Source organism: Pseudophryne corroboree, chromosome 1 (genome assembly GCF_028390025.1).
Source record: "Pseudophryne corroboree isolate aPseCor3 chromosome 1, aPseCor3.hap2, whole genome shotgun sequence".
Classification (NCBI taxonomy): Eukaryota; Metazoa; Chordata; class Amphibia; order Anura; family Myobatrachidae; genus Pseudophryne; species Pseudophryne corroboree.
The window spans coordinates 780,170,819-780,459,176 of record NC_086444.1 but is presented as its reverse complement, the minus strand read 5'-3'; the positions used below and the strand labels follow the sequence as shown (position 1 = coordinate 780,459,176).

General features: G+C 43.0%; 1 protein-coding gene across 1 annotated transcript; it reads left to right on the top strand.

Annotated features, from left to right (window-relative positions):
• Window positions 1–70,545: 70,545 nt before the first annotated feature.
• On the top strand, window positions 70,546–279,830 carry LOC134910183 (alcohol dehydrogenase 1-like). Its single transcript, XM_063917926.1, has 9 exons — window positions 70,546–70,610; window positions 129,294–129,395; window positions 146,669–146,810; window positions 149,052–149,139; window positions 151,219–151,438; window positions 156,485–156,745; window positions 249,288–249,423; window positions 258,368–258,506; window positions 278,529–279,830. The coding sequence occupies exons 1-9, from the start codon at window positions 70,593–70,595 to the stop codon at window positions 278,551–278,553; spliced, it is 1,131 nt and encodes a 376-aa protein (XP_063773996.1). The 5' UTR covers window positions 70,546–70,592; the 3' UTR covers window positions 278,554–279,830.
• Window positions 279,831–288,358: the final 8,528 nt, after the last annotated feature.

Genomic DNA, 288,358 nt, shown 5'->3' with positions numbered 1-288,358 from the left:
TTTCTGTCCACCCTTTGCTGATAGATTAAGTCTGCTATGACCCGTTAGGCTGCAAGTATGTGGCAAATCGGACGAGCTCCCAATTGTAAACGCTGATTTACATACAGGACTAAAAGCAACACTTTAAAAAGACATTTCATACACTTTAAATGAAGCCGCTGCGGCCGCTATACTTAATCCACAATCTACGTACTTATTACACCATTAGCGTACAGAGTCCCGTACCGTGTACGGACTTTGCGTATAAACGCCACGCTGGCTGTTCAAAGTACACTCAGTGCGTACACACCCAAAGATACACCGGGAACCCTTAACAGTTATGCATGCGATAGTAATACACTTAAAACCTTAGCAGGGAAAGAAAAACATGACACCAGATTTGTATTTAAAATGCCGGGTTCCGACACCACAACATATTATTACTGAAAGGGGGTTACAATAACAAAGCAATACAATACAACAGAATAATGGCTACAGTCAATGGTACATACTTTTGGTTTCGCCTGCGCTTCCCGGTCTGGTCCTCAGTCATCAAGGGTGATGACCTTCAGAGTCTGTGATAGTGACCTGGCATGCAGCTGGCTCTTTATACAGTAGATAAAAACATAATACAATAGACACTGTGTGCTCTTCTTCCATTGGTTCGGGGGTGGGACATATCCTGTGCACCGGGGATCATTGGTTAGCTCAAGAAGTGGGCGATGGCTAGGACTTGAGATGTGGTTTCTGTTGTTTGCATCTGAGTTCCCGCCCCCTGACCAGTAAAACCCATTACATTAATCATACATAAATCTGGTATTATTAATAACTTAATGTGGTAATATATAATAATATTCTTATACCCACCCGATTAATGTTTACGTGACTCTGAACAATATGATCCCACACATGATATGATCATCTATTTCCATCCTCAAGATGTACATATATCCACAAATATCCATATATCCATTTATATATATATATATATATATATATATATTCAGAAAGTGAAGAAAAGGGCGCCTACTAGTGTCTAATAAAAATATAGAGCTGGTGTGATTGAGAACAGGATACTACTTATCTGGCATAAACAGACTTTTGCTTCAGTCATAGGACCAGTATAGGTACATGAAAAAAGAAGAACAAAATAACATAGCGCGTACTGTTTTTACGCAATCACAATCTACAGATCAGATGAACCAATTGTGTGTTATAAAAAACTTTCTGGGTAACGGTAAATCCCAAAATTTAAAATCCACAGCCAGGGATTTTTTAAAAGTTTTTCACAATAATAAAACACATAAAACATAAAGGTAGAAGTGCAGAATACGCAATTTTCAATCTACAGATCAAATGAACCAATTATGTGTTATAAAAAACTTTCTGGGTAAAGGCAAATCCCAAAATTTAAAATCCACAGCCAGGGACTTTTTAAAAGTTTTTCACAATATTTAATAAAACACATAAAACATAAAAGGTAGAAGTAATGCGAGCGTACAAGACAAAAATGAATGACAAGCTTATCTGTCCATATTAGGAATGGGATACATCAGATTTTCCATAAACATCCAAGATAAATAGTAAAAATTCAAACGTACAAAAAATAAGTATTAAAACAGCTTATCTGCCCATAAGGGAAGTTCAGGTGCATCAGTCCCAACGCGTTTCATCCTTAATTAGACTTCATCATGGGGATATGGTCAGTGAGCAAAGATGCTCCATTTATACCTAAAGAGATAGTGAGAGCCCAGCACATGGCCAGGTAATTGATGACATCACTTCCTGTTAGGTGATGTCGATTTTTGCTGATGGGAGACATTCTAATTAAAATTTCAGGCGTGGTAGCTACATGTGGGATGTATAAGAGGCACAACCAAGTAATAAGGCAGGGAAAATAAAGTATAAAACGAAGCTTAAAAGCTTCGTATGGCGCTGTGCAGCGCGGTGGAACGCACGCTGGAACGCACAGCTAGTTCCTGGCATGGTCCGCAGCGCGTCACTTCCGGTCTTGCGGAAGGTACTTCCGCCGGCCGGTGGAACGCACTGTGGAACGCATCGTCATCTCCGTGACGATGCGCTCTGTGTAGCGGAGCTTGCCAGCAGTTATCAGCTGCTGCTCTTTCAGTGGATAATAAATAATGAAACAAGGGGGGCAGTGACAGAGGAATGAAGTGGGCAAACTACTTAATATATGAAAGCACATACATATATAGAGCATCTGGAGTAGAAATAAAAAGAAAAAGAAAAGTGAATGAACATAAAATATAAATATTAAAAGATTATATATATATATATATATATATATATATATATAAAAAAGATATATATATAAAAACATAGTGGTATAGTCCTTTCTCCATGTATAGAGGTATGTCCCATCTTTGTAGGTTTTCATCATAAAGTCCGTAGTGGTTCACACGTAGTGGTCGTGAAGTTAAAAAACGTCCAAAATGAAGCTGGACAGAGCTGGTTTTTCGCCAATAGGCTGGAACATTGAGATAAAAAATTTTTTTATTATATGATGACTAGGAGTGATTAGGAGTAAGTGTAATAAAACATGCAGAAATATAAGATGTGCAATTAAATTGCAGGTGAGTAAATTGACTCAAAGTCATAATAAAAGGAAGGTGCAATAATATAGTGCAATTGTGGACATAATAAAGAGAATTTTTTATATATTGCTATTTCGTGTTATAAAGTATAGGTGATGAGTCTCTTATAAAAAAGGGGCGATTTCAAATGCTTCGTTGAAGCCTAGAGGTGCCATAGTTTGCAGTTCAAAGATCCAGAACATCTCTCTTTTCGATAATTTGTTCAATATATCTCCCCCTCTTTCTCCTGATTTAATTTGCTCGATGGCTTTGAATGTCAGATCTTCGGGATTGGACTTGTGTTTTTCCTTGAAGTGTTTGGAAACAGCGTGATTCTCAACCTTATTTTTTATATTTCGGACATGTTCCTGTAGTCGAATTTTGAGTAGTCGTTTAGTTTTGCCCACATATTTTAGACCACATGTGCATTCTAAAAGATATATGACCATGGTTGAGTTACAGTTCATGAAGTCTTTGATTAAATATTCCTTCGAGTTGTTATGGTTGGAGAAGTGTCTTCTAACTGGATGTACAAACTTACACATGTTGCAATTTCCACATTTATAATTTCCTTTGCACTTAGGCATCCCGATTTTGTTTGTAGGCTCTTCTTTTTTCAAAAGACTTGGGGCTAGGATGTCTTTGAGACTTTTGGTCTTTCTAAAGACAATTTTTGGTCGTTCTGGAATGATATCTTTGAGGACGGGGTCAAGTAAAAGGAGGTTCCAGTGTTTATTAAACGACTTCTTGATGGACTGTTCCTGGCAGTTATACGTGGTGATGAAGGGGATGAATTTCTCATCTGATTTCTCTTTGATTGATACGGTCTTAGCATCACAAACTTTCTCAAGTGCCTTTTTAATGGTAGTCTCTGGATATTGTCTCTCTTTAAATCTTTCTGCATATAGTTCAAGTTGTTTGGCGCACTCATCTGGATTGCTGCAGTTACGTCTGATCCGATGAAATTGGGAGTACGGGATGTTGTTCTTCCAACCCTTTGCATGACAGCTTTTATAGTGTAGGTAACTATTAGTGTCCACTTTTTTATATAGTTGCAGGTATTGATTTTTTGATTGGTACTTGATAAAGTCAGGTCCAGAAAGTCGATTTTCTCTTTGTCCATATGATATGTGAATTTCAGGTTATAGTCGTTAGTAGATATTAGGTTAAAGAAAACCAGGAAGTCTTCCTCTTGACCTTCCCAGATTATGAGAATATCATCAATATAACGTTTGTATAGTATCAGCTGATCGATACATGGATTATTGGAATGAATATGGTCCTCCTCCCAGCTTCCCATGAGGAGGTTTGCGAAGCTGGGAGCAAAAATCGTCCCCATAGCTGTCCCACATGTCTGAAGAAAAAAGGTGTCCTGGAATTTAAAGTTACTGTGACGGAGAATGAACTTGATGAAATCACAAATGGCGTCTTTATGGGGTGTGGAGAGATCCAAATCCCTGTCTAGAAACCTCCGACATGCTTCAATCCCTTTTTCATGTACAATACAGGTGTAGAGGCTCTGGACATCTATGGTTATCCACATGTAAGAATTCTTCCACTGTACCATTGGTAATATGTCCAAAACGTTTTTCGTGTCTTTGAGATATGACGGAAGTTGCACCACGTATTTCTGAAGAAAGACATCTATGTACTCGGACATATGTGCTGTCAATGAGTCGATTCCAGCAATAATGGGCCTACCTGGTGGATTGACAAGTGTCTTGTGTATCTTTGGTAGGAAGTAGAAGATGGGTATGACCGGATTTGATGTCATCAGATACTGAAATTCTTCTTTTTCCAAAATTTGGTTATGAAGATACTGTACTAGTAAAACTCTCAATTCTTCAACGAATGTATTTGTAGGGTCGTTTGGAAGTTTTCTGTATGAGATATCGTCACTGAGAAGACGGGTGGCTTCTCAGTGACGATATCTCATACAGAAAACTTCCAAACGACCCTACAAATACATTCGTTGAAGAATTGAGAGTTTTACTAGTACAGTATCTTCATAACCAAATTTTGGAAAAAGAAGAATTTCAGTATCTGAAATCCGGTCATACCCATCTCATACCCATCTTCTACTTCCTTCCGTCATATCTCAAAGACACGAAAAACGTTTTGGACATATTACCAATGGTACAGTGGAAGAATTCTTACATGTGGATAACCATAGATGTCCAGAGCCTCTACACCTGTATTGTACATGAAAAAGGGATTGAAGCGTGTCGGAGGTTTCTAGACAGGGATTTGGATCTCTCCACACCCCATAAAGACGCCATTTGTGATTTCATCAAGTTCATTCTCCGTCACAATTACTTTAAATTCCAGGACACCTTTTTTCTTCAGACATGTGGGACAGCTATGGGGACGATTTTTGCGCCAAGCTTCGCAAACCTCCTCATGGGAAGCTGGGAGGAGGACCATATTCATTCCAATAATCCATGTATCGATCAGCTGATACTATACAAACGTTATATTGATGATATTCTCATAATCTGGGATGGTCAAGAGGAAGACTTCCTGGTTTTCTTTAACCTAATATCTACTAACTACTATAACCTGAAATTCACATATCATATGGACAAAGAGAAAATCGACTTTCTGGACCTGACTTTATCAAGTACCAATCAAAAAATCAATACCTGCAACTATATAAAAAAAGTGGACACTAATAGTTACCTACACTATAAAAGCTGTCATGCAAAGGGTTGGAAGAACAACATCCCGTACTCCCAATTTCATCGGATCAGACGTAACTGCAGCAATCCAGATGAGTGCGCCAAACAACTTGAACTATATGCAGGAAGATTTAAAGAGAGACAATATCCAGAGACTACCATTAAAAAGGCACTTGAGAAAGTTTGTGATGCTAAGACCGTATCAATCAAAGAGAAATCAGATGAGAAATTCATCCCCTTCATCACCACGTATAACTGCCAGGAACAGTCCATCAAAAAGTCGTTTAATAAACACTGGAACCTCCTTTTACTTGACCCCGTCCTCAAAGATATCATTCCAGAACGACCAAAAATTGTCTTTAGAAAGACCAAAAGTCTCAAAGACATCCTAGCCCCAAGTCTTTTGAAAAAAGAAGAGCCTACAAACAAAATCGGGATGCCTAAGTGCAAAGGAAATTATAAATGTGGAAATTGCAACATGTGTAAGTTTGTACATCCAGTTAGAAGACACTTCTCCAACCATAACAACTCGAAGGAATATTTAATCAAAGACTTCATGAACTGTAACTCAACCATGGTCATATATCTTTTAGAATGCACATGTGGTCTAAAATATGTGGGCAAAACTAAACGACTACTCAAAATTCGACTACAGGAACATGTCCGAAATATAAAAAATAAGGTTGAGAATCACGCTGTTTCCAAACACTTCAAGGAAAAACACAAGTCCAATCCCGAAGATCTGACATTCAAAGCCATCGAGCAAATTAAATCAGGAGAAAGAGGGGGAGATATATTGAACACATTATCGAAAAGAGAGATGTTCTGGATCTTTGAACTGCAAACTATGGCACCTCTAGGCTTCAACGAAGCATTTGAAATCGCCCCTTTTTTATAAGAGACTCATCACCTATACTTTATAACACGAAATAGCAATATATAAAAAATTATCTTTATTATGTCCACAATTGCACTATATTATTGCACCTTCCTTTTATTATGACTTTGAGTCAATTTACTCACCTGCAATTTAATTGCACATCTTATATTTCTGCATGTTTTATTACACTTACTCCTAATCACTCCTAGTCATCATATAATAAATTTTTTTTTTATCTCAATGTTCCAGCCTATTGGCGAAAAACCAGCTCTGTCCAGCTTCATTTTAGACGTTTTTTAACTTCACGACCACTACGTGTGAACCACTACGGACTTTATGATGAAAACCTACAAAGATGGGACATACCTCTATACATGGAGAAAGGACTATACCACTATGTTTTTATATATATATCTTTTTTATATATATATATATATATATATATATATAATCTTTTAATATTTATATTTTATGTTCATTCACTTTTCTTTTTATTTTTATTTCTACTCCAGATGCTCTATATATGTATGTGCTTTCATATATTAAGTAGTTTGCCCACTTCATTCCTCTGTCACTGCCCCCCTTGTTTCATTATTTATTATCCACTGAAAGAGCAGCAGCTGATAACTGCTGGCAAGCTCCGCTACACAGAGCGCATCGTCACGGAGATGACGATGCGTTCCACAGTGCGTTCCACCGGCCGGCGGAAGTACCTTCCGCAAGACCGGAAGTGACGCGCGGCGGACCACGCCAGGAACTAGCTGTGCGTTCCAGCGTGCGTTCCACCGCACTGCACAGCGCCATACGAAGCTTTTAAGCTTCGTTTTATACTTTATTTTCCCTGCCTTATTACTTGGTTGTGCCTCTTATACATCCCACATGTAGCTACCACGCCTGAAATTTTAATTAGAATGTCTCCCATCAGCAAAAATCGACATCACCTAACAGGAAGTGATGTCATCAATTACCTGGCCATGTGTTGGGCTCTCACTATCTCTTTAGGTATAAATGGAGCATCTTTGCTCACTGACCATATCCCCATGATGAAGTCTAATTAAGGATGAAACGCGTTGGGACTGATGCACCTGAACTTCCCTTATGGGCAGATAAGCTGTTTTAATACTTATTTTTTGTACGTTTGAATTTTTACTATTTATCTTGGATGTTTACGGAAAATCTGATGTATCCCATTCCTAATATGGACAGATAAGCTTGTCATTCATTTTTGTCTTGTACGCTCGCATTACTTCTACCTTTTATGTTTTATGTGTTTTATTAAATATTGTGAAAAACTTTTAAAAAGTCCCTGGCTGTGGATTTTAAATTTTGGGATTTGCCTTTACCCAGAAAGTTTTTTATAACACATAATTGGTTCATTTGATCTGTAGATTGAAAATTGCGTATTCTGCACTTCTACCTTTATGTTTTATGTGTTTTATTATTGTGAAAAACTTTAAAAAATCCCTGGCTGTGGATTTTAAATTTTGGGATTTACCGTTACCCAGAAAGTTTTTTATAACACACAATTGGTTCATCTGATCTGTAGATTGTGATTGCGTAAAAACAGCACGCGCTATGTTATTTTGTTCTTCTTTTTTCATGTACCTATACTGGTCCTATGACTGAAGCAAAAGTCTGTTTATTCCAGATAAGTAGTATCCTGTTCTCAATCACACCAGCTCTATATTTTTATTAGACACTAGTAGGCGCCCTTTTCTTCACTTTCTGAAAATCTTTTTTATGTGTTTTCCAAGCACATATTTATTGCTTAAGGTTGCAGCCACTCTCACTCTAGAGGAAGTGTCACGTATTGTATACACTTGATTTCATATTTATTATTGGTAGTGCACTGTGACTTCTGAGCGCCCCGTTTCTATTTTCGACTACATATATATATATATATATATATATACATATATATATGGTAGCATAGGGCCGGCACTCCTCGGTAAGATGATCTCTGCGCTGGTTCCTTCACATGTACAGCTGTACAATAATATAGAATCCAATGTGCGGCACTCAGCTATAAAGAAAGAACACTGGAAACCAGTAGCGTATAACAACGTTTCAGTGCCCGCAAGCACTATCGTCAGGTTTATAAAGCATAAACGAACAAGTTACATACCTTTTATACATAATCATCCGTGAACACTGCCACGCCGGGAGTCCCAACGGCCCCTCCTCCTTTCCGGCTGCGGCTGATGACATCATCAAAAAGTGATTCCCATCACCATAGAAACATATAAACAAGTGGCAGCAGTTCTAAAAGATGTAATAGCTGTAATAGTAAATACCACCGGTCATTTAACACCAATCGTTAGTTCTAATACTTTATTATTAAGAATAGTTTTACTTTCAAAAGCAACAATAGCTCAAGTATTCATTCAATCCACGTGGGGACAATACATCTAACCGATGTATCCAATGAACCTCCCTTTGAATTAGTAGCCGATTACGATCTCCATCTCTCGCAGGTCTTTTAACCCAGTCAATCATACGGTATCTGATGCTAGCCACGCTATGTTTGAATTCTGCAAAATGATGAGCAACTGGTTGCTCTGATTTTTTATCACTATTTAATGCGGCCCTGATCGCTGACCAATGCATCGCCATGCGGTCCTTAAATCTCTCCTGGGTCTTTCCTATATAGGAAAGACCGCATGGGCAGATTATTTGATAAATAACATAGCTGGAATTACATGTCAGATGATGACGGATTAGAATTTTTTTTCCGGTGTGGGGATGGTAGAAGGAATCCCCTGAAATGAAAAAGCTGCAGGTAGTACACCCACATCTAAAACACCCCAACCTTTCTTAGAGAGAAAGTGTGAGGGTCCAACATTTTCACAATTACTGATATCAGCACGTACTAGGAGGTTCCTAAGGTTCTGTCCACGTGTATAGCACGGCATAGAATTCACATTCTGAAATGGCAATTTGTGGTCTGATTTTATTACATGCCAATGTTTTTTAATTACTGTGCTTACTTCACTGGATTGTGTATTAAACTGAGTAATTATGGGCATGCGTTCATTCTGTGCTTTCAAATTAATTTTTTGTAGCAGTGTGTTGCGATTCATTTGCAACACTCGCTCCTTAGTATGAACAAGTAAGTTCATAGAATACCCTCTTACACACAATTTCTCAATTAACAAGTCAATCTGTTTAATAGCATTACCCCTATCAGAATGAATCCTCCAAATACGCAGCATTTGTGAATATGGAAGAGAATTTTTTAGTTTTGCCGGGTGACAGCTATTATATTGTAATAATGTATTCCTGTCTGTCCCCTTTACATGTACCGATGTTTCAAATTGATTACCAATCAATTTGATATCTACATCCAAATAATCTATGAACTCCTGGCTCATGCGAAAAGTAAATTTAATTGGACCTTCACCTGCATTATTAACTTCCATTAAATTGCAAAAGATGTGTTTTGATCCTGACCAAACAATAAATAAGTCGTCTATAAAACGAGTGTATAGGGCAATCTTTGACGACACATCCTCATCAGAAAAGAATAGTTGTTGTTCGACACTAAACATAAAGATGTTCGCGATTGCCGGGGCTACAGCAGAGCCCATAGAGCAGCCGCTCAATTGTATATAATATTTCTTGTCGAACAAAAATAGTTATTTTTGAGAGTGAACTTCAAAAGATTCAAACAGAAATCAACAAATGACAAATCATAAATCCCACTGTCAATTAAGTAACACTTTACAGCCTGTAAGCAGGTATTATGAGGTATAACCGTGTACAAGCTGACCACATCTGCACAGATCATCCAGGAACCCTCCGGACTCTCGTGTAGTGTGGCCAGCTTGTTCAGGAACATAGTTGTGTCCAAAAGAAAATTCTTGTGCTGTTGCACCAATGGCTGAAGAATTGAATCCAAATAGGTGGATACTGGCTGTGACAAGGATCGTCTTGCCGAGACAATAGGGCGTCCCGGTGGGGGGGTTATCCCCTTGTGTATCTTGGGGAGTGTGTATAGAAGTGGGGCTATAGGATGCTTCGGCATCAGTGCATCAGCCAATTTTTGCTCTATAATGCCATTTTGTACCGCTGTTGTCAAGATTACCCCCAATTCTTTTTGGAACATATCCACTGGATCCCCAGGTAGTTCTTTATAGGTCTCTCCATCATTTAGCTGATGTAAAATTTCCTTGCGGTAATCTTGAAGGTCCTGTAGGACGATCGCCCCGCCTTTGTCGGCCGGTCTTATAATTAAATTACAGTTCTTAGAGAGGGTTTGTATGGCTCTCCTTTCATCCGGAGTTAAATTGGGATGTACCTCTTTAGGCCGTACTGTAACACTTTGAACCTCTTTATCCACTAGACGCATGAATGTCTTGAGACTGGAATTGTTAGTATTTGGATCGAATGTCGACTTCGGGATGATCTTCCTTAGTTGTTCAGGGATAGGGTTTGCTGAAACAGCTGCCTCTGGCTTTGTAGATTTATTAAAAAACTCTTTAATTTTTAATTTTCTAAATAATTGATGTTTTTCTTGTTGCCACTTAAAGTCGTCGAAATAGGAAGTCGGATATAGGAAAGGCCCTTACTTAGTAGAGATCGTTCTGATTGAGACAAATCATAAGAAGATAAATTCAATATTATTTCTTCCTTGATACCGGCGGTTTCTTTGCTGGGTCTGATCCTTTTGTTTTGGCCCCCCCTCCTGGTTGTTTTCCGTTTTTTTGCAAAGATTTTTGCCCGGGTTTGCGCACCCGGAGGGGCTGATCCAGAAGTTGTCGGTTCTGAATCACTGTTGGTACTACTATTCTCCTGTGAGGAGAAACCCCCAGATCTCCCTGTTCTCTGAGGTCGACGGAAAAATGGACGTCTATTGGTATTACCCCTATCTCCTGATGTCCATTGATACACAGTATGTAATTCATAGTCCTGTTGATTATGTATAAAAGGTATGTAACTTGTTCATTTATGCTTTATAAACCTGACGATAGTGCTTGCGGGCACTGAAACGTTGTTATACGCTACTGGTTTCCAGTGTTCTTTCTTTATAGCTGAGTGCCGCACGTTGGATTCTATACATATATATATATATATATATATACATATACATACACACATACTCCTGCTATTACAATTTGTTAGGAATTATATATATATATATATATATATACACAAACACATACATCTCCAAGAGTTTAGACTATGAATGTTAGTCTCTCAGATTTCTAAATGTCTGGTTTGTATTTTTGTTAGCTATTGCTAATTGAGTTTCTATCAGCCTGGGTTTCTGGGTATTGTCTCTTTGTTTGTTTTGCCTTCAGGTGAGACAATGACAATCCAGTTCTTATTGCTTTAAATAGAAACTCGGCTACCCTAGTAAACAAAGGTGTTTGCCTTCTTCATAGAATTTCAAAGCTTATTGTAAATAAGGCCATTGTATTTTAGTCTCTGGGAGTTTTAATTTATGTGTGACCGATCTTCATGCTATTTAGAAAAGGAAGCAGACAGTGTGGGATTTATGCAATATATAGATTAGATTTATGATATGCCTTTGTGGCTTTTCCATGCGAGTACAAATTCCACTGTAATTACTCATACCACGGTCTAATGCGCAGGACCGCGGGAGCAACCATACGCAATTTGCGAATATATGCATGCACAGCCAAATACGTACGCACACGGAGGCCATCTATGTGGTGTTTGTACGTAATGTGTGTTGTCTAATATTTTCTGACTTCGACAAGGGCATATGTGTACCTGGCACTGTGGGGCATACATGTATCTGGCACTGTGGGGACATGTGTATCTGGCACTGGGGGCATATATGTATCTGGCACTGTGGGGACATATATGTATTTGGCACTGTGGGGGCATGTGTATCTGGCACTGTGGGGCATATATATGTATCTGGCACTGTATGGATGTGTATCTGGCAATGTGGGGCATACATGTATCTGGCACGGTGGGGATATGTGTATCTGGCACTGGGGGCATTTATGCATCTGGCACTGTGGGGGCAGATATGTATCTGGCACTGTAGGGATGTGTATATGGCACTGTGGGGCATATATGTATCTGGCACCGTGAGGCATATGTGTATCTGGCACTGGGGGCATATATTTTATCTGGCAAAGTGGGGCATATATGTATCTGGCACTGGGGGCATATTTGTATCTGACACTGTGGGGCATATATGTATCTGGCACTGGGGGCTTATGTGTATTTGGCACTGTGGGGCATATATGTATCTGACACTGTGGGGCATCTATGTATCTGGCACTGGGGGCATATATGTATCTGGCACTGTGGGGCATATATGTATTTGGCACTGTGGGCATATATGTATCTGACACTGTGGGGCATATATGTATCTGGCACTGGAGGCATATATGTAAGTATCTGGCACTGTGGGGACATACAGTATGTGTATCTGGCACTGTGGGTGCATATATGTATCTGACACTGTGGGGCATATATGTATCTGGCACTGGGGGCATATATGTATCTGACACTGTGGGGGCATGTGTATCTGGCACTGGGGGCATATATATATCTGGCACTGTGGAGGCACCATTTTTTGGTGTTTTTATATATATGTGGCTCTGTAGAGGGGCATTATATGTATGTGGCACTGTACAACATAACTAAAAACAGGGTTATGACACAAGGTCATACTCCTACAAACATCATACCAAAAGGTGTGCGCACAATAATGGGATGTGGCTTTGTGACAACTAGGCCATGCCCCCATTTTTGTGCATGCACCTTTGGTGTGTGCATGAATTTGGCTTACCCTTGACTACAGATCTTTTCTGGCTCTTTGCATCTGACTGGTTGGCCACCCCAGTCCTAGGGGATGGACAGAAAAAGACAGGAAGGAATAGTTGGAATGATAGAAATAAATTAATAGAATAGAAGACAGGAGGGGATGAATATTAGCTAAAAAGATCTAAGTGACAAAATTGGTGTATTAATCAGGCCCTGCCCATGTGAGTAAGTGGATGAAATAATAATTCCCAGTCTGTTGAGTGTTTACTACAATATGGCAGTTCTGTGGGGGGGAGGGGGGGGTTAAAAATTATCATGGCATAGAAGGGGCAGAGCAGCCTACTGTTATAATGGTATTTGGTTATGTTTTTGAAATATGCTGATGTATCTGGATACAACTATATAATAAGAAGGGGATAAAGATATACCCTGAAGGAGAGATATAGGATTAGAGAGAAGGGATAGGGAATAGTGGATAGGGAGAGACAAAGATGGAAGGAGGGAAAGAGGAGAGAGACATGCAGGGGGACTCGAAAGGTCAGGCTGTTCCTGCTGATCATAAGCCAAGCAGGGACTACAGGGTACATACAGACAAGGGACTGTTACATAGAGGCTGTCACACACATAGGGCTGGTTACAAGAGAAGGGGTTTTGTACAGGAGCTGGGACTGGCAAACACAGGGCTGGGTACAGGAGCAGGGGCTGAGTACAGCAGCAGGAGCTGGATACAGGAGCAGGTGCTACCATACACATAGGGCTAGGTGCAGAAGCAGGGGTTGGTACACACACAGGACTTGGAACAGCAGAAGGGGTTAAGTATAGTAGCAGGGGCTGGATATAAGAGTGGGGGCTGGCCTACATACAGGGTTGGGTACAGGAGCAGGGGCTGGCACCCACACATGGCTGGGTTCAGGGGCTAACACACACAGGGCTGGGTAGAAAAGCAGAGGTTGGCACACAAACAGAGCTGGGTGCAGGGGCTGACACACACACACACACACACACACACACACACACACACACACACATGGCTGGGTAGAAAAGCAGGTGCTGGCACACACACAGGGCTGGGTAGAAGAGCAGGGGCTGGCACACACACACACACACACACACACACACACACACACACACACAGGGCTGGGTAGAAGAGCAGAGGTTGACACACACACACACACACACAGAGCTGGGTAGAAAAGCAGGTGCTGGCGCGCACACACAGGGCTGGGTAGAAGAGCAGGGGCTGGCACACACACAGGGCTGGGTAGAAGAGCAGAGGCTGGCACACACACAGAGCTGGGTAGAAAAGCAGGTGCTGGCACACACAAGGCTGGGTAGAAGAGCAGAGGCTGGCACACACACAGGGCTGGGTAGAAGAGCAGAGGCTGGAACACACACAGCTGGGTAGTAGAGCAGAGGCTGGCACACACACAGCTGGGTAGAAAAGCTGGTGCTGGCACACACATAGGGCTGGGCAGGGCCAGCAACATAAATCTTGGGGCCCAATACAGTGATATCCCTGTGGCCCCCTCAGATTATAAATAGCTAGATATAGATATAAATAGACAGATACATTATTTTATAGTGCAGCAAATTCTGTTGCGCTTATACTGTAGATAGATAGATAGATAGATAGATACATTATTTTATAGTGAAGCAACTTCTGTTGCACACATATATATATATATATATATATATAAACAAAAAGAGATCTCTATGGAGCGCTCTTATTTAATGGATAATCCAATCTATTTTAGGATATGAACACAAGGTGACTTTAATGGTACCTTAATACACATACACCCAAATATTAAAAACACTTCTTTATTAAAATGTAAAATGACATATTTCTATATAAATTTCTGTAATCATTATGTTACAAGAAAACATACAATTACTGAAAAACTAATTGCTTGTACAGTTTTTGTTCATACAATAAAAATATAAAAAATATTTTTGTTTCACCCAACGGGTTTTGTCTTATGGCGACTTCTTCAGGGGTGTTCTTTTGGGTGTAAAAGAGGAGAAAACATATATATAATTTAATACACTATTTGTAAATATGGTATGTAATTCAAAGCAGTAAGAGATTATTGTCAATATTGTCAAATTGAAATAACTAATGCACTGTAAAAATTATATGGTCCAATACATAGTTCTATAGGCTTGAATAGATTATATTGCTATATTGCATATGACTTATTTTGTTGTGTCACAAAAGATATTATTATATCACAAATGACAACCTTAGCTCTTATTCAGATAATGGTTGTCTGTTGAAAGATTCCATGATTATATAATTGGTCAATGTACTCATAAGGTTATATTGAATACTTACTACTTTCTAGGAAAATAGTTATCTTGTAATAATGCCAGGTCTGTTTAAAATGATTTTTCTTCTTAAAAGGTAACTTAATATATAAAACCATATACAAGGCAAATTGTTTTCCCTAGGTAAATAGAAATAATTAATTTAATTTTTTTTTTTTTTTAACAATTATGATGTCATATCGTTAGCCATACAGTACTTACTAAGCAGCATATTTAAAGTAGTCTTAATTAATTTCCACAGCCTTATGACAATGTCAACTGGATTCCCTATTAATGAGCTTCCTAGAGGATACATTTTTTTTAAATAATTAATTATAAAGATACTTTTTCTTCAGAGAAATTGAGACTAAAGAATATTAAAATACTTACTAAAGGTGAAAAATTCGGATTAGATTTTAAAGTCAAAAAAACTTCAAGCTGATGTCAAAATATTTTAGTCTTTTCCTAATTGAAAAGACAAAACATTAGTATAATGTGGTATTTTAAAAGTCTACAAATTAGTTAGAAGGGGTTCGGCTTACCAGCAACAGTCCTACACCTCTGCATGCTATGGAATCCAAAAGTGGAGTAAATAATAACTGTCCTGGCTCTCTATTTATACCCCACAGTGAATTACCTCACTTCCTGTTTGGTCCTTAAAATAAATTGATTGATAGTCTTAATATATTACATTTCTTTATCTAAAATGCAGAGCATATTAATATCTACAATTAATCTTACTCTTGTAATGCATTGGTGTTTGTAGGGAGAATTTTAAAAACCCTTATTGGACTTAATAGTCTAATTTGCGTTCCAGGAGTGGAGATCCCGCTTCCTGTATGCGTCTCAAGCCTCTTTGTGATGCGTGCCACATCATCGCGCATGCCATCTCCTGCCTCCTCATGACGTGCGCAAAGTCATCGTGTACGCCATGGAACTGACTCCAAGTGCCACAGGAGTGGAGAAACCACTTCCTGGATGCGCTCTAAGCCTTGTTATACACTGCACAACAAAATCTTATGCATCACGTGACCACTACCTAAGTAAGGTCACGTGGAGATAATCCCGGTCCACGATTGGTCCAAGATTAGGGGACCATGGCAACGGCATAGTAACAACGGCATAGTGCCGCATCTATAATTAACATAGAAAAAACCCTCACCTTGTTTATTATTTAACAGTGTCCCCTTATATCACGTACATTAACAGATCCTTCTAACAGTTGTGAATTTCTAATTATTTCTAACAAATATTTAAATGCCAGCGTTAATTTATACTGCGGGCGCAAGGCGCATCTTATTACCATATACGATAAAAGTGCACTGAACATTGCAGCCCTATGTCCCTTAAGAGAAAGCAAGCAGTCGCACACATTGTATGCTTAGGTCCAACGCTCAGATATATATATATTTTTGATATTAAAAGGGTATTCATACAAAATAACATATATACAGTATATCATTCAGTTATAACACAGTATATATAAATATGGTTACCAAGTTACAGTTATAAAAGAAGCAGTTGCAGTTACATTAGAATCAGATACAGCCAACATACATACGCTTAGTTTCACTGGAATCAGGCAGCCAGTCATCAGGTAGGAGACTTCTGATTAGGGTGTGTGTGTGTGTGTGTGTGTGTGTGTGTGTGTGTGTGTGTGTGTGTGTGTGTGTGAGAGTGAATGAGAGTGAATGAGAATGTATGAGTGTGAATGAGAATGTGTATGTGAGAGTGTATATGTGTGTGAGAGTGAATGAGAATGTATCAGAGACCTGCCTGCTTTTGGGTCCCTATTTTAATACAGTAAAATAATAGGTGTGTGTGTGTGTGTGTTTGTTTGAGTGAATCAGTGTGTGTGTGTGTGTGTGTGTGTGTGTGTGTTTGTGTGTGTGTGTGAGAGAGTGAATGAGAATGTATGAGTGTGAATGAGAATGTGTGTGTGTGAGAGTGTATATGTGTGTGTGAGAGTGAATGAGAATGTATCAGAGACCTGCCTGCTTCTGGGTCCCTATTTTTATATAGTAAAATTATGGGTGTATACAACAGTGGGTTTCACCTTATTTCATTGGTCCAGATGCCAGACCTCTCAAGAACTCGACAGCTCATTGGTCAGTGTGAGGGCTTTTGTCCTATGTTGCAAACACATGTGTTTGCCACCAGGGTCATGCTGTGAGGCCAGTTTCAAGTCTTCAGGAAGTCCTTTGTATTCATACATTTGGTCATAACTAATCGTTGCAATGTGCTACAATCTACCCATAGCTGTCAAATTAATCCACACATTCTCCTGATCATTTTGACACTAAGCATGATATAATTAACTTGTTCCGTTCCAATAATACATATATATCTGATTTTATACTCTATAATATAAATACAATTTAATACAAAATGGTGCTTAACATGTCTTTGTCTATGTGTTGTATGATTATGTGTTGAACTTGCCTTTGTGGCTTGTCTGTGTGAATGCGTATGCTACTTTATATCCTGTGCACGCTGCATGTATGCGCACGAACAGAGACCTCTCTGTTTGGAGTTTGTATGTTGTGTGTTTACTTCGACAGTCCACCCTTTGACAGTACACAATTAGTCATAACTGTCACACTAAACATAATTAAAATATTTCAAACAATAACTGGTGACATAGTCATTTCGCAAATCAGACATTGACTATAGTTGGGGAAGACAGGGAAAAGGACGAGACATCCTCTATATGCACTCGGCAGTCACGGGACCACTGGTTGGATGTGGGACGACATTCAACCTATAGAGTATGCTGGGACAGTGCTATAGCCTGTGATGTCTGATCTGACCGATCGTTGCATACATATATGTACCTACGTCTTTGTACACTGATGTTCGGATTCGATAGAGGTTTTGCTGGGTAAAGGGAGAAAACACAAACAAGTCGTGAAAGAGACATAACATTTTCATGGTATATATTACTATCATTCCCTGAACATTGTTTCCATTTCTGGATTGTATGCTAGGTCTGTTTCATCATTGGACAAGGGTTATTATTTCAGGTAGTGTCCTTCCTAGATAACATAAACCTTCTGAGTTCAGGGAGAGCCACTCATAAACTTTTCTTCCACATATATTAATACGCTCTTAATCTGCTATGTGTGAATAAGCCATTGTCTGATTGTTCCTGATTACCTCCCAATTTCCTGGTTTCCTGAAATTGGTGAGATTTAAATATACCAGGGATTTATCTATGGTACTGGTGGATCTTAAGACTAGGGGGTCTAGTTACATTATATTCCTTGTCCACCGGTCCCCCTTCCTTCAGTGTCATTCAAGTACCTCAGCTAACTCTAAAAAATATGGCACTATTCCTGCATTATTTTGTCTTAGAGGTACCTGTGAGCACATCCAACATTCTGTTTGGTTTAAGACCTTACCCACTAATGAGTGGTAATCACTCAAGGGATGTATGTTAAATGCTGCCTTATTGCTAGACTGACATTTCTGGATGCACTCATCTTTAATTATAGGGTAACAATAACTACAAAATACAGTATTCCTCAGACAATAGCCTATCACGTTACCTCTGAACTCCGTAACTACTAGACCTTTGATTTTCTCTGGCTTTAAAAAAAGTGATAGGCTGATCCTGGGATCCTATAAAGACTTCACTCCTTTCTCCAGAACCAGTTCCAGTCCCACACTCGACTCCTCATGAAACCTCACAAAAATAGAATGTCCTGGAAAATAAACTGTTTATCAAAAGAAAAAGAAAGATAGAACAAAACAAATCTTGCTTATAGCAAATCCATTACAATGACTGGTCTTTTTGTAATCCTTTAGTATGCTCAGGTAGTGTTCAACAGTGCCGCCTCTCAGTCTTCACGGAACAGATTCTCGAGTGATATTTCTGCGATTTTACTCCCTTTACGAGTTCCTTCCGGACTAATGACTTTCCTGCAATGGGAATTGTGGACACAAGTCTCTCTCTCAGCTACTTTCACTGATATCGTGCTGTCAACAAAACTTGGTACGGTCCTTCCCACCTGTCTATTAGGCAACCTGAGCATAAGAATAAATCACACAGTCTCTTGGTTCACAATCAAGACAGTTAGTAGTTGGCATATCAGGAATCAACAGTTTCAAGTTCATTTGTTAAGTTCTCAAATGCTGGCTCATCTCGATAAGGTACTGTACCGTCACCTCATTGGTGTATTTCTGATCATGGTGCGGATCGATCATGACATGAGGTTGTCTTCCAAAAAAAACTAAAAAACAAAAATTTCAAAGAGGGTGATTCGTTAAGTGGGGATCTGGGAGTGGTTCCGATGCTACATAACACTAGTGGCAGTGTCTATGACCACAATAGTCCAGTTTCAGCTATCACTTTGCTCCTACTCCTACACACAAATTCCTGCACAATTTTCTTTGCGGTAAACACAGCAGTGTTTGTGGCGGCAGGAAATGCCTCTACCCAGTTTAAGAAAACATCAGTTCACACCAATACATATTTCAAATTCCTACAGGGTGTTAACTGTATGAAATTGATTTGTATTACCTGAAAAGGTCCGTCTGCAGGAGGAGTATGGGATGGCTCTGTTAGTGCTACCTTACCAAATGTTCTTCCTCATGCAAGTAAGACAGGTCATTGCTTTCCTGCTTGCCTGAGAAGAGAACCCTGGTGCACGCCAGTAAGCTTTTACCAATTTGCACATACCTTCCTTACCCTAGGTGAGTCAGACCATGTGCCACCTCTGCTAGGCCTGGGAGATACATCCTAAGGGCTTCTGGCTTACCTTGTCAATCTCTCCAGAGTCCTGAGGACTCCTGACCATACCCCTTTGCCTTCCAGACCTCTTTTTCCTGTAGGAAACACAAAATTGCATCTCAATTTAATTGTTGTGTGTTTACAATGTAGAGTACCATGATCATCATTTAAAAAAAAGAAATAACATCTCTAGAGTTAGTATATATATATTGGATGACGCATCTTCTGCCAACTCACATGCCCTGTCAGTGAGGTCAGCTCAGCGACCAGTGCTGCATGCGGTCTGCCCAAAGGCTTCAGCTTCTATAATACCTCGGTCATCTACAACAGCTTATCCTGTGACATGTTTGTCTGTGGTAACTACTGTCAGTCTAGGGGGAAAAAAATATCAGGTCTGCGTTCACTAATGGGCTGTTACTTATGTCTGGTCTTGTAGTAAAGGTCTGATTTAAATATTCCACACAATCATGCATATCAGTGTCCATACAAAATTTTCCTTCACCAGTATTTTCATCCTCCACCCTTTGTGCATTACAAGGCACGTGCAGTAATATACTGGTGTCATCCGTGACAGCTTCCTTTTGTAACTCTTGTTGATGAGATACCGGGTTTGGGCAGAACTTTGAAGGACTAATACAGCATGTGGTGTATGAACTGTCAAATCATGTACCAGTACTACATCCCAGGTATTTGACCCCTGTCCTACACAACTGCAGTTTATCCCTTGAGACCTTGTGTCCTGTCTGGAAGAGATGAAACATAAACTGTTTAGTATCTGCCAGGGATGACTCAAATGAATCAGCGCATAACAACAAGTCATCAACATATTGTATCAGCACCGATCCATTCTCAGGCTGAAAGGAGTGTAAACAGTCATGTAGTGCTTGGGAGAAAATACTCATGCTGTCAATGAAACCTTGGGAGAGTCGGGTCCATGTATTGGACCCCTTTTGTGAACGCAGAGATAAAGAGGACACTGTTAAGAAAACAGAATAGAGGTTGGTGACAGTAAAGTTTGTAGAGGTGGAGATAATTTTATTAAAATTACAGCTGGATTGGGCACTACAGGGAATCGATTAACTAGTTGGTCTACCCCCCTTAAATCGTGTGCTTGCTGCGTCACTACTAGGACTACCTCAGCCATCAATCCAGTGTCCCGTCCATCCTAAATTCATAGGGATCCCGGTATCTGTGATATAATTTCCTCTACCTGTGATGGACATGAATCTAGAACTGTGGAATACAACATTAGTCTTTGAGAAGTATCTAACATACCTTGTACTTCTTGAGCGGGAGTACAATATATGTATTTCACATTTCAATTTACACAACAAAATCTCTGTCGATTAAGTTAGTCAGGGGCCACTGCTGCTAGGAGAAAAGAAAAGGGTTTAGCATCATAGAGGCCCAATCATAACCTCTGCATGTTTCGTCAAAGGGTAATGTTGCACTTCTCTCTTTACTCCCATATGCTGAATTAGTATTTACCTGTGATCTTTCTTACTATATATGTACTTGAATGCCTCCATACTTACTAATTCCACTGATCTCAGCCACTTTCCCTGCAGGCTATGGCTCCTCTTTTACCGGTTGGATATTACTCCTCTGAGTGCATGAGAAATGGCTGAAACCAGAGCTGGGTCACTACCTCCTCCTAAATAAAACTTTTGACATTCATTAGTACATATTATAGGTTACATTCATATTTTTCGGTGTATGGCTATCTCTTTTTACTTATTCATTGTTGCTACGAGTTCAAACAGCTATTATGTTTTCGTTCTTGTCTTATATGACTTTGGTTAAACATACTACCTGCAAAACCTTAGGATCAAAACCACCAATCACTTGAAATTATATTTCATTCATTCATCGTCATTTTTACCCAATCATTACAAAAAGCCTCCGTTTAAGGACCATACTTTTTACACATAATATAACTAGTGGACCCTTTCGGCCCCTGAACTTCAGTCTGAACCCTAGCTGCCGAACGTTTCTCGCTTGTGCACTTGGCTCCCATCCTGGCCTTTTAACATGATCCCCAAATGGACAATACGAGAAAATGGTGAAAGTCCTCTTTCACCAACTCCTTCACAACCGAAACAACAAAAAACGAGAATAAGCGCTGGGAAACTGGATAGGAAATTTCTCACAATTTTAATAATGTGATACGAAAGAATTAAAGATAATAATTACTGTTGCAACAGATGATTAAAAAGAAATATGTAAATTAAAATTAGGGCATAGCATAGCACTGCAAAGATTTAAAAAGTCCCATATACTTGATAGTATGTATATAGTTAGCCGGTACTCAAATGAGACAGTTCATCCTAAAGGTTTTTTGCCACAGTCCAGGAACAATAATAGCGAATGGAAAAGTGAAAACTGCAGTTGGAATGACCTTACGTAGCTAGGTTCAAGACGCTGCTTGGTCCAATTTGTAGCTCGGGTCCAATGGTGCAGATGTCCAAATCGCTGATGAAATAGGTTCCTATATCCGACTTCTAGGCGTTAGTATTGGGATGAAGAATCAGAGTCCAGCTAATCCACCGACGCGTTTCGCTGTTTAGCACAGCTTTTTCAAGGTGATTGTAATGCAGTGACCGGTGCCCTTTATATAGCAGTGCTAATAGCCCATACAAAACAGGTGTGTCAGATTAAGAACGTTTAAATAATGTTAAAAATGAAATTCTATCCAGTTTCCATAAATAGTGACAGACACTAGGACTAAAATAACAATAATTCGTAAGGTTTTTATTAATATAAAACCTATTTTAAATGAATTCATTAATTGTGAAAAAAGGTTCCCGATCACATGATTGCGGAACCATTTCCTGTATCTGGAACGCAAACTTGTTCCAGTTTCCTGTGTGTGGAACGCAAAACCACACCCATTGGTTGGCGTCCCGACACGTGACCGGAATCAGGCCAAGCCTCCGGCAAGTACGGCGCCCTGTAACCAGGCGACGGACCGCACGAAGAGACCCGTTCCGGTCACGTGACCGGACACCCAGCGTCACGTGGTTGATCACACGAGGCCTCTACCATAGAGAACATCTTCAATATCACATGACCGTCTCGACCAATGATATTTTGGAGATTAGTATCACTGATGTCAATAAACAAATGGCTATTCTATCCCATGGAGAGGCTACACGATAATTAGAAAATAACATCGATATATATGTTCAATATACATGTACTAATATATAAAAATGTTTAGAATACATTAAATCCATATACAGTACATAAGTTAATGAATTGGTGCCATCTTGTGGTGAAATATTAGTATTGCACTCTTCCCATAATTTTTTATTAGCAGATTACAAAATGTCTTTGTCCAGGACTTGTATAGTTTTCTATATATATTATTATTTTTAATATTTTTAATATCCAAATTTTATATGTACTGTACTCTTTCACAGATATATATATACTTGTATTAAAAAGAAGCTTTTGTTAACAAGTAGGAAAAATAGTTAAATAAATAAATTGATGTCAATTCGTAAAAAATGGGTATTATTGCACTCAATCAATAATCCTCATCTATAATATATTAGAAGAACTCTTTTGTAAAGAACATAAAGATAATTATAGATATAAAAGGGCATGTCTTAATAAATATCTGTATCAATTGATACAAAGAGCATCAAGATAAATTTATATATTCTATGTAGAAATCAACCTGGGAATTAGGATATAATCAGAGGACAGCGTTTAACTCTAGAGCCTCATTTAGACCACTGGGAAAGAGAGTATTTAGCTGAAAGGTCCAAAAGATTTCCTGTCTACATAATCTGGTAAACCGATCACCTCCTCTTGTTGTTTTGGGGATATATTCTAATCCCGTAATTTTTAGAGAGGATGGATCTTTGTTATGTTTAAGGGCAAAATGTCTGGAGACACTATGTTTAGTGACCCCATTGATAATGTTCCTTCTGTGTTCCATAAATCTCGTTTTTAACTTTCTAGTCGTTCGGCCTACGTATTTTAAGTGACATTCACATTGTAAGAGATACACAACCCACATAGTGTTACAATTAATGAAACTTTTTATCAAAATATTCTTCCCTTCTATAGGTAGGGGGATAGTTGTAGTTTTATCACATGTATGGGTACATGTTGTGCATCTTGTGGCTCCACACTTATAGAAGCCTTTGGTTTTATTTTGTAGCCATATTGTACCCTTAGTTTTTGAATCTTCCCCAGATCTTAATTGGCTTGGTGCCAAAATGGTTTTTAAAGATTTATTTTTTCTAAAGACAAAATCCGGTTTCAATGGTAAAATGTCACACAGAACTGGATCACACCGCAACATATGAAAATTACGTTTAACTGCGGATCTAATCTCATTAGATCTGGAATTAAATTTAGAGATGAAGGCCCATTCCTTGTTCTCCCTTTCTGGTTTAGTGTCCTTCAAAACTAGTAGTGATTCTCTATCTAAATCCAATACCTCTCTCATGGCTCGCTCTAACAGATGTTGGGGATAATCTTTATGTTGAAAAGTCTTAATTAGGATTTCTGCTTGTTCGGTAAAGGACTTTATAGTAGAGCAATTTCTGCGAAGACGCAGCAATTGCCCTTTTGGTATATTATTCTTCCATGCCACATGATGTGCACTCCTGTAGTTCAAATAGGCGTTACTACCCACTTCCTTCACAAAGTTAGAGGTCTCAATCTGACCATTCACTATTTCAATGGTCAAATCCAGGAAGGTGATTTTGGAAGTGCTGACAGAAGAAGTAAAGACTAAATTATAAGTGTTAGTGTTGAGAAAATCAACAAAATTAGTGAATGAGGCAAAATCCCCGTCCCAAATAATAAATAAATCGTCTATGTACCGGCCATAGAGGACCAGGCCCGCGCCAGATCCCATCCCCCAGAGGAGCTCCTCCTCTAGTTCACCCACATACAGATAGGCGTAACTCGGCGCGAACCTGGTCCCCATGGCCGTGCCCATAATCTGACGATAAAAAGTGTTAGAAAAAAGAAAATAGTTGTGTGAAAGAATAAAGGAGATGGAATCTAACAGAAACTGCTTGTGTCTCTTGGTGAGGTCCCCATCGCGATCTAGAACTTTCTTGATGGCCTGGACACCAAGTTCAGAAGGAATATTGGTGTACAGGCCTACAACATCAAGTGTGGCCAAAAGGTATGACGGCTTCCAAGATATGTCTTGAATCTTTTGTAAAAAATGCATGGTGTCACGAACATGGGACCTCAACCTAGAGACATGAGGTTGCAGATATCTGTCAACATAAGCCGAAAGAAAAGAAGTAAGAGAATTAATACCCGAAATAATAGGACGTCCAGGGGGTGCTGTGAGGGACTTGTGAATTTTGGGTAAATAATAAAAAATAGGAATAGTAGGAAAAGATGGAAATAAGAATTTGAACTCTTCCTTGGATAGGACACCATCGTCTAATGCATCTGTAAGTAAATGATGTAATTCGCTTAAGTAGGAGGAAGTGGGGTCACCAGGTAAGACTTCGTAAAAATGATTATCAAGTAGTTGTCTATGGGCTTCATTTATATAATCGGTTTTGTTTAATATGACCAAGCCTCCGCCTTTGTCCGCTTCTTTAATTACTATTGAATTATCCTCTATCAGTTCTTTTAAGGCCTTCTTTTCCCATTTTGTTAGATTGTTTTTGGGCTTATTTTTTGTAAAGCAGATGGACCTGAAGTCTTCAAGGGTCGCTTTGTAGAAAGTTTCTACTTGGCTGCTCTTGAAGCTTATAGGGAAGAAATCTGATTTTACTTTACATGAACTTTTGTCAATATCAAATAATTTTTTTGGGGGAGACTCCTGACCGTTATCTTTTTCCAATTCCTCCAATATTTTGAGGACTGGATCATCTGTGGAATCTAACACTATATGTAGGGTGTCATTGTCCAAACAGCTGTCCTTCTTTTTTGCAAAAAAACGTTTTCTGCATAGGGTTCTAACAAAACGGTTAAGATCCACATATAGATCAAACAAATTCGGTTCTTCAGAGGGGGCAAATTTTAATCCTTTTGATAAAAGGGAAAGTTCCACCTCAGATAACTTTTTTGAGGATAAATTAAAAATACTTTTAACATTGTTGAACTTATTGATCTTATTTAATTTCTTAGATCTCTCCTTTTTACCTCCCCGTTTTCCTCTGTACTTGGATTTCTGTTTCTTTTTGGAGTGAATTCCTGATTTCTTTTGGGCCACGATCTCTCCCAAGTGGGGTGATGACGTCGGTCCAAAAAAGAAGAGGAAGATGCAACTGAAGGATTTTCATCTGTTTCTCTATATCCCCCAAAGTGATGTTCTTTTGGGCGTGCTCCCGTTGAGTTAAACCTTTTGCTTTGACCTGTATTATAGGGGCCCCCAGTTGATATATTAGAGGATGACTCAGTATCACCATTTCTAGAAGGCTTTTCCCGCCTCCAATTTGAATCCTTAGTGGACTTTTCATTGGTGTCCCTAGATGTCTTATATTTATTCTTAAAGGACCTGACACTACCATTTTTGTAATCATCTAGATCTCGTTTAAATTTAGAACATTTGGATTCTGTAATTGTCAGTTCAAATTTTAATACTTTTTCTGCTGTTATGCGATCTCTTTCTATATACTCATTTGTAGTTTTAGAAGTCTCTAATTTTTTCATTATTATATCTATTTCTGTAACCAATTGGTCCACTTTTTTATTTCTATATTTGATAACTAATTCCATGAGACTGAGTGAGCATTTATCTAAGATGCTCTCCCACTCATCCTGGAATTCTGGTATATCCTGAAAAATAGAGGGTTTGAACAGACGTAGTCCCCTAGGTATTATTTTTTTGTCCACATACTTCTGTAGATTTATGCTATCCAACCAATGTTTGGTCTCTTGTTTTATCAAATCTTCTAAAGTTAGAAAGTCAGATTTTAGTAAATCTTCATTCTTGGGGGTCTCTATACCTTTATTATAGTCCCATTTGGACATGTACAATTGTCTCCTATTGTGTCTGTCACTAAATGAAGAAAAGCAGCTCATGACAGCAGCCAACTAAAAACTATGTGTATATATGGAAAAATGGAATTATCAAGTAAATCCTTTGGCGCTCGTGGTGAGTTGCTTTTCTTGGAGCAGCTAATACAACGGGGTTAGTTAGACCCTATAACTAAAACAACAAAAAACGAGAATAAGCGCTGGGAAACTGGATAGGAAATTTCTCACAATTTTAATAATGTGATACGAAAGAATTAAAGATAATAATTACTGTTGCAACAGATGATTAAAAAGAAATATGTAAATTAAAATTAGGGCATAGCATAGCACTGCAAAGATTTAAAAAGTCCCATATACTTGATAGTATGTATATAGTTAGCCGGTACTCAAATGAGACAGTTCATCCTAAAGGTTTTTTGCCACAGTCCAGGAACAATAATAGCGAATGGAAAAGTGAAAACTGCAGTTGGAATGACCTTACGTAGCTAGGTTCAAGACGCTGCTTGGTCCAATTTGTAGCTCGGGTCCAATGGTGCAGATGTCCAAATCGCTGATGAAATAGGTTCCTATATCCGACTTCTAGGCGTTAGTATTGGGATGAAGAATCAGAGTCCAGCTAATCCACCGACGCGTTTCGCTGTTTAGCACAGCTTTTTCAAGGTGATTGTAATGCAGTGACCGGTGCCCTTTATATAGCAGTGCTAATAGCCCATACAAAACAGGTGTGTCAGATTAAGAACGTTTAAATAATGTTAAAAATGAAATTCTATCCAGTTTCCATAAATAGTGACAGACACTAGGACTAAAATAACAATAATTCGTAAGGTTTTTATTAATATAATATAAAACCTATTTTAAATGAATTCATTAATTGTGAAAAAAGGTTCCCGATCACATGATCGCGGAACCATTTCCTGTATCTGGAACGCAAACTTGTTCCAGTTTCCTGTGTGTGGAACGCAAAACCACACCCATTGGTTGGCGTCCCGACACGTGACCGGAATCAGGCCAAGCCTCCGGCAAGTACGGCGCCCTGTAACCAGGCGACGGACCGCACGAAGAGACCCGTTCCGGTCACGTGACCGGACACCCAGCGTCACGTGGTTGATCACACGAGGCCTCTACCATAGAGAACATCTTCAATATCACATGACCGTCTCGACCAATGATATTTTGGAGATTAGTATCACTGATGTCAATAAACAAATGGCTATTCTATCCCATGGAGAGGCTACACGATAATTAGAAAATAACATCGATATATATGTTCAATATACATGTACTAATATATAAAAATGTTTAGAATACATTAAATCCATATACAGTACATAAGTTAATGAATTGGTGCCATCTTGTGGTGAAATATTAGTATTGCACTCTTCCCATAATTTTTTATTAGCAGATTACAAAATGTCTTTGTCCAGGACTTGTATAGTTTTCTATATATCTTATTATTTTTAATATTTTTAATATCCAAATTTTATATGTACTGTACTCTTTCACAGATATATATATACTTGTATTAAAAAGAAGCTTTTGTTAACAAGTAGGAAAAATAGTTAAATAAATAAATTGATGTCAATTCGTAAAAAATGGGTATTATTGCACTCAATCAATAATCCTCATCTATAATATATTAGAAGAACTCTTTTGTAAAGAACATAAAGATAATTATAGATATAAAAGGGCATGTCTTAATAAATATCTGTATCAATTGATACAAAGAGCATCAAGATAAATTTATATATTCTATGTAGAAATCAACCTGGGAATTAGGATATAATCAGAGGACAGCGTTTAACTCTAGAGCCTCATTTAGACCACTGGGAAAGAGAGTATTTAGCTGAAAGGTCCAAAAGATTTCCTGTCTACATAATCTGGTAAACCGATCACCTCCTCTTGTTGTTTTGGGGATATATTCTAATCCCGTAATTTTTAGAGAGGATGGATCTTTGTTATGTTTAAGGGCAAAATGTCTGGAGACACTATGTTTAGTGACCCCATTGATAATGTTCCTTCTGTGTTCCATAAATCTCGTTTTTAACTTTCTAGTCGTTCGGCCTACGTATTTTAAGTGACATTCACATTGTAAGAGATACACAACCCACATAGTGTTACAATTAATGAAACTTTTTATCAAAATATTCTTCCCTTCTATAGGTAGGGGGATAGTTGTAGTTTTATCACATGTATGGGTACATGTTGTGCATCTTGTGGCTCCACACTTATAGAAGCCTTTGGTTTTATTTTGTAGCCATATTGTACCCTTAGTTTTTGAATCTTCCCCAGATCTTAATTGGCTTGGTGCCAAAATGGTTTTTAAAGATTTATTTTTTCTAAAGACAAAATCCGGTTTCAATGGTAAAATGTCACACAGAACTGGATCACACCGCAACATATGAAAATTACGTTTAACTGCGGATCTAATCTCATTAGATCTGGAATTAAATTTAGAGATGAAGGCCCATTCCTTGTTCTCCCTTTCTGGTTTAGTGTCCTTCAAAACTAGTAGTGATTCTCTATCTAAATCCAATACCTCTCTCATGGCTCGATCTAACAGATGTTGGGGATAATCTTTATGTTGAAAAGTCTTAATTAGGATTTCTGCTTGTTCGGTAAAGGACTTTATAGTAGAGCAATTTCTGCGAAGACGCAGCAATTGCCCTTTTGGTATATTATTCTTCCATGCCACATGATGTGCACTCCTGTAGTTCAAATAGGCGTTACTACCCACTTCCTTCACAAAGTTAGAGGTCTCAATCTGACCATTCACTATTTCAATGGTCAAATCCAGGAAGGTGATTTTGGAAGTGCTGACAGAAGAAGTAAAGACTAAATTATAAGTGTTAGTGTTGAGAAAATCAACAAAATTAGTGAATGAGGCAAAATCCCCGTCCCAAATAATAAATAAATCGTCTATGTACCGGCCATAGAGGACCAGGCCCGCGCCAGATCCCATCCCCCAGAGGAGCTCCTCCTCTAGTTCACCCACATACAGATTGGCGTAACTCGGCGCGAACCTGGTCCCCATGGCCGTGCCCATAATCTGACGATAAAAAGTGTTAGAAAAAAGAAAATAGTTGTGTGAAAGAATAAAGGAGATGGAATCTAACAGAAACTGCTTGTGTCTCTCGGTGAGGTCCCCATCGCGGTCTAGAACTTTCTTGATGGCCTGGACACCAAGTTCAGAAGGAATATTGGTGTACAGGCCTACAACATCAAGTGTGGCCAAAAGGTATGACGGCTTCCAAGATATGTCTTGAATCTTTTGTAAAAAATGCATGGTGTCACGAACATGGGACCTCAACCTAGAGACACGAGGTTGCAGATATCTGTCTGTAATTTTTACATCAACTTGGTGTCCAGGCCATCAAGAAAGTTCTAGATCGCGATGGGGACCTCACCGAGAGACACAAGCAGTTTCTGTTAGATTCCATCTCCTTTATTCTTTCACACAACTATTTTCTTTTTTCTAACACTTTTTATCGTCAGATTATGGGCACGGCCATGTATGTGGGTGAACTAGAGGAGGAGCTCCTTTGGGGAATGGGATCTGGCGTGGGCCTGGTCCTCTATGGCCGGTACATAGACGATTTATTTATTATTTGGGATGGGGATTTTGCCTCATTCACTAATTTTGTTGATTTTCTCAACACTAACACTTATAATTTAGTCTTTACTTCTTCTGTCAGCACTTCCAAAATCACCTTCCTGGATTTGACCATTGAAATAGTGAATGGTCAGATTGAGACCTCTAACTTTGTGAAGGAAGTGGGTAGTAACGCCTATTTGAACTACAGGAGTGCACATCATGTGGCATGGAAGAATAATATACCAAAAGGGCAATTGCTGCGTCTTCGCAGAAATTGCTCTACTATAAAGTCCTTTACCGAACAAGCAGAAATCCTAATTAAGACTTTTCAACATAAAGATTATCCCCAACATCTGTTAGATCGAGCCATGAGAGAGGTATTAGAATTAGATAGAGAATCACTACTAGTTTTGAAGGACACTAAACCAGAAAGGGAGAACAAGGAATGGGCCTTCATCTCTAAATTTAATTCCAGATCTAATGAGATTAGATCCGCAGTTAAACGTAATTTTCATATGTTGCGGTGTGATCCAGTTCTGTGTGACATTTTACCATTGAAACCGGATTTTGTCTTTAGAAAAAATAAATCTTTAAAAACCATTTTGGCACCAAGCCAATTAAGATCTGGGGAAGATTCAAAAACTAAGGGTACAATATGGCTACAAAATAAAACCAAAGGCTTCTATAAGTGTGGAGCCACAAGATGCACAACATGTACCCATACATGTGATAAAACTACAACTATCCCCCTACCTATAGAAGGGAAGAATATTTTGATAAAAAGTTTCATTAATTGTAACACTATGTGGGTTGTGTATCTCTTACAATGTGAATGTCACTTAAAATACGTAGGCCGAACGACTAGAAAGTTAAAAACGAGATTTATGGAACACAGAAGGAACATTATCAATGGGGTTACTAAACATAGTGTCTCCAGAGATTTTGCCCTTAAACATAACAAAGATCCATCCTCTCTAAAAATTACGGGATTAGAATATATCCCCAAAACAACAAGAGGAGGTGATCGGTTTACCAGATTATGTAGACAGGAAATCTTTTGGACCTTTCAGCTAAATACTCTCTTTCCCAGTGGTCTAAATGAGGCTCTAGAGTTAAACGCTGTCCTCTGATTATATCCTAATTCCCAGGTTGATTTCTACATAGAATATATAAATTTATCTTGATGCTCTTTGTATCAATTGATACAGATATTTATTAAGACATGCCCTTTTATATCTATAATTATCTTTATGTTCTTTACAAAAGAGTTCTTCTAATATATTATAGATGAGGATTATTGATTGAGTGCAATAATACCCATTTTTTACGAATTGACATCAATTTATTTATTTAACTATTTTTCCTACTTGTTAACAAAAGCTTCTTTTTAATACAAGTATATATATATCTGTGAAAGAGTACAGTACATATAAAATTTGGATATTAAAAATATTAAAAATAATAATATATATAGAAAACTATACAAGTCCTGGACAAAGACATTTTGTAATCTGCTAATAAAAAATTATGGGAAGAGTGCAATACTAATATTTCACCACAAGATGGCACCAATTCATTAACTTATGTACTGTATATGGATTTAATGTATTCTAAACATTTTTATATATTAGTACATGTATATTGAACATATATATCGATGTTATTTTCTAATTATCGTGTAGCCTCTCCATGGGATAGAATAGCCATTTGTTTATTGACATCAGTGATACTAATCTCCAAAATATCATTGGTCGAGACGGTCATGTGATATTGAAGATGTTCTCTATGGTAGAGGCCTCGTGTGATCAACCACGTGACGCTGGGTGTCCGGTCACGTGACCGGAACGGGTCTCTTCGTGCGGTCCGTCGCCTGGTTACAGGGCGCCGTACTTGCCGGAGGCTTGGCCTGATTCCGGTCACGTGTCGGGACGCGAACCAATGGGTGTGGTTTTGCGTTCCACACACAGGAAACTGGAACAAGTTTGCGTTCCAGATACAGGAAATGGTTCCGCGATCATGTGATCGGGAACCTTTTTTCACAATTAATGAATTCATTTAAAATAGGTTTTATATTATATTAATAAAAACCTTACGAATTATTGTTATTTTAGTCCTAGTGTCTGTCACTATTTATGGAAACTGGATAGAATTTCATTTTTAACATTATTTAAACGTTCTTAATCTGACACACCTGTTTTGTATGCACTGCTATATAAAGGGCACCAGTCACTGCATTACAATCACCTTGAAAAAGCTGTGCTAAACAGCGAAACGCGTCGGTGGATTAGCTGGACTCTGATTCTTCATCCCAATACTAACGCCTAGAAGTCGGATATAGGAACCTATTTCATCAGCGATTTGGACATCTGCACCATTGGACCCGAGCTACAAATTGGACCAAGCAGCGTCTTGAACCTAGCTACGTAAGGTCATTCCAACTGCAGTTTTCACTTTTCCATTCGCTATTATTGTTCCTGGACTGTGGCAAAAAACCTTTAGGATGAACTGTCTCATTTGAGTACCGGCTAACTATATACATACTATCAAGTATATGGGACTTTTTAAATCTTTGCAGTGCTATGCTATGCCCTAATTTTAATTTACATATTTCTTTTTAATCATCTGTTGCAACAGTAATTATTATCTTTAATTCTTTCGTATCACATTATTAAAATTGTGAGAAATTTCCTATCCAGTTTCCCAGCGCTTATTCTCGTTTTTTGTTGTTTTAGTTATAGGGTCTAACTAACCCCGTTGTATTAGCTGCTCCAAGAAAAGCAACTCACCACGAGCGCCAAAGGATTTACTTGATAATTCCATTTTTCCATATATCCTTCTCAACCGAGTATACAATGCCCCACCGACTGATGACACGCGTATATCAGAGAGAACCCTATCAGACCCCTCATGCACTGGGAGCACGAACTGTATTAATCGAGTAATACCACGCCTTTCCAGTGGAGGTTACAGGCCTGCTACTTTCAGGTTTTTATCCACTGGAATTCCGTGTGGGAAACGTCACCACACCATCCAATGAATGTCCACCATGAATCTTCCTGGGAGAACAGTGAAGTTCTAAATTCTTTACTCAGTCACCTCTGTGTATGCTAACACAGCACGTATGATGATGCTATTTGCGCAAAATGACGCAAAAACCGTATCACGTTGCGACGTGCATCACATGAGCAGAGGTGCGGTCAAATCACACGACTCACAAATACTTGTTATTTGTGTGCCTTACAATTATGAAGACAATTTTACTTTTTACAGTAGGCTATGTCTTCGTCACCTGGGGTGTTTTGGCTAACCCCACACCTGGCCTTAAACATGCGGTTGCGAGCTGCAAGGCCACTGTAGCTTCTCCTAGCTGTGTGTCTCGACCTACGAGTTCCCGAATTCCGGGGTTTAATCCACTCACACTTACTTTCAATCCACACAAATTCACAATATTTTCTTTACAGAAAAAAAGAATAATTTCTCAGTGATTGATAACATCCCCCCAGAGGTATTGCACTTCAATTCAATATGGCTATTGACTATAATTTAAATGCAATGATTCAGATTGGATAGCTATCTAGCAGAACCTACAATGATATAAATATCCATATATCCATATAATAATAGTAATATGACATATATATATATATATATATATTCTTATATATTCTTTCACTCTATGAAAACCCTCACACATCATATATTTTTATACACATACTGTATACTGAATGAATGTAGTTTCCACAGAGCCTAATTTGCATCTCAACAGATGTTCACATGCTTGCTGTACTCTGGTTCCAGAGTAGTTGAACAGGGTCATTAACATTTCAATTGCTTATCTTATAACAAGCAGACGGCTCATTTTACATACTCAGTAGTCCTCCAAGTCTAAAACAAATCATGGAAAAAAAACTCTATCATCTGTGTGTAATTTTTACATCAAGCTAAGTATTAATCTCACTACTACTCTCACTAGATCTAATTGAAACACTATTTATAATTGACTATGGCATGAGTTAGTTAAATTCATTGGTAGCTTTTAAATGGTGATGGATTTGTATATATACATTGTGACAAAGGCTACAGATTGTTTAACAATGGTCTTAAGGAACAGCTGAAAGTCAGCTGTTAGCCAGGTGGGCAGAGAGTGACCTTATGTTATGTGTTTTAAGACCAATGCAGATTTGTACCGTACAAACAACAGGTAATGGGGGTAATTTCAAGTTGATCGCAGCAGGAAATTTTTTAGCAGTCGGGCAAAACCATGTGCACTGCAGGGGGGGGGGGGGGGGGGGCAGATATAACATGTGCAGAGAGAGTTAGATTTGGGTGGGTTATTTTGTTTTTGTGCAGGGTAAATACTGGCTGCTTTATTTTTACACTGCAATTTAGATTGCAGATTGAACTCACCACACCCAAATCTATCTCTCTCTGCACATGTTATATCTGCCTCCCCTGCAATGCACATGGTTTTGCCCAACTGCTAAAAAATTTCCTGCTGCGATCAACTTGGAATTACCCCCAATATTTGCTATTCATTACTGTACCTTTTATCAGACCTAAAATGGCCGCTGCTCCTCCCCCTTCCAAGCCATGTGCTTGGACAACATGGTGTCCATGCCATGCGGCCAGAATATAAACACTAGCTCTATCACAAATAAATCACAAATTATACAAGCACCAGAAGTCGCCCTAATGGACAATTCCCACTGTATGGTAACAAAAATTTCCAAACGCTGCATTTTCAGCGTGAACATAGCTTTGCTACTTCAGGCCTATGTTAGCAGTATGCGAATAGGACGCAGCATGCTAACACAGCTATATCCGTCATGCACCAACTTTTAAACGCTCTTTAAATTTACTTAACAGATAAACAATCCAATCTGAATCAAACACAGTATGACTTATTTGAACCTTGTTAGCAACAATAAAAAGTACGCTGTAGCATTTCTAATATTGTGCGATTTTATCACACTTAAAGGCAACAAAGAAATCTATTGTCCCTTGATTCATATCAGCGCCTTACTGATAACGCAAAAAAATGGATGTGGTTCAGCAGCATCTAGATGCATCCATCCTTAGCTGGTAGACCACAGTGCATTCTGTACAGCGCATAATTAAGGGCGTGATATCGCGGACCCTGCGGACCGTGGTTACAGCCCCCAACTGTGAATTTCTAATCATTTCTAATTATTTCTAACAAACATTTAAATGCCAGCGTTAATATATACTGCGGACACAAGGCGCATCTAATTACCATATATGATAAAAGCGCCCTAAACATCGCAGCCCTATTTCCCTTAGGAGATAGCAATCAGTCACACACATTGTATGCTGAGGTCCAACGCTCAGAGATATATATATATTTGATATTAAAAGGGTACAAAATAACATGTACATTATATCATTCAGTCATAATATATATAAATATGGTTACAGAGTTACAGTTAAATATGGTTACAGAGTTACAGAGTATACAGCAGTTGCAGTTACATAAGAATCAGTTACAGCCAATATACATATGCTTAGTTTCACTGGAATCAGGCAGTCAGTCATCAGGTAGGAGACTTCTGATAAGGGTATGTGTGTGTGTGTGTGTGTGTGTGTGTGTGTGTGTGTGAGTGAATGAGAATGTATGAGCGTGAATGAGGATGTGTGTGTGTGAGAGTGTATATGTGTGTGTGAGAGTGAATAAGAATGTATCAGAGACCTGCCTGCTTTTGGGTCCCTATGTTTATACAGTAAAATAATGGGTGTATACAACAGTGGGTTTCATCTTCTTCCATTGGTCCTAAGGCCAGACCTCTCAAGAACTCGACAGCTCATAGGTCAGCGTGAGGTCTTTTGTCCTATGTTGCAAACACATATGTTTGCCCCTAGGGTCATGCTGTGAGGCCGGTATCAAGTCTTCAGGAAGTCCTTTGTATTTATACATTTGGTCATAACTAATCGTTGCAATGTGCTACAATCTACCCATAGCTGTCAAATTAATCCACACATTCTCCTGATCATTTTGACACTAAGCATGATATAATTAATTTGTTCTGTTCCAATAATACATATATATCTGATTTTATACTCTATTACATAAATACAATTTAATACAAAATGGTGCTTAACATGTCTTTGTCTATGTGTTGTATTATTATGTGTTGAACTTGCCTTTGTGGCTTGTCTGTGTGAATGCGTATGCTACCGTATATCCTGTGCATGCTGCGTGCATGCGCACAAAGACCTCTCTGTTTGGAGTTTGTATGTTGTGTGTATGTAATATTTTGACTTTGACACAGTAATACAATGTGTTTATCCTATTTAAAATATAGGACTATTTCTTTCACAATAGTGTTAACCCCTTAATTGGTGACACTATAAATCCTTTATATTTTTATTTTTTAATATCAGTGACAAATGGTGCATAACTAATTTTTACTTTTATAGGAAGTTCAATTAAATTGAATATATTATCATTACTTTGTTGTAATTAAGTTATCCTTTGTTCACGAACAACATGTAATATCTAATTTAAATTCTATACATACATTAATGATCATTAAATGTGTCATTCTTCGTTGCTCATAGCAACGTAACCCATAGTTCATCTTATAAATAACAAAGTTTAATTGTGCTTAACTACATTATATATACTTTTTAATAAGTGTTAAACCTAAAGTGATTTCTTCTATAATTAATTTATTACCATTATTAATAGCAATATACACTATGCTACCCCTTTTCTCTATAGACCTTCTTTTATTCAGACAAATTACCTATTAATCATAACAATTATCCCAAATTATTGTTCATGCTTTAATGACTTAACAAATAAAGGCAATTTTTAAACAAAACTAAATAATTACATAAATGAATCATATTCTTCTTAAATATAATCACTTTTATTTTTTATTTTTTTGTACGATAGGAATCTTTCAACTGACACACACCTTACATGTTAGACACAAATAATTAAATCCTAATGTCATGTTTTTATAACAAAAAAATCCACAAATTTTTAAAACATGACCATATGTATAATACGGCACCTATGGAAATAAACCCCCTTTATAGTATCACAAAAAGGAGACAATGTCAATGCCCTCATTGATCCCATACGGGGTCAGAGTGTTAAGAGGGAAAATCAAGTACGACTCTCTTTAAGAGAGTTGCAATTCACTATTCCCCCCCACTTTCGTTTTCCTTATATATATATATATATATATATATATAAGAAAGAGATACTGCGCAGTTGTTTTCTAAGCATAGGTCTCACAGTCATAAAGATGGGTTAGTAGTCCATTTTTCAAGTCCCAATAGATGTAAATTGCAGCCACCTCCTTGTAGAGCTTTACCACAGGCTCATGCATCATATGCAAAAGAAAGAAAGTGGATGGCGCAGGTGTGAGTAAAACATATGTACAATTTAACATAACAATAACAGCTCACATACATCTCAGTTTCTGGTCACTGGCTTGGTCTCCTCCGTTCAGCAGCTTCCGGATCGCATGCATCCACGGATACCGCGCCGCGTGTAACAGCCACCGCTATATCAAATTCCCCAGTGACAAGATGAACAGATAGATGTCACCGCATCCGCCGTCTATAAGCCACGTCCAACGCGTTTCGTCACCGACTTCATCAGGGGGTGTGGCCTCTCTACTAGCCAGCCTATCTTTATACTGCAGGTAATGACACCTCTGCTGTATGTTAATAGAAATGTCCTCAGTTTCTGCGTTATGAACTTCTTTTATACTCATTAAAACAGCAAACAGCTCACAAGCCTGCCGTGCACTAAGGGGTGTATCCTTGAGGCCCCTCTGATCCTTGGGGCCCTGTACAGGTGTCCCCTTTGACTCCCCCCCCCCTCGTCGCCGGCCCTGGGGCTGGGTAGAGCAGCGGGGGCTGGTACACACACAGAGTTGGGTAGAAGAGCAGGGGCTGACACACACAGGGGCTGACACACACATGGATTCTGGCACATGCACAGGGCTGGATAGAAGGGCAGGGGCTGACACACACATGGCTGGGTAGAAGAGCAGGTGCTGGCACACACACAGGGCTGGGTGCAGGGACTGACACACACAGACACACACACACACACACACACACACACACACAGGGCTGTGTAGAGGAGCAGGGGCTTGCACAAACAGCACTGGGTATAGGAGTGGGGGCTAGCACACACACAGGGATTGGTACAGAAGAGAGGGCTGGCATACACACACACACACACACACACGGCTGGGTACAGGAGTGGAGGCTGGCACACACACAGTTCATGTTTTCCAGGTCACCTAGCAGTTGAACAGATGTATTTATTACTCACTGACACATTTAAAAAGACCCACAGGTGGAGCTAATTATTTCACTTGCAGTCCTGTGAGGAGATGTGAAAAACATGAACTGTAGGGGGTACTTGAGGACCGAAGTTGAGAACCACTGCTACAGATCATCTATAATGTTCCGCAGAGTGGAATATATGGAGATTGCATTTGGAAACCCCCCTCTAGAAATACTGCGTTTGCCACTGGTGGTGGCTGAGGTCTGTTGTTGCATGGTCAAAAGATGGGGTGTAAGGGAGACTTTTCCTGCAAGGCTTTTTTAGTCAGGCCACGCCCATTTTAACGAGGTCTCGGCCCCTCACCAGGAGCACATGCACAAAATAGGGTTTTTTTATGTTGTGGGGACTGGGCATATTTTTGAATGTCTATTGGGGGACACTTTTTGTTAATGTTCGCACTGGGAGCCAAATTGTTTAGAAATAGCCCTGACAGTATGAAATAGACACAGTAGATAGATGGTGGTATGCACATACATGTTTGAAAGAAACATATAAAGTTGTTTGTACTTTGATTTATATTGTCATTGGGGTGTAAAACAAACACTGATAGCTTTATAAAAGTGCTGATAATACATAAATAAATAACAGTCAGTTTGCTAGTTACAAAAAAATAAATATTGCAGATCAAGGTAGAAGTAAGCGACTGTTATAAAATGCTGAGTATTGCATTGCAAAAGGACAGAATTTATGTGTGTGACCATTGCCCTGTTTTTCTGATTAGTGTGTTTTTATGCACAGGCATAACTATAAATTACGTCATACCTTGGCAAAAAATATTTGGATGGCCATGGAGAGCTATTCATTACTGTTCTAAGCTCCCTGAGCTCAGGCTGCAGAAAGATTGTGGTCCTGCACCCGCAGGTGGGCGAACCTGTTAGGATCACTCTTCACATTGGGGGTTATTCCGAGTTGATCGCTCGCTAGCTATTTTTTGCACAAAAACGTTTTGTACAGTTTCTTAGTAGCTCAAAACTTACTCAGCCGCTGCATTTTTCCAAACACTCCCAGAAAACGATCAGTTGCCACCCACAAACACCCTCTTCCTGTCAAACTCCTTGCAATCGGATGTGTGAATGGATTCTTTGTTAAATCCATTGTTCAGCAACGATCCGCTTTGTACCCGTATGACGCGCCTGTGCATTGCGTTGCATACGCATGCGCAGGAGTGACCCGATCACAGTGCAGCAAAAAATCCTACCGTGCGATCAGGTCGGAAGGACCCCCATTGTCCAGGATGGGAAAATGTAACTGCAGGGGATTGGCGCAAACAGGATGCATTTAATTTGGCAACTGTCAGGATTCCGGCGGTCAGGATGCTGACGCCGGAATCCTGGCAGCCGACAATGGCGCTTTATGGAATCCCGGCGCAGCAGGGCTATTCCCACTCGTGGGTGTACAAGACACCCATAGAGTGGGAATAGATCTTGTGGCGAGTTCAACGAGCCACTGAGCCCGCGATCATAGCGCTCGAGCCATTGTCAGCATTCTGGCAGCTTTCGGATATTGACAGCCAGCATCCCGTCCGCCGGTAAACCATATTGAATCCGCGCAAACAGAGGGTTTTGCACTGCTACCATCCGACAGTTGCTAGTGGGCATATCTGCACTGTCACATCAGATGCAACAATTTAATTATCATGCGACCAAGCCAGGCAAGTGGTTAATACAATAATTAGGAGTAGGGGCTGATATACTTTAGGGTGAGCTGCAAAATGGCTTTTTGAAGGTAAGACTCACAAACCCTTACAAATGAAACACACAGCTTTCCTTATGTATATAAAATGGATTTCCTCTAGTTTTAATTGCTAAAACCTCTCTCACAGAGCATGGAGAATCCACATCTAGTGTTTGCAAGAAAAATCCAAAATTGTAATTTAAAAAACACACTCATGAACACTTGCAAAAATATATTCCACTCACACGAATAGGGAACACAAATTAGTGTGAGCAGGGAGTTCCCAATAGATCTGGCAGCATTCGTCACTATAATTTGGCGGGTAATTCAGACTGGATCTCTGCAGTGGCAGCGATCGCAGTCTGAATTACTGTGTGGAGTGCGCACACGCAACAGCCACACTGCACGTGCGCACCCCGGGAGCCCAGTGAGGTGCTATTAGCATCTCACTGACTGTGATCACCTCTGCCTGATTGACAGGCAGAGGCGGTTGTAAGGCGGGAGGGGGCATGCCAATGTCATTAGAACAACATTGGCGGGCGTGATCCGGACAACAGAGGCCCAGGACGCGGCCAGTAGTGTTCCAGGTACAAAAGCATTGCCGCCATGCAATGCTTTTGTACATGTGTGGGGGGAAGGGGGTGCAGTGACTGACATGCCGGTTGGACTAGCCCATGCTGGGTGTCCCCCCGCATGTCAGAGTAACTGATCGTAGTGTAAAGTTCAAATTATTTCTCTAATAAATATTTAAAATGCCAGCGTTAATATATGCTGCAGACGCAAGGCGCATCTTATTACCATATACGATAAAAGGGCGCTGTACGTCACAAACACTATATCCCTTAAGAGAAAGCAAGCAGTCGCACACATTGTAGGCTGAGGTCCAATGCTCAGAGATGTATATATTTAATAGGGTATGCATACAAAATTACATATGTACAATATATCATTCAATTCTAACATATATATATATATATATATATAGTTACATAGTTACAATTACATAAGAAGCAGATAGTTACATAAGGATCCGTTACAGCCAATATACATACTCTTAGTTTCTCGGGTTCCAGGCAGCCAGTCCTCAGGTAGGAGACTTCTGATAATGGTGTGTGTGTGTGTGTGTGTGTGTGTGTGTGTGTGTGTGTGTGTGTGTGTGTGTGTGTGTGTAAGTGAGTGAATGTGTGTGTAAGTGAGTGAATGTGTGTGTGTGTGTGTGTGTGTGTGTGTGTGTGTGTGTGTGTGTGTGTATGTGTGTGTGAATGTATGAGAATGTATCAGAGAGACAGCTGCCTGGAATCTGAGTCCCTTTATACAGTAAAATAATGGGTGTATACAACAGTGGGTTTCATCTTCTTCCATTGGTCCAGGGGCCAGACCTCTCATTCATGATGTGTTATTGGTCAGTTCATATGCAAGCAATGTACAGTTTTGAAGATGCCATTATAGGGATTAGCCATGCTGTCTTTCAGGAAGTTCTTTTGTTCACTTTAGATTGTGGCTACATATTCATACATTTAATCATAACTAATCATTGCAATGTGCTACAATCTACCCATAGCTATCAAATTAACACACACATTCTCCTGATCATTTTGACACTAAGCATGATATGTTTAACTTATTCCGTTCCAATAATACATATATATCTGATATTAAACTCTATTATATAATTTAATACATAATGATGCTAAACATGTTTTGTCTATGTGTTGTATGAAATATGTGTTGAATATGTATTTGTGGCTTGTTTGTGTAAATGCGTATGCTACCATATATCGCTGTGCACGCTGCATGTATGTGTACGCACAGAGACCCATCTGTTTGGAGTTTGTATGTGGTGTGTATGTAATATTTTGGACTTTTACAGTCCACCCTTTGTCAGTAGACAATAACTGTCATAACTGACACACTAAACATAATTATAAAAATAATTCAAACACATAATCAGTGACCTAGACACACGTATGTATTCATTTAGCAAATTAGACATTGACTATATTTGGGGAAGACCGGGAGGAGGACGGGACATCCTCTATATGCACTCGGCAGTCACAGGACCACTGGTTGGGTGTGGGATGACATTATACCTATAGAGTATGCTGGGACAGTGCTATGGCCTATGATGTCTGATTTCAACGAACATTGCACACATACATGTACCTACGTCTTTGCACACTGATGTTCAGATTCGATAGAGGTTTTGCTGGGTAGAGGGAGAAAAAACAAACAAATTGTGAAAGAGACATAGAAAATTTTCATGGTATATATTCCTATCACTCCCAGAACATTTGTTTCCATTCCTGGATCATATGCTAGGTCTGTTTCATCATTGAAAAAGGGTTATTATTTCAGGTAGTGTCCTTCCTAGATAACGTAAACCTTCGGAGTTCAGGGAGATCCATTCGTAAACTTTCTTCCACATATATTAATGAGCTCTTTATCTGCTGTGTGTGAATAGCCATTGTCTGATTGTTCCTGATTACCTCCCATTTTCCTGATTTCCTGAAATTGGTGAGATTTAAACATACCAGGGATTTATCAATGGTACTGTTGGATCTTAAGACTAGGGGGTCTAGTTATATTATATTTCTTGTCCACCTGTCCCCCCCCCTTTCATGTCATTCAAGTACCTCAGCTTACTCTAAAGAATATGGCACTAATCCTGCATTATTTTGTCTTAGAGGTACCTTTGAGCACATCCAACATTCCATTTAATTTAAAACCTTACCCACTAGTGAGTAGTAATCACTCAAGGGATGTCTGTCAAATGCTGCCTTATTGCTAGACTGACATCTCTGGATGCACTCATCTTCAATTATAGGGTCACAATAACTAAAAAATACAGTATTCCTCAGACAATAGCCTATAATGTTACCTTCGTACTCCGTAACTACTAGACCTTTGATTTTCTCTGGCTTTAACAAAGTGATAGGCTGATCCTGGGATCCTATAAAGACTAGTGATGAGCGGGTTCGGTTCCTCCACCCATTTTACACGGGTCCGAGGCATACTCGGATTCTCCCGTATGGCTCGGTTAACCCGAGCGCGCCCGAACGTCATCATCCCGCTGTCGGATTATCGCGAGATTCGGATTCTAAATAAGCAGCCGCGCGTCGCCGCCATTTTCACTCATGCATTGGAAATGTTAGGGAGAGGACGTGGCTGGCGTCCTCTCCGTTTATTCATTGTTGAGTTAATGCAAATATTTGTGCTTGCTTATATCATTGTGGGGACTGGGGAGCAGCTTTATATTAATATAGGAGTAGTACAGTGCAGAGTTTTGCTGATCAGTGACCACCAGTTTTATCCGTTCTCTGCCTGAAAAAAACGCTCCTTATCTGTGCTCAGTGTGCTGCATATATCTGTGCTCACACTGCTTAATTGTGGGGACTGGGGAGCAGCTGTATTATATAGGAGGAGTACAGTGCAGAGTTTTGCTGACAGTGGCCACCAGTATACGTTGTCTGCCTGAAAAACACTCCATATCTGTGCTCAGTGTGCTGCATATATCTGTGCTCACACTGATTTATTGTGGGGACTGGGGACCACCAGTATAATATTATATAGGAGGAGTACAGTGCAGAGTTTTGCTGACCAGTGACCACCAGTATACGTTGTCTGCCTGAAAAACACTCCATATCTGTGCTGCATTGTGTAGTATATAGTAGTACAGTACATAGTTTTGCTGACCACCAGTATATAATATATAGGAGTACGGTACAGAAGGCCACTGCTGCACCTACCTCTGTGTCGTCAAGTATACTATCCATCCATACCTGTGGTGCATTTCAGTTTTGCACAGTTTGCTGACCACCAGTATATAATATATAGCATTACGGTACAGTAGGCCACTGCTCTACCTACCTCTGTGTCGTCAAGTATACTATCCATCCATACCTGTGGTGCATTTCAGTTTTGCACAGTTTGCTGACCACCAGTATATAATATATAGCATTACAGTACAGTAGGCCACTGCTGTACCTACCTCTGTGTCGTCAAGTATACTATCCATCTAGATTCTATACCTGTGGTGCATTTCAGTTGTGCAGTTTGCTGACACAGTGACCACCAGTATATATAGCAGTACGGTACGGAAGGCCACTGCTGTACCTACCTCTGTGTCGCCAAGTATACTATCCATCTACATTCTATACCTGTGGTGCATTTTAGTTTTGCAGTTTGCTGACAGTGACCACCAGTATATATAGCAGTACGGTATGGTAGGCCACTGCTCTACCTACCTCTGTGTTGTCAAGTATACTATCCATCTACATTCTATACCTGTGGTGCATTTCAGTTGTGCAGTTTGCTGACACAGTGACCACCAGTATATATAGCAGTACGGTACGGAAGGCCACTGCTGTACCTACCTCTGTGTCGTCAAGTATACTATCCATCTACATTCTATACCTGTGGTGCATTTTAGTTTTGCAGTTTGCCGACAGTGACCACCAGTATATATAGCAGTACGGTACGGAAGGCCACTGCTGTACCTACCTCTGTGTTGTCAAGTATACTATCCATCTACATTCTATACCTGTGGTGCATTTTAGTTTTGCAGTTTGCTGACAGTGACCACCAGTATATATAGCAGTACGGTACGGAAGGCCATTGCTGTACCTACCTCTGTGTCGTCAAGTATACTATCCATCTAGATTCTATACCTGTGGTGCATGTCAGTTGTGCAGTTTGCTGACACAGTGACCACCAGTATATATAGCAGTACGGTACGGAAGGCCACTGCTGTACCTACCTCTGTGTTGTCAAGTATACTATCCATCTACATTCTATACCTGTGGTGCATTTTAGTTTTGCAGTTTGCTTACAGTGACCTCCAGTATATATAGCAGTACGGTACGGAAGGCCACTGCTGTACCTACCTCTGTGTCGTCAAGTATACTATCCATCTAGATTCTATACCTGTGGTGCATTTCAGTTGTGCAGTTTGCTGACACAGTGACCACCAGTATATATAGCAGTACGGTACGGAAGACCATTGCTGTACCTACCTCTGTGTCGTCAAGTATACTATCCATCTAGATTCTATACCTGTGGTGCATTTCAGTTGTGCAGTTTGCTGACACATTGACCAACAGTATATATAGCAGTACGGAACGGAAGGCCACTGCTGTACCTACCTCTGTGTCGTCAAGTATACTATCCATCTACATTCTATACCTGTGGTGCATTTCAGTTGTGCAGTTTGCTGACACAGTGACCACCAGTATATATAGCAGTACGGTACGGAAGGCCACTGCTGTACCTACCTCTGTGTCGTCAAGTATACTATCCATCTACATTCTATACCTGTGGTGCAATTTAGTTTTGCAGTTTGCGGACAGTGACCACCAGTATATATAGCAGTATGGTACGGAAGGCCACTGCTGTACCTACCTCTGTGTCATCAAGTATACTATCCATCTACATTCTATACCTGTGGTCCATTTTAGTTTGCTGACAGTGACCACCAGTATATATAGCAGTACGGTACGGAAGGCCACTGCTGTACCTACCTCTGTGTCATCAAGTATACTATCCATCTACATTCTATACCTGTGGTGCATTTTAGTTTTGCAGTTTGCTGACACAGTGACCACCAGTATATATAGCAGTACGGTACGGAAGGCCACTGCTGTACCTACCTCTGTTTCATCAAGTATACTATCCATCTAGATTCTATACCTTTGGTGCATTTCAGTTGTGCAGTTTGCTGACACAGTGACCACCAGTATATATAGCAGTACGGTATGGAATGGAAGGCCACTGCTGTACCTACCTCTGTGTCGTCAAGTATACTATCCATCTACATTCTATACCTGTGGTGCATTTTAGTTTTGCAGTTTGCTGACAGTGACCACCAGTATATATAGCAGTACGGTACGGAAGGCCACTGCTGTACCTACCTCTGTGACGTCAAGTATACTATCCATCTAGATTCTATACCTGTGGTGCATTTCAGTTGTGCAGTTTGCTGAAACAGTGACCACCAGTATATATAGCAGTACGGTATGGAAGGCCACTGCTGTACCTACCTCTGTGTCGTCAAGTATACTATCCATCTACATTCTATACCTGTGGTGCATTTTAGTTTTGCAGTTTGCTGACAGTGACCACCAGTATATATAGCAGTACAGTACGGAAGGCCACTGCTGTACCTACCTCTGTGTCATCAAGTATACTATCCATCTAGATTCTATACCTGTGGTGTATTTCAGTTGTGCAGTTTGCTGACACAGTGACCACCAGTATATATAGCAGTACGGTACGGAAGGCCACTGCTGTACCTACCTCTGTGTCGTCAAGTATACTATCCATCTACATTCTATACCTGCGGTGCATTTCAGTTGTGCGCAGTATATATAGTAGTAGGCCATTGCTATTGATACTGGCATATAATTCCACACATTAAAAAATGGAGAACAAAAATGTGGAGGTTAAAATAGGGAGAGATCAAGATCCACTTACACCTCGTGCTGAAGCTGCTGCCACTAGTCATGGCCGAGATGATGAAATGCCATCAACGTCGTCTGCCAAGGCCGATGCCCAATGTCATAGTAGAGAGCATGTAAAATCCAAAAAACAAAAGTTCAGTAAAATGACCCAAAAATCTAAATTGAAAGCATCTGATGAGAAGCGTAAACTTGCCAATATGCCATTTACGACACGGAGTGGCAAGGAACGGCTAAGGCCCTGGCCTATGTTCATGGCTAGTGGTTCAGATTCACATGAGGATGGAAGCACTCATCCTCTCGCTAGAAAAATGAAAAGACTTAAGCTGGCAAAAGCACAGCAAAGAACTGTGCGTTCTTCGAAATCACAAATCCCCAAGGAGAGTCCAATTGTGTCGGTTGCGATGCCTGACCTTCCCAACACTGGACGGGAAGAGCTTGCGCCTTCCACCATTTGCACGCCCCCTGCAAGTGCTGGAAGGAGCACCCGCAGTCCAGTTCCTGATAGTCAAATTGAAGATGTCACTGTTGAAGTACACCAGGATGAGGATATGGGTGTTGCTGGCGCTGGGGAGGAAATTAACAAGGAGGATTCTGATGGTGAGGTGGTTAGTTTAAGTCAGGCACCCGGGGAGACACCTGTTGTCCGTGGGACGAATATGGCCATTGACATGCCTGGTCAAAATACAAAAAAAATCAGCTCTTCGGTGTGGAATTATTTCAACACAAATGCAGACAACAGGTGTCAAGCCGTGTGTTGCCTTTGTCAAGCTGTAATAAGTAGGGGTAAGGACGTTAACCACCTAGGAACATCCTCCCTTATACGTCACCTGGACCGCATTCATCAGAAGTTAGTGACAAGTTCAAAAACTTTGGGTGACAGCGGAAGGAGTCCACTGACAACTAAATCCCTTCCTCTTGTAACCAAGCTCCTGCAAACCACACCACCAACTCCCTCAGTGTCAATTTCCTCCTTACCCAGGAAAGCCAATAGTCCTGCAGGCCATGTCACTGTCAAGTCTGACGAGTCCTCTCCTGCCTGGGATTCCTCCGATGCATCCTTGAGTGTAACGCCTACTGCTGCTGGCGCTGCTGTTGTTGCTGCTGGGAGTCGATCGTCATCCCAGAGGGTAAGTCGGAAGACCACTTGTACTACTTCCAGTAAGCAATTGACTGTCCAACAGTCCTTTGCGAGGAAGATGAAATATCACAGCAGTCATCCTGCTGCAAAGCAGATAACTCAGGCCTTGGCAGCCTGGGCGGTGAGAAACGTGGTTCCGGTATCCACCGTTAATTCAGAGGCAACTAGAGACTTGATTGAGGTACTGTGTCCCCAGTACCAAATACCATCTAGGTTCCATTTCTCTAGGCAGGCGATACTGAAAATGTACACAGACCTCAGAAAAAGAGTCACCAGTGTCCTAAAAAATGCAGTTGTACCCAATGTCCACTTAACCATGGACATGTGGACAAGTGGAGCAGGGCAGACTCAGGACTATATGACTGTGACAGCCCACTGGGTAGATGTATTGCCTCCCGCAGCAAGAACAGCAGCGGCGGCACCAGTAGCAGCATCTCGCAAATGCCAACTCGTTCCTAGGCAGGCTGCGCTTTGTATCACCGCTTTCCAGAAGAGGCACACAGCTGACAACCTCTTACGGAAACTGAGGAAGATCATCGCAGAATGGCTTACCCCAATTGGACTCTCCTGGGGATTTGTGACATCGGACAACGCCAGCAATATTGTGCGTGCATTACATCTGGGCAAATTCCAGCACGTCCCATGTTTTGTACATACATTGAATTTGGTGGTGCAGAATTATTTAAAAAATGACAGGGGCGTGCAAGAGATGCTGTCGGCGGCCCGAAGTATTGCAGGCCACTTTCGGCATTCAGCCACCGCGTACAGAAGACTGGAGCACCACCAAACATTCCTGAACCTGCCCTGCCATCATCTGAAGCAAGAGGTGGTAACGAGGTGGAATTCAACCCTCTATATGCTTCAGAGGATGGAGGAGCAGCAAAAGGCCATTCAGGCCTATACATCTGCCCATGATATAGGAAAAGGAGGGGGAATGCACCTGACTCAAGCGGAGTGGAGAATGATTTCAACGTTGTGCAAGGTTCTGCAACCCTTTGAACTTGCCACACGTGAAGTCAGTTCAGACACTGCCAGCCTGAGTCAGGTCATTCCCCTCATCAGGCTTTTGCAGAAGAAGCTGGAGACATAGAAGGAGGAGCTAAAACAGAGCGATTCCGCTAGGAATGTGGGACTTGTGGATGGAGCCCTTAATTCGCTTAACCAGGATTCACGAGTGGTCAATCTGTTGAAATCAGAGCACTACATTTTGGCCACCGTGCTCGATCCTAGATTTAAAACCTACGTTGTATCTCTCTTTCCGGCAGACACAAGTCTGCAGAGGTTCAAAGACCTGCTGGTGAGAAAATTGTCAAGTCAAGCAGAACGTGACCCGTCAACATCTCCTCCTTCACATTCTCCCGCAACTGGGGGTGTGAGGAAAAGGCTAAGAATTCCGAGCCCACCCGCTGGCGGTGATGCAGGGCAGTCTGGAGCGAGTGCTGACATCTGGTCCGGACTGAAGGACCTGCCAACGATTACTGACATGTCGTCTACTGTCACTGCATATGATTCTCTCACCATTGAAAGAATGGTGGAGGATTATATGAGTGACCGCATCCAAGTAGGCACGTCAGACAGTCCGTACGTATACTGGCAGGAAAAAGAGTCAATTTGGAGGTTCTTGCACAAACTGGCTTTATTCTACCTAAGTTGCCCTCCCTCCAGTGTGTACTCCGAAAGAGTGTTTAGTGCAGCCGCTCACCTTGTCAGCAATCGGCGTACGAGGTTACTTCCAGAAAATGTGGAGAAGATGATGTTCATCAAAATGAATTATAATCAATTCCTCCGTGGAGACATTCACCAGCAGCAATTGCCTCCAGAAAGTACACAGGGACCTGAGATGGTGGATTCCAGTGGGGACGAATTAATAATCTGTGAGGAGGGGGATGTACACAGTGAAAGGGGTGAGGAATCGAAGCATGATGATGAGGTGGACATCTTGCCTCTGTAGAGCCAGTTTGTGCAAGGAGAGATTGATTGCTTCTTTTTTATGTGGGGGCCCAAACCAACCAGTCATTTCAGTCACAGTCGTGTGGCAGACCCTGTCGCTGAAATGATGGGTTCGTTAAAGTGTGCATGTCCTGTTTATACAACATAAGGGTGGGTGGGAGGGCCCAAGGACAATTCCATCTTGTACCTCTTTTTTCTTTCATTTTTCTTTGCATCACGTGCTGTTTGGGGACAATTTTTTTGAAAAGTGCCATCCTGCCTGACACTGCAGTGCCACTCCTAGATGGGCCAAGTGTTTGTGTCGGCCACTTGGGTTGCTTAGCTTAGTCACACAGCTACCTCATTGCGCCTCTTTTTTTCTTTGCATCATGTGCTGTTTGGGGAATATTTTTTTGAAGTGCCATCCTGCCTGACACTGCAGTGCCACTCCTAGATGGGCCAGGTGTTTGTGTCGGCCACTTGGGTCACTTAGCTTAGTCACACAGCTACCTCATTGCGCCTCTTTTTTTCTTTGCATCATGTGCTATTTGGGGACTATTTTTTTGAAGTGCCATCCTGCCTGACACTGCAGTGCCACTCTTAGATGGGCCAGGTGTTTGTGTCGGCCACTTGGGTCGCTTAGCTTAGTCACACAGCGACCTTGGTGCGCCTCTTTTTTTCTTTGCATCATGTGCTGTTTGGGGACTATTTTTTTTAAGTGCCATCCTGCCTGACACTGCAGTGCCACTCCTAGATGGACCAGGTGTTTGTGTCGGCCACTTGTGTCGCTTAGCTTAGCCATCCAGCGTCCTCGGTGCAAATTTTAGGACTAAAAATAATATTGTGAGGTGTGAGGTGTTCAGAATAGACTGGAAATGAGTGGAAATTATGGTTATTGAGGTTAATAATACTATGGGATCAAAATGACCCCCAAATTCTATGATTTAAGCTGTTTTTTAGGGTTTTTTGAAAAAAACACCCGAATCCGACAAAAAATTTTAGGTGAGGTTTTGCCAAAACGCGTCCGAATCCAAAACACGGCCGCGGAACCGAATCCAAAACCAAAACACAAAACCCGAAAAATGTCCGGTGCACATCACTAATAAAGACATCACTTCTTTCTCCAGAACCAGTTTCAGTCCCACACTCGACTCCTCATGAAAACCTCACAAAAATAGAATGTCCTGAAAAAAAATGTTTGTCAACGGGAAAAAAGAAAGACATAACAAAACAAATCTTGCTTATAGCAAATCCATTACTACGACTGGTCTTTCTGTAATCCTTTAGTATGCTCAGGTAGTGTTCCACAGTGCCGCCTCTCAGTCTTCATGGAACAGATTCTTGGGTGATATTTCTGCGATTTCACTCCCTTTACGAGTTCCTTTCCGGACTAACGACTTTCCTGCGATGGGAATTCATGGACCCAAGTCTCTCTCTCGGCTACTTTCACTGGAATCGTGCTGTCAACAAAACTTGGTATGGTCCTTCCCACCTGTCTATTAGGCAACCTGAGCGTAAGAACAATCACACAGTCTCTTGGTTCACAATCAAGACAGTTAGTAGTTGGCATATCAGGAATTAACAGTTTAAAGTTCTTTTGTTAAGTTCTCAAATGCTATCTCATCTCGATAAGGTACTGTACTGTCACCTCATTGGTGTATTTCAGATCATGGTGCAGATCAATCATGACATGCGGTTGTCTTCCAAAAAACAAAACAAAAAGCAAAACAAAAATTTCAAACAGGGTGATTCGTTAAGTGGGGATCTGGGAGTGGTTCTGTTGTTATATAACACTAGTGGCAGTGTCTATGACCACAATAGTCCAGTTTTAAGCTATCATTTTGCTCCTAATCCTAGGGATGCCATATCTACACACAAATTTCTGCACAATTTTCTTTGCGGTAAACACAGCAGTATTTGTGGCGGCAGGAAATGCCTCTACCCAGTTTGAGAAAACATCAGTGCACACCAATACATATTTCAAATTCCTACAGGGTGTTAACTGTATGAAGTCAATTTGTATTACCTGAAAAAGTCCATCTGTAGCAGGGATATGGGATGGCTCTGTTGGTGCTACCTTACCAATATTCTTCCTCATGCAAGTAAGACAGGTCATTGCTTTCCTGCTTGCCTGAGAAGAGAACTCTGGTGCACTCCAGTAAGCTCTTACCAATTTGCACATACCTTCCTTACCCTATGTGAGTCAGACCACGTGTCGCCTCAGCTAGGCTTGGGAGATATGTCCTGGGGGCCACTGGCTTACATTGTCCATCTCTCCAGAGTCCTGAGGACTCCTGACCATATCCCTTCACCTTCCAGACCGCCTTATCCTGTAGGGAACACAAATCTGCATCTCAATTTAATTGTTGTGTGTTTGCAAATGTAGAGTACCATGAGCATCACTAAAAAAAAAGGAAAAAAAATCTCTAGAGGGGAAAAAAATATCAGGTCTGCGTTCACCAACGGGCTGTCACTTGAAACCTTGGGAGAATCAGGTCCATTTATTGGTAGCCCCTTTGTGAACGCAGAGATGAAGAGGAAACTGTGAAGAAAAACAGAATTGAGGTTGGTGACAGTAAAGTTTGTAGAGGTGGAGAGGATTTTTTATTAAAATGACAACTGAATTGGGCACTATGGGGAATTGAAGCACAAAAAAAGGTTGTTGTGAATCCCTAGCAAGTGGCGCAAACAAGAGCAGCCCGTAGGCCGGTTCACCACACCTGAACCTCACCAAAAAGTTCAAATACCACAATTTTTGAATACAAATGTGTGGGACACCAGAATAACAGGTGCTTAAGAGATTTAAATATCGAAGTATACTTAGTGAAACGTCCCTAGAATGTGCGGGAAAGGTAGAGCTTCCAGTTATCGTGTCGACGGGCGTATTTCCCTTCTCTGAAGCGATTCTCTCTCCTCAACTCGATATTCACATGAAAGAGATTGTATATATATATGTGTAGTAATGTTTCAATAATGAATAAATCTCTTTAAATGTCAGAGATATATAACACAGGAAAGGCTATATTCATCCGTCGGTGAGGCGTACCCCAACTCACTTTCCAAACGAAAGAAGAAAGCCTATCAAGGTATCTTTATCTTGTCCACCTCGGTGTTTTGGAAATCACAAATATAAATAGTGAACCCCTTTTACCAAGGAAATGAGCGTACCTCACTCACACAAAAAGGGGGTGATTAACACACATAAAGGTATCTTTCATTCCTTGTGTATTAGATGTAAGGCGTACCCTACTCACAGAAATAAAGATTATATTCAAGCACATCTGGGTTTCTTTCGATGATCAAAATCAAAATCAAAAACAGAATATGGTTCACGATGTATCCACATGCAAAAAGTTTGTATTTTATTAAAAAGATGCCCCATACATAAGGGGTAAAAACAACAAACTACAATAAAATGGTGTGTACAGTCCAAAGGATATTATAGCAGCATGGACAATGTGTCCAAAAACATACCAGAAAAAAATAATTTTTAAGTCCAAGATTTGAATGAAAAATATAATATAAAACAATTCATACCTAAATGGTATAATAGAAGGTCCACACTCTCAGCTGGTCTTTTTAATAAAATACAAACTTTTTGCATGTGGATACATCGTGAACCATATTCTGTTTTTGATTTTGGGAACCATCCACACATGAGGGCAATTAGTGTTAAACACTAACACGTCTGATCATCGAAAGAAACACAGATGTGCTTGAATATAATCTTTATTTCCATGAGTAGGGTACGCCTTACATCTAATACACAAGGAATGAAAGATACCTTTATGTGTGTTAATCACCCCCTTTTTGTGTGAGTGAGGTACGCTCATTTCCTTGGTAAAAGGGGTTCACTATTTATATTTGTGATTTCCAAAACACCGAGGTGGACAAGATAAAGATACCTTGATAGGCTTTCTTCTTTCGTTTGGAAAGTGAGTTGGGGTACGCCTCACCGACGGATGAATATAGCCTTTCCTGTGTTATATATCTCTGACATTTAAAGAGATTTATTCATTATTGAAACATTATTACACATGTATATATATACCATCTCTTTCATGTGAATATCGAGTTGAGGAGAGAGAATCGCTTCAGAGAAGGGAAATACGCCCGTCGACACGATAACTGGAAGCTCTACCTTTCCAGCACATTCTAGGGACGTTTCACTAAGTATACTTCGATATTTAAATCTCTTAAGCGCCTGTTATTCTGGTGTCCCACACATTTGTATTCAAAAACTATGGGGAATTGATTGTTAAATACTTGGTCTACTCCCCTTAAATCTTGTGCTTGCTGTATCACTACTGGGACTACCTCAGCCATCAATCCAGTGTCCTGTCCATTCTAAGTTCATAAGGAACCCGGTATCTGTGAGATAATTTCCTCTACCTGTGATGGACATGAATCTAGAACAGTGGAATACAACATTAGTCTTTGAGGAGTATCAAACATACCTTGTACTTCCTGAGCGGGAGTACAATATATGTATTTCACATTTCAATTTACATAACACAATCTCTGTCAATTAAGTTAGTCAGGGGCCACTGCTGCTAGGAGAAAAAGAAAAAGGGTTTAGCATCATAGAGGCCCAATCGTAACTTCAGCAGGTTTTGTCAAAGGGTAAGGTTGCACTTCTCTCGTTCCTCCCATTTGCCAAATTAGTGTTTAAAAGTGATCTTGTCCTGACGGAGAATTTTCTAGTACTGCAAAAAAAATAAACAAGCTTCTAGGTCATGCAAAGTATTCATTCAATCCTTCTCATCCCATATTAAGGGTCTGTACATTGTCCTACAAACATTTCCAAGCTTATCTAGACAAGGGCATTCCTGGAAATGAATACTTCTTATGTGGCAATTAAAAAGAAATACCCTGGGGGTTACCCCATCTCTGTCCACTTCCTACTGGGAAATACTAATGTACGGTCAGGATAGTCTCCATTTATGACATTACTTTCTTGATTTTTATTTTATTTTTGGGTTTTACTATATATGTACTTGAATGGCTCCATACTTACCAGTTCCACTGGTCTCAGCCACTTCCCCTGCAGGCTACAGCTCCTCTTTTACCGGTTGGATACTCCTCTGAGTGCATGAGAAATGGCTGAAACCAGAGTCGGGTCACCTTCTCCTCCTAAATAAAACTTTGACATTCATTAGTACATATATGGGTTACATTCATAATATTCATATTTTTATTTTTAGTATTTTCTATAGTTCGTATACTGGCTGTAACTGCTTCCACATCTACATATGGCGGTGTACTTGCTTTCTCTTTTTTCTTATTTATTGTTGCTACGAGTTTAAACGGTTATTATGTTTTCGTTCTTGTCTTGCATGACTATGGTTAAACATACTACCTGCAATACCTTAGGATCAAAACCACCAATCACTGGAAATGACATTTCACCATTCATACGTACTCAATCATTACAAAAGCCTCCGTGTAAGGACTATACTTCCTACTCATAATATACTGATCGCACCCTCTTGGTCTCTGCTCCTCAGCCTGAACCCTAGCTCCTGAACGCCTCTCGCATGCCCATTTGGCTCCCATTGTGGGCTTTTTTTCAGAACACACCAAATGGCCAACACGAGACGACGGTGAAAAGTTCCTTACCGAGTGCTTTTCACCCGCTGCTGCCTCCGCTGGCCAGTACCACGGTCCACTCCAGTAGTGATCGCCCCGCATACCCAGACTAGGCCCCTACCAGACCTCTCAGCACTGGAAGTATTGAAGTATTAACAGCAATTAATCAATACCCCAGCTTTTTCAGTAAAGGTTACAGGCCTGCTACTTTTGGGTTTCTATCCACTGGAATTTTATTGGGTGAGAAACAACTTTTCGGTCACCCTTTCCAATGAATGTCCACCATGAAGATTTCCTGATAGAGAGTCAGCGAAAAATTCCTTTACTTTACACAAATCACGTCTGTGTATGCTAACACAGCACGTATGATGACGCAATTGCGTGGAATTATGCAAATGGTATCACGTTGTGCCACGTATCACGCACACAGACGTGCGGTCCAATCGCACAGCTTATAGATACTTTTTATCTATACGCCCTACGATCATGGGAGTCGAATTCACAAGCTGCGCTCTACAGTCGGAGCGTAACACCAACCCTTTGGTCAATAAATATCACGCTCCTCCGCACATTTTACCTTGAAAAAAAACCACACACACTACGTGCCTCAAATACCAATTAATACGTAAGGTCGCTAACCTTCACACCACCGAGCCTCTGCTAACTCAGTGCCTCACCGACGAGATCCCGCTTTGTCCTGGTTCAATCCACTCACACTTACTTTCAACACCCCCACACTTTTAGATTTTCTGTACAGAAAAAAAAAGAATAATTTTTCACCAGTGATTGATAACATCCCATTAGAGGTATTACACTTTAAACAAAGTATTATAGTAATGTGATTTAAAATAGGATAGTTACCTGTTAAAATGTGTTTTATACCACCGTAACAATTAATTTCTATTATGCGGCTAACTTCCGCTTACGTAACTATGCACTCACGTTTCCCGCCTGTGCATCCAGGTGTGTACACGTGCGTTGCTATATATGTGTCCACGTACTATTGTACTATGACACGTGTATACTCGCGTACGCAAATGTGTATCGCTGCGTACCTTTGCACGCAGCTTGCCACACTCTGTTACCCAACTCTAGTAATACAATAAAAACACTGTATTTGTATTGTAGCAGTTAGGTAAAAATGCTCCACGTTCCCTTTGAGCACCGGAAGTCCCCTGCCGGAAAGCTTCCACCACATGCTACCCAGTGGTGGGATTCAGCCGGTTCGCACCGGTTCTTCAGAACCGATACCTAATGTTAGGTATGGTTCTGAGAACCGTTTGCTAATGAGCGCCGCCAGCATAGGCGCCGATTCCGTTACCCCAGTAGAGCTTGCCGCCGCTGCCCTCGCAGCCCCCGCAGTAGATTGAGACGCGCTGGGGGCTGCAGAAGTGCTTCTGTACCATAGCAATGAAAAAAATAACAACCAAAAATGGCCGCCGGCAAGGAGGAGACAGACACTAGAGGTCACATTTGACCTCTAGCGCCTGTCTCCTCGGCGGCGGGCATTTTAACAGGGTGTTTTTTTACACTACTATGGTACAGAAGCGCTTCCACAGCCCCCAGCATGTCTCAATCTACTGCGGGGGCTAGCAGTAACCACTGATGCCCACACCCACCCTCCCTACTTTACTGATGCAGCGGCCAGGAGATACCTGGCAATACACAGGAAAGCCCTGGCAACGCACAGGAGACCCCCTAGCAACACGTATGAAACCCCTGGCAATGCACAGGAGACCCCCTAGCAACACGTATGAAACCCCTGGCAACGCACAGGAGACCCCCTAGCAACACTTATGAAACCCCTGGCAACACACAGGAGACCCCTAGCAACGTGCATGAAACCCCTGGCAATGCACAGGAGACCCCCTAGCAACACGTATGAAACACCTGGCAACGCACAGGAGACCCCCTAGCAACACGTATGAAACCCCTGGCAACGCACAGGAGACCCCTAGCAATGTAAGTGGCATTATTATGTGTGGGCATAAAATGGTGTCAGGGCCATAACTGTGTGTATCATAATATGTAATTGGCATTACAGTGTGTTGCATAACGCATAATGGGTGTTATTTGAGTATTAAATGCATGAATTATTAAACTACCTTTCGGTATACTTAAAATGGTCATTAGGACATAGAACCTGTTGTTAATTAATTTGAATCCCACCACTGGTGCTACCTAAACTTTTAGGCAGGAACGGAGCTTCACTTATGAAATGCAAATATTTTGCACATTTTTGTTAACGATAACACTTTAACAATCAATTTTAAAACACTTCAATATAATATGGCTATTGACTATAATTTAAATGCTATGATTCAGATTGGATAGCTATCTTGCAGAACATACACTGATATAAATATACTAATAATAATAATAATAATATAACATATATATATATATATACATACATACATACATACATACACACACACCATTCACTACACTTCTATGAAACCCCTCACACAGCATATATTTTTTTATACACACATACTGAATGAATGTAGTTTCTACAGAGCCTCTAATTTGCATCTCATATGTTCACATGCCTGTTGTTCCAGAGTGGTTGAACAGGTTCATTAACATTTCAATTTCCTATCCTGTAGCAAGCAGAGGGTTAACAAATCCTGGAAAAAAAACCTCTATCATCTGTGTGTAATTTTTACATCATAGTCATATAATTGACTATGGCATGGGCTAGTTAAATTCATTGGTAGCTTTTAAATGGTGATGAATTTGTACATATATATTGTTTATTTGTGACAAAGGCTACAGATTGTTTAACAAACTGAAAGTCAGCTGTTAGCTAGGTGGATAGAGAGTGACCTTACATACCTAAAATGACCACTGCTCCTCCCCCTTCCCAAGCCATGTGCATGGACAAAATGGTGATCACACCATGTGGCCAGAATACAAACACTAGCTCTTTTGTCACAAATAAATCCCAAGTTATACAAGCAACGGAAGTTTGTTACTTCAGGCTTGCGTTAGCAGTCTGCGAATGGGCCTCAGCATGCTAACACACCTATATCCATACTATGCACCAACTTTTTAATGCTCTTTAAATCTACTTAACAGATAAACAATACAATTTGAATCAAACACAATATGACTTATTGAACCTCATTTAGCAACAATAAAAATATGCTGTAGAATTTCTAATATTGTGCGTTTTTGTCACACTCACAGCAACAAAGAAATATATTGTCCCTTGATTCATATCAGCGCCTTACTGATAACACAAAAAACAGATGTGGTTCAGCAGCATCTAGATGCATCGATCCTTAGCTGGTAGACCACAGCAGCGTCTGTACTGCACATAATTAAGTATGTGATATCGCGGGCATAGCCCCAAACTGTAAAGTTCAAATTATTTCTCTAATAAATATTTAAAATGCCAGCGTTAATATATGCTGCAGACGCAAGGCGCATCTTATTACCATATATGATAAAAGTGCGCTGTACATCGCAAACACTACATCCCTTAAGAGAAAGCAAGCAATTGCACACATTGTAGGCTGAGGTCCAATGCTCAGAGATGTATATATTTGATATTAAAAGGGTATGCATGCAAAATTACATATGTTCAATATATCATTCAGTTATAACATATATATATATATATATATATATATAGTTACATAGTTACATAAGAAGCAGACAGTTACATAAGGATCTGTTACAGCCAATATACATACTCTTAGTTTCTCTGGTCCCAGGCAGCCAGTCCACAGGTAGGAGACTTCTGATAATGGTGTGTGTGTGTGTGTGTGTGTGTGTGTGTGTGTGTGTGTGTGTGTGTGTGTGTGTGTGCAAGTGAGAGTGTGTGTGTGTGTGTGTGTGTGTGTGTGTGTGTGTGTGTGTGTGTGAATGTATGATAATGTATCAGAGAGAGAGCTGCCTGGAATCTGAGTCCCTTTATACAGTGAAATAATGGGTGTATACAACAGTGGGTTTCATCTTCTTCCATTGGTCAAGGGGCCAGACCTCTCATTCATGATGCGTTATTGCTCAGTTCATATGCAAGCAATGTCCAGTTTTGAAGATGCTATTATAGGGATTAGCCATGCTGTCTTTCAGGAAGTTCTTTTGTTCACTTTAGAATGTGGCTTCATATTCATACATTTAATCATAGCTAATCGTTGCAATGTGCAGCAATCTACCCATAGCTATCAAATTAACACACACATTCTCCTGATCATTTTGACACTAAGCATGATATGTTTAACTTGTTCCGTTCCAATAATACATATATATCTGATGTTAAACTCTATTATATAATTCAATACATAATGATGCTAAACATGTTTTTGTCTATGTGTTATATGAAATATGTGTTAAATATATCTTTGTGGCTTGTCTGTGTAAATGCGTACTCTACCCTATATCGCTGTGCATGTTGCGTGTATGCGCACGCACAGAGACCCATCTGTTTGGAGTTTGTATGTGGTGTGTATGTAATATTTTTGACTTCAACAGTAGATGCGCCAAATTTAGCACATCTACGATCAACTCTGAATTACCCGCTAAGTGTTTGAACCATTCACTCACCATTTGCAAATGATTCATCTATTCCAGCTGACTTGTTGCAGCCCTACAGGGGTATCAACTGAGGGTATTTGAAATTCACATGTCATGGCCTTACCCCATTTATACCAGTGCCTGCATGGTTTTGATAAGGTCCAGAAGATACAGGTATTACAAAAGGGATGCAGTAAATTTACTGGCTGTCAGAATCCTGGCATTCAGGAGACCGACGCCAGAATCTTGACAGCTGATGAAATACTGACGCCTGGAATACCGACAAATGCTCGGTATTCCCACTCGGTTAGTGGTATCACTCCACCAACCAAGCTGGAATAGAATCTGTGTTGAGCAAAGCGTGTCACCTGGCCTGATGATTGGAGAGTGCAGCCAGCCCACAAGGGGACTCGCTGCCGGGATTCCAGCAGATGAGATGCTGCTGTTGGTATAGTGACAGCTGGCATCCCGTCTGCCGGGATATCTTATGTATTCCTTTCAAAAGAGGTGACTACTTGGTCTAAGGCAGTGGTTCCCAAACTTTCTTGAATTACGGCACCTTAGCGTATCATAATTTTTTCACGGCACCCCGAGGCCAAAAGTTTATTATTGAGATATTCCGCAAAAATTAATACATTCATTATGTTGTGCTTTCCTTGTCATCCTTATGTTCAGTTGTGTGGTGGTGGACAGCTTATGCTTCTGTTTGCCTACATATTTTATGATTGTTAGTCGCTAGCACTGGTTTTGCCTATCACACTGAAAATAAATAATTAGATCTGATCCTGGACCCAATCACATGGCATCCCTGCAAGTGAACTGCGTCCCCCTATGGTGCCCTGGCACTAAATTGGGAACCACTGGTCTTTGGGATAAATTACAGTTTTTACTTAGGTTGGGAAATGAATGAAAGTTGAAAGACAGAGTCTATCTTTAATGGAACAGATTCACACTAGACTAAAATAATTAGTGTTGGACCATAGGAACCAATACTGGGCTATGTTTTTTTAAATCATTTTTTAATGACCTTTTACAGTAGGTGACCTTAAATGTTGTCCTTATTTGATGTGAACACTAACTTTTGTAAATTTGTTAACACAGTGGATGATAACAACTTGTTACAGAAAGATTTAGAAAAACATCAAACTGGGAAGCGAAACTGATGATAAAATGTAACTAGTATTTATTTTACATCCTAGAGGATGCTGGGGTCCACATTAGTACCATGGGGTATAGACGGGTCCACTAGGAGCCACTGGCACATTAAGAGTTTAATAGTGTGGGCTGGCTCCTCCCTCATGATTGAGGCCATTAGGGATGTGTTACACATTATTGACGCACCACCTGAGCAGGTTGAGGAGGCTTACTTCACAGACAATAAGAAAGCCTTGCTAACTTTCCCTGCATCTAAAGAATTAAACACATTTTTTGAAAAGTCCTGGGAAACCCCAAAGAAAAAATTCCAGATCCGAAAAAGGGTTCTGGTTGCTTTTCCCTTCCCTGAGGAGGATAGGAAAAAATGGGAAAACCCACCTATAGTTGACGCATCTATTTCCAGACTATCTAAAAAGTTGGTTTTACCTGTCCCTGGATCTACCACGTTAAAAGAACCGGCTGATCGTAAGATTGACACTATGCTTAAATCCATTTACACTGCTTCAGGAGTGGCGTTAAGGCCCAATATTGCCTGTGCATGGATTTCTAAAGCCATAGTAAAGTGGTCAGGCACATTACTAGAGGACTTAGATACGATGGATAGAAGTGACATTGAACTGTTTTTACGTAACATACAGGATTCTACGGGTTTCATGGTGGAGTCCATGAAGGACCTGGGTACTCTGAATGAAAGGATATCTTCCATGTCTGTCTCAGCACTCAGGGGACTCTTCTTGGGAACTTGTCAAGATAACATGGTGTCTTTAACCTTAAATAATAAGAGACACATATATAGTGTAACACTGTAAAAACATGTGTCATACACATGTTTTTTACAGTGTTACACTATATATGTGTCTCTTATTATTTAAGGTTAAAGACACCATGTTATCTTGACAAGTTACCAAGAAACGCCAGTGTATTGGTGTGATAACTTTTTCTTGTTTGCTGTGTATCTTTAAGTGTTTGGTGACACTTTATACCACATCATCCAGGCTGCTCATTTAGCGCTTGAGTGTGTGATCAAGATTGTGGCTTTCTACACAGGGGACTCTGGCTACGCCAATGGTCAGCAGACGCAGAATCCAGGAGAAGTGTGGAGAACCTACCCTTTACAGTCCAGGCTCTTTTTGGGGAAGTGTTGGATGCGTGGATTTCCACGGCAACCGCGGGTAAGTCGACCTTTCTTCCCTCAGTTCCCTCAGCTGCTCCTTCTACAAAGAAAACATTTTCTTCTTCAACATTGCAGTCCTTTCGGACCGCAAAGACAAAACAGTCCAAGCCTCCCACTACCTTCTTTAGAGGTGGTCGGGCAAAATCTAAGAAGCCTGCACCTGCAGGTTCCCAGGACCAGAAGCCTGCTTCTGGATCCCCAAAATCCTCAGCATGATGGTAGACCACAAAGCATGGATAACGGGCTGGTGGGTGCGAGACTCAGACGTTTTAGCCACATCTGGGTGTTGTGCGGCCTGGATCCCTGGATACAGGATATTGTGTCCCAGGGGTACAGACTGGAGTTTCAAGAACTCCCGCCTCACCGATTCTTCAAAGCAGGCTTGCCGGCTTTACTGACAGAAAGGGCTATCCTACAGGAAGCCATCCAAAAATTGGAAAAGTCAGAGGTCATTGTTCCAGTTCCACCTCATATGCAACACATGGGTTACTATTAAAACCTTTTCGTGGTACCGAAACCGGATGGTTCGGTCAGACCGATTTTGAACTTGAAATCGTTTAATCCTTATCTGAGGGAGTTCAAATTCAAAATGAGAGCGATGATCTCAGGTCTGGAGGAGGGAGAGTTTCTGGTATCCCTAGATATCAAGGATGCATACCTCCACATTCCGATTTGGCCGCTGCATCAGGCTTATCTCAGATTTGCACTGTTAGACAGTCAGTATCAGTTCCAGGCACTGCCATTCGGTCTCTCCACAGCACCGAGGGTGTTCACCAAGGTGATGGCAGAGATGATGGTTCTCCTCTGCAGAAAGGAAGTGAACATAGGGGGTCATTCCGAGTTGTTCGCTCGGTAAAAATCTTCGCATCGCAGCGATTTTCCGCTTAATGCGCATGCGCAATGTCCGCACTGCGACTGCGCCAAGTAAATTTGCTATGCACTTAGGAATTTTACTCACGGCATTTTCATTGTTCTGGCGATCGTAATGTGATTGACAGGAAATGGGTGTTACTGGGCGGAAACAGGCCGTTTTATGGGCGTGTGGGAAAAAACGCTACCGTTTCCGGAAAAAACGCAGGAGTGGCTGGAGAATCGGGGGAGTGTCTGGGCGAACGCTGGGTGTGTTTGTGACGTCAAACCAGGAACGACAAGCAGTGAAATGATCGCAGATGCCGAGTAAGTCTGAAGCTACTCAGAAACTGCTACGAGGTGTGTATTCGCAATATTGCGAATACATCGTTCGCAATTTTAAGATGCTAAGATTCACTCCCAGTAGGCGGCGGCTTAGCATGAGCAAATCTGCTAAAATTCACTTGCGAGCGAACAACTCGGAATGACCCCCATAATTCCTTATCTGGACGATCTGCTGATAAAGGCATCGTCCAGGGAGAAGTTGTTGCAGTCCATTGCTCTCACGACTCAGGGAACATGGTTGGCTCCTGAACCTTCCAAAGTTACATTTGGAGCAGACAAAGAGATTGTCAGTCCCTCCATTGGTTACCGGTATTCTACCGTGTCAAATATAAAATACTTTTACTTACATACAAGGCTATTACCCAAACTGCACCATCATACATCTCCTCACTCATCTCAAAATATCTCCCTACCAGACCCCTCCGCTCTGCACAAGATCTGCGTCTCTCATCCAGATGTATTACCTGTTCCCACTCAAAATTACAGGACTTTACCCGGGCTTCACCCACTCTGTGGAATGCCCTCCCACGCACAATAAGACTCTCCACTAGTCTCCAAACCTTTAAACGTTCCCTGAAAACTCATCTCTTCAGACAAGCCTACCAAATTCCTGACCCACACACATAACCTTCAATGCTTCCCTATCCAGTTACATTCCCTCTGCACAGTCCCCATAACCTCACATTTTGTCTTCCAACATTGCTGGGTGATCATATCATACAACCCACTAAGAACCTAACAATCTGGGGAAACATTATGTAACAGGTAGCATCTATCCTTGTGTATCAATACCTATTTCCCTATAGATTGTAAGCTTGCAAGCAGGGCCTTCCTACCGCTATGTCTGTCTTTGCTCTGTTTTGTTCTATAACTGTTGTTCTAATTGTAAAGCGCAACGGAATATGCTGTGCTATATAAGAAACTGCTAATAAATAAATAAAATAGTCTTTCCTGGGGATGATTCTCAACATGGAAGTGCAAAGGGTGTTTCTACCAGCGGAGAAAAGCGTTGGTGATACAATCAATGGTCCGGGATGTCTTCAAGCCTACCCGGGTATCATTTCATCAGTGCTTTCGCCTTCTGGGGAAGATGGTTGCCTCCTTTACAAGGCTATACAGTATGGAAGATTTCATGCTCGGCCCTTCTAACTGGATCTCCTAGAAAAGTGGTCGGGATCTCACCTACACATACGTCGAAAGCAAGGACAGGTTAGGTTTAGGACGAGGAGAGGGGGGTTAGGTTTAGACACCAGGCTAGGCACCCCTGGGGAGGGTTAAGGTCAGGCTGTGGGGAGGGTAATTTAGGTTTAGACAGCAGGGACTAGGAGTTAGGATTAGGCGACTCTGTGGGGGGGGGGGGTTAGGATTAGGCACTGAGGGTAGAGGTTAGGGTTCATGTGGGCACAGTGGTATAAATTCAATCCAGATGCCCGGAGGCGAAATAGATGATGGTGTGCCCCCCTACCCCCCCATTCACACATCCACATATGCATAAAGCCCCACACACATTGCCACATATACACACACACAATCTCATGTACACAGACAGCCACATATGCACATATATAGACACATATACAGTGCACAGTCACATATACTCTGGCAGTCACATACAGTATACACAGTCACATATACACAGACGGCCAGATACAGTATACACAGTCACATATACACTGACAGCCAGATGGGATGCAGTCAATTTACCTACAATCAAAAACCCAACGGTCAAAATACCAACAACCATTGACCATTGATCAAAATACAGACAAGATCAAAATATCGACATTAAAAATGTTGACACAGTCAAAATACAGTTACAATGTCAACAGGTCAAAAAAACGACATGCATTTTTCATGATTTTTTCATTGAAACCGACTTGTTCATACTTTACCATCCCAGTAGACGTGGAGGGGGAATATAATAGTGTGCCCAAAGCATGGCCAGTGCAGCGAGCCAAGTGAGGGGATGCGGTACACTTATGCGGTGTCCATGTTGAGCTATGTCGACATACACACCAAATACAATTTTAAAAACTTGTGTCCACTTTTTGACCTGTCGACATTTTAAATTACGGTATTTTGACCATGTCGACATTTTAAATGTCGGTATTTTGACAATGTTGGTATTGTGACCTTGTCTGTATTTTGACCATCGGTCAATTGTCATCGTTATTTTGATTGTATGTAAATCATACTGATCCCAAAATACTGACACGGTCAAAATACTGACATTCATTATGCCAACATGTTCAAAATGCCGGAATAGTCAGAATACCGACATTTGAAATGCCGACAAGTCAAAATGCCGACATGCATTCTTAAGGAATTTTTGCCCCAAAACAGACTTTTTCATACTTTCATAACATCGCAGTGGACATGGAGGGGGAATATAATAGTGTGACAAGCGCAGCGAGGCATCGTGCCCGAAGCATGACAAACGCATGCTTGTGCCTATGTCGACAATGGAAAAGAAAACCAGAAAAACTTATTGCAGTATTTTGAAATGTCTGCATTTGAACATGTTGGCATAATGAATGTCGGTATTTGGACCGTGCCTGTATTTTGTATGCAGAAAGTTAGACCAGATGTGGTGCGCTTATCAGGTAACAATATACAATTGATACTTCCCTTATGTAGCCTCTGTCGTAGGTTCTAACAGGTACTTCGGATAAATGGAATCCACATGTGGGCGTAAAAGAGATAATTCCAAATATAGTGTAGTATGTTACAAATAAAACAATTTTTTATTCAGACAATAAAAATTTGTGAATGTAGCCAAATGAACAGGCAATTCAAAAATATATGGTAATAGATGGAGGTTTACCAGAGTTAAGGTAAAATCAAAGCCTTTAACAGTGCCTTTCTGATGTTAATAGCTGGTGTCAATATATAGAACAGACATCCTAGTGCGTAGAAGTAAATGTGGAGAATTACCAGATTTTCATGAGGTGTGTGCCTTTAAGATGTCAAGATAGGGAGATACCGGCTCCGGAACCCATCTCCAAAGTCCACACAACTCTGTCCGTCTGGTGAGTCTCCTTCCCACGGTTGTTATCCTGTCATATAGGTCCGACGCGTTTCGGGATCTCTCCCTTCCTCAAGGCTGCATGTCGGGATTATAACTGTCAGTATTGTGTCTGTCGGTAAATCATACTGAACCCGGCTGAGAGCATAGATGCATCTGCTCCACACTCTTTTTATAAATGAAAGTCTTTCTTAACAACAGCTGCATTGAACATTGCATGTCATTGTGGACATGGACTTGTACTGGATGTAGTGGTAAAACAGCACATTTTGGGGAAATCATTATGTTTTAGGTAAAATAGTTTTGAAGGTGGTTGAGCAGGCTGACTAAGCAGGTCCAACTGGGTTAAATGAGCATCATGTTGTTGGTCATTAATGCCAGTGGCAGCCATCAGCATGGGGATTCATGGGGTGCATGCATGTGCCACCATTTCGCTCTCAGTGTGAATGTCATAAACACTTTGTCAGGGTTGTTTAGTAAATGTAGATAATCATTTTATCCAATGCCAGCACAACTCTTCCAGTTAGGTAATTATAATCAGAAAGCAAAATATGTTCTGGTGTTTGGGGGTAGTGTGTGAACAATTGTCATATACACTATAATATGACGCTAATTGCATGCTTGTGGCTACTTAATAGTAGAGATGAGCGGGTTCAGAATACAAGCCAGGATGGTGATCAGTGACCATCCTGTGCCACCCCAGCCCCCCCCCCCCCACACACTGCGCAAGCCACCCATCGCCTGGTCAGGACAGACTGTCAGCGGCTCAGAGAGTGCTGAGGACTCAGAGTGTGCGTCAATGAGATGGTAAGTCTGTGTCTGAACCGCCCAGTGCCGCAGCCTGCTCCTGCAGGGGAAAGAGAGAGGGCCAGGCCCGCCAAGGGGAATAAAATAACATATGTAGTGAAGTTACAAAAAAAAAAAAAAGATTTGTGGGTGCACTCAGGAAAAATAAAATAAAAAAAGAAGGGTTACATAAATATATTAGCCATTGAGCCAAGCTCTCAGGAATTTCCTGAATGCACCTATAGATATTATTCTTTCATTTTTTTTTTAACTTACTGGATTTGGCCAGACCAGCCAAGGGTAATAACAGCCTCATACTGTGTGGCGTAACGTGAATTTGGCTCATACTATGTGGCGTAATGTAAATTTTGTCTCATACTGTGTGGCATAATGTGAATAAGGGGCACTGCTGTCAGTAGCTGGTGAGCATGGGGACGTGTGACAAATGCTGGTGTCCTGCAGAGGAGGGGGTAATTTAACTGAAGCTTCTAAAAATTAAAAGAGATGATGTTGCCCATAGACAGAATCTAAATGGTTGCTATGGGCAACATCACCTCTTTTCATTTTTAGAAGCTTTAGTTAATGTAACCCGGGGAGTCTTATGGCATAGAAAGAGGCAAATGTGGCTTTGATGGCACATGTGTAAATTTTAACCTTTATTTGTGTTATATAAAAACTAAAATGTTCAGCACCTAAAATCTCCTGTACTTTTTAAAATGGCCCGCTCAAAACCAGGGTGTAGGTGCTGAGGGGTGCAAGGGGTGAAGTGTGTGTGTGTGTGTGTGTGTGTGTGTGGGGGGGGGGGGGGGGGGGGGGAAAGCATATGCACATAGGCCCACCACTCTCTAGTTACGCCAGTGGATCAGGGATATGTTTTGGAAGTGTAAGCAGTGATAGGGTGCAGTGGCAGCTAGGACTCAGGGTTATGCCGTAGTGGACAGTCAGTACCGGCTAGTGGTCGCACCGTTATGTTTTATTTTATTTATCTGGGGTGTATTATATCTACTTTATTATTAGGAACTAGGAAGAAATTAGATTAAACCATGTAATTTTACTGAGAGAATGTCAAATAGTGCTAGACATGTCCCCGGGCGGTGATAGACACACCAAATGGTGGTGCTAGACACGCCCCTCCTAAAATTAGCTGCGCACACCTATGAGCATATCCAGTGCTTAAAGTGGTCCTAGAGAGGTGGTGGAACTCACCCCCCCCATCCCGGCACCCATGCAATAAAAGTATTGCATGCGCCGTAGGCGCGCACACCAAAAAGGGGGTGTGGGCTAAAAAAGAAAGGGGTGTGGCCACACAATAGTAATAATGTCCACAGTAGTAGTGCTCCTTATGCAATGTCCACTGTACTGGTAGTGCCCACAGTGGTAGTGCCCCTTTTATAGAGCCCATAGTAGTGGTACCCCTTATGCAATGCCCCCTGTAGTAGTGCCCCTTATGTTCCCAGGAGTGATGCCCCTTATGAAGTGTCCCCTTTACAATGCCCTCATTAGTAGAGCCCCCATTAGTAATGCCCTTAATGGTAATGCCCCTGTGTAGTATTGCCCCCAGTAGTAATGTCACCTGTAGTAATGCCCCCAGTCGTTTAGCCCATGTAGTTTATCCCCATGTAGTTTGCCCCAAGTAGTATTGCACCCAGTAGTAATGCCCCCAGTAGTAAGGCGCCTCTATAGTTATGCCCCCAGTAGCAATGCGCCCCTGTAGATTAGCCCCATGTAGTTTGCCCCTAGTAATGCCCCTGTATTTATGCCCCCAGGAGTAATGCGCCCCTGTAGTTATGCCCCCAGTAGTAATGCGCCCCTGTAGTTTAGCCCCATGTAGTTTGTCCCCTGTAGTTTGCACCAAGTAGTAATGCCCCCAGTAGTTTAGCCCCTGTTGTTATGCCCCCAGTAGTAATGCCCCTGTAGTTATACCCCCAGTAGCAATGCGCCTCCGTAGTTATGCCCCCAGTAGTAATGTGCCCCTGTAGTTATGCCCTCAGTAGTAATGCGCCAATGTAGGTTTGCCCCATGTGGTTTGCCCCCAAGTAGTAATGCCCCCAGTAGTAATGCCCCCAGTAGCTTGCCCCAAGTAGTAATGCCCCCAGTAGTTTAGCCCCTGTAGTTATGCCCCAGTAGTAATGCTCCCAGTAGAAATGCCCCTGTACTTATACCCCCAGTAGTAATGCGCCCCTGTAGTTATGCCCCCACTAGTAATGTGCCCCTGTAGTTATGCCCTCAGTAGTAATGCGCCCCTGTAGGTTTGCCCCATGTAGTTTGCCCCCAGTAGTTTGCCCCAAGTAGTAATGCCCCCAGTAGCTTGCCCCCTTGTAGTTAGCCCCCCTGTAGTTATGCCCCAGTAGTAGTCACACGTTTAAAAAAAACAGCTCCATACTTACCAATCCCCGCTCCCGCTGTGATCCTCCTGGCGTCCGCTTCACTCCACTCCCCAGCACTATGAGAGAGACGTCATGACGTCTCTCTCATGGCGCGCACTGAGTCGGGAGCCGGAAGCAGGAGCTCAGTACTGATCTCCTGCCGCTGACTGTGCAGGGAGAGCCAGGTGCCACTGATAACAAAATCTCAGCGGGCGCCCGACATCTCCCTGCGGCGCTGACACACATCGGGTTAAGTGAGCCTGAGGAGGCGTCTCCAAGTGGAACTGACGGAACGCAGTTCCGCCCCGTTCCGGCTCACTTTAACCCCTGAGCATTTCACAGTGCTGCCCTGTGATTACACCAGCAGAAGCTGGACTTATTATCACAGGCACACTGGTATTTTTTTTTTACATTTAAATAAAAAAAAAGTGAATTAAAGGGTTTGGAGCAGTTTTTCATGATAACTGCTCCTAAAGTCCTTTAAAACATTTGAGTGAAACTAATATAATATGAAAAGGGTGTGTAAAAATAATGTTAATAAATATTGCCTTTTGAGTGCTGCTGGAGAAAAGCACTATATGCTTTAAATAACATTCTTCTTCTTCATCTTCTTCTTCTTCTTCTTCTTCTTCTTCTTCTTCTAGGACTTGCACAAATCAGTCCAAGTACTGTATGTCAATCATTTACAGATGCTGGGAGTGGCCAAACTGTTTGATAAGATTTTTTAGTTGTATGTACAAATTGCAGCAATACTGCTGACTGACTGAATCGATATGGACACTACTGGAAAAGTAAGAAATGCATTGATTTCATTAAAAATTAATTGTGGACATTTAGAAGGTAGTATTAGTAAATAAAAAAAAAAATGTTTTCTAGAGAAGTGACTGTGAGGGAAACATCATCAGGATAAATGCTGATAGATCAGTGGGAATTAGAAGCTGATGGTGACTGTGTTCAGCGTAAACTTATATTTTGGAGGTGATTAAGCATACCTCCCAACTGTCCTGATTTTCGCGGGGGTCTCGTTTTTTTGGGACTGTCCTACCCGCGTGCCGCAGCGCTCTTTGCATTGTAACATGGTTTGTATTGGTGCATACACACTGGCCGATATATCGGACACTTTATGCTTAGCAAGCCTTTGTCATTATCTATATATATTATCTATATATTGCTGACAATTTTACAAAATGCTTTAGAATCATATGAATTTTTAGTTCCGATGGTTTCTGAGTAACAATAACATGATGAAGTTTTCCTTTGTGCACTAGTAATATAATGTATCCAAGATACAGTATGTTGTATATGTCAGTAAATGTTGTCCCATACAACATTTTTTTGTTGTTTATGTCAGTAAATGTTGTTGTATATGTCAGTAAATGTTGTCCCATACAGTATATTAATGGTCAGGCTGTGATAGTAGATCAGATTAAATATAAATATAAGATTAATTCATATAATAATGGCTATGTAGATCTTCTACATACTGTATACTACAAAGGGCATAATTAAAAAAGCATGGTTTGGCTAAGATATGAATCTGTACTTTGCATTACAGTATTTTAGCATTAGAATTAGAGATGAGCGGGTTTGGGTTTTACTCAGTTTTACTCCAGTTTTACTCCTGATTTCATCGGTTCTCAAAACGGCATCTTATTGGCTATCCAAAACACGAGACATCTGTGAGCCAATAAGATGCCGTATTGAGAACCGAGTAAATCTGAGTAAAACCGAACCCGCTCATCTCTAGTTTGAATAAAGATTTTATGCATAGAGTACCAGCTTCCTAACTGCCATGTTACAGTCTGTGTTTGATAAATTACAGCTAGGAGCTGATTGGTTGGTAATTTATACAGTATCTCTCCACATTAACACTCTCTTAGGCTCAGTACATCTCAACACAGTGTGTGCAAAGAGCTACTGTACTTGAACTATACAAAAAACTACTTCTTAATAACCCAAATACGAATTCTCACTCTCAGAAAACAATTTTAGGAATAAATATGGCACAAGCAAAAGGTCAACATAAGGTACAAAAACACAAAGTAAATAATACTAATTACATAAAATATTATGTGGGAAAAATAAATTACAAAAACATTAGACAAACTAAAGTATTGGTAACCCGGAACAAATCACAGCAATACAAAAATACACAGTATATAAGGGGTGTGGTTCATCAAATCGACAGTATCTAGGTCGACAATGTTTAGGTCGACCACTATAGGTCGACAGTCACTAGGTCGACAGGGATGGAAGGTCGACAGGGTTTTTAGGTCGACATGTGCTAGGCCGACAGGTCAAAAGGTCGACATGATTTTTTATTTTTTTTGGTGTTGTTTTCTTCGTAGAGTGACTGGGAACCCCAATTAGTCACCATGCTTCGGGCATGGTGCCTCGCTTCGCTCGGCACAGATTACCATTCAAATCGTAGTCCACGTGGATCGTCAAGTATGAAAAAGTTCAAAAAAAGAAAAAAAAATGTGAAAAACTCATGTCGACCTTTTGACCTGTCGACCTAGCACATGTCGACCTAGAAACCATGTCGACCTAGTGACTGTCGACCTATAGTGGTCGATCTAAACATTGTCGACCTAGACAGTGTCGATCTTCAGATCGGATCCCGTATATAAGGGCTAAAATTTGAGATGAACAAAATGTATAAACGTTTCACAAAAAAAGTCATCTTATTCCACATCAAAGTCCCATGTCCATATCGGAGCTGCTATCTAAAAGATAGCAGGCTGATATGTGCTGGCAATGTATGAAAGGTCAGCATCGCTCACCGTTCCGACATCTGCAGCTGTCGATTTCGACAGCTGCAGGTGGCGATACCCATTCACCACAGCAGAGACAGAGCTGTCCCTGGCTGTGGCAGGTGCAGGCTCCGGAGTGCGCAGGGGATCTCATGTGAGTAGCAAGATCCCGCACAGGCATACTAGAGCTTGCCAGGATAGGGAGACATAGCTCTTCAGAACTGAGCTCCCCCGCTTTGGCAGACACGATATTAGTACTGTACATCTTGTTGATGTCCCTTCCTGCTTTGCCTCGGTAATGAGGCAAAGCAGGAAGTGTTATAGCTTCACGATCAGTGCCACTATAATACATTTACCCCACAATTCCTTATGGTGGTCCCTGGTGAGTTCCTGAACTGCAGTATACTCTGGCTGTACCATCATACTGAGTAGTTTCGAACACACTCACTCAATAGGATCCATCATGTCACATCGGGCTTCTGACATGCACCTCTACAAAGTGATGTTTCCACCTTTACTCATCTGTGTCTAAAAAAAAGGAAATACATTTAAAAAAATCTAATAAAGTGATGGAAAAGGTTTTAGAGAGTACAATACCTTTCCATTACACTACAACCACTAGGCCAGAGGTTCTCAAACTGTTTTGCATCACGGCGCCCTAGAGTATCAGAATTTTTTTAATGGCACCCCTAGCCCAAAGGTTTCTTACTGAGAAATTTAGAATGAAATATTAAAATAAGTAAATTGTGTTTATACAGATGCTAGTCATGGCTCCGTCTGTGACTACGCGCCTATCGCCGAGAGCGTCCCCGGCCGCCTGAGCACACACGCCAGCGCCAGAGACGTGCCCCATTCACTTGAATGGAGAGAGTCTCCATCCGCGCGCCCGGACAGAGACGCTCTGAATGGGAGCATCTCTCTGTGCACTCCCGGCGTGACTAGGTGGAAGGATCGCCTAGTCATGCCGGGAGTGCTCGTTTGCGATGGAGCTGCCTCAGATGAGCGCGGCTCCATCTGTATGTCATATAGAGATGTACGGTGGATACTTTTCGGGTTTTGTGTTTTGGTTTTGGATCTGGATCTCCGATCATGTTTTGGATCTGGATTGGTTTTGCCAAAACCATCCTTTCAGGTTTTGGTTTTGTATCTGGATTTTTTTTTACATAAAACCAGCTAAAATCACAGAATTTGGGGGAATTTTTGATCCTACGGTATTATATAACCTCAATAACATTAATATCCACTCATTTGATTTCCAGTCTATTCTAAACACCTCACACCTCACAAATGTGTAAGCAGTTGGGCAATACCATGTGCACTGCAGGATGGGGGGGGGGCAGATATAACATGTGCAGAGAGAGTTAGATTTGGGTGGGGTGTGTTTAAACTGAAATCTAAATTGCAGTGTAAAAATAAAGCAGCCAGTATTTGTCCTGCACAGAAACAAAATAACCCACCCAGATCTAACTCTCTCTGCAAATGTTATATCTGCCCCACATGCAGTGCACATGTGGTTTTGCCCTACTGCTTATTTTGTGAAAATCTCATGGGTTTCTTTTTTTCCATTTTTTTTATTGCATTTTTATATACATATTTTGTGGAAGATGCCTTATTTTCATTTTTCACAGCTCCCAGTTACACACAAGTGAGCATACCTGTGTGTCTCAGTTACACGCATGTGAGCATACCTGTGTGTCTCAGTTACATGCATGTGAGCATACCTGTGTGTCTCAGTTACACGCATGTGAGCATACCTGTGTATATTATCTTTTTTATTCATATTTTATTTTTAAATAAAGCAGCCTCTTAGATGTTTTAGAAGCCCCTCCTGAGCTCCCACAGCAGCCCCCGGATGGGGCAAGTTGAGTTCTGGTGGGTTTGGTAAAGTACTAAGCAGGACTGTGCAGTGAATTTTTTGTTATTGAGCTCCTGCCCTAGTGGAGCTTACCACTCTACAGTCAAAAATAATTTCATACTATAAGTAGGACTGTGGGAGGAAGCAATGCTAATCTCTGTGCCCACAGCATGCCTCAGCTTGGCAAGCCAGGCATCATTCTGGCTGTAAGCCACCATGAGATTCCATACTTGGGGTAAATTTACTAAGGTGGGAGATTTTTAGAACTGGTGATGTTGCCCATGGCAACCAATCAGATTCTACTTACCATTTATCTAGCTGCTTCTAGCAGATAATAGATATAATCTGATTGGTTGCTATGGGCAACATCACCAGTTCTAAAAATCTCCCACCTTAGTAAATTTACCCCCTGGACCTTATTCAGTAACTGTTTGTGCCTCACAGGAGCTCATGGCCCATCTAGTGCTGCAGTACAATGAAAAGCTGATGCAATGCAAGATCACTGAAACTCTGTTCTTCTAACACCGCAAGGTCTTGCGATAACCTTACGCAGCCCGTAGGAAAAGAACCCTGTACAACAAATGCACATCTTGCAAATAAATTATTCCAAAATGTGAAACATAAATAATAAATCAAAATTAAGGTTAACTAATTGGAACCATTCATTTGAGTGAGTCCCTAACATGAAGACCCTCTCTCTAATGCTCTGGCAGAAAATCTCTCTTTTACCTCTCTGGCAGTTGCGCTGGATTATGATTTTGTCTCTTTTGAGTCTGACTGACTTTGGCCACAAATGTGGTCTTATTGGAAAACACTTTGTCAAAATTGCAATTTCCATTTATACCTTTGAGGCTATATGTTTTCACAAATCTGTTTGTGATGTTGAAGCTTGTTTCATATTCTGCTCTAGGCTTTAATTTAAACCTAGGATCAAATACAGCTGCACCCCTGGAATTATACGGCAGCACCCCTGGATTTATACAGCATAGGCAGCACCTCTGGAGAATTACACAGCACAGCAGAAAGGCAACAGCACCCCTGGACTTAAACGGCAGTGAGGCAGCACCCCTGGACTGACAGGGCAGAGAGAAAGCACCCCATATAGGGCAGCACCCCTGGAATGATGTGGCAAAGAAAGAGGTGCAAGATGAAATTATCCTTGGGCCCTCCCACCCTCCTTTATGTTGTATAAACAGGACATGCACACTTTAACAAACCAATCATTTCAGCGACAGGGTCTGCCACATGACTGTGACTGAAGTGATTGGTTTGTTTGTGCCCCCACCAAAAAGAAGCAATTAATCTCTCCTTGCACAAACTGGCTCTACAGAAGCAAAATGTTGCCCCCATCCTCAGATCCCCCCTCTTCAGTCTTTACATCCTCATCCTCACAGAGAAATAATATTCAAACAAACCACATCAGTTAGGTGTAACTGGACTGCTTACGCTATTACCCAAAGTTTCTGAACTTGACAATGACTTATGATGAATGCGCTGCAGGTGACATATAAGGGAGGATTTTCCTAGGTGGTTAACATCCTTACCCCTACTTATTACAGATTGACAAAGGCAACAGATGGCTTGACACCTGTTGTCCAGATTTGTGGAGAAATAATTCAACACAAAAGAGGTGTTTTTTTTTGGTATTTTGCCCAGGCATAACAATGGGCATTTTCATCCCATGGGCAACAAATGTCTCCACTGGTGCCTTATTCAAACAAACCACATCACCATCAGAATCCTCATTGTCAACTTCCTCCTCAGCGCCTGCAACACCAATATCCTCCTCATCCTGGTGTACTTCTACAGTGACATCCTCAATCTCAATATCAGCAACTGGATTAGCGGTGCTCCTCCCAGCACTTGTAGGGGGCATGCAAATGGTGGTAGGAGCCTCCACTTCCTGTACAGTGTTGTGAAGGTCAGACCTAGACATCGCAACCACGGACACACTTGGACTCTCCTTGGGAATTTGTGATATCTCTGAATGTACAGTGGTTTTTTCCTGTGCTTTATCAAGCTTTATTTTTTTTTATTTTTTGAGAGGGAGGGGGGATTCCATCTTGAGAAGCTGAACCACCAGTCATGAACATAGGCCAACGCCCTAGCCTTTCCTTGCCACTTCATGTCGTGAGTGGTATATTGTCAATTTTAAATTTCTTATCACATAATTTCTTTTTTTTGGGGGGGTTCTTAATTTTTGCTTCTTGGATTTTACATGCCCTCTATGACAATGGGCTTTGGCCTTAGCAGATGGTGTTGATGGAATTGCATAATCAATGTCATGACTGGTGGCAGCAGCAGCTTCAGCACTAGTACCAGGAACTGGAAGTGGTTCTTGATCTTTCACTTTTTTCCTCCAAATTTTTGTTCTCCATTTCATAGGACAGAACCCTTTTATTATCACAGCACACAGAGCAGTGCTTCTTTATATTCACTGCACAGCTGTATTTTTACAGCATACAGGACAGGGCCAGTGTACATTTATTTTAACAACAGTACCCCTGTATTTTTACAGCATACAAGACAGGGCCAGTGTACGTTTATTTTAACAACAGTACCCCTGTATTTTTACAGCATACAGGACAGGGCCAGTGTGCTTTTATTTTAACAACAGCACCACTGAATTTTTACAGCATACAAGACAGGTCCAGTGTACATTTATTTTCACTGCACCCCTGAATTTTTACAGCCTACAAGGTAGGGCCAGTGTACATTTATTTTCACTGCAACCCTGCATTTTTACAGCATACAAGGCAGGGCCAGTGTACGTTTATTTTCACTGCACCCCTGACATTTTTACAGCATACAAGACAGGGCCAGTATACATGTATTTTCACTACACCCCTGAATTTTTACAGCATACAAGACAGGGCCATTGTATATTTATCTCACTACACCCCTTAATTTTTACAGCATACAAGACAGGGCCAATGTACATTTATTTTCACTGCACCCCTGATATTTTACAGCATACAAGACAGGGCCAGTGTACATTTATTTTCACTGCACCCCTGATATTTTACAGCATATAAGACAGGGATAACACCCCTGTATTTTCACAGCATACAGGAGGACAGTGCCCCTGTACAGCACAGTGACAGCCAGTACAGCAACACCCATGTACAGCTGCAGCACCCCTAACCAGGGCCGAAACTAGGGGGGGCTAGGGGGGCAGGCGACCTGGGCGCCAGATTGGAGGGGGCGCCGAGACCCCCTAACACCCGCCGCGGCACTTACTTTTAAACCCCCTTCTCCCGAGTGCCCAGCTCGGGGGGCGGAGTTTCGCGGAATGACGCGATTGCGTCGTGACGTCACGGCGCAAACGCGTCATTCCACGAAACCCCGCCGGAGGAGGGAGAAGGGGGAGCCCGGAGCCGCGCAGACGAGGAGGGAGAGGCGGCTGAAGAGCGGCGAGAACCGCTTCAAATGTAAGTCAGCCCCTCTCCCTTCCTCTCTCTCTCTCTCCCTCCACCACCTGCCGCAATGTGTAAAATGGGGACCTGTGCCTGCCGCTATGTGTAAAATGGGGACCTGTGCCTGCCGCTATGTGTAAAATGGGGACCTGTGCCTGCCGCTATGTGTAAAATGGGGACACTTGCCAGCGTACTGTGTAAAATGGGGACCTGTGCCTGCCGCTATGTGTAAAATGGGGACACTTGCCAGCGTACTGTGTAAAATGGGGACCTGTGCCTGCCGCAATGTGTAAAATGGGGACACTTGCCAGCGTACTGTGTAAAATGGGGACCTGTGCCTGCCGCTATGTGTAAAATGGGGACACTTGCCAGCGTACTGTGTAAAATGGGGACCTGTGCCTGCCGCAATGTGTAAAATGGGGACACTTGCCAGCGTACTGTGTAAAATGGGGACCTGTGCCTGCCGCTATGTGTAAAATGGGGACACTTGCCAGCGTACTGTGTAAAATGGGGACCTGTGCCTGCCGCAATGTGTAAAATGGGGACCTGTGCCTGCCGCAATGTGTAAAATGGGGACACTTGCCAGCGTACTGTGTAAAATGGGGACCTGTGCCTGCCGCTATGTGTAAAATGGGGACACTTGCCAGCGTACTGTGTAAAATGGGGACCTGTGCCTGCCGCAATGTGTAAAATGGGGACACTTTTTCCTGCCGCAATGTGTAAAATGGGGACACTTTTTCCTGCCGCAATGTGTAAAATGGGGACACCTGTCTGCCGCAATGTGTAAAATGGGGAATGGGGACACTTGCCTGTCGTACTGTGTAAAATGGGGACACTTTTTCCTGGATATGAAATTTATGTTAGAAAAGGCAGTTTTTCAGGTAAAAAAGTTCTGAAAGAGATATATATATATATATAAATATAATATTTTTATTCATTTATTTTTAATTTTTTTTATTTTATTTTATTATTTTTATTTATTTATTGTAAAATATATTTATTTATTTTTGCGGGGGGGGGGGGGGGGGTGTCAAATGACTACCTTGCCCCGGGTGACAAAAATCCTAGTTTCGGCCCTGCCCTAACAACACATGATACATTAGTGACAGCCAGGTCAGCACCCCTAACATCATAGGGACACCACAGTGACAAGACAGCACCCCTAGAGAGCGAACACTGACCTCGCCCCAACGTCACCATCCACAGAGAGAGACAGAGGTCTGTCTCCCTCACTTTCCAAGTCCGGAGTGAAAATGGCGGTGACACACGGCTCTTTATATGGAATCCAAAACCCACGAGAACCCAACAGTAGGATGATGACGTTTTGTCTTGTTATGGGATCCGAGTCTGGAGGGAAGTCCCGACCCTGACTCAGATAAGGGCTCGGATCGTGAAGTTTGGGGGGGTTCGGTTCTCTGAGAACTGAACTAGCTCATCTCTAATGTCATCCTTAGGCACAGTTAAGTGTTGTGGGACAAGTTTCTTTTTTTATCCACATATTTTATGATTGGCAGTCACATGCACTAGTTTTGCCTATTATATTGACAATAAATAATTTTAATTGGTCCTGGACCACCAATCCAAGGCACCACTGCAAGTGTCCAGAAGGCACCCCAGGGTGCCACGGCACACAGTTTAAGAACCACTGCACTAGGGTCTAAAGGTTGCCATGCCATAGATCCCAATCTTGTTCATTATCTAGGCCCCTACAGGCTATGGAAGGAGCCCCAGATTATTACTAGCACTGGCTGAGCATTTGGAATAAGAGAACTTGTTGACAATTTTTTGTTTATTTGTTTATGAGCTTTGTTTCATGGAACAAACCTAATCACCACCAGTAAAGATCTGGTGTAAACAGTGCCATAACAGGACTGTATTGCATCCTGCACTGAACACCCCCCAGACCAATAGCACCATGAAGAAGGCAAGGGATTACTGGGGGCCAAAGATGGCAAAAAGGGGGCAGCACTGTCCTGAGGATGCTATGGAGACTGCAGAGTGTCTGCCTGGGGTGAATAAATAAGTTTCAGCCAGTGCTGTAGTAGAGATTCCGACTCTATAAAACCTCCACTTCATATTATACAACATTACAGTGCCCCCTGCTCATATTATGCCACACTATAGTGCCCCCAGTTCATATTGTGCCACATCACAATGTCTCCAGTTCATACTATGTAACATTATAATGCCTTCCAGTTTATTTTCTATCACATTACAATGAGTATGTCCAAGGGAGTAATTAGATAAAGTATATTGTAGACCCTGAAGCCCCTATGTGCTGTACCACCCAATGGTGAATAATATATATAACATATGTAAGGTGGTCCCCATAACAGCTGTACTCCCTGCACCTATGGTAGCTACGCCCTTTGCCACAAGAGTGCCCATACAGCACAAGAGCAGCTTTTGTAAGGGGGCTAAGTTAACTTTAATGATTAAGGACAGTTTAGCTTCTAGCAGCTGACAGTGATAAGATCATTACAATGACTTGTTTATATTTTATGACTGCTCCTTGAACTCTCTCCTCATTCCAGTTGTGTCATTATATCAGTAACCGCAGAAATGCCAGTGAATGGAGGCTTTATTAGTCAAGGTTTATAATGCTGCTGTCCTCCAAGAGACATAATCATGCACCCTGTCCACCAGCCCTTGCAGCTGTTAATCAGATGATCCGTGTGTGTGTGTGTGTGTGTGTGTGTGTGTGTGTGTGTGTGTGTCTTATCTTAGGACAGCTTTATTCATCGTTAACATTAGATATTACTCTTCCCATTATAAACATTACAACATAAAGCAACTGAGTTTATATTCTACTTAATGTTAAACATAGTTTATAAAATTATTGGTGGCAAGTAGAGTTGTTTGGAAATTGTTCCTACATACCATGGAGTTTAGATTGTTCAGGGCAATAAGGAGGGAGGTGCTGCCGGTGTAGTCACACAGGGCAGAGTGCCCTGGGGGGCATCACCATCACTGACCCTGTATCTGGCTAATAGGGTACCATCAGGCACCCTGCAGCCAGTTTCACTGTGTGTCCTTTGTACATTCTGGCCACGCACCCTGCAGGCTGTACATCCATTCTGAGCATCCTTAGGATACTTAGAGCAGTGCTATATGAACCGATGCTATATGAACCGCCCACCCTCCCCAACGGGTACAGCCTTATAACTGTAAGCATTCAGGGGGGTGGGTGGTGGCTGCACAGGATAGGCTGGCACCGAGTTATGGGGATGATTTTGTTCCCATCTAAAACATTAAAAGGTTTTTGACTACATTCATTGGCTACAGTTAAGTTAATTTATATTTACTTAACCATAATTAGATGATGATGATGACAATGTGGATGATGACTAGTATAACATTAACATAATTTTACACTTAATAGCCCTGTTCGCATACATTTTGTGGGTTAAGCAGCGTACACACCGGTGATATATCATCCGTTCTGTTGAACAGTTGATATATCGTGGGCCCGTTGGCCAGGGTGTACCAACAATATGTCTGTATACAGTGTTGTTCACAGACATATCACGTCAGCCCTGCAACACACACAATCGTGCATCGTTATGTGTGTACGGGCAGACAGCTGACTGCCCGTACACTTCCTGCAGCAGCCGGTGGTGATTGACGGCTCAACTGGGCGGGCGCATGTAAATATGCACAACATGCTGTCCTGGTATCCGGTTGATAGATAGACAGTGTTTAGTTAGACAGTCAATAGATAGACACCATATGTTAGACAGACATTAGGTCGACAGGGTCAAAAGGTCGACAGGGTCAAAAGGTCGACATGAAAAAGGTAGACAGTACAAAAGGTTGACAGGGTCAAGGGGTCAACAGGGTCAAAAGGTCGAAATGAAAATGGTCAACATAAAAAAGATAGACAAATGTTTTTGTTTTTTACATTTAAACATGTATTTGGACGTTTTCATACCTTCTCTATCCATGTTGGCATAGAGCTAGTTATAAACCTTGTGGCGAGCCCGAAGCGTGGTGAGCGAAGCGAGCCCCGCGAGGGTATGCCTTTTTACAACTGGGGGTCACAGATGACAAAACTATCCACACAAACCACAAAAATGCAAAAAACATGGGCCAGTATTTACTAAAAAATCGAGTTTGTCCGATTTGTGTTTTTTTTTCAAAGTCCCAATCCGGGAATTCACTAAGCACAAATCTCGGCAGTGTCTGGTCTATTCGTAATGGATTTAACGGCAAAGTTCTGAAATACGAATGAATAGACCATCGGTCAAACGCGGCTGTTATTTCATACAATACGGGTATTCACTATTCATTCGTATTTGGGTGTTAGTCTCTGAGTGCTCAAGTGCGGGTCTATTTTTTTGCGAATCGTACAAAAAAGCAGCAAAAAAATAGACCTGCTTTTTCCAATCGAGTTTGGATAACCATGCACGGATCAGTGAGATCTGTGCATGGTTATCTATGGGAAAGGGTGTGTTTAGTGTAAAAACAGAAAAATAAAATGCGTGGGGTCCCCCCTCCTAAGCATAACCAGCCTCGGGCTCTTTGAGCTGGTCCTGGTTGAAAAAATATGGGGAAAAAAATGACAGGGGTTCCACCATATTTCATCAACCAGCACCGGGCTCTGCGCCTGGTCCTGGTTCAAAAAATGCACCCGATACCATTTGAGTTCAAACACCCTTCAAAACGGCAAAAACACGAATCTTTGTAAATATACCCCATGGTGTCTACCTTTTTCATGTCGACCATTTTCATGTCGACCTTTTGACCCTCTCGACCTTTTGACCCTGTCGAACATACGGTGTCTATCTATTGACTGTCTAACTAGACACTATCTTTTATACCACACCCGCTGTCCTATCCGGCTATAGATATATCTGCAGATCCATTGATATATCTACCAGTGTGTACCCACATTAAATCAGCACAAAGCACAAAATATCTTAAGGTGCTAAAAAGGTCTATGTAGACATACGGGCTCAGTCACAGTTAGTGCAAGGGGGGTAATTCCAAGTTGATCGCAGCAGGAAATTTTTTAGCAGTTGGGCAAAACCATGGCCCTCATTCCGAGTTGTTTGCTCGCAAGCTGCTTTTAGCAGCATTGCACACGCTAAGCTGCCGCCTACTGGGAGTGAATCTTAGCTTAGCAAAATTGCGAACGAAAGATTCGCAATATTGCAAAAATATTTCTCTGTGTAGTTTCTGAGTAGCTCGAGACTTACTCTTCCAGTGCGATCAGTTCAGTGCTTGTCGTTCCTGGTTTGACGTCACAAACACACCCAGCGTTCGCCCAGACACTCCCCCATTTCTCCAGCCACTCCCGTGTTTTTCCCAGAAACGGTAGCGTTTTTTCACACACTCCCATAAAACGTCCAGTTTCCGCCCAGAAACACCCACTTCCTGTCAATCACACTACGATCACCAGAACGAAGAAAAAACCTCGTAATGCCGTGAGTAAAATACCTAACTTCTTAGCAAATTTACTTGGCGCAGTCACAGTGCGAACATTGCGCATGCGCAATTAGCGGAAAATCGCTGCGATGCGAAGAAAATTACCGAGCGAACAACTCGGAATGAGGGCCCATGTGCACTGCAGGGGAGGCAGATATAACATTTGCAGAGAGAGTTAGATTTGGGTGGGTTATTTTGTTTCTGTGCAGGGTAAATACTGGCTGCTTTATTTTTACACTGCAATTTAGATTGCAGATTGAACTCGCCACACACAAATCTATCTCTCTCTGAACATGTTATATCTGCCTCCCCTGCAGTGCACATGGTTTTGCCCAACTGCTAAAAAATTTCCTGCTGCGATCAACTTGGAATTACCCCCAATGCCAATTAATAGAGCACAAGCTGCATGAAATCGCTGTGTGGAAATGCATGTATCCATGCAGTTTGCAGATTACAACTTTTTGATGTTTCCAAAGGGATGAGAGAACTTCTGCAGTGTGGAAATAATGAGATGTGGGGACGTTTGAGTAAGCAAAAATTTCTTAAAGCTACAGTATGCCATGACACAGCAGTACAGCAGATCTTATTAATTTTAGTTACACAGTTTTGGAACATTGTCAGTTCATTACACAGACTAAAAGACAACATCAACTAATTGTTATTCATCCATTTCAAGTATTAATGGCCCTCATTCCGAGTTGTTCACTCGCTAGCTGCTTTTAGCAGCATTGCACACGCTAGGCCGCCGCCCTCTGGGAGTGTATCTTAGTTTAGCAGAATAGCGAACGAAAGATTAGCAGAACTGCTACTAAATAATTCCCTGCAGTTTCTGAGTAGCTCCAGACCTACTCCTAGACTGCGATCACCTCAGTCCGTTTAGTTCCTGGTTTGATGTCACAAACACACCCTGTGTTCGGCCAGCCACTCCCCCGTTTCTCCAGCCACTCCTGCGTTTTTACCTGGCACGCCTGCGTTTTTTAGCACACTCCCTGAAAACGGCCAGTTACCACCCAAAAACACCCACTTCCTGTCAATCACACTACGATCACTCGAGCGATGAAAAAACGTCGCTCGAGCTTGTGTAAATCTACAAAGTTTTGTGTGAAAGTACTTAGCGCATGTGCGCTGCGTACCATGCGCATGTGCATTTTTGCCGTTTTTTTTTCACTTGATCGCTGCACTGCGAAAATCGGCAGCGAGCGAACTACTCGGAATGACCACCAAAAGCTCATCTTCACTAATCAATGTAATATACAGTATTCAGACTTTATTATAGGGTCTAAATGAGTGATATCACCTTTGATCTCTTCAAAACAATAAGTTATAAAGCTAAGGGTATAGCTTTTTTATATTGAGATCTTGAAAATGAATGCAAAACCAAAGATCTCTGTCTTTTTTCTTAAAGAAAAACACAGTTCCTGCTGTAGATGAAGATTGTGGGATAGTGCAATGGCGTCACAAGGCGGGTTCGGGGGGTGCGGCCCTCATATGGGTGTGACACCTGGAATGGGTGACACCAAAATGTTGGCTCCTCTGCAGTGACAGGAGCAAGGTGCTGCAGTGTGAAAGTCTTCTACAGCACTCAGCTCCTGTCATAGAAAAGGAGCTGACAGCGCAGGAAGACTGTCTCCGGGTGCCGCCCAGTATAGCCCAGCATATGTGGAGATGGTGGGCACGCCCCCGGAGAGACAAGTTCTGGATCCCTGTGAGGCGACAACCCCCTCTATAAACAGACATGCCCCCTTTTCCCATGAGCACACTACGGCCACGCCCCCTTTTGCCGTGAGCATGCCACCGGTGAACCGGTAGATTAAGGGTGCACACTGGTTGTCACCACACCCAATGACGCCTCTGGAATAGTACCATCACCTGTGTCTCTGAAGCTTTAGGGTCTATTTACTAAGGTTTTGAGAGAGATACAGTTGAGAGAGGTAATCTAACAGCCAACCTCTCTCTCACCTTTATCTCAGTCTATGGCTTAGTAAATAGCTAGCTATAATAGCTGAACCAGGTAAACCCATCCCAGATGAGAAATGTTCATGGGAAGATCAATGGGACAGTCCCATACATGATGTGGTTATAGATTCCCAGAATGCTATACTTAAAGATATCCCAAAATCTGCAATACTGTGGTGGAGTTTAGGGAGCTGCCACAGTAATGGCCCTCAGTAAGCTTAGGGGAGTTATTACTTTGTCAATGCAGTGGACTTGAAGGTGGACAGGATGGTGCCATCTGGAATCCTCCTGTCAAAAATGGCAGTTAGGAAAATGGGAATCTACAAACGTCAAAACTGGCAGTGCCAACCTGGATAACAACACTGATGAAATTAAAGTCCCAGCAGCACAGAGCCTAGAGAAGCATGGAGAGAGATGGACCCAGAACAACAGCCAACAACAAAAAATAGTATAGTTAGAAACAGTTCCTACACTAACTTGACCTCTCCTGAGCCAGTTAGGACTTTGGGTAGTAACTGAAGTCCACAGTAGAGACACAGATTATTCTTAAACCTCCATTCTTGTTCCTACTGTGAGAGGAATTAACTCCTCAATTCCACAGGAACTTCAGATAATTATGGTGGAGACTGACGACAAGATGCTTGTCTAAAAGTGGGGTAGTGACTTCCTCCTTCCTAGTCCTAATACCCCTTTCACATGTACAATGCCGGATCCTACCCGGGAATTGGAAATGGGTACTTCCCGGGTGGGATCCGTCATTGGAGCCTCAGCGCTGGCTTCCCGACCCAGCAATATGCGGGGCCGGTTGCCATAGTGGCGGGGGGCGGGGCCGGCAGCAGGGGCGGCGCTGGGAGATGAGCTTATCTCCGCGCCGCCTCTCCCTATGTAGTAAACAGGTCCCGAGTCGCATCAACCCGCGAACCCGTTTACACTGCCACTCACCCGGTATTTAACCCGGGAATAACGCTTCTTATTACCCTGGTTGAATTACCGAGTCTAGTGACCCGGGAATTCTCCAAGGCCCCTCTTACATCGTACACTGACCCGTGTCGACCTGGCAATATGCCAGGTCAATGGCCCTCATTCCGAGTTGTTCGCTCGCTAGCTGCTTTTAGCAGCATTGCACACGCTAAGCCACCGCCCTCTGGGAGTGTATCTTAGCATAGCAGAATTGCGAACGAAAGATTAGCAGAATTGCGAATAGCAAATTCTTAGCAGTTTCTGAGTAGCTCCAGACTTACTCCTACATTGCGATCAGTTCAGTCATTTTCATTCCTGGTTTGACGTCACAAACACACCCAGCGTTCGGCCAGACACTACTCCGTTTCTCCAGCCACTCCCGCGTTTTTCCCTGAAACGCATGCGTTTTTCCGCACACTCCCAGAAAACAGTCAGTTTCCGCCCAGAAACACCCACTTCCTGTCAATCACTCACCGATCAGCAGAACGATGAAAAAGCTTTGTTATGCCGTGAGTAAAATACCTAACTTTTGTGTAAAATAACTAAGCGCATGCGCTCTGCGAACCTAGCGCATGCGCAGTAAGCGACTAATCGCAGTATAGCGAAAATCGGCAACGAGCGAACAACTCGTAATGACCCCCAATATCGGGTCATTTTAGTGATGTAACAGGGGTATAAGGTAGTTCTGGAAAGTAGATGTACAGTACACTTTATTACACAGGCAAATCAGGTTGTCTAATGTGAGAGATAATTTTTGGAACACTGAATAATTTTTTATCTCCTCTGAAAAACCCTGATAAAATAGTGTCTCCTTGTTTCTGTAACTATGTTGCAAAAAAAAGTTTCAGATGTATTTTCAGCTCCCCTCATAGCTGATCATCCACTAGTAACAGTGTTAAATCTTGTTTGTGTAATCCAATCTGTGGGGGTAATTCCAAATTGATCGCAGCAGGAAATTTTTTAGCAGTTGGGCGAAACCATGTGCACTGAAGAGGAGGCAGGTATAACATGTGCAGAAAGAGTTAGATTTGGGTGGGTTATTTTATTTCTGTGCAGGGTAAATACTGGCTGCTTTATTTTTACACTGCAAATTAGATTGCAGATTAAACACACCACACCCAAATCTAACTCTCTCTGCACATGTTATATCTGCCCCCCCTGCAGTGCACATGGTTTTGCCCAACTGCTAAAAAAATTCCTGCTGCGATCAACTTGGGATTACCCCCTCTGTGATGTGGGAATTTCTGAAAGTACACATCATTGGCACAGATTATTTTGTAGCTTGAAGATTGTGCAGCATTTGTCTGCAGTGATTTCTTATAATTAGTGAGTTAGGCATCTATTTACTAAGCCTTGGATGGAAATAAAGTGGATAGAGATAAAGAGGTCTATTTACTAGTGATGAGCGGGTTCGGATTTAACGCCAGAATTAACGCCAGTTCGGTTTTATCCGGATTTTTCTTATTGGCTATCCAAAACACATGACATCCGTGAGCCAATAAGGTGCCGTTTTGAGAACCGAGTAAATCCGAGTAAAACCGACGAACCCGCTCATCACTACTATTTACTAAGCCTTGGATGGAGATAAAGGGGGTCATTCCGAGTTGATCGTAGCTGTGCTAAATTTAGCACAGCTACGATCATTCACACTGACATGCGGGGGGACAGGGCTAGTCCGCCCCACATGTCAGTGCCGGCCCCCCCTGCAGAAGTGCAAAGGCATCACGCGCTTTGCACTTCAAGAGTAGCTCCCAACCAGCGTAGCCTTAGCGTGCTGGCAGGGAGCTACTCGTCGCTACCTGGCCCGCAGCGGCTGCGTGTGATGTCACGCAGCTGCCGCGGCCCGCCCTCCCAACAGTCCGGCCACGCCTGCATTGGTCGGACCGCGACCCCTAAATGGCGGCTTAACGCCACCATCTAGCCCCCTCCCGCCCAATGACCGCCTCTGCCTCAGAGGCAATCACTAGGTAACGATGGCTGGCATGTGCCGGCGCGCATGCGCAGTTTCCGACCCGATCGCTGCACTACGAGAAACTGCAGCGAGCGATCGGGTTGCTGGATAATGTGTATCTTGATAATTATTATTCTTATTACTGACTGTCCTAAGAAAGTGTGGTGATGTGTAACTAATTCAACAAACCAAAGCATCATCTGATTGTATTGCATTAAACTCGAATTAACAGAAAAAAATGCTTCCTTAAAAATGGAAGTGTTTATACAAACAGTAATATCAGGGTTCTAAATAAATAATTACTTATACAGCACAGATACTGGTTTCAGCATGATCCTCTACACTGCCTAGTAACCAGACAGCAGGAAAATCCAGATTCAAAGCATTCGCATGTATGGGTAATATGTGCTCATATATGGATGTGGCCATATACACCTATCCTCAAATTGTGTCAAGTAACGGCCCATCTAGACGGGAGAGATGTGTGCTGAGCCCACTCAGGTTCACTCAGCCCACATCTCTCCCGCCGCTCAGCACAGCGTGATCTGTGCTGAGCGATGCGGGGGAGGACGGGGACGGGGGGTGCTCATTTTACCCAGCGGGTGAAATGAGCGACATGCTAGGCCTATCTAGCACCGGCGATAGCGATGTGCGGGGCCGCGCATCGCTATAGCTGAGGGGGGTACGCACGAGTGATCTGTGCTTAAAATCTAAGCAATCTAGTTAGATTGCTCAGATTTTAAGCATGGATCTCTCCATGAGTACTCCCCTTTACTCTATTTAGTGCACCAGAAGCTCAAACCCAAAGTAAATACTGTAGTACACTATGGGGGAAATTCAATTAGACCCAATAATTTTCTGGGTATGAAAAAGGGTGGTAGTCTGTATTCAATTAGAGCCCCTTTCTCTCACCTGGTAAATTAACTGTTAACACGTGTAAACACAAGGGGGTAAATTTACTAAGGTGGGAGTTTTTTTTAGAACTAGTGATGTTGCCCATAGCAACCAATCAGATTCTACTTAATATTTATCAAGCTGCTTCTAGAAGATAATAGATAGAATCTAACCCACACACCTCGCACGGGACTGCGCTGCACAAGAGAAACCAGCGTGCAGCTGACAAGCTGCAGCGCCCTGCAACCTTGTCAGTGTGTAATATAGATTGGCTGCCGGGCGCTGTAGCTTCTTGTCTCTATGCAGTGGTCTCCCTGGCGCTGTTGCAGGATGGCGTAGCTGCTCCCCCGCTCCCCGCCATGCTGTTATCTTGCGGCGCCTGCATTTAGGAGCAACGAGGTGACTTCCCCCTTGCTATGTGATCCCAGCAAGAGTGGCGGCTCCCCCGACGGCAGGCAAGTCTCTCCCTCCCTTTCTCTTTCTCCCCCCCCCCCACTCTCTCTCTCCTTCTCTCCCTCTGCCTGTGTAAAAAAAAGGGGGGGGGGGGAAGGGGAGACTACCTGTCTAATGTGTACAAAAAAAGGGGGACTTCCTGTCTAATGTGGAAAAAAGGAGGACTGCCTGCTTAATATGTAAAAAGGGGGACTGCCTGTCTAATGTGTAAATATAAGGACTCTTCTTGTCTAATGTGTAAAAACGAGGACTCTTCCTGTCTAATGTGTAAAAACGGGGATTCTGCCTGTCTAATGTGTAAAAATGGGGATTCTACCTGTCTAATGTATAAAAATGGGGATTCTGCCTGTCTAATGTGTAAAAATGGGAATTCTGCCTGTCTAATGTGTAAAAATGGGAGACTGCCTATCTAATGTGTAAAAATGGGGGACTCTGCCTGTCTAATGTGGAAAAAAGGGGGACTGCCTGCCTAATATGTAAAAAGGGGGACTGCCTGTCTAATGTGTAAAAATGAGGACTCTTCCTGTCTAATGTGTAAAAATGGGGATACTGCCTGTCTAATGTGTAAAAATGGGGACTGCCTGTCTAATGTGTAAAAATGGGGGGACTCTGCCTGTCTAATGTGGAAAAAAGTGGGACTGCCTGCTTAAACCTCATATAGTCTGAGGATTGTCCGTAAACTTAAACCATAACATCTTAACACTTAACTACAATAAATAAAGACACAGAGACTTGAATTTGGCAGAAAATGTTAGCTATTTATTTAAATGAACCATTAACTGATGAATAATTAAACTAAAGTATGGTGGCCAGAAAGAACGGCAAAAACAACCCTATCCCATGAACAAAAAACCTATCTTTTAAAAAAACTGACGTAAACCTTCCAACAAACAATAGGTATCCGCTCAACCTCCATCTTGACTACCCACCCGTGAAGGTGATGAGGCTGCCCCCGTGAAGGTGGTCCAGCAGATGTAATACCAGTCTACTAAGGAGAGCGCACCTAAAAAACCAACCACCAAACGACCTCCAATCAACTCCTTTAATACAACCAAAGTTAACTTGCCGTTCTTTCCCGCCAACAGCGAAGTTCTGCCCAACAGCAACTACGCTCCGCCACCTAACCCAAAGAACCAACCACCGAAAACAGATCCTCAAGGAAAATACCTAGTACCTGCCTAGTCAAATGAACCCCATCCGGTCTAAACAAGTAGAAGAACCGAAACTTAATCCGCTGGTGCCACACCACAGCACCGCCAAGAGCCACCACAAACTTAGCAACTGTGGAATTGACCTCTCGCCGAGAGGCATCGATCGCCCTACAGTCCGCAACTCCATGCCAACACAACCGCGGCACTATACAGGACCAGACAAGTCGACAGCCCGGCCAAGCACTCGCAATCGCCTGTAAGTCATGAACAATGGCCAATCTAAGATTCACTGTCTTCCTCTTACCCAGGTTGTTGTCACCAACAATCTTGGCAGCCCAAAACGCTTAACCTGCTCCAAAAGGGTAATCTTCAGATCCTGCCACAACATCCCCCTAACTCCTATCTCACGTTATCCGACCCAACAAAGCCAGGAGCCCCCTCCAAAGCCACCAACTCGGCTGCCCAAAAAACATAGGAGTGACCAATCACCCAAACACTAAACTCATCCTCTTGCCAACCTATAAGGGAAAAAACAGACTAACAATCGTGAATATACAAAGGAAAGCAAAAAACCCGTGGACCAGAACAGGAACCAACTACAAGAACGAGGATCTGCCAAAAAGAAAAATTGAATAGAGGACTATGAATTTCCTCTCGGACAAGCTTCAGGCCAATCGAAGCAACAAAAAGAAACGGAAGGAAAACTTAAAATAAGAAAAAGGGGAATTGGGGGGGGGGGGTTGTTAGGGAGTGGAGGGGGGGAGGGAGGGGGGGTATGGGGTCACACAGAATAACTCGGCTGGAGGTGAAACGTAAAAACCTGCTGAGGAACTTGTAATTAGAAGTCAATTAGCCGAATTGAATGAATTAAGCCAAATCAGTTCGTCAGTTCAGGCAAAAAATCGCAAAGCACTCCATACCCCCACTGCCAGCAGTGGCGAGTAGCTAGCCATCCGAGTAGGGAGGACAGGGGAGACAAACAATACCAACGAACAAACTGAACCGAAACGTAGAAACAGTAAACGAACAAAATGTTAGTAGAACAAACAACTCGCTCAAGCAACAACGGGCCAAATGTAACGCTTATAAGCCACTGACTTCCAGCGGCCCAAAGACTTAATTTTGTCCACTGCGCGCCCTGTAGCTGCTGCGGAAGTGGCGGCCCCAATTCTAAATGAATGTGAACCAAAATCCTGAGGGGAGAGGCCCAAACTGGACAGGCAGCGCCGCATCATCCAAGTAAATTGGTATTTCGTCAATGGCAACCCATCATAGTGCAGAAGCCAAGACCCTTCTAATAAGGGCCTGACCTCCGCATACCGATTAGCCAATGCCACCGGACAACAAGCCCCATTACCTGAAGGTGCCAAAGTGATCCAATGACCTCTACCCATCTGATCAGTTTTGGAGCGGCACAGCCTGCACAGCACAGACCCCACACCCACGACAACATCCGCGCGCCGCATAATGGCATCTGACTTTTTAGAAGCCGCAACCAACTCAGAGACCCTAAACGCTCCATGGAAAGCCATGGAAAAAGCCAACTGAAATAAAAGCGTTTCAAAATGGGAGTCCGCCACCACCGCCACCGCCCCCATGAGGGAAGAAAGCAGGGACGCATCGATAGGACGCCGACTATCAGGAGGCACCGGCGCAGAGCGCGCCCAACCTTTAAGCGCCTTTGTCAGCAGGAAACTCTTCGTAAAATCCGGGACACCCTTCAACTTTGAATAAAAGGATATTCCAGCGAGGTATCGAGACACCACGGCTCTCGACCTACCCGTCATGAAGAGTTGCCAAATGAAGTCCAGAAACAATCCCTGACCCCTCTTACCTCTAGGCCCTTGGTCACGGGAAAAGTCTTCCCATTCCTTCCAAGCCTGACGGTATCCCGTGAGAGTGGATGAAGCCAAAGATAGCTCGGCTAGCCCTTCCAATCTGCCATGATGACCTGCCAAACATAAGAAGGGCAGGGCAAACCCGCTGAATCAGCCTCCGGGGTCAATAAACGGAACCTATCCCACTGCTCCCTGGACAATGCATCGGCGATCCCATTATCAACCCCGGGGACATGCTGAGCCCGAAACAGAATATTACATCGCATACAAGTCAGCACGAGTCGCGACAACACCCGGAGGACAGCGTGCACGACCCCTAAATTATCACAGCGAAAAAGAATACTGCGATCGCAAAGGCGCTCCCCCCAAACCTCCAAGGCCACTATGATGGGAAAGAGCTCCAGCAACAACAGGTCGCTGGTCAGCCCCTCCTTCGACCAAGACTCGGGCCACAAAGCCGCGCACCAAGCCCCGTCGAGACAAAAACCGAACCCTGACGAGCCCGCCGCATCCGTGAACAACTGCAGGTCGAAATTGTCAACGAGCGGGGCCATCCAGATCAGCACACCATTGAAGTCCGCCAGAAATGAAACCCATACAGCGAGGTCTCTCCTAATCTCAGCCGAGAAACGGACAAAATGGTGCGGCCTGGACACCCCAGCCGTGGACCGCTCCAACTTCCGACAAAAAACCCTGCCCATGAGAATCACCCGACAGGCAAAGTTCAACAGCCCGAGGAGGGATTGAGCCTCCCGCAACGTCACCTTACGCCACTCCAAGCACCGCGCTATGGACTCCTGAAGCCTCGCAACCTTGTCCCGAGGCAGCCGGCAAGCCCCTGCGACAGTATCAATCTCGATACCCAAAAAGGACAAACAGGAGAGAGGCCCCTCCGTTTTGTCCTCGGCTACAGGAACGCCAAAATGCCCCAACAAGGCACGCAGCGAAAACAATAGGAAACCACAGCGAGGAGAATGCGCGGGCCCCATACACAAAAAGTCGTCAAGGTAATGCGCGATACCGCTACCTCCGCAAGAAAACTCCACACACCAATGTAAAAAGGTGCTGAACTTTTCAAAAAAGGCACACGAAACGGAACACCCCATAGGCAGACACTTGTCTACAAAGTATTTCTCCCCGACGCGGAAACCCATGAATCGAAACGACTCCGGGTGCAAAGGGAGCAAGCGAAAGGCCGATTCAACATCAAGCTTAGCCATGAGGGCCCCAGGGCCGCAGCCCCGTACCATGCCCAGGGCATCCTCGAAAGACTGATAAACCACCGAACAACACTCCGGTGGAATTGCATCGTTAACCGAGAACCCCGATGGATAAGACAAATGCTGAATGAGCCGGAACTTACCCGGGGCCTTTTTGGGCACGACCCCCACCGGGGAAATAATGAAATCCTCGATAGGCGGCAGCGCAAAGGGGCCCACCATTCTCCCCAGGCGAACCTCCTGCTCAACCTTTTCCCGAAGCACGTTGGGGAAATCCCGAGTATACTGCAAGTTCATGGTGGCCCGAACTAAAACTTCCCCCTCCACCGGCAAACGAAAACCCGACGCAAAACCATCATGCAGAAATTTAGCGTCGTCTCTGTTTGGGTACCGCCCCAACCATTTGAGCATGGCCCCCAAACGAACCTAGGATGGCGCCCTAACTAGCGGCAACCCCCCCAGCTGGTTTTCCGGCCGCGCCCCCACCTGCCTTAGCTTCCGGCCGCCCCGCGCGAAAGCAATTGGAAGCCGGGTGTGATCCATTACATCGCAAGCAAAGGTGTCGAAAACGACACCGTTGACCGAGGGGGCACACGGAATTGTTGAACGCGAAGCACTTCCCCTTCGCCGGCACCTGCTGCGCAGAAGGGGCCACGCTCAAAGGGCGGCACGGCGCAGCCTCAAAGGCGCGCTGGGACTGATTCGCCACTGCGGTCTGAGCCACGGACCCCCCTTTCGCCACCATTTTCATGTGTCTTTATAATTTATAGTATGTGTTATATTATTTACTATATAATCATCAGCACTGTTTTTTTTTTAACATTTAAAGGGATAAGGTCACCGTTGTAAAATGTACAAGATTCACCAGAATGAAAATATTGCAAATATACCCATATATTAAATCAAATTGTTTGCTATATACAGGCGAGTAAATTTGCTACTGATGCTTTTTTCAGCTTTACCATCTTTGTTCTTTGGGGTTACCTAATGCCAACTTGCCAACATTGGTGATTTTGGCCCGGGGGTCTTGAGCCACTGGCCGCAACCCTAAACACAACACAACCACATCTGGGGACACCGGAGCGACTCTCAGCTGTGGAGGGCGCGGGGACCGCGCGTGCACGCGTCCTTGAGCCGCCGCAGCAGGAGAGGGATTCCCGCCAGCGGGTACCCCCGCTGGCTCCTCCCTCCGACCGCCCGATCTCGTCCTCCGCCGCCCAGCACCCCGTCTCTCACCAGCCGCCGCTGCGCCGGGAGAATCCTCCGGCGCCCGCGGCTCAGCCAGCGCGGGAGCGGACGCTCGCGTCGCCATGCGCGCCCGCGGAAGGGCACCAGCAGCGGCGCCAAGAAACTGAGCCCCGGCCATGAGCGCAGCGCTCAGGCCTGGGGCCCGAGACGGAGAGGGGGGAGCAGCAGCATAACGTGCAGGGGCACCAGCAGAGCGGCGGGGACGGGACATGGCAGCCAGCACGAAAAACCAGGAGGCAATGGGCAACAGAAAGGGGGACACAAGGTGGGCACAATATAAAATGCACCCAGGCCAGGCAAGTGAGTAAAAGCAATAACGTGCAAGCAGCACAAACACAGGAGAAAGGTGGGGGGGGGGTGAAGAGCACTCACCCCTACCGCAATTACAGCAGAAAAGGCTGACCCAGCCCCTTTACCAGGCTTAAAAATCCTTTCCACCTACCCCCAACGTTCACTCCTATTGGCTAACAATAAACTCCCATAATGCATTACCGTCCTGCCCCCCAGACTAGCTGAGGTTTAACCCACTCCTCTCCTATTCTGTCAATTCGTTCTCCTAATATGTAAAAAGGGGGACTGCTTGACTAATGTGTAAAAATGGGGACTCTTCCTGTCTAATGTGTAAAAATGCGGACTCTTCCTGTATAATGTGTAAAAACGGGGATTCTGCCTGTCTAATGTGTAAAAATGGGGATTCTGCCTGTCTAATGTGTAAAAATGGGGGACTCTGCCTGTCTAATGTTGAAAAAAGGGGGACTGCCTGCCTATTATGTAAAAAGGGGGACTGCCTGTCTAATGTGTAAAAATGAGGACTCTTCCTGTCTATTGTGTAAAAATGGGGATACTGCCTGTCTAATGTGTAAAATGGGGTACTGCCTGTCTAATGTGTAAAAATGGGGATTCTTCCTGTCTAATGTGTAAAAATGAGGACTCTTCCTGTCTAATGTGTAAAAATGGGGATACTGCCTATCTAATGTGTAAAAAGGGGGACTGCCTGTCTAATGTGTAAAAATGGGGGGGGGGGGCTCTGCCTGTCTAATGTGAAAAAAAGGGGGACTGCCTGCCTAATATGTAAAAAGGGGGACTGTCTGTCTAATGTGTAAAAATGACGACTCTTCCTGTCTAATGTGTGAAGACGAGGACTCTTCCTGTCTAATGTGTAAAAACGGGGATTCTGCCTGTCTAATGTGTAAAAAGGGGGACTGTCTGTCTAATGTGTAAAAGGAGGGACTCTTCCTGCCTACCATGTAAAAAGGGGGACTCTGCCTGCCTACAGCGCGCACTGGTACCATTTTGTAAAGGGGGGGCGCTGATGCTGTGTCTTGCACACAGCGCTAAAATGTGTAGTTACGGCACTGGTTAACACAGTGGCAGTCCCCGAAATAGGCTATTTATCAGGGATTTCTTTATGAGCCTGAGCCTGTGCTGCCTTGGAGGACTAACTGAATAGAATGTACTTGATAAATGTTAGCTGGCAGCTGATTGGTTGCTATGAGCACCTTCTCCACTTGTCCACTTCTCCATTCTTTAGAAGGTTTGATACATTTAGAGGTCCAGGGATTGTGACCAATAGCACGACCAAGGGGACGAGATGTTGGTTGTACAGTATATCATTCATGCAGTGTTCTATTAACAGAGGAGAAGGCCCATGTGGAACCTCCACTGTCCAGGCTTCCTCCTCTGTAGCTGGCACCTGGCAGTGCAATAGAGTCTGAGCACTAGAGGGCACAGACTCTGTTGTGCTTCTGCAGATCTCCAGGGAAATGGGTCACCATGCCATTTACCTGGAGATGTGTGGAGAGATGCTGCCATCGACAGTTGACTCCGGAGAGGTGAGTATTGAAAAAACGAGTGCAGGGTGTGGGCCCCCTTAGGCTCAGGGGCCTGTATGTACCACATACACTGCACCTATTATAGATACTTCACTGCATTCATGGGCACATTCAGCAGCAAGAGGTTGGCCACCAGGTCGTCCAGCTGGTCGTGTATCACAGCAGATGGGATGACCGTCAGGCAGGAGTTCATGGTAGTAGGTACACACTACCCGATGTGCACGTTATATTGGTCCAATCTACAGGATCGGACAACATATCTCCTAGAGTCATATTGATCATCCTTAAAATGTCACAATTTCTACACTCCCGATGGGATGTAGACATTGTGACATTTATCAAACTTGGGGGCAGATGTATTATCCTGAAGAAGGCATAAGGAAGTAATAAACCAGTGATATGTGTGAGGTGATAAAGGCACCAGCCAATCAGCTCCAATATGTAAATTATAAGAGGAAAAGGCGAAAAAGAAAAGGATCTGTTTCCGGTGCACACAAATGTAAAATATAACTTTTATTATAACCTTAAAATGTAGAAAAGAATATACTATTTCATCCAAGTCTTCTCAGATGAACTAATGCGAAATATTAAAAAACATGAATACAGTATTATGTGAATTGACAAGACTATGTGTGATAGATAGAAAGAAAGATAGAAAGAATAAATGTAAAAAACTTCCGGCTGAGCGTCTTTTTATGTGTCTATTACCAATCCAACCTGTCTCATATAGTTGATTTATAATATATTCTAACTCGACAGTACTATAATAATATCTTTAATATGATACAAATATTTGCTTCTGGGTTTACTCACAATATTTTCAAATGTAACTGAAATGTTACTCTTTTAGTTTTCCCAGACTAATGGATCAATGTGTTACAATGTTGTTCTATTCGCTCATCTAAGAGATTCTGGCTCTCTGCCCAGATTGTTAATATAATAGATACTCAAGAATAGCTAACAGTCTCCTTCAAGAGAGTTGCAGGGAAATGGTAATCCATACGATATATTCCCGTATTAATAGCAGTGCATTAATGTGAATATATCTGCTCAAATTTATCAGGGAATGAACGTGGAATTACTGATAAATACTCATATGTGTTGACAATTCAATAAGTTTTATCTCGATGTCCCCATGTGAGCATCTCTCACAAAGTGTCAGGTGTCCTCTTTGAATAATAGAAACCCCGAAACAAAACAGGAATAAATCACCCCACAATATAATGGGGGGCTCTCATACCAGGAAAATAGGAGTTTTTTTTTAAATGTTAGGAGCATCTAATCCTTGTCTGCTATGTTTATCTCTCACATATAGTGTCAGACGTATTAATACCTCCTAGCAGTCAGTGTGCTCTTTATTTACAAATAGGAGTTTTTCTAAGAGCTTTTGTCCTGTTAATGTTTCATCCGTCTTTCATATATAGTGCCAAGCAACAGATATATAACTAGCACATTTAGTGCACTGTAGAGGATTTTCAATACATAAATAATTTTACCTCTCACTCTTGGTGTCAGGTATATTATGTTTACATATGAATGTATATATCAATTAGTATCATATGATTTCTCTCTCTCTCTGCATTGGTTCATGAGTGTCGTATCTATAAGGAAGTATGTTCATACAGGAAGAGCAATATCCACACATATAGTACCCCTATAGAGAGGGGGAGCAGTATACACTTGTAATCCGTATCGGATAACTGTTTAATCTATATAAGTATATATAACTGTTCGTAAGAGTTGCTTGGGCAGAGAGAAACGTTCAGGAAGCACGTGTCATGTTAGTCCGTGACCGGCTGGGCGTCCTACATGTCTAACCAAATATTTAACTAATTTATATCTAAATTATGTCTGCCCATCTATGAAACTAAAAGCCGTGTATGGTGCGGCAAATGCGCTGGAAGCTCTAACGCCGTGCATTTCCATATAGTGTGCACAGAATTATCATTCATATCACTAAATTACTATGTATCAAACATGCTGATTTGAATGTATGGGAGAGATAGTGAGATATCTCTTTGACAAGTTGTCTGAACCCACATAACGTGTGCTGACACATCTGTATGAATGAGTGAGCTACGTATATATGATATGCATGTGTGATAAAATTATTTGGGAGCGTCTATTGGATACTAAGCCTTGGACAGTTACCCATATTCATTAGCATATGTGTATCACAGATACTGATTAAGGCTCACAGCACTAACATGACACGTGCTTCCTGAACGTTTCTCTCTGCCCAAGCAACTCATACAAACAGTTATATATACTTATATAGATTAAACAGTTATCCAATACGGATTACAAGTGTATACTGCTCCCCCTCTCTATAGGGGTACTATATGTGTGGATATTGCTGTGGGGTGATTTAATCCTGTTTTGTTTCGGGGTTTCTATTATTCAAAGAGGACACCTGACACTTTATGTGAGAGATGCTCACATGGGGACATTGAGATAAAACTTATTGAATGATCAACGCATTTGAGTATTTATCAGTAATTCCACATTCATTCCCTGATAAATTTGAGCAGATATATTCACATTAATGCACTGCTATTAATCCGGGAATATATCGTATGGATTACCATTTCCCTGCAACTCTCTTGAAGGAGACTGTAATACCCCTTTTCCACTAGCTTAAAAAACACGGGTAAATGCACGGGGGCGCGCATTTACCCGTGTTTTTTGCAAGTGGAAAAGGGTAAACCCGGATCAAGTGACCCGTGAATCCTACCCGGCTATTTACCTGGGTAGGACACGGGACTGATCCGGGTAGGGTTGTAGTGTAAACGGGAGCCGTGTCGATGCGACACGGCTCCCGTTTACACTGTATGGAAGGGCGGCGCTGGGAGATCATGTGATCTCCCTGCGCCACCCCTGCCGCGTCACTAGAAGCGTCACCAACCCGGCATATGCCGGGTTGTGACTGCTGATGGGAAAGGGGCCGAGCACGGGTCGCAGCAGGGGGCAGCTCCCGTGTCAGGCTCCCGGCTGCGACCCGTGCTCGTAAGTGGAAAAGGGGTATTAGCTATTCTTGAGTATCTATTATATTAACAATCTGGGCAGAGAGCCAGAATCTCTTAGATGAGCGAATAGAACAACATTGTAACACATTGATCCATTAGTCTGGGAAAACTAAAAGAGTAACATTTCAGTTACATTTGAAAATATTGTGAGTAAACCCAGAAGCAAATATTTGTATCATATTAAAGATATTATTATAGTACTGTTGAGTTAGAATATATTATAAATCAACTATATGAGACAGGTTGGATTGGTAATAGACACATAAAAAGACGCTCAGCCGGAAGTTTTTTACATTTATTCTTTCTATCTTTCTTTCTATCACACATAGTCTTGTCAATACACATAATACTGTATTCATGTTTTTTAATATTTCGCATTAGTTCATCTGAGAAGACTCGGATGAAATAGTATATTCTTTTCTACATTTTAAGGTTATAATAAAAGTTATTTTTTACATTTGTGTGCACCGGAAACAGATCCTTTTCTTTTTCTCCTTTTCCTCTTACAGTTATTGTATGATCTGTGGTAGCACCCCCTATCCATGTATTTGTATACTATATAAATTGACATTAGGGGTTCTTTCTGATAAACAATCAATACTTGCAACTAATAGTAGAATCTACTCAAATTTAGTCTCCTGTGCAACAATATCCCCTTTCCCTTCCCCTTTCAAATACAATATGTAAATTAACAGTTAGGATGTGATTGGCTGGTGCCTTTATCATCTTGCACATATCACTGGTTTATCACTTCCTTATGCCTTCTCCAGGTTAATACATCTGCCCCCAAGGTGCCTAATTCAGAGTTGATCGCAGCAGCAAATTTGTTAACAGTTGGGCAAAATCATGTGCAATGCAGGGGGTGGGGGGATGGGCAGATATAACATGTGCAGAGAGTTAGATTTGGGTGGGGTGTGTTAAAACTGAAATCTAAATTGCAGTGTAAAAATAAAGCAGCCAGTATTTACCCCGCACAGAAACAAAATAACCCACCCAAATCTAACTCTCTCTGCACATATTATATCTGCAACACCTGTAGTGCACATGGAGCCTAATTCAGAACTAGTCACACGCAGGCAGTTTTTTTGCACTCTTGCGACCAGGTAATCGCCACCAACAGGGGAGGGGGTAGTCAGGGCCAGTTCTAAGACTTGTGGCGCCCCGGGCAAAATATGGGGGCGTGGCTTCAATTGGGGACTTGGTCACGACGCTGAAAGAAAATAAATAAATAAATAAAAAGTATACTTACCATCCCCGTTCCTGATCCAGACCCCCTCCGCCGGCGGCGCCGCTCTTCTCCTCTCCCTTCTTCTCTTCGATCTATGGGAGAGACGTTATTATGTCTCTCCCATAGAACAGCATAGACACTAGAGGTCAAGTATGACCCCTAGTGTCTGTGCCACTATGCTGTGCGGTGTGCGATGACGTCATCGCGCATCGCACAGCAAAGGTCCTCTACACGAAGGGAAACTAGACCGTAGCGTCTAGTTTCCCTTCATGGAGAGGACCTTTGCTGTGCGGTGCGCGATGACGTCATCGCGCACCGCACAACTAAGGTCCTCTCCATGAAGGGAAACTAGACGCTACGCGTCTGGTTCCCTTCAAAGCGGGGGGGGGGGCACAGCAGGGCACTGCGGGGGGCACAGTGGCGGATCTTGCCCTGGTGCGGCGCCCTCCGGATGGCGAGGGCGCCCTCCGGAAGGCGGCGCCCCGGGCAAAAGTACCGCTTGCCCGTGGCAAGAACCGCCACTGGGGGTCGTCTCTGTGCAGGGGTGCGATTGGCTGTGCAGTGCGCTGCACAAACAAAAGTTTGTGTAGTTTCTGCACAGCAGAGGACTTACTCAGCCGCTGTGACGATCCGGGCCGGTGCTGACGTCGGGAATCCTCCTCCCGAATGGCTGGGCATGCTTACGTTTTTCCGGACACTGAAAATGGTGAGTTGCAGCCCACGAATGCCTTCTTCCTGTCAATCTTCTTGTGATCGCCGGTGCAATCGCTTTCTTCGTTAGTTCTGTCGCTGCCCGGCGATCCCTGTCGCCGGCGGCCGACATGCCTGAGCATTGCGGTTCATACGCATGCGCTGTTCAGACCTGACCGCACGGCTGCGAAAAAAGGCTGCATGCGATCGAGTCTGAATGACCCCTATGGTTTTGACCATTTGCTAATATATTTGCTGCTGTGATCAACTCTGAATTACCCCCTCTGAAAAAGCATTTCAAGAGTTTGATTGAGATTTTGTTTGCCATCCTGAGATTGCGAATAGCCCCCTAATCCCTTCACAAGCTTGTGCAGCAGAGTGTGATCTCTGCAGCTGGGCACCCCGGCAGTAAGGAGCTAGCAGTGGGGGAGTGAGCGTGGCCATTGCTGCAGTTTGATCTTTGTAGCCTGGCACCAGGCCCGGCGCTACCCGCTCAGCGAAGGGATGCAGTGCAGGGAGGCGCTGGGACGGAGAGGCGCTCCCCCTGCTCTGCATTCCTTCCCTGCTGCGCCGTCCTGTCCCCACTGCTGCTGCTGCTGCTGTGCCTGTCAGGCACTGGCAGCGGCGCTGGTAGCATTAAAATCCTCCTCCCTCCGCTCCCCTCCCCTCCCCTGTGTGACAGGACAGCGCTGTGTATGGGACAAAATGGGGCGGGGCTACACGGAATCGAAGGGGGCGGAGCTACACGGACCAGGCTGCTATAGTGTACAGACTCAGAGGGAGACTGGCTTAGGTAAGTGAAGGGTGAGAGGGAAGTGTGTGTGTATTGTGTCTGTGTGTGTGTGTGTGTGTGTGTGTGTGTGTGTGTGTGTGTGTGTGGTATGTCTGTGTGCGTTTATGTGTGCTTTAAGGACGCTACTACTACAGGGGGGGCATTACCGTGTAATGTCGCTACTAATGGGGGGGCCATTACGTGTAACAACGCTACGAATGGGGGGGCCATTACGTATAACAACGCTACTAATGGGGGGCCATTACGTGTAACGTCGCTACTAATGGGGGGGCCATTACGTGTAACAACGCTACTAATGGGGGGGCCATTACGTGTAACAACGCTACTAAGGGGGGGCCATTACGTGTAACAATGCTACTAATGGGGGAGCCATTACGGGTAACAACGCTACTAATGGGGGGGCCATTACGTGTAACAACGCTACTAATGGGGGGGCCATTACGTGTAACAACGCTACTAATGGGGGGCCATTACGTGTAACGTCGCTACAAATGGGGGGGCCATTACGTGTAACAACGCTACTAATGGGGGGCCATTACGTGTAACAACGCTACTAATTGGGGGGCCATTACGCGTAACGTCGCTACTAATGGGGGGGCCATTACGTGTAACAACGCTACCAATGGGGGGGGCATTACGTGTAACAACGCTAATAATGGGGGGCCATTACGTGTAACAATGCTACTAATGGGGGCCATTACGTGTAACAACGCTACTAATGGGGGGCCATTACGTGTAACAACGCTACTAATGGGGGGGGAATTACATGTAACGTCGCTACTAATGGGGGCCATTACATGTAACAACGCTACTAATGGGGGGGCCATTACGTGTAACAACGCTACTAAGGGGGGGCCATTACGTGTAACAATGCTACTAATGGGGGGCCATTACGTGTAACAACGCTACTAATGGGGGCCATTACGTGTAACGTCGCTACTAATGGGGGGGCCATTACGTGTAACAACGCTACTAATGGGGGGGCCATTATGTGTACCAACGCTACTAATGAGGGGCCATTACGTGTAACAACGCTACTAATGGGGGGGCCATTACGTGTAACGTCGCTACTAATGGGGGGCCATTACGTGTAACAATGCTACTAATGGGGGGGGCCATTACATGTAACAACGCTACTAATGGGGGGCCATTACATGTAACAACGCTACTAATGGGGGGCCATTACGTGTAACAACGCTACTAATGGGGGGGCCATTACGTGTAACGTCGCTACCAATGGGGGGGCCATTACGTGTAACAACGCTACTAATGGGGGGGGGGGGCATTACGTGTAACAACGCTACTAATGGGGGGGCCATTACGTGTAACGTCGCTACTAATGGGGGGCCATTATGTGTAACAACGCTACTAATGGGGGGGGGCATTATGTGTAACAACGCTACTAATGGGGGGCCATTACGTGTAACAATGCTACTAATGGGGGGGCCATTACGTGTAACAACGCTACTAATGGGGGGGCCATTACGTGTAACAATGTTACTAATGGGGGGGCCATTACGTGTAACAATGCTACTACTAGGGGGGTCATTACGTATGAGGACAATACTGCTACTTGGGGGGCATTATGTATAGGATGCTACTATTACTTGGGGGGCATTACATATAACAATACTACTACTACTTGGGGGGTCTTACGTATAAGGACGCTACTACTACTGGGGGTGCACTATGTATAAGGATGCTACTACTACTGGGGGGGCATTATGCATAGGGATGCTACTACTACGGGGGTGCATTACATATAAGGACGCTACCAGTGCCGTAACTAGGCATTTTAGCGCTGTGTGCAAGAAACGGTATTGCCCCCCCATGTAAGAGAGGGGCAGTGCGCGCTGCAGGCGCGTGAAAAATATATAGGGGCATGGCTTCACGGGAAGGGGCGTGGCTTCATGGGAAAGGGGCGTGGTCACAAAATAATACCAATTCATACTACGGTACACAGTAGTCTCCATTATTTAAATTACGCTGCACAGTAGCACCACTACACCAGGTAGAGCCCCTTTTACACATTACGGCAGACAGCGTCCCTTGTTACACATTACAGCAGACAGCGTCCCTTGTTACACATTACAGCAGACAGCGTGCCCTTTTTACACATTACGGCAGAGAGCGTCCCATTTATTACACATTACGGCAGACAGCGTCCCCCTTTTTACACATTACGGCAGACCGTTTTATGTTTAAAAACTTCCAGAGGACAGTCTCCACTCGTGAATAGTCAGTATCCTATGTATCCGTCTGCAGTACGGAATACAATAATTGAAAAATATCACAGATGTGGAAGAACCTACGTTCAGGAATAAAGACAGTCACATTTTTCCACTTAATAATAGGTGGGAGGCAAGTAGGTCCAAGCCAAAGATAGGGATTTTTATGAATGTGTGGAATAATGCCTCATTAGTCTTAGCAGTACTGTACTGTAATAAACTGAGGTAGTTTTTAGAAAGGTTATAAGACATAAAATCACCTGGTGGCTGGCCAGCCTGAATAGAAGAGACCCTCCAGAATAGAGTACTGGGAGGAACGTGATGGCGGGGAAGTGCCTATCTCACTGCTTCCAGGACATCGTGGTCCCCAGGCAGTGGCAGCGCAGATCGCGCTGAACCGACTGCCAAGTTGCGGGTAGCAGGAATGAGTTGGTGCAGGGCTGCGGCATGGATGAGGTGCGCAGGTGCCCGGCACTGTGGAGGGGAAGGAAGGGGGACTCGGTCTAGCTCCAGATTGTGCATGTGCCGCGGTAAACCCGGAGCCCGACGACAGGGAGTGGGATGGGCAGATGATGCCTTGGTGAAGCGCCGGATTAAAGGTCATGGTTCACTGCAGAGCTGCACTGGGTCCTTGTGCCTGTCAGCTGCAGCCATAATGTGTCAGACACCGCAGAGCGCACATCTGACAGGAGTCGGATCACCAGCGGAGGCAGGCGGGCGGCCAGCGGGTGAATTAGCTGACACTACTGGCGGGAGGTACTGGTGTAACTTGCGCCCCCAGGGCAACTGCGCTGTGTGCCAGGCACACCTGGCACACACGTAGTTACGGCCCTGGACGCTACTACTACTTGTGGGGCATTACGTATAGGATGAATAAGATTGTGCTACATTGTGGCGTAATTTTGAATGGGGGTACTATTGTGTGGCTATGCCCCTTACTTGTGAGACCACACCCCTTTTCCCGATGCGCGCCAAAGTAATATGGGAGGGCGCAAATTTATAGTATGCAGGGGGGTGCCGAACACCCTAGCACCGGCCCTGCCTGGCACACCCGGCAGTAAGAAGCTAGCAGTGAAGGAGTGAGCGGGGGCCATTGCAGCAGTGTGATCTCTGTAGCCTGGCACACCCGGCAGTAAGAAGCTAGCAGTGAAGGAGTGAGTGGGGGCTATTGCTGCAGTGTGATCTCTGTAGCTTTGCACCACCGACAGTAAGGAGCTAGCAGTGAAGGAGTGAGCGGGGGCCATTGCTGCAGTGTGATCTCTGTAGCCTTGCACCCCCGACAGTGAGGAGCTAGCAGTGAAGGAGTGAGCGAGGGCCATTGCTGCAGTGTGATCTCTGTAGCCTGGCATCCCAGCAGTAAGGAGCCGGCAGTGAGGGAGTGAGCGGGGGCCATTGCTGCAGTGTGATCTCTGTAGCCTGGCTTCCCAGCAGTAAGGAGCTGGCTGTGGGGGAGTGAGTGGGGGCCATTGCTGCAGTGTGATCTCTGTAGCCTGGCACCCCCGGCATTAAGCAACTAGCAGTGAGGGAGTGAGAGGGGGCTGCAGCTGCAGTGTGATCTCTGCAGCTGGGCACCCAAGCAGTAAGGAGCCGGCAGTCAGGGAGTGAGCGGGGGCCATTGCTTCAGTGTGATCTCTGTAGCCTGGCTTCCCAGCAGTAAGGAGTTGGCTGTGGGGGAGTGAGCGAGGGCCATTGCTGCAGTGTGATCTCTGTAGCCTGGCACCCTCGGCATTAAGCAACTAGCAGTGAGGGAGTGAGTGGGGGCCGCAGCTGCAATGTGATCTCTGCAGCTGGCCACCCAAGCAGTAAGGAGCTGGCAGTGGGGGAGTGAACAGGCGGCTGATGCAGTTATCCTGTCTACAGCCAGGTGGCCCCGGCAACTAGGGGCCGCCCGCAGTGATCAGCAGTCCGGCAGTTCGGGGGACGCCGCCGTGACTCATTCATGAATCAGGAACAAATTGTGATAGAATACAGTGAGAATTGAAAACTAAAAATTCTCATTGCACAATTTTTTCATGATGAATATGCACTCTAGTGTGTACTCAGCCTCACTGTTCTGCTGTTCTGCAATTCACTTCTCTCAGCCTGTGGCAGTATGTGTTTTAATGAGAATAATGATGCTGGTCTGTGCATTTAAACAAACTCATTTTGGCATATAACCTTTATCAAGGTTTCTCCAGGAGCAGTTTAGGCTGTGTTATTTATTAGTTTATATTCTGGTTTATATTTACAGTTTATATTTTTTCACTGTCAGAATACTAGGTTGAGAGATAAACAATAACCAGTATAACATTTAGCTTAGGGGCCAGTGGCAGATTTACCACTAGGCAACCAAGGCACTCGCTTAGGGCCCTTTGGGCCTCTAGGGGCCCACGAACACAGAGCCATTTGTGAAGCCAAACCACCGTATCATTTTAATGTTATTCTTAAAAATGTGTCCCGACCAGCGCTGATTGGGAGCAGGACTGTGCGCATGACAACCTGGGTGAGCTGGAGGGAGGCCCCGCCTACAGTTTCTCACAGCTCGGCTAGGCGTCTCACTGATGGTAGTTGCGGCGCTACCCACTCATAACTCTCACTGCTCTGCTGCGCCAGTCAAACAGCTGACAGCCAGTGGCAAACTAGAGGACATTGCAGAGGGCTGTGTCTGCTCTCCCCTCAGAGGTGGACAGCGCTATGTGCAACAAAGAGGAGGGCAGCTGTTTACAGTCAGCAAGCTGAGGGGAAGGTACAGCTGAGAGTGGGCTATGTGAAGTACAGTGTCTGCTGGGGCCCCGCTGGTGCTGATGATCGCTGCTGCAGGCAGATGTCTGTGTGTAGGAAGCAGCAGCTAGGAGCTGGGATCATCAGCGCCAGCAGCCCCCTCTGGCAACATGTATCATTAGATACAGTTTATAGTTACCAGCATGGGGGTAGTGTGCCACCCTCCTCTACTCTGGAGTCACAGCCTTGCATGCCTATTCATGTAAATCAGGTGTGGGGAACCTTTGGCCCGCGGGCTTTATAAGGCCCACAAAGCCACTTGTTCTGACCCGCTGCTGTGTGTCAGGGAAGGAGAGCGCAGTGTGCGCCTTTCCTGCCCCTTTGTGTTCATTCCAGCAGCAGTGTGTCTCAGCTATCAGGGCAGGGAAGAGAGTGCAGCTGTGTCCGGCGGCAGCGGCATGTAGGATCTTGTACCAGCCACCAGTTGCAGACCAGCAGCCAATCAGGAGCCTCCGCTGCCGGTCCACAAGCTCTGATTGGCTCATGAACCGGTGGCTGGTTTGTGGTCCTACACGCCACCGCCTGACATACTGTAGCTACGCTCTCCTTCCTGCCTGGCCCCTGACAGCTGAGACACGCTGCCGCCGGACTGAGCACTAAGGGACAGGAGAGGCGCACGCTGCACACTCCTCCCCTGATATACACACATACACACAGCAGCTGTGATGAGCAGCACAGTGGGTGGGGGGCATGTATGGGTAATATGAATCTGGCAGTGTGGGGTAATATGTATCCGGCACTGTGGGGTAATATGTATCCGGCACTGTGGGGCAATGTGTATCTGGCACTGTGGGGTAATGTGTATCTTGCACTGTGGGGCAATGTGTATCTGGAACTGTGGGGTAATATGTACCTGGCACTGTGGGGCATTTTTGTATCTGGCACTGCTCTACAGGGGGCATATGTGTATCTGGCACTGCACTGTTAGGGGAATATGTGTATAGTGTCCCATTTTAATTGGCCACACCCATTTTTGGGCGTGCGTACCAAAACACAGTACCACTAAGGGGCATAACTACTGGGGGCAAATCTACAGGAGCATAACTACTGGGGGGAAGCCTAATTTTTAAGTTGATAATTTTTAGTAACTCTTATACACAATGGGGGTCATTCCGAGTTGATCGCTAGCTGGCGTTGTTCGCAACGCATCGATCAGGCAAAAAAATTGGCACTTCTGCGCATGCATATGGTGCGCACTGTGCACGCGCAAAGTACTTTCACAAAAGCCGATGCAGTTTCACACAAGGTCTAGCGACGCTTTTCAGTCGCACTGCTGATCGGTGAGTGATTGACAGGAATGGGGCGTTTCTGGGTGGTAACTGACCGTTTTCCGGGAGTGTGCTGAAAAACGCAGGCGTGTCAGATAAAAACGCAGGTGTGCCTGGGGAAACAGGGGAGTGGCTGGCCGAACGCAGGGCGTGTTTATGACGTCAAAACAGGAACTAAACAGACTGAAGTGATCGCAAGGTAGGAGTAGATCTGCAGCTACTCAGAAACTGCATGAAAAAATTTTGCCGCCATCCTGCTATCCTTTCGGTCGCACTTCCGCTAAGCTAAGATACACTCCCAGCAGCAGAGGGCAGCGGCTTAGCGTTTGCACTGCTGCTAAAAGCAGCTAGCGAGTGATCAACTCGGAATGAGGGCCAATGTCCACAGTAGTGCCCCTTATACATTTTTGCGCTACACAGTAATAACTCTTATACACAATGCTCACAGTATTGCCCCTTATACATGTTACACTATATATTAGTACTGTACACCCATAATCACATGCAGGGTGGGCTTCCAAGTACCCCCCTGCCCACCAATACATCGGTGCAGCTAATGATTTCTTATATTGTATTTATACTGGCAGGCTACTGGCTGAAGGTAGAGGGAGCTGTAGTTAGTAGGAGGTTGAGGGTACTGATGCTGAGGGGGAGTAAGAGGGTGGGTGAAGGCAGGGACGCTGAGGGGGAGTTAGAGGGAGGGTCAGGGTAGGGATGCTGAGGGGGAGTTAGGGGGTGGGGTCAGGGTAGGAACGCTGAGGGGGAGATAGAGTGAGGATGAGAGTAGGGACGCTGAGGGGGAATTAAAGAAACGGTGAGGGTAGGGACGCTGAGGAGTTGTTGGAGGGAGGGTGAGGGTGTGTGTACATGAGACATACTTCTCTTGACATACTATTTCTGCAGAATTTTATTTAAAATTATGTGTACATACATGTGTGTATGTTTGTGTGTGTGTAACATTAAAAAATATAGCTTTATTAAAATAAACAAATGTTCTAAATCTATGTGTGGGGTAATCATTAAACTTCATATGTAGACTGTATGATATACAGAGTGACCCCTGGTTGTCACTTACCTCATATTGGCTGATAGTGCCTCCTCTCTGCTTGAGGGACAGGCAGCTGTCACACATGGGTCTCTGATGCCTCCTGCTACTCTTGGTGATTGTGCACCGCTCCTCCTCAGTATGTCTTTGCAGGGGAATGATTAGGTTTTGCTGCTACTGTGGCTAGTGGCTACCCATGAATTTAAAGCAGTGCACATGGGAGGCGGAGCTCGGGACGGGACTCGGACAAGCCGGTCTAATCTGGGCGGGCACTGGGCTGCAACGGCGGATATTAATTGTAACCTCTCTGCGGTATGGCCAGAGGGTGATCTGGTGCTCACCCAGACCACCCTTTATTTTGCTGGGCCCAATAATTAACAGGGAGGCAGGACCCGCTCTTCATGCTGCCAGCGCCACTGCTGCCTGTGACAGGTGCAGCCTACGGCAGCCGGCAGCTTCCTACACTGCACGCTGCACGCAAAGCAGGGAGAGCCCCTCTGCAGCCTGGTGCCTCCCTGCTTTGCAGACCTTGCTGAGCGGGTAGCGCAGGTCCTGGGCAGAGGCACAGATGGTGGGGTGGCAAAAACACAGCTAATATAAGTGAAGTGAAAGGTTCACATGGGGTGAGTAGGAGCAGTCACACATGGGGACATAGGGATAGAGTCACACATGGGGATAGAGTCACACATGGGGACATAGGGGGAAGAGGCACACATGGGACTATAGGGATAGAGTCACACATGGGAACATAAGGATAGAATTACACATGGGGACATAGGGATAAAGTCACACATGGGGCATAGGGATAAAGTCACACATGGGGACATAGGGATAGAGTAACACATGGGAACATAAGGATAGAATTACACATGGGGACATAGGGATAAAGTCACACATGGGGCATAGGGATAAAGTCACACATGGGGCTATAGGGAAAGAGTCACACATGGGGACATAGGGGGAAGAGGCACATATGGGGCTATAGAGAAAGAGTCACACAAGGGTACATATGGGAAAGAGGCACATATGGGGCTATAGGAAATGAGTCACACAAGGGGACATAGGGGAAAGAGACACACATGGGGCAATAGGGAAAGAGTCACACAAGGGGACATATGGGAAAGAGGCACATATGGGGCTATAGGAAATGAGTCACACAAGGGGACATAGGGGAAAGAGGCACACATGGGGCTATAGGGAAAGAGTCACACATGGGGACATAGGGGGAAAAGACACACATGGGGCTATAGGGAAAGAGTCACACAAGGGGACATATGGGAAAGAGGCACATATGGGGCTTTAGGAAATGAGTCACACAAGGGGACATAGGGGGAAGAGGCACACATGGGGCTATAGAGAAAGAGTCACACAAGGGGACATATGGGAAAGAGGCACATATGGGGCTATAGGAAATGAGTCACACAAGGGGACATAGGGGAAAGAGACACACATGGGGCTAAAGGGAAAGAGTCACACAAGGGGACACGCATATAATGCAATAGCACATGCGTGGCAGCAGAACCACGAAGTTTGCTATAGTCTTGCCTCTCTATACTTTCTGCTTCCTCCTAAAGTGTAATTATACTGCCATTATTTTGCAGCTTATCCCTTCAACACCTGAGCAGGTAGAGTGTTAGTAGCTCTCTCATTGGCTGCGCTGACCTTGGTGTCATCAACCAAAAGTAGAAGTGAATGTGACACTCTATATGGATGCTCTGGCACTGTCTATGACTCCAGAGACTGGCATTAGTAAGGGTCTCTCACCACGTATGCAATGCTATAGCACATACGAGGCAGCAGAACCACGAAACACGCCCTAAGGTCTCGTCTTTCCTTGCTGCTATTGAATATTCATATAGTGATTCTCCTATAGACAGGGCTTAGGCCCGGTGGAGTTCATTAACAACCTGTACCTTTTAAATTGTTATATGTTGTATTGTATGTATTTTGTCTATATTTCGCCTTTTTAACATAGAGATTCCTTATCTCTATATAGTCTTATAAATGATTCATAATAAAAGTTAAGTTTTAGTATGTTGTTAGTACTTTCTGTTTTTTCTTCCCACACTTGTGACTCCACACTGGTGCACATGCACTACAACATTTTTTGAGTGCCCCACTATAGGAGAGTTCTTCTTTACCCTTCTTGGTAATTTCTTTTTTGAAACAGCTATAGGGAAAGAGTCACACAAGGGGACATATGGGAAAGAGGCACATATGGGGCTATAGGAAATGAGTCACACAAGGGGACATAGGGGAAAGAGGCACACATGGGGCTATAGGGAAAGAGTCACACAAGGGGACATAAGGGAAAGAGGCACACATGGGGATATGGGGAAAGAGGCACACCTTGGAAACTTGTGAGAGCCGCTGTCCAGTCCAGTCAGTGGAAGCAGGGGGTGGGGGAGAAGGAAAACGGAGGAGCAATAGGAGACCAGGGGGCGGGGCAACACGCAGAGGAGTGATAGGAATCTGAGCTGCTGGATGATTTACATCAGGGGTGGGGAACATTTTAGCTACCAAGGGCCATTTGGATATTTATAAAATCCTTTGGGGGCCATACAAACATCCCTATCCGACACAGCAACACTCTGCCAACAAAATTGACATACTGTATACACTACTATATGTAAATAGAGGAAAAAATGAAGCAGCAGGCCTCTTTGGTTAAGATAATATCTAGGATGCTATGGGTTTTAAGATCAGTTTGGGGCCTAATTCAGACCTGATCGCTCCTCTGCAGACAGTCACCGTCCAAAGAGAGTGAAAATCCGCCCCATGCAAGTGTGCGAATGCATGTGTACGCCGTGCGAAAACTTTACCAGACAGCTGCAAATATGTTTGCAACTCACTCACCATCGAATGTTTTTTCCATTCTGTGTAGTCTGGGCCTAGCCCAGGACTTACTCCTACGGGGCCAGAGCTGACGTCACACACCCTCCCAGAAAACGCTTGGGAGCACCTGCATTTTTCCTGACACATCCAGAAAACGACAAGGTACCACCCACAAATGTTTTCTTACTGTCAATCTCCTTGCGTATGCCTAGCGGCAGGCAGCATGATGTATGCAGTGCTGGCAGCATGAAGAGCGGGTCCTGCCTCATTGTTAATGTTTGTGCCCAGCGAAACAAAGGGTGGTCCGGGTGTGCACCAGACCACCCACTGGCCATACCGCAGAAAGGTTACAATTAACATCCACCATTACAACCCAGTGCCCGCCCAGATTAGACTGGCTTGTCCGAGTCTCGTCCCAAGCTCCGCCTCCCATGTGCACTGCTTTAAATTCACGGGTAGCCACTAGCCACACCAGGAGCAAAACCTAGCCCTCACCCTGCAAAGACTAACCTAGGAGGAGCGACGCATAATCACCAAGAGCAGAAGGAGGCATCAGAGACCCATGTGTGACAGCTGCCTGTCCTTCAAGCAGAGAGGAGGCACTATCAGCCAATGGGGGTCATTCCGAGTTGTTCGCTCATTGCCGATTTTCGCAACGGAGCAATTAAGGCAAAATTGCGCATGCGCATGGTTCGCAGTGCGCATGCGGTTAGTATTTTAGCACAAAACTTAGTAGATTTACTCACGTCCGAATGAAGAATTTTCATCGTTGAAGTGATCGGAGTGTGATTGACAGGAAGTGGGTGTTTCTGGGCGGAAACTGACTGTTTTCTGGGAGTGTGCGGAAAAACGCAGGAGTGTCAGGGAAAAACGCGGGAGTGTCTGGAGAAACGGGGGAGTGGCTGGCCGAATGCTGGGCGTGTTTGTGACGTCAAACCAGGAACGAAACTGACTGAACTGATCGCAGTGTCACTGAGGAAGCCGCCGATGCTTATGAGTAGGCGGGGGAAACGCGTCTGTCACGTACTCTCACACAGACTGCAGCATTTGGTACATCAGCTGGTCGGCTAACACAACACCCTGAAGGCAAGGGGAAGCGTGTGCCACTATTTGCCTGACACCAGTCCACGAACCCCTGCTAAGGCTGACGAGGAGAAATACCAGCCGGGCAGCCAAGCGCCAGGAGGATAAGAGCGGCGAGTGATACAAACAGATTCCCCTCCAGAGAAAGCGGACGGTGAGAAAAAACACTAACCAGGAGGGTCGCCGCACGCACGCACGGTGGACAACAGGGGCATTCTGTACGGTATACAAATCTTATATTGCTACACAGTAGTTCTAACCAGTTACAGTTGTAACAAAACTAACTTTGTGAATTGGCTAAACGGAACTGCTCAGCTGTGAGGAAAGCTGTGTTCAACAAATTGCTATTAACCACTTGCTTGGCCACAGTTACTAATCTGACTATGAATGCATGGCTTTATTCAACAGATTGCTACTAATTACATCTTGTGCAATAAGTTGCTAAATTGATTCATGAATACATGGACTTGAGCAGATTGTTTATTATCGGAAAAAGTGATTGTAGGATTTGTCTAAAATCCCAGTGCAAAGAATGTATATAAACATTTAAGATTTGTTTATTGTAATCAAGTTTTAATTAATTATATATAAACACTATTTGCATTTAGTAAAAATAGGCTTTTTATGTGGCCGGCAAATTATATATAACTGTGATAGTTAAATGTATATATATTTTTTAGAATTAATAAAATCTACATTGGATTTGAAAAGCGCATTCTCAGAATGTGTTTTTTGGCTTATTTTTGGGGTAAATTACCTATTACCCCTGAGAGAGCTGCTTTCAAATCCGACAATTGCAGCGCCAGGAACATTGTGGTTTATGTGCAGAGAGAGTTAGATTTGGGTGGGTGTGTTCAAACTGAAATCTAAATTGCAGTGTAAAAATAAAGCAGGCAGTATTTACCCTGCACAGAAACAAAATAACCCACCCAAATCTAACTCTCTCTGCAAATGTTATATCTGCCACACCTGCAGTGCACATGGTTTTGCCCAATTGCTAACAAACTTGATGCTGCGATCAACTCAGAATTACCCCCGGTATCCCGACAGGTATACGTCAGTATTACTGCATCGCTTGCTATTAGCCCTCACTCCAGCGTTCTCATGTCCCTGCTGGTATACATATAATATATTGGCTATCTAACACGCAGTTTGGACAATTATATATATATATATATATATATATTAGTGATGAGCGGGTTCGGTTCCTCGGAAACCGAACCCACCCGAACTTCACCCATTTTACACGGGTCCGAGGCATACTCGGATTCTCCCGTATATCTCGGTTAACCCAAGCGCGCCCGAACGTCATCATCCCGCTGTCGGAATCTCGCGAGATTCGGATTCTATATAAGCAGCCACGCGTCGCCGCCAATTTCACTCGTGCATTGGAAATGTTAGGGAGAGGACATGGCTGGCGTCCTCTCCGTTTATTGTTGAACTTGATTGTGCTTTATTGTTTAATTGTGGGGAGGACTGGGGAGCAGCTGTATAATATAGGAGGAGTACAGTGCAGAGTTTTGCTGATCAGTGACCACCAGTTTTATCCGTTCTCTGCCTGATAAAAACGCTCCTTATCTGTGCTCAGTGTGCTGCATATATCTGTGCTCACACTGCTTAATTGTGGGGACTGGGGAGCAGCTGTATTATATAGCAGGAGTACAGTGCAGAGTTTTGCTGACAGTGACCACCAGTATACGTTGTCTGCCTGAAAAACACTCCATATCTGTGCTCAGTGTGCTGCTTTATAGTGGGGACTGGGGACCACCAGTATAATATTATATAGGAGGAGTACAGTGCAGAGTTTTGCTGACCAGTGACCACCAGTATACGTTGTCTGCCTGAAAAACACTCCATATCTGTGCTGCATTGTAGACAGTATATAGTAGGAGTACAGTGCATAATTTTGCTGACCACCAGTATATAATATATAGGAGCACGGTACAGAAGGCCACTGCTGTACCTTCCTCTGTGTCGTCAAGTATACTATCCATCCATACCTGTGGTGCATTTCAGTTTTGCACAGTTTGCAGACCACCAGTATATAATATATAGCATTATGGTACAGTAGGCCACTGCTGTACCTACCTCTGTGTCGTCAAGTATACTATCCATCCATACCTGTGGTGCATTTCAGTTTTGCACAGTTTGCTGACCACCAGTATATAATATATAGGAGCACGGTACAGAAGGCCACTGCTGTACCTTCCTCTGTGTCGTCAAGTATACTATCCATCCATACCTGTGGTGCATTTCATTTTTGCACAGTTTGCTGACCACCAGTATATAATATATAGCAGTACGGTACAGTAGGCCACTGCTGTACCTACCTCTGTGTCGTCAAGTATACTATCCATCCATACCTGTGGTGCATTTCAGTTTTGCACAGTTTGCTGACCACCAGTATATAATATATAGCATTACGGTACAGTAGGCCGCTGCTGTACCCACCTCTGTGTCGTCAAGTATACTATCCATCCATACCTGTGGTGCATTTCAGTTTTGCACAGTTTGCTGACCACCAGTATATAATATATAGCAGTACAGTACAGAAGGCCACTGCTGTACCTACCTCTGCGTCGTCAAGTATACTATCCATCCATACCTGTGGTGCATTTAATTTTTGCACAGTTTGCTGACCACCAGTATATAATATATAGCATTACGGTATAGTAGGCCACTGCTGTATCTACCTCTGTGTCGTCAAGTATACTATCCATCCATACCTGTGGTGCATTTCATTTTTGCACAGTTTGCTGTTCACCAGTATATAATATATAGCAGTACGGTACAGTAGGCCACTGCTGTACCTACCTCTGTGTCGTCAAGTATACTATCCATCCATACCTGTGGTGCATTTCAGTTTTGCACAGTTTGCTGACCACCAGTATATAATATATAGCATTATGGTACAGTAGGCCACTGCTGTACCTACCTCTGTGTCGTCAAGTATACTATCCATCCATACCTGTGGTGCATTTCATTTTTGCACAGTTTGCTGACCACCAGTATATAATATATAGCAGTACGGTACAGTAGGCCACTGCTGTACCTACCTCTGTGTCGTCAAGTATACTATCCATCCATACCTGTGGTGCATTTCAGTTTTGCACAGTTTGCTGACCACCAGTATATAATATATAGCAGTACGGTACAGTAGGCCACTGCTATACCTACCTCTCTGTCGTCAAGTATACTATCCATCCATACCTGTGGTGCATTTCAGTTTTGCACAGTTTGCTGACCACGAGTATATAATATATAGCAGTACGGTACAGTAGGCCACTGCTGTACCTACCTCTGTGTCGTCAAGTAAACTATCCATCCATACCTGTGGTGCATTTCAGTTGTGCGCAGTATTTATAGTAGTAGGCCATTGCTATTGATACTGGCATATAATTCCACACATTAAAAAATGGAGAACAAAAATGTGGAGGTTAAAATAGGGAAAGATCAAGATCCACTTCCACCTCGTGCTGATGCTGCTGCCACTAGTCATGGCCGAGATGATGAAATGCCATCATCGTCGTCTGCCAAGGCCGATGCCCAATGTCATAGTATAGAGCATGTAAAATCCAAAAAACAAAAGTTCAGTAAAATTACCCAAAAATCAAAACTGCAAGTGTCTGAGGAGAAGCGTAAACTTGCCAATATGCCATTTACGACACGGAGTGGCAAGGAACGGCTGAGGCCCTGGCCTATGTTCATGGCTAGTGGTTCAGATTCACATGAGGATGGAAGCACTCATCCTCTCGCTAGAAAAATGAAAAGACTTAAGCTGGCAAAAGCACAGCAAAGAACTGTGCGTTCTTCTAAATCACAAACCCCCAAGGAGAGTCCAATTGTGTCGGTTGCGATGCCTGACCTTCCCAACACTGGACGGGAAGAGCTTGCGCCTTCCACCATTTGCACGCCCCCTGCAAGTGCTGGAAGGAGCACCCGCAGTCCAGTTCCTGATAGTCAAATTGAAGATGTCACTGTTGAAGTACACCAGGATGAGGATATGGGTGTTGCTGGCGCTGGGGAGGAAATTGACAAGGAGGATTCTGATGGTGAGGTGGTTTGTTTAAGTCAGGCACCCGGGGAGACACCTGTTGTCCGTGGGACGAATATGGCCATTGACATGCCTGGTCAAAATACAAAAAAAAATCAGCTCTTCGGTGTGGAATTATTTCAACACAAATGCGGACAACAGGTGTCAAGCCGTGTGTTGCCTTTGTCAAGCTGTAATAAGTAAGGGTAAGGAAGTTAACCACCTCGGAACATCCTCCCTTATACGTCACCTGGACCGCATTCATCAGAAGTCAGTGACAAGTTCAAAAACTTTGGGTGACAGCGGAAGGAGTCCACTGACCACTAAATCCCTTCCTCTTGTAACCAAGCTCCTGCAAACCACACCACCAACTCCCTCAGTGTCAATTTCCTCCTTACACAGGAAAGCCAATAGTCCTGCAGGCCATGTCACTGGCAAGTCTGACGAGTCCTCTCCTGCCTGGGATTCCTCCGATGCATCCTTGAGTGTAACGCCTACTGCTGCTGGCGCTGCTGTTGTTGCTGCTGGGAGTCGATCGTCATCCCAGAGGGGAAGTCGGAAGACCACTTGTACTACTTCCAGTAAGCAATTGACTGTCCAACAGTCCTTTGCGAGGAAGATGAAATATCACAGCAGTCATCCTGCTGCAAAGCGGATAACTCAGGCCTTGGCAGCCTGGGCGGTGAGAAACGTGGTTCCTGTATCCACCGTTAATTCAGAGACAACTAGAGACTTGATTGAGGTACTGTGTCCCTGGTAACAAATACCATCTAGGTTCCATTTCTCTAGGCAGGCGATACCGAAAATGTACACAGACCTCAGAAAAAGAGTCACCAGTGTCCTAAAAAATACAGTGGTACCCAACGTCCACTTAACCATGGACATGTGGACAAGTGGAGCAGGGCAGACTCCGGACTATATTACTGTGACAGCCCACTGGGTAGATGTATTGCCTCCCGCAGCAAGAACAGCAGCGGCGGCACCAGTAGCAGCATCTCGCAAACGCCAACTTGTTCCTAGGCAGGCTACGCTTTGTATCACCGCTTTCCAGAAGAGGCACACAACCTCTAACAGAAACTGAGGAACATAATAGCAGAATGGCTTACCCCAATTGGACTCTCCTGGGGATTTGTGACATCCGACAACGCCACCAATATTGTGCGTGCATTATATCTGGGCAAATTCCAGCACGTCCCATGTTTGCACATACATTGAATTTGGTGGTGCAGAATTATTTAAAAAATGACAGGGGCGTGCAAGAGATGCTGTCGGTGGCCCGAAGAATTGCGGGCCACTTTCGGCATTCAGCCACTGCGTGCCGAAGACTGGAGCACCACCAAACATTCCTGAACCTGCCCTGCCATCATCTGAAGCAAGAGGTGGTAACGAGGTGGAATTCAACCCTCTATATGCTTCAGAGGATGGAGTAGCAGCAAAAGGCTATTCAAGCCTATACATCTGCCCACGATATAGGCAAAGGAGGGGGAATGCACCTGACTCAAGCGCAGTGGAGAATGATTTCAACGTTGTGCAAGGTTCTGCAATCCTTTGAACTTGCCACACGTGAAGTCAGTTCAGACACTGCCAGCCTGAGTCAGGTCATTCCCCTCATCAGGCTTTTGCAGAAGAAGCTGGAGAAATTGAAGGAGGAGCTAAAACAGAGCGATTCCGCTAGGCATGTGGGACTTGTGGATGGAGCCCTTAATTCGCTTAACCAGGATTCACGGGTGGTCAATCTGATGAAATCAGAGCACTACATTTTGGCCACCGTGCTCGATCCTAGATTTAAAACCTACGTTGTATCTCTCTTTCCGGCAGACACAAGTCTGCAGAGGTTCAAAGACCTGCTGGTGAGAAAATTGTCAAGTCAAGCGGAACGTGACCCGTCAACATCTCCTCCTTCACATTCTCCCGCAACTGGGGGTGCGAGGAAAAGGCTAAGAATTCCGAGCCCACCCGCTGGCGGTGATGCAGGGCAGTCTGGAGCGAGTGCTGACATCTGGTCCGGACTGAAGGACCTGCCAACGATTACTGACATGTCGTCTACTGTCACTGCATATGATTCTCTCACCATTGAAAGAATGGTGGAGGATTGACCGCATCCAAGTAGGCACATCAGACAGTCCGTATGTATACTGGCAGGAAAAAGAGGCAATTTGGAGGCCCTTGCACAAACTGACTTTATTCTACCTAAGTTGCCCTCCCTCCAGTGTTTATTTCGAAAGAGTGTTTAGTGCAGCCGCTCACCTTGTCAGCAATCGGCGTACGAGGTTACTTCCAGAAAATGTGGAGAAGATGATGTTCATCAAAAGGAATTCTAATCAATTCCTCCGTGGAGGCATTCACCAGCAGCAATTGCCTCCAGAAAGTACACAGGGACCTGAGATGGTGGATTTCAGTGGGGACGAATTAATAATCTGTTAGGAGGGGGATGTACACAGTGAAAGGGGTGAGGAATCGGAGGATGATGATGAGGTGGACATCTTGCCTCTGTAGAGCCAGTTTGTGCAAGGATAGATTGATTGCTTCTTTTTTTGGTGGGGGCCCAAACCAACCAGTCATTTCAGTCACAGTCGTGTGGCAGACCCTGTCGCTGAAATGATGGGTTCGTTAAAGTGTGCATGTCCTGTTTATACAACATAAGGGTGGGTGGGAGGGCCCAAGGAGAATTCCATCATGCACCTCTTTTTTCTTTCATTTTTCTTTGCATCATGTGCTGTTTGGGGACTATTTTTTTGAAGTGCCATCCTGCCTGACACTGCAGTGCCACTCCTAGATGGGCCAGGTGTTTGCGTCGGCCACTTGGGTCGCTTAGCTTAGTCACGCAGCGACCTTGGTGCGCCTCTTTTTTTCTTTGCATCATGTGATGTTTGGGGACAATTTTTTTGAAGTGCCATCCTGCCTGACACTGCAGTGCCACTCCTAGATGGGCCAGGTGTTTGTGTCGGCCACTTGGGTCGCTTAGCTTAGTCATCCAGCGACCTCGGAGCAAATTTTAGGACTAAAAATAATATTGTGAGGTGTGAGGTGTTCAGAATAGACTGAAAATGAGTGGAAATTATGGTTATTGAGGTTAATAATACTATGGGATCAAAACGACCCCCAAATTCTATGATTTAAGCTGTTTTTGAGGGTTTTTTGTAAAAAAAAAAAATAGAATCCAAAACACACCCAAATCCGACAAAAAAATTTCAGGGAGGTTTTGCCAAAACGCGTCCGAATCCAAAACACGGCCGCGGAACCAAATCCAAAACCAAAACACAAAACCCGAAAAATGTCTGGTGCACATCACTAATATATATATAGGGTCCTGTGCCCATATGACAGGTGGTTAGTTTTAAAACAAACAGACACGTTTGATACATTGAAGTGCAGATGGGGCACTTAGCAACATGAATAACAGTTACAAACTCTTTATTCACCTCTTTATTCAGTAAATGGTGACAGGTGAAGGGATTTTGATCAAGTTTTCAACCCTTGGAAGAAGGATCAATTATGAATGTATTTTTGTTTTCAGTCTGCTATGTTCCCAAGGGTGACAGAATTAAGGGGATATGCCGATCGTAATTAGTCATAATGTACTATTGATGCCGTCTGTTAACGTCTAGATAGATCTCTGTATTTGAATATATGCTTAAGTAAGCGTGCTGCCTGGTAGAACCTAGACAGAATACTGTCTTTATGTATTTTATTATTTTTCATTTTTAGAGCTAGATACTCAATTACAATATCATAGCTCTTGCCTAGAGATATTTTTACTACTAGGACGAATTTTACGTCCATTATTACATCTTCAGGGGATTTATTAATTAGTACTTAAAGTATACCCCATTTCATCTTTTAGTCAAATACTGAGAAATAAAAGTTATGTTTTAATTTCAATAAACATCTCAATATAATACACACATCAAACAAAAGAGTGCTCCAAACACCGGAATTTTCTTTCTTTTGATGGGTGTGGGTTCTACCACATACATCAAATAATAGTATATCTGCTACATAATTCCTGGAGCACCTCCAACATAACGGATAGCTTTCCATTGGGGTCTATTTACGGTTAGTTGGTTATTATTAATTATTACTTATATTGTAGTATATATGTAGTCTGGTGTGGGATAAATTCTAGCTTCTCTAGGAACTGCAACACCACATTAAGCTCCCAAGGTGCCACAGGAGGCACGAAGGGAGGCTGAATGTGCAGTACCCCTTTCAAGAAAGTCTGAACCTCAGGGAGGGCAGCCAATTGTTTCTGGAAGAAAATGGACAATGCCAAAATCTGGACTTTTATGGAGCCCAAGCGCATACACACCTGCATGCAGAGAGAGGAGAAACCGTCCAAGTTGAAACTCCACCGTAGGAAACTTCTTGGATTCACACCAAGACACGTACTTTTTCCAAATCCGATGGTAATGTTTTGACGTTACTTCTTTCCTAGCCTGTATCAGAGTAGGAATAATTTATCCAGAATACCCTTCCGAGATAAGATCTGGCATTCAACCTCCATGCCATCAAATGTAGCCGTCTTGATAAGCAAACAGCCCCTGTTGCAGAAGGTCTTCTCGAAGACCAAGAGACCTCGGATCATCCAGCAGTAGCTCCAGAAGATCCGCATACCAAGCCCTTCTGGCCAGTCTGGAGCAATGAGGATCGCCTGAACTCTTGTTCTTTGTATTCGTTTGAGGACCCTTGGGATGAGCGGAAGCGGAGGGAACACATACACTGACTGGAACACCCACAGAGTCACCAGGGTGTACACAGCCACTGCCTGTGGGTCTGTCAACCTGGAACAGTACCTCTGAAGTTTCTTGTTAAGGAGGGAGGCCATCATTTCTATTTGAGGTACACCCCAAAGACTTGTCACCTCCGCGAACACCTTCGGGTGGAGACCCCACTCTCCTGGATGTAGATCGTGTCTGCTGAGGAAGTCCGCTTCCCAGTTGTCCACTCCCGGAATGAAGATTGCTGAACAGCACCGGCACGTGCTTTTCTGCCCAGAGGAGGATTCTTGTTACCTCTGACATTGCAGCTCTGCTCTTCGTTCCGCCCTGTTGGTTTATGTAGGCCACCGTCGTTACATTGTCCGACTGAACCTGAATGACCTGATCTTTTAAAAGATGTGCCACTTGTAGAAGGCCGTTGTACACTGCTCTTAATTCCAGAATTTTTATCGGAAGGATGGATTCCAGAGTTGACCACCTTCCTTGGAAGTTTTCACCTTGGGTGACTGCTCCCCAACCTCTGAGGCTTGCATCCATGGTTAGAAGGATCCAACTCTGAATTCCGAACCTGCGGCCCTCCAGCAGGTGAGACGATTGCAGCCACCAGAGGAGCGAGGTCCTTGCTTTTGTTGACAGACGTATCCTCTGGTGCATATGGAGATGAGATCCCGACTATTTGTCCAGGAGATCCAATTGGAAGGGTCGTGCATGAAATCTTCCATACTGTAGAGCCTCGTAAGAGGCCACCATCATCCCCAGAAGGCGAATGCACTGATGAACCGACACCAGGGCTGGCTTCAGGACATCCCGGACCATTGTTTGAATCACCAATGCTTTCTCCTCCGGTAGAAGAACCCTCTGTGCTTCCGTGTTGATGAACATTCCAAGGAAGGACAGTCTCCTAGTCAGCTCCAAATGCGACTTTAGATGATTCAGGATTCAAACGAGATCCTGTAGCAGTTGAATCGAGAGAGCAATGCTCTGTAACAACTTCTACCTGGAGGACGCTTTTATCAGCAGATCATACAGATAAGGAATTATGTTCACACCCTGCTTGCGGAGGAGTAGCATCATCTCCGCCATGACCTTGGTAAACACCCTTGGTGCTGTGGAGAGACCAAACGGTAGTGCCTGGAACTGATGGTGACAGTCCAGAAGCGCTAACCTTAGATAAGCCTGGTGAGGCGGCCAGATCGGAATGTGAAGGTACATATCCTTGATATCTAGGAATACCAGAAACTCCCCCTCCTCCAAACCGGAGATCTCTCAGAGACTCCATCTTGAATTTGTATTCCCTCAAATAAGGGTTCAATGACTTTAGGTTCAAAATTGCCCTGACCGAACCATGCGGTTTCGGTACCACAAACAGGTTAAAGTAATAACCCTTGTTTGCTAGGTGAGGTGGAACTGGAACAATGACATTTGACCTCAGCAATTTTTGAATGGCTTCCTGTAGGATAGCACTTTCTGTCAGCGAAGCTGGTAAGCCCGATTTGAAGAATCTGTGAGGTGGGAGTTCTTGAAACTCCAGTCTGTACCTCTGGGTGACAATATCTTGTACCCAGGGATCCAGGCATGAAGACGCCCAGACATGACTGAAATTTCTTAGTCTTGCTCCCACCTGCCCGATCTCTAGGCTGGGAGGACCACCGTCATTCTGAAGATTTTGAGGAAGCAGAATTGGGTTTCTGTTCCTGGGAACCTGTTGGTGCAGGTTTTCTTGATGTACCCCGACGTCCTCTGAAGAAAGTGGAAGGGGGTTTGGACTTTTTGCTTTCACGGTCCGAAAGGACTGCATTGTAGACGTAAGATAGGATTTCCTAGTCGGTGGCGGTGCAGAAGGAAGAAAAGTTGACTTACCCGCAGATGCGAGGAGATCCACGCATCTACAGCTTCCCCAAACAGAGCCTGACCTGTGAAGGGTAGGTTCTCCACACTTTTCTTGGATTCTGCATCCGCAGACCATTGGTGCAGCCAGAGTCTCCTGCGTGCCGAGACAGCGATGGCAGAAGCCCTCGCATTCAGATGTCCAAGTTCCTTCATGGCCTCCACCATGAAACTTTTATCCATAGAATCTAATTCCTCAAGTAAGGTGCCTGACCACTTTACTATGGCCTTAGAAATCCATGCACACGCAATAGTGGGTCTTAAAGCTGCACCATTTGCTGTGTATAATGATTTGAGTATAGTCTCAATCTTGCGGTCAGCCGGCTCTTTTAAAGCGGTGGACCCAGATACAGGCAAAACCACCTTCTTAGATAACCTAGATACAGAAGCGTCCACTACAGTCGGGTTTTCCCATTTTTTCCTGTCCTCCTCTGGGAAAGGAAAAGCAATGAGAACCCTTTTTGGGATATGACATTTTTTCTCTGGGTTTTCCCAGGATTTCTCAAACAAAGCATTTAATTCCGTGGACGCAGGGAAGGTAAGGGAGGCTTTCTTATTGTCTGTGAAGTAAGCCTCCTCCACCTGCTCAGAAACCTTATCACTAATGTGTAAAACATCCCTAATAGCCTCAATCATGAGTTGCACCCCTTTTCGCAAGGGATGCCACCCCCCCAGTATATCACCATCACCATCACCTGTATCAGAGTCGGTATCCATGTCAGCTTGCATTATCTGGGCAAGAGCACGCTTTTTGGGGCATATACCAGGGGCTTTTAATGAGGCAGTGGGAGCTGAAAATGACAAAACCTCTACAGATTTTCTCAAAATCTGTGTTTCAGTCTCATTATGAGCTATCCTAGATGAAATCTGGGATATCATTCCTCTAAGAGAAGCCACCCATGGGGGTTCTGATTCAGAATTCTGAGACAGTATATTACATTCCTGGGTACATGGAATGGATTCCTCTGGAGAGGATACACACTCTGCAGCACAAGATACAGAGTCCCTAGACATGGTAATGTGAGATATAACATACACACCCACACACACAGGAAATTGTCAGACACAGTTTCCCCCAAGTACCTTCAGAGAGACACAGAGTATAAGGAGCCAGCACACACAGCGTCCCAGTAGGCAGTTACTATGTAAATGCCTGGCGCTGACTGAGTAACCTTAAAAGATTAAACAGTTAATAACACTACCCCCCTTCCATAACACCCTGATACCGCAGAGGATAACTGGAGTTAAGTGGAGAGCAGCGCTCCCTGTCAGTGTCTCTGTGTGTGTGTGTGATCTGCAGGGAGAAAATGGCGCTGGTGAGATGCTGGATCCGCTCTGAGGAGAAGTCCCACCCCCTGTAATGGCGCATCTTCCCACATTTATTATTTTATACTGGCCAAAGGTGTGATCACTGCTAACAGTGGGATTAGCCCCTGTTAGCTCAGTTGACCAGTGTTAGGGTATTGTGCTGGCCCAGGGCACCCCTCACAGCGCCACACACATGTACCTCTGAGCCCTCCGGAGCGCAGCACCCATGTGCCACCATTCTTGCCGGCTCGGGGGCTTGCGATCGTCACCCTCAGGAGCTCAGCGGAGATAGGGTCCATTAACCTCAAGGGTTGGATTCTACTCCCCCCCTAAGTCCCACGAAACAGGGAGGCTGTTGCCTGCAGCCTCCCTGTACCTAACATCTCTTAAAAAATAATAAAACTTGAAAAGCCCCTAGGAATTCCCCTAGCTGAGAACACCCTCACCGGGCACATTTTCTAAACTGAGTCTGGTAGGAGGGGCATAGAGGGAGGAGCCAGCCCACACTATTAAACTCTTAAAGTGCCCATGTCTCCCAAGGACCCGTTTATACCCCATGGTACTAATGTGGACCCCAGCATCCCATTTTGATGGATGGAAGGGTGCCCTTCTTTGGGGGGTTTTTGCAATGGTGAAAGAGATTCTCATTTTAAACAGGCTTTTATACTGTGAGTGACTAAATTCATTTTTGGGGAAGTACTATTCCTTCATGTGTGGGAAGCTTGACCTGACTTGGACATGACCTTTTACATAGGTCACCACTGGTTTTATAGTCTATCACGAAAATCCATAACATGGAGTTTATTATTTGGCCTGTGGCCTGAGGCTGGTCCTTTATTGTATTCCTTGTTCCTGCTGTGTAGCAACTAAGGCCTTCATTCCGAGTTGTTCGTTAGTTAGCTGCTTTTAGCAGCATTGCACACGCTAGGCCGTCGCCCTCTGGGAGTGTATCTTAACTTAGCAGAATAGCGAATGAAAGAGTAGCAGAATTGCGAATAAATAATTCTTAGCAGTTTCTGAGTAGCTCGAGACTTACTCCTACACTGCGATCAGCTCAGCCCGTTTCGTTCCTGGTTTGACGTCACAAACACACCCTGCGTTCGTCCAGCCACTCCCCCGTTTCTCCAGACACTCCCGCGTTTTATCTTGGCACGCCTGCGTTTTTAGGCACACTCCCAGAAAACAGTCAGTTTCCGCCCAGAAACACCCACTTCCTGTCAATCACACTCCGACGATGAAAATTCTTCCTTCAGACGTGAGTAAATCTACTAAGTTTTGTGCTAAAATACTTAGTGCATGCGAGCTGCGTACCATGCGCGTTTGCATTTTTGCCTTAATCGCTCCGTTGTGAAAATCGGCAACGAGCGAACAACTCGGAATGACCCCCTAAGAGAGGAGTGACAAAAAGGACAGCAATCATATGGCCAACTTGATGCATTATGGAAGGGTGCTCCTATTTAATACACTTGGTAGGATTTCACCTTACTGTGTTCAGCAATACCTACTGGATGCGCCCTACATGTGTAATTGGTAGGTGAATTGGATGCCATTTCTTGTTGTTGCTTGTCATTGATAGGGCAATTGTCTTTACAATTTATTGTTTTATAAGATGACTTGGCATCACTGGACAACCGACCATTATTTCTTCTCCCTCGGAACACAGTGTGAGGAAAGACACATATTTCCTGAGAAACGTGCATAGTGGGATAAAATGGCAGTCCATTTGCAATCTTACTGCACTGGTGAGGTCTGTTCCCCTGCAATACTCTGAGCAGACTGATTTCACCATGCTGACATTTTGGCTATCTTCTATTTTGACTATGTGATTTCCCCTGTACTCCCCCAGAGCCCAGAAGCACAGAATTTGACTATCTGTACCTTCAAGTTTGACTCTGTGCGATTTTGACTTAGTGCCAATTTTGACTATACATTGTACTAGATAGTATACTATATAGTTAAGATTGACTTGCCTGCACAGTCTGTCTTTCCTTGTGTTACCGACCTCGTGGAGGTGCGCATTGGGATTGAATTGGTATCGCAAGCTGGCTAACTAACACCTTGCAATATGTCCTAACTTTCCTTGCGATTTTGACTATATAGTCAAAATCGCAAGGTAATATCACACCGTGTGTACACACCTTTAGAGAAATTTTCCCATGCAGATACTGTTGGAAGTGAACATGCATACGTTAAGTGGTTTCACTGATTAGCTATATCTGTACACTCTTCTGCTTCCATCCTGAAGTACGTAAATAATAAGGCTGACCAATTTCAACACCACTTACAGTATGTCTAGTGTCTTCATTAATATTTATATATTCAATATATCAACCTGTGTGAGATATCTGACACACCTGAGCCTCTCTGAGAGGTCTAGCATAGAGTATATTTCTTTAAATGTTGTGTCTTATTCACAAAACAGGAGTAGCGAAACACCACTCAAAGTGTATTAAAGAGGCTGTGACACTGGGATCAGTATGAGATTCCGGCGATCGGGATGCCGTTGGTCAGGAGACCGACTCTGGGAACCCAACATCCATGTCTTCGGTCACTACAGTGTTCTATTCCACCTCGGGTGGCGGCTTGGACCAACACCCAACTGGGGGAACCAGCCGGCGTTCAGGACTCTGACCGCCAGTTTTTCAGTTTGTGTCGGGATTCCGGTGTCAGTATATTGACCGCCAGAATCCCGTTCGGTGGTCAATTGACTGCCTCCCGTGACACTAACTAGAGAGAAATGTGTTTTAAACACATACTATACAAAGTCACAGATAAAGTGCAACGGAACTTGGTGTAAGAAAAGCAGCACCGCTGCATCGAAGCACTTCATATACAGGTTCAGACTCATTCTAATACAGTAGTACAAGTGATGCACATCAAATAGATCAGTGCAATGCAGCAAAGTATTGTAGGTTTTTTGCTTCCCAATGTTTTATTTTTGAAAAAAATAATAAATTTTGAGCAAAAAAGATGCTTGGCGCAGCTTTGCCACCCGAGGCCTGGCGCACGGAGAGGGGCTGATTGGCTGAAGCCACAGTATATGAGGACACCTCTGTATTTTTAAACAATTCACTTACGTTTTACAAATGCATGAAAAAAAATCAAAGCTTACAAATGAACATAGTTCTCCCAAAAGATACAGGGGGACATTTACTAAGCAGTGATAAGAGCGGAGAAGTGAGCCAGTGGAGAAGTTGCCCATGGCAGCCAATCAGCACTGAAGTAACATCTGAAATTTGCATGCTATAAAATTATACAGAGCTGCTGATTGGTTGATGGGGGAACTTCTCCACTGGCTCACTTCTCCGCTCTTATCACTGCTTAGTAAATGTCCCCCACAGTGTATTTAAAAAAAAAAAAAAATTCAAAATGTGTATATCAGAAAGCTGCATAACTGTGCACATAATGACAAGTGGTCCGTACTGGCCCATAAACCTTATGCTGATTATGTCTGAGAGGCTTTAAGCATTATATTCTGGTTATTCAATATTGTATATCCTGTGGAAATATCGCACTACTGTACAAGCAAATGCCAACTTTAAACTTTCCAAGCAATCAGAAACTACAGGCTATGTATAATTTCTATGCACATGTTAGAATAATATTTATTTTTTCCAGGTAATAAAATGTCGGGCAGCAGTAATGTGGGATTCGCATAAACCCTTCAGCATTGAAGAGATAGAAGTTGCTCCTCCAAAGGCTCATGAAGTTCGTATAAAGGTGAAAAATGCTTTCCTTTTACAATTGATATTCATTATTCCGTAAATTCCGTCTCAATATTCATTAATTCCGTAAAGTGAGATTCACACCAAACATTTACTATTATTACTAGTTATTTATAGAGCGCACACATATTCCATAGGGGTTGGGTATATGTGACCAGCGGTCAGGAGACCGCCGGTCACAGTACCGACATCAGGATCCCGGCTGTTAGATGGCCGGCGAGGGGAGGTGAGCGGAACGAAGCCCCTTGCGGGATAAGTGGCTCGCACAGCTTCTTTTCCCACTCTATAGGTGTCGTGGACACCCACCAGTGGAAATAGTCCCTGTTGGTCTGCATGCCGACTGTCAGGATAGTGAGCGTTCAGGATGTAGGTGACGGTATTGTGACCGGCGGTGTCCTGACCACCGGTCACATAAATACATCCCCCCGCAGAGCTTTACAGGGAATATTTGGCCATTCACATCAGTCCCTGCCCTAATGGAGCCTACAGTCTACCTATGTAACCTACCACATGTACACGCACACATATTCTCTCTAGGGTTAATTTTGTTGGAAGACATTAACCTACTTGTATATTTTTGGACGGTGGGAGGAATCCCACGCAAGCACAGGGAGAATATACAAACTCCACACAGTTGGAGCCATAGTGGAAATCAAACCCATAACCTCAGTGCTGTGAGGCAGTATTTCTAACCATTACACCATTCATGCTTCCCACATGCAATATAAGGTCTCTATACATCCCACTTCCTTCAGTGAAACAGTTAATTTTGAATGTTTATTTTTCAACATATTTTGACCTCACGTGAATATAGATTTAACAACATTATCATTGATTATTTGTATGGAACCACAGATTTCATAGAGCCTGATATAGCTGTAGTAATATCGAAGTGCATTTGTTTCAAAGTGCGATAAAATTTACACATAACAGCAGCATTCCATCAGAGTTCCGTCAGCGTTCAAAGTGAAAAAGAAGGAAAACAGAATCACACCATTTTAAACACGGAAAACTGAAGAACTAATAACAAATATGAGTCACTTACTCCTCATATCACTCACCTCCTGATTGTCGCATTTGATCAAATAGCACGGAAATACCTTCTTTGGACATTTTGGGGGTCATTCCGAGTTGATCGCTCGCTAGCAGTTTTTAACAGTCATGCAAACACTAAGCCGCCGCCCTCTGGGAGTGTATTTTAGCTTAGCAGAAGTGCAAACGAAAGGATCGCAGAGCGACTAAAAAAAAATTGTGCAATTTCAGAGTAGCTCCAGACCTACTCCTAGCTTGCGATCACTTCAGACTGTTCAGTTCCGGATTTGACGTCACAAACACGCCCTGCGTTCTCCCAACCATGCCTGCGGTTTTCTTGGCACGCCTGCGTTTTTTTCAACACTCCCTGAAAGCGGTCAGTTGACACCTAGAAACGCCCACTTCATGTCAATCACTCTGCGGCCAGCAGTGCGACTGAAAAGCTTCGCTAGATCTTGTGTAAAACTGCATCGGCCGTTGTGAAAGTACATCCGGCATGCGCATTGCGCCACATACGTATGCGCAGAAGTGCCGGATTTTTGCTTTATCGCTGCTCATCGAACATTTTCAGCTAGCGATCAACTCGGAATGACCCCCTTTATCTGTATGTTTGTCATTTGTTTTTCATGCACAGCTGCACCAATGCAATTTTACCAACAAACACTTAAAAATCCTTTCAGAATTACCATTGCTTTTTAACCCTCTCACAATCCTCTCATTTCTACTAGTCCAAATACATTTGTGCACCCACTTTATCTACACTTTTGATTCACTTCAAGCTAAATCTACAACCATTGAGCTTACACTGCTTTTCTCACCTGCATTTCTGCAATTCTTCTGCTGATTCCCCTACAGCCTCCACTCCTACTTCCAGTTTCCCTCAACCTATTTACCTAATTAACACTATGGGGGTCATTCTGAGTTGATCGCAGCCAGCAACTTTTTGCTGCTGCTGTGATCAACTAATACCCGCCTATGGGGGGAGTGTATTTTAGCATAGCAGGGCTGCGAACGCTTGTGCAGCCCTGCTATGCTTAAAAAGTTTCCTACAAAACAAGACCAGCCCTGCAGCTACTTACCCTGTGCGACGGATCCAGCGATGAAGGTCCCGGTCCTGACGTCAGACATCCACCCTCCGTTTGCCTGGACACACCTGCGTTCTTCTTACCACTCCCCGAAAACGGCCTCCAATGGTGAGTATCCGCCCCGGAACGCCTCTCCGCTGTCAATCTTCTTCCGTCCAGCGCTGCGTCTTTTTATTTCGCTGGGTGCTCCGTTGCCCGGTGACGTCCATCACCGGGCAACAACGCGCATGCGCAATGCACACGTTGCGCATGCGCAGTTTCCGACCCGGTCGCACCGCAGCGAAGAACCGCTGCGTGCGAACGGGTCGGAATGACCCCCTATGTGCAGATTTTCCTCTACTCCCCACATCACTCAGTGTCTACCTAATCATGTGTCTTGCCCCCTGTTCACACCACTATCCTTCCCCTCTAGTCTCCTACACCTCCTCCTCCTCTCTCCTCTGTCTCCCCCCCATCCCTCTGTTTCCTTCCCCCTCCTTTCCTGTTACCCCACTTTCATTCACCTCTGCCCCATGGTCCTGCTAGCCCACAACTCAGCCCTGGTCCCTCCCTCCCTTCCCTGTCATCTCCCCACACCCCCATTCACATCACACTGAACTCCCTCCTTGCCCACCTCAAGCAGCTTCCCCTCCTAGCTCAGGCACCTGCACCATCACTACTCTCTCATCATCCTTGCCCTCAAAGTTAATCTCTCACCTCACTGCTACAGCAACCCTGATAATCTCATTCACATCTCTTCCACCTACTCCTATCCCTTCTCCTGTGACCTTTGGAATGCCAGATCTGTTTGTAATAAACTGGTTCCCACTCATGACCTTTTCATTACCAACTCCCTGCACCTACTAGCCATTAGTGAAACCTGGATTACACCCTCTGACACTACTTATGCTGCTGCTCTCTCTACTCTGGGGACCTCGCATTCACACACACCCCGATCTGGGGGTCGCCATGAGGGTGGTGTTGGGATCCTTTTACCTTCTAGTTACTCCTGCCAACACATACCAGCAGAACCGTCTCTTGCATTCGCTACATTTGAGGTCCATGCTATACGCCTCTTCCAACCAGTCCATCTTAGAGTAGCTGTCATTTACCGCCCCCTTGCATTGCCTCCAAATTCATCGACAACTTTTCTTCCTGGCTTCCTCACTTCCTCTCTTCTGACATTCCCTCCATTATCAAGTTACAAACAGGGGAAAGGTGGTAGCATTATGGTGCACAACGTGATTGAAGTTTCACAATCAATATCAAATATATCTTTAATAAATATATATAGTTAAATAATGAATTAATTAATTATTCCCCACCTACAACAACACTCTAATTTAATGATCAAATATAAAACATAACTTTTATTAGATATATGCAATTAATAAATCCCCATCTATTGAAGCTAAAAAGGCGAAATATTAAAAGATAGATATAAAGTAAAGAAAAAGTATTAAAATATATAGCACCAGGATGTCAATGAACACTCCTGCTAATTACTTAATTAGTGATTCAAAATATCCATAACTATACTGTCAATCACAAAATGAATGTCTTTAAACTCTATTATTCGCTGTAATATCAGCCTAATTAGAATGTATATAAATCAGTTCTCTTGCAGTCTTAATTTTTAATAATGACTGTTCCCAGGAATCAGATTCTTAATATCAATCTCGTGCTGTCAGTGTGAATACAACTGCTCATGTCCTTATGAAGATATCAAGTAATTAGAGTTAGCTGTGCAGATATGGTTCAACAATCCTCTGTTCTCTGAATTCTACACTGTGTTGCCCACACAAGTCAGTTTGTATACAAATGTATCCATGTTGTATTTTATCACAGTTCAATTGTGCCCACTTTAATTGTTACTGATTATTTCAATGTAAACAAGTTGTTAATAGCACTCCATGACAGGGCGTCTCAATGAATTATTGCCGCATTGTCCAGGATAAGCGTCATACTTTCAGTGTGAATACAAATGCTCATCAGATTATACAGATAGCCAGTGATTGCAATAAGCTGTGCAGTTATGAGTTAACAATCATGTATTCTCTGAGCTCTGCACTATGTTACCCACGTAGGCCAATTTATATACAAATGTATCCCTGTTGCATTTAGTCACATTAACAATGTATCTTTCTTAGTCTAATTCTCAAAGTGTCAGCAATAGGATAAAGCCTTGCGAGTGTGTTACTCAGACTGCCTCAACAATACACCCCTCATATATTTCTTATGTGTGGGGTTCGATACTGATTCAATGATGCATGTGTACGCAATTTGAAATACTGTTGATGGCAGCCAATAATAGCCAATAATTCCCTCCATTATCCTAGGTGATTTCAACATCCCTATTGGGGTGTAGTACGGGTGACCGGCGGTCTCCTGACCGCCGGTCACCTTACCGACACTGGGATCCCGGCAGCATACCGACGCCGGGATCCCGGCTGGGAGGGGCGAGTGCAGCAAGCCCCTTGCGGGCTCGGTGGCGACCTGCGGGTCACGGGTTCTATTCCCACTCTATGGGTGTCGTGGACACCCACGAGTGGGAATAGTCCCTGTTGGTCGGCATGCCGACCATCGGGATAGTGAGCCGTCGGGCTCACGGAGGAGGTCATGTGACTGTCGGTCAGCCGACCGGCGGTCACATGACTACCACCCCCCTATTGATGTCCCCACATAATCCCCTGCCTCTAAACTCCTTAATATCACCTTTTCACTTGATCCAAATACTCTCACCAACTGTCGACCCATCTCTCTTCTCCGTTTTGCCTCCAAACTTCTTGAGCGTATTGTCAACAACTGCCTTACTTCCTTTCTTTCTTCACACTCACTGCAAACTGTCCTTACAAAAGTCTGCAATGACCTTCATGCTGCTAAATCTAAGGGCCACTACTCTCTACTTATTCTTCTTGATCTCTCTGCTGCTTTTGACACTGTGGTCCACCTTTTCCTACTGCAAGTCCTTCACTCTATTGGTCTGCATGATACTGCCCTCTCTTGGCTTTCTTCCTACCTCTCTGACCGTTCATTCTCAGTCTCCTCTCATGACTCCACCTCCCCCTCACTTTCACTAACTGTAGGTGTACCCCAAGGTTCTGTCCTTGGTCCTCTTCTTTTCTCTCTCTATGCAGCGTCACTAGGTGAGCTCATTAGTTCTTTTGGTTTCCAATATCATCTCTATGCTGATGACACTCAAATCTATCTTTCCTCTCCGGACCTCTCCCCTGCTCTCCTCACTCGAATCTCCAACTGTCTCTCTGCTATCTCTGTTTGTATGTCGCAGAGCTTTCTTAAACTTAACATATCTAAGACTGAGCATCTTCCCTCTCTGCCACATAACCTCACTTCTCACAATCTCGTTATCTATTGATGGCACTACTATCTTCTCTAGCCCCCAAGTGCGCTGTCTTGGAGTAATCCTGGACTCCTCCCTCTCCTTCAAACCACACATTCAGCACCTCTCACAAATCTGTCATTTTCATCTAAAAAATAGTTCCAGGATCAGACCCTTTCTGACCCAGGACGCTACTAAGACACTTATCCACTCACTGGTCATCTCCAGACTGGACTACTGTAATCTCCTCCTGACTTGTATTCCTGACAAATACCTCTCTCCACTCCAATCTATCTTCAATGCTGCTGCCCGGCTAATTTTCCTCACCAAACGCACTGCGTCCACCTCTCCTCTCCTTCAAGACCTTCATTGGCTTCCCTTCCCTTTCAGAATCCACTTCTAGCTTCTCACAATCACTTACAAAGCCTTCACCCACTCCTCTCCCATTTACATCTCTGACCTTATCTCCCCTTACACTCCCACCCATCCTCCTCGCTCAACTAATGCACGCCGACTCTCCTGCCTACTGATAACTTCCTCCCTCTCCTACCTCCAAGATTTTTCACATGCTGCTCCAATTCTCTGGAATTCCCTACCTCTCCCCCCTCAGATTCTCCACCTCTCTCTACAAAACTTCAAACGGGCTCTCAAGACCCACTTCTTCACCAAACCTCAACCTAACCCTCTGTTCCACGCTCTCTATCTGCCCCGTCTGTGTCACCCCTGTCTGTCTACCCCTCACCTTTAGAATGTAAGCTCTCACGAGTAGGGCCCTCTTCCCTCATGTGTTTATCCTTTGTCTTACTTTAATAATCATCAACTGCATCAACTCCAGCAGTCCACTGCCACCTGATACTAATTTCAGTGTTATCTGCTGATGTAGCTGTTTATTTACCCTGTACATGTCCTATATTGTCTTCAACTGTAAGTTGCTGTTTTCGGTTTTAATTATTTGTTTATGTACTCTGTAATTGGGTGTTGCGGAACCCTTGTGGCTCCATATAAATAAAGGATAATGATGATGATAATAATAATAATAATAATAATAATAATAATATTAAGTAATCATTCATTTCTTCAGTAGAGTTTACTTTCTAAGTGGCAGTATCCACCACACACAGAGACATATACACACTGATTTATTTTTGTCAGGAGTCAGTTAACCTTTCAGTGTCACAGTTAGCAATAAAGGTTGTGATGTCCCTGAGCACATTTCACAGCAAGCCACCTAAGGATATGTCCTGTGGATTTATTTGCATCAGGGTAGCAAGGTAGGACATGGGGTGACACTTAGTGCCCTGGGCTACTTACTTTAGCAAGTTGGCCAATGGTGTTTGGACACAATTCAAACAGGATAAAATGGATTTCAAACTTGTTACTTGACTACTGTTGGAGATAAGCCTCCTTCTTTTAAGCCCCTTCAATAGTCTGTTCGATACCGTTTGTTTACCACTGCATTGGGAATCCCAGGAAGCAGACAACACACACAGTAATGTCAGCAAAATGAGACTGAAGCTCACTTAATCAGCAGGGCATTATGTAGCAAGGTACTTGAATGAACACTTGATACACGTCACATAATCAAACAATAATGCATCTCTTCTCAGAACTCCTCTCTAGCTGACACCCTCCTTCGTGTCCTTCACAAGAAGTCTAAACACAAGAGAAACTGTCTAATAACATATTTTCAAGACTATAGCTATGACCTTGCTTCTCACAGAAAGTACTAACTATGAAATGTCAGCATTCTTATGATTTCTTAACAAAGCATACTTCTTATTCACTACATCATGGCTGCTACTTAACAAAATGGCTGATAGCTGCTTAAGCTCAATATATCTCTCTCAGTCCCTCTTTTTCATTATAATATGACATTACAGTTGAGCTACAAGGCATTACACAAACTCTACCTACAAGAGTCTAGGCAAACAGTCTAGCTATAATGGTGCTAAAGGCTATATTCCTGTAGGATCATGCTTGTCACTCTATCCCACAGAAGGTAAATAACCATTAAGGTAGACTGCTCACGGCTCCTTCTTTCCAAGCTCTTCTGTAGTTTCTTAAACTTGGAGGTTTCACATCTTTGAGTTTACAGATTTCTTTCAAGCTGAAAGGAAAAGTATACAAAACAGCATCTTAAAACACAGATATGTGCAAATGGCTAAGGTTAAATTTTTAATAAAGACATCACTATTTTAACAATCTACTCTTTGATCCCGCTAAACCAATTATCTGGGTGTAAGCAGGACATTTCTCTGAGCCACTTCTTGCGCACTATCTGTTTCATTAGAAATAAAAATACAACCCATTTTTGGAGTTCTTTTCACATATATTCTAAAAAATGTCACACTCTATTCAGTAGTATATATTTGCTTCAAAGAAAATTAAAACCCTTATACGCTTATATGTAGTGGGGACAGATGTCCATTCCCCTCCTTTTTCAAATGTGGGCCCACGTGAGCCCAGCATTTCTTAATTAACTGGTCTCTTTGAAATTCTAGAGATTTCATGATCTTTACTTTAATTTGACTAACACAAGATCTAGTGGCTCTGATACCACACTTCTTATATACTAAACACTGGTATGTAACTTTGGATTGGCGGGCATGCCAGTTTCCCTGCCCTCTCCTGTGAGGGATATAGAGTATATTATGATTACCATAAGTACTGAAGTTCCCAATATAATGACCCATAGTGGTCTGTCTAGTTTAGGCCCAATTGGCCTCTGCACGTTTATGTATTTTATTGTTCAAACTTAACTTGAGCAAAGTTGCAGTGGAACCCGTCTCTCTTTCCTTAATTGACACAGAAGTGGGCGGTGTCAGCAACACTCGATATGGACCATCAAATCTGGGCTCAAGTGACTCTCACGTGTCTTTCCAGAGACACCCAATCTCCTGGTTAAAGCTTGTGGGGATTCAGATCTGCTCCTGAATCTGAGAGAGGGCAAAACTAGAAAATACAGAGGTGTCAGTTTCTTCATTAAGATTTTTTTTGTTTGTTTTTTAACATATGCAGTCAGATTACCATATTATTGCTGTAACTGTTGTGGATAATAACATCCTATCTTAGGTACGCTATCAACCAATATTTCATAAGGTGAATTGAATAACCTTTGGTTTTATGGAATATGGATCTACTAACCAGTACTACAAATAAATACTTTAGCATCCCCTGGTGGGTTCTGTGACACACCCATTAATCTGTGGGGGATACATGGCCTGTTGTATTCCCAAATCATATCTTATGTGCTACGTTATTTATTTAATGAAATAAATACCGCTATCTGCTACCATAACTTCTGGTACTCCGTATCTGCAAATAACTTCTGAAACTAATTTTCTAGCTATTGATTTTGCTTTGGCTTTTGCCATTGGCTACCAATACATCTTTGGCAGTTTATATATAGTCAATTTGCAGTCTTTGAAATTGAAAATGCCTTTTGGGGGATTGCTGTCTTGACCTTCTGTCCTGGATTGGACATTTCCACATATCCAGTAGGCCTGTACAAACTTGGTTGTGGCTGGATAACATCCTGGAACTATCCATCTTTTATTGACTGAATGTTCCATTTGATCCTTTCCAGGTGTGTGAGTCCATGGCTGATTTGACACATAAGTGGATATAAGCTTCTGGGTAAGCATAACTTCTTTTCTAATTTCCATAAGCCAGTGTCTTCTTCTTGTCTGGCTCCTCTTGTCTGTCATGCTGCATTTTCTTCAGGACCTGCTTGTTCCTGAAATTTTTTCAAATCCTGTAGATCAGGCATTTGAGGCTTTGCTTCTTTCTGTTACATCTGTATGTGTGTTTTAGTGGCTACCTTTACTAGTTATTTGGTTGCTTTCTTTATCCACAGGCTACTTTCTCACTCTCTCCTGCTTGGTTCTGAAATGTAATCAGTATAGCATAATCAGGCATCTGGTCTGGCACTGGAATGGTTACTGTATAGGCTTGCCTTTCCTGCTGGGTGCATCTAGCTGCCCTCTTGGCTTCAGCATCTTGCCAGATTGTTGCCTCTTGTTTCAGGAGTGTCATTTCCTGCTTGTGCCTGGATCTTTATTACTGCAACCTTTTCTGTGGCCCTTGCAGAGCTCTGAACTAGTGTCTGATCAGTGAAGCATGTTGTACGTCTTTGCCACTTGCCTTCTTGAAGCCTTCACTTTTCCATATCTGGCCCACACTCTTGTACTGGGATGGTAAGGATCCCGAATCCACAACTTCATGTGCAGTGGTTACTACATATCCTGTATAAGGAATTCCATCCTCATGGTACCTTGATCCATCCACATATAGCTCATGTTGAGCATAAGGTAGTTCTTGTTCCAGTAAAGCCACACAATCATGGGAAAAAGAAAAATTTTGCCCTTAGTAGAACTATCATCTTGCTCTGGATTTTACTTAGTAGAACTAATTTTGCTCTGGACCATCCCTCTGCGTCCATGATGACCTGTCTGTATCCTCCTTCTCTGGACCACCTTCCTGGTCCTTATCATCTTCTTTCTTGCTGATCCATCAGTAGATAATGAAGATAATGAAGATAATCTGTTTCTCCCTCCTTTTGAATCGTAAGATTCAACATCTTTATTTATTAAGAAAAAACTATTTGTGTTTCCCAATGCACACTGAGTGAAAAGTACTACTACATAATAATCAGATAATATGGAGATCTTAGTTGCGTATATCTGCAGATATAGGGTTAAGCTCCCAGGCTGATCGGCAAGGCGTCTCCATCGGTGGGGGTCCCTAATACTAGGTATGGGTCCGGGGTGCAGGACCCCATCACGTTGGCACAGGTCGGCTACCCCAGGTCAGCACACAGGTGAAAATTAATAAGGGTTAATAAGAAGCACATAAGTGCTATGTAAGTGAAGTGTGATTAATATAATACAAAAATATATACAAAGTGATAGGGAAAATCATGAGTGCTAATTAAGTGTTAGGGTGTGCCGACCTGAAGCTGCCCAGCCATACCAAAATAGGGGCCACCGCACCCCAGAACCACCCCATAAATAATTACACATATGTCTGGGTCTGAATGCCCAGCATAAGGCCACATGATAATGGCTCCTACAGCATCTGAGAGCCAGCTTACCTGGAGACACCCCTAACTTCTCCAATGGCACTCTGGAGTCAGCATTCCCTCCTAATGCTGACCCATCCATGCCTCTCTAAATACAATGCACATATATTGGTAAGCTGCTCAATCAGATTGTGATGTCACTCAGGTGCTGTGATGTCATCTGAGTGACATCACAATCTGATTGAGCAGCTTACCAATATATGTGCCTTTATTTATTAATGCTGGAAAAAGGATTGCTGGGTTGAGGGTAGTACATCTTCTGATGGTTACGTTGTTGGACTTAGCATTGCTACTTCATACATGGTCAGCATTGCTGCTGACAGGTGTTTGGTACTTGCTTGCTGAAGCTTTTCTGTACCTGCATGTGGTACTTGGATGATAAGCTCATGATTCAGCACTATGTCTGTGCTCTTGTCCTCTTCTAGGACTGTTGATTTAGCACTGTGTCTGTGCTCTTGTCCTCTTCAAGGACTGTTGCTGCTGCCACTGCTCTGATGCCGGTAGGTGCTCCTTGAGTAATGTTGTTAAGCTTGCTTGAGTGGAGGCCACTGGTCCTCGGCTTAAGTCCATATTTATGCATAAGGACTTCTATGTATGGCCTCCTTCTTCTATAGTCAGGTAGTTCTAGGGCTTGAGATGAGGCAACTGCTGCTTTCAATTGTTCAATTGCTTTATTCATCTGTTGCTGTGTGTAGGACGTGGACAGTCCCTCCCTTTCAGTGTTGTCATACAATGCTTGCATGTAGACTGATGCTAGAGGTATCCATTTTCTGTATCCTACTAGGCCCAGGAATGATCATCTGACTTGCTTGACATTAGTTGGCATCTTAGCTTGCAGAAAGAATTTCTCTCTCTCTTCTGTTAAATTGAGTGTCCTAGGAATATTACTCTGTGCTTTGCTAGCTGCAATTTCTCCTTTCGAGGCTCTGCAGTCTTGTTCCAGAAACTTCAATAAGGACACTGTCTCTTCTTGGTACTTCTTTCAGTGGTGGTGGCAATCAGCAGGTCATCCACATACTGTATTAGCTGTGTGTCTTCTGGATAAATCACTTGGTGAGGTATCCCCTCCTTGGGGTACTCTAGTCTAGCAGTATTGCTTACTTTATTCCACAACTGGTACTGCGGGAATGAGCCAATACTGAAATTCTGTTCCAACTTGCTTCTAAATGGTTCTGTACTTTCTTTGATAAGTTGCTGGAAAACTCAACTTCTCCTGGGGTGTACTGTATTCTCGCTTTGGATAAGCTTCAGTACATTGTGTCCCAGCAAAGTCACTGGACATGTACTCCGAAGTCAAGAACTGGACTGATATTGGTGACTGTAGTTGTTGGATCTCCTGTCCATTTAAGAGTTTCTGATATCATGAGTTCTTGTGATACCTCCCGCTGCTGTCTTCTGTGTCTACTGGCTCCAGTATTCATTGGCTACAAATGTCCTTATTCAGTGGGCAAGGTGACTGTAATCATACCTTCTGTTGTTTCTTCAGGAGACATTATATTCACTGGGTTGCACCTGAAGAAGCCTGCAACTCACGTTGGCAGAAGAAGCATCAATAATTTGTCTTTTGAAGCTCTTCTGTCTTGTTCCTTATTATTTGCTTTAACTTTGGAGCTGCTGGTGTTTCAAATCTTCTTTTCATGGATTACTTCTGTAAGCTGACCACTGTCAGATGTCTGTCTTTGTCTTTCTTAAAACAGACTTTCTTTAGTCTTCAAACTTTCATGTGACCTTCATATTGCTTCTCAATTTTCCTTCTTCCAATCACCTCTCTTTATGATCCATCCATTATCCTTCATACTTTGTCCTTTCTTTATTGGCATATTTTTTCCTCTTCTGCTGCTGGCATGTTTCAATTCAAAGGTTGTGGTTTTTACTTAGTCTAAGTCCACCCATGCTGTTGTTCAACAAAATGATGTCCATGCTGGGAGTTGTTGTTCCTCTCCATCTTATTTTTCCTTTGAGAGGTAGACTTGTATAGCAACTTTTATTTCAGGTTACATCCTTGCTGGAATGTTGTGGGTACATCTTGCTTTCTTGCAGGGGGCAGGGCTTGATCTCCCAATCCAGTTGCTTCAATGGCCTGATCTGTAAGCAAATGTGGTGAAATCTGGTTGTGCATAAAAACAGTTCTTGAAACCCTTGTGTCTCCTGTGGGTAAAATCACTTTTGTCAAAATGCCAGTGGTGGCAGGGTACACTGTTGCTGTTGCCGACACAGAGGTTGCACACCCTCATATTCTGTCATCTTGTGTGTGCTGCCTAACATATGGCTTATAAGAAACCTGTTGACGTGCTTTTAAAACCTGTTCTAAATGTACTTAACAGGGTCTATATATATATATATATATATATATATGTATACATATATATCATACATCATACTCATGTTGTATTTACTTAAAGAATGCAGCAGGATTCTATTCCCTCATAACTGGTAACCTGTTAACAATTCCCAACACATTTGACTGAAACCATGGTATGTAATGTTTTCAATCAATATGTTTGGGGTTGCAATGTCTAACACATTTTCCCCTGCATCAAAACTACATTACCAAATTTTTAGTATGTTAAACGATAGTAAAGTACTGTGATAATGGGGGTCATTCCGAGTTGTTCGCTCGTTGCCAATTTTCGCTATACTGCGATTAGTCGCTAATTGCGCATGGTACGCAGAGACATGTGCTTAGTTATTTTACAAAAAACGTAGTTGTTTTGCTGTAGCATCTGCTGCGCTTTTCAGTCGCACTGGTGTTCGGTAAATGATTGACAGGAAAGGGGCGTTTCTGGGCGGCAACTCAGCGTTTTCCCGGCGTTGGCTAAAAAACACAGGCATGTCAGGCAAAAATGCGGGGGTGTCTGGAGAAACGGGGGAGTGTCTGGGCGAATGCAGGGCGTGTTTGTGACGTCAAACCAGGAACAAAACGGGCTGAGCTGATCGCAATGTAGGAGTAAGTCTCGAGCTATTCAGAAACTGCTAAAAATTTTCTATTCGCAATTCTGCTAATCTTTCGTTCGCAGTTCTGCTAAGCTAAGATACACTCCCAGAGGGCGGCGGCCTAGCGTGTGCAATGCTGCTAAAATCTACTAGCGAGCAAAAAACTCGGAATGACCCCCATTGAGCACTATACTACTATCTTCAGTTACCTGACAGCTGAGAATTATTTTCTAAACCAAAACTAAAATACACATTGCATATATGAAAAATGACTTTATGGAAGTATATAAATTTGCATAATTATGCGTAGTCACCCATTAATATAATTTGCAGTAGCATGTTCTATAAAACTTACTGCTTACTAATTATCTTTAAAGTCTTGTAAGGCAGATTTTGTAATATTTTGGATTTACACACTAGTAATTTGGCCATATGGAACTAGCTTCTGTGGCTTCCCTGTGGGATCTATAACATAAACGGGCTGTGGCTGATTACTTTGCTTGTCGGTTCCTTTCCCTTTGCTGTCACATTTACATTTCCATGAACCTTGCTTATAGGGAGTAACCCTTAACTTTCTCTCGTTACTGCTTCTAGTACTACGTGCTGTGGGCAGTATGCCAGACTTATCAGTTCTGCATTTTTCAGATACTTCAGATACTTTTGTATAAACCAGGGAACAATTTGGATTCACTGTTTTTGTGGATTACATATTTAAAACTATTTCGGAGGTTGGGTACAACTAAACCATTAAGTATTTTTAACACTTCAAGTATATTAAACTTAGGTATCATTTAACACTTAGGTATTTTTCAAAGTATCAATATCCAGGATCTATAGGATCGTGGGATATGCAGCTATGTGCTCAATTTCCTAAACTAGCAAGGAAACTCAATCACTCTTTGCCAATATCACTTGGTTTTGGAATAAAGTGACACCCCATCAATATATAAGCACTTTCTACTGAGTCCGTAGTGTTTCCCCACACTCCTGGTTCAGCACAAAATAAAATAGCTCTCAATATAAAAGGGCCCTGCCCCTTCTTTTTAATAAACGCAACACACAAATACTCTGAGCATATGTCTTCTGTCAACATGTGTATACACTTTTCACTTTTTATTCATACAGGTGATATATTGAACCATATGCCCCTGAAACAGTTTGTCAAATTCTTAATAGTGTTAGTAAAAACTTGTTAATCGATCTAGTGTTTGTTGTTTGCTTCAAATCTCCCTCATTAGTCAACACTTCCTTTTCTCTGGGAAGTTTGCCCCTTATATAAATTGCACCAATAAGTGCATATTTTTCCTTCCCTAGCACTGATGATTTCCAGGGGCTGACTCTGCTGTCTCTTCACGTGATTGATCAATTCACTTTGCAAAATCCTTCGGGGCTGCACATTTACTTGTACTGCACAGTATCAAAAACAAAAGTCAGTATACAGTATAACTCAGCTTAAAAGATTTACTCTTTCAAGCAGCACACTTACAGTAATCAGTGTTTTCTAGGGAACTCTCAGTTTAGAAAACCTAGTATTCTAAACATCACACTTGGATTAAGTGTTTTCTTAGGAAAATACCTCAGTTTAAAAGATGTACTCTCTTAAACGTCACACTTATATTATTTAAGTGTTTTCTGTATTCATCAACAAAAAAAGGCCAACTTAAGCAAACTACCTGGATCTCAAATCTCTGACACAACAAACCAAAAATCTGTTATGACTGACTTGACTCTACACTAAGTCATATGTCTTTTCATATGCGAATGAATTACCTTTGGCAATGACAGATTTAATGTCTTCTAATAATGTTAAAGTCTTTGAACAGAAAGGAATAAATTCTGATGACAAATGATTAATACAGGCATGTCCAAACTGCGGCCCTCCAGCTGTTGAGAAACTACACATCCCAGAATGCCCTGACACAGCTTTAGCATTCTCTGACAGCAAAACTGTGTCAGGGCATGCTGGGATATGTGGTTTCATAACAGCTGGAGGGCCGCAGTTTGGACATGCTTGGATTAATAGGTGGACAATCGTAGACAAAAGGGATAAACCCCACCAACAAACTGCAATACTGTATCAGCTAGTATACTTTTCTATGAAAAACTGATACCACTATTACCAGACCTTGTATGTTAAATGCCAACTACAGCCACCTTATATTAAAAGAGACACACAGGATTTGAAAAAGGCTGAGTATTTGAGTGTTCAGTGTCTTAACCTAATTCTATGCCATCTGGTTAAATGTTGTTTAAAATCAGTAGTTTCCTTCACTAACTATACCTCTGGTACTAAAGGGTAAGGATGACAGAGACTTAAAACACACCACTTGATAGGTTCCTGGTATATAATTAACCAGTAATTTATCAAGACAATGCGGAAATTTATCACTAATACATTTTTCTATCACCACTTTATCAACATGACACCCCACAACTGTTGCAAAACCTGTCTTAAGTTTCCCTAAAAACTAAAATCACTGTTTTGCAATATACCTTTGACTTCACAATATTTAGACTCAATAGCAGGATTATACCACAAAAAATCTGACATGTCATTTAAAAATAAAACCACACATTCTTTTTTTTCTTTGCAAAAGTGAAACTGAAACTTATGACTTTAAAATAAAACCACATTTTCCCTTGCAACTGTGAAACTAAAACTTATAACTTTATCAGCGCACACAGAAAAATAATGAATGTTTTTCAAACAGACAATTTGGTCCAAATGATCGCGTATTGCTTACCTAATCAGATGAACAGACCAAAGGACTGTATACAAGTACTGACAGAGTAACCAAGCTGATATATAATGATCAATCTTTAGATTACTCACCCGAGTATGTCAGTAGTTGCATATGTGCAGCAGTTGTGTCGGCATCTGATGTTGGTAGCTGTCATCGATGGCGGACGAGCACCCATGAACTGTTGGAGATAAGCCTCCTTCTCTCAAGCCCCTTCAATAGTCTGTTTGATGCCGTTTGTTTACCAATGCATTGGGAATCCCAGGAAGCAGACAACACACATAGTAATGTCAGCAAAATGAGACTGAAGCTTGTTTAATCAGCAGGGCGTTATATAACAAAAAGTTACTTGCATGAACACTTAATACACGTCACATATTAAAACAATAATGCATCTCCTCTCAGAACTCCTCTCTAGCTGACACCCTCCTTCGTGTCCTTCACAAGATGTCTAAACAAAAGAGAAACTGTCTAATAACATATTTTCAAAACTATAGCTATGACCTTGCTTCTCACAGAAAGTACTAACTGTGAAATGTCAGCATTCTTATGATTTCTTAACAAAGCATACTTCTTATTCACTACATCATGGCTGCTACTTAACAAAATGGCTGATAGCTACTTAAGCTCAATATATCTCTCTCACTATGCTTGCTTAACCCTTGTCTGCTAAATACCATTTGGAATGGTTTCTGCATTATGCCTGCCATTATTTGCCTTCCTGTGTACTTGTCTATTGACCTTGCTATATAACTTCATTTCACCTAATACTTTGCTGTTCTTACCCTTAACTGTACAACTATTTATTTATTTATTTATTTAGTGCATACATATTCCAAATGGATTTATCTGTCATACTACAAAATCCCATTCATATGTTGATTGCAGATGGCAATCTTTTTTGGTGTCCTAAACCCTACAAGTTCTGCTCAGTTGGTTCTAAAACAAGTTATTGGCTGCAAGTACAGTAATTATAACTTGTGCAAGGACATTAAGAGCAACGTAACAAATTACTTCTAGCAGTATGGTACATGCTTGCCTGCCTCTTTCTGACCATATTTTGAAATTCTTTAATAGATATTATTTTCTGGAATATGTCGTACAGATGACCATATAGTGGAAGGAGCCATAGATGGTCAGAAGTTTCCAGTGATTGTAGGTCATGAAGCAGCCGGTATAGTAGAAAGTATTGGTGATGGAGTAACTACAGTCAAACCAGGTAAGCACAGCAACTGTAATAGGTTCACTTGAATATGTATAAAAGTAAGTGATCGGTATCTTGCCACATACTGTATTAGGGTTGATTTTGGTTGGGAGCAAAGCAAAAAAGACTAAGTACAGTAACTTTGCATCATGTTGCCCTGCAGGTGGGGCAGATGTAAACTGTTAAGAGATATTTAGGGGTCTATTCATGAAGCAGTGTAAACAGTGGAGAAGTGAGCCAGTTCAGAAGTTGCCCATGGCAACCAATCAGTGTTGATGTAACATTTATAAAATGCATTCTATAAAATTATAAGTAGCAACTGATGGGTTGCCATGGGCAACTTCTCGACTGGCTCACTTCTCCACACTGTTCACTGCTTCATGAATAGACCCCTTAGATGTATTAGGACAGTGTCCAAACACATATCTAAATTGCATTGTAAAAATAAAGCTGCCCAGTATTTGTGGGCTATATGTTCTATCTGCCAGAATTTACCCCTGAGTCAAGGAGTCCCACACCACATACCCTGTACACGGTGCTTAAAGTGCTTAAAGTGGTCCTAGTGAGGTGATTGAAATCACCCCCTATCCCCCTGGTGCCCATGTATGGTCACACAATAGTAATAATGCCCACAGTAGTAGTACCCCTAATACACATAATGCCCACAGTAGTAGCACCCTGTAATACACATACTGCCCACAGCAGTAGTGCCCCTTATACAATGCCCACAGTTGTAATGCTCCTTATGCAATGTCAACTGTACTGGTAGTACCCACAGTGGTAGTGCCCCTTATTTAGAGCCCATAGTAGTGGTGCCCCTTATGCAGTGCCCCCAGTAGTAGTGCCCCTTATGTCCCCAGGTGTGATGCCCCTTATGAAGTGTCCCTTTACAATGCCCTCATTAGTAGTGCCCACATTAGTAATGCCCTTAATGGTAATGCTCCTGTGTAGTATTGCCCACAGTAGTGTCGCCTGTAGTAATGTCCCCAGTCATTTAGTCCCAGTAGTTATGCCGCTGTAGTTATGGCCTCAGTAGTTTAGTCCCCAGTGGTAATGCCCCTGCAGTTATGACCCCAGTAGTTTACCCCCTTTAGCCTCCCAGTGGTAATGCCCCCAGTAGTTTAGCCCCTGTATTTTAACACTTGTGTAGTTTGCCCCATGTAGTTTAGCCTCCAGTGTTAATACCCCCTGTAGGTTATCCCCTGCAGTTATGCCCCAGTAGTTTAGACACAGTACTAATGCCCCCTCTGTAGTTTGCCCCCTTGTAGTTTAGCACCCCTGTAGTTTAGCCCCTGTACTTATGCCCCAGTAGTTTAGCCCCCTGTAGTTTGCCCCCTTGTAGTTTGCCCCCAGTAGTAATGCCCCATGTAGTAATAACCCTGTAGTTATGCCCCCCAGTAGTTATGCCCCCTGTAGTTATGCCCCAGAAGTTAGACCCCTTGTAGTTTTTACCCTTGTATGTAGCCCCAGTAGCTTGCTCTCTTGTAGTTTACCCCCTTGTAGTTTGCCCCAGTAGCTTGCCTCCTTGTAGTTTGCCCCCAGTAGCTTACCCCCTTTTAGTTTGCCCCCAGTAGCTTGCCCCCTTGTATTTTGCCCCCCATAGAAGCACTCACACATATTAAAAAAAACAACAACACACCATACTAACCAAGCCCTGCTCCCACATATGACCACTGCTGTCCTTTCCGGCGTATGCTCCTCTGCACTATGGGAGAGAAGTCATGAGGTCTCGCCCATAGCGCTCACTGACAGAGCCGGGAGCCCGAAGCCGGAGCTCAGTAGTGAGGTCCTGCCGCTGGCTTCCGCTGTGGAGAGAGAATGTGCGCCCGCTGGTAACAGAATCTCAGCACACTCCCGGCATCTCCCTGTGGTGCCGGGCACACATCGGGTTAGATGAGCGGGAGGAGGCGGAACTGCATTCCTTCTCCAAGTGGAACTGATGGAACTCCATGAAAATGCACTGATGTTATTTTCCCTGAGACTCGCATTAGTGCAGTAGACTCTGTCACGAGGGGCACCCCACACAAAGATTGCACAGATGGTTAAACTAAAGTTACAGTGTGACATAAAGGTGTCAGTATCACAAATATTCATTTTAAAACTGCAGGGTTATGGATTATCATTAAGTGAAAATTATATTCATCATAAATATTAAACTATTTCTAGAGAATCTATAAAAAAAAGTCTATTTTCTATTAACTGTTGTATTAAAAAATGTGTTGAATCTATTATAAAATGTTGTTTCTATTCTGCTAGGGGACAAAGTAATCCCACTGGCTCTTCCTCAATGTGGAGAATGCAGAAGCTGTGTTGAACCGGAGAGTAATGTGTGCTACAAAACAGAGTTAGTATTATTTTCCATAGTATATTAAATCTAATTGATGCTGAAGACAAAGATCCCTTACGGGATGTAGTCATGTGACCGGCGGTCACAATACCTTCCCCTACATCCCGCTCCCTTAGAATCACGACTGTCGGCATGCCGACTAGCAGGGACTATACCCACTCGTGGGTGTCCACAACACGCATAGAGTGGGAATAGAGCCTGTGGTGAGTGCAGCTTGCCACTGAGCCTGCAGCATGGCAAGCACACCGAGCCAGCAAGAAGCTTGTTGCACTCACACCCCCCCCCCTTCCCTGTAGGAAATCTTGATGCCGGGATATCAGTGTCGGTATGGTTACTGGCAGTCATGCATACCAAACCCTCCCTTACATTCAGTCATACCTCCCAACATTCTACACTTTCTAATAAGGACATATTGGGTCTTGGCCAGAAAAAGGCCCCTAAGTTATATGGATCTATTCTGAAAGCCTAATTGTGACTTCTGATTGGTATGGCATCAGTTCTTTTTAAAAATGAGAGTAAATATCCTGAAGTTTATGCAAAACAGTATTTTTGTCTATATAGTAATGTTCAAGCTATGACAGGCATTTTATCAGATGTGACAACATCAGGCTGGTCTTTCTCTGACATGATTGCATCTGATGTGACTAGTCAGAAACGCCCTCCTGGGTGGTTGCTGGAAGGTAATTTTCCAACAGCCACTATTCTGCATCCTTGTATCCTTGTTCCATCTCTCTGGTGCCTGACATGCAGCCAATCACTCAGGGATGCAAGTTCATTCCAGTCGCCTAGAGGCAAGTTCGAGTCTGTTGCTGGAGGAAGTCCTTACAAAAATTGTTTTGTGGGGGACCAAACAAATCTTGTACTTCAGCACAATAGTGGCAGTCCCTGTTGCTGAAGTGCTTGGTTTGTTAAACTTTGCATGTCCATTTTAATATACAACATAAGCGTGGGTGGAAGGACCAAAGGACAATTCCATCTTACTACAGTTTTCTTTTTATTATGACATTTTATTATGACTGTTTAGCTACATTAAGCCAATTATTAACAAAACTGTTAGCTGTTTTTTTTTATTTTGTTTTGTGAAGGCCCAAACCTAACCAAGCACTTTGGCCACAGTCCCTGTTTCTCAAGTGCTTAACTGGCTAAACTGTGCATGTCCTTTTAAATTAAAAAAGGTTTATTTTGCAGGAACTGAGAAGAGAAAAGGCCATAACAGAACACCAGATTGATTAATTAATTAAAATTGACATGTGTGAGACCTCGTTCTAGAGCTGTAGCATTTTACAGCAACTGAGAAGAGAAAGGCAATGAAAGTAGATTTTCAGTATGAAAGAATTAAATTAACAAATTAATTCTTCCTTCCGATCTAGTTCTTGATTAATTGAAACATTCTTGGTTACTTTCTATGGGGTTGTATAGTTTATTAAACTGCTATCCTGGCTGCCACTGCAATGCCACTCCTAGATTTGCCATGCTTGAAGTTAAACAGCCACATGTTTGTGCCGCCCACTGCTGTCATTTAGCTTAGTCAGACAACTAGCTTGGTGCAACCTTTTGTGCTAAACTGGATACAAACAATACTGTAAGCTGTGAGTTGTTCAAAATTAAGTGGACATTACTGTAAATGAATGTTATTGATAAAAATAATACTGTAGGATAAAAGAAAAACACCCACAATTTTGTGATTTTAGCTGGTTTTATCAATTTTTTAAACAAATACAGGTCCAAAACCGGAACCAGTGAGGACGGTTTTGGCAAAACCAAAACCCAACAATGACCATAAGTAAGCACAGAGGTCGGCACATGTATCTAGTGATAACAGTGGTGATACTACTCTCTTTGTGCAATAGGAATATTGACAAGGTTCTTATGGACACATCTACCTTTATACAGTACGAGTACCCTGATTTTTGCCGTGTTTGTGATGCAGAGTACTAGTACTTAAATAGGAAGCTGCTATGTAAGAGTTTATTAGGCTTCTATATTTAAAATGTGAAAAAGAAATTGACAGCATCCACTCAGAAACCAAACACAATCACACAACTTTAGTTTAATAACACTTTTATGTTTTAACAGTTTTGGTAAGAATACTGGTTTGATGTCTGACAACACAAGCAGATTTACATGCAAGGGACAGTTGATTCATCATTACATCAACATGAGCACCTTTAGTGAATACACCGTGGTTGATGATATAAGTGTGGCGAAAATACATGATGGAGCTCCCCTGGATAAAGTCTGTGTGATTGGCTGTGGGTTTTCCACAGGATATGGATCTGCTGTTAATGTGGCTAAGGTAAGTGCTGAACTGATTCAGAAGAAACCCAACCAAAATTCTAAAGGGTGTGCGAAGCGATATGGAAATTGTGAATGATATTTAAGTAGCAAGTACTGTAAGTGTTGAGCCTCACTTAGGCCTAAACGTTTTGGCAGAGCACAGCTTTTTAAATCTTGCAATTTCTATGACAGCAATTACAGCATTTGAACATGGCAATGTTTGGAAGGAAGTGATAAACAGCAAGATGAGCAACTTTCAAAACATATTTATATCTTGACAACTGACGCTCTCAACTGACAAACAGGATCTGGGTGTGTCCCACTTGTTCTTGCAGTCTGCCACATTCCTTGAGGTCACAGGTGGCCTCCCAAAGGAATCTATAAGAACCGGAGTGGCATTTTTTTTGTGTCCTCTTTTCCAGAATATCAGAGTCTATCCGATTGAGATTTAATCAGTCAGGATGTGGCAGCATGAAAGGTTGACACCGCTCATGCAATTATGGTATAGTTAAACTGTTTACTTGTAAAATCAATCAGGCTGAATATATATAGTAGAAAAGTGAACAATATGTTACAAAATAAGTCCAAAAATTAATGATTCAAGTAGATCAAAATACAGGCTTGTAATGCTGTACCACTAAGTATCAATGCTACAATGATGGATATAGGGGGGATCATTTAGATCTGTTCACTCGCTAGCTATTTTTTGCAGCGCTGTGAACAGATAGACGCCACCTATAGGGGAGTGTATTTTAGCTTTGCAAGTGTGCGAACCCGTGTGCATCTGCCCTGTACAAAAACAGCTTGTGTAGTTCTGACCTTACTCAGCCGATGCGATCACTTCAGCCTATTCGAGCCCGGAATTGACTTCAGGCACCTGCCCTGCAAACACCTCAACACGCCTGCGTTTTTCCAAACACTCCATGAAAACGGTCAGTTGCTGCCAACAAACGCCCTTTTCTTGTCAATCTCCTTGCGATCGGCTGTGCGAATGGATTCTTCGCTTGAACCAGTACACAGCAACGATCTGCTTTGTACCTATACGATGTGCCTGTGCATTGCAGTGCATACGCATGCGCAGTAGTTACCTGATCACTGCACAGCGAAAAACGCTAGCGAGCGATCAGATCTGAATGACCCCCATAGTCCGATACTGAGAGTATTCAAAATGAGAGTCACTGTATTGCAGATGGTGGCGTTACGCTAGGCTACAAAGATTGTAAGTTTGTGCACATTTGATTGTGGTCAAATAGTTATTGCCTGGAATTTACTCTTCAAGCAGAAGGACAGCATCTACTGGGCTTCGAATGTGTTTGTAGGGGCTCTGGTCTGACCATCAGAGCTGATGTCAGCCAGCGGTGCATCCCTGTGCGGACATCCCCTGGGGCCTGTGTCTCACAGTGGTTAGGTTGCAGCCTGGGGAGGGGATATATCAGTTTTGGCTCTAGTGAACCTGAGGTCGGGCACCCACCCCTTCACAACAAAAGGGAGACCCACCTATTTCTTACCGGCAGTTTATGGGTTGTGTCTATTTCCACTTCATGGAAAGGACCTGGATGTAACATCAAGTGAGGGCGTGACATCAAGTGAGGGCGGAAATAGTCATCTGCCCTTACAATATGTATTTGTTTTCTCCAATTTCCATTTCTTGTAAGTTTTTTGTTTTAGTTATGCTGTATTGGACGCTCACCACAAGTTGGGCATGGTGTCTTGCTCCGCTTCGCTTGCCACAGGTTACTATTCCAAATAGTTTGTGATGTGTACCCAGTGAATCATGGGAAAGGTCCTGTTGATGAAGGGAAACTAGATGCTACCACGGTGCATGTCTTCAGCATTTCTGGTGTGGTGTTCCAGACTTCGAGGTTGGCATGTCACATGACTGCAGTGGAGGCTTAACAGGGATCTTTGTGGTGACTGGTGCACAACGTCCAGTGCTCCACTTATGATAGCGAGTGTATCCCAACTAGTTTCAGCCCCTAGGGCCTTCCTCCAGGAGGTTCATATAGTTTGTAACTGGTAAGGAAGGGGCTAAGACATCATCTTGGGGCCTGCCTTTCCCCTGATTGGACCTGAGTCCTTCAGTTCTGATTAGTTAACTCCAATACCAGTCAGCCTAAGTTGTAGTTGATTTCATATTACTAGTGACTATTGAAGCCCGTAGTTAAGATGGATGGTATTCAGTATACCGGTTGTTGGGATCCCGGCGCATACCAGTCAGCCTAAGTTGTAGTTGATTTCATATTACTAGTGACTATTGAAGCCTGTAGTTAAGATGGATGGTATTTAGTATACCGGTTGTTGGGATCCCGGCGCACAGTATACTAGCGCCGGAATCCCAACAATCGGCATGCCGACAACTTTTCTCCCTCTTGGGGGTCCACGACCCCCCTGGAGGGATAATAGATAGTGTGGAGCGCATAACGTGCCCGCAGAGTGACGAGCGCAGCATGGCGAGTGCAGCGAGCCCGCAAGGGGCTCATTTGCGCTCGACCCGCTGTCGGCAAGCTGGCGGTCAGGATCCCGGCTACGGTATGCTGGCCGCCGGGGACCCGGCCGCCAGCAGCTCATACTACACCCGTTAAGATAGTTGCTGTGGTTGCATAGTATTGGATCATGCTGTGATTCTGGAATTATGGCTGGATACAGATGGATCTAGTCATTGTCTAGACAAAACATACATATTAAAACAGATACAGTACTGCACATATTAAAATTGGGTGTCTGAATACATTGAATCTATTGATTCATTTGTAAGTACTTATAATGCTAATAATTGTTTGATGATAACAATATGCTACCGGTATTAAGAATGCAACTTGATACAAATCATAAGAGATTGTAATATTAGTGTGATGTTAATTATTATGTTACACATTGCGTTAGATTTTATATGGTCCCAATTTCTGCCACTAACCATATAAATCCTTTCAATCTAAAATCCCACCACCATCTGCTCACTATATTACAGGCATAAAGACAAAAGGCCCAGATTTATCAAGCCTTGTAGAGTGAATAATTGCATGGTGATAAATTACCAACTAATCAGCTCCTACCTGTCATTTTTTCAAACACAGCCTGTAACATGGCATTTAGGAGCTGATTGGTTGGTACTTTATCAACGTGCAATTTATCACTCTCCAAGGCTTGATAAATCTGGGACAAAGCCCTTTCTTGAAACTCCAATTTTGCCATGCCTTTGTAATTTTATTTTATTTAAAACTAAGCATCATAATCCAATAGTTAATTTAGTATATATTTGATAATAAAGATTTTCATTCTAGTTATGCCATCAAAATCACACTTATAAAACTGATTTAATAATTTAAATCTGCAGTGATCTTGAAAACTGCCACTTAACATTATCATAATAACATTGGGCCAAATTCAGTAAGGATCGCTATTGATGCTGAAATAGCGATTGTCTCAAAACTCATGCTGCCAAAAATCACATGTGAAGAGCTGCCTAGAAAGGGAAAAGGTGCCCAGCACTGCATTTGCAAATTTGCATATGCAGTTACACAAGTGCGATGCATACCCAGAAATCAAACACCATCGTCAGTTGCGGTTGACCCATGCCTACTCAAAATAATGCAACTGTAGTTGCACTGGATGCCATGTTTTTCATTGCGGCAGCAATCGCAGCTGCTAACAGATGTACCCCCTGAAAACGGCCATGACACTCCTGCGTTTTCCCAACCACTCCCTACAAATGCCATGCTGCCTCCCACAAATGGTTAAGGTGTCCATATACCTTAAGATTTATCTTCCAATCTGGCTGGTTGGAACAAAAATCTAGTAATGGATGGGAGCAAATGACAGTTGACCATTTGAAATGGTCAACTGTCATTTGCTCCCATCCATGTCATTTGCTTCCATTCATTACCAGATTTTAATTCCAACCAGCCAGATTGGAAGATAAACCTTTAGGTGTATGGGCACCTTTACTTCCTGTCAATCACTTTGCTCTGGCTCTGCAATTGCAGAGCGATCACACTTTATTCTTCTCACACCCACAGTCTGCTGATAATCAGTTCATGCGTTCTCACATTTGCAAATGATAGTGAATTAGGCCCATAAATAACATTTATGTAAAGGATATAGCATTGATGACAATCAGAACTAAATTTAAGATCTGTACATTTATTTGGCCTGTGCCAATTGTTCTAGTTTGGGGATTCTTGTATATTTAACTATGGGCTGGCCTTGATGGTTATAGATGCTCACAGAAAAAACTGAGATCAGATCCCATTCAGAAGTCTAATTTTCCATTTCAAAGTTTACAATGGCATCCTGTTCTTAGGGCTACATGTAACAGAGTGCAAGTTCTAAAAAAAGTATGAGTTTAACACTTTTTTAGAACTTGCACAATGTAGTAGGTTGCGAGAAAATGCAAGATCGTAATCCCACAACTCGTAATCGCCAAACTCGCATCCAGATGTTTTCCTATGGAAATCAGAAAACTCGACCAATGTAATAGGATGCAAGTTTTAAACTCACACCTAAAACCTTACCAAAAACTCGCCTATAAATAGACCAACTTTTTATAGGCGAATTTGACAGATGCATCAACGAGATGCATGCTTCTGTCTGTAATAGTCATGATATAGTAAAAAAACAGGAAACAAATATAACATTAAAAATAGTGAATTAAAGGGTTTGGAGCAGTTTTTCATGAAAACCGCTCCAAATGCCCTTTAATACATTCAGGTGATACTAAAATAATGTGAAAAGGATGTGAAAATACAGTTTTAGTACAAATAATGTTAATAAATGGGCCTCTAAATCTTTATTCATTTTAGCTGATATCCAATTCCTTGGTTTCTAATGGTTTTAAAATGTTGTAACTCACACAGTGGGGGAGATGTTTGAAAAGTCAGTTGGGAGTCTGTTTTTTCCTATCTAATAGACAGGAAAAAACAGAAACCCGACGACTTTTCAAACATTTGAATCTCCCACAGTGTGTACTGTATGTGCAGTAGCTATCAGACAATGAAAAATATATTGAGAAATGTAAACTGTTTAATGTACTTGACTGTAGTGCACTGTCTTGAACTTATCATTGCAGGTCAAGGCTGGCTCCACATGTGCTGTATTTGGATTGGGAGGCATTGGTCTCTCTGTGATTATTGGATGTAAAATAGCCGGAGCTTCCAAGATTATCGGTGTTGATGTAAATAGTGATAAGTTTGTGACAGCTATAGAGCTGGGAGCCACTGAGTGCATCAACCCAAAGGACCACAAGAAGCCCATTCACGAAGTGCTAAAAGAGATGACTAATGGGGGAGTTCATTATTCTTTTGAGTGTATTGGAAACACAGACGTCATGGTTAGTAAATAACAGAATGTCTTCATCGTGGCATGTCATTTAGAAAATATAAGGATTGACGTGTAACTTTACAGAATGTTCTTGAAATATAAATATTTTTTAATTTCTCGTTAGATGATTCTATATAAATTGCTAACGTGTGAATGGTGCCCATGCCACAATGGGAATTATTTACTTAAATGGTGAAAATGTTTTAAGTTATAGCATCCAATGTGACATTGTCTTACATAGTCTAACTTCCAATAAGCAGATCAAAGCAAATTGCTAATTGGTTGCTGTGGGATAAAATAAATCAACATAACATTGCATACTAATGATATTTTGTATAGAGCCAAAGACTACAATAACTCGTATTAATAGTGTGATGTTTTACATCATGTAATATTGATTACTGCATGTTGGTGTTTCATAGCACCATTTATTATTTATGGTAAAGAAGTTACACATTATTAGAATTATAATTATTTTTGTATATCATTTTAGTTTCAGAACTCTTTTGTACAGTGCTGTCTGTATCTGTAATGGAGAGAACAGGAATAAAGGCAGACAGTATAATCACAAAATCCCCTGACAACTGTGGACACCTGTATTGGTGTTTAGATATTAATGGATGCAAGTATATTATATTTGCATAAAGCACACATTTTCTACTGTGAATGAACATGATAAATACATAACCATAAGATTCTATGTTGATTTAAACACATCTTACATTCAGTGTCGGGCTGAGGCATGAAGGGCCCACCAGGGGAATGCAGTGGTAAGGGCTCATGTGGACAGCCACTGTAGAGGCTTGGCTATCCATTAGAAAGTGCAATGTCTTGGCCCTTTTATACATATATTGTATAGTAAATACTGCTAGTCCATGCATGATAATGTACCAGATTAGTAACAACAATTCACTGTAGAAAATACACCATTGTCCAGTGCATTATAATGTAACATATGTATAATATATAATTCAAGTGCACAGACTGGGAGCTGATTCCTAGAAGAGGGGTGGGGCCCCTGTATCTCTGTGGGCCAGTCTAACCCTGCTTGCACTTACTACTTTCTATGCTTAGAAAGATGGAATGGGGGAGAAAAGAGGCATTACATAGAGTTGCCAGCCGTCTGGTGTTTTTCTGTATGATCTGGCAATCAGGACATCTGTCCAGAGTCTGGACCAGAGGCCTAACCAGGGTTCTTGGAGCCAAGGACAAAATTAAGACTGGAGTCCCCCCCCCCCCCCCCCATAAAAAAGACCAACAAAGTAAAGCATTTGCGCATGCACGTAAGGCGCGCTGGAAAAATAGGCATGGTACATACCAGTATGGGCATGGCCACTGAAATGGGGCATGCCAACACGACACGCCACCTGTTTCTTCCCACACTGGGAACATTCTTTTTAATTCCACGTGAACCTTACCTATATGATGGTTTCTCACAATATGGAACCTCTGATGAAATGTATCCTCTAAGGCTGACCGCGACTAAAGTCGGTATTCACTATTCATGTAGGAGATCACATTGCCCGGAAAATGTCTGTTTGTGTAGGAATATTACCATGGTCATCATCACACAATAGCAGTTCAACCAGACTCGTGTAACCTGTGTCACATTCTGTCCCCTGCGTCTCTCAGCCACACCATCTCCCCTTCTGCGTCTCAGCCACACCATCATCTACCCATGCATTATCTCTCAGCCACACCATCATCTCACCCCCATGTTGCCTCTCAGTCACACCATCACCTCCCCCTGCGTCATCTCTGAGTACACCATCACCTCCTCCTGCGTCTTCTCTCAGCACACCATCACCTACCCCTGCGTCATCTCTCAGCACACCATCACCTCCTCCTGCGTCATCTCTCAGCATACAATCACCTCCCCCTGCTTAGTCTCTGAGCACACCATCACCTCCCCATGCGTCATCTATGAGCACACCATCACATCCTTCTGCGTCATCTCTCTGCACACCATCACCTCTCCCTGTTTTGTCTCTCAGCACACCATCATCTTCCACCTGGCGTCTCCCCCTGTGTTGTCTCCCCCATCATTCTATTATCATCAATTCTATTGTTTTTGATGTCTAAAAATCCAGTCTAATAGGACTTTTTAGATGCCTAAACAATTGTCACTATTCAATTGTGTTTAGGTGCCCATGCACATTGCGCATGTCGCACCCAAACAGACCGGGTGTAGCTGCCTAAAACAGCTAAACACGTCTGAATTGGGAACAGCTAACCCTGTCTAAACGCCCCGCTTTGGGCGTCCAAACTCCTGTTTGGAAAGCCAAAGTGCTCAGTTTCCAAACACTTTTTCTTGCACCTCAAAAGGCTGAGAGAAAAAAGGTCAGCCCCATGGCTACTGGGCGTCTAAACGGAGCAACAATTGAATTGCTCTGTTTTGTGCCCCCTTCCTGGTGTGTGTGTGTGTGTGTGTGTGTGTGTGTGTGTTTGTGTTTTATTTTTGGTAAGTAAATTTAAATTTTGCTGCCCTTGATGTGGTAAACTTTTTAAAGGGACAGCGTTCGCTGACAATTGCACCACCAAGGGTATAGGGCGATAGTGGGTGACAGGGAGATAGTAGGTACCTGGGGAGGCAGTGATGACAGGGTGAAAATGGTGAGTGAGACGGGGCGACATTGACATAGTGGGTGACTGAGGCAGGGGTGACATTGAGATAGTGGGTGACTGAGGCAGGAGTGACAGGGAGATAGGGGGTGACTGAGGTGGGGTGACAGGGAGATAGTGGGTAACGGGGAGATAGTAGGTTACTGGTGAGGCAGGGGTGACATCGAGATAGTGAGTGATTGAAGCAGGGGAGAGAGGGAGATAGTGGGTGACTGAGGCAGGGGTGGCAAGTAGATAGTGGGTGATCGAGGCAGGGGAGACAGGGAGATAGTGGGTGACTGAGGCAGGGTGACAGGGAGATAGTGGGTGACTGAGGCAGGGGTGAAAGGGAGATAGTGGGTGACTGAGGCAGGGATGACAGGGAGATAGTGGGTGACTGAGGCTGGAGTGACAGGGAGATAGTGGGTGACTGAGGCAGGGGTGACAGGGAGATATTGGGTGACTGAGGCAGGGGTGACAGGGAGATATTGGGTGACTGAGGCAGGGGTGAAAGGGATATAGTGGGTGACTGAGGCAGGGTTGACAGGGAGATAGTAGGTGACTGAGGCTGGGGTGACAGTAAGATAGTGGGTGACGGAGTTAGTGTGTGACTGAGGCAGGGCTTACAGGGAGATAGTGTCAAGGGAACTTTTACAGGGACATACACACACATTGTACAGGGAGAGCTGGCACCTCTGTCAGCTCCCACTAGGAGCTAGGAGGCAAGCGATCGCACAGCTGTGCATTTATGAGTGAGGACTCTGTGTCCAGGGTGAGCGGCCGTGGCGTTGTAGAGAGTGACAGTGATTTACTGCCTGCAGAAGCACACTCTACAGTCTGGCGCTCTACCTGATAGCACCGCTTTCCCATCACAGCACCTCTCTCCCCTCACATCACTACACTCATCACAGCACCCCTCTCTCTCACATCACCCCACTCATCACAGCAGCCCTCTCCCCTCACATCACCCCACTCATCACAGCACCCCCCTCCTCTCACATCACCCCACTCATCACAGCACCCCTCTCCCCTCACATCACCACACTCATCACAGCACCCCTCTCCCCTCACATCACCACACTCATCACAGCACCCATCTCTCTCACATCACCCCACTCATCACAGCAGCCCTCTCCCCTCACATCACCCCACTCATCACAGCACCCCTCTCCCCTCACATCACCCCCTCACCACAGCACCTCTCCCCTTTCAGTAGAATACAGTGTACCCACCCCTCATAACACAGTGTAGCAACCCTGTCCCCTCACAACAGCACCCCTCTCATCACAGCACCCCTCCCACCTCACAACACAGATCTCCACCTCTTAGCATCATGGCTTCTCAAGTGGCAGGCAGGTCAGGAGGAGTCACTTCACAGGGAGGGAGGCCAGATCGGATAATTCAGGGGCGTGGCCTAATCACGGGAGGCTTGGCAATGCCCCCTATATTAAAAGAAACATACTGAAAAATGATGCCCCTGCTACTAGCAGATGAATGGGGAGGGGGATCACTGTGATCGCTTCACCCCCTCCCCATCCTCCCCCCTCCAGGCAGAGAAATACCACTGCAGCCACCCTCCAGGCTCCAGAGTGCATCCCAGCACACACACATGTCACGGTCAGCAGCATGTGCAGTAAGTAAGTTTAAAATAGCTGGGATATAACAAATCATGGTCACTAGTAAAGTCTTTTCATTAAAGTGAATTGGACTGCTAGAAAACAGATTTTTTTCAGTATTCATTTGCTTTGTTTTATTTTTCCTTATTTTTTCATACAAATCAGATATGATCCAATCCAATTACACCTGTGCATGTGTTAAGAAACAGAATTTCAATGAATTATTGAATTAAACATAGGAGTAAGAGATAATAAGAAACCACCACTGAAGGTGGCGAAACGCATTAAACTGACGTTAACCAAAACTGCAAATATGGCAGGTCATGTGCCCAGGCAGTTAATTCATGTTTATCTCTTACAACAATATAGTAGTCCATGGCCACACAGTTTTTAGGATAATAGAATAAAGTGAATGCTGAAATTGACAATGCCTCAATAACATTGTGAATACAAAGGTCATTTGTATGAATTTATACAGATTGTGGCATGTGGTTTACATGTGGAAACATCTCAATATGTCAGTTTTTCAACTAAGTAGAATATGTTAATGCTACTGTATGTTTTTGGATATGGTCCTGTTTTGCCAAGATGAGTTGTGTTTGTGTTTCTGATTAGCTGTTTTTGTATAAGGGATCGGGTGGTGCCATTTGCAGAATGGAATGTAAGCAGCATAATCCAGTTAGAGGAATGAAGCCAATAAGTAGTAGTTATTGTTCAAAATGTGAATAATGTTCATGAAATATTTTATCTTTGTATCTTTATAAAGGGATCAAATGTGACCCAAAATGAACAAAGAATTAAAATATGTTTTAGCTCCTCTGTCTTTCACACAACTATCCACTAAAAATAATGAGCATTAACATTAATTGTACACTTCATTCTGCAAAGTTTAAGTGTACTTATATATAGGGACTATTTGTCTTTATTTTCCAATCATAATAAAAGATTATCATACAATGCTTATTTCTTTTAACTTGTTTTGTAATGATTCCACTTTAATTTATTCACCTAAAAAATAAGATTTTAAACCTACCGGTAAATCTTTTTCTCCTAGTCCATAGAGGATGCTGGGGACTCCGTAAGTACCATGGGGTATAGACGGGCTCCACAGGAGTCATGGGCACCACAAAGAACTTTTAGTATGGGTGTGCACTGGCTCCTCCCTCTATGCCCCTCCTCCAGACCTCAGTTAGAGAACTGTGCCCAGAGGAGATGGACAATATGAGGAAAGGATTTTGTTAATCTAAGGGCAAGATTCATACCAGCCCACACCAATCATACCATATAACCTGGAATATACGCAACCAGTTAACAGTATGAACAAAAAACATTATCAGTCAAAGACCGATTCCAACTGTAACATAACCCTTATGTAAGCAATAACTATATACAAGTCTTGCAGATTTAGTCCGCACTGGGACGGGCGCCCAGCATCCTCTACGGACTAGGAGAAAAAGATTTACCGGTAGGTTTAAAATCTTATATTCTCTTACGTCCTAGAGGATGCTGGGGACTCCGTAAGGACCATGGGGTTTATACCAAAGCTCCCAACCGGGCGGGAGAGTGCGGATGTTTCTGTAGCACCGACTGAGCAAACGCAAGGTCCTCATCAGCCAGGGTATCAAACTTGTAGAATTTTGCAAAAGTGTTTGAACCCGACCAACTGTCTGCTCGGCAAAGCTGTAATGCCGAGACGCCTCGGGCAGCCGCCCAAGAAGAGCCCATCTTCCTAGTGGAATGGGCCTTTACCGAATTTGGTAGCGGCAATCCAGCCGTAGAATGAACCTGCTGAATCGAGTTACAGATCCAGCGAGCAATAGTCTGCTTAGAAGAAGGAGCACCAACCTTGTTGGCTGCATACAGGACAAACAGAACCTCTGTTTTTCTAACCCTAGCCATCCTGGCTACATAAATATTTAAGGCCCCGACTACATCCAGGGACTTGGAGTTCTCCAAGTCCCCCGTAGCCACAGGCACCACAATAGGTTGGTTCATGCGAAAAGACGAAACCACCTTAGGTAGAAATTGAGGACGAGTCCTCCATTCCGCTCTATCCACCTGGAAAATCAGATAGGGCCTCTTGTGAGACAAAGCTGCCAATTCGGACACCCGCCTTGCAGATGCCAAGGCCAATAACATGACCACTTTCCAAGTGAGAAATTTCAATTCAACTGTTTGAAAAGGCTCAAACCAGTGCGATTTAAGGAACTGTAACACTACGTTAAGGCCCCATGGTGCCACCGGGGGCACAAAAGGAGGCTGGATGTTTAGCACTCCCCTTACAAAAGTTTGGACTTCTGGGAGAGAAGCCAATTCCTTCTGGAAGAATATAGACAGGGCAGAAATCTGTACCTTAACGGAGCCTAACTTTAGGCCCATATCCACTCCTGTCTGTAGAAAGTGGAGAAAATGGCCCAAGTGGAAACCTTCCGTAGGAGCATTCCTGGCTTCACACCAAGATACAAACTTTTTCCAGATACGGTGATAATGTTTCGCCGTCACTTCCTTCCTAGCCTTTATCAGAGTAGGGATGACTTCTTCCGGAATACCCTTCTCCACTAGGATTCGGTGTTCAACCGCCATGCCGTCAAACTTAACCGCGGTAAGTCTTGGAACACGCAGGGCCCCTGCTGCAACAGGTCCTCTCTGAGAGGAATAGGCCACGGATCTTCTGTGGGCATCGTGAATAGTGGTGGTGCGGACTAGATGGCGCTATCGCTCAAGCAGTGATGGTGAATGTGAGAGTGTTAGAACAAATACTTAGCTGGATTGTTTCCAGATGAGAGACCAGGTACAATCTAGGTCCAGTTTCTGATGGATATCTCAGCCATATTTAAAGAAAAAATAAAAAACAATATGTAGCGAAATCGCTTCAAATGGGAAAGATGTAGAGCTGTTTAAGCTGTGATTATTTCGTCAATAAAGAATGGGGGTTTTAACTAGGTGATATGAATATTCGGAAGATGGATAGTTTTTTTTATAAATAAAAAACCCAACATACAAAGACAGTATCCTCATATGAACACACCTGACTTACTCAAAGACAGGTGGTAACAGGTCCATAAAGGTATCTTTTAAGGATGTGATGTGCTCTTTATCAATAGATGGTTTAGGTGGGCGTACCTAACACTCACGTGAGGGACAGTAGATATCCTCATATAAAGGTTTCTTTCTGTGACATCATTCCACAGGGGTTATCATGGTAGTTGGATGTTCAATGATGGAATGCTCGATCATATATGGAATGTAAAACATAAACACATAATGTGTAGTGGGTTCAAGAAAAAGATATCCTAGATGCTATATATAGGCGTACCTAGGTATCTTTCTAGGCTGGCAATGCAAACATGGAATTCTTGTAAACACACCTGACTTACATAGACACAGGTGCCTGTGTGCCCATAACGGTATCTTTCATGCAATATGCGGTTCTCTATCAGTCAAAATCAGTAAAAGAGGCGTACCTCGCACTCACATGTAGAACGGTATAAAATAGCATAAAAAACAGGCTAAAAACTGGCGTACGTGTCCGGCTCTGATGGGGGAACCTGTTTGCTTGTACCCTCATGCCTTGAAAAAGAGTCTCCTGACTCGAAACGCGTTGGCTCTGAGGGGGCTTCTCTGCGGCGGACTTGTCTCTTTTTTGGACTCTGAAGGAAGGTAGGACCTTGTCTTAATTTTACCATTATTTTTTCTTTGGAACCCCAAAGTTGGCCCCTTATGGTTCCAAGACGGTTCTCACTTCCATCAGAGCCGGACACGTACGCCAGTTTTTAGCCTGTTTTTTATGCTATTTTATACCTTGAATACATTTTTACCTTTGATTACCTTTGGAGTGAGGTCCTTCAAAGATACCGTTATATGAGGATATCGACCGTTCTACATGTGAGTGCGAGGTACGCCTCTTTTACTGATTTTGACTGATAGAGAACCGCATATTGCATGAAAGATACCGTTATGGGCACACAGGCACCTGTCTCTATGTAAGTCAGGTGTGTTTACAAGAATTCCATGTTTGCATTGCCAGCCTAGAAAGATACCTAGGTACGCCTATATATAGCATCTAGGATATCTTTTTCTTGAACCCACTACACATTATGTGTTTATGTTTTACATTCCATATATGATCGAGCATTCCATCATTGAACATCCAACTACCATGATAACCCCTGTGGAATGATGTCACAGAAAGAAACCTTTATATGAGGATATCTACTGTCCCTCACGTGAGTGTTAGGTACGCCCACCTAAACCATCTATTGATAAAGAGCACATCACATCCTTAAAAGATACCTTTATGGACCTGTTACCACCTGTCTTTGAGTAAGTCAGGTGTGTTCATATGAGGATACTGTCTTTGTATGTTGGGTTTTTTATTTATAAAAAAAACTATCCATCTTCCGAATATTCATATCACCTAGTTAAAACCCCCATTCTTTATTGACGAAATAATCACAGCTTAAACAGCTCTACATCTTTCCCATTTGAAGCGATTTCGCTACATATTGTTTTTTCTTTTTTCTTTAAATATGGCTGAGATATCCATCAGAAACTGGACCTAGATTGTACCTGGTCTCTCATCTGGAAACAATCCAGCTAAGTATTTGTTCTAACACTCTCACATTCACCATCACTGCTTGAGCGATAGCGCCATCTAGTCCGCACCACCACTATTCACACTGTTTAATTTTTTGGACTGTTTGGGATAAGTCCATAGTTGGATTTAGAAGGCAGCAATCGGTACGTCAGAAGCGCCATCAAGGATTTCACCACTCTCTTCTGTGGGCATCCCCTGAAGATCTGAATACCAGGCCCTTCGAGGCCAATCTGGAACAATGAGTATTGTCTGCACTCTTGTTCGTCTTATGATTCTCAATATTTTTGAGATGAGAGGCAGAGGAGGTAACACATAGACCGACTGAAACACCCATGGTGTCACCAGGGCGTCCACCGCTACTGCCTGAGGGTCCCTTGACCAGCGCAATACCTCCAAAGCTTCTTGTTGAGGCGTGATTCCATCATGACTATTTGAGGAAGCTCCCAACGACTTGTTATCTCTGCAAAGACTTCTTGATGAAGTCCCCACTCTCCTGGATGGAGATCGTGTCTGCTGAGGAAGACTGCTTCCCAGTTGTTCACTCCCGGAATGAATATCGCTGACAGAGCGCTTACGTGATTTTCTGCCCACCGCAGATTCCTGGTGGCTTCCGCCATTGCCACTCTGCTCTTTGTACCACCTTGGCGGTTTACATGAGCCACAGCTGTGACGTTGTCTGATTGAATCAGAACCGGTAGGTCGCGAAGAAGATTCTCTGCTTGTTGTAGGCCGTTGTAAACGGCCCTTAATTCCAGTATGTAGATATGTAGGCAAGCCTCCTGGCTTGACCACCGTCCCTGAAAATTCCTTCCTTGTGTGACTGCTCCCCATCCTCGGAGGCTCGCGTCCGTGGTCACCAGGACCCAGTCCTAAATGCCGAACCTGCGACCTTCTAGAAGATGAGCACTCTGCAGCCACCACAGGAGAGACACCCTGGCCCTGGGGGACAGGTTATCTTCTGATGTATTGGAAGGTGAGACCCTGACCACTTGTACAGAAGGTCCCACTGAAAAGTCCTCGCCTGAAACCTGCCAAAGGGGATGGACTCGTAGGTCGCCACCATTTTCTCCAGTACTCGAGTGCATTGATGGACTGACACTCTTTTTTGTTTTAACAGGTCTCTGACCCTGTACTGGAGTTCCTGGGCTTTTTCCATTGGGAGAAAAACCCTCTTCTGTTCTGTGTCCAGAATCATGCCTAAGAAAGACAGCCGAGTTGTTGAAACCAACTGTGACTTTAGTAGATTTAGAATCCAGCCATGTTGCTGCAGCACTTTCAGTGAGAACGACACGCTTTTCTGCAACTGTTCCTTTGATCTCGCTTTTATCAGGAGATCGTCCAAGTACGGGATAATTGTGACTCCTTGCCTGCGCAGGAGTACCATCACTTCTGCCTTTACCTTGGTGAAAACCCTTGGGGCCGTGGAAAGCCCAAACGGCCACATCTGAAATTGGAAATGACAGGCCTGTACAGCGAATCTCAGGTTCGCTTGATGAGGAGGATAAATGGGGACACCATAAAATCCCCCCCTTCCAGGCTGTAGATCATTGCCCTGAGCGATTCCATCTTGCACTTGAACCTTTTTAAGTACAGGTTCAGGGATTTTAAGTTGAGAATGGGTCTGACCGAGCCATCCGGTTTCGGTTGCCCCAAATAGGGTTGTGAAGAAGAAGTACACAGAAACCAATTAGCGCTTAAGGAGAAAGCCACATCCACCAATCAAAAAAACAAAGGACACCACTTTATATGGCTCCTTAAATGTTGTCACTATTTATACTTATTTAGCAGTTCATATTCATCCTTATGTGTCAGAAATTCATCTAAAGGATAAAGAACATAAAATAATAGTGCAGAAAGTCTGACAAGGTGAAATGGTGATTTTATTGCACGATGCACACTTACAAACAAGTGATATTAAATGGCATATAATATCATCCACATCGGCACTGCAGCAAAGGAACTTCTTTCAGGGCATCCACCGAATATTGTTCCATATAAAATAAAAAAAGTGCAGGATAGTGCAGATTGATAAAAAACAATAGCAGCTTTAATGAATGAATCCACTTACAAACATTGGTTTATAAAAGGCATCAGAACTCCGCCAGGCAGAACAATAGGTCCCCACTCCTGAAAATTTCCCAAAGAGATGTCCACGGGTGCACTACAACTCACTTCCGGATAGTGAGCTCAGTGGATCAGTTCGAGTTCCAAGTTCAGCATAAGCGGGTCCCCATAAACATACCGTCGCTAAACGCGTTTCAGACAGAGTGTCCTTCTTCAGTAGCGTGGTATGTAGCTCTCAAACATTTCCTTATAAAGGTAGTTAATTGGCCGGACAGCTGGTTTGAATCAGGCAATCACCGCATTCACATAGACTTCCGTGCGTAAATAGGGTTGAATAGTACCCTTTTCCCTGTTGCATTAAGGGAACCCTAATATTCACTTGCTGTAGACACAGCTTTCGAATTGCAGCCCACACTATCTCCCTCTCTGGGGGATACCCTGGTAAAGCCGATCTGAAGAATCGGCGGGGAGGCACGTCTTTGAATTCTAGCTTGTAACCTTGGGACACAATTACCATCTCCCAAGGATCCACATCCGACCGAACCCAGACGTGGCTGAAGAGTCGAAGACGTGCCCCCACCAGAGCGGACTCCCTCAGTGGAGCCACAGCGTCATGCGGTGGATTTAGTAGAAGCCGGGGAGGACTTCTCTTCATGGGAACTGGCCGTAGCAGGCATTCTTTTTCCCTCTACCCTTACCTCTGGCGAGGAAGGAAGAGCCCCAACCTCTTCTGGACTTATGCGACTGAGAGGACTGCATATGATACTGCGGCATTTTCTTTTGCTGTGGGGGAACATAAGGCAATAAAAGGTAGATTTACCCGAGGTAGCTGTTGAAACCTGGTCCGCGAGACCTTTCCCAATTAAAAGCTCACCCTTGTAAGGCAAAATTTCCATATGCCTCTTTGAGTCGGCATCACCCGTCCATTGGCGGGTCCACAGCATATATAAGACTGCGTCTTTGATGTGACCTAAGGTCAATAAAATGGTATCCCTATCTAGGGTATCAATATCAGCTGACAAGGTATCTGTCCAAGCTGCTACCGTGCTACAAACCCAAGCCGATGCTATTGCCGGTCTGAGCAAAGCCCCCGTATGTGTATAAATTGATTTTAAGGTAGATTCATGCCTGCGATCCGCAGGACCTTTTAGTGTCGCCGTGTCCGGGGACGGTAGGGCCACCTTTTTGGACAAGCGTGTTAAGGCCTTGTCGACCGTGGGTGATGATTCCCACCGTAGCCTGTCCTTTGAGGGGAAAGGATATGCCATAATAATTATTTTGGGAATCTGCAGTGTTTTGTCTGGAGTTTCCCAAGCTTTTTCAAATAATGCGTTCAGCTCATAAGATGGGGGAAACGTTAACTCAGGTTTCTTTACCTTAAACCTGTGTACCCTCGTGTCAGGGACAGAGGAGTCATCTGTGATATGCAAAACATCTTTTATTGCAATAATCAAACAATTAATACTTTTTGCCACCCTTGGGTGTAACCTTGCATCATCATAGTCGACACTGGAGTCAGAATCCGTGTTGGTATCAGTGTCTACTATTTGGGACAGGGGACGTTTTAGAGACCCTGAAGGGCCCTGTGACACAGTCAAATACTTGAACTCTGCTTTGCCCAATCTCTTATGTAATAAATTTACATTTGCATTTAAAACACTCCACATGTCCAACCAATCAGGTGTCGGCGTTGCCGACGGAGACACCACCATCATCTGCTCCACCTCCTCCTTAGATGAGCCTTCCGCTTCAGACATGCCGACACACACGTACCGACACAACCCCACACACACAGGGATATTTATATGGAGACAGATCCCCAATAAGGCCCTTTGGAGAGACAGAGAGTATGCCAGGACACACCCAGCGCCACTGACACCGGAAATAGAATTCCAAGATAAAACAGAGCTTTTATATAATTTTATATATAATCACATTATATACACTCACTGCTGCTAATAAGTGCCCCCCCCCCCCCCCCCCTCTGTTTTGCACTGTGTCTTCAGCAGGGGAGAGTTCGGGAAGCCAGCTCCATGCTGTGGAGAAAATGGCGCTTTCCATGCTGAGGGACCAAGCTCCGCCCCCTCACTGGCGGGCTTCGGTCCTGCTCATTTTTACAATACTGGAGGGGGTTATGATATATAGTGCCTCGGTAGCCTATATATGTATGTTTGCCAGCCCTAGAGGTTTATTGCTGCCAAGGGCGCCCCCCCTGCGCCCTGCACCCATCAGTGCCTTGTGTGTTGTGTGTGGGAGCAACGGCGCGCAGCGTTACCGCTGCGCGCTTACCTCAGTGAAGATCTGAAGTCTTCTGCCTCCTTGAAGTCTTATTTTCTTCTTATACTCACCCGGCTTTTATCTTCCGGCTCTGTGAGGAGGACGGCGGCGCGGCTCTGGGACGAACGGCAGGGTGAGACCTGCATTCCGACTCCCTCTGGAGCTAATGGTGTCCAGTAGCCTAAGAAGCAGAGCCTATCACTTAAGTAGGTCTGCTTCTCTCTCCTCAGTCCCACGATGCAGGGAGCCTGTTGCCAGCAGTGCTCCCTGAAAATAAAAAACCTAACTAAATTATTTTTCAGAGAAACTCCGGAGAGCTCCCCTGTAATGCACCCTATCTCCTCTGGGCAAAAGATCTAACTGAGGTCTGGAGGAGGGGCATAGAGGGAGGAGCCAGTGCACACCGATACTAAAAGTTCTTTGTGGTGCCCATGTCTCCTGCGGAGCCCGTCTATACCCCATGGTCATTACGGAGTCCCCAGCATCCTCTAAGAGAAATAATATGCCACCAAACATCATCTTGTTTGGAACTTATTTATTTATTTATTACCCATTATTTAAGGCTTACTCAATGTTCAATAATAAGGCAACGCATTAGAGAAAATTTGGAGTTTGGCATTCCCCACAAATAAGATGAATTCTAAAAATTGAAAGAGAACATCAATTGGATTTCATTGTTCTCCCAGCTGTGTTTACTTTATATGCAAACAAGGCAAAATAAACTCCTACAAAACAATAATAGCTAGGCTGTTTGATCTGTTCATATTACTGTCATACAAGTAAATGATTTGCAAATACTAGTGTCATCTAAGGACATCGATCTCTGTCTGACATTAGCAATCTGCATGTCATTATTAAAAGTGCACATGATAGCAGATAGAGGATTTTTATATTACTGCTGTAATAAAGTTGCCCATGAATAGTTTACACTTCTCTTTTCCAGACAAGCCATTGCTTTTTATGACTTCTTTCTGTCACCTCCCACCTTGTATTCAAGGTGGGAGGTCGCAGTAAGAAATATTATCAAGCATTACTGGATGTTATTTGTCTAACAAACTTTTGCAGTGCTAAACATTATGCTTTTCTTAAATAAAATTTCAAACTGGTCAAATCAATATAAACAAATTCTCTAGTTTAATTTTCTACTTTCTAAAATTATCAGTTTCTATTTTCCTGAGGCCTGTGATTTGGTGGTTGGATTCAGTGTGTTCGTGTTTGTAAACTCACCTATGGAAGCTTGTTTTTTTTTTTCCATGCCACCCTTAATACTCTACTTTCAATCACTTGAGTTGGCTTGAGGACAGAGATGTGCAACTAAGCGAAGTATGTTATTAACTTCTAAATCAATTAATCAATTTCTACTTTGTATTTAGTCTTTGTATTTAGCATGTTTTGTTTTTAATAGTTTCACATTGGATGCTTGTTATTTTTATATATTTTTACCATGCCACTCTTAGTACTCCGCCTCCAGTCATTTGTGTTGGCCTGAGGCATGTGATTTGCTGCATGGAGAAGCTTATTATTAATTTATTAATTACAACCATGTTGCATCTGACAAATATATATACATTTCAATGTTATTTTTTATATAGAATCCAAACATAGCATCAAATTTGATATCATGCAAGGTTTTGAGATATTCTGAAAATCTAAATTAAAAAATTAAAGTATTCCCTTAAAGATTCCCTTCTACCTGCAATATGGGGTATGCATATTGCCCAGACTCCTCATCCTCTGTCATCCTCTATGCCATGTGCTAGACCTGGGGCAGAACTGTCTCCTTTGTGCTGGATGCCATGTTGGTTGCTGGCTCCTCTCCCACTATGGGGGTAATTCAGAGTTGATTGCAGAAGCAAATGTGTTAGCAGTTGGGCAAAACCATGTGCACTGCAGGTGGAGCAGATATAACATTTGCAGAGAGAGAGTTAGAGTTGGGTGGGTTATATTGTTTCTGTGCAGGGTAAACACTGGCTGCTTTATTTTTACACTGCAATGTAGATTTCAGTTTGAACACACACCACCCAAATCTAACTCTCTCTGCACGTGTTATATCTGCAGCCCCCCCCCCACCCCCCCCGCAGTGCACATGGTTTTGCTCAACTGCTAACAAATTTGCTGCTGCGATCAACTCTGAATTATCCCCAATATCACATAGAAATGGCCAGAGAGAGAAAACAATGTTGTTGGAGAGAAAAACATCAAGTACACTTAATTGGTTGAACCACATAAATCATTTTAATTCTTTTCCACAATAATGTGGGCCTAATGAAGGATAAAGAAGACTAGGCAATCAATTATCTGAATTAAACATTTCTGCAGTTAAATGAAGCAAAGCTAAAAGAAGGCATGTTTGTTGCTCCCCAAATAAAGGAACTGCTTATGGATTAACTATTTAATACTAAATTTATGGAAAATGATTCTGCTGCTTGATCCTCCTTCAAGGCTGCTGTGTGTAGACTCTTAGAGAACAAAAAAGAGGTCAACTACATGCCCACTGTGAATGAACTTTTGGACAATTAGAAATGGAATGCATAGATATCCTATTTCCCTAAAGCAGTGGTTCCCACCCTCGTTCCTCAAGTACGGGAGTGTATCTAGGGGTCCGAGCGCTCCTGGCAAAGTAAGGGTCTGGTGTCCCACTGACATCCCCCCCCCCCCCATAATTGAAATAGGGAAGGTGTCCGTTCTGAAAAAGAGGTGTGGCAACACAATAGTACCCCCAAAACAAATTACACCACACAGTAGTGCCACTTACTCACATTACAATCCAATGAATCCAGCACTCTGGTAAAGGTTAAAGGTGCCCCGATGCCATGCACAGTTAATTTCTCTAACGTCCTAGTGGATGCTGGGGACTCCGTAAGGACCATGGGGAATAGCGGGCTCCGCAGGAGACTGGGCACTCTAAAGAAAGATTTAGTACTATCTGGTGTGCACTGGCTCCTCCCTCTATGCCCCTCCTCCAGACCTCAGTTAGAATCTGTGCCCGGCCAGAGCTGGGTGCTCCTAGTGGGCTCTCCTGAGCTTGCTAGAAAAGAAAGTATTTTGTCAGGTTTTTTATTTTCAGAGAGCTTCTGCTGGCAACAGACTCTCTGCTACGAGGGACTGAGGGGAGAGAAGCAAACCTACTCACGGCAGCTAGGTAGCGCTTCTTAGGCTACTGGACACCATTAGCTCCAGAGGGATCGAACACAGGTACCTACCCTTGATCGTCCGTTCCCGGAGCCGCGCCGCCGTCCCCCTCGCAGAGCCAGAAGAACAGAAGCAGCAGAAGCATGAAGACATCGAAATCGGCGGCTGAAGACTCCTGTCTTCACCTAAGGTAGCGCACAGCACTGCAGCTGTGCGCCATTGCTCCCACAGCACACCGCACACTCCGGTCACTGTAGGGTGCAGGGCGCAGGGGGGGGCGCCCTGGGCAGCAATTAATTACCTTTTTGGCAAAAATAGACATATATACAGTCTGGGACTGTATATATGCCCGAGCCCCCGCCATTTTTTACACATTAAAGCGGGACAGAAGCCCGCCGCTGAGGGGGCGGGGCCTTCTTCCTCAGCACACCAGCGCCATTTTCTCTTCACAGCTCCGCTGGAAGGACGCTCCCCAGGCTCTCCCCTGCAGTATACAGGTGCAATAGAGGGTAAAAAAGAGAGGGGGGGCACATAAATTTAGGCGCAGAAATATATTTAACAGCAGCTACGGGGTAAACACTAAGGTACAGTGTAATCCCTGGGTTATATAGCGCTGGGGTGTGTGCTGGCATACTCTCTCTCTGTCTCCCCAAAAGCCTTTGTGGGGTCCTGTCCTCAGTCAGAGCATTCCCTGTGTGTGTGTTGTGTGTCGGTACGCCTGTGTCGACATGTTTGATGAGGAAGGATACGTGGAGACAGAACAAGTGCAGCTGAGTGTGGTGTCGCCGCCGACGGTGCCGACACCTGATTGGATGGATATGTGGAAGGTGTTAAATGATAATGTAAACTCCTTGCATAACAGATTGGATAAAACTGTAACCTTGGGACAGTCAGGGTCTCAACCCTTGCCTGATCCTACAGCGCAGAGGCCGTCAGGGTCTCAAATGCGCACACTATCACAGATAGTTGACACAGATGTCGACACGGAATCGGACTCCAGTGTCGATGACGATGAGGCAAAGTTGCAGCCTAAAATGACTAAAGCCATCCGCTACATGATTGTAGCAATGAAGGATGTATTACACATTTCTGAGGAAAATCCTGTCCCTGACAAGAGGATTTATATGTATGGGGAGAAAAAGCAGGAAGTGACTTTTCCCCCTTCACATGAATTAAATGAATTATGTGAAAAAGCGTGGGATTCCCCTGACAGGAAGGTGATAATTTCCAAGAGATTACTTATGGCGTATCCTTTCCCGCCAACGGACAGGTTACGCTGGGAATCCTCCCCTAGGGTAGACAAGGCGTTGACACGCTTGTCTAAGAAGGTGGCCCTGCCGTCTCAGGATACGGCCGCACTAAAGGATCCTGCGGATAGAAAGCTATCCTGAAGTCTGTTTATACACATTCTGGCACACTGCTGAGGCTAGCAATTGCTACGGCCTGAATGTGTAGTGCGGTAGCTGCATGGACGGATACTCTGTCTGAGGAGATAGATACCCTGGACAGGGACACTGTTCTACTGACCCTGGCACATATCAAGGACGCGGTCCTATATATGCGGGATGCCCAGAGGGACATTTGCCTGCTGGGCTCTAGAGTAAACGCAATGTCCATTTCTGCCAGAAGGGTCTAATGGACTCGGCAATGGACAGGGGATACCGACTCTAAAAAACACATGGAGGTTTTACCTTATAAGGGTGAGGAATTGTTTGGGGACGGCCTCTCGGACCTAGTTTCCACAGCTACGGCTGGGAAGTCAAATTTCTTGCCTTATGTTCCTCCACAGCCTAAGAAAGCACCGTATTACCAAATGCAGTCCTTTCGTTCTCAGAAGAGCAAGAAGGTCAGAGGTGCGTCCTTTCTTGCCAGAGGCAGGGGTAGAGGAAAAAAGCTGCACCATACAGCTAGTTCCCATGAACAAAAGTCTTCCCCGGCTTCCACTAAAACAACCGCATGACGCTGGGGCTCCACAGGCGGAGACAGGAGCCATGGGGGCGCGTCTCCGACATTTCAGCCACCAGTGGGTTCGCGCACAGGTGGATCCTTGGGCTATACAAGTTGTGTCTCAGGGATACAAGCTGGAATTCGAGGTGACGCCCCCTCACCGTTACCTAAAATCGGCCTTACCAACTTCCCCCATTGAAAGGGAGATAGTGTTGGCGGCAATTCACAAACTTTTTCTCCAGCAGGTGGTGGTAGAGGTTCCCCCCCTTCAACGGGGAAGGGGCTAATATTACACTATGTTTGTGGTACCGAAACCGGACGGTTCGGTCAGACCCATTTTAAATTTATAATCACTGAACATTTATCTGAAGAAATTCAAGTTCAAAATGGAATCGCTCAGAGCGGTCATTGCAAGCCTGGAAGAGGGGGATTTTATGGTGTCTCTGGACATCAAGGATGCTTACTTGCATGTCCCCATTTATCCGCCTCATCAGGAGTACCTCAGGTTTGTGGTACGGGACTGTCATTACCAATTCCAGACGTTGCCGTTTGGCCTGTCCACGGCACCGAGAGTTTTTACCAAGGTGATGGCGGAAATGATGGTGCTCCTTCGGAAGCAAGGGGTTACAATTGTCCCATACTTGGACGATCTCCTCATAAAGGCGAGGTCCAGGGAGCAGTTGCTGATCAGCGTAGCACGCTCTCAGGAAGTGTTGCGTCAGCACGGCTGGATTCTGAACATTCCAAAGTCGCAGCTGATTCCTGCGACGCGGATGCAGAGAACCTGAAGGAATAAAATTCCGAAATGTTAGAACACATTTGCTGTTATCATAGTATGGAGTAGTGATGAATTGAAGTCCGTTCTCCCTGCATATTACTAATACACACAACACACACACACACACACACACACATATATATATTAGTGATATGCCCCGGACATTTTTCGGGTTTTGTGTTTTGGTTTTGGATTCGGTACCGCGGCCGTGTTTTGGATTCGGACGCGTTTTGGCAAAATCTCCCTGAAAATTTTTTGTCGGATTTGGGTGTGTTTTGGATTCGGGTGTTTTTTTACAAAAACCCCTCAAAAACAGCTTAAATCATAGAATTTGGGGGTCATTTTGATCCCATAGTATTAACCTCAATAACCATAATTTCCACTCATTTTCAGTCTATTCTTCACACCTCACAATATTATTTTTAGTCCTAAAATTTGCACCGAGGTCGCTGGATGACTAAGCTAAGTGACCCAAGTGGCCGACACAAACACCTGGCCCATCTAGGAGTGGCACTGCAGTGTCAGGCAGGATGGCACTTCAAAAAATAGTCCCCAAACAGCACATGATGCAAAGAAAAATGAAAGAAAAAAGAAGTGCAAGATGGAATTGTCCTTGGGCCCTCCCACCCACCCTTATGTTGTATAAACAGGACATGCACACTTTAACAAACCCATCATTTCAGCGACAGGGTCTGCCACACAACTGTGACTGAAATGACTGGTTGGTTTGGGCCCCCACCAAAAAAGAAGCAATCAATCTCTCCTTGCACAAACTAGCTCTACAGAGGCAAGATGTCCACCTCCTCATCGTCCGATTCCTCACCCCTTTCACTGTGTACATCCCCCTCCTCACAGATTATTAATTCGTCCCCACTGGAATCCACCATCTCAGGTCCCTGTGTACTTTCTGGAGGCAATTGCTGCTGGTGAATGTCTCCACGGAGGAATTGATTATAATTCATTTTGATGAACATCATCTTCTCCACATTTTCTGGAAGTAACCTCGTACGACGATTGCTGACAAGGTGAGCGGCTGCACTAAACACTCTTTCGGAGTACACACTGGAGGGTGGGCAACTTAGGTAAAATAAAGCCAGTTTCTGCAAGCGCCTCCAAATTGCCTCTTTTTCCTGCCAGTATACGTACGAACTGTCTGACGTGCCTACTTGGATGCGGTCACTCATATAATCCTCCACCATTCTTTCAATGGTGAGAGAATCATATGCAGTGACAGTAGACGACATGTCAGTAATCGTTGGCAGGTCCTTCAGTCCGGACCAGATGTCAGCACTCGCTCCAGACTGCCCTGCATCACCGCCAGCGGGTGGGCTCGGAATTCTTAGCCTTTTCCTCGCTCCCCCAGTTGCGGGAGAATGTGAAGGAGGAGCTGTTGACGGGTCACGTTCCGCTTGACTTGACAATTTTCTCACCAGCAGGTCTTTGAACCTCTGCAGACTTGTGTCTGCCGGAAAGAGAGATCCAACGTAGGTTTTAAATCTAGGATCGAGCACGGTGGCCAAAATGTAGTGCTCTGATTTCAACAGATTGACCACCCGTGAATCCTGGTTAAGCGAATTAAGGGCTCCATCCACAAGTCCCACATGCCTAGCGGAATCGCTCTGTTTTAGCTCCTCCTTCAATGTCTCCAGCTTCTTCTGCAAAAGCCTGATGAGGGGAATGCAAAAAAGAAAAATGGAGGCTGCGCTATATAGAGGAAAGAACAGTATAAACACTCAATAAGTATTAAAAGAATTTATTATAAAACATGGATTTCTTTAAAAGCAGGAATTCTGTGCAAGATAATGTGCCAAATATATGCAGAAAAAAATAGATTTGCCAATATTATGCAAAAGTTGGATTTTACCCAAATGCTGGTACAGGATTAGTAGGAATTGTTCTCTAGGATCCGTTCCATATTTTGCCCATCAATATAGTGTCCAGTTATAATCCGGTATGGAAGGTACCTTTTAATATTGCTGAAGAGAGTCCATAGAAGACTTCCATATGCCGCTAGAGGATTAATGCAATGTCTCTTTGATGTAGAGTACCTCATGCAATGCGGAAATAGGCTGGTGCTTCTCTCGGGCTCTTTCGGATTACTGGTCAGCAGAATGGGCTGGTTCGGGTCCAATTCAGAGATGTCCTGTTCAAACGGGTGAATACCTGACGCGTTTCGCTGCATAAACCCTGCAGCTTTTTCAAAGGTGTATCTGAGGGGAATGACCTGACTCAGGCTGGCAGTGTCTGAACTGACTTCACGTGTGGCAAGTTCAAAGGGTTGCAGAACCTTGCACAACGTTGAAATCATTCTCCACTGCGCTTGAGTCAGGTGCATTACCCCTCCTTTGCCTATATCGTAGGCAGATGTATAGGCTTGAATGGCCTTTTGCTGCTCCTCTATCCTCGGAAGCATATAGAGGGTTGAATTCCACCTCGTTACCACCTCTTGCTTCAGATGATGGCAGGGCAGATTCAGGACTGTTTGCTGGTGCTCCAGTCTTCGGCAAGCGATGGCTGAATGCCGAAAGTGGCCCGCAATTATTCGGGCCACCGACAGCATCTCTTGCATGCCCCTGTCATTTTTTAAATAATTCTGCACCACCAAATTCAATGTATGTGCAAAACATGGGACGTGCTGGAATTTGCCCAGATGTAATGCACGCACAATATTGCTGGCGTTGTCCGATGTCACAAATCTCCAGGAGAGTCCATTTGGGGTAAGCCATTCTGCGATGATGTTCCTCAGTTTCCGTAAGAGGTTGTCAGCTGTGTGCCTCTTCTGGAAAGCGGTGATACAAAGCGTAGCCTACCTAGGAACGAGTTGGCGTTTGCGAGATGCTGCTACTGGTGCCGCCGCTGCTGTTCTTGCTGCGGGAGGCAATACATCTACCCAGTGGGCTGTCACAGTCATATAGTCCTGAGTTTGCCCTGCTCCACTTGTCCACATGTCCGTGGTTAAGTGGACATTGGATACAACTGCATTTTTTAGGACACTGGTGACTCTTTTTCTGAGGTCTGTGTACATTTTCGGTATTGCCTGCCTAGAGAAATGGAACCTAGATGGTATTTGGTACCGGGGACACAGTACCTCAATCAAGTCTGTAGTTGCCTGTGAATTAATGGTGGATAACGGAAACACGTTTCTCACCGCCCAGGCTGCCAAGGCCTGAGTTATCCGCTTTGCAGCAGGATGACTGCTGTGATATTTCATCTTCCTCGCAAAGGACTGTTGGACAGTCAATTGCTTACTGGAAGTAGTACAAGTGGTCTTCCGACTTCCCCTCTGGGATGACGATCGACTCCCAGCAGCAACAACAGCAGCGCCAGCAGCAGGAGGCGTTACACTCAAGGATGCATCTGAGGAATCCCAGGCAGGAGAGGACTCGTCAGACTTGACCGTGACATGGCCTGCAGGGCTATTGGCTTTCCTGTGTAAGGAGGAAATTGACACTGAGGGAGTTGGTGGTGAGCTTGGTTACAAGAGGAAGGGATTTAGTGGTCAGTGGACTGCTTCCGCTGTCATCCAAAGTTTTTGAACTTGTCACTGACTTATGATGAATGCGCTGCAGGTGACGTATCAGGGAGGATGTTCCGAGGTGGTTAACGTCCTTACCCCTACTTATTACAGCTTGACAAAGGCAACACATGGCTTGACACCTGTTGTCCGCATTTGTGTTAAAATATTTTCACACGAAGAGGTGATTTTTTTGTATTTTGACCAGGCATGTCAATGGCCATATTCGTCCCACGGACAACAGGTGTCTCCCCGGGTGCCTGACTTAAACAAACCACCTCACCATCAGAATCCTCCTTGTCAATTTCCTCCTCAGCGCCAGCAACACCCATATCCTCATCCTGGTGTACTTCAACAGTGACATCTTCAATTTGACTATCAGGTACTGGACTGCGGGTTCTCCTTGCAGCACTTGCAGGGGGCGTGCAAATGGTGGAAGGCGCTACCTCTTCCCGTCCAGTGTTGGGAAGGTCAGGCATCGCACCCGACACAATTGGACTCTCCTTGGGGATTTGTGATTTAGAAGAACGCACAGTTCTTTGCTGAGCTTTTGCCAGCTTAAGTCTTTTCATTTTTCTAGCGAGAGGATGAGTGCTTCCATCCTCATGTGAAGCTGAACCACTAGCCATGAACATAGGCCAGGGCCTCAGCCGTTCCTTGCCACTCCGTGTCTTAAATGGCATATTGGCAAGTTTACGCTTCTCCTCAGACGCTTTCAATTTTGATTTTTGGGTAATTTTACTGAACTTTTGTGTTTTGGATTTTACATGCTCTCTACTATGACATTGGGCATCGGCCTTGGCAGACGACGTTGATGGCATTTCATCATCTCGGCCATGACTAGTGGCAGCAGCTTCAGCACGAGGTGGAAGTGGATCTTGATCTTTCCCTATTTTACCTTCCACATTTTTGTTCTCCATTTTTTAATGTGTGGAATTATATGCCAGTATCAATAGCAATGGCCTACTACTATATATACTGCGCACAACTGAAATGCACCACAGGTATGGATGGATAGTATACTTGACGAAAACAGAGGTAGGTAGAGCAGTGGCCTACTATACCATACTGCTATATATTATATACTGGTGGTCAGCAAACTGTGCAAAACTGAAATGCACCACAGGTATGGATGGATAGTATACTTGACGACACAGAGCTAGGTAGAGCAGTGGCCTACTGTACCGTACTGCTATATATTATATACTGGTGGTCAGCAAACTGTGCAAAACTGAAATGCACCACAGGTATGGATGGATAGTATACTTGACGACACAGAGGTAGGTAGAGCAGTGGCCTACTGTACCAAACTGCTATATATTATATACTGGTGGTCAGCAAACTGTGCAAAACTCAAATGCACCACAGGTATGGATGGATAGTATACTTGACGACACAGAGTTAGGTAGAGCAGTGGCCTTCTGTACCATACTCCTATATATTATATACTGGTGGTCAGCAAAATTATGCACTGTACTCCTACTATATACTACAATGCAGCACAGATATGGAGCATTTTTCAGGCAGAGAACGTATAATACTGGTGGTCACTGGTCAGAAAAACTCTGCACTGTACTCCTCCTATATAATACTGCTGGTCCCCAGTCCCCACAATAAAGCAGTGTGAGCACAGACATATGCAGCACACTGAGCACAGATATGGAGTGTTTTGCAGGCAGAGAACGGATAATACTGGTGGTCACGGGTCAGCAAAACTCTGCACTGTATTCCTCCTATATAATACTGCTAGTCCCCAGTCCCCACAATAAAGCAGTGTGAGCACAGATATATGCAGCACACTGAGCACAGATATGGAGCGTTTTTCAGGCAGAGAACGTATAATACTGGTGGTCACTGGTCAGCAAAACTCTGCACTGTACTCCTCCTACTGTATATAATACTGCTGGTCCCCAGTCCCCACAATAAAGCAGTGTGAGCACAGATATATGCAGCACACTGAGCACAGATATGGAGCGTTTTTCAGGCAGACAACGTATACTGGTGGTCACTGGTCAGCAAAACTCTGCACTGTACTCCTCCCATATAATACTGCTGGTTCCCAGTCCCCACAATAAAGCAGTGTGAGCACAGATATATGCAGCACACTGAGCACAGATATGGAGCGTTTTTCAGGCAGGAACGTATAATATTGGTGGTCACTGGTCAGCAAAACTCTGCACTGTATTCCTCCTATATAATACTGCTAGTCCCCAGTCACCACAATAAAGCAGTGTGAGCACAGATATATGCAGCACACTGAGCACAGATATGGAGTGTTTTTCACGCAGAGAACGTATAATACTGGTGGTCACTGGTCAGCAAAACTCTGCACTGTACTCCTCCTATATTATACTGCTGGTCCCCAGTCCCCACAATAAAGCAGTGTGAGCACAGATATGTGCAGCACACTGAGCACAGATATGGAGCGTTGTTCAGGCAGACAACGTATACTGGTGGTCACTGGTCAGCAAAACTCTGCACTGTACTCCTCCTATATAATACTGCTAGTCCCCACTCCCCAGTCCCCACAATAAAGCAGTGTGAGCACAGATATATGCAGCACACTGAGCACAGATATGGAGCGTTTTTCAGGCAGACAACGTATAATACTGGTGGTCACTGGTCAGTAAAACTCTGCACTGTACTCCTCCTATAATACTGCTGGTCCCCAGAATAAAGATATTTGCACTGCAGCCCCCTGAAACAAAGTGAGAGGACGCCAGCCACGTCCTCTCACTATCATTTCCAATGCACGAGTTAAAAATGGCGGCGACGCGCGGCTCCTTATATAGAATCCGAATCTCGCGAGAATCCGACAGCGGGATGATGACGTTCGGGCGCGCTCGGGTTAACCGAGCAAGGCGGGAGGATCCGAGTCTGCCTCAGACCCATGTAAAAAGGGTGAAGTTCGGGGGGGTTCGGATTCCGAGGAACCGAACCCGCTCATCACTAATATATATATATACACTGCTCAAAAAAAATAAAAGGAACACTAAAATAACACATCCTAGATCTGAATGACTGAAATATTCTTATTAAATACTTTGTTCTTTACATAGTTGAATGTGCTGACAACAAAATCACAGAAAAATGATCAATGGAAATCAAATGTATTAACCCATGGAGGTCTGGATTTGGAGTCACACTCAAAATTAAAGTGGAAAAACACACTACAGGCTGATCCAACTTTGATGTAATGTCCTTAAAACAAGTAAAAATGAGGCTCAGTAGTGTGTGTGGCCTCCAGGTGCCTGTATGACCTCCCTACAATGACTGGGCATGCTCCTTATGAGGTGGCAGATGGTCTCCTGAGGGATCTCCTCCCAGACCTGGACTAAAGCATCCGCCAACTCCTGGACAGTCTGTGGTGCAACGTGGCATTGGTGGATGGAGCGAGACATGATGTCCCAGATGTGCTCAATTGGATTCAGGTCTGGGGAATGGGCGGGCCAGTCCATAGCATCAATGCCTTCATCTTCCAGGAACTGCTGAAACACTCCAGCCACATGAGGTCTAGCATTGTCTTGCATTAGGAGGAACCCAGGGCCAACCGCACCAGCATATGGTCTCACAAGGGGTCTGAGGATCTCATCTTGGTACCTAATGGCAGTCAGGCTACCTCTGGCGAGCATATGGAGGGCTGTGCAGCCCCCCAAAGAAATGCCACCCCACACCATTACTGACCCACTGCCAAACCGGTCATGCTGGAGGATGTTGCATACAGCAGAACATTCTCCTTGGCGTCTCCAGACTCTGTCACGTCTGTCACATGTGCTCAGTGAGAACCTGCTTTCATCTGTGAAGAGCACAGGGCGCCACTGGCAAATTTGCCAATCTTGGTGTTCTCTGGCAAATGCCATACTTCCTGCACGGTGTTGGGCTGTAAGCACAACCCCCACCTGTGGACTTTGGGCCCTCATACCACCCTCATGGAGTCTGTTTCTGATCGTTTGAGTAGACACATGCACATTAATGGCTTGTTGGAGGTCATTTTGCAGGGCTCTGGCAGTGCTCCTCCTGTTCCTCCTTGCACAAAGGCGGAGTTAGTGGTCCTGCTGCTGGGTTGTTGCCCTCCTACGGCCTCCTCCACATCTCCTGATGTACTGGCCTGTCTCCTGGTAGCGCCTCTATGCTCTGGACACTACGCTGACAGACACAGCAAACCTTCTTGCCACAGCTCGCATTGATGTGCCATCCTGGATGAGCTGCACTACCTGAGCTACTTGTGTGGGTTGTAGACTCCGTCTCATGCTACCACTAGAGTGAAAGCACCGCCAGCTTTCAAAAGTGACCAAAACATCAGCCAGAAAGCATAGGAGCTGAGAAGTGGTCTGTGGTCACCACCTGCAGGACAACTCCTTTATTGGGGGTGTCTTGCTAATTGCCTATAATTTCCACCTATTGTCTATTCCATTTGCACAACAGCATGTGAAATTGATTGTCAATCAGTGTTGCTTCCTAAGTGGACAGTTTGATTTCACAGAAGTGTGATTTACTTGGAGTTACATTGTGTTGTTTAAGTGTTCCCTTTATTTTTTTGAGCAGTGTATATATATATATTTATATATTTATCTTACATCCTAGAGGATGCTGGGGTCCATATTAGTACCATGGGATATAGACGGGTCCACCAAGAGCCACTGGCACTTTAATAGTTTAACAGTGTGGGCTGGCTCCTCCCTCTATGCCCCTCCTACCAGACTCCGTTTAGAAAATGTGCCCTGAGAAGCTGGTCACCGCTAGGCAAGCTCTACAGAGCTTTCTTAGTAAAAGTTTATTTTAGAGTTTTTTATTTTACAGGGAGGCTGCTGGCAACAGCCTCCCTGCATCGATGGACTGAGGGGGGGAGCAGTGTCTGCCCTGCGGGGTCTGAGCCACTGTCTCCGCTTACTGGAAACTGAGCTCCAGAGGAGATAGATCGCTCCCCGTCACAGGGGAACGCTCACCCCAGCAGCATGACTCCACCCCCTTGCAGAGCAGAAGTTGTGGCGAGTGAGTCACCGACCCCCCTAACAAGCAGGGGGTCGGTGTGAAGATGGCGGCATCAGGGTAGGATCACAGTATTAACGGCACTCCCAGTTGGCTCAGCGGTACCTGGGTGCGGTGCTGTGTGGGGCACCCTGAGCCTAAACCCTACACTGACCAAAAAAGCCTGTCGTGGTCTGCGGATCTCCACCAGCACAAAATCCTCAGGCCAGTATAATCTCAGAAGAGCGGGAAGACAGCACCATTAAGGGGGCAGAGCTTCTCCTCAGAGTGGACCCACCATTTTCCTGCCTACAGACGGATGCAAGTGGATGAACAGTCCCTCCAGAGCAACTCCAGCTATCTGTACGGTACCAGGGGGTTGTAGAAGGGAGGGGAGGCTGTGTAAGACTATGTCACCTATTAAGGGACACAGTCAGCGCTGGTTTAGGGTCTCCCTATACCGGAAATAGCGCGGTGTGTGGGTTGGCTCCAATCTCTGTGTCTCTCTGCATTCTTGGGGGGGGGAAACTCTGTCTGCCCTGTACCCTGTGTGTAAGTGGGGTGTGTGGGGTGCACAAGCAAACATGTCTAGAGTCTCTGTCTCATATGCTGCAGAGGATTTATCTTCTCAGGAAGATCCCATCCCATGTAATCAGGATTGCACTGTTGTAGCGCAGATCCCAGCTAGAGAACCGGAGTGGTTGGCCTCTCTTAGGGGGACTATTTCTCAGATTTTTGAAAGGGTTACGTGAACTGAGCATGCGACTCAGGTATTGCAATCCTCTATGGCAGTATGGTCTGATACTGCTTCCTCGGGTCCCCCTGCGGTGCATTCTCACAAACATGCTCTTGCCCAAATTATGCAGGATGACACGGATACCGACTCTAACACAGCAGATAGTGATGGGGATGTGTCGAGGGGGACGGCATCACTTGCTAAGGGGGTGCAGTTGATGATTGAGGACATGCGGGATGTGTTGCATATTTCTGACACATCTCCTGAGCAGGTTGAGGAGGCCTTTTTCAAGTACAGTAAGAAAGCCCCTCTCTCCTTCCCAGCATTTAAGGAATTAAATGCTATATTTGAAAAATAAATGGTAGTCTCCGCCTATAGTTGACGCCTCTGTATCCAGGCTGTCAAAACAGGTAGTTTTACCAGTCCCAGGATCTACCGTGTTAAAGTACCCTGCAGATCGCAAGGTGGATGCTACGCTCAAATCTATATACACGGCTTCAGGGACTATACTGCGGCCTACTATTGCTTGTGCATGGATTTCTATAGCTATAGCCAAGTGGTCAATCAGTTTGCAGGAGGACTTGACTACGATGGATAGAGGTGACATTGATTTGTTTTTACGTAACATACAGGATTCTGCAGGGTACCTGGTGTAATCCATGAAGCATCTGGGTTCCATGGCTGCAGGGATCTCCTCCATGTCCGTCTCGGCTCGCTGGGGTCTCTGGCTACACCAGATGGTCTGCGGACGCGGAATCCAGGAAGAGTGTGGAGGGCCTACCCTATACAGGTCAGGCTCTATTTGGGGAGGCACTGGTTGCGCAGATTGCAACATACGTCTCCTTTTCTCCCCTCAGCTACACCGGCTATGAGGAAGCCTTTTACTCCCGCCACGTCACAGTCCTTTCAGCCCGCGATGCCTAGAAAGAACAAGTCTTCTCACACCTTCTTCAGAGGTGGTCATGCTAAAGGCAAAAAGCCTGCTCCCGCAAGTTCCTAAGACCAGAAGCCTGCTTCTGGTGCCTCAAAGTCCACCGCATGATGGTGGACCGCACAGCCTGGAGGAAGGTCAGGTGGGAGCAAGATGCCGTCATTTCAGCCACGTCTGGGTGTCTTCTGGCCTGGACCCTTGGATACAAGATATAGTGTCCAGGGGGTACAGGCTGGAGTTTCAAACTCTCCCACCACACCGTTTCTTCAAATCAGGCTTACCAGCTTTGCCGGCAGACAGAGCGATTCTTTTGGACGCTACCCGAAAGTTGGTAGTGTCCGAGGTCATTGTTCCAGTTCCGCCTCATCAGTGGAACAAAGGTTACAATTCGAACCTTTTTGTGGTACCAAAGCCGAATGGTTCTGAATTTGAAATCTTTGAACCGTTATCACAGGGATTTCAAATTCAAGATGGAGTCTCTGATAGCTGTCATCTCAGGACTGATGGAGGGGGAGTTCCTGGTGTCCCTGGACATCAAGGATGTGTACAGATGTAGCCACCTTTATCTTGACTGGCTGAGGCGTTTGTCCCGATCGAGCATACGCAGCGTAGGGAGGCGCGCCTAGTCACAGAGAGGCGTACCTAATCGCACGGAGGTAGACAGAGCGTTTGGCGTTACCTTTACGTGTAATACCTGCGATCAGCCACCAGATGTCGCTTTTTGCAATCACCACTGAGCATGCGTGTGGTCTCCCGTAAAATACAATACTGAAATATATAATAAGGACTACTTTACTAAGGCGTCTCATTACGCTGCATACAGTAAATACTCATTACGCTGCATTATTTAATACAGTATATACGATACAGACACAGATAGTACAGAATACAGTATATGATCCATCTACAGTACTTTATGAATATGTGAGTGTCCAAGTCCCGCAGACAAAACAACAGAAAACCAGTAGTGTACACTGTCGCAAATGGGCGTGTTAGAAGTTCACTATTGCCTCTTGAGATTAGGAATTTTGTACAGTATGTTAGCGTCCTAATCCCGTAGTCATTACAGCATAATCAAAACCAATGGATTTATTCATCTGTCTGTGGCGAAGTGGTGAAATGTTCCGCTTCCTATACTCAGAGTCCTGAGTTCGATTCCTAAAGTACAAATGCATGTTAGTTTTTTCCAGACACTTTATTATTATTTTTATTCACATAAACCAGGGCAAAGCTGCATGAGCGGTTCTACTGTTAAGGTTCTATGCACCGTACAGTACACATACAATTCTGTAGCTGGGCAGACTCAATAGAAATGGCTACCACCTATGACTCCTTGCCCCACAGAGGTCCTAGGCTACGGAGCAAGTAACAGTCCAGATTTTACAGGCTATGGGGCAATGCTGAAGGAGCGTCACAATCTCCTAGCTAAAATACACAGGGGCGATAGGAATAAGCGAGGTCTATGCACATTATGGTACACCGGACTCGATCGCATAGCACACTGGCAAAATGGCCGCCGCCCCTGAACCCTTGTGCATGGGGCAATGCTGAAGGAGCGTCACAATCCCCTAGCTAAAATACACAGGGGCGATAGGGATAAGCTAGGTCTGCACATTACGGTACACCGGACTCAATCGCATAGCACACTGGCAAAATGACCATTACCCCTGTACCCCCACCTCGTGGCAGGCAGCGATGGCTACGGGGCAATGCTGAAGGAGCGTCACAATCCCCTAGCCAAAATACACAGGGGCGTTAGAAATAAGCGAGGTCTATGCACATTACGTTGCACCGGGCTCGATCGCATAGCAAACTGACAAAACACAAGTTTTACATAAAGCAGGGCAAAGCTGCAGGAGAGTTTCTACTGTAAAGGTTCTATGCACCGTACGGTACACACAATTCTATAGCAGGGCAGACTCAATTGAAATGGCTACCGCCTGTGACTCCTAGCTCCTAGGAGGCACTCAGCTATGGAGCAAATAACAACACAGATTTTGCAGGCTACGGGGCAATGCTGAAGGAGCGTCACAATCCCCTAGCCAAAATACACAGGGGCGATGGAGATAAGTGAGGTCTATGCACATTACGTTACACCGGGCTCGATCGCATGGCAAACTGACAAAACACAAGTTTTACATAAAGCAGGGCAAGGCTGCAGGAGAGTTTCTACTGTCAAGGTTCTATGCACTTTACGGTACACATACAATTCTATAGCAGGGCAAACTCAATTGAAATGGCTACCGCCTGTGACTCCTAGCTCCATGGAGGCACTCGGCTATGGAGCAAGTAACAGCACAGATTTGAAGCAATGCTGAAGGAGCGTCAGAATCCCCTAGCTAAAATACACAGGGGTGATAGGGATAAGCGAGGTCAATGCACATAACGATACACCGCAAAGTACCCCATGGTTTTGATTATGCCTTTTCTTTGAACACGGTATTTTCCACTGCCTCGCCCTACCCCCATCCCACTTTCCCCTTTCCCCCTGGGAGCCTGCAAAGTACATGCAGTAGACAGGGAGGGAGTTCCGATCAGGTTACAAGACATGTGCAACAGTATACTACTGTATGTAGGAAAATACTCCACCTACTCTGATTTATGTGAAACCCTTTCATTGAATGTATAACAAAGAAAAAAAATAAAATAAAGTGAATGTCACGGGAACATAGAAAAAAAAGGTTGGCACTTTGGGACTCTCAGCGTGGGAGGTGGGAGCCTTCATCACTAGGTTGGTATGGAAGGGGAGACAATTAGCTACCGGAGGGTATTAACCCCAAGTTTCTGTGACCCCCACAAGGCTCACGGCAAGCGTCGGAACCCATGGTGGGTCTGAATTAACGGGCCCATTATAGTCTATGGGAAAATGGGTCCACTTTGCATACTGATATCTCTGGTTCTGGGTGTCCCAGAGACTCAGGACTGGTACCATACAAAAGAGGAGACTCTTGGCTTTCGGGGCAGACCAACCACTAGTTTATGTGACACTGGAAAAGGAAACGGGAAGCAACCGTGTTTCGGGTCCCCTCCAGTTGTCCGCCTAGCTTGCACAGGATACAGGGTTTCTGGCTAGATAGGAAATACTGTACAGAAATGCTAAGCATGGTAATTTGACATCCAGGAACATAGGGAGGAGTTTTTATCTCTCTCCATTATACTTAGAAAAATTACACTTGCCACTGTACGTTACAAGCTGTTCGTGCTAATTAGTACACTAGTAGAACATACTGTACAGAGATACTAAGGACAGTGATTTGGCATCCATGAACTTAGGGAGGAGCTTTAATCTCTCTCCACTGTAATCTTTCTAAGTATAATGGAGAGAGATAAAAGCTCCTCCCTAAGATCCTGGGTGCCAAATTACAGTCTTTAGTATCTCTGTATTCTATGTTCTACTAGTGTACTAATTAGCATGAACAGCTTGTAACGTACAGTGGCAAGTTTAATATTTTTATGTATAATGGAAAGAGATAAAAGCTCCTCTGAAAGTTCCTAGATGCCAAATCACCGTCCTTAGTATCTCTGTACAGTATGTTCTACTAGTGTACTAATTAGCACAAACGGCTATTAACGGAATGCCAAATCACCGAACTTAGTATCTCTGTACAGTATGTCCTATTAGGGTACTAATTAGCATGAACAGCTTGTAACGTACATGGCAGGTTTAATCTTTCTATGTATAATGGAGAGAGATAAAAGCTCCTCAGTAAGTTCCTGGATGCCAAATCACCGTACTTAGTATCTCTGTACAGTATGTTCTATTAGGGTACTAATTAGCTGTTCGTGCTAACTAGTACCCTAATAGAAAATACTATACAGAGATACTAAAGACGGTGATTTGGCAACCAGGAATTTACGGAGGAGAAAGATCAAACCTGCCACTGTATGTTACAAGCTGCTCGTGCTAATTAGTACACTAGAAGAACATGCTGTACAGAGATACTACGGACAGTGATTTGGCATCCACGAACTTAGGGAGGAGCTTTTATCTCTCTCCATTATACTTAGAAAGATTACAATGGAAAGAGATAAAAGCTCCTCCCTAAGTTCCTGGATGCCAAATCACTGTACTTAGTATCTATGTACAGTATGTTCTACTAGTGTACTAATTAGCACGAACAGCATGTAACACACAGTGGCAATTTTAAACTTTCTATGTATAATATTGAGAGATAAAAGCTTTTCCCTAAGTTCCTGGTTGCCAAATCACCAAACTTAGTATCTCTGCATAGTATTTTCTATTAGGGTACTAATTAGCACAAACAGCTAATTAGTACCCTAATAGAACATACTGTACAGAGATACTAAGTACGATGATTTGGCATCCAGGAACTTACTGAGGAGCTTTTATCTCTCTCCATTATACATAGAAAGATTAAACTTGCCGCTGTACGTTACAAGCTGTTCGTGCTAATTAGTACACTAGTAAAACATACTGTACAGAGATACTAAGTATGGTGATTTTGTATCCAGGAACTTATTGAGGAGCTTTTATCTCTCTCCATTATACATAGAAAGATTAAACTTGCCACTCTACGTTACAAGCTGTCCGTGCTAAAAAGTACACTAGTAGAACATAGAGTACAGAGATACTAAGGACAGTAATTTGGCATCCAGGAATTTAGGGAGGAGCTTTTATCTCTCTCCATTATACTTAGATAGATTACAATGGAGAGATTAAAGCTCCTCCCTAAGTTCGTGGATGCCAAATCACTGTACTTAGTATCTCTTTACAGTATGTTCTACTAGTGTACTAATTAGCACGAACAGCTTGTAACGTACAGTGGCAATTTTAATCTTTCTATGTATAATATAGAGAGATAAAAGCTCCTCCCTAAATTCCTGGTTGCCAAATCACCATCCTTAGTATCTTTGCATAGTATTTTCTATCAGGGTACTAATTAGCACAAACAGCTTGTAACATACAGTGGCAATTTTAATCTTACTATGTATAATATAGAGAGATAAAAGCTCCACCCTAAGTTCCTGGTTGCCAAATCACCATCCTTAGTATCTCTGCATAGTATTTTCTATTAGGGTACTAATTAGCACAAACAGCTAATTGGTACCCTAATAGAACATACTGTACACAGATACTAAGTATGGTGATTTTGTATCCAAGAACTTATTGAGGAGCTTTTATATCTCTCCATTATACATAGAAAGATTAAACTTGCCACTCTACGTTACAAGCTGTTCGTGCTAATTAGTACACTAGTAGAACATAGAGTACAGAGATACTAAGGACAGTAATTTGGCATCCAGGAATTTTGGGAGGAGCTTTTATCTCTCTCCATTATACTTAGATAGATTACAATGGATAGATTAAAGCTCCTCCCTAAATTTGTGGATGCCAAATCACTGTACTTAGTATCTCTGTACAGCATGTTCTACTAGTGTACTAATTAGCACGAACAGCTTGTAACATACAGTGGCAATTTTAATCTTTCTATGTATAATATAGAGAGATAAAAGCTCCTCCCTAAATTCCTGGTTGCCAAATCACCATCCTTAGTATCTTTGCATAGTATTTTCTATTAGGGTACTAATTAGCACAAACAGCTAATTAGTACACTAGTAGAACATAGAGTACAGAGATACTAAGGACAGTAAATTGGCATCCAGGAATTTAGGGAGGAGCTTTTATCCCTCTCCATTATACTTAGATTACAATGGAGAGATTAAAGCTCCTCCCTAAGTTCGTGGATGCCAAATCACTGTACTTAGTATCTCTTTACAGTATGTTCTACTAGTGTACTAATTAGCACGAACAGCTTGTAACGTACAGTGGCAATTTTAATCTTTCTATGTATAATATAGAGAGATAAAAGCTCCTCCCTAAATTCCTGGTTGCCAAATCACCATCCTTAGTATCTTTGCATAGTATTTTCTATCAGGGTACTAATTAGCACAAACAGCTTGTAACGTACAGTGGCAATTTTAATCTTACTATGTATAATATAGAGAGAAAAAAGCTCCTCCCTAAGTTCCTGGTTGCCAAATCACCATCCTTAGTATCTCTGCATAGTATTTTCTATTAGGGTACTAATTAGCACAAACAGCTAATTGGTACCCTAATAGAACATACTGTACAGAGATACTAAGTATGGTGATTTTGTATCCAGGAACTTATTGAGGAGCTTTTATCTCTCTCCATTATACATAGAAAGATTAAACTTGCCACTCTACGTTACAAGCTGTTCATGCTAATTAGTACACTAGTAGAACATAGAGTACAGAGATTCTAAGGACAGTAATTTGGCACCCAGGAATTTAGGGTGGAGCTTTTATCTCTCTCCATTATACTTAGATAGATTACAATGGAGAGATTAAAGCTCCTCCCTAAGTTCGTGGATGCCAAATCACTGTACTTAGTATCTCTGTACAGTATGTTCTACTAGTGTACTAATTAGCACGAACAGCTTGTAACGTACAGTGGCAATTTTAATCTTACTATGTATAATATAGAGAGATAAAAGCTCCTCCCTAAGTTCCTGGTTGCCAAATCACCATCCTTAGTATCTCTGCATAGTATTTTCTATTAGGGTACTAATTAGCACAAACAGCTAATTGGTACCCTAATAGAACATACTGTACACAGATACTAAGTATGGTGATTTTGTATCCAGGAACTTATTGAGGAGCTTTTATCTCTCTCCATTATACATAGAAAGATTAAACTTGCCACTCTACGTTACAAGCTGTTCGTGCTAATTAGTACACTAGTAGAACATAGAGTACAGAGATACTAAGGACAGTAATTTGGCAACCAGGAATTTAGGGAGGAGCTTTTATCTCTCTCCATTATACTTAGATAGATTACAATGGAGAGATTAAAGCTCCTCCCTAAATTTGTGGATGCCAAATCACTGTACTTAGTATCTCTGTACAGTATGTTCTACTAGTGTACTAATTAGCACGAACAGCTTGTAACATACAGTGGCAATTTTAATCTTTCTATGTATAATATAGAGAGATAAAAGCTCCTCCCTAAATTCCTGGTTGCCAAATCACCATCCTTAGTATCTTTGCATAGTATTTTCTATTAGGGTACTAATTAGCACAAACAGCTAATTGGTACCCTAATAGAACATACTGTACACAGATACTAAGTATGGTGATTTTGTATCCAGGAACTTATTGAGGAGCTTTTATATCTCTCCATTATACATAGAAAGATTAAACTTGCCACTCTACGTTACAAGCTGTTCGTGCTAATTAGTACACTAGTAGAACATAGAGTACAGAGATACTAAGGACAGTAATTTGGCATCCAGGAATTTAGGGAGGAGCTTTTATCTCTCTCCATTATACTTAGATAGATTACAATGGATAGATTAAAGCTCCTCCCTAAATTTGTGGATGCCAAATCACTGTACTTAGTATCTCTGTACAGCATGTTCTACTAGTGTACTAATTAGCACGAACAGCTTGTAACATACTGTGGCAATTTTAATCTTTCCATGTATAATATAGAGAGATAAAAGCTCCTCCCTAAATTCCTGGTTGCCAAATCACCATCCTTAGTATCTTTGCATAGTATTTTCTATTAGGGTACTAATTAGCACAAACAGCTAATTAGTACACTAGTAGAACATAGAGTACAGAGATACTAAGGACAGTAATTTGGCATCCAGGAATTTAGGGAGGAGCTTTTATCGCTCTCCATTATACTTAGATTACAATGGAGAGATTAAAGCTCCTCCCTAAGTTCGTGGATGCCAAATCACTGTACTTAGTATCTCTGTACAGTATGTTCTACTAGTGTACTAATTAGCACGAACAGCTTGTAACATACAGTGGCAATTTTAATCTTTCTATGTATAATATAGAGAGATAAAAGCTCCTCCCTAAATTCCTGGTTGCCAAATCACCATCCTTAGTATCTTTGCATAGTATTTTCTATCAGGGTGCTAATTAGCACAAACAGCTTGTAACGTACAGTGGCAATTTTAATCTTACTATGTATAATATAGAGAGATAAAAGCTCCTCCCTAAGTTCCTGGTTGCCAAATCACCATCCTTAGTATCTATGCATAGTATTTTCTATTAGGGTACTAATTAGCACAAACAGCTAATTGGTACCCTAATAGAACATACTGTACAGAGATACTAAGTATGGTGATTTTGTATCCAGGAACTTATTGAGGAGCTTTTATCTCTCTCCATTTTACATAGAAAGATTAAACTTGCCGCTGTACTTTACAAGCTGTCCGTGCTAATTAGTACCCTAATAGAAAATACTATACAGAGATACCGAAGACGGTAATTTGGCACCCATGAATTTAGGGAGGAGCTTTTATCTCTTTCCATTATACTTAGAAAGATTACAATGGAGAGAGATAAGAGCTCCTCCCTAAGTTCGTGGATGCCAAATCACTGTCCTTAGTATCTCTGTACAGTATGTTCTACTAGTGTACTAATTAGCACAAACAGCTTGTAACGAACAGTGGCAAGTGTAATTTTTCTAAGTATAATGGAGTGAGATAAAAACTCCTCCCTATGTTCTTGGATGTCAAATTACCATGCTTAGCATTTCTGTACAGTATTTCCTATCTAGCCAGAAACCCTGTATCCTGTGCAAGTTAGGCGGACAACTGGAGGGGACCCGAAACACGGTTGCTTCCCGTTTCCCTTCCCAGTGTCACATAAACTAGTGGTTGGTCTGCCCCGAAAGCCAAGAGTCTCCTCTTTTGTATGGTACAAGTCCTGAGTCTCTGGTACACCCAGAACTAGAGATATCAGTACGCAAAGTGGACCCATTTTCCCATAGACTATAATGGGACCGTTAATTCAGACCCACCATAGGTTCCGACGCTTGCCATGAGCCTTGTGGGGGTCACAGAAACTTGGGGTTGGTACCCTCCGGTAGCTAATTGTCTCCCCTTCCATACCAACCTAGTGATGAAGGCTCCCACCTCCCATGCTGAGAGTCACAAAGTGCCAACCTTTTTTTTTCTATGTTCCCGTGACATTCACTTTATTATTATTTTTCTTTGTTGTACATTCAATGAAAGGGTGCACACAGGTTTCACATAAATCAAAGTAAATCTGCAGCAGCGATTCATTCCGCTATATACTATACACAGTGGTAATGAGTATAAATTAGTGTATTCCGACGCAACTAACTGAGCAACACAGTACTGTAGATCGTCAGCATTTGTGTATTGTACCTGACCTGAACTCCCTCCCTGTCCACTGCATGACCTGTGCAGGCTCCCAGGGGGGAAGGACGATGGGGGTAGGGAGAGGCGGTGGAAAACACTGTGCTTTTGAAATACAAGTATTAACGTCCGAGTCCCGTAAGGCATAAACCAACACCAATGGGAAGGAAGTGCCAACCTTTTTTTAATGTGTTCCTGTAACATTCACTTTATTATTATTATTTTTCTTTGTTATACATTCAATGGACGGGTGCACACTGGTTTCACATAAATCAGAGTGGGCGGTGGATTTTCCTACATACAGTAGTATACTGTTGCACATGTCTTGTCACCTGATCGGAACTCCCTCCCTGTCTACTGCATGTACTTTGCAGGCTCCCAGGGGGGGAAGGGGAAAGTGGGATGGGGGTAGGGTGAGGCAGTGGAAAATACAGTGTTCAAAGAAAAGGCATAATCAAAACCATGGGGAACTTTGCGGTGTATCGTTATGCGCAAAGACCTCACTTATCCCTATCACCCCTGTGTATTTTAGCTAGGGGATTCTGACGCTCCTTCAGCATTGCTTCAAATCTGTGCTGTTACTTGCTCCATAGCCGAGTGCCTCCATGGAGCTAGGAGTCACAGGCGGTAGCCATTTCAATTGAGTTTGCCCTGCTATAGAATTGTATGTGTACCGTAAAGTGCATAGAACCTTGACAGTGGTGGGGGTACAGGGGTAATGGTCATTTTGCCAGTGTGCTATGTGATTGAGTCCGGTGTACCGTAATGTGCAGACCTAGCTTATCCCTATCGCCCCTGTGTATTTTAGCTAGGGGATTCTGACGCTCCTTCAGCATTGCCCCGTGACCTACCAAATCTGTGCTGTTACTTGCTCCATAGCCGAGGGCCTCCATTTGGTGAGGAGTCACAGGCGGTAGCCATTTCAATTGAGTCTGCCCTGCTACAGAATTGTATGTATACCATATGGTGCATAGACCCTAAACAGTACAACTGCTCCTGCAGCTTTGCCCTAGTTTATGGGAATAACTCCCTCCCTGTCTACTGCATGATCTGTGCAGGATCCCAGGGGGGAAGGGCGATGGGCAAGCGGGAGGCGGTGGAAAATACTGTGCTTTTGAAATGCAAGTACTGTATGAGTCTGAGTCCCCAGTAGCCTCCTGCTAGCCCATCGCCCTTCCCCCCTGGGAGCCTGCACAGATCATGCAGTGGACAGGGAGGGAATTCAGGTCCTGTGCAATACACAAACGCCGAAGATCTACTGTACTGTTTTGCTCACTCAGAATACACTCATTTCTACTCATTACCGCTGTGTAGATGCATTTAGCGTAAAGAATCACTCCTGCAGATCTACTCTGATTTATATGAAACTTGTGTGCATCCTTCCATTGGATGTATTAGAGAGAAAAAAAAATATTAAAGTGAATGTCACGGGAACACATAAAAAAAAAAAGGTTGGCACTTCCTTCCCATTGGTGTTGGTTTATGCCGTAGGGGGCTCGGACGCTCATATAATTGCATTTCAAAGGCACGGTATTTTCCATCGTCTCCCCCTACCTCCATCGCCCTTCCCCCCTGGGAGCTTGCACAGATCATGCAGTAGACAGGGAGGGAATTCAGGTCCTGTGCAATACACAAACGCCGAAGATCTACTGTACTGTTTTGCTCAATTTGTTGCGTCAGAATACACAAATTTCTACTCATTGCCGCTGTGTAGTTGCATTTAGCGTAAAGAATCGCTCCTGCAGATGTACTCTGATTTATATGTAACTTGTGTGCACCTTTCCATTGACTGTCTTACAATGAAAATAAAATAATACAGTGTATTATTACAATTAAAAAAAAAAGAAGGCACATCAGGTCTCGAATCCTGGACCCTCAGCGTGGGAGGTGGGAGCCTTCACCCCTAGCCCACGATGCCTCATGAGAGATTCCCAATTTCATGTGTAAAAGTACTGCAAACAGCGCCCGGCCCCCACCCCATTGGTGTTGGTTTATGCCTTAGAGGACTCGGACACTCGCATTTGTAAAGCACGGTATTTTCCACCGCCTCCTGCTAGCCCTCCATTCCCATTATGCCTTAGGGAACTCAGACGCTCATGTATTTTAAAAGCACGGTGTTTATACATTGTACTGTACATTCTTCCTTTTACACAATTAGTTGCGTCTCCATACACATACAGTACTCTACAGTAGGTCACCATCTTTTTCCACCGCCTCCCGTTACGCCTACAGTATTAACATTACAGTCGTCACTGACCAATTGCCAGAGATGTACAGGTACAGGTAGATCAATCCGCCGCTATACTGTACGATCGAAAGTACTGGATTAGTGGAGCATTAGCCACCCAGTGGTGGAGATGTGTAATGCATGCTGAGTATCTAGATCGCCTCAATGCGCCTGCCTGTGATTAAACTCAGCTATCGCCTTAGCGTGACTAAACGGACGTCTAGGCGGAGAATCGGTCAAGACAAAGGTGGCTACATCTGTACCTCCACATTCCCATTTGGTCGCTGCATCAGGCCTATCTCAGGTTTGCATTATTAGACGATCACTATCAGTTTCAGGCACTGCCGTTCGGTCTTTCCACGGCACAGGGTCTTCACCAAGGTGATGGCAGAGATGATGGTTCTCCTCCACAAGCAGGGGGTGAACATAATTCCATATCTGGACGATCTACTGATCAAAGCGTCATCCAGGGAGAAGTTGTTAAGATCCACTGCTCTCACGACTCTTCTACTGAAGGAGCATGGTTGGATCATGAACCTTCCAAAGTCTCATCTGGAGCCGACAAGGAGGCTGTCCTTCCTGGGGATGATCCTTGACACAGAGGTGCAGAGGGTGTTTCTACCAGTGGAGAAAGCGTTGGTGGTCCGGGATGTCTTGAAGCCTGCCCGGGTATCGGTTCATCAGTGCATCCGCCTTCTGAGGAAGATGGTTGCCTCCTACGAGGCACTGCAGTATGAAAGGTTTCATGCTCAATCCTTTCAGCTGGATCTCTTGGACCAGTGGTCGGGATCTCACCTACACATGCACCAGAGGATACGTCTGTCACCGAAAGCCAGGATTTCGCTCCCCTGGTTGCTACAACTACCACACCTTCTGGAGGGCTGAAGGTTCGGTGTTCAGGACTGGATCCTTCTAACCACGGATGCAAGTCAAAGAGGTTGGGGAGCAGTCGCTCAGGGGGAAACCTTCCAAGGAAGGTGGTCAAATCAAGAATCCCTTCTCCCGATAAAAATCCTGGAGCTAAGAGCCGTATTCAACAGCCTTCTTCAAGCAGCAGACCTTCTGCAGGATCGGGCTGTTCAGGTGCAGCCGGACAACGTGACCACAGTAACCTACATAAACCGACAAGGCAGAACGAAGAGCAGGGCTGCAATGTCAGAGGTGACAAGAATCCTCCTGTGGGCAGAAAGACACACGGTGGCGATGTCAGCAATCTTCATTCCAGGAGTAGATAACTGGGAAGCAGACTTCCTCAGCAGACACGATCTCCATCCAGGAGAGTGGGGCCTCCACCCGGAGGTGTTCGAGGAGGTAACCGGTTGGTGGGGGGTTCCTCACATAGACATGATGGCCTCATGCCTCAACAAGAAGCTGCGGAGGTACTGTTCCAGGTCGAGAGACCCGCAGGCAGTGGACGCACTGGTAACACCGTGGGTGTTCACGTCAGTGTATGTGTTCCCTCCACTTCCTCTGATTCCAAAAGTTCTTCAACTTATAAAAATAACATAGGTTCTGGCAATCCTCATTGCTCCAGATTGGCCAAGGAGGGCTTGGTATGCAGATCTTCTGGATCTTCTGGATCTTCTGCTAGAAGATCCAAGGCCCCTACCTCTTCGAGAGGATCTGCTACTGCAGGGACCGTTCGCTTATCAAGACTTACCATGGCTACGTTTGATGGCATGGCGGTTGAGCGCCAGATCTTAGCTCGGAAGGGTATTCCGAGTGAGGTTATTCCTACCCTGATACAGGCTAGGAAGGGGGTAACGTCTAAACATTACCATTGAATTTGGAAAAAATATGTGTCTTGGTGTGAATCCAAGAAATTTCCTGTGGTAGAGTTTCAACTTGGACGTTTTCTCCATTTCCTGCAAGCAGGTGTGGATATGGGCCTGAAATTGAGCTCCATCAAGGTCCAGATCTCAGCTTTATCCATTTTCTTCCAAAAACAATTTGCTGTCCTCCCTGAGGTTCAGACCTTTTTGAAAGGGGTTCTGCACATCCAATCTCCTTTTGTGGCACCAATGGCACCCTGGGATCTTGATGTGGTATTACAGTTCCTGCAATCGGATTGGTTTGAGCCTCTACAGGAGGCTGAAATCAAATTTCTCACGTGGAAGGTGGTCACTTTGTTGGCCTTAGCTTCTGCATGACGCGTGTCGGAATTGGGGGCTTTGTCCTGTAAAATTCCCTATCTGGTCTTCCATGAAGATAGGGCGGAACTAAGGACTCGTAAGCAGTTCCTTCCTATGGTTGTGTCAGCTTTTCATATCAACCAACCTATTGTGATGCCAGTGACTACTGACTCCTCAATTGCTTCAAAGGCCTTGGATGTTGTGAGGGCTTTGAAGATTTATGTGAAGAGGACGGCTCGTCATAGAAAATCTGACTCTCTGTCCTCTCTGATCCCAAGAAATTTTGGTGTCCTGCTTCTAAGCAGTCGATTTCATGCTGGATCAGGTTCACCATCCATTATGCATATTCAAAATCTGTAAAGGCCCATTCTACTGGTAAGGTAGGCTCTTCCTAGGCGGCTGCCCGGGGGTGTCTCGGCTATGCAGCTTTGCCGAGCAGCTACTACTGAGCTACTGGTCAGGGTCGAACACGTTTGCTAAGTATTACAAGTTCGATACTTTGGCCTCTGATGACCTAAAGTTTGGTCAAGCAGTTTTGCAGGAGCCTCCCGTTCTGGGAGTTTTGGTACATCCCCATGGTACTAATATGGACCCCAGCAACCTCTAGGACGTAAGATAAAATAGGATTTTAATTACCTACCGGTAAATCCTTTTCTCGTAGTCCGCAGAGAATGCTGGGCCCCCGCCCAGTGCTTTGTTTTCCTGCCTTGGTTATTTAGTTCAGTACTGCCTGGTTCCTAGGTAAGTTCTGCGTTCTTTACTGTTTTAGTATTGTTTCAGCTGTTGCTGAGTTTTCCAGCATGTTGGCCAGATTTGCCTGTTGTGTGAGCTGGTATGAATCTCAGCACTATCTGTGTATATCCTTCTCTCAAAGTTTGTTGTCTCCTCGGGCACAATTTCTAGACTGAGTCTGGAAGGAGGGGCATAGAGTGAGGAGCCAGCCCACACTGTTAAACTCTTAAAGCGCCAATGGCTCCTGGTGGACCCATCTAAACCCCATGGTACTAATATGGACCCAAGCATCCTCTACATACTACAAGAAAAGGATTTACCGGTAGGTAATTAAAATCCTATTTTATATATATATATATATATATATATATATATATAGATATATATAGATATATATAGATACATGTATCAACAAATAACCAAATTGCGCTAGTATCTAGTTGGGTGTGGATCATCAAACCGACAGTGTTTAGGTCGACCACTATAGGTCGACAGTCACTAGGTTGATAGGGTTGGAAGGTCGACATGTGCTAGGTCGACAGGTCAAAAGGTCGACATGATGGTTTGTTTTATTGTGCGTCGTTTTCTTCGTAGAGTGACCAAGAACCCCAATTAGTGCACCATGTCCCCTCGCATGGCTTGCTATACTCGCCATGCTTCGGGCAAGGTGCCTCACTTCGCTCGGCACAGATTATCATTCCAATCGTAGTCCACGTGGATCGTTAAGTATGAAAAAGTTAAGAAAAAGAAAATGTTTTAAAAAAACTAATGTTGGCCTTTTGACCTGTCGACCTAGTACATGTCTACCTATAAACCCTGTCAACCTTCCAACCCAGTCGACCTATAGTGGTCGACCTAAACATTGTCGACCTAGACAGTGTCAATCTTCAGACCGGATCCCATCTAGTTAGACCACCTCAGATACAATAGTCCTTGGAGGAATCGGCAGCTAATCCCCAAACGGGTACTCTTGCCAGTAGAGAACTGATAGAAATGTTGAGATAAAGTTGTATGGGGAGCGCTCAATAGCCACTGACAATTCTCATGTGGTTTTTTTGAAGAATTTCTTTGAAGATGGAGGAAACCCAGAGAAATTGATGGTTCTGGAATAAACCCTCATATCAAAAGTCACCCAACCGCGAAATCACTCGTTAGTCCGTATTCTTTCCAATAATTTATTAAAAAACTTTTTGTTTAAAATATAACATGACTCTTACATTGTTCTTGACATTCATGGGTAGGATGGCATCATATAGGACTTGCTGTCTAAGCCAGCCGGGAAGGAGCTTCTAGGACTATATAAAGTACTATACCAAGTTTCATCCATAAATTTTGAGACATCAACTTTCTTTCACCCTTTATAAATAAAGAGTTACCGCTGATGAAGTCATTTAGACGAAACGCGTTAGCTCTGTCGGTCATGAGCTGTTTAGTCAGTTTGTGAAGATACTCGCTCTCGAGCTCACACCTTATTAAGGTGAGGGAGTGTCTGAATCATCAATATATACTGGATATATCTCATGAATTTTTACAAATTCTTTATATGACTTTTGTCTGTAAGGAAATTTTGTTCATATGTGAATTTTGTGATATTAAATTATTACTGTTTACTAATTGGCCGTGGGCCTTTGTTTTGGGTGATCTTTTGGTGAGGGGTTATCCATTTTTGGACTCCAGGATCTACTGCTCTTCGGTGTACAGAGTATACCCAATTTGATTTCTTTGGAAGATCCTATATGTGGAGAGAAATCGACTTTACAGAAGACTCTTGTGTGGGTGCACTCTTGTATTTAATTGGTTAAATGACTAAATATTAAAACTTAACTTTTATTAGCTCATTTTTAAGATTAATCCACACTCTCATAATCCACAACAATTAGTTAATAAAGATATACTTATACACACAATTGTGCTTATATCACTTGGAATGGATGTAAACTACAGATTAAGTTAATATCCGCAATAAAAAATTGGAAATGTTCTGGTTAGTCTGTCACCAAAAGACTTGTAGGAGGATGTAGACACTGTTGCTCTACATCCGAATCCTAACCAACCAGCACAAGCAAAGCATTGGAAGTTAACAAGCCCGCAGGATGTGTGAAACGCGTTTTCCAGCCTTGACAAAAGGACACCAGGAGTATTACTTAGATCCTCTTAACCTCAGACTGACCCAGGGACCTAGGCAGGGACTGGTATTTTTTCGAATTTTTTTTGTTTGTAGCAAAAAATCTTTTTGACTTACCAGACATGACACAGTGGTAATAAGATTGTTACAGATATGATACAGCAATTGCATTCTATATTGATTTATGATACGCCCTGCAAGTAACTGGGAGCAGTTAATATTACAGGGCTCCTAAAAACTTTAATCCCAATGAGACCAACAGGTCTTAGGGACATTATCATTATTTTCTAGACACACTCTTTTTTAGTGGCTGGCCTCTCTAACATAACAGCCCCGCACTTTGATATAATTAATTTTGTTTATACGTGGGAATAATCGGTTCAAATCTAGCACATGTCATAGCCGGTGTATTCTGGTCTGGCCTACACTGTGCCTACCCAATGACTCAGGCTAATACCTAACATAATCCTATCATACAAATTCCTCTGTATTCCCTTACCCGCCTTGTGATATAATGAATTGTGTTTACATGTGGGAATAATCGGTGCAAATCTAGCACAAGTCATAGTCAGTGTATCTTGGTCTGGCCCACAGTGGTGTTTCTTCCAGAGTGTGCATCTAAGCTTTAAAAATTTTACACCGTACCTTCCTAATGACTCAGGCTAATACCTGACATAATCCTATTATACAGATTCCTCTGTATTCTCTTACTTCTACTCATTTCCTTATATCAGTGGTCTCTCATCTATGATTCACAGGTAAATCCTGCGTCTAACGTAGACAGCAGATCCGCAACTTGTCTCTCTCTTGAATTCTTTAATAGGTGCACTCTCATTGGTGAGTCGACTAATTGTGTCTAACAATTACTACCATACCCCACCGACAGAGCCCGATCTCTTCCAATCTTGGAAGCAAAACGGTGGTGGGCTAGGTCAGTATCTGTGAGGGGGACCCCCAGAGAATACCTGGTGTTGTAATTAATGACCCACTTCGACTAGATGCCAACAGCAGGATCACCACATTTTCTTCCCCTTTTCCTTTTCTCTTTTTCCTAGATACTTAAAGAAAAATCAGCTAAACCCATTATCCACAACCATAGGGTAATACAGAAGGCACCCCCCCACGCACACACATTGTTATAAGGATCTATACTCCTGATAATAACAGTCCGGTCAACTATGACCCATTGAGGTCTCATTAAAACAAGCTTTGCTTTTGCTGGTTGGTTAGGATTCGGATGTAGAGCCACAGTGTCTACATCTCCCTACAAGTCTTTTGGTGACAGACTAACCAGAACATTTCCAATTTTTTATTGCTGATATTAACTTAATCTGTAGTTTACATCCATTCCAAGTGATATAAGCACAATTGTGTGTGTATAAGTATATCTTTGTGTGTGTATAAGTATATCCATTGTGGTGGATTATGAGAGTGTGGATTTATCTTAAAAATGAGCTAATAAAAGTTATGTTTTAATATTTAGTCATATAACCAATTAAATACAAGAGTGCACCCACACAAGAGTCTTCTGTAAAGTCGATTTCTCTCCAGTTTCTCTCTGACTCTGGGTGCACCACCAGGTAGAATCAATAGGAAGCATTCCTGTATATGAATATAATTCTGGTTCTATACAACATTGTCTGAATTTTGGGACTGGTGCGGAGTCACACCCTTGTTCGAAGATCCTATATGTATTTACAACCTGTACAGCGCACTTGGGAATTGTGTGTTTTTTTATGTGTAATTTGAGATTTTCCAACAGAGATCTGGCCCACAGTGCTGCTTTTGCATAGGCGCAAAATAAGGATCCTTTTGTGTGTATATATATATATATATATATATATATATATATATAGGAATGGTGAGGTTTCCCCAGGGCGCTAGTGAATCCCTTTGGTATATCTAAAGTTATCACTTATAATGAAAATTCATATCTCACTTATACTGAAATTTCATAAAAAATAGATTATATTTATTTAATAAAATACAATAGAATACATTGTGTCACAATATGTCTACAGTGACCATCGACAAAGTTTTGTACAGATATTAATGTTGATAACAGTACATTTCAATCACAAAGCAACAGAATGATTGATCTTCCTCGAAGACAAGACAAAACACCGCTGTCTTAACCCAACGCGTTTCGTCCTACGGACTTCATCAGGGGTTGTACTTATAATCTAAACAATGCAGAAAGTATTTTATAAATATATCGTTTTAATAATCAACAATGTACTTATATTCTTTGCGGTTACAATTTATACATACCAAAGGATCACTATATGGATAAGCAACTTAACGTATCTTCAATGATACATAAAAACACTTAAAAGTGATATCGTACTAGATCTCACCACATGGAATATCTGTAAATTTAAACAATAGGAAAAACGAATGAGGAGGGGTGTAGGATAACAAAACTGAATAATAAACATATGATGTTTCCTTTTTGGTCTATGTTCACATTACACTCTAAATTTGGTCCATTGATTATGGGAATTTATTGTTTTCGTCACTTACAAGCTAGATGGAGCTATTCGAGATGTTTTATCATATTCATCATTTGTAAACTAAAACGGGGGGCGTATCTTGTCCAAATGATATATTTATACATACCCATTCAGCAGATGATTAGATGTTATTCATTCTACTGAGCCAAATTATGTTATTTCTGAAAGCAATTGTGTTTTAAACCTATAATGGAAAACACATTTCCAATATTATATGGGTATAATACACATTAAAAATGTTGACCCATAATTTTTCATACATACCAATTGCGTTGAAAATTAATAAATAGAGCAGCTTTTCACATCCAAGCGTGAATTTTACACAAATCAGAAAACTGTGAATGAACCTATGATGGAGCAAAATATGTAGAAAAAGAAAAATAAGGATATGGACTTTAATCCACTCCAGCTCTAATCTAAATAAATATCAATATGTGCTAAAGAGTTCCACCGGTATTAATTCGTATCAAATATAAAAAGGACAAGGTAACATATATAAACCTTTATATCCATAATAAATTTTATAATGGGAATGGATGCCTTCATTAACCAAGAATCTGGGATTATTAGCCAGATGTATATTATCATATTAACCTCCCAAAAAGCTGTATTCATTTATTTCTATACATCCTTAATAACAGAACCACAATCTTTACTCATGGGACTAATATTAGACCTCACATATTCTAATAATTGCCAACATTTCTAGTTACACACCAGAAAAAATACATAAAGGACCATGAGATCAATATGCTTACCTCTCTGTATTCAGTAATGTTCCTAGCTGCTGCACACACTTGAACTGAAAAGGCTGGGTTTTTAAACCTCACTACCAATGACATCACTTCCTTTAATTGAATTATCTATTTATAGTGTTTATATTGTTATTAATCCTTCATATAATATACTGTGTGCTGAATTAACTGGAACTGAGTTTGGGTGCTTGTTTTGCCCAAGTCAATTCTAAAGGGTAATGGGCCTTTTTACAGATAAAATGATTAATTATATAATTGCGTTCCACTACTCCCTTCTGGCGTGCGTTCCACGTCGCTATAGTGCTTCCTGTAATTATAAGTCTCATGCTGTGCAGCCGCGCCAAGCGGCGAAGCTCCGTGACTAGATACACAGAGCGGTGCCATGGTAACCATGTCATAGCGAAGCTCCATGGCTCAATACACAGCGCGGTGCCATGGTAACCGCGTCCGTGTGACCATGACGCGCTTCCGTCTTTCGGCGCGTCATGCGTGTCAGTGTTCATGGACTTCCTATATTTGCGTTCCAACTCACGTATGTGGAATCCGCTCGGTGTAACTATGCTGTGATCACTACATAAAAAGTGAACCAGACTTGATTTTATTAATCCGAGCAAACCGATTTAAATACTTTATCTTAATTTATGTATGTTGCCTATGAGTTTGATATGCGTTCTACTTGAGGGGTCACTATATTACATGCGTTCTACTTGAGGGGTCACTATGTTAGAAGTCTATACCAGACTTAAATTGTATTTGTGAATATTTAAATTACTGATAATCCCTAATGTGAATAATTATATGGTGTACTGGTTTAACTTATAATGAACTATCGTATATACTAAAACTATAGTGATATATTCTAATTAAATTGGAGATGATCAAAAAATGATCAGAATATATTAAATATCTAATATAGGATCTTATGTGTGATTTACCTATAAGTTACATGTATATTTAATCACTTCTAATATTATATCATGATTACTCGTGAACATTTCGTGTGAATAAATCCCATTAATTATTATAATAGGATTATGTGTCTCCATTATTAGGGTGACTTACATATTAATTTATTTATAACCTATTTAATTCAATTGTGTTAATACATTTCTGTAATTAATTAATTAATTAATTTTTTTACCAATTAATTAGATCAATTGAAAAACCCAATATAACTTCCCAATCTGTAGTTTCCAATTTCACCACATGTGATTCAGTGTGAATTAATTCACTGGATTAATTTTTATTATTATTTGATCCCTTTACTCCTATACTTAATGTACTTAATTGAATCTAATTATGAACTAAGTATTACCATTATTTAATCGGTCTCATATGATTGTGGCAACAACCTAATAAGGCGTGGTGCAGACATCTCTAATTATATAAAGAGTACCCGGCATATAATCTCATGCTCCTCTATTTACAGCAACATGCATATTTACATAAATTGCACCATAGTATCTAACATAAAAAACATGTCTTTACATATATATATATATATATATATATATACATATACAGTATGGACATATGCCCTTCAACCTCAAACTCCTACAACTGTCACGGTACCCTCATGCTACTCTAACTTTTTTGGACAATTTACTGATATCTATTCTTTTAGGAATAATAAGAGAAAAATTGGGTATAGACTTATTAATGTTTCATGATAGAGCTGGATTTATAAAAAAGAAACAATATCTAAGCCCTCATTATGGCCCATGGGGGACTGGGTGTCAAGGGTGTAGATCCAAAATGTTTCACGTTTAGCCAAAGTGAGTTCTCGGCTACTACCTCTTGTATCCACTGGTATAAATTCTAGTACTGTGAAAGAGAAATTCTCCCTACAGACTGCGGAATTATGTTTTTCTCCATAGTGTCTAGCCAAGCTGTGTGTGGTTATCTTATTTTTTATATTTCTCATATGTTCTTGCACCCTGACCTTAATTGCTCTTTTTGTCTTCCCTACATATGACATATTACAACTGCAGGTAATCCTATAAATTACAAACTCTGTGTTGCAGTTGACCAGATGATATCAAACTCATAGGCAACATACATAAATTAAGATAAAGTATTTAAATCGGTTTGCTCGGATTAATAAAATCAAGTCTGGTTCACTTTTTATGTAGTGATCACAGCATAGTTACACCGAGCGGATTCCACATACGTGAGTTGGAACGCAAATATAGGAAGTCCATGAACACTGACACGCATGACGCGCCGAAAGATGGAAGCGCGTCATGGTCACACGGACGCGGTTACCATGGCACCGCGCTGTGTATTGAGCCATGGAGCTTCGCTATGACATGGTTACCATGGCACCGCTCTGTGTATCTAGTCACGGAGCTTCGCCGCTTGGCGCGGCTGCACAGCATGAGACTTATAATTACAGGAAGCACTATAGCGACGTGGAACGCACGCCAGAAGGGAGTAGTGGAACGCAATTATATAATTAATCATTTTATCTGTAAAAAGGCCCATTACCCTTTAGAATTGACTTGGGCAAAACAAGCACCCAAACTCAGTTCCAGTTAATTCAGCACACAGTATATTATATGAAGGATTAATAACAATATAAACACTATAAATAGATAATTCAATTAAAGGAAGTGATGTCATTGGTAGTGAGGTTTAAAACCCAGCCTTTTCAGTTCAAGTGTGTGCAGCAGCTAGGAACATTACTGAATACAGAGAGGTAAGCATATTGATCTCATGGTCCTTTATGTATTTTTTCTGGTGTGTAACTAGAAATGTTGGCAATTATTAGAATATGTGAGGTCTAATATTAGTCCCATGAGTAAAGATTGTGGTTCTGTTATTAAGGATGTATAGAAATAAATGAATACAGCTTTTTGGGAGGTTAATATGATAATATACATCTGGCTAATAATCCCAGATTCTTGGTTAATGAAGGCATCCATTCCCATTATAAAATTTATTATGGATATAAAGGTTTATATATGTTACCTTGTCCTTTTTATATTTGATACGAATTAATACCGGTGGAACTCTTTAGCACATATTGATATTTATTTAGATTAGAGCTGGAGTGGATTAAAGTCCATATCCTTATTTTTCTTTTTCTACATATTTTGCTCCATCATAGGTTCATTCACAGTTTTCTGATTTGTGTAAAATTCACGCTTGGATGTGAAAAGCTGCTCTATTTATTAATTTTCAACGCAATTGGTATGTATGAAAAATTATGGGTCAACATTTTTAATGTGTATTATACCCATATAATATTGGAAATGTGTTTTCCATTATAGGTTTAAAACACAATTGCTTTCAGAAATAACATAATTTGGCTCAGTAGAATGAATAACATCTAATCATCTGCTGAATGGGTATGTATAAATATATCATTTGGACAAGATACGCCCCCCGTTTTAGTTTACAAATGATGAATATGATAAAACATCTCGAATAGCTCCATCTAGCTTGTAAGTGACGAAAACAATAAATTCCCATAATCAATGGACCAAATTTAGAGTGTAATGTGAACATAGACCAAAAAGGAAACATCATATGTTTATTATTCAGTTTTGTTATCCTACACCCCTCCTCATTCGTTTTTCCTATTGTTTAAATTTACAGATATTCCATGTGGTGAGATCTAGTACGATATCACTTTTAAGTGTTTTTATGTATCATTGAAGATACGTTAAGTTGCTTATCCATATAGTGATCCTTTGGTATGTATAAATTGTAACCGCAAAGAATATAAGTACATTGTTGATTATTAAAACGATATATTTATAAAATACTTTCTGCATTGTTTAGATTATAAGTACAACCCCTGATGAAGTCCGTAGGACGAAACGCGTTGGGTTAAGACAGCGGTGTTTTGTCTTGTCTTCGAGGAAGATCAATCATTCTGTTGCTTTGTGATTGAAATGTACTGTTATCAACATTAATATCTGTACAAAACTTTGTCGATGGTCACTGTAGACATATTGTGACACAATGTATTCTATTGTATTTTATTAAATAAATATAATCTATTTTTTATGAAATTTCAGTATAAGTGAGATATGAATTTTCATTATAAGTGATAACTTTAGATATACCAAAGGGATTCACTAGCGCCCTGGGGAAACCTCACCATTCCTATTTACAATCTTAGTACCCCGTCTAACAGGGGGTACTTCCCCTAAGGTGCAGCTGTTTATTTATAGCGCGATAAAGGTCTTATTTCTTCTCTACAATTTGTTTTCCTGTTAGCAAGACCCAAACCGCAGCTTGTAGGCAAAAATGCCGATTTTTAAGGATAGATCTAAGAGATCATTGAAGGTTAGGAATATTTTTGAGGAGGAGGAACAGGTGTTTCAAACTGATGAAAACGATTATTATGGCTATTTAAATTTGGTAGAAAAATTAGCTATAAAAGAACTAAAAAATTGGTATGATATTATAACATTGGAGAAGTATCTTGAAGTGGGAAGAGTCCCGAGAGGACTCAGACTACATAAGAATCCTACTATAGGGGGAGGTAATGAGGAGTTTATTACAAATTGGAATGCTATACTAGATGGGTGTTCAGCAAAATTGATTGCTTTAATTATTTCCGAAAGAAAACGTGAGCTCAATCATTTGGAGGAGGAAATTAAAAACATTGAATCTCAGGCAGTAAAATTTGAAAACAGTGAGGAATTCAAGCGTGATGTGTCAGATTTACGATATAAATTGGATAGTATTGAGAATGAGATTATTTAAATTAAACAAAAAAAGTTCATTCGAGACAAAAACGATTATATTTCTGGTCAGATCCATAATTTACCCATTCAGGAAGATAGAATTAATACTGGAAGGAATCTATCCTTCAAAACAAGATTTGGACAACAAGATAGAGGACGACGGAATGTTCAGAACTATGGCCCTCATTCCGAGTCGTTCGCTCGTTCTTTTTCATCGCATCGCAGTGAAAATCCGCTTAGTACGCATGCGCAATGTTCGCACTGCGACTGCGCCAAGTAATTTTGCTATGAAGAAAGGATTTTTACTCACGGCTTTTTCATCGCTCCGGCGATCGTAGTGTGATTGACAGGAAATGGGTGTTACTGGGCGGAAACACGGCGTTTTATGGGCGTGTGGATGAAAACGCTACCGTTTCCGGAAAAAACGCAGGAGTGGCCGGAGAAACGGGGGAGTGTCTGGGCGAACGCTGGGTGTGTTTATGACGTCAAACCAGGAACGACAAGCACTGAACTGATCGCACAGGCAGAGTAAGTGTGGAGCTACTCTAAAACTGCAAAGTAGTTTGTGATCGCAATATTGCGAATACTTCGGTCGCAAATTTAAGATGCTAAGATACACTCCCAGTAGGCGGCGGCTTAGCGTGTGTAACTCTGCTAAATTCGCCTTGCGACCGATCAACTCGGAATGAGGGCCTATGTTGATAGACAACAGAACTATAGACCAAGACGACAATATCAGTCACCATACCCGAGTAGAAGGGAAGATTTTGGAAATTATAGGAGTAGGATCCCATCCAATTATGGTTATAGGAAGGAATATCATAATTACCGTACTGATTACAATAACCATTGGTCTTCCAGAAATAGAATAGATAGTGATTGGTCGTTCACACCAAGAAAACAACCACCGAAACGTTTTTTAGATGGAAGACAGAGGTACAAACTTCCCTTCATCCAACAAGAGGAAGAATTATTCGATCGAATAGATTCACCCCAAGGTATGAAAAGAGGGTACAATGGAATAGGCGAGGATCTAGAGGTGGTAGAAAAAAGCCCCCAAAAAAGAAGGGCATTGTTCAACCAAGAGAAACCCAGACAGGGATCATCAATAATGCAGAGAGACAGCTGTCAACAGCGGAAAACTCATTATTGATGAAAGGTCTCAAGTTCGCACCAGACTCCCATGTAAATAAATTTAATTTATTTATAGACCTGAATAAGTATATAAGAAAACTTACGATTCAAAGACACTTCTTAAAGAATCCGCCGTATTTAAAGTCAACCCATGAAAGAGAACCCCTGGTTAAATTGCCTTCCAAATTCTATCCAGTGGAATCGAGAGGTAGCAATCTCGACATATTTTACGAATCGGTGAAAGATGACTTTAAACAAATGAAAGTACAGAATAACAAGTTTCAAACCAATCTCAGTACACAAGAGAAAGGAGCATTAAAATCATTAGTTAAAGATCAAAATATTGTCATCAAAAGTGCCGATAAAGGAGGGGCAGTAGTCCTACAAACGAAAGCAGCATATATGGACGAAGCCTCGAGGATCCTTGATGATGGCCTTACTTATATTGAACTACCATCCAACCCTATTGTCCAATATCAGGAAGAACTTAAAGACTTACTCCATAAAGCCCTGGATGAAAACTTAATATGTAGACAGGAGTTTGATTACTTGTATGTGAAATTCCCTATAATTCCAACGTTCTATCATATCCCGAAGGTACATAAAGATAAAGCCAAACCACCGGGACGCCCTATAGTGGCAGGGATCAACTCCCTGACGTCCAATCTGTCACACTTTCTGGACCTGAAACTGCAACCATATGTAGTTAAGCTTACCTCTTATCTAAAAGACTCAACAAGTGTGCTACGAAAATTGGAATCATTCGCCTGGTCAGAAGAATTTTGCAGGCTAACTGTGGATGTTCAGGCATTATATTCTTGCATTCCTCATACTAAAGGCCTTGAAGCTGTAAAGATGACACTCTCAGCGGATCCTGACAAATCCCTTAAGGAGATTGAATTCATTTTGGAAAGTATAACATTTATACTAAATCACAACTACTTTGAATTCAATAAGAAATTCTATTTACAACAACAAGGGACCACGATGGGGACCAAATTTGCCCCATCATACGCGAACATCTTTATGGGAGTCTGGGAAGATCTATTTGTATATAATTCAAGGTACTCCAACAATATATTATTCTATCAGAGATATATTGATGACCTTTTATTTATCTGGAAAGGAGATACAGCCAGTATTGGAGATTTCATTTCATATATACATACGAATGACTTCAATTTAAAATTCACCCATAAGGTGGACTCTAAGAAAATTGATTATTTGGATTTAGTTCTAATAGGTGAACCTGATAAAATAGTCAAAACTAAAACCCATTTCAAGGAGGTGGATGCTAATAGTTATATACCACAGTCCAGCTGCCACCATCCAACATGGAAAAGAGGGGTCCCATTTGCCCAATTTGTACGTTTGAGACGTAATTGTAGTAGTATCAATGACTACTGGGAACAAGCAATGATACAACAAAAGAGATTTTTGGAAAGAGGATATACTCATGACCTAATTCATGAAGCCATGAACAAAGCTTCAGGGAAGAACAGAGAACAGATGCTACAACCACAGATTAGAGGGCCTGAAAACATCAGACGACCGGTTCGTCCTTTCGTTACTCAGTACAATCGGGAGAACTACACCATCCGAAAGATTATGGATCGGCATTGGGGTATTTTACTAAAAGATCCGATTTTAGGCCCCACTTTACCAAGAAAACCAGACATAGTTTTCCAAAGAGCCCCTAATTTGAAAAGTAAAATGGCACCCAGCAGAATGATTAGTTCGGATATTCAAAAATCTCGAGCAAATTCTCTCATTCCCACTAAGGGATGTTTTCCATGCTCAAAGTGCATATGTTGCAAATTTATGGGACGAAAACCTTTTGAACATAAGATGGATACAGGAAGAACATATAAATTATATCATCTGGTCAACTGCAACACAGAGTTTGTAATTTATAGGATTACCTGCAGTTGTAATATGTCATATGTAGGGAAGACAAAAAGAGCAATTAAGGTCAGGGTGCAAGAACATATGAGAAATATAAAAAATAAGATAACCACACACAGCTTGGCTAGACACTATGGAGAAAAACATAATTCCGCAGTCTGTAGGGAGAATTTCTCTTTCACAGTACTAGAATTTATACCAGTGGATACAAGAGGTAGTAGCCGAGAACTCACTTTGGCTAAACGTGAAACATTTTGGATCTACACCCTTGACACCCAGTCCCCCATGGGCCATAATGAGGGCTTAGATATTGTTTCTTTTTTATAAATCCAGCTCTATCATGAAACATTAATAAGTCTATACCCAATTTTTCTCTTATTATTCCTAAAAGAATAGATATCAGTAAATTGTCCAAAAAAGTTAGAGTAGCATGAGGGTACCGTGACAGTTGTAGGAGTTTGAGGTTGAAGGGCATATGTCCATACTGTATATGTATATATATATGTAAAGACATGTTTTTTATGTTAGATACTATGGTGCAATTTATGTAAATATGCATGTTGCTGTAAATAGAGGAGCATGAGATTATATGCCGGGTACTCTTTATATAATTAGAGATGTCTGCACCACGCCTTATTAGGTTGTTGCCACAATCATATGAGACCGATTAAATAATGGTAATACTTAGTTCATAATTAGATTCAATTAAGTACATTAAGTATAGGAGTAAAGGGATCAAATAATAATAAAAATTAATCCAGTGAATTAATTCACACTGAATCACATGTGGTGAAATTGGAAACTACAGATTGGGAAGTTATATTGGGTTTTTCAATTGATCTAATTAATTGGTAAAAAAAATAATTAATTAATTAATTACAGAAATTTATTAACACAATTGAATTAAATAGGTTATAAATAAATTAATATGTAAGTCACCCTAATAATGGAGACACATAATCCTATTATAATAATTAATGGGATTTATTCACACGAAATGTTCACGAGTAATCATGATATAATATTAGAAGTGATTAAATATACATGTAACTTATAGGTAAATCACACATAAGATCCTATATTAGATATTTAATATATTCTGATCATTTTTTGATCATCTCCAATTTAATTAGAATATATCACTATAGTTTTAGTATATACGATAGTTCATTATAAGTTAAACCAGTACACCATATAATTATTCACATTAGGGATTATCAGTAATTTAAATATTCACAAATACAATTTAAGTCTGGTATAGACTTCTAACATAGTGACCCCTCAAGTAGAACGCATGTAATATAGTGACCCCTCAAGTAGAACGCATATCAAACTCATAGGCAACATACATAAATTAAGATAAAGTATTTAAATCGGTTTGCTCGGATTAATAAAATCAAGTCTGGTTCACTTTTTATGTAGTGATCACAGCATAGTTACACCGAGCGGATTCCACATACGTGAGTTGGAACGCAAATATAGGAAGTCCATGAACACTGACACGCATGACGCGCCGAAAGACGGAAGCGCGTCATGGTCACACGGACGCGGTTACCATGGCACCGCGCTGTGTATTGAGCCATGGAGCTTCGCTATGACATGGTTACCATGGCACCGCTCTGTGTATCTAGTCACGGAGCTTCGCCGCTTGGCGCGGCTGCACAGCATGAGACTTATAATTACAGGAAGCACTATAGCGACGTGGAACGCACGCCAGAAGGGAGTAGTGGAACGCAATTATATAATTAATCATTTTATCTGTAAAAAGGCCCATTACCCTTTAGAATTGACTTGGGCAAAACAAGCACCCAAACTCAGTTCCAGTTAATTCAGCACACAGTATATTATATGAAGGATTAATAACAATATAAACACTATAAATAGATAATTCAATTAAAGGAAGTGATGTCATTGGTAGTGAGGTTTAAAAACCCAGCCTTTTCAGTTCAAGTGTGTGCAGCAGCTAGGAACATTACTGAATACAGAGAGGTAAGCATATTGATCTCATGGTCCTTTATGTATTTTTTCTGGTGTGTAACTAGAAATGTTGGCAATTATTAGAATATGTGAGGTCTAATATTAGTCCCATGAGTAAAGATTGTGGTTCTGTTATTAAGGATGTATAGAAATAAATGAATACAGCTTTTTGGGAGGTTAATATGATAATATACATCTGGCTAATAATCCCAGATTCTTGGTTAATGAAGGCATCCATTCCCATTATAAAATGTATTATGGATATAAAGGTTTATATATGTTACCTTGTCCTTTTTATATTTGATACGAATTAATACCGGTGGAACTCTTTAGCACATATTGATATTTATTTAGATTAGAGCTGGAGTGGATTAAAGTCCATATCCTTATTTTTCTTTTTCTACATATTTTGCTCCATCATAGGTTCATTCACAGTTTTCTGATTTGTGTAAAATTCACGCTTGGATGTGAAAAGCTGCTCTATTTATTAATTTTCAACGCAATTGGTATGTATGAAAAATTATGGGTCAACATTTTTAATGTGTATTATACCCATATAATATTGGAAATGTGTTTTCCATTGTAGGTTTAAAACACAATTGCTTTCAGAAATAACATAATTTGGCTCAGTAGAATGAATAACATCTAATCATCTGCTGAATGGGTATGTATAAATATATCATTTGGACAAGATACGCCCCCCCGTTTTAGTTTACAAATGATGAATATGATAAAACATCTCGAATAGCTCCATCTAGCTTGTAAGTGACGAAAACAATAAATTCCCATAATCAATGGACCAAATTTAGAGTGTAATGTGAACATAGACCAAAAAGGAAACATCATATGTTTATTATTCAGTTTTGTTATCCTACACCCCTCCTCATTCGTTTTTCCTATTGTTTAAATTTACAGATATTCCATGTGGTGAGATCTAGTACGATATCACTTTTAAGTGTTTTTATGTATCATTGAAGATACGTTAAGTTGCTTATCCATATAGTGATCCTTTGGTATGTATAAATTGTAACCGCAAAGAATATAAGTACATTGTTGATTATTAAAACGATATATTTATAAAATACTTTCTGCATTGTTTAGATTATAAGTACAACCCCTGATGAAGTCCGTAGGATGAAACGCGTTGGGTTAAGACAGCGGTGTTTTGTCTTGTCTTCGAGGAAGATCAATCATTCTGTTGCTTTGTGATTGAAATGTACTGTTATCAACATTAATATCTGTACAAAACTTTGTCGATGGTCACTGTAGACATATTGTGACACAATGTATTCTATTGTATTTTATTAAATAAATATAATCTATTTTTTATGAAATTTCAGTATAAGTGAGATATGAATTTTCATTATAAGTGATAACTTTAGATATACCAAAGGGATTCACTAGCGCCCTGGGGAAACCTCACCATTCCTATTTACAATCTTAGTACCCCGTCTAACAGGGGGTACTTCCCCTAAGGTGCAGCTGTTTATTTATAGCGCGATAAAGGTCTTATTTCTTCTCTACAATATATATATATATATATATATATATATATATAGTAACAAGCGACCTTCCACCAGACAAAATGCTGACACAGTTGTATTAAAAAAAGCAGTGCATTTACTTCTACTGCACAGTAAACAGACTTTTCACAGCAAGTTCCAATGGGTACCTTAATTAGGCACCAGTTCACAAACAGCATGTACAATATCTCAGGCTCCCTGTCTCTAACCCACTGGCCCGCCCTATATCGCCTGGCCACTTGTTGGCATTAGGAGCCCTGAGCCCGAGCCCTAGGGAGCTTTATAAAAGTGTGACACAGGTGTGCCTGATGTGCTGATACACTGGAATTTCAGTGTATCAACAGCAATACAATAGTATAATTTCCAACTGTCAGATATCTTTGACATAACATTAAAGAGACAACATGCTGTGTCCCAACACCTCCCTGGGCTTTTTCCTGGTCCAGTCCTAAACACAGGTCGCCTTATATATATATATATATATATATATATATACAACACCAGTCAGGCGGCACTCACGGCGAAGAATAAAGAAGCAGATGCCTTGCAGAGATTATCAACGTTTCAATGTATAAAAAAATACATTTTCATCATGAAAATGTATTTTTTTATACATTGAAACATTGATAATCTCTGCAAGGCATCTGCTTCTTTATTCTTCGCCGTGAGTGCCGCCTGACTGGTGTTGTGCATTTGGGAAGGGCTCTGTCCTGATTCCTCCTGGAGGGCATCGGCTTTATCAGTGATTATAATTATAAACGGAGTGCCGCCTGACATGCTGGAGTATATATATATATATATATATAAAATCCTCCAAAGCAGCCGGCACTCCACGCTTTTGATCAACTGGTCCCGGTGCCTGGTGCAACTCAAATACACTCCTCCATTACAGCACGGCACTCCATGGGACTCCTCTTATAGCAGTGTTTATTGTAACATCAGCGGTATAACATCAACATGTTTCGAGGCGTCAGCCTCTTCCTCAGGACATACCAGCCATGTAACACACAATATAACAGTGACACTTAAATACCTGATCTCCAGCATGTCATCCCGCCACCTCCGTCCTCCGCCGCTGCTCCCACCGGGTGTCCGCGATACCTCACTTCCGGATCCAGGCCAGCTGTCGTTGCTAAGCAATGGCCAGCATGCGTTCCAGCAAGGGAAGTCCGACTGACGTACCTCAAAGCAGGGCTGCAGGCAGGCGGGGCTGGAGGGAGACATAAACATAAAAACCACAATACATGATAATACGTGCCCCATACATTGGCAGCTGGTAGCTAGGGGACTGTAGCTGATAGGGGTGGTTACTAGGTACATTTTACAAACAGCATGATAGATGCTCAACTAGTTTTAGGTGGAGGAACAATGTAGGTGGTTTTTTAATGTATTGGGCACGTATTATCATGATAATATCGGCACGTGGTTCCTTGTACCACCCAATGGCTGAGCTGCTTGATCATCTCCTCCAGCCGTTGCTGTTAAAAAAGGAGGCTTTCTTGAAAGATACAACAGAGTTCTTGAAGTTACTAGAAGATATTCCTGAACTTCCCAATGGCACAATTATGTGCTGTCTAGACGTATGCAGTCTCTATACATCAATACCCCATGCAAGGGGATTGACAGCAATGAGGAACTTTATATCAGAATTCTTAGATCCTATGCTTTTTAACCATGACCTGTTCTTGAAGCTGTTAGAATTGACTCTCTACAGGAATTATTTTCTGTATGATGGTCATTATTATCTTCAACAACGAGGGTGTGCGATGGGGTCACCCGTGGCCCCGTCGTACGCCAACGTGTACATGTTTGAACAAGAAGAAATGTTGTTTCTGAATCATCCAGATGTATCTGGATGTATTAAGTTATACACCAGATACATCGATGATATTTTTATGCTGTGGACAGGAAGCATGGATAGGTTCATTTCAGTTATGGAGGAAGTAAATGGTAGGGATTCGGACATTAAATTTACTTATGTTTGCAGTGAGGTACAGGCACAATTTCTTGATGTTCAGGTGACCATTTTGAATGGTAGGATTGAAACTGAAGTCTATAGCAAAGATGTTGACAGGAACACGTTCCCGTTAGCATCAAGTCATCACCCAGTAGCATTGAAGCAGGGGTTGCCCTTATCCCAGATGATGAGGGTGGCTAGGATAACGAGTAACCCTGCAAAGGCTGCAGTATTCATAGATGGCCTAATAGCTAAATTTAAAACTAGAGGTTACAATCTCAAGATGCTATTAGAGAATAAGGAGCGAGTGTTAAAAATGCCGCGATCTCAATTACTGCAACCTCATCCGAGATTGCCTGAGAAGATCTTACCATGGGCAAGTAGCTTTACTACGGCTAGCCCGGTCATTAAACATGCGACCAAGGCACTTTGGCCAATTGTGGCATCTGATCATGAGTTGCCATCTCTTAAGGACGTGCGCCCTATTGCAGCGTTTAAAAGAGGACGTAATCTCAAAGATAGACTGATGGTAACCGACATCACAGGTAGAGGCATTCCTTGCATGCCAAATGTATACAGGAAGCCTGCAGGGTGTTATAATTGTCATAATTGCACCACCTGTAAATATATGGTAACCTGTAGGACCTTTCAGCACCCTCACTGTCACAAAGTGTATGACATTCGACATGTACTCACGTGCACCTCATCATTTGTGGTGTACATGATTACATGTGCTTGTGACCTATATTATGTAGGCCAGACTTCGCGCAAATTCCGGGAGAGAATGGCTCTTCACAGGTCGGCTATCCAACTATCGGCTGGGGGCAGGTCCTGTGATCAGCCTGTGGCCCGCCATTTTAGGATGGTAGGTCATTCATTGACAGATCTAAAATACTTCATGATAGACCATGTAGTAGATTCTCCCCGTGGTGGAGACAGAATGAAGTCCTTATTGCTAACAGAATCTAGATGGATATTCCGTCTGAACACTATTATGCCGAGAGGGTTAAATGATAAAATTAATTGGAATAGTCTGATGTAGTGTAGATCAGATGAGTAGCAGGTAGGTGTTGATCTGCCACGGTTGCTCCTTGTGGGGATACATCGGGTAATAAGGGTATATTGGCAGCTGGTAGCTAGGGGACTGTAGCTGATAGGGGTGGTTACTAGGTACATTTTACAAACAGCATGATAGATGCTCAACTAGTTTTAGGTGGGGGAACAATGTAGGTGGTTTTTTAATGTATTGGGCACGTATTATCATGTATTGTGGTTTTTATGTTTATGTCTCCCTCCAGCCCCGCTTGCCTGCAGCCCTGCTTTGAGGCACGTCAGTCGGACTTCCCTGGCTGGAACGCAACCTGGCCATTGCTTAGCAACGACAGCTGACCTGGATCCGGAAGTGAGGTATCGCGGACACCCGGCGGGAGCAGCGGCGGAGGACGGAGGTGGCGGGATGACATGCTGGAGATCAGGTATTTAAGTGTCACTGTTATATTGTGTGTTACATGGCTGGTATGTCCTGAGGAAGAGGCTGACGCCTCGAAACATGTTGATGTTATACCGCTGATGTTACAATAAACACTGCTATAAGAGGAGTCCCATGGAGTGCCGTGCTGTATTGGAGGACTATATATATATATATATATATATATATATGATATTGAATTTGCTTGGCTCCCCAACAAGGCACAGGAACTAGGTGGCTCTCAGTGGATTTTCTTAGCGAAATAACGTATTGAAAAAACTTAAGGCATAGTAGTTTATAGGATACCCTGAGATGCCATTTACTATCAGCAGAGTGCCCATTCGACTACACACACACACACACACATACATACATGTACATATATATTATATATACTAGGTGATTCATCGCGCCCTATGAGCGCTCTTCATACCGTCATAATGGGCTGTGCCCCCTTAACCCTTGCACACCCTTGTGGCGTGCAATATTTGTATTATATGGAGTATTACCTCCAATCATAATTGTGTGAGTGGTTAAATATTGCACAAAGGGCATGCGATGGTTAAGAGGTTGTAGCCCCTTGAAACGGCATGAACAGCGCACGCAGGGCCTGATGAATCACCTAGTAGGTGCTGTGGTTGGGGGAGTGGTGGGTGCGGGGGAGACGCGGATGGGGGAGGGGGTCCGGGGGTGCCGCAGATGGGGGAGGGGTGGGTGTGGTGGTGCCGCAGGTAGGGTAGGAGCAGGTGCAGGGGTGCTTTGGGGTTGTAGGAGGGGGTCTGGAGCCACCACGGGTGGTGGAGGGGGGGGGGGGTGTGCCGCGGATGGGGCACAGAGGTACTGCGAGTGGGGAAGGGGCAGGAAATGCTTATCCTTCTTCTCCTTCTGGAAGCAGCTAAGCTGCATTTCTCCCTTTGGCAGTGGCTCTCCCAGAGACTCACACAGCAGCCAAACAGCCAGTCACTATTGTTAGTGCCAGTATCCCAACGTGCCGCATTACAGGGAAGAAGATGCACTCAATAAACTACAGCTCCCAGCAGGCCTTAGCGCCGGAATGCTTGGAGCTGCTGGGAGCCATAGTTTATTTAGTGCGTCTCCTTCCCTGTAATGCGGCGCGTTGGAACACCAACGCTAACAATAGTGACTGGCTGGCATAACTGACTGACTAGCTGAATCAATGTAAAAGGTGAGAGTGCTGTGCAGGGTCAGTGACACTGCACACCCACTGCACTGCACTGCACAGCACTGTTACCTTTTACATTGATTCAGCGTCCAGACATTACCCTCCGCGATATCACCCACTCTATCCATTACATTAGCAATCTCAGGGCTTCCAGGCTCGCAGGCCAGGTGCTTTGTTGAGGGGTCAGGGCCTCTGGCAATCTGGGCCCGGCTGTGGCGGGGAGGCACTTCTGTGACATCACGCGCAGAGGAGGCTCTGGGGCTCAGAGAGTATGCAGCGCAGGGAGGGCTATGAATCTCTTCCGCTGCGCCGCTTTCATACACATCTATGCCGGTGGCCACAGCAGCTTCTTTTCCACCTGCGCCATGGCTAGGGAGTGGGGATTGTTGATGCCGGAGGGGGAAGGCGGACTGGCAGCAGGACATAGGATGCTGCAGTAAAAGAAAAGGAAAAACACCCAAAGGTGGATTTACTCCAGGCGCTGATTGGGGAGGTGCAACACAGCAGCTAAAACAAAAAGGGGGTTGGTCAGACCCCCAAGCCACAAACACAATACAAAAGAAAATTGAAGCGCTGATTGGTCATATATGAGAGAAGAAGGTCACATGAAAAAACACATATTTATTTAAATGATAAAAGGGAATAAAAAATGTTATAAAAAAATGTTAAAAAACACACACAATGTGAAAAAAATTGGAGAACACAATTAGGTGTTAATTCTCGAAACAGCTGTGCCCCTCTCAGTCTCAGTGGGAATTAATGGGTAGAGTTCAAACCTGTTCCAAAAATCAGTCCCCTATTGATAGACTCTGGGTTTCCCGTTAGTAATCCATCGTGTATAATATTTACCACCAGCAGTTGTTCAAGGTGTTTAAGCTGTTGGCATCCGCAGAAGCTTGTCCCTTGTATGGCTGTGTAAAGGTTCCACGGTGGAAAGATGTCCTTCTAACGGGATCCGCAAGTAGAGGCAATGGTGGGGACCTGGTCCAGGTAGAAATTCCTCAGGAGATTGAATTGTAGACAGTGGGCACGCACAGCAACAATCACCAACGCGTTTCGTTGCGTTCACGCAACTTTTTCAAGATATTGATAGTGCTGCTAACCAGGGTTTTTATACCCTTATCAATATGGTTGCTCATTTGCATATGTGATTGACAGTGACCAAATCCTCTCATTATATGACCAAATAATGACAGACAAAGAATTTAAAATGTTGGATAATCAACACATAATTAATCATATATATAATATACCTTATTATTCATAACTTCAAACGTATTCGATTCTATAAGGAACAAATCACATGACTTGCATGATGCAATAAGGGGACGGGGTAATATAAAACCCGGAGTGGGATATGGGGAGGCTCCTATTAGTCCTTTAATAGTATGACTCAGGGTCTTATCCATATATTGCACAAGTTCAACCGGCCTGAATATAGACAGGTGAAAATTTGTCTCTTAATGAGAGACCTACACCTATCATATAGGCGGCACGTCATTAGTCCGCGACAGAGAGTCCGGGGACGGCATGTGAGCATCTCCACAGGGCGCGTCACTAGCCGACGCATCCGGTTCACTGACGCGCTCGTCGAGTCCAGCCTACGTCAGTAGCTGTGCGTGGCAGAGAGTTGTATATCATCCAAACGCGACCACGATAACAAGTGGGCGTGGGGGTTACCATGGCAACGGAAACCGCAGTGCGCGTCACCTAGGTAACACACACCACACTGCCCATCACCACGGCAACCAAAGGTCCATATCAAAGGGACAATTGCATATTGATCAAAATACGAAAAATAGGTCACGTAGTCACGATCAGTGGATCGAGTTGGATCAAGGAAATGGAAGAAGTGGACAAGGAGGTTCAATAAATGTAATGATAACTTCTATAATGAGCGATAATTAATGATGCTAATATTAATATACATTGTAGAGTAACAAATTTATCCATGTAAAATGGAAAATAATATATGTACATACATAGAATCAGGACATCAAAAGAATATAAGTAGTAAAAATGACAAAGTGAAAAAGGGTATAGTAATGAATGTGTAAATACATGAAGTATACACCCCTGTCAGGGGTGATTAGATATGAACATACACAGATCAAAGACCTGTCTAAAAAGAACAGGAGGAAAAAGTCACGGGCTCATAGTACTGGATTCAATTCAACCTGTTCATTTAGACCAGAGGGATATATCGTGTTCAGCCTGAACATCCAGTAAAGTTCTTGTTTACATAGTAATTTGTAACGATCTCCACCTCTCTTGGTTTTCACAACATGTTCAATGGCTACTACACCAAGGACACTGGGATCACTATCATGACAATCTCTCAAATGCCTAGAGACACTATGTTAAAGAAAACTATGCAAGAAGTTCTACATATAGATAGGGACACTCTTCTTAAACCAAAAATTAATAAGAAACAACCCCCAATAGGTCAGGAGAGTAGCCATGCTCACACTGTTCACCAGGAAGATCTAGCCTTCATTTTCAACCTTTAACAGTGAAAGCATGTCTATTAAGAGAATAATATGTAGGAACTTTGGGATACTAAATCAGGATACACTACTGAGAGGAACTCTGCCAAATAGACCTAATTTTATTTTTAAAAAAGGACGCTCTCTTAAAAATATCCTGGCACCTAGCTTTCTCAAAACAATTCCCCCAACAGATATAGAGGTAGAGATACGGGAATCATGGATACCAGTGCGTCCCCCAGGTTTCCATCGTTGTGGTGCAAATAGGTGCACCACGTGTAAACACATCCCTAGGAAAATTACATCGATTCCAGTTGAGGGAGGTGAGGAATACAATCTGATTAACTTCATGAATTGTGACACCAATTATGTTATATATCTGCTGACATGTGCCTGTAACAAAAGGTATGTGGGACGGACGACGAGAAGCATTAAAGTCCGTTTCATGGAACACCGTCGGAATATTATTAATAAATCACAAACACATAGTGTCTCTAGGCATTTTAGAGATTGTCATGATAGTGATCCCAGTCTCCTTGGTGTAGTAGCCATTGAACATGTTGTGAAAACCAAGAGAGGTGGAGATCGTTACAAATTACTATGTAAACAAGAACTTTACTGGATGTTCAGGCTGAACACGATATATCCCTCTGGTCTAAATGAACAGGTTGAATTGAATCCAGTACTATGAGCCCGTGACTTTTTCCTCCTGTTCTTTTTAGACAGGTCTTTGATCTGTGTATGTTCATATCTAATCACCCCTGACAGGGGTGTATACTTCATGTATTTACACATTCATTACTATACCCTTTTTCACTTTGTCATTTTTACTACTTATATTCTTTTGATGTCCTGATTCTATGTATGTACATATATTATTTTCCATTTTACATGGATAAATTTGTTACTCTACAATGTATATTAATATTAGCATCATTAATTATCGCTCATTATAGAAGTTATCATTACATTTATTGAACCTCCTTGTCCACTTCTTCCATTTCCTTGATCCAACTCGATCCACTGATCGTGACTACGTGACCTATTTTTCGTATTTTGATCAATATGCAATTGTCCCTTTGATATGGACCTTTGGTTGCCGTGGTGATGGGCAGTGTGGTGTGTGTTACCTAGGTGACGCGCACTGCGGTGTCTGTTGCCATGGTAACCCCCACGCCCACTTGTTATCGTGGTCGCGTTTGGATGATATACAACTCTCTGCCACGCACAGCTACTGACGTAGGCTGGACTCGACGAGCGCGTCAGTGAACCGGATGCGTCGGCTAGTGACGCGCCCTGTGGGGATGCTCACATGCCGTCGCCCGGACTCTCTGTCGCGGACTAATGACGTGCCGCCTATATGATAGGTGTAGGTCTCTCATTAAGAGACAAATTTTCACCTGTCTATATTCAGGCCGGTTGAACTTGTGCAATATATGGATAAGACCCTGAGTCATACTATTAAAGGACTAATAGGAGCCTCCCCATATCCCACTCCGGGTTTTATATTACCCCGTCCCCTTATTGCATCATGCAAGTCATGTGATTTGTTCCTTATAGAATCGAATACGTTTGAAGTTATGAATAATAAGGTATGTTATATATATGATTAATTATGTGTTGATTATCCAACATTTTAAATTCTTTGTCTGTCATTATTTGGTCATATAATGAGAGGATTTGGTCACTGTCAATCACATATGCAAATGAGCAACCATATTGATAAGGTTATAAAAACCCTGGTTAGCAGCACTATCAATTAGAGATGAGCGCCTGAAATTTTTCGGGTTTTGTGTTTTGGTTTTGGGGTCGGTTCCGCGGCCGTGTTTTGGGTTCGAACGCGTTTTGGCAAAACCTCACCGAATTATTTTTGTCGGATTCGGGTGTGTTTTGGATTCGGGTGTTTTTTTCCAAAAACACTAAAAAACAGCTTAAATCATAGAATTTGGGGGTCATTTTGATCCCAAAGTATTATTAACCTCAAAAACCATAATTTACACTCATTTTCAGTCTATTCTGAATACCTCACACCTCACAATATTATTTTTAGTCCTAAAATTTGCACCGAGGTCGCTGTGTGAGTAAGATAAGCGACCCTAGTGGCCGACACAAACACCGGGCCCATCTAGGAGTGGCACTGCAGTGTCACGCAGGATGTCCCTTCCAAAAAACCCTCCCCAAACAGCACATGACGCAAAGAAAAAAAGAGGCGCAATGAGGTAGCTGTGTGAGTAAGATTAGCGACCCTAGTGGCCGACACAAACACCGGGCCCATCTAGGAGTGGCACTGCAGTGTCACGCAGGATGGCCCTTCCAAAAAACCCTCCCCAAACAGCACATGACGCAAAGAAAAAAAGAGGCGAAATGAGGTAGCTGACTGTGTGAGTAAGATTAGCGACCCTAGTGGCCGACACAAACACCGGGCCCATCTAGGAGTGGCACTGCAGTGTCACGCAGGATGGCCCTTCCAAAAAACCCTCCCCAAACAGCACATGACGCAAAGAAAAAAAGAGGCGCAATGAGGTAGCTGACTGTGTGAGTAAGATTAGCGACCCTAGTGGCCGACACAAACACCGGGCCCATCTAGGAGTGGCACTGCAGTGTCACGCAGGATGTCCCTTCCAAAAAACCCTCCCCAAACAGCACATGACGCAAAGAAAAAAAGAGGCGCAATGAGGTAGCTGTGTGAGTAAGATTAGCGACCCTAGTGGCCGACACAAACACCGGGCCCATCTAGGAGTGGCACTGCAGTGTCACGCAGGATGTCCCTTCCAAAAAACCCTCCCCAAACAGCACATGACGCAAAGAAAAAAAGAGGCGCAATGAGGTAGCTGACTGTGTGAGTAAGATTAGCGACCCTAGTGGCCGACACAAACACCGGGCCCATTTAGGAGTGGCACTGCAGTGTCACGCAGGATGTCCCTTCCAAAAAACCCTCCCCAATCAGTACATGATGCAAAGAAAAAGAAAAGAAAAAAGAGGTGCAAGATGGAATTATCCTTGGGCCCTCCCACCCACCCTTATGTTGTATAAACAAAACAGGACATGCACACTTTAACCAACCCATCATTTCAGTGACAGGGTCTGCCACACGACTGTGACTGATATGACGGGTTGGTTTGGACCCCCCCCAAAAAAGAAGCAATTAATCTCTCCTTGCACAAACTGGCTCTACAGAGGCAAGATGTCCACCTCATCTTCACCCTCCGATATATCACCGTGTACATCCCCCTCCTCACAGATTATCAATTCGTCCCCACTGGAATCCACCATCTCAGCTCCCTGTGTACTTTGTGGAGGCAATTGCTGCTGGTCAATGTCTCCGCGGAGGAATTGATTATAATTCATTTTAATGAACATCATCTTCTCCACATTTTCTGGATGTAACCTCGTACGCCGATTGCTGACAAGGTGAGCGGCGGCACTAAACACTCTTTCGGAGTACACACTTGTGGGAGGGCAACTTAGGTAGAATAAAGCCAGTTTGTGCAAGGGCCTCCAAATTGCCTCTTTTTCCTGCCAGTATAAGTACGGACTGTGTGACGTGCCTACTTGGATGCGGTCACTCATATAATCCTCCACCATTCTATCAATGTTGAGAGAATCATATGCAGTGACAGTAGACGACATGTCCGTAATCGTTGTCAGGTCCTTCAGTCCGGACCAGATGTCAGCATCAGCAGTCGCTCCAGACTGCCCTGCATCACCGCCAGCGGGTGGGCTCGGAATTCTGAGCCTTTTCCTCGCACCCCCAGTTGCGGGAGAATGTGAAGGAGGAGATGTTGACAGGTCGCGTTCCGCTTGACTTGACAATTTTGTCACCAGCAGGTCTTTCAACCCCAGCAGACCTGTGTCTGCCGGAAAGAGAGATCCAAGGTAGGCTTTAAATCTAGGATCGAGCACGGTGGCCAAAATGTAGTGCTCTTATTTCAACAGATTGACCACCCGTGAATCCTTGTTAAGCGAATTAAGGGCTGCATCCACAAGTCCCACATGCCTAGCGGAATCGCTCCCTTTTAGCTCCTTCTTCAATGCCTCCAGCTTCTTCTGCAAAAGCCTGATGAGGGGAATGACCTGACTCAGGCTGGCAGTGTCTGAACTGACTTCACGTGTGGCAAGTTCAAAGGGCATCAGAACCTTGCACAACGTTGAAATCATTCTCCACTGCACTTGAGACAGGTGCATTCCATCTCCTATATCGTGCTCAATTGTATAGGCTTGAATGGCCTTTTGCTGCTCCTCCAACCTCTGAAGCATATAGAGGGTTGAATTCCACCTCGTTACCACTTCTTGCTTCAGATGATGGCAGGGCAGGTTCAGTAGTTTTTGGTGGTGCTCCAGTCTTCTGTACGTGGTGCCTGTACGCCGAAAGTGTCCCGCAATTTTTCTGGCCACCGACAGCATCTCTTGCACGCCCCTGTCGTTTTTTAAAAAATTCTGCACCACCAAATTCAAGGTATGTGCAAAACATGGGACGTGCTGGAATTTGCCCATATTTAATGCACACACAATATTGCTGGCGTTGTCCGATGCCACAAATCCACAGGAGAGTCCAATTGGGGTAAGCCATTCCGCGATGATCTTCCTCAGTTGCCGTAAGAGGTTTTCAGCTGTGTGCGTATTCTGGAAAGCGGTGATACAAAGCGTAGCCTGCCTAGGAAAGAGTTGGCGTTTGCGAGATGCTGCTACTGGTGCCGCCGCTGCTGTTCTTGCGGCGGGAGTCCATACATCTACCCAGTGGGCTGTCACAGTCATATAGTCCTGACCCTGCCCTGCTCCACTTGTCCACATGTCCGTGGTTAAGTGGACATTGGGTACAACTGCATTTTTTAGGAGACTGGTGAGTCTTTTTCTGACGTCCGTGTACATTCTCGGTATCGCCTGCCTAGAGAAGTGGAACCTAGATGGTATTTGGTAACGGGGGCACACTGCCTCAATAAATTGTCTAGTTCCCTGTGAACTAACGGCGGATACCGGATGCACGTCTAACACCAACATAGTTGTCAAGGACTCAGTTATCCGCTTTGCAGTAGGATGACTGCTGTGATATTTCATCTTCCTCGCAAAGGACTGTTGAACAGTCAATTGCTTACTGGAAGTAGTACAAGTGGGCTTACGACTTCCCCTCTGGGATGACCATCGACTCCCAGCGGCAACAACAGCAGCGCCAGCAGCAGTAGGCGTTACACGCAAGGATGCATCGGAGGAATCCCAGGCAGGAGAGGACTCGTCAGACTTGCCAGTGACATGGCCTGCAGGACTATTGGCATTCCTGGGGAAGGAGGAAATTGACACTGAGGGAGTTGGTGGGGTGGTTTGCGTGAGCTTGGTTACAAGAGGAAGGGATTTACTGGTCAGTGGACTGCTTCCGCTGTCACCCAAAGTTTTTGAACTTGTCACTGACTTATTATGAATGCGCTGCAGGTGACGTATAAGGGAGGATGTTCCGAGGTGGTTAACGTCCTTACCCCTACTTATTACAGCTTGACAAAGGGAACACACGGCTTGACATCTGTTGTCCGCATTTCTGGTGAAATACCTCCACACCGAAGAGCTGATTTTTTTGGTATTTTCACCTGGCATGTCAACGGCCATATTCCTCCCACGGACAACAGGTGTCTCCCCGGGTGCCTGACTTAAACAAACCACCTCACCATCAGAATCCTCCTGGTCAATTTCCTCCCCAGCGCCAGCAACACCCATATCCTCCTCATCCTGGTGTACTTCAACACTGACATCTTCAATCTGACTATCAGGAACTGGACTGCGGGTGCTCCTTCCAGCACTTGCAGGGGGCGTGCAAATGGTGGAAGGCGCATGCTCTTCACGTCCAGTGTTGGGAAGGTCAGGCATCGCAACCGACACAATTGGACTCTCCTTGTGGATTTGGGATTTCAAAGAACGCACAGTTCTTTGCGGTGCTTTTGCCAGCTTGAGTCTTTTCAGTTTTCTAGCGAGAGGCTGAGTGCTTCCATCCTCATGTGAAGCTGAACCACTAGCCATGAACATAGGCCAGGGCCTCAGCCGTTCCTTGCCACTCCGTGTGGTAAATGGCATATTGGCAAGTTTACGCTTCTCCTCCGACAATTTTATTTTAGGTTTTGGAGTCCTTTTTTTACTGATATTTGGTGTTTTGGTTTTGACATGCTCTGTACTATGCCATTGGGCATCGGCCTTGGCAGACGACGTTGCTGGCATTTCATCGTCTCGGCCATGACTAGTGGCAGCAGCTTCAGCACGAGGTGGAAGTGGATCTTGATCTTTCCCTAATTTTGGAACCTCAACATTTTTGTTCTCCATATTTTAATAGGCACAACTAAAAGGCACCTCAGGTAAACAATGCAGATGGATGGATTGGATACTAGTATACAATTATGGACGGGCTGCCGAGTGCCGACACAGAGGTAGCCACAGCCGTGAACTACCGCACTGTACTGTGTCTGCTGCTAATATATAGACTGGTTGATAAAGAGATAGTATACTCGTAACTAGTATGTATGTATAAAGAAAGAAAAAAAAACCACGGTTAGGTCACTGGTATATACAATTATGGACGGGCTGCCGAGTGCCGACACAGAGGTAGCCACAGCCGTGAACTACCGCACTGTACTGTGTCTGCTGCTAATATATAGACTGGTTGATAAAGAGATAGTATACTCGTAACTAGTATGTATGTATAAAGAAAGAAAAAAAAACCACGGTTAGGTCACTGGTATATACAATTATGGACGGGCTGCCGAGTGCCGACACAGAGGTAGCCACAGCCGTGAACTACCGCACTGTACTGTGTCTGCTGCTAATATATAGACTGGTTGATAAAGAGATAGTATACTCGTAACTAGTATGTATGTATAAAGAAAGAAAAAAAAACCACGGTTAGGTCACTGGTATATACAATTATGGACGGGCTGCGGAGTGCGGACACAGAGGTAGCCACAGCCGTGAACTACCGCACTGTACTGTGTCTGCTGCTAATATATAGACTGGTTGATAAAGAGATAGTATACTCGTAACTAGTATGTATGTATAAAGAAAGAAAAAAAAACCACGGTTAGGTGGTATATACAATTATGGACGGGCTGCCGAGTGCCGACACAGAGGTAGCCAAAGCCGTGAACTACCGCACTGTACTGTGTCTGCTGCTAATATATAGACTGGTTGATAAAGAGATAGTATACTCGTAACTAGTATGTATGTATAAAGAAAGAAAAAAAAACCACGGTTAGGTCACTGGTATATACAATTATGGACGGGCTGCCGAGTGCCGACACAGAGGTAGCCACAGCCGTGAACTACCGCACTGTACACTGGTTGATAAAGAGATAGTAGTATACTCGTAACAACTAGTATGACGACGGTATAAAGAATGAAAAAAAAACCACGGTTAGGTGGTATATAATACAATTATGGTTGGACGGACTGCCTGCCGAGTGCCGACACAGAGGTAGCCACAGCCGTGAACTACCGCACTGTACACTGGTTGATAAAGAGATAGTAGTATACTCGTAACAACTAGTATGACGACGGTATAAAGAATGAAAAAAAAACCACGGTTAGGTGGTATATAATACAATTATGGTTGGACGGACTGCCTGCCGAGTGCCGACACAGAGGTAGCCACAGCCGTGAACTACCGCACTGTACACTGGTTGATAAAGAGATAGTAGTATACTCGTAACAACTAGTATGACGACGGTATAAAGAACGAAAAAAAAACCACGGTTAGGTGGTATATATTATAATACAATTATGGATGGACGGACTGCCTGCCGAGTTCCGACACAGAGGTAGCCACAGCCGTGAACTACCGCACTGTACACTGGTTGATAAAGAGATAGTAGTATACTCGTAACAACTAGTATGACGACGGTATAAAGAACGAAAAAAAAACCACGGTTAGGTGGTATATATTATAATACAATTATGGATGGACGGACTGCCTGCCGAGTTCCGACACAGAGGTAGCCACAGCCGTGAACTACCGCACTGTACACTGGTTGATAAAGAGATAGTAGTATACTCGTAACAACTAGTATGACTATGACGACGGTATAAAGAAAGAAAAAAAAAACCACGGTTAGGTGGTATATAATACAATTATGGATGGACGGACTGCCTGCCGAGTGCCGACACAGAGGTAGCCACAGCCGTGAACTACCGCACTGTACTGTGTCTGCTGCTAATATAGACTGGTTGATAAAGAGATAGTATACAATACTACTAATATACTGGTGGTCAGGCACTGGTCACCACTAGTCACACTGGCAGTGGCACTCCTGCAGCAAAAGTGTGCACTGTTTAATTTTAATATAATATTATTTATCATGTACTCCTGGCTCCTGCTATAACAACCTGCAGTGCTCCCCAGTCTCCCCCACAATTATAAGCTTTATATACAATACATTGATGTGCAGCACACTGGGCTGAGCAGTGCACACAGACTGAGTCACTGTGTGACTGTGTATCGTTTTTTTCAGGCAGAGAACGGATATATTAAATAAAACAAACAACTGCACTGTCTCTGGTGGTCACTGGTCACTGTGGTCGTCAGTCACTAAACTCTGTCTGCACTCTGCACTCTCTTCTAATCTACAGTATCACAGCAATCTCTCTCTCTCTCTCTCTTCTAAATCTAATCTAAATGGAGAGGACGCCAGCCACGTCCTCTCCCTATCAATCTCAGTGCACGTGTGAAAATGGCGGCGACGCGCGGCTCCTTATATAGAATCCGAGTCTCGCGAGAATCCGACAGCGTCATGATGACGTTCGGGCGCGCTCGGGTTAACCGAGCAAGGCGGGAAGATCCGAGTCGCTCGGACCCGTGAAAAAAAAAGTGAAGTTCGTGCGGGTTCGGATTCAAAGAAACCGAACCCGCTCATCTCTACTATCAATACCTTGAAAAAGTTGCGTGAACGCAACGAAACACGTTGGTGATTGTTGCTGTGCGTGCCCACTGTCTACAATTCAATCTCCTGAGGAATTTCTACCTGGACCAGGTCCCCACCATTGCCTCTACTTGCGGATCCCGTTAGAAGGACATCTTTCCACCGTGGAACCTTTACACAGCCATACAAGGGACAAGCTTCTGCGGATGCCAACCGCTTAAACACCTTGAACAACTGCTGGTGGTAAATATTATACACAATGGATTACTAACGGGAAACCCAGAGTCTATCAATAGGGGACTGATTTTTGGAACAGGTTTGAACTCTACCAATTAATTCCCACTGAGACTGAGAGGGGCACAGCTGTTTCGAGAATTAACACCTAATTGTGTTCTCCAATTTTTTTCACATTGTGTGTGTTTTTAAAAAAAATTTTATAACATTTTTTATTCCCTTTTATCATTTAAATAAATATGTGTTTTTTCATGTGACCTTCTTCTCTCATATATGACCAATCAGCGCTTCAATTTTCTTTTGTATTGTGCTGCAGTAAAAGGACTTTTTTCCTCTATCTACAGCGCAGAGACTTGCTGCAGATGCAGTGGCATACCCTCCAACTGTACTTTTTTGGCAGGTACAGTACCTTTTTTTTACGGTCTGTACCAATTTTTGGCTCTCCAAACCTCCATTGAAAGTATAGGAAAAGGGTGCGTGGCCACGTCACTTTACCTGTGACCACACCCCCTTTTTGAATTTGTGTCAATTTTTATGTGTAAATTGTTGGAGGGTATGTTGCTGCAGATGCAGTGGGCCTATTTTGTGGTGTGGACCTGGAGCTGCTGCTCCATCAGCCCCAGTGTTAATCCTGCTCTGGGAACACACAGCAGCCAAAGGGCAGAGCCTCCCATTGGATGTAACCTGTGTGGGAGGGCGTTTCTCGCCCAATCAGCTGTGGACTGGGGGTGATAGACCTGCTGCTAACCCAATGAGAGCTACTAGCCACGCCCAGCGTTACCCACACAATCACAGAGTGACAGATCTGGGCTATTATATAGGAGATATATATATATATATATATATATATATATATACATACATACATATATATCTCACCTAGCAGAGGCTTTACCTACTGTCCTACCCTCGGCAGTGGCTCTCCCAAAGACTCGCACAGCTGCCAAGCAGTCAGTCACTATTGTTAGCGCTAGGTGATTGCTAGGTGATTCTACCCCTGGCCATGGGTGGCACCACCGGGCAACGCCCCTTCTCAGCAGGCGCCCCTGGCGAGTGCCATCCTGGCCAATGGGTAGATACGCCTCTGCTCAAGTACCCCCAACAGTTCATGTTTTCCAGGTCACCTAGCAGGTGCACAATTGTACTGTATTAATTACTCACTGACACATTTCAAAAGACCCACAGGTGGAGCTAATTATTTCACTTGCAATCCTGTGAGGAGACATGGAAAATATGAACTGTTGGGGGTACTTGATTACTGCGGGGGGGAACCACTGCCCTAAAGCAAAGTGACTTTACATTTTATCTTTTATTAACATTATGCTAATTTGTATAGTTAGGAAGTTTATTTTCTGCAATTTTTAAGCATTTCTGTAGTTTTATTAGTACAGGTTGAGTATCCCATATCCAAATATTCCGAAATACGGACTTTTTTGAGTGAGACTGAGATAGTGAAACCTTTGTTTTTTGATGGCTCAATGTACACAAACTTTGTTTAGTACTCAAAGTTATTAAAAATATTGTATTAAATGACCTTCAGGCTGTGTGTATAAGGTGTATATGAAACATAAATGAATTGTGTGAATGTAGACACACTTTGTTTAATGCACAAAGTTATAAAAAATATTGGCTAAAATTACCTTCAGGCTGTATGTATAAGTTATATATGTAACATAAATGCATTCTGTGCTTAGATTTAGGTCCCACCACCATAATATCTCATTATGGTATGCAATTATTCCAAAATACGGAAAAATCCGATATCCAAAATTCTTCTGGTCCCAAGCATTTTGGATAAGGGATACTCAACCTGTATTTTATAAATGGATATGATGAGAATATTTATATTCTATAGAGATTTCATTTTTACTTATGTATCTTACTTTTTCAGATATAGCTATTACCGCTTTTATTTTTTCTGTGTATCTAACAAATATGACTTGACAGAGAAAATATGATGATATTTCCACTGAATTTAGCTTGCATAAATTAGGCAAAAACACATACAGTACTCACATGCCATCTGCAGAGAATTTGTTTACAAAAATTTGTTGACTAGTGTTATCAATTTATACTTTGCATTTTGTACTTTCGTAATTCTACTTTCTAAAATGATCACTTCAATTTTTTATTGTCATAATGACTGTACTTTGCTGCTTGGATTCAGTGTGCGTGTAAACTCACATTTATATGCACTTGTTTAATATTTTTTTCCATGCTACTAAATAACTAATTACTTGTATTGGCCTGTGATAAGGTGGTCATAATTGACTAGAAATTAATGGAAATTCATATTATTGATGTTAATATGAATGTAAAAACAAAACGCAGGTCCAAATGACATGATTTTAGCTATTTTTATTCATTTTCAAAGAAATCTAAAGTCAAAACAAAAACATTTCATGGTTGATTTGCCCAAATCAAACACAAAGATGATTTAGAACCAAATCAAAACCAAAACATGGGGGTCCGTTCACACCTCTACTTGTAATCTACCTTCCATACTGCTTATCAAATTTTTTAAACAAAATTTCACTCTGATCATCACTGAAATTGGGCATCTGGTGAATAATAGGAAGAATTTGCATCCCTCTTTATTGGGCAGAAATGCTATTATTTAACAAGCTCTTTTCCCAAAGTTGTAATAGAGAAAGATAGCAGCGCTAATTATGTGGAATAAATTAAATTAAGTTATTGGATGGATGGTTAAAAAAGTAAAAAGCATTTATTAAAACAATCTATAAAAACATAGCATAGCTTTCAATCTTACTGGTCACCACCAATACAATGCTGGCCATTAAATGTTTGAAAATAAACTGTTTTGGGAACTTAGAGCACAGTTCATAACAGGCGGATTTTTTACCACACTTTTACCACTGGAGGCATAGTTCCAAATGAAAGATATCCTTTCATGGATTATTGGAAGTCCTCACCATTCATGCGGTGCCTTTAGATGGAAGTGGAGTTCCGTCCTGGTATCAAGTTGTAAAGTCCCAAACGTTTTGATGATTTCTTTGGTCCTGACACAGCAAGTCAGGTGAAGCAGTTGTTTGTGTTGATTTAGGTGACACAGCAGATCCCACCAACGTGTTTTGCTGTCGATAGGCTGCCTATCAGCAGCAAAGCGCGTTGGTGGGATCTGCTGTGTCACCTAAATCATCACAAACAACTGCTTCACCTGGCTTGCTGTGGCACGTACTTTGTAAAAGGGGACATGGTCACTCAAAAGGGGTGTGTCCAGTGGCGGAACAAGCAAGCGGTGGGCCCAGGTGCAACAAAATGCTTTGGGCCCCCCCCCATCCCATCCAAGTCCACCCCACGGGCAGTGCGCCCCGTAGGCGCGCGCAAAAATACATAGTGGCGTGGCTTCGTGGGGAAGGGGTGTGTCCACAAAATAATACCAATTCATAAAACGGTGCACAGTAGTCTCCATTCTTCAAATTACGCCGCACAGTAGCACCACTACACCAGGTAGAGACCCTTTTACTCCTTACAGCGAACAGATTCCCCTTTTTACACATAACGGCAGACAGCGTGCACTTTTTACACATAACGGCAGACAGCATACACTTTTTACACAATGGCAGACAGCGTGCCCTCGTTACACATAGCGTCAGACAGCGTGCACTTTTTACACATTACGGCAGACAGCGTCCCCATTTTACACATTACGGCAGACACCATACACTTTTACACATAACGGCAGATAGCGTGCCCTTTTTACACATTACGGCAGGCAGATTCTACCTTTTTACACATAGCGGCAGGCAGATTCCCCATTTTTATACATAGCGGCAGGCAGATTCCCCATTTTTACATTGCGGCAGGCAGATTCCCCATTTTTACATTGCGGCAGGCAGATTCCCCATTTTTACATTGCGGCAGGCAGATTCCCCATTTTTATACATAGCGGCAGGCAGTCCCAAGAAAGAAAGAAAGAAAGAAAGAAAGAAAGAAAGAAAGAAAGAAAGAAAGAAAGAAAGAAAGAAAGAAAGAAAGAAAGAAAGAAAGAAGAAGAATTATACTTACCCTCTCTGTTGGCTCAGGCTCCTCGGTGCAGCTTCCCGGGCAGTAGAGAAGAAGGAGGAGGGAGGTGAAGGAGGGAGCCGCAGCAGCGCTGTGTTACTGGTGGAGGCGCTGCTGCTGCTGCCCCTCTGCTTCCCTATAGGCTGTTCTCAGAGACAGCCTATAGTGAAGCAGAGGAGCAGCAGCAGCAGCGCCTCCACCAGTAACAAAGCGCTGCTACGGCTCTCTCCTTCACTGAGAGACTGTGACCTGTTTGTATATGAGGGAGGGAGGGACGGACCCTCCTCCCTCCTTCGTGTGTGGGTGGCCAGAATCGTTCCTTATGACGGACGGGTCACGGGAGCGCTGGTGTGCGGCTGCGGCATGACATACAATGAGTCATTGTGACTCATTCATGTAATGCCGGCCGGCGGCTGTGGGCCCTTGAGTGCGGCGGGGCCCCAGTGCAATGCACTGCCTGCCCCGCCAGTAGTTCCGCCCCTGGGTGTGTCCTCAAGACACACACCCTTTCCGTCGGCGTAGGGGGCATGCCCAGCATTCATGGAGATGCTGGTCAGCCCCAAAGCTCTCCCCACAGTATGAATAGATGCTGTATGTATGTAAGTTATGGTCTGTTCCACACACATTGGCACCAATAGGAGCAAACACACACACACACACACACACACACACACACACACACACACACACACACACACACACACTGGCCGTTATTTACATTATGTCCCATGTATCCCTTAAAATCGTACCCTTTCAAATCATAATGCCCACACAGTAACAGTGCCCCTCACATTATGCATCATGTAGTGGGGCCCCTTACACATTTTGCCTACATAGTAGTAGTGCCCCTCACACATTATGTCCACACAGTAGTAGTGCCCCTAACACATTATGCCCACACAGTAGCAGTGCCCCTTACACATTATGCACACAAAATGACAGTGCCCCTTACATTATGCCCACAAAGTAGCACTGCTCCTTACACATTATGAACACACAGTATCAGTGCCTCTTACGTTATGCACCATGTAGCAGTGTACTTTACACAATATGCCCACACAGTAGAAGTGCTCCTTACACATTATGCAAGCAGTGTTGCAGTGCCCATTACATTTTTCCAACATTAGTAGTGTCCCTTACTCATAATGCACCATGCAGAAGTGTCCCTTACACATTATGCCCATGTAGTGATTCCCTTTGCACATTATGTCCATGTAGTGGTGCCCCTTACACATTATGCCCATAGTAGTGCCCCTTATATATTATGCCCATAGTAACATAGAAATGAAACAGCATTACCAAGAAGCACCTTATATTGGACTGATAAAGGAGAGATACAGATGCATAGATATAGAATACATATAGAAAGGGACACATGCTGGCCACAGACACAGGTTACTGGCCCCAGGATACCACTCTGACTTACAGGAAAATGAAGCGGGCAAGATTTTTTGTGGCCATGTCCTTGAAGTCTCTGCACCAGGGACACATCTCCTGAAAAGCTACACTGACTGCACTTGGAAGCCCCCTGGGACCTATGCTGCTACCTCCTGCTGTCCCAGTGTCCGGCTTCTCAGCCTGGCTGCTGTCAGAGTACAAGAAGCTGCCAATGCTGCTGGTCCATGAGTCATGCTTGGATCGCGGTAGGGACCAAAAGATATAATGTCTGTGGTGGCAGCCTCCAGCAGGGTTGTGGGAAAATGACAGCCCTGAGTTTGTGCATTAGTGGCTTTATGCCATACTGGTGCATACCGCCCCACTTCAAGCATTGGGGCAATCTACACAAACTCTAACAGTTTAGAGAGATATTAACATACCATAGTCCAACTTTTTTATGTATCGCCACCTTTACATTATGCCATCACTTTTATCTCCAGTACCCACAGATTACCAGCTGCTGACATGTTAGATAATCTGCTGCAGTTTTTAAAAACAAGTGGCCACCTCTGATCTTTAGTCTAAGACCTGTGAAGTGTGAGGTTTATTGGTCCCTGTTTTAATTGACTGACATCTTATTGAAATAAAACCTTGAAGCCTTTATAATCCTCTGCTTTGCAAAAGGTACCGATGTGTCCACATACATCATTGCTACAGTTACGCCAAACAGTCCTCTTGGCACGCCAGGTTGTGGGAGAGTCTGCTAGCATTGGACATCTTTTCTGTGTCTTTTATGCTAAAAAATGTGCCTTAGTCGCAACACGATGCAGTTAGGATACCTCAGTAGTCTGTGCATATTCAATTCATATGTAACACTTATATGTCTGTGTGCGACAGAGTCTCTGAAAAGAACTTGATGGCAGATAAGAACCACTTGGCCCATCTAGTCTGCCCCTTTAAACCATATTTTACCTCAAAAGAAAGTAGAAGGCTGCGCTAAATGAATACAATCTAACAATGTAGATATTTGTATAATATTGGTACAATTTATTGTAGAGAAATATTGTCACTATACTTTTGTGATCAATATGTCATAAAATGCATGCAACATAGATAAAAATTAAGTAAAACCATACAATATGGATATGATAAAAAGAAAGGGTTACCCAAATGGCCAGAACTGAAAAAATTGATGAGTGGAAGAGTCCGTTCCAAATTGATCCCCCAGATCGATCTGAGTCCGGTGCGGGTATTTGATTAGGAGGTAAGCAGTGTCCCATAAGATGGTAGTAACCGCTAGAGGAATTGGTGCTCCTGGATTCTAGATGGCGAGCTCCTCATGCAATGCGGATTGTGGAGATTGTCGGTCCAATCTGCTATTAGAGTCCTCCAATTGTATATAGCAATCCGGAATCTGTGTGGGGGATGGTTCGGTCTTCCAATCAGCTAATTAGCACCTGGTCACAATGTTGCATAATAATTTAAGCAATAATCAAATAAATATCTAAATAGTACAAAGAAGACAAACCTACTTCCTATAGGATGTGGACTTAGAGACTACAATTTGATTTTTATTCATAATTCCAGTCCTAAATAAAATTTATTTTGTTTTATTTTGTTATTGAGGGAGGAAACAGGAAATACACATGTGATGGTCAACCAATCATTTCATTTGATTACATGTACTATCGCTATGGAAACCTAGTTTGGATAGTGTTATTGGGTGGGGACAGGAATAGGAGTGACACATTATCCACCCCTTGAGAAGCCGATCATATTATTTATTATTGATCATTGCTTAAATTATTATGCAACATTGTGACCAGGTGCTAATTATCCACCATATTGGAAGGGGTATATAAACCCCTCATGTCAAAGCAATTGATACCTTTGAAAAAGCTGCTAGTTGAACGCAGCGAAACGCGTCAGTGGTACAAGGGACCCAGAGCCAGAGACTACTGATTGGAAGACCGAACCATCCCCCACACAGATTCCGGATTGCTATATACAATTGGAGGACTCTAATAGCAGATTGGACCGACAATCTCCACAATCCGCATTGCATGAGGAGCTCGCCATCTAGAATCCAGGAGCACCAATTCCTCTAGCGGTTACTACCATCTTATGGGACACTGCTTACCTCCTAATCAAATACCCGCACCGGACTCAGATCGATCTGGGGGATCAATTTGGAACGGACTCTTCCACTCATCAATTTTTTCAGTTCTGGCCATTTGGGTAACCCTTTCTTTTTATCATATCCATATTGTATGGTTTTACTTAATTTTTATCTATGTTGCATGCATTTTATGACATATTGATCACAAAAGTATAGTGACAATATTTCTCTACAATAAATTGTACCAATATTATACAAATATCTACATTGTTAGATTGTATTCATTTAGCGCAGCCTTCTACTTTCTTTTGTATATCTACTTGTGGGGGTGACTCCCCGAATCTAAGGCAGCAGCTTGGTGAAACACCTTATACTTAAAGCGCCCGAGTACCCCCGGGTAACCAAATATTTTACCTCAAACCTTATTTGATCCTCATTTTGTTGTAAGGATATCCTTATGTCTATCCCATGCATGTTTAAATTGCTCTACTGTCTTAGCCTCTACCACCTTTGATATGAGGTTATTCCACTTGTCCACTACCCTTTTTGTGAAGTAATTTTTCCTCAAATTTCCCCTGAACCTACCTCCATCCAGTCTCTGTGCATGTGCTTTTGTCCTATTACTTCTCTTTATTTGAAGAATGTTTCCCTCCTGGACTTTGTTAAACCCTTGATATATTTGAAAGTTTCTATCATGTTCTCCTTTCCTTTCTCTGCTCCAAACTATACATATTTAGATTTTTTTTTAAGTCTTTCTGGGTATGTTTTGTGATGTAGACCATGCACCATTTTAGTTGCCCTTCTTTGAACAGTCTCTAATGTATTAATATTCTTCTGAAGATATGGCCTCCAGAATTCAACACAATATTCTAGATGAGGCCGTACTAATGACCTATACAGTGGCATTATTACTTATTTCTGCTGCTGATTCCTCTCCCTACACAACCAAGCATCTGACTAGCCTTCCTCATTGCTTTGTTACATTGCTTACCTGCCTTTAAGTTACCTGAAATGGTGACTCCTAGATCCCTTTCGTACTCAGTAGTTTCCTGTATAGTGCCATTAATACTATATTTAGCCTTTGGATTTTTGAGACCCAAGTGCATTATTTTGCATTTTTTGGCATTAAACTGTAATTGACATATGCTTGACGATTCCTTTAGTCTACATAGATCCTCAATCATTTGTTTTACCCCTCTTGAGCTGTCTACCCTGTTGCATAACTTTGTGTTATCTGCAAAAAGGCATAAAAATCACTGGTCCAAGTACAGATCCCTGGGATACTCCACTGGTAACATTTTCCTCCTGTGAATGCACTCCATTTACTACTACTGTCTGTTTTCTATCCTGCAACCAAGATCTTATCCATTCAGCCATCATAGTATTCAATCCCAAGCTTTCAAGTTTATTTAGCAGTCTGCGAAGTGGGACAGTGTCAAAAGCCTTACTAAAGTCTAGATAAGCTATATCCATGGCTCTCCCTTTATCCATCACTCTAGTCACACAGTCAAAAAAGTCAATAAGAATTGTTTGACATGATCTCCACCCAGTGAATCCATGCTGTTAGGTATCCTGTAAATTGCTGGATTTGAGATAATCTACAACTCTTTGTTTTAAGAGTTTTTCCATCAAGTGAGTCTTACTTATGTAAGACTCACTGGTCTGTAATTTCTTACTTCTTCCTTGCTTCCACTTTTGTGCACTGGGACTACGTTCACTCTTTTCCAGTCCTCTGGAATTACTGCTGTAGCTAACAACTGGTTGAATCTGTTTATAAAGTGCTACAAAGTAGCAGACACAGCTTTTTTGCAATACAAGTTCCGTTATGCATTTTCAGAAAAAAGCCCAATGCTAGTAGAGGTGCACGGGTCCTGGTGGCTCACTTATGCCAGGCAACTCGCAATGCATGGCATACTGAGGTTAGATACATGAGGACACATCTGTACATATTATATCTATTCATCATGTTAAATAAGGGACAGATGATAATTAAGTTTTGAACTTGCTGCTAGTTCAATCAGCATTTTGGAGGAATTGATCTTGCCTTATTAACTAAAGTATTATTTCTAAAACTTTGCTCTTTCTGCATAGTCAAATTTTTGGAATTGTATTCTTTTTCCCATTTAGCTGTGTTGTGTTCACCAAAGTCTGCAGCATTTGCCTGTGAGCATTTCACATTGGTTACATGTTTTAGGAGTGAGCACTAAATTATGTGAATTCTAGCACACACTCATAAATTTGCATTAAAATGTAATGAGATAATTTAACTAGTTGTTTACTGAAAACACTATGACAGTTTTTTTATAATAAGTTTGTGCTTTGGTGAAGCTGGGTTTATTTGGTTAATTAAACTAATTGGCTGGAAAGCTCCCTTATCCTACAATCTCCCTGTCAATTACCTCTGGTTTTCTGGTATCCCCTTCATGCTGTGTTCCTGATCTCTGTGCTCCCAGATGTAGGAGTGCTGAAGGAATCTGGGTGAACTCAGCATGTGGTGCTCAGACTCTGAAACCCCTGGACAGGCTGGAGGCAAAGTGGAGAGCAGCAGACAGTAAGAACACAGTGGGGAGGGATCTAAAAAGATCCATCTGCTACACAAGCTGCTCGGTACATGGCAGCTTGTGAAGACTAATGGGGGGGGGGGTATACGCCATCTCAGGACGGTGTTCCTTAACACTCACAATTACATAATTTCCATGTCCCCATATTAAAATATAGGGACTGTGGAAATAATTGAGGCAGAATTGTAACCAGGAGATACAAGTGATTTTTCCTGCATGGATGATGAATTGATCTATAACTTCATTTTTTCAAAAGTAGGTGAAAATGTTTTGGGATGTTGAATAGATCCATAAGTTACTTAACAGGTCCTATATATCCCCCTCTCAGAGGAAACATTTGTATTGGATGATTCGGGCTCCTGCTTGAAAAGTAGACATGATAATGCTACTTTCCACCAGTGTTTTTGGGAATGTAGAAAGATGTAAATTTTTTTGGAATAAGGTTCTGGCATATGTTAAAATGATTATTGGACAGAGTTTTCCTAAAGAGCCAATATCCATATTGTACTGTCACTTTAACAATTAGATTCGTTGGACTTTCACACATCCTTATCTTAAACTTTTCCCCGTATTAATAGTTATTTCGACAGGCACTCAAAGAATAATCCTTCACAAATGGATATCTTCCTCACCTCCTTTACTGACTGAAGTAAAACAAGACCTTCTAGAGGTTGTCACAACTGAGGGCTGATGCTGACCAGGGGGAAGCCTCAGTTGTAGGGGCTGAGGTATATGTGTACCTGGGAGGCAGTACAGGGTTCTTAGACATGCAGGGAACCTTTAGAACAAATGCCCAAAGGCGTGACCAAGACAGCAAAGGAAAGTTCAAAGGTTTTATTAAACACAGTTCAGAGGAATACTGAGGACTTGGTACTTGTAATAGGAAACAGTTCAGAGAAATACTTGGGATCGATGATGGAACACCGATGGTGACTTGGTATCGATGGTGGAACACCGATGGTTACTGGGGATCGATGGTGGAACACCGATGGTGACTTGGGATCGATGGCGGAACACCGATGGAGACTTGGGATCGATGGCGGAACACCGATGGAGACTTGGGATCGATGGCGGAGCACCGATGGTTACTGGGGATCGATGGCGGAGCACCGATGGTAACTTGGGATCGATGGCGGAACACCGATGGAGACTTGGGATCGATGGCGGAACACCGATGGAGACTTGGGATCGATGACGGAACACCGATGGTTACTGGCAGGGCAGAGCACCGCTAGAAGCTGGAAGCCGGTCTCGGGTAACTGCCAGTCACAGGGCGCAATGATGAGACACTGCAGAGTCAGGCTGTACAGCAGAGAAAGTCCATGGAAGAACTGCACACTGGAATCACTGTAGACAATTGAAGCACTGACCTCTTTCCACCCCAGGAACAAGATATTTATACCAGCTGGGAAACAGGGATTGGCTGGCTGATTAACCAGAGACCAGAGTGCAGCTGCTGGGTAATCAGGCTGAGAGCAGAGTGCAGCTGATAGGCTGAAAGGTAACATGTGATTAGGAAAACATGGCTGCGCCCATGTTAGCTTTTGGAGGGAAAGATTGTTTGTAACTTGCATGTGAAACTTAACCCTGATGCTGCCAGAATCACAGTAAAGAGATTAGAGACAGAGATGCAGCGTGCTGCACACAGACAGTGCAGATGGAATCCAGGCTTGGAACACTGGGACAGTCTCAGGAGGCAATTGGAAGGTAAATACTGATAAGGAATTACCTGGATCGTGACAGCACCCCCTCCTTTAGGAGTGGCCCCAGGACACTTCTTATAAATTCTTTACCTGAACAAATGGAAGAATCTAGATTGAATCCTGATGAACTTGAACTGGCTGGAACCAGATGAGACTGTACTGGACCTATGGACGAGACCAGATTGAGTCCAGACAAACTTGAACCGGCTGAGACCGGCGGAGACTTTGGGCCGACGGATAGGAGAGGATTGATTTTGGAGACCGTTGAATCAGCTGGAACTGAAGGAGTCTTTGGACCTACGGATGGAACCGGATTGGGTCCAGAAAAGCTTGAACCGGCTGGGACCGGAGGAGTCTTTGGATTGACATTCGAATCAGCTGGAACTGAAGGAGTCTGAATCCGGTTAGAACCGGAATGAGTGGTATCTGAGTGTTCAGTTAGACCATCCTGGACATGGTCCATGCTGGATGCCAACAGGGTGGTGCTCTCTGAAGACGGCAAACAGGAGTTCATAACTGCATCTGTAGCACAAAAATTTCCATCTGGGAACTTGGCTCTGGATACTTCCCTTGGGGCTGAAACTTTGGTGACCCCTCCTGGGGTTGACGAATCAGACACCTCTCTCAGGGTTGTTTTCTCCAGCACCCCTCCTGGGGTTGACAGATCAGAAACTCCTTTTTGAGAAGACTCATATGCCCCTACTAGAGCTTGAACATTGGATACCCCTCCTGGGGCTGTAGACACAGACGCCCCTTCTTGGGCTGTAGACACAGACGCCCCTTCTTGGGCTGTAGATACAGACGCCCCTTCTTGGGCTGTGGACACAGACGCCCCATCTTGGGCTGTAGACACAGACGCCCCATCTTGGGCTGAGTAAAGAGCGTCATCATTCCAGGAAAGTTCGGACGCTAGGATCTGGTACTGTACCAGATATTTACCGACTGTTCGTGTCCCCTGACGTAGCCTGAGGATATCAGAGGAGGCAGAGGTCACACGACCTGGTTCGTCAAAGATGCACCTGAAGGTTGCCACGAAGTCTGCATATGAAGAGAGCAGGGCATCAGACTTCTCCCATAGAGGTGATACCCAATCGAGGGCGGAGCCACTGAGGAGGGAGCTGATGTAAGCAACCTTGGTGCGGTCAGTTGGGAAACTGCCAGGTTGTAACTCGAAATATATCTCACACTGCTTTAGGAAACCCCGACAGGCTTTTGGGGAACCATCAAACTTGGCAGGTGTCGGTAAATGGAGACAAGGAGCAGAAACAGGAATGGTGGGTGGGGATACCACCAAAGGTACTGCAGTCGGCACACTGGACGCCCCTGAACCACGGAGGGTTACTTGTATTCCATCCAGCCGAGAGGAGAGGTTCTGGAGACAGCGGATCACATGGCCCTGTGCAGTCTCCTGACGTTCAATGCAGGCTGCAAGTTCTTGCATCGGCCTGGTCGCTTGGACCTGGTCTCTGGCCGGATCCATCTGGGGGTCAGTGCTTACTGTCACAACTGAGGGCTGATGCTGACCAGGGGGAAGCCTCAGTTGTAGGGGCTGAGGTATATGTGTACCTGGGAGGCAGTACAGGGTTCTTAGACATGCAGGGAACCTTTAGAACAAATGCCCAAAGGCGTGACCAAGACAGCAAAGGAAAGTTCAAAGGTTTTATTAAACACAGTTCAGAGGAATACTGAGGACTTGGTACTTGTAATAGGAAACAGTTCAGAGAAATACTTGGGATCGATGATGGAACACCGATGGTGACTTGGTATCGATGGTGGAACACCGATGGTTACTGGGGATCGATGGTGGAACACCGATGGTGACTTGGGATCGATGGCGGAACACCGATGGAGACTTGGGATCGATGGCGGAACACCGATGGAGACTTGGGATCGATGGCGGAGCACCGATGGTAACTTGGGATCGATGGCGGAACACCGATGGAGACTTGGGATCGATGGCGGAACACCGATGGAGACTTGGGATCGATGGCGGAACACCGATGGAGACTTGGGATCGATGGCGGAGCACCGATGGTTACTGGGGATCGATGGCGGAGCACCGATGGTAACTTGGGATCGATGGCGGAACACCGATGGAGACTTGGGATCGATGGCGGAACACCGATGGAGACTTGGGATCGATGACGGAACACCGATGGTTACTGGCAGGGCAGAGCACCGCTAGAAGCTGGAAGCCGGTCTCGGGTAACTGCCAGTCACAGGGCGCAATGATGAGACACTGCAGAGTCAGGCTGTACAGCAGAGAAAGTCCATGGAAGAACTGCACACTGGAATCACTGTAGACAATTGAAGCACTGACCTCTTTCCACCCCAGGAACAAGATATTTATACCAGCTGGGAAACAGGGATTGGCTGGCTGATTAACCAGAGACCAGAGTGCAGCTGCTGGGTAATCAGGCTGAGAGCAGAGTGCAGCTGATAGGCTGAAAGGTAACATGTGATTAGGAAAACATGGCTGCGCCCATGTTAGCTTTTGGAGGGAAAGATTGTTTGTAACTTGCATGTGAAACTTAACCCTGATGCTGCCAGAATCACAGTAAAGAGATTAGAGACAGAGATGCAGCGTGCTGCACACAGACAGTGCAGATGGAATCCAGGCTTGGAACACTGGGACAGTCTCAGGAGGCAATTGGAAGGTAAATACTGATAAGGAATTACCTGGATCGTGACAGAGGTGCTCTAGTAAATTGGAGTATTTATTGAATCCTTGGAGCCTACAGTGCAACAGGAGTTATTCATAATTGATTCTACTTCTTGACTCTATATATTGGACTTTTTATATGTATAGACCCATGGATTCCCATTCTTCCTAAATGTTCACATCTGACCATTGCTCTTGTCCTTTCCTGCTGGAAATCTCTCAAAAACAAATATTCTGACTCATCGGCAGCCTCCCCTCTTGTATCCTTTCTCTCAAATGACCAATTTCCACCAGGCTCAGGCTTCAGGGCATTCCATCACTGTTGCACGGCAGGTGTCTTTTTGTTTGGACAGCTGGGGGGTGTGAGTGGTATAATTTCCTTCAGTGATATCTGTGCCAAGTGGAGCATCGCCCATGTTGAGGAGTGGAGATACTTGTAGATTTGTCATTTATTACACACACTGCATGCTCTACCATGTTCTATGTAGAGATCTTACTCCCTTTGTACTGTATACTGTATCTAAGCCCTTGTGCCCTGAGTCACACCTTCTCCCTTTTGTACAAATCCTCTTAACAGAAACTGGTTTTGCTCTGCCACAATTAATTTAAACTTGAGAATGGTCATTGGTGCGGAGTTGAAGGAGGACAAATGGGAAAACATCTTCCAACTAGTCCACGCTAGCTCACATAGTGCTTGCGTGGTGGGAATCCAATATAAATTCCTTTTTCAGATGGTACTGGTGCTCCGATACTTTATGTAAGATTCATATTGGTGTTTCCAATGTCTATTGGAGATGTTCTTTGGCTCTTGGTACCCCATTTTACATATGATGGCAATATCCCACTATCAGACCCTTCTGGAACAATGTGATCCAATTCTTAGCAAACTTCATGGGGAAACAATTACATCTGATCCTTCTTTTTGCTCTTTCATCTGTCATCAATGTTTATATCAAAATTTAAGACCTCTCATTTGTGCAACTTGAATAATGCTCCCAAATCCATTATTCTGGTTCACTGGTGCTCCTCCTCTCCTCCAGACTTCTTCATGGACATGGACAATGTTATGACTTCTGCAGATGATACGTATGAGGCCGTCAGAGAGACTTGGTTCTTCTGGGTAAACTTTAAGAACTCTGCTACTTTTAAAGATAATCATTCTGCCTTCCCCCTAGGTGACATTTAGAATATTGCTTTATTCTTTAGGTCCTTAGGGCCTAATTCAGAGTTGATCGCAGCTGAAATTTTGTTAGTAGTTGGGCAAAACCATCTGCACTGCAGGTGGGGGGGGGGGGGGGGGCAGATATAACATGTGCAGAGAGCATTAGATTTGGGTGGGGTGTGTTCAAACTTAAATCTGAATTGCAGTGTAAAAATAAAGCAGCCTGTTTACCCTACACAGAAACAAAATAACCCACCCAAATCTAACTCTCTCTGCACATGTTATATCTGCCACACCTGCAGTGCACATGGTTTTGCCCAAGTGCTAACAAATTTGCTGCTGCGATCAACTCTGAATTACCCCCATTGTCCCCTAGCTATAGCAATAATTGTGGCATATTCTACTGGTTCTCTGCTCATTTTCTTTAGGACAGCCCCCCTCTCCCTTTTCCTTTGCATTCTATACCATAAGACTGCCTATAAACCTGTATGTATAAATAATAATTTTTTGTATAATGATCATAAAAATAGAATGACCTGCAATTTTTTTTACAATTAATATCATTCCTGCTTTCATTGCTTTAAGCATTGCTTGCAGAAGCTGCTGCTAGTGAATGTATCATTATAAACTGAAGCAAGAATCAAACCCTTTCTTCTATTCTCTGCATGTGTCTTTATACAGGTTTCAGCACTTCAGTCTAGTCACTTCAGTGCTGGTATTACAGTTATTGTTGGATTGGCTGATTCACAAGCAAAGCTCTCATTTGATCCAATGCTGGTTCTCTCAGGACGTACTATAAAAGGTGCTTTTCTTGGAGGTATGTAAAGGTGAATTATAATCGCAACTGACAAAAATTACAAAATTGTTTTTGCACTTAACAAAAATGTCCTGACCTTATCACAGCAAATATGATAGAGATATACCACAAGATGGCTTGTACTTTCCATTTTAAATTTTGGCATAACATACACAAGCTACAGTACAGTCAAAACTCAAACATACATGCATGCAGATATACTGTATAGATACATAGGAGCTTTGTGCAAGAAACAGGCAAATTTAAAAGTTGCAACTGTTTCTTAAATTGACACCACAAAGAGACACCTTATAGTAAATAGACCTTCCAGAGTCTGAGTAAAACTTACGCTTGTTGATACATTTATGCTTTGAATTGTAACAACTGTATCGAGTCAGTGGAAACAATATAAATCCACAAGCTTAATTTTTACACCTGACATGATATAGTGACCGTGTTTACAAGTATACAAATAACAGATATTTCATAGTGAGCAATTGCTCCAGTGTTTGAACAAAGAACTAATAAACATGTCTAGCTATCTGCAGACATGTACAATGGTAATGAATTCAATGAATTCACAGGTGTCAGTTGAGTTCTACTACAGCAGTTGGAATGATAAACATTGTTCAGATCCTGAAGAATTGGATAGTTCTAACAGGCATATAAATAGTGAGACCTCTCTCCAGTGCCTGGTATGGAATAATAAAACACAGTACATAATATTCTGGTGCATGTTGAATATAATAATGGAACATGGAGTATAATACTGCTAAAATTGATCTAAACAGAATTAGTAGAAATTAGAGTAACTGGTTACCAAGTCACTGATTGAAAGCAACAGTGGTTATCATATAGAGTTAACTCACTGTATAGGTGATAATTTATTCACCCAAAATATATTAAAATAAAACTTATTGGTAATAACAACGGACATTCTACAGTGAGCCTCACCCCCAGTATCTGCTTACTAAGTTCAATAAATAGTGTACATTATTTACACTAGCAGGACCATTAATTGCTCAACAATAACCTTATCCCTGGTACTAATAGCTATACTTAACCACATTAAGTACCCGTGATATACACTTAGCTAATATAGTCAATTACTGTCTATTCCCCTAAAATTATAGAAAATATCTTATCTAACAATCCCTAATAATTTATTCTAATAATCATTCCCAATAGGATATTTAGATAAAAACTACAGTATAGTGAAGTTGAGCAATAATAATGAAAGAGACAAATAAAAATTGGACACACTTACATTTTTAATACACAAATATTTTTTTTCTTTTCATTCATTTTATTACTTTTTTAACCAATATGTCACCTTTCTGAGACATGAATTTAATGGAACAATTTGAACACCTTTTCCTTTCCTTGTTTCTCCATATACAATATTGGTCTGAGGCAGCATCCCTGGTTAGATATACCACTAACAAATACACTTTCATTTGGGGTACCTAAATAAGTATTATCAATAAGTTCTTGTGCAATAGAAATCCCCAACTGCTCATCATATACTAGGAGACAGGGGCAGGGCACAGTAACTGGTGATAAGGCAGTGACGCTTGTGCATACCCATAGCTGAATTTCATACTGCAGATGACAGTTGCATCTGTACAGTTTTCAGGAATATGACCTGTACAATATTGAATGCAAATGATTGGGGTGTTTATGTAATATGATGTAATGTGTGCAAAGGGTTGTGTAATTGACAATAAATAACATCTGTGCAAATGATGTGAAACTTGAATAGTTGTGTTGTTCAATGTCACTTGAAATCACCTGAATGTAAAATAATCTGGTTGAAGATATATAAACAGGGAGATAATTGTTTTGTATATACTGTATACAAGGCTGTATAACAAGGAATTTATTTTTTATTGATACTTATATACAGTTTTTTATGTTTTTAATAATTTATTAGAAATACAAAATATATTATTAAAAGCTTGATAGAGACTTTTTATAGTTAAATATATTAGTGTTCATTTATCAAGCCCTATCAATTGTGATAAAGCCAAATCTCGGCTGAGGCTCCACTATTTGCAATTATGTCTTAACAGCAAATAACATTTTAACCTGAGATCACCACACAGACACTTGGGTTTGGCAAACGATAATTACCACAATATATTTTGGTAAATTGGAAAAAGAGGAATGGTGATACATCAATCAGCTGCACATTCAAGTGACACCAAAAGCAGTCAGAGATAGTGCCAGTACTAGTACCACTCAAAGCACTCCCTCTTGGGTTGTGACACTGGCATACTCTACAATCAGCTCCTGTGCCACATGCATCCACTGACGATGATACTTTTCTGCCATCACAAAGATGCCCATGGATAATGCAGCACCCCATTAACCATAAAGCTGACAAAATGCAAAACAATTCCATCAAACCCTCCTTGCTCAGATGCACCCTAGTAAAGCTACCCACAGTCAAACTTTAAATGAGGATACTATATAACACAACTTCCAAACTGAGAAATGTCAGCATGAATCATTATGCAGACACCTTTGCTCTGGGCCCTCCACACTTGCTGAGGTGTTATCTCCAGGCCACAATCACCTCACCAGGCCAATGGCCTTCAACTCGCAAAATTCTCTCTTGACCTCTAAAATCAAGTTAACAATGGCTGGATTAACAATGGGTGGATGGAGCTGCAGCTCTAGGCCCCCCACTGAAAATAAGCCCATAGGAGTCACAGCAGTGACAGGCAAAAAATAATTCTTGTCACAGACTGCCAGTGCCCATCCTTTCTCCCATGCATCTCCTCCTCTGACTCCAGCACTCTCACCTGAGATCCATGCAGGCAGTGTGGTGGCCACCCCTCACCTCCAGTCTCTTCTACACTCAGGGTCCTGAGCCTCTCACTCAGTCCCCCAGGCTGCACCGGTAGCTGCTTCTGATGCAGGAAGCCTGGTAAGTTTAATGGCTTCTTGTTTAGTGGCATCAATTAGTGTGTGTATGTATAATGTATGTGTGGTGTGTGTGTGTGTGTGTGTGTGTGTGTGTGTGTGTGTGTGTACTGTGTGTGTGTATACTGTATGTGTGTGTACTATACTGTATATGTGGTGTGTGTACTGTATGCATGTGTACTGTATGTGTATGTACAGTGTGTGTGTGTGTGTGTGCGTGAATGTACTGTGTGTGTACTGTATGTGAAGTGTGCATACGGTATGTGTAGTGTGTGTACTGTAAGTGGGGTGTGTGTGTGTTCTGTATGTGTGTGTATACTGTATGTGTGGTGTGTGTGTACTGCATGTGTGTGTACTGTATGTGTGTGTACTGTGTGTGTATACTGTATGTGTGATGTGTATACTGTATGTGTGTGTACTGTATGTGTGGTTTGTGTACTGCGTGTATACTGTATGTGTGCATACTGTACAGTTTGTGTGTGTATACTGTATGTGTGTGTACTGTGTTTGTACACTGTATGTGTAGTGTGTGTGCGCTATATGTGTGTATACTAGATGCCTTTTTAGTGTGTACTGTGTGTATAAATGTGGGGGTGTGCACTTTGTGGGGGTGGGGGTGTACTGTGTGTGTATATACTGTATGTGTGTATAGTGTGTTCTGTGTGTTTGTATATGTGGGGGTGGGGGTGTGTGTACTTTATGTGTGTGTAGTGTGCACTGTGTGTGTACATGTGATGTGTTTACTGTATGTGTGTGTGTGTGTGTGTGTGTGTGTGTGTGTGTGTGTGTGTGTGTATGTGGTGGTGTGTATATGTGTGTGTGTATATATATATATATATATATATACTGTATATGGTGGTAGTTGTGTGTGTGTGTGTGTGTGTGTGTGTGTGTGTGTGTGTGTAAATGTGTGGTGGTAGTTGTGGGCAGTGGCAAGACTAGCGAGCGGTGGGCCCAGGTGCAACAAAATGTTTTGCACTCCCCCCTCTTCATCCCGTCCAAGTCCTCCCCCTCAACCCTGGAGAGGATCTGGTGAGGGGAACCTGCTCAGGGCCAGGAAAATGGATACCTAGCAACAGTGCCATATCTAGACATTTTAGCGCTGTGTGCAAGAAACGGCATCAGCGCCCCCCCCTTTATGTAAAACAAGAGCAGTGCGTGCTGCAGCCACGCGCCAAAAATATAGGGGCATGGCTTCATGGGGAAGGGGCGTGGTCACAAAATAATACCAATTCATTTAACGGCGCACAGTAGTCTCCATTATTCAAATTGCACCACACAGTAGCACCACTACACCAGGTAGAGCCCCTTTTACACTTACAGAGTCCCCTTTTTACACATTACGACAGACAGCATCCCCTTTTCACACATTACCGCTGACAGAGTCCACCTTTTGCACATTACGGCAGACATCGTCCCTTTTTTACACATTACAGCAGACAGCATCCCCTTTTTTATACCTTAAGGCAGACAGTGTACCCTTTTTACACATTACGGCAGACAGCGTCCCCTTTTTTACACATTACGATAGACAGACAGACAGAAAGAATAGATTATATTTACTGTCTCCACTGGCTCAGACAGTCAGGCAGATCGGTGCAAGCAATCCTGCAGATGATGATCCCGGGCAGGCAGGGAAGGAGGGGGACTCGGGACAGGAGCCGCAGCAGTACAGTGTAATTAGTGGCGGCACCGCTGCAGCTGTTACTCTCCTTCCACATAGGCTGGCCGCCACTCCACATAGGTGGCCAGCCTATGTGGAAGGAGAGGGACAGCTGCAGCAGCTCCACCACCAATTACACTGCGCTGCTGCGGCTCCCGAGTCCCTCTCCCTCCTCCTCCTTCTCCCCGTGGCTGCGTTCCTGCTGCTCCACTCCTTTGGACCACAGCATACAGCGGCAGGCGGCATGTAATGAGTCAGTTTGACTTTTTACATGCCGCGCTGGCTTTGAGCTCCTTGACAGTGGCGGGCCCCCGTGCAAGGCACCGCTTGCACTGGTGGTAGTTCCGCCACTGGTTGTGGGCGTGTCTCAATTTTGTGTGTGTATTTAGGTGGTTGTGTGAGGAGGTGAATGTGTTACTGGGCACTGGGATGTTGAAATTGATTAATGAATGTAATTAGTCCTAGGTGGGGGTAGTTAACGGGTGCTGCCGTGTGTAGTAATAGGTGCTGCTGTAAGTGTAGCAACGGGTGCTGCGGTGTGTGTAGTAAGGTGCAGCATGTGAGTGTAGTAAGGGGTTCTGCAGTGTGTGTAGTAAGAGGTGCTGCTGTGTGAGTGTGGTAACGGATGCTGAGTGTGTGTAGTAAGAGCTTCTGCATTGTGTGTAGTAATGGATGCTGCTGTGTGTGGGAGCTTTATAGAAGCTGATAGGGTGGATGAATGTACTAATAGCTACTGTGAGAAGGGATTGATAATGAATTGGGGAGAGATGGGTTAATGGATGCACAGAGGCAATTAAGGTGATTGAAGGAAGGCACTAGCCACAGCCCATTGATGCAGACCACTCCCCCACACCACTGGTCATGCCCCCACATCATTAGTCACACCCCCAGCAGCAGCGCATAATAGACCCTTTGGAAATTTCAGCTCCAGGCCCATTTGGACCTTAATCTGGCACTACCCATGTGCTCCCAGTGCAGATAACTACAAATATGTGCAGCACCATATAGGAGGAGAACCATCCCAGCACATCCCATGCTTCCCCAACTAATTCATAGAATGCACACCCAATAGAGTGGCTCAATGAATAAAGAAATGCCCCCCCCCCCCCCAAAAAAAAAAAAAAATGTGAATCCCCCCTGAGATGGAAGAGATAAGAAAATGTTAATAATATTCACAAGTGAATTAAGGTTGCCATTTCCCACAAACTGTAGTACAGTATGCTTTCTATAAATAGTGTATTTAGTAGTTATATAAATTAATATACAGGTTGAGTATCCCATATCCAAATATTCCGAAATACAGAATATTCCGAAATACGGACTTTTTTGAGTGAGAGTGAGATAGTGAAACCTTTGTTTTTTGATGGCTCAATGTACACAAACTTTGTTTAATACACAAAGTTATTAAAAATATTGTATTAAATGACCTTCAGGCTGTGTATATAAGGTGTATATGAAACATAAATGAATTGTGTGAATGTACACACACTTTGTTTAATACACAAAGTTATAAAAAATATTAGCTAAAATTACCTTCAGGCTGTGTGTATAAGGTGTATATGTAACATAAATGCATTCTGTGCTTAGATTTAGGTCCCATCACCATGATATCTCACTATGGTATGCAATTATTCCAAAATACGGAAAAATCCCATATCCAAAATACCTCTGGTCCCAAGCATTTTGGATAAGGGATACTCAACCTGTATATATATATTTATATAGTTGTGTGTATATATATATATATATATATAGTTGTATATATATATATATATATATATATATATATATATATTATACAGAGAGCCCAACACTCACCTTAGTAAGCTCACACATCTCAATTTATCAGTACTTAAGTAAATTATGGGGTTTTAGTGCTTGGATTGTACAATGCATTTAAGCTTGCAGCCCAACATCAAGGTGCCCCATCTCACTGCAAGTCCTACTCTATTGCCTAAACTTTTAAACACCTGGCCACTGCTATCACATCAGCAAAAATTGAAAATATGTTTCCATGTTTAAAGCTCACCTGCTAACTAACTTATGGGAGACAGTCACCAACACAGCTTGAGCGATGCAACATGGTGAAACATGGCTTGCTTCATAGCATGCCAGGCTGCCACTATTGCGACTATTTGCAGCCAGCAATTGTGCAATTAATTCCTAACAATCACCAGCTGCAAACAGACACAGCAAGCCATGTTGTAGCAAAGAAGAGCATGACTACGTCTGTATGTATATATACAGAAAATAAGTGAGCTTGCGACGGTGAGTGCTGGATTTTCTTTTTGTACATATATATATATATATATATATATATATATATATATATATATATATATATATAAATAATACTCAAATATATATATACACACACATACTCAAATATATATACACATATATACACATATATATATAATTCACAAGGTATAGGCACTCACCAATTTCTTCAATATAAAGTGCTTTAATCAGTCATAGCAGCATCAAACAAGCCAACAGGCTGGTACATATATAAATATATATATATATATATATATATATATATATATTTATATATATATATAAATATGGTAGAGAGAATGGCACTCCCAAAGCAATAGGTCATAAATCAGCTGGTGCCCTCAAATATATAACTTTTTACAAGAATGGAGGTGCGGCACTCGTGGCATTAATAACGGACATACAGCGGTCACATATTTGTAGTAACGTTTCAGTGCCCCAGCACTGAAACATTACTACAAATACGTGACCGCTGTATGTCCGTTAATAATGCCGCGAGTGCCGCACCTCCATTCTGGTATATATATATACATATATATATATATGTGTGTGTGTGTGTGTGTGTGTGTGTGTGTGTGTTTGTGTGTGTGTATATTGCAGAAGCCTAAAGCTTAAGAACCCGTCATTGCCCAGTTTTACATTTTCCAATTATTAAGTTGGCAATGTTTTTGTGGTGTAGCCAGTAGCCCTGATCCCCAGCTTCTCTTTCTGTTCACTTTTCCATTGCAAGATGGGTTTGAAGTTTTCCTTATGTTATTAATGTTGCTTTTACAAGGCTTTTAGGTACACAACAATCTTGTCTTCCCACCTCTATTACTCTCAGTTATTTTATTTAATTGATTAGTAGATATTTTAGTCAATTATTTCAGGTCATAGAATTATGGTCATTTCTGTCAGTTATTACAGTTCACTACAGTTTTAATTAGTAAAAAGTCTCACTGTCAGAGTTCTGCCCAGTGTATGCCAACAGGTGGGACAAACAGTTCCCTAACCCTCTAGTATGTCGCCTGGGATCCAATGTTACCCCTCTGTGAAGTTTTCCTCAAAATACATCCAGTAGAATGCTCAGAACTGTCTCTCTTGGTCAAGGTTTTGAACAGCATACACCAACGGGAGGTCCAACTGGGACCCCAAAACCCTAGTATGTCTTCTGGGATAAATGTTACCACTCTATGAAGTGTTTATCCAAATCCATCCAGTGGCAGGCACAGAAAAGACTCCATGGGTCAAAGTTCAGCCCAGCATACACTAATGGGAGGTCCAACCAAGATACATATCCTCCATAACCTTGTCTCAAGGATTCCCTGGCAGCTGTAATGAGCAATGGCCATGAGAGATCCATCAGTCTGAAAACAGAAACCTTCTGTGAAACATGCAAATAAAAATTGGGCATGCATTGTATGCAAATGTTAATATATCCATCTACCCATAACATCAAGATATCTTGTAAAGGTGCTTTCTTACTCCTCAGATAATATTATATAAACCTTATAAATTGGTCATTTGCAAATGCTATATTGTATCAGTTCAGGTGACATAATTGTAAGATAGTCTCTCTTATAGTTAAGATACATTAAAGGCTCATATTTGCTCCAAGAATTGAGGGCCTTGTAATCTCTGCCAAGATAGTTCTAAATCTTAACTTCAAAAAAATGTTGCCACCAATAGTGGAGAACAATCATATTTCTGCCATTAGTGGTAAAAGGTCAATGGTTGTTCCCCATTGATGGTCAGTAGCCATCACTAGCATTTCACTCCTCTTCTGCTTGTCTACTACTGCTCCTCTTTACTCCCCCTGATGTAACTCTTGCTGTTATGCTATTTATGCCCTAGATTCCCCGCAACCGATGCTTTATCTCTGAGCTTTTCTCTACCCATCATACATGCAACAACATCCATATTACGTACAGTAGCTATGGCTTTCTGAACTGTTTTTTGAATTTGTTGTACAAAGGTCTATCTTTTGCATTTGTTTTCCCAATTTTGTATTGATTTCCCAAGATAATGGGTGACACTTAACAAAAAATTTAAACTGCACTGTGGATACATTTTGTTTCAGCTTCACAAATTAACTTTTTATTGTTTTATTTCCAGGTTATAAGAGTAAAGATAGTATTCCTCAACTAGTTTCAGATATGATGAAAGGCAAGTTTTCTTTGGATAGACTGATCTCTCACAAATTGCCTTTTATTGAAATAAATAAAGGATTTGAACTTCTGCGCAAAGGAAAAAGGTGCAGTATGTTTTAGAGATGTGCGCCATGTGTTTTGGATCTGTATTCATCTTCATTTTTTTAATGTTTTTTTTAATAAAATTGCCAAAAACAGGTAAAATTATGTTATTTGGGCATGTTTTTGTTCCTATGGTTATTAACCGCAATATCATTCATTTCCATTCAATTTTGACCTCATCATAGTTCGCAAAATTGTTTACCAATATTGGTCAAAGGCTGGCTGGCTAAGCTAAGCAACAGAGCAGTGGCACAATCACACTGCAGTTTAAAAGACTATATCACATCTATGAAACATTGCCACACTGCAGTGACAGACAGGATGGCAGATTAATAAACTGTATGACTCCATGAAGGACTATTAGTAGTGCGTACAATCTCCCAGAATTCATCTGTTTTGCAGCCACTAAGGCCATAAAAGAGTACTCTGTTTAAATCAAAGGATTCTTGACAAGGGTTGAAAGAACTGATTAATAATTGATTTTTAATACAAAAAAAAAACACAAAAATCTGTTATGTAGCCACAAAGAGGAAAAGCCATCCAGAAAACAAGATTACAGTATTAACAGCCACAGATTCCTGACAAAGGTTGAACTGTATGGATTCATTTAGAATACAGTAAAAGGCAAGAATCTGTTTTGCAGCGACTAAGAGTAAAGGCAATAAACAAGAGTACCACATTAATAGTCAAGGATTACTAGCAAGGATTAACATTTATTGATTCATTTAGAATACAAAAAGACATGCATCTGTTTTGCAGCCACTAAGCCACAGGGCCATAAACACGAGTATTACATTAATAGCCAAGGATTCTTCAATTTATTGTCCAATTTAGAAAATAAAAAGACAAGAATCAATTTTGCAGCCACTAAGACAGAAGGCCAAAAGAGTACACTGTTAACAGCAAAGGATTTCTGACAAGGGTTGAAAGAACTGATTTATGTATTGATTTAGAATACAAGTAATCTCCAGAATCTGTTTGGCAGCCATTAAGGGGTATATTTACAAAAGTGCAAGTTGTTAGATTTGGAAATGTTGCACATAGCAACCAATCAGATTCTAACCATTATCTTCCAGAAGGTGCTAGATAAATAAGTAGAATCTAATTGGTTTATATGGGAAACATCTCCACTTCTAAAAACCTGCACTTTAGTAAACATACCTCTATGAGAGAAGTCCATCCATAAAACAAAAGTGCTATATTAATAGCCAAAGATTCCTGACAAGGGTTGAAATATATGAATTACTTCAGAATACAAAAAAAGACAATAATCTGTTTTGCAGCCACTAAGACAAAATGCCATAAACCAAGAGTACAACATACTGTAAAAAGCCAAGGATATACAGAGAATCCTGGCACTAATGAGTATAATTTCTCTCATCCTATACAGCTGAGTGAGATAGTCGGTCTCACAAATATAAAGTGTACATGGAAAAATAGCAGCAATACAATCTATAAAGAACAAAATGTAACACCTACTCACTCACTTGGTATAATTTATAACAATTTATTAAACAGTATAACTGGTGAACACCACATTAAAAACATACATTGTTCTCTCATTAAGCAATTGTTCTCTCATTAAGCAACAAACTTGTCAGGCAATAATGATATATATATAATCGCAGTCCTCTACTTTAACAAAAATGATTAACAGAAGCAGTAGCTTAAAAACAGAAAGTTCATTTATATACTTTACCTCAGAAATACAAACTCAGAGGCTCATTCAGAATGAATAACAAATGGCAAATCGGGCAATTATTTGCAGTATGCTTGTGCACTGCAAATGCATTGCACGTGCGCGAAGACCGCATTGCAATTGCTGTGTATTTGCAGGCTCAGTGAGATGCAAATGCAAAGTGACTGACAAGAAATTACCATTAGTGGGAGGAAGCATGGCGTTTGTGGGGAGTGGTTGGGAAAACGGAAGAGTGTCATGGCTGTTTTCAGGTCGCATATCTGATGTCAGCTGTAATTGTTTGTGATTACAAATATGGTTCCGGTGCAAATGCATCCGCATTATTCTAAGTAGGTACTGTTGATGGTACTCAGTTTTTGCATATGGATTGCAATTCTGCAAATGCATACCCAGACTTGCGATTGCATTGGTGGGCGTCTTTCACCATTTCAGGGCAGCTCTTCACATGCTATTTTTAGCAGTAGCAGTTTTGAGACATTTTTTTAATTTCAGTCTCAATATAGATCCTTGCTGAATTGGCCCTTCAGTTGGTGGTCAGCAGGAGACACAGATTTTACCTTGATGGACTAAAAGGTATGTTTCTGAATAGATGAAATGTTCCTAATTAGAAGCAATAGAATCTGAAAAATAAAAACTCAGGGGGTTATTCAGGTTGGATCGCAGTTTAGAGATAATCTCAAATGGGTGATTGTCTCCAAAGTGCGCATGCCCTGCAGCGACAAAGCGCATGCGCTAGCAGTCACAGTGCGATCGCATTTCTGAGGGATGAGATCACACTTTTGATACTTTTGGGGGGCGGCGTTTTGATATTTCGGGGGAGTGGTCAGGCCAATGCAGGCGTGGCCAGACTGTTTCCGTGGTGACTGTGTGATGTCACATGCAGCCACTCTTATCAAGAAAATGGCAGCGGACCTCCTGCATACACAGCCTAACTGCAGCTGCAGGGTGTCATCAACAATTGCTGCGACCGCAATCCCATTGACTCAGGGCAGAAGTTAGCATGCTGGGTGGCCTTGCCCTGTGCTGGGCGGCCACCAGCATGCTACAGAAGAGATTGCAGATTCTGGGCCTACAGTAATTCAGGGTTGATTGCAAATGCGATTAGAGAAAGATTTTGCTTTTGCGATCAACCCTGAATTAGGCCCTCTGCTTTTTAGCAGAGTCTGCAATCCATGCTGAATAGGTTCCACAGTTGATAGTCAGCAGGAGACCCAGACTTTGACTTGATGAAATTGAGGCACTGTACTGTATGTTCATGAAAAAATGAAATGAGTAGAAGCAGTAGAATCTCAGAAATACAAACACAGTTGGCAGTGAGCAGGAAACCCAGATTTTACCTTGATAGAAAAAGGTATTTTCCGGATTAGATGGAATGTTCCTTAATAGCAGCAATAGAATATCAGAAATACAAGCACAGGCCCTAATTCAGCGTCAGTTGCAGTTTTGCTATTTTAGCAAAACTGCCACTGCTTGCAACTGCATGCTGGGGCCACCCAGCCCACGGCAAGGCTGCCCAACATGTTAATGGTAGACAGCGATGTAATTTCAATTGACTTGTGATCGCATCGCTGATTACGGGATGCCATGCCATGATTAGCACAATTTTAAAAGTCACAGTTACGTGTTTCAATGCCCTCCTCTTTTTCAAGGTGTTGTATATAGAAGAATCTATTTTGCAGCCACTAAGACAAAAGGTCATCAACAAGTGTACAATATTAACAGCCAAGGATTAATGACAAGGGTTGAATGAACTGATTAATTTTTTGATTAATTTAGAATATAAAAAAAAAACAACACAAAAATTACACTGATAAATATTAGGAGGCTGACCTGCTGGCTATACTGAGCCCCATCTGCCGTTCTTCTTAATTGGGTAACATCCCTGTAGTACACAGGTTTCTCAAACTTGGTCCTCAGGACCCCACACGGTTCATGTTTTGCAGGTCACCTGTAGATTTTTAAAATGTGGCAGTAAGTGATATACAGTGCTCTTGCTGAACCAAGTTTGAGAACCACTGCTGTAGTACATTTACTGTATGAGGTCCAGCAAACAGCTTGAGTAATAAAACAATGTTTGTTTTTCCTAAATCTAGTTATCAACTGTTGCAAGATGGAATTGTCCTAACCCTCCCACCCACTCTTATGTTGGATATTAAAAAAGGCATATAGTTTAACAAACCAAGCACTTCAGGAACCAGTGGCGTCACAAGGGGGGTGCAGGGGTTGTGGTCTGCTCCTAGGTGACACCAAAATACCAGCTCTTGCTCAGTGACAGGAGCTAGGTGCTGTACTGTAACATTACATGCAGCACCCAGCTCTTTTCACAGTGTATTAGCCAGCACTACAGCTAACACAGACACTTGGTCAGCCTGCATCTCCGAGACCCACAAGTGTGATGAAAACGGAGTCCGGGGATGCAAAGCCATGTCCCTCTCTGAGGCCATGCACCTCTCATGAAGCCACATAACCTTTTCATACCACTTGCATTTTGTTTCTACAACTCTGCACTGCATGTCTAAAGTGTAAGTGACCACTTTCGTGGTTGAAATGTTTGGTTTGTTTGTGCACCCACAAAACAAACAACCAATAAGCTTAAGGCAGCTAAGAATGTTGTTAATCCTTTCTACAGTTGGAAGATGTCATTCTCCCCATCCGAATCTTCACCCTGATCAGTGTTAATATCATCATCACACAATATTAGCTCATCCCTCCTTGAATCCACCATTACAGAAGTCTCTGTACTGTGAAGTAATTGGCAGGAAAGATCTTCCTCATGGAATTTGTAATTAATTTATATGAACAAATCATTTACCACACTTTGAGGAAGTAGCCACCTACCCCCGATCACTCACAAGTTTCCTGGCGGTGCTCTAGACTCTTTCCGAGTACACACTGGAGGGTGGGAATCTTTTGCAAGCAAATCTACTTTGTACAAAGGGCCTAATTCTGAGTTGATAGCAGCAGCAATTTTGTTAGCAGTTGGGCAAAACCATGTGCACTGCAGGTGGGACAGATATAACATGTGCAGTGAGAGTTAGATTTGGTTGGGTTATATTTTTTCTGTGCAGGGTAAATACTGGCTGCTTTATTTTTACACTGCAATTTAGATTGTAGATTGGACACACCCCACCCAAATCTATCTCTCTCTGCACATGTTATATATGCCTCCCCTGCACTGCACATGGTTTTGCCCAACTGCTAACAAAGTTCCTGCTGCGATCAACTCAGAATTACCCCCAAGGACTCCAATTTTTTCACCCCAGTAGTCAAAGGGACAGTCTGACATGCTAACTTTTACCTTCTCATTAAAATAATACTCCACCATTCTAATGACCTATGGTGGTCATTCCGAGTTGTTTGCTTGCTGCTATTTTTAGCAGAATTGCTAATAGGCTAAAATCCGGCAGTTCTGCGCATGCACCGCAGGGCGCACGCGCTAAGCAATTTTACACAAAACTATACTATTTTACTCACGGGCGAACGTACCTTTCAGTCGCTCTGTTGATCGGAGAATGATTGACAGGAAGTGGGTGTTTCTGGGTGATAACTGAGCGTTTTCTGGGAGTGTGCTAAAAAAACACAGGCGTGCCAGCAGAAAACGCAGGAGTGGCTGGAGAAACGGGGGAGTGGCTGGCTGGACGCTGGGCGTGTTTGTGACATCAAACAGGGACTAAAAGGACTGAGATGATCGCAATCTAGGAGTAGGTCTGGAGCTACTCAGAAACTGCAAGGAAATACTTAATAGCAGAATTGCTAATCTTTCATTAGCAATTGTGCTATGCTAAGATACACTCCCAGAGGGCGGCGGCTTTGTGTTTGCATTTCTGCTAAAAGTAGCTAGCGAGCGAACAACTCGGAATGAGGGCTTATGTCAGATTGAATCATGGTAAAGGTGTCAATAATTTTGGGCAATCCTTTTAATCCTGACTAGATGTCATAATGTTATTTCACTCTGGTGCATTGAGTGGACTCATCCCCATCGCCAGTGGGTCTTTGGAAAAAGGTTAGTTTTTTCTGCAGAAGCACTAAGAGGATAAACTGTGTCATGTGCCACTTGAGCTGACAGCTTGGTCACAAGTAGATCTTTGCATTTCTTAAGATCTGTGTCAGTTGGAAAAAAAGACATTCTGTCAAACTTAAACCTAGGATCACGCATAGTTGCCAAAATGTAGTGATCTGATTGCAAGATGTTGACAACCCATTGGTCCTGGCAAAGTGAATAAAAAACTTGATCTACAAGTCCAACATACTTAGCAAAACTGCTTCATTTCATCTCCTCCTTCTGGTTCTCTAGTTTATTTTCCAGTAGTTTAATTAAGAGATTCACTTGACTGATAGGCTAATTCAGTAAGGATAGCAAATTCTGCTAATCAGCAGAATTTGCTATCCTTTGAATCACATGCTGGGGGCCGCCCATTGCTGGTCAAGGCTGCCCAGCATGCTGACTGGCACCTCCCCCCTTGATGAAGCAGCAATTGTGAGCGCCTCCCAATTTCTTATTCATCGTAAAAAATCTTGATGCCTCCTGCTGGCGCAGCTTAGCTGTGCCTGCAGGAGACCCGGTGCCATCTTACCCATGACGGCAGCTGCGTGTGACTTCATGCAGCTGCCGCGATCATGCCCATAACACGCCCCTGTCTGCGCCGCACCTGCCACTGTTCGTGCCACCCCCCCAACGCTCCATCTCCTTTCTGGAAATGGAGCATTGCTGCCCCCGCCCTGCAACAATCTCTGCCTGAACGGAGCATTGCGGCCCCCTGCAAAAAGTGCGGGCGCATCTGCAGGATAGGCACTGCGCATGTGACCGCAGGACCATCGTAAAAATTCCGGTTGGATCGCGGTTTGCAATCTAACCTTAATTTGCCCCTGAACTCATTTCATTGGTTGCTAGTTAAAATAGGTTCAGTAGCTTGCATAAAATAGAAGGTATTCTCCACTGTACTGGACTAAGAGGGTTATTCAGGTTTGTTAGCAAACCAAAAAAGCACACTAATGGGCAAACTATGTTCCACTGCAGGTGGGGTAGATTTAACATATGCAGAGATATTTAGATTTGGGTAAGTTATATTGTTTCTGCACATGGTAAATACTGTCTGCTTTATATATATTTTTTAAATCATATATTTTATTAAATAAATGTTGATTTAAAGTTGAAAGAAATACGGAGTGAGGAGTAGCAGCAAAAAAAACAGTAAGCATCAAATTCCAATATACAGGTTCCACATACGAATACAAATAAAATCAATAGAGGCTGAATCAGAATAAAACAAATAAGATTATACATCTTTAGAAATAACAGATTCCTTATTCTCACAAACAATTCAACATGTAGATATAGTGAGGTGAGTAAGGAAGATAACAGTTATAGTATGAGAAGTAATGGATGGCAAGGGGGAAAAGAACGGAGTGAGGGAGGGGGAGAAAAGCGAAAAGGGAAGCCCAGCAGTGAGTCGGGAATAACAAATGTCAAAATTGGACACTATATAGGTGACATAGCGAAGATTATAGGAGAACCAGAAGGGGGGTATTATGGTGGGAATACCAGGGAGCCAAACGGAATGGATTTTTTTTACTGTGTTGTTTTGAAGGCATGTGATATATTTCATTTTAGCTATAAACCAAATTCTATTCAGCAGTTCTGTATGGCTGGGAGCCATGGGGTTTTTCCAATTGCAGGCTATTTGGTATTAAGCTGCACCAGAAATGTGGAGGGTCAGCTTGTTAAAATCTTTGGAGATATGTTCTATGGAGGCACAAAGAAGCAAATTGACGGGGTCAATGGGAGTAGTGAAAGCAGTAAGCCGTGAAAGAAGGGAGCCACCTAACTTCCAGAAATGGGAGATTACAGGGCAGGTCCACCAATTATGGTAAAATGTTCCCTGCTGTCCACAAATTCTCCAGCATAAATCAGTAGAGCTAAGGTAAATACGATGGAGACATTCCGGCACCAGATACTATCTTGTATAAACTTTATATGAGTTTTGTCGGATGGACACGCTAATCGAGCATTTTGAAATTGCCATACGAATCGAGTCCCACATTTCTCCATCATAATGTTGGCCAAAATCTGATTCCCAGGCTTGTTCATGTTTTCCAAGAAGAGGGGCATCATGCACTAAAATGGTGTTATAGAGGTGTGAAATAGCCCCTTTATCAGTCGAGTTATAAATACAAAACCTTTCAATTGGAGATGGGATCTGGTGCAGTTGCGCAGGGTGGAGTAAGGAAGTGAAATGACGAAGGTATTGATAATGTACGGAATTGGGTATTCCATATTTTGTATGTAAGTCTGCAAATGATTTAGGGGCAAAGTGTCCTGTAATATGATGAACTCTAGTAACGCCCACAGAAATCCAAGTGAGCATCATTATGGGAGAAAGGCCCGGTGGAAATGCAGGGTTGTTCCATAGGGGAGTGAAGAGGGATGGGGCTGTAGAAAGCTTTAATTTTTTTTAGGGTCTCCCAGACACAAAGTTATTTCAACAGAAGGCAAAGGGGAAGTAAAGTGAGGACAGTATTTATGTGGTAACCATGGGAGGTGTGAAATCAAGGATATGCCTACCAAGTCGCTTTCTTAGCCAACCCATCTTTTGGTGTTTTGTGAAGAGTGCCAGGCAATTAGTTGACTCAATTGGGCAGCGTTGAAATAGCGTTGGAGATTAGGTAGCCTAAGTCCTTCATTCTGGGACCGTCGAAACAGGATATCCCATCGTACCCTCATTTTTTTGTAATTCCAAATAAATTTGCAAAACACACGATTGGAGAGCATTAAGAGTAGACGAAGAGACCAGTATTGGGAGGGTTTGGAAGAGGTACAGTAATTTGGGGAATGTATTCATTTTCAGTGCATTGATACGACCAACCCAAGAGAGAAAATATTATTGCCATTGTTCGATATCTTTGTGAATTGACCTACAAAGAGGAGGGTAATTGGCACGATAAAGAGAGTTATAGGAATTCATAATTTGAACCCCTAGATATTCAAGTGAGCGTTTTGTCCAACTGAAGTCGAAATTTGATTGCAGTAGTTTCTTAGTGTGACCAGGGATATGAATCGGTAAAGCCTCCAATTTCGTGCTATTAATTTTATAACCCGAGAGATTCCCATAGGTAGAAAGTTTGAGAAATAAGTTTGGAAGTGAAATCAGAGGTTTACTCAATGTGAGGAGTATATCAATGGCAAATAAAGGCAGTGTATATTGGGAGCGTTTAATTGGGACCCCAGTGATGTCTGGATTATCACATATACGGCAAGCGACTGGTTCTATCATGAGTGCAAAGATGAGGGGCGATAAAGGGCAGCCTTGCCTGGTTCAGTTTGTGATTGGGAAGGGGTCAGATAGAAGACCGCTGGCCTGGACCATGGCTGAAGGACTATGATATAATGCTTGTATAGCCTGAAGGAATTTCCCATGAAAACCAAATTATTGCAATATTTGGAGCATGAAGGACCAGCAGACCCTATGAAAGGCCTTTCCGCATCCAGAGCAAGCACCAGTGAAGGAAGATGGTTTACATTAATATAATGAACAATGTCAATGGTGCGCCTCGTGTTATCTAGTGCTTGCCTGGATGGGACAAAGCCCACTTGATCAGGGGGGTTCAGGGAGAGGGGAATTGGATTCAGTCTGTTGGCCAGAACCTTAGCAAAAATTTTCAGGTCTGTATTGAGCAGTGAGATGGGACGATAGTAAATAACAAGCTGGGTGTCTTTGTCAGGTTTTGAGATTACCATGATCGTGGCTTTCGTGGTGTGTGGGTGTAACGGGGCACCATTTAGGATTTGGTTGAACATCTTCGATAGGTGAGGAACTAAGGAGGTCTGGAACATTTTATAGTATGACATTGAGAATCCGTCTGGATCTGGTGCCTTTGACGATTTTTGGCAACAATATTTCATCCTCTGTGATAGGCTTGTATAGACCAGAGGAAGTATCCTGGTCTATGCTAGGGAGATTATATGAAGACAAGTATTCTTTGGCCGAAGGGCAACTTGAAGACTTTGAGTTAGGAAGGCCCGAAAGGTTGTAAAGGCGTTTAGTAAGGTTTGAAAAGGGAGTTATTAGTAGTCAGATTGTACTGCAGGGAACCCTTGTCATCTTAAATGACTAAAATAGCCATTAAGGTCCTGCGGGCTTATAGTCTATTACCTAAAAGAGTGTCGGCCTTGTTACTTTTTTTATTAAAGCGTTGTTGAAGCCAGCGGAGAGACTGTTCAGTTTTCTCAGCTGACAAGGCATTCAGAGAGGCCCTAGCAGAGGTGAGTTGGTCGTATAGCACATGAGAGAGTTGTATTTTATGTTGCATTTCAAGCATAGGCGTGCGCAGGACATTTTATTAGGGGGTGCACGATTAGAAGGGCGTGTTTAGCACCGCCTATTGGACATGTCTAACACCACCCAATGGGCGTGTCTAGCACCACCTATCAAGCGTGGCTACCACCACATATTGGCACTCAATGCAAACTAAATAATATAGAGAATTGATGCACACATATATAAAATCTGTTTAATATGTGTTAAATTTGTATATTTTATTACCATAGATTATATCCCAATCTCTCGAAATATATATTGATATTGAATTTGAACTTGTCCTCCTCCAAGAGGAACGGTGTATTCTGTGGCATTGGCACATGATGAGGAGAGAGAGAGCATGGGTAGGAGCATGAGCGGGCATGCACACGGCATGACATCATCACGACACATCCCACAGGTTAGAGGAATTGGGAGTAGGAGTACGTCAGTGATGCTGCACCCATACAAATGAATGACAGCCAGACTGAGCGGAGGGGGTGGCGGGCGCAATGGGCGGGAGAACAGAAATGAGCACACTCGGCGATCGCCGATACTGCAGCAGCAGCAGGTGTGTGTGAGGGGGTGACAGACATTAGGGGGTGCCTGTGCGCACCAGGCACCCCCCCTGCGCACGCCTATGATTTCAAGTCTGTGTACCTCATCTGTTAAGGATGTCAATTTCTGTTTATGTTCCCTATTCCTATAGGAGGCATAACTGATAATATGGCCTTTAATAACAGCTTAGTGTGCCTCCCAAAGCAAAAGGGTGCAGGAGGATTTGTTGACGTTGAGGGAAAAATAGTTCAAAATGGCTGAGTTTATTTAAACTTGTAAATCGAGGAATTTCTAATAAAGTCTAGTTCAGACACCAAAGCAGACGGGAGACCAGAGTGTCAAGGAAGTCAAATGAGGTAGATAGAATAGAATGATCAGACCACGTATAGGGAATTATAGACGAGCTAGAAATTTAGAGGCAAGAGTACAGCAGAAGAACATGTCGATACGACAGTAGGATTGATACGGTATTGAGAAGATAGTATAGTCCCTGGAGGTGAGGTTTAGAGCTCTTCATACATCAAATAATGCTGATTCCATGTTTATTCAGTGAAAGAGATGGAGGATTGGGCTGCGTGTGAGTAAGAGAGTGTGTTTTCTCCTTAGAGGGATCCATAATGGCATTGAAATCTCTACCTACTATTAGATAGCCCTTTCTTCTTTTATTTTTAAAAGGAGTTGAAAAAGGAAACATGACTCGAATTAGGTGCATATATGTTAGCAATGGTGCATTTTAGGTGACCAATCGTTCTCACAAGAACAATGGACTGAGTGGAGAGTGAAAGGGTTTTTACTATTAATCATGATTGTGACCCCGTTGTGTTTGGTATGACTGGAAGAATAAAAAACAGAGAGGAAACGCTTAGAGATGAGAGATGGATGAAAATTGGCTTTAAAGTGAGTTTCTTGAAGTAGGACAATCCCAGCCTTAATATTACGAATAGAACAAAACAAAATGGAGCATTTTTGAGAGGTGTTCTGGCCTTTAACATTCATAGTGGCCATGATAAGAGACATAATTGCAGGGCTAAATGTTGCCGATTTGATGGAAGAGGGCAATAATGTTCCTGGCTTGCGACTGGGAAGGGGGGTAAGGATAGGTTGGAAGAATGAGGTACTGTATAGGGAAAGGGATCTGGGTGGAAGATCCTCATGAACAGCAGAGGAAATCACACTCAGAGCTCAGGACCAATGAGTCCAAAGTGAGATGACTAAGGTATATGACCGTATCACCTCAAGAGGCAATTGGGGCGGGCGAACAATAGAATATTACATCAGATTCCACGGAATTGGAATCTCCGCTCGTTTTCTGGTATTGGTGTTGGCCCTGTTCATGATGGCGGTGATTACTGTCACCAGAGGGGAATTGTGAGGTTGTATGGTATTGACTTTAGACATTCAGATGGAAAGGCCTAGAAAAATACCCCTAGAGGGAGGGACAATTGTTTCTCTAGGGGAGCATCAGTGTGGCGATTGCAATCCAATATAATGTCCCCAACCAACTTCAGAAATGCACTACTTCAGCAAATGTCTGATAAATCAGGTGAATGGATGGCTGCCCAAATAGTATGAATAATCCTTAATACAATACCCTGCTGTACAAGAGAAATAACAATTGACCACTAGAGGGGTGAGTCCAAGTAGGGGAATTATATCACAGTTCAATGTGGAGAAACAATTATATAGCTATCTTGTACCCCAATAAAGGGTTGCATCCTTTCAGGGTGAGTAGTATTGAAAAGGGAACTGATAAGAGCATTGTAGCTCTCAGGTGGCAGGAGACAGCTTGCTAATGGCAAATGGGAGTATGAAGGAGAGTGGATGATGCCTCCTTGCCAGTAACTCACCATTCTGTGCTTGCCAGGCCTTGAGCAACTGTGTAAGACCAGAATTGTGGGGATGGGAAGCCAGGAAAACGGTCCCGTCAGCGGCGGCAGCTTAGTCAGTCATCCAGGCTGGGCCAAGGAGAGCCGCAATTGTCCCCGCCCAAGAGCAGTGATGATGGCCACTGCGTGCAGCGCGGGCAGGCAGTCCCCGTTGTAAAGACATCCACCACCCCAGCGATGAAGAGGCAGCGGGGCAGTCAGAGCGGTAGCGGTGGTGGAGATAATCACCTGGTATAGAGAGCATGGGTGCGACCCGGCTTCTTCACCTCAGGGAGTGTCCCTGTAATAAAGGTCCCAGCTTGGGGGATGTGACAGGCCGCAACCCACTGGCATGCATGGAACAGTTTTCTGGCTCCACAAGTCCCCCTCTAGACTCGGGGCGATCAGGCCAGGAAAGTGAAGGTTCTTAGGGGACCAAGGCGGCCCAATGGCAGGGTGCAGAATTAATAGGAGAGAGTGCCAGGCAGGAGCTCCTCTAGAACGCATCTTCCCTCTTGCTAGTCAGGCCATGCCCCCTAACTGGTATTGTTTTTAATGATTGAAAATTAACTCTATAGCTGGGAGGGCTGAGTCAACTTCCGGTAGCACTCCAGAGAGAACTTACAGATTATAAAGGAGATGCAGGTCCTGTAAAGGAGAGTCAAGATGGCCACCGCTCCCTTATTTACCCTTCTGAGAGGCAGCTGCCTGGTGCATCACAGCTCCCTGCACCCAGCTGGGCTGAATAGAGAAGGTGCGCCCAGTGCACAGCTCTAGCGGGGGACCTCCATCCGCTTCCAGCGCTCCTTAGAACGCAAAGCCACCGCTCAAAACAACAACCTCCGTCCTGGTGCCCGTTGGCGGGTGCAGCGGGAACTCTAGTCCCCGGTCCCGGAGGTGCAGGCAGGCTGTAATCCGCGGGACCTCGGAAGTGCTCTCCCCGATTCCGTGGACCTGATGCACCTGCACCGGGTCCTTCTTGGCAGGCTAGTTGCTGCGGGAGGTAAGTGGGGAGAGGGTTTTAAGGGCTCTCTGGCAGGTATAATAACTCCGTAGTCCCGGAGCACAAACAGGGCACGTCCAGCTAGTATAGCGTTCGAGCCACACCACTGGCTGCTTTATTTTTACACTGTAATTTAGATTTGAGTTTGAATACACCCCACCCAAATCTAACTCTCTGCACAGGTTACATATGACTCACCTGCAATGCAACATGGTTTGATAAAAGTGTTGACGGTGGAGATTGCATGTGCTGGAATTTAGCTTAGAGCTGGGTACTAGCTGATGGTGGACTGCATGGTATTATTTTACAGAATTTTTTTATATTTTTCCAAAAACTGCATTAACTCACTCCAAATGACTTAACAGGCAGGAGATTCCTAGATGGTTATCTTTACTACCACTACTTACTGAGGCTTCACAAGCAGTACAAATGGCGTGACCATTGTTGTAAGGATTGCTGCAAAAATATTTCCACACATAAGAGAGGTACTGTAGCTTTTTTTGGTCTTGTGCCCTGGCATGCCAATGGTCTTCTTTTTATATCACATGCAAGAACAGCTGCCACTGGTGGCTGACTTACACAATCCACACCCTTAGCAACATTTTCACCAGTGTCAGATGCACACATATCCCCCTCATCTCGTTGCATATCCACAGTAGCCAGGGCCGGAGCTTCCACTAGGCAGCTTTAGGCAGCTGCCTAGGGGCGCCGGGACCTGAGGGGGCGGCCTGCTACAGCTGCCTAAAAAAGGTAGCATAGTCCTACCTTTCACAGCCACTGCAATCCCCCAGAACTCATATATTACAGTAGCCGCGACTGCTAAGCTCCCGTATTGCAGCCTCCAGCTCCACCTCCACCCGGCACAGGCAGTAACTTTGACAGCTCCTGGAGTCCTGGCTGGGGGTGACATGGAGCACTGCTCTTCATTCCAAGCTCTTTCACAGACTACTCAGTTCCAACTCTGCACTGCAGCCTGCAGGTAAGGTGGCTGCACAGTGCACTCTCTGCATTGATAAGGAAAGAGAGTGACAGCAGCGGTGTGGTGGTGGTGGTGGTGGTGGGGGGAGGGAGATAAGGAACAGGCATGCACACAGTCTGGGGGGATGAGCAGCAGCATGCACACAGATTTTGGGGGGATAGAACAGCAGATTTTTAACAGAGTACGGGAAGGGGGTGAAAGCAGCATGCCTTTCATCTGAAGGGTGGGTAGGGGCAGAAGGCAGAAGTTTTGCCTAGGGTGCCGAGAAACCTTGCACCGGCCCTGACAGTAGCATTCTCAATTTGTGTGTCACTATTTTTACTAGTACTGCTTATCTCCACATGTTCAGAGGGTGCAGAAATGATGAAAGGAGGCTTCTCTATGCATACAGTGTCAGAAATTGCAGTGTCACACATAGCCAATGTGGATATCCCTAAATTCTCTGCATGGATTTGTGAATACAGTATATGCTTCTTTTTGGGGAAACTGATTAGTCTGTTTTAAAAGTGACACCACTACTAGACTAAGAGCAAGAAGGCATTGCATCATCAGAAGAACATGTCAGACTCTTTGGCCCTGGCTTCGGCAATAGGCATTCTAGAGCATGAAATAGCAGAAGCACTAGCAGGACCACCACTCCCAAACAAAGGCCATGGCCTGAGCCATTCCTTACCACAGCATATGGTGTATGGCATGTTGGCAATTTTACATTTTTGTGTTCCCTTTAGTGTTGATGTTTTCTTTAACATTGAGAAATATTGTTTCAATTTCAAGTCCGCTCTCTTATGCTTTCAGCTTCCTGGACCACCTTTAGTAGATGCTGAAATATTATCATCATCACTGGCAGCAGTCACAGCACTAGTACTGGGTTGCTGTTCCTGCTCCTCTATCGATCCATATCAACTCACAGCACTATTAGTGAGAAACGATGGCACCTACTGAATGTTATTTTTTTTTTTAACAGTGCCTGAACCAATCCTGAGCACACACACTTTTTTTTAATCATGCAGTAAGTGATGGATTGGTGGCACCTACTTTTTTTAAATACAATGCCTGAACAACAACACACAGGTTTTTGTTTTTTATAATGATGATTACAGTCACAGTGCTGCAGTCCACAACCTCTCACTGATGACACTGAGTCTGAGACGAGTGTGACAGTAATATCTCACTGTCATTAATAACAGTCACTATAGTTCTTAATTTTTTCACAGTAGCCCTTAATGATAGTTTTGCAGCCCACAGCCCTTCGCTGATGATACAGAATCTGAGGGTGACAATGTATCCCACTTTCCTTAGTCAATGTAGCTCTTCTTAATATTATTATAATTATTATTATTATTATTAGCACTAGTCACAGTAGCCCTTAATGAGAGTGTTGCACCCCACAGCCCTTCACCGATGACACAGTCTGAGGGTGACACTGTATTATCCTGTCCTTAATCACATTAGCTCTTCTTTATATTATTATTATTATTATTATTATTATTATTATTATTACTACTACTATAAGTAATAGTCACAGTAGCCCACAGTTGCACCTTTTTTTCAGATCCGAGCTTGGCGGGAAATTCTGAGTCAGGACTCGAATGTACTCAGATACTGGAAGTTTGCGTAGTTTCAGTTTCCAAGGAAACCAAACTGCACATCTGTAGAATGTGTATACTACTGTTTGTTCTTAAGAAAATGATATAAAACTGTATATTTAAGAGAAATATATACTATGGGCCTAATTTAGGCTTGAATTTAACTCCAACTTGCAGTCACGGTAATCCATTTTCTTTATCATACCTCATAACATTCCAGCTTTGAGATTTGGGACACGTTCAGTGAGGGCAAGTTCACATCAAGAAAGGAGGTGGTCACATCATTATGGGACTAAACATTTCCAAACAGTGTATCCTCCTCCCTTTAGAAAACACCCTTGCATTTTGCACACACCAGTGTAAAGTAGAAGTGAGCAGAACCTACCTCATAACATTCCCAGCACTCAGGACAAACACCTGTCAGTACAGAAGAAGGATAGTTTCTCAGTATTGGGGAAATCCCCTCTACATCAGTTATGTCACATCTCCAGTGGACATATACACTTACGTGAACTCATCCTTGCTGAACTCAACTTACAAATGCCTACAGTACTCCTATTTGCTCCTCTTCAAGGTGATACAGGTCTACAGTAGGCACAAATATAGACGAGGACATTTATTGGTGCACATGTAAAATATGGAAATTGGCATACGCTCAATTCTAAATTATGGGTGGGATGTACTAACGGCAGACTGTGGTCAAACCTCTCAAAACTGCAGTTTTAAGAGCTTTGACTGCATTTTACTCTACGTATGAAGCTCTGGAAAGCAAAACTTTACAGAAACTGTACACAATGGGGCTGATTTAGACCTGATCGCAGCTGTGCCTTTTCACACAGCGGGCGATCAGGTCTGAACTGCGCATGCGTATGCACCGCAATGCGCAGGCACGACGGGATGGTGCGAAAAAAGCGACCGCACGGTGACTGACAGGAAGAGTCCGTAAATATAGTAATATATACAAAGACTTCCAAATGTGCACCCAGTTTCAGAGATGTTTGGCAAAAGCAATATTTCAATGCTATCTTTCTTCCCCTTAATGGGAAATTTATCAATGCTTGGTGAGATGTGAAATTACCAACTAATCAGCTCCTGTTATTTTTCAAGCACAGCCTGTATAATGATAGAAGCAGATTGTTAAGTACTTTATCTCTCTCAAAAACTAGACATATTTGCCCCTCAGTCAGGAACACTTTTAACCAATTTAAATGTCAAGCACATTGATACATGCCACAAGTGCAGAGCCGGCCCTAATCAATATGATGCCCTTGGCAACATTTTGGCCGGTGCCCCCTAGCACCGCCGATAGTTCTGCCTCTGACCCTGCACTCCTTTCCCAGCACCATCACCCCTCACCCATAGCAGTTCTCATTTTGGTGTTCGTATCCCCTATATTTTAAATAGGAACAGTGCACACATTCGAAGCGCAGCCCCAAAAGTGGCATGTTCTTGCTGTGAAGAGGCACAGCCAGATAGTATCCCCAATTCAAATTACGCCACACAATAGTGCAACTTTAGTCACATTATATTATGCAATAGTGTCCCTTATTCACAGTAGTACCACTTTACCTTATATACATACACCACTCCTCACAGTAGTGCCCCTTATTCTCATTACACCACACCATATTGCTCTTTATTTACATTAAACCAAACAGTAGTGCCCATTCTATACGTAATGTATACACAGTACAGCACCTTATACACATAATGCCACACATTAGTAATGCCTTTATACAAACATAATTCACCATACACATGATACACATTATTAATATCCTTACAAACATAATGCACCTTACACATTATGCCAACCTTTATCAATGCCTTTATACATATGATGCACATTACTAATGCCCTTATACACATAATGTTCCTTACACATATGTCGCACATTATTAATGCATTTATACATGACCACATAATGCCCACACATATTCTGGACACTATTACACAACCAATCCACCCACACACAGCACTCACATGGCTGCTAACACTGTGACCTCTGCTTGGATACAGATGTGTCCTTATACATCTTGCCTCAATACACCATGCAGCAGGAGATGCCTGGCGTGAGTCAGTAGGCAGCTCCCGGCCAGCTCTGCTAATGTTGGGCGCCTTTTTTGCAGTCTTATATGCATTGCTATGTGACTAGGACACACAAGCAGCTTCTGCTGATTGAAATGGTATGTGGTATGCCTATATTCTGTGTGTCAATGCGCCAGTATCTGCATACGAAATGCTACTTTAGTGATTTCCAGGAATACACCGTAATGTAACATTTCGTATGCAGATATAGCCTCAGTGACACAAAGATATAGGCATGCTGCATATTATTTAATTCAGCAGAAGCTGCTTGAGCCCCTAGACATTCCAAATGCCCTAGGCATTTGCCTAGTTTGTCTATGCCTAGGGCCAGCTCTGCACAAGTGTTTCGTGCAAAATTACTTTCTCTGACACAAAAGGTGCAAAAACAAGTGTAAAGATATCAAGTATCACCATATTGTTTGCAAAATCAATCATTCTTTTAGCATATAAAGTTAAGCATAATGTTTACTTGAAAGCTGAACTGAAGCATATGCCACAGCCAAACAAGGTGTTTAAACATGTTGGTTAAGCACTCTCTTTGGCACTATGCACATAATCCTGGGAGTATTGTTTTACAGCAGCTGCTGGATCTGGGAACTCTTATAACTTAAAATACTTTCATATGAGAGACTCTTTTAAGAAGTTAATAGCTAATAATGCATTCTTTAATTAAAGTAGTTATTCACTGCTGCTTAGCCAAACTATTTGTTATTCTGAACCAGAAATGACTCATTGGAAAAATCGCTAGTTTAAACAGGATCCCAAAACCTTGAATGATGTCTAAATTCTGCATAATACAGCACTAGGATGAAAACATATGCGGAATGTGGCATAGGGAGTTGTAGTTAAGATACTGGATCAGAGCAGTTCTTGTTTCCTGAAAATAACAAGATAGAACAGTGTCTCCTAGTGGTTCTGTTTCACGAACCCAAAACCTTGACATGTTTGTTTACGAAGTAGAGGTTCTGGGGCAAATGCTTCTATGAGCTCCTCTCTGTTACATAATATACATGTTGGTGTACAATATTACCATTGGAATACTGCATAACATTAGCTATATACCTGAAAAAAACATACCGTAGTTAATATGTGAAATGTTCCTGACCAGTGGCACAATGCAACTGAGGCCAGGGCTTCATGGATATCACATTTAGATAGTTTGATAATTATAGTTATATTTAAAAAGCAAAGAGAGGCATTCATTATACACTGACAATAACAGGGTTTGCATTTTTATTTTTTTCTGTACACCACATATCTGTAAACATTTAAAGGTCAATTGTTAGATAGAGCTTAGGACTCCAAACGTTGAATGCTCAAAGTTTCTATACTTACAGCCTCCAGAGATGTGGATCCAGCCCTATAGGGATTTTTATCCCATTTATTTCATTCATCACTATATAGCACAAGAGACCCAGAATTTTCTGATAAAAGAGATCAAGTCACATATGTAGCAGCATGCCTCATGCTATTTTCATTCAATTATACAGTATATGGGTCTATTATTTGTCTGTGATATCAATTTTTCTTCTCTTGTATTTGTTGAATAGGATTATCAAAGCTAAGATTGATTTCTCATTTGGGTTTCCACAGAGAAGTCAATGATTTTTCTCGTGATCTTAGTTTTCATATAATATCACTTCCTCATACTAATGGGGAATGTGATCTGCTGCCTATTTATCAAACTTCTCAGTATGTATGTCCCATATTTCACCCAACATTGCACCTCCTATCCTTGGGACTCCTTGTTGGAAACAGGGGACTGCATCCTTTCAACCTAGATACCTCCATAAAAGCACTTTTGTTGCCAGCAATTATTTCTGTATAATGTAAAATGCAGCTACAGTGATTACAAAGAGCTGAAATAACAACAACCCTTATTCTACCATTTTCTCCAGTTTTTGTTTGTGAATGGCTGCAAACTGATATTTGTTTTGTGTTCTTGTTTACAGCATACGCACGGTGCTGCAATTCTAACAGCCTCCTGTTGTTGATTATTCTGAGCCTGAAATTAAGAAAGAATTGGACGCTTTTTAACATTTATTCATTGTTCTTGCTCAACAATTTTTTTTAAAGATATTAAAAGCCATGTGTGTTAACTGAATTTTGATAGTAAGATGTGAATTGCAGTGTTTTGGACACAATCACTACAATTTCAGTTTAACATTTACAGTCTTTAACAAAGATATATTACATTTAAGTGTTTAATTTATGTTCTTAAAGCCTAACAGAAGTGCCATGATGCTGACAGTCCACATACAGTACTTAATGTAAACAAATGTACGCTTTCTGGCAGTATCTACTTCACTACGCTTTGCATCATAGAAATGTTTCCTGCAGCAATCGTTCACTACAATGCTTGTTACAGTACAGGTTGAGTATCCCTTATCCAAAATGCTTGGGACCAGAAGTATTTTGGATATCGGATTTTTCCGTATTTTGGAATAATTGCATACCATAATGAGATATCATGGCGATGGGACCTAAGTCTAAGCACAGAAAACATTTATGTTTCATATACACCTTATACACACAGCCTGAAGGTCATTTTAGCCAATATTTTTAATAACTTTGTGCATTAAACAATGTGTGTGTACATTCACACAATTCATTTATGTTTCTTATACACCTTATACACACAGCCTAAAGGTCATTTAATACAATATTTTTTAATAACTTTGTGTATTAAACAAAGTTTGTGTACATTGAGCCATCAGAAAACAAAGATTTCACTATCTCACTCTCACGCAAAAACTTCCGTATTTCGGAATATTCTGTATTTCGGAATATTTGGATATGGGATACTCAACCTGTATAATGAAGTTCTATAGGAGCACTCATTAAATATTCATAGAATATAATACTGCAGGAAGAATACCGTATGCTAAACTCTGTAGACAGGACACAGAACATGGCTTTATCTACAATATTTGCCTGGTATTGTTTTCCAATGTCCATGGATAAAAGCTGTTTATTGTGTATACATTTATACTGACTTTTATCATTTTCAGCATGAAAATAAATTGTTAGAAACTTCCTAGGTGCCACCAGATAAGAGCTATCATGATCCTGTAACTAATGTCCTTCATTATTAGATTCAGCATCAGAAAATGACTCTCTTGCAGATTAACATATTTTTCAGTATTGGAAGAAATTTCAGTGCTCTGACGTTGGCTTAAACTCAGCTTTATGTGTTTACTGTTCATAGCTATTGATAATCTGGTACAAAGGGGCAGATGTATTAAGCCTGAATAAGTGATAAAGCAGTGATAAGTGCAAGGTGATAACGCAACAGCCAATCAGCTCATAACTGTAAATGTACATATTGGAGCTGATTGGCTGGTGCGTTATCACCTTGTGCTTATCACTGCTTTATCACTTCTCCAGGGTTAATAAATCTGCCCAAAATTCTTTAAACTGGTTTTGTGATAAATGTAAAATGATCTATATAGTGTATTGTAACTACAGTATACTATTTTATATTTGCTGCATTCTAACTATGTGATCACAACAATGGGATTCCACTATCATACATTTCGTTTATGTAGGTGCATAATTAGTTACATTTCTATAAAAAAAAGTATTCTGATTAAATGTAATTATTGCAGTTATTAGTTTTATTACAAAACTTTGTTTAGAAAAATGTAACTTCTAAAATATCTATAAGAATCCTTGATTTTAGTCAAATGTTAACGCTTTCTCGTTTCTGCTCTAAAATCAGCAATAAAGACTTTAATACACTACTAGAGTAGTGAGCTGATCTTTATTTTATATTTGAGAGGTTACAGTAAATTTCATCATGATAACATTGTAAAATGGCAACAAACAGATGCAAATATAGATCTAGGCATGAACAGATTTCTACTTACTGTATGTTGTTAACACACACTATGAATTGAGCTATACTAGTATGAAGGGAAGAGAAAGCTAGGTTAAGTGCAAACAGCACAATTGTCATTAAAAGCCACTCGATATTATTGTTTGGGGGCTTCATATTCACATACACATGGCAAGCCCCATGTACCAGGGGCGCTTTAAAAGAGGAAGAGGCCCGGGTGCAGCCTCCTCCGTTTGGGCCCCCTCCTCTCTGCTGGCAGCGCTGAGAGTCTGAACACTAGAGCGCTCAGACTCTACTGCGCATGCGCAGATCTCCGGGAAAATGGCGCGGGGGGCATTTTCCCTGAGATTTCTCTACTGCGCATGCACAGAACTCCATGAAAATGGCCGCTGGGCCATTTTCACAGAGTATTAATACCGCCGTGGATGTCACCGCGGGACTCCGGAGGGGTCAGTATTTAGAAAATGGGTGCAGCGTGTGCGGTGAGGGCCCCCTCTGGACTCACACCGCACACACTGCACCCGTTATAGAAACGCCAGTGCCATGTACAGTATCTGTCTGCACATTGCACACCATTGGAGTAAATGTACTCAAAATATTGTTGCTTTGTCCGCTTGCCCACTTGCCAAAAGCAATACAGTATTATACTGTAAATAAAGAGCTAGGACCTGATTCTGAGGGGAAAGGAAGGGGACTGTTAAAGCAAAAAAGAACAAGTAAAGGTGTGTACACACGGGGGGGGGTAATTCTGAGTTGATCGCAGCAGGAAGTTTTTTTAGCAATTGGGCAGAACCATGTGCACTGCAGGGGGGGGGGGAGATATAACATGTGCAGAGAGAGTTAGATTTGGGTGGGTTATTTTGTTTCTGTGCAGGGTAAATACTGGCTGCTTTATTTTTACACTGCAATTTAGATTTCAGTTTGAATACACCCCACCCAAATCTAACTCTCTCTGCACATATTATATCTGCCCCCACTGCAGTGCACATGGTTTTGCCCAACTGCTAACAAAATTGCTGCTGCGATCAACATTGCGATATGCACTTAAGTTTCCTTACGATTTTGACTATATAGTCAAAATCGTAAGGAAAGTTAGTGCATATTGCACAGTGTGTACATAGCTTGCGAAGCCAATGCGCGGTCCCGCGGGATAGACATCACAAGAAAAAATAGACTCTGCAGGCAGCCCATCATTGACTATAATGGCGGGGCCGGCCTCCAGCCCCGTCGAGTAGTCAATGTCGGGCTTACGTTGCATTGCACTGTGTGTACATGGCTTAACTTTGCATCTTGTCAAAACCATGTTGCACTGCAGGCAGGTCACACTTAAAATGTGCAGAGAGATTTTGATTTGTACGGGTTGTGTCCAAACTCAAGTCTTAATTGCAGTGTAAAAGTAAAGCAGGCCACCATTTGTAGGATACTGTCAGTGGCGCAAGTTCGTCCCAGTCGCCTGGAGGCATGATCAATTTTTGGTGCCCCCCTACATATGCTCACACACATACCATATGAAACTATCCGGCACTCAGGGTGAACAGTAGCAGCGTGCTCAGGTACCTTTCCCAATAGTAATATAGAACAGATACACATACAAAGTGGACACACTCCAAGTCAGTCATTACAATAAAACACACATCAGAATACTTTTATAGTACACCTACAGTGCTCCCTCACCCTCCAGCGGGTCTCGATGGAGATGCTTTGGCGCAGCGGTGTGCCGATATATATAAAAGAACACAAACACCTCATTCCCTTAAAAACACACACACGCCTCTTTCACTTAAAAACACACACATGCCTCTCACTCATGGCTCCCCTCCAAATATTTATAAGGTAGCGTATACTCAGACCAGGTGTGTGCTCTGTACACAGGGGGCCATTCTGACCCGATCGCAAGCTGCAGTTTTTTGCAGCGTAGCAAACAGGTCAGAACCGCGCATGCGCCGGCGCCACAGTACGCCGGTGCATGGCCGCCCGTCGCTGCGCTACGATCGCCTCTGCCTGATTGACAGGCAGAGGCGGGCAATGGGCGGGAGGGGGCAAAACTGCAACGTTTGGCCGCCGTTTCGTGGGCGCAGGCTGGCCAACGCAGGCATGGCCGGACCGCGCAGGGAGTGGCCCACGGCCAGCACGCTAAAGCTGCGCTGGTCGGGAGCTACTCTTAAAGTGCAAAGGCATCGCCGCTGTGCGATACCTTTGCACTTCTGCGGGGGGGGGGGGGAGGGAGTGGGGTGGCACTGAGATGCGGGGCGTCCCCCCGCATGTCAGTGTCAATGATCGTAGTTGTGCTGAATTTAGCACAGCTACGATCAACTTGGAATGACCCCCATAATCCTGTAGAATTGCTCAAATGCCTCCTTTAATCCTTGCCTCTCATACACATGCCTCTCACTTACACACAGACACCTCTCACACACATGCCTCTCTCACACATGCCTCTCACTTACACACACACGCCTCTCACACACATGCCTCTCACTTACACACACACGCCTCTCACACACACATGCCTCTCACTTACACGCACATGCCTCTCCCTTACACACACATGCCTCTCACACACACACGCCTCTCACTTACACACACACATGCCTCTCACTCACACACACACACGCTTCTCACTTACACACACACACCTCTCACTTACACACACACATGCCTCTCACTTACACACACCTCTCACACACACATGCCTCTCACTTACTTACACACACATGCCTCACACACATACATGCCTCTCACTTACAAACACACATGCCTCACACACACACACACACACACACACACACACACCTCACCTCTCACTTATACACACACACTCCTCACCTCTCACTAAGCTTCAAACACACATGCCTCTCTCACACACACACACACGCCTCTCACTTACACACACACACCTCTCACTTACACACACACATGCCTCTCACTTACACACACCTCTCACACACACATGCCTCTCATTTACACACACACATCCCTCTCACACACACACATACCACACACACACACACACACACACACACACACATACACCTCTCACTTACACACACATGCCTCTCACTTACACACACACACATGCCTCTCACACAAATGTCTTTTACTTGAACACACTTTACTTAAACAAACACACACACACACCTCACTTAAAAACATGCACACACAAAACACAGTGCTTCCAACATTTATTAAAGCCCCCCAGCACCCCCAACTACACCTTCTCCTCTCCTCCCCACCCCACAGTGCAGCTTGAGGCCAGTGCCTACCTTTGGCTATCATCAGCCTGATGGAGGAGCAGAGAGCTTCACTCGGCTGGCTTGCTTGCTTAACTGGAAGGGCCCGGGAGGAGCTGTGCTCTGGAGCTCCCCCTAGCTGCAGCCAGTGCCAGCTCTCTATATACAGGAGGCAGCTTCCGTGTCACTGACACAGCTCCTCGGTCTGCAAAAAAGATAAAAAAAAAGCAGCAGTGGCGATCATCAGGCAGCGGTAGACAGTGGAGGAGAAGTGCCCCCTTGAGGTCAGGAGCCCGGCGGCAGCTGACTCCACTGCCTCCCACAGTTCAGCCACTGGATACTGTACAAGCAAAAGCAGCCAGTATTTACCCTGCATGTGAAAAAGGTAAATGTATTTGTTCCGCTTGCATTGCAAAATGGTTTGTCCAGGTGCAGCTACTTGCTCTTTTTTACTTGACTCTCACCTCAGAATCAGTCCTATAGTCTTCTGTATGGTGTCAGGGGTGGCACTCGATATATCGGCTGTCGGCATCCCGGCGCTCAGCATATGAACGCCTGGATCCCGACTGCCAGTCTACGACAACTATTCTCCCTCTTGGGGTGTCCACAGGGGGCTATTTTGCGCTCACCCCACTGCCGGCATTCCGGCGGTCAGGATCCCAGTGCCTGTATGCTGCACACTGGGATCCCGACAGCTGTCCACTCACACTACACCCTGGTGTCAGTGGTTAATGTATTTTGCAATCATGGGTTTCACAGGGGGATTGAATGTGCACAGTATTACTGTAATCAAGCTGATGTGATGTTAATTAGAAAAATATTTTTAAAGCTTTTTTAATTTATCTAAATAAACAAAATCTTCCCTATGTATAATGTTACACAGAGCCACTTTTTGGTGCACTGTGCTCCCCCTCCCCCCATTTTTGAAACAGGGACAAAAGGTGCATGCCCTCATGAGGAAGGGACATGACAGAATTGATCCCAGAGAAAGTCCATGTTATGATACCCCTTCCCACATTTTAAACCACATTCGTGAACTTAACTTGATAGCTTGTTGTAATTCAGTTACAATGCACTTTATTAAATAACACTTTTCAATATACTGCCATAGTGTACAAAGAAAAAAGAAAGACTCTATGTTGGGGCACACTTGATAGCCTACAATATACTGACATACCCAGGATTCAAACTCATAACCTGTTGCATTCCAGTAAAATGCCCTACTCATTGAGCTATTTGATCCTACATAAAAACTATGAGATTTCTAATTACAGTATATGAATCTACTTGTGCTTTGTAAAAAAACAATAATCAGCATTGCAGCTGAACAGATCTACAACATGTAGTGTGCAGCCACACATCCAATCTCTTGCAGCCACACACTACATAGATCTGCTCAGCTGCAATGCTGATCATTTTTACACGAAGTACAAGGTAAGCTTCAAATAGTAAGAATTCTCTATCTTAGCATTCTCTAGCTTTCTATGTAAGGGCAGATAGCGCAATGAATAGAGTGTCTGACTGCAATGCCTCAGGCGATGGGTTTGAGTCCAGGGTATGTTAGCATCTTGAAATGTAATAAAGGACAGTGTGATTGAATAACAAAGAGCTCTCAAGGTATTAGTGACAAATGGGTTGGGGGATGGAGACGGACAGTCAGCAGATGCTGGGCTTCAAAAAAAGTGAAAGTAATTAAAACAGAAAATTAACAAGTGCCATCAACAGCTCCCCCTACTCTGCAGCACTATGTGCGGTGGCACACTCTGCACATACAGTACCTAGTTATGGCCCTGTTGTTATAATACACAGTCTGCATTTGAAGCAGTTACTACTACAGTGATCTTAGATCACAGCACAATTAATTTGTACATACAGTAAATAAATGTTATCCATACATTGATAGAACCTGCTAATAGTAATAATAAATTCAAAGTCTAACCATGGATGACTTTTGGGACTTCATCTGACTGGTATTATTAGCATTTTTTACAGTATCTTGACTAACTCCCATTCATGCATCACCTCAGACATGTTGCCCTTTTTACAAGAAGGGAAATATAGGTGTAAATATTGTATACATTGTGAAAATAATAATAGAAAATATATTTTTCATTCCTAATAGGCAAGAAAATGATATAAGACATGTTGTTAAATGATCTACTGAAGATATAATCAATTTGTTGGCATTATATACCATTAGAAAAAAATGACTATAGAGTAAATCAGTACAAATCAATCAAAGCAAACTGATATAGTTCTAGTTTAATTTGCATATTGGAATATTTCTTCTTATAGTTGCATTTTTTCTTTTGCTTAACTTCCTATTAAAATATGTTTCCCCTGCCATCTTAAGTCAGTGATATAGATCAGAGGAGCTTAGAGTCATACAGTCTTTGTATGTTTAAAGTTAACTTCTCTTGAATATATTTCAAACCTAGGACATTTAAGGAATACACACACAAGTAACAGAATTGTTAAATACATTCTAAATAAAATGGAGAGCCAGTGCAGATAAATCAAAGCTGTTAATAATATGCTCATTCCTTTTTTATTCTGGCCAAAACTCTATCTGCTACAACAGTGGTGGCCAACGCGTGGCTATTGAGCCACATGTGGCTCTTTCTTCATTCAAATGTGGCTCCCAACACTCAAAGTCACGTGACCACAAGAGATCTGTAAACCGCTGCACTTCAGCCAGACATGCAGCAGCACTAAGTAGACTGAGAACTGAGGGGAGCTGGCTGGAGTGACACAGGAGGGTGCTAGCTGGAGTGACACATGGGGGAACTGAAGTGTATTATGTGAATCTGGATTTTTAATATATTTTATGCGGATCTGGCCTTTTCAATTATTTGATGTTGAAGTGGCTTTTTCATTGTATTTTATGATGGATCTGGCTTTTTCAATGTATATTATACCAGGGGCGTGGCCTAGCAGGCACAAGGTCACACCCCATTTTTGCAAGTGCGCCTTTGGCTCGAAGTCGGCCCTTTGATGTACCGAACAAGATTTCTTGGCTCTTTGTCTCTGACTGGTTAGCCACCCCTGTGCTACAATCTGTACATTGGGGGTCATTCCGAGTTGATAGCTCACTAGCAGTTTATAGCAGCCATGCAAACGCATTGTCACCGCCCACCGGGGAGTGTATTTTTGCTTTGCAGAAGTGCAAATGCCTGTGCAGCAGAGCGCCTGCAAAAATATTTTCTGCAAAACAAGACCAGCCCTGTACTTACTCTTCGTGTGTGTTGATTCTAACGTTGGTGGGATGGCTTTTGACGTCACACACCCGCCCAGCGATCGCCCAGCCACGCATGCGTTTTCCCTGACATGCCTGCGTTTTTCCAAACACGCCCAGAAAACGGTCAGTTGACACCCAGAAACGCCCACTTCATGTCAATCTTCCTGCATTGTGCCGTGCGACTGAAAGCTTCACTAGAACCTGTGCAAAACCACAAAGGACTTTGTACCCGTACGTTGCGCATACGCATTGCGGTGCATGCGCATGCGCAGAAATGCTGATTTTTAGCCTGATCGCTGCGCTGTGAACAACGGCCGCTAGCGATCCTCTCGTAATGACCCCCCATTATGTAATTGATCTGTTATTTTAGGTTAAACTAGAAAAATTAGAAAAATAGTTGTTTAATCTTCTTGATATAAAACCATGAACCAAAATAAAGCTAATAACAGTGTTACCGATATAAAGTATAGGTAAACTAGAGATGTGCACTGACCCCTGTTTTTTTGTTTTTGTTTTGGACTTGTATTAATTTCATTTCGTGTTTTGGTTATGATTTTTCAAAACCACCCTCACGTGTTTTGGTTTTGGTTTTGGATTTGAATATTTTTTTTCATCTGTATTTTAAAAAGCGCTAAAAACAGCTAAAATCATGTACAGTAATTTGGGCCTGTTTTTGTTTCTACAGTATTATTAACCGTAATAACATTAATTTCCAGTCATTTTCAGTCTATTTTGACCACCTCACAGACTAGCGGCACAATCACATGCCATTTTATAGCACATCTATGATACATCTTCACACAGCAGTGGCAGAAAAGAAAAGTGAGCTTAAGGCAGCTAACAGTGTTGTTTTGTTAATAATTTCCTATGTACAGCAGGAAGATTTTGCCTTATCATACTCACCCTTATCAGTGTTATCATCATCATCATCATCATTCAGTATCAACTCACCCCCCACTGTGGGAGAGAATGGTTAGGGTTAAGTTTGGGGGGGGGGGGGGGGGGGGGGGGGGGGGTGTTAAGGCTAGGCTGTGTGAGGTTAGGGTTTGGATGCAGGAGGGGTGGATTTGAGTTAGGGGAGCTGGATTTAGACCTCATGGGGCCCTAGGCAAGGTACCAGTTTGGGGCCCCCTCCCTCAAGCACCCCATAATTTCATTCTAGATTGTGGGTGGCATGCGCAGTCTACCAATAATTGCTCAATTGAGTGAGCATCAGCATTGCATACAAATCTGAATCAGTCCCTAGGTCTTTTGGAAGTACACTTAATACCTGTCACATTTAAAGTAAACTGATTGGCTACATACAGTGGATGAAACCATTTTGTGTGTCCAAATATTTGTCATCATATCAATGCACATCGCTTAACAACATTGTCACTAGTCCCTAATAAGTCAATAGGCTGCACTCCCAGGATTATTGGTTAAAGACATTGTATTTCTTGGACTGGACAAGATCTAGGTGTATAGATGAGTGTG

Excerpts from the sequence above, each read along its gene's own strand:
- LOC134910183 (XM_063917926.1), top strand. Across the intron at positions 129,396-146,668 it reads CTCATGAAGTTCGTATAAAG|ATATTATTTTCTGGAATATG; the intron begins GTGAAAAATGCT and ends ATTCTTTAATAG. Across the intron at positions 146,811-149,051 it reads AGTAACTACAGTCAAACCAG|GGGACAAAGTAATCCCACTG; the intron begins GTAAGCACAGCA and ends CTATTCTGCTAG.